This window comes from Cheilinus undulatus, linkage group 1 (assembly GCF_018320785.1).
Source record: "Cheilinus undulatus linkage group 1, ASM1832078v1, whole genome shotgun sequence".
Taxonomy (NCBI): Eukaryota; Metazoa; Chordata; class Actinopteri; order Labriformes; family Labridae; genus Cheilinus; species Cheilinus undulatus.
Window position 1 is genome coordinate 33,174,741 of NC_054865.1, and position 249,413 is coordinate 33,424,153.

At 38.8% G+C, this 249,413-nt stretch overlaps 18 protein-coding genes across 29 annotated transcripts; 6 read left to right on the forward strand and 12 right to left on the reverse strand.

The window, feature by feature from the left end:
• Positions 1-21,464: 21,464 nt before the first annotated feature.
• On the reverse strand, positions 21,465-28,646 carry cmtr2 (cap methyltransferase 2). 2 transcript variants are annotated; one of them, XM_041792909.1, is made up of 4 exons: positions 28,607-28,646; positions 26,052-26,256; positions 24,691-25,947; positions 21,465-24,000 (listed from the first exon to the last, which is right to left on the reverse strand). In XM_041792909.1, exons 3-4 carry the CDS (start codon positions 25,939-25,941, stop codon positions 22,981-22,983), a joined length of 2,271 nt encoding a protein of 756 aa, XP_041648843.1. In that variant the 5' UTR covers positions 25,942-25,947; positions 26,052-26,256; positions 28,607-28,646; the 3' UTR covers positions 21,465-22,980. The 2 variants fall into 2 exon arrangements, with proteins under 2 accessions (XP_041648843.1, XP_041648852.1); XM_041792918.1 differs by lacking the exon at positions 26,052-26,256 and having other exon boundaries at positions 28,607-28,620.
• Positions 28,647-41,541: 12,895 nt separating this feature from the next.
• Positions 41,542-52,034, reverse strand: slc38a8b (solute carrier family 38 member 8b). The gene is made up of 10 exons (XM_041784577.1): positions 51,846-52,034; positions 48,336-48,534; positions 46,696-46,852; positions 46,508-46,612; positions 46,337-46,394; positions 44,390-44,504; positions 44,157-44,304; positions 43,878-44,080; positions 43,599-43,650; positions 41,542-41,941 (listed from the first exon to the last, which is right to left on the reverse strand). The coding sequence occupies exons 1-10, from the start codon at positions 52,032-52,034 to the stop codon at positions 41,839-41,841; spliced, it is 1,329 nt and encodes a 442-aa protein (XP_041640511.1). The 3' UTR covers positions 41,542-41,838.
• Positions 51,913-92,557, forward strand: gfod2 (glucose-fructose oxidoreductase domain containing 2). 2 transcript variants are annotated; one of them, XM_041784588.1, is made up of 4 exons: positions 51,913-52,052; positions 52,325-52,382; positions 86,093-86,472; positions 88,602-92,557. In XM_041784588.1, the coding sequence occupies exons 3-4, from the start codon at positions 86,220-86,222 to the stop codon at positions 89,501-89,503; spliced, it is 1,155 nt and encodes a 384-aa protein (XP_041640522.1). In that variant the 5' UTR covers positions 51,913-52,052; positions 52,325-52,382; positions 86,093-86,219; the 3' UTR covers positions 89,504-92,557. The 2 variants fall into 2 exon arrangements, with proteins under 2 accessions (XP_041640522.1, XP_041640531.1); XM_041784597.1 differs by lacking the exons at positions 51,913-52,052; positions 52,325-52,382 and adding an exon at positions 84,787-84,878.
• Positions 57,719-64,129, reverse strand: nrn1lb (neuritin 1-like b). Its single transcript, XM_041778790.1, has 4 exons — positions 64,040-64,129; positions 63,352-63,457; positions 60,323-60,470; positions 57,719-58,022 (listed from the first exon to the last, which is right to left on the reverse strand). The coding sequence occupies exons 1-4, from the start codon at positions 64,127-64,129 to the stop codon at positions 57,719-57,721; spliced, it is 648 nt and encodes a 215-aa protein (XP_041634724.1).
• On the reverse strand, positions 79,970-82,062 carry thap11 (THAP domain containing 11). Its single transcript, XM_041784610.1, has one exon. The coding sequence runs from the start codon at positions 81,744-81,746 to the stop codon at positions 80,910-80,912; it is 837 nt and encodes a 278-aa protein (XP_041640544.1). The 5' UTR covers positions 81,747-82,062; the 3' UTR covers positions 79,970-80,909.
• Positions 92,558-92,804: 247 nt separating the features above from the next.
• LOC121512277 (zinc finger BED domain-containing protein 4) lies at positions 92,805-98,050 on the forward strand. Its single transcript, XM_041791496.1, has 4 exons — positions 92,805-93,183; positions 94,801-95,217; positions 96,638-97,048; positions 97,555-98,050. The coding sequence occupies exons 1-4, from the start codon at positions 92,940-92,942 to the stop codon at positions 97,857-97,859; spliced, it is 1,377 nt and encodes a 458-aa protein (XP_041647430.1). The 5' UTR covers positions 92,805-92,939; the 3' UTR covers positions 97,860-98,050.
• A 1,087-nt stretch (positions 98,051-99,137) lies between these two features.
• cog4 (component of oligomeric golgi complex 4) lies at positions 99,138-111,567 on the forward strand. The gene is made up of 19 exons (XM_041785655.1): positions 99,138-99,290; positions 102,601-102,683; positions 102,798-102,912; positions 103,050-103,224; positions 103,373-103,566; positions 104,088-104,193; positions 104,285-104,442; positions 104,527-104,585; positions 104,672-104,796; positions 104,911-105,029; positions 106,264-106,430; positions 106,542-106,707; positions 108,036-108,098; positions 108,179-108,292; positions 109,245-109,337; positions 109,416-109,499; positions 109,587-109,688; positions 109,950-110,078; positions 110,867-111,567. Exons 1-19 carry the CDS (start codon positions 99,156-99,158, stop codon positions 110,999-111,001), a joined length of 2,322 nt encoding a protein of 773 aa, XP_041641589.1. The 5' UTR covers positions 99,138-99,155; the 3' UTR covers positions 111,002-111,567.
• A 179-nt stretch (positions 111,568-111,746) lies between these two features.
• gnao1b (guanine nucleotide binding protein (G protein), alpha activating activity polypeptide O, b) lies at positions 111,747-118,662 on the reverse strand. Its single transcript, XM_041785665.1, has 8 exons — positions 118,328-118,662; positions 118,134-118,176; positions 115,506-115,647; positions 114,879-115,039; positions 114,663-114,791; positions 114,432-114,561; positions 113,644-113,797; positions 111,747-113,554 (listed from the first exon to the last, which is right to left on the reverse strand). Exons 1-8 carry the CDS (start codon positions 118,443-118,445, stop codon positions 113,367-113,369), a joined length of 1,065 nt encoding a protein of 354 aa, XP_041641599.1. The 5' UTR covers positions 118,446-118,662; the 3' UTR covers positions 111,747-113,366.
• A 3,657-nt stretch (positions 118,663-122,319) lies between these two features.
• On the reverse strand, positions 122,320-132,746 carry tradd (tnfrsf1a-associated via death domain). 2 transcript variants are annotated; one of them, XM_041787978.1, is made up of 6 exons: positions 132,677-132,746; positions 132,522-132,574; positions 127,334-127,490; positions 126,951-127,231; positions 124,765-124,912; positions 122,320-123,236 (listed from the first exon to the last, which is right to left on the reverse strand). In XM_041787978.1, the coding sequence occupies exons 3-6, from the start codon at positions 127,485-127,487 to the stop codon at positions 122,944-122,946; spliced, it is 876 nt and encodes a 291-aa protein (XP_041643912.1). In that variant the 5' UTR covers positions 127,488-127,490; positions 132,522-132,574; positions 132,677-132,746; the 3' UTR covers positions 122,320-122,943. The 2 variants fall into 2 exon arrangements, with proteins under 2 accessions (XP_041643912.1, XP_041643996.1); XM_041788062.1 differs by lacking the exon at positions 132,522-132,574.
• A 4,028-nt stretch (positions 132,747-136,774) lies between these two features.
• ogfod1 (2-oxoglutarate and iron-dependent oxygenase domain containing 1) lies at positions 136,775-145,796 on the reverse strand. Its single transcript, XM_041785051.1, has 13 exons — positions 145,528-145,796; positions 144,272-144,417; positions 144,134-144,180; positions 141,661-141,761; positions 141,409-141,525; positions 141,240-141,331; positions 141,012-141,140; positions 137,892-138,005; positions 137,738-137,817; positions 137,371-137,642; positions 137,171-137,299; positions 137,030-137,088; positions 136,775-136,940 (listed from the first exon to the last, which is right to left on the reverse strand). Exons 1-13 carry the CDS (start codon positions 145,685-145,687, stop codon positions 136,791-136,793), a joined length of 1,596 nt encoding a protein of 531 aa, XP_041640985.1. The 5' UTR covers positions 145,688-145,796; the 3' UTR covers positions 136,775-136,790.
• Positions 145,797-146,983: 1,187 nt separating this feature from the next.
• nudt21 (nudix hydrolase 21) lies at positions 146,984-152,979 on the reverse strand. Of its 2 annotated transcripts, none has more exons than XM_041787979.1 (7): positions 152,678-152,979; positions 151,311-151,511; positions 151,165-151,228; positions 150,957-151,046; positions 148,483-148,558; positions 148,220-148,341; positions 146,984-147,370 (listed from the first exon to the last, which is right to left on the reverse strand). In XM_041787979.1, exons 1-7 carry the CDS (start codon positions 152,797-152,799, stop codon positions 147,353-147,355), a joined length of 693 nt encoding a protein of 230 aa, XP_041643913.1. In that variant the 5' UTR covers positions 152,800-152,979; the 3' UTR covers positions 146,984-147,352. The 2 variants fall into 2 exon arrangements, with proteins under 2 accessions (XP_041643913.1, XP_041643921.1); XM_041787987.1 differs by having other exon boundaries at positions 148,227-148,341; positions 152,678-152,978.
• Positions 152,980-153,701: 722 nt separating this feature from the next.
• LOC121504203 (flocculation protein FLO11-like) lies at positions 153,702-173,366 on the reverse strand. Its single transcript, XM_041778914.1, has 10 exons — positions 173,289-173,366; positions 167,661-167,844; positions 158,060-158,337; positions 157,075-157,178; positions 156,484-156,943; positions 156,301-156,393; positions 156,190-156,226; positions 155,878-155,949; positions 154,406-155,794; positions 153,702-154,295 (listed from the first exon to the last, which is right to left on the reverse strand). The coding sequence occupies exons 1-10, from the start codon at positions 173,364-173,366 to the stop codon at positions 154,012-154,014; spliced, it is 2,979 nt and encodes a 992-aa protein (XP_041634848.1). The 3' UTR covers positions 153,702-154,011.
• Positions 160,341-169,204, forward strand: LOC121509263 (transcriptional repressor CTCF-like). Its single transcript, XM_041786499.1, has 13 exons — positions 160,341-160,511; positions 162,354-162,611; positions 162,698-162,880; positions 162,967-163,333; positions 163,445-163,615; positions 164,012-164,145; positions 164,245-164,365; positions 164,465-164,614; positions 164,823-164,983; positions 165,080-165,262; positions 165,367-165,508; positions 167,375-167,521; positions 167,699-169,204. Exons 2-13 carry the CDS (start codon positions 162,366-162,368, stop codon positions 167,944-167,946), a joined length of 2,253 nt encoding a protein of 750 aa, XP_041642433.1. The 5' UTR covers positions 160,341-160,511; positions 162,354-162,365; the 3' UTR covers positions 167,947-169,204.
• Positions 171,689-190,979, forward strand: LOC121507499 (rho family-interacting cell polarization regulator 2-like). Of its 3 annotated transcripts, none has more exons than XM_041783905.1 (18): positions 171,689-171,828; positions 174,213-174,290; positions 174,370-174,435; positions 174,560-174,693; positions 174,840-174,918; positions 175,046-175,069; positions 175,149-175,202; positions 178,357-178,506; positions 178,603-178,666; positions 178,755-178,798; positions 178,889-179,014; positions 181,353-181,501; positions 181,591-181,699; positions 185,406-186,008; positions 186,090-186,772; positions 188,592-188,685; positions 188,774-188,870; positions 188,949-190,979. In XM_041783905.1, exons 4-18 carry the CDS (start codon positions 174,602-174,604, stop codon positions 189,017-189,019), a joined length of 2,439 nt encoding a protein of 812 aa, XP_041639839.1. In that variant the 5' UTR covers positions 171,689-171,828; positions 174,213-174,290; positions 174,370-174,435; positions 174,560-174,601; the 3' UTR covers positions 189,020-190,979. The 3 variants fall into 3 exon arrangements, with proteins under 3 accessions (XP_041639839.1, XP_041639845.1, XP_041639830.1); XM_041783911.1 differs by having other exon boundaries at positions 174,243-174,290; XM_041783896.1 differs by lacking the exon at positions 174,213-174,290 and having other exon boundaries at positions 174,348-174,435.
• vrk3 (VRK serine/threonine kinase 3) lies at positions 190,485-198,808 on the reverse strand. Of its 2 annotated transcripts, none has more exons than XM_041783933.1 (16): positions 198,723-198,808; positions 198,089-198,303; positions 197,840-198,004; positions 197,605-197,721; positions 197,345-197,491; positions 197,051-197,197; positions 195,262-195,317; positions 195,108-195,174; positions 194,651-194,735; positions 194,458-194,560; positions 194,276-194,368; positions 194,057-194,189; positions 193,604-193,721; positions 193,404-193,462; positions 193,178-193,315; positions 190,485-190,977 (listed from the first exon to the last, which is right to left on the reverse strand). In XM_041783933.1, exons 2-15 carry the CDS (start codon positions 198,300-198,302, stop codon positions 193,179-193,181), a joined length of 1,641 nt encoding a protein of 546 aa, XP_041639867.1. In that variant the 5' UTR covers position 198,303; positions 198,723-198,808; the 3' UTR covers positions 190,485-190,977; position 193,178. The 2 variants fall into 2 exon arrangements, with proteins under 2 accessions (XP_041639867.1, XP_041639859.1); XM_041783925.1 differs by having other exon boundaries at positions 197,605-197,724.
• Positions 198,809-200,094: 1,286 nt separating this feature from the next.
• Positions 200,095-221,823, reverse strand: rab27a (RAB27A, member RAS oncogene family). 2 transcript variants are annotated; one of them, XM_041795059.1, is made up of 7 exons: positions 221,648-221,823; positions 215,552-215,583; positions 207,819-207,987; positions 204,331-204,416; positions 204,140-204,243; positions 203,698-203,821; positions 200,095-202,042 (listed from the first exon to the last, which is right to left on the reverse strand). In XM_041795059.1, exons 3-7 carry the CDS (start codon positions 207,969-207,971, stop codon positions 201,847-201,849), a joined length of 663 nt encoding a protein of 220 aa, XP_041650993.1. In that variant the 5' UTR covers positions 207,972-207,987; positions 215,552-215,583; positions 221,648-221,823; the 3' UTR covers positions 200,095-201,846. The 2 variants fall into 2 exon arrangements, with proteins under 2 accessions (XP_041650993.1, XP_041650985.1); XM_041795051.1 differs by lacking the exon at positions 215,552-215,583.
• A 7,111-nt stretch (positions 221,824-228,934) lies between these two features.
• On the forward strand, positions 228,935-233,167 carry pigb (phosphatidylinositol glycan anchor biosynthesis, class B). The gene is made up of 12 exons (XM_041786185.1): positions 228,935-229,336; positions 229,480-229,609; positions 230,456-230,573; positions 230,661-230,765; positions 230,992-231,122; positions 231,212-231,352; positions 231,433-231,484; positions 231,560-231,771; positions 232,089-232,153; positions 232,232-232,445; positions 232,589-232,766; positions 232,846-233,167. Exons 1-12 carry the CDS (start codon positions 229,225-229,227, stop codon positions 232,954-232,956), a joined length of 1,569 nt encoding a protein of 522 aa, XP_041642119.1. The 5' UTR covers positions 228,935-229,224; the 3' UTR covers positions 232,957-233,167.
• A 145-nt stretch (positions 233,168-233,312) lies between these two features.
• ccpg1 (cell cycle progression 1) lies at positions 233,313-244,897 on the reverse strand. Of its 4 annotated transcripts, none has more exons than XM_041786167.1 (11): positions 244,795-244,897; positions 243,797-243,887; positions 242,512-242,629; positions 242,251-242,324; positions 241,955-242,147; positions 241,728-241,823; positions 240,319-240,669; positions 239,018-239,133; positions 238,525-238,650; positions 236,180-237,477; positions 233,313-233,784 (listed from the first exon to the last, which is right to left on the reverse strand). In XM_041786167.1, the coding sequence occupies exons 2-11, from the start codon at positions 243,854-243,856 to the stop codon at positions 233,598-233,600; spliced, it is 2,619 nt and encodes an 872-aa protein (XP_041642101.1). In that variant the 5' UTR covers positions 243,857-243,887; positions 244,795-244,897; the 3' UTR covers positions 233,313-233,597. The 4 variants fall into 4 exon arrangements, with proteins under 4 accessions (XP_041642101.1, XP_041642091.1, XP_041642081.1 ...); XM_041786157.1 differs by having other exon boundaries at positions 241,728-241,820; positions 242,251-242,336; XM_041786147.1 differs by having other exon boundaries at positions 242,251-242,336.
• Between the last annotated feature and the right edge of the window lie 4,516 nt (positions 244,898-249,413).

Sequence of the window (249,413 nt, forward strand, 5' to 3'; positions counted from 1 at the left end):
TTAGACTCAGCTGCTAGCGCCTAAGCCTAACCCTTGGTACTGGATCTCAAATATATCACCTCCCCCACTGCCTTACCGTGAACCTAACCACTTGGGTTTTAATGCCTAAGCCTAACCTTAGACGTACGGACTTCCGGTTGAGACTTCGGGAAGAATTGGATGTATGTCAGCCATCTTGCCTGCATCAAGGTACTCTTGGAAAATAGACCTGCAGCGTATCTCCAGCGAAGCGCAGCAGAGTGGCGCTTCAGGCATGCTCCAGTGCCGGACTGCAGCGCAGGCAGTGGAACTGCTCTGATTGAGTAGAGAGGGAGCAATTGCTCCGAAGTACGATTCAATGTGTTTGGGTTGGCCACTCTGGTATGAACAGCATTAGGGGTGCAGGGTATATGCACTAGACGGTATAAATGATATAAATTTGGCATATGGTAGAGATTTGGACTCTACCGACCAATCGCAATAACGCTTGTTAATGACGTCATCGTATCTGCCTCAGTGTGAGTTAGCAGGCAAAAACACGTGTTTTTTTCCCCTCAAAGTCTGACGGCTGTACCGCTTGCATTTTATACAAGTACTGATGGATTCATTTCTCCTGAACACGCCTGCTATGAAATGAAAAGTTATTTTAAAAGCCTTACCTCCTTATAACACCTTCAATACCTAAAAAAACCAAAACAATAATTGCACCCTTTTAGAACATGTGGTATGGAAAAAATATGAATGTGTTTACATTTTTGTCAATTTAATGGTTTAATGTTTCAGTAGAATTGTTATGAATAAATTAACCTTGCTATTTCAGTGCCTAACTAAACTAAATCTGACACCTTACGGTTTCACTGATATTCTTTGTGTTTCTATGTTGAGATATTTGGCGTGTGTTGAGGGAAAACTGTGGGCCAAAGTGTGTCAAATTTACATACATAACTACATATTATACAACCACACAGCTAGGATACAGTCATCTGCATGTGTGCAACAGGACAGCAGCTGTCACTCATGTTTGCGTGCTGCAGACTGTCCCCCCAGCATGAAGTCCTGGTTGATTCTGTTTGTGCCTCATACTGATTCCTGATCAACCAGCAGCACGCGAACCAACAAGACAACCCACCTGGCAAATTATCTTCACCTGACAGGGCAAGGCTGCCACAGAGATTAGACACGTGAATAAAAACAAGAGGTTATAGTGTAAGAGGTCAGTGTTTGAAGGGGGGATGGTAACAGAACTGTAGTGAGTCTCCTGCTAGCTTTCAGTTCAGTTAAATACGCCTGTTGGCCAAATGCTCTTATTTATACTGGCTTTAACTTGTATCATTAACCACAACAGGTACATTTATCAAAGCATAAGCTGTCAGTGTTACTACATAATTTATTCTACAGTTAACATACATAGAAAGCACCTCGTACAGTCATTTAACAGCTTTGTTGTCACACTGGTCAAGGTGAGCTACACATCCACAACTAGCCTTACTTGTTTTGACACATGATAATATGTTATGACTCTTTTTTTTTTTTTTTTTAAGCGATCCTTCAGAGGGAAAGGAAGGAGGCTATTTAGAGATTTTTCTGTACTTTTAAAGTTGGGTCATATGAGGTACTTTGCAACAGTAGTGGCATTAGCCTCCTGCGATTTCAGTAAGCATTGCCACGCCGGTCACTCTAGTAGGGAAGCTAGGCTATACAGCATATCAGATGGCTACACTATCTCTGCATAATTTACCAAGCCTTAGGTAAAAATGGGCCAAAAAACAACATTGGCTCAAATGTACACTCTATTAAAAATTTGTAATCATTTCATTTTTCACCCAGAAAGCCTCTGTGTTTGGCACTATTTTTCAGGGTAAGCTTTGGCCACCAGCTAAGCACTCTTCTGCTTCAGCAAAGGAGTACGAGTCTGCAGGCTTCATCTAACAAACTACACTAAAACTAGTAATGTCAGCACAGTTTTCCACTTCTACAGATGGCACATTATTTTTGCAAAGTAAATATGTTTTGCCGACTGTAGCTTGTCTAGATATCAGCCATTAGAAGAATAAAGCAACAGCCATAACCATAATTGGATGATAAATTTCCTTTCAGCTTTTCTGGTTGGGGAAGGTTTTTCCAGTTTATCTCCAGAAAGTTGAAGTTTCGTGAAACACTGGCGTTCAGTAAGGCAGGGAACTCTAGATGGGGAGTGATGCAGGCTGCAGGAATCTGTGAGCTGCTATTCTTGATCAAAAAGGTCCAGAAGAAGCATTATGAAGTCGTATTTGTGACAGCAGCAGCTTCCTGTGTTCATAGTTTACACACGTACACCACCAGGTAACCTGCTCTCCGGTTTTCACTGTAGTTTCTCTCCTCTTGTGGCTGAGTCTGCATGTGTAGAAGTTGTTCCTCTCTGTACTCAGTGTGTTTGTTCTGGCTTAGTTTCAGAGATGATGGAACACTGCTCTTCTCTAAATAAAGAAGTTGTGTCCTGTTTGATAAGAACTGCCACCATAACTACATCTGAGCTAAGCACCTCACTGACAGCCATTGCTTACTAGCCTGCAGTACAACATAACCATGCCTGTAGCTACTGTATTGTACTCCTCAAATGCAACTAATTGTCTGTCAATTCTCAGACTGGGCACAAACATTTCACATCAACTATTTCTGCCTGATGACGGACATGGAATCTGTCAAATCCATCCTTTATGATAGATTAATATTTGTGCACATGCCAAAGACAAATTTCCACCTGTTTCATCTAAAAAGCAGAAAATAAAGCATTTTTCTATCCCTTTCTATTTGTAAAATGATATCCATGACTGGGTTTTCAAATGGGCACAGCCTTCCAAATATCAGGAGAAATCTTTGCAGGATTGTGTATTTGATATATGAAGCAGTGTGTTCCTGGGTCAGAGAGCAGAAAATTGAGGAGAAGCCAGCGGAAAACTCACAGCAACAATCACAAGATGCCCTGATGAACTGACAGGAGGGAGAATTAAGCTTATGGAAGACACAGGGCAGCACCATCTGAGGTAAAGAAGCTGTAAAGTGGTGCAAAGGAATCCATCAAATGCAGTGTGGTCATTTATTTCCACTACCATTGACAAATATTGACCCAGATGCAGTGAGTGAGAGGAAAGCTGAATTTTACAACTGAGATGAAGAAACCATAAATGCTGCTTACGTCCTGCACTTCCACTCACTACATAAACTGCAGACATCTAGCAATGGGGTTTTTGCACACGGATTATTGCACTTACAACATAACTGCACCGCATCTTCCCACCACTGATGATCAGGATACACAAACAGAAGGCCGTACAGTCAGGCCTTTGTGCAGTGACCCATGTGGGCGTTTGTCTCACCCACCTGTCATCATTAACTCTACAAACCTTTACTCCTCACCGTGCAGCCAATAACACATCAGCCGAGTCGCTCAGATACTAAATTACACTAAAGCCCCGCTCACTGAAGTGATGCAGCAGAGACGACACACATCCAAAACCGCAGAATCACACGCTCTGGGGAGCAATAACAACCAAAATGTGCATACTGTTGGTACGGATGAATATCAGAGTGATTATTGTGGAAGGGTGCGTGTATGTTAGATTAGGCTTTCTGGGTTTGACTGCCATGCAGAGGTGCTTGCTCTGGGTTAAACACGCTTGAGCAGAAGTCGGAGTGGGAGTGTGTGGTTTGTGTAAATTAGAGTGACAGGAAGCCTCATCGCAGTAATCAGTCATTTTTATCAGAGGCACAATGTGGACTGTGGTGTGAACATCACAGATAGAAACTATTGGAAAGGCTGAAAACAGATAAAGCTGAATCCAATTTTTAGTCTATTTCGCAGATTATGCTGTGATTATTTTTCTGCAGAACACTGGAACAGATAAACACCACACAATGAAAAAAAAACAGCATCATCATTTACTGCATGCCATACGACAGGCAAATAATATGTAGAAAATCAGATACAGTAAAAGCAGCTGAGCTAACATCACACTGCAGCATCCTGCTGCGATAACTCAGCCAGACTCATGTGCAGTGAGATCCAAACATCACCATATAGGCTAGCATTTTACAGATTAGGCATGTGAAATCAGCTGCCAGTTTGACATGATAAAATTGTAAGAGTTTGTTGAATGTTGGAAGGAGAATAGTATCTCTCTGCATGCTGCTCCGATGGGAACAATTAAGATGCTGAGCACATATTTCAACCACAAAAACAACCCCGCCACGAGTAATAATGTCACCTGAGACAAGAAGTGATTATTTGTTCACATGATGTAACACTGAGCCCCACTGTGAGGCTAAAAGCAGACACCTCATAGATCCATGTAAACGATAAGAAGAAAGTGTCAAATAATGATTAAGTTAGCCAAGATGCTCTGATGCATTGATTTTATAATTGATCTTGGTCAGTATAATTTGGCTTTTTGACAAAAAAAAAACTCTTCAATGTTAAATTAAAACAGATTTCTACAAAGTAATGTCAATTAAACAAAATAAGTGACTGTAAAAATATTCACCCCCTTTATAGTGATTGATTTAATTCAAAAGCGGTCCAGTCAACTGGTGCTAGTACTCTCACAATTAGTGAAATTGAGGTCACCTGAGTGCAGTGAATGTGTCTCTAGTAATTGTGGTATAAGACACCTGTATCTGGAAGGTCCACTCACAGTCCAGTCACTGGTTAACCAGTGTTCCTGGCCACCATTTTACCATGAAGACAAAAGAACACGCCAAGCAACTCAGAGAAAAGGTTGTTGAAAAGTATAACTCACAGGATGGATACAAAAATAATTCAAAGGCATGGAACATCCCCTAGAGTTCAGTTAAATCTATCATCAGGAAATGGAAGGAATATGGCACATGTGTAGATCTGCCTATGTCAGGCCGTCCTCACAACCTGAGTTTGCAAGGAGACTGGTGAAAGAGTCCACCAAGACACCTTTGACTACTCTGAAAGAGTTAGAAGTTTCGCTAGCTGACATCGGAGAGACTCTGCACACGTTCATCACCAATCAAAGCTTTATGGGTGAGTGGCAAAAAGAATGCCATTGTTGAAGAAAACTCTGATTACATTTCAACTAATGTTCGCTAAAGGCATGTGGGAGTCTCCATTGTCAGGTAGAAGAAATTTCTTTGGTCTGATTAGAGTAAAATGGTGCTTTCTGGCCATCAGACAAGACGCTATGTATGGCAGACACTAAACATAAACACACCATCCCCACCATGAAGCACAATGGTGGCAGCATCATGCTGTGGGGATGCTTCTGAGCAGCTGGCCCAGGAAGGCTTGTAAAGGTAAAAAGAAAAAGGAATGTGGCAAAATATAGGAAAATCTTGGTGGACAGTCTTCATTCTTCAAAAGAACTATGGCTTGGGAGAAGATTTATTTTCCAGTAAGACAATGACCTGTGAAAACAGGTCATTGTGAAAACTACACAGAATACAGTGAAAACTACACAGAAATGGTTTTGAGACAACAAGGTGAATGTTCTGGAGTGGCCGAGTCAAAGCTTAGACCTCAATCTAATAGAGAATTTGTGGCTGGAACTGATTCCTGTGCAACCTAACAGAGCTTGAGCAGTTTTGCACAGAAGAATTACATTTTAGTGTCCATTTTATTGTTTAATTAAAGTTTCTTTATAGAAATATGTTTTCACGTTAACATTAAAGAGGGTTTTAATAATATTGACCTTTATTTATTAATAAAACCAATAAAAGGGTAAAACATCCAAGGGGTTGAATACTTTTTTATAGGCACTGTATATTTAGAAATTAGAATACTATTCCTTTTTGACCGGACTTAGCTTGGCAAGAACGGCATGTTGTGGTTTTGTTGTTGGTCACAGAGTCGTCTGGTGAAATTCTGGTGATAACAGGATATATTTGGTTTCAGCCCTAGATGTTCATACATAATGCTACTCCACATTAGCTGTCTTAATGCTCAGCTTTGCTAGCTGGCTGTAGTTTAGTCTTTAACAATTAACATTATTTTCTCACCTAGAATGAGGCCATAAATTGACAACAGTGATATTTCTAATGTTCATACAGTAAGCCAGCAGCAGAATTAAGATATCTAAAGATGTAAAGTTTTACCAGTGCATATCGGACAAAGCTAGATCTGCCCCAGCTGTGATGCTTTTAATTTACCAGAGTGATGTTGTAAATGTCATAGGCAGCTTTACAGTGCATCTAAAGAATGAGGCTCTTTTGAAGCCAGGTAACACAATGATATGAATGCACTTGTTCATGTAAGTCAAAAGGTCACTCTGAGGCCAGGAAGAAACCTTGATTATAGCCTGTCTTTCAAAAGCAACACATCAGTGATTTCTATTAGCCACATCACTGATTTCCAGTCTGGTTTGTTTTTCAAGGGAATAAAGATCTTCGATATAAATACACAATCTCAAGACAGAGAATGTATACAGTTTATACAGTTCGTGTCTGCTGTGTTGATATGAATTCTCGTCTCCAGAAACTTCTTCATCACAGGTAAAGTTTTCCATCATAGGCTCATGTCCCATCCTGTCCTGCGTCCGCCCTTCATCATCTGTGTTTTTCAGAAGAGAGATATGAATCCGTGCAGACAAACATGGATCACACACACAGAGAGAAAAGATGCCTGAGCTCTGGAGCTCAGAGCAGTGATGAATCATTGTGTGTTGACAGCATTCTATAAAGAAATGCACTGAAGCACAGAAAGCTCCCCCACATGCACATATAAAAGAGCAGCATACATACCTGAACAAACATACCCTCACAGGGCTGGGACATGTTGAAATTAGAGTATGTGCGTCTATGTGTGTATGTGTGCTTATCAAATATCAACAACAAGTGTCCCCGAGGCCTGATTTGTGCCCCCTGCCCCCCTCCCACCATCCAGGCAATCCCTTTTATTGAGTCGATTCATTTCAGCGGGCTGAGCAGCACTATTGATGTGTCTTCAAGCAAAGACTCAGGGAGAAACCAATGAACTGTATTTACAGTGAATAATTTCACAGCTATTTTATGCAACGTAAATGCAACACAAAAACCAGGTTTGATATCTTAACCATTCTCTTTAAAATAAAGTTTTTTTGTCTGTTCATTAATGTACAGAAGTACATTTCCTTTACTGGATTTTTGACTACTTGGTCACTGAAGCAAAATGTTTATCTCTGGTTAAAAACAAAGTAGGACTCATACATGATATCAGTCTTCTCCTTTACCCCCCATTATCTATAGGGTGCCTGTCTTATCTTCTATTTTAACTACATTTACTTTATTGTGTAGTTCTGTTTTTTTGCAATGTAAAATAATGGTTCAGTCTCAGTGTTGATTTTGGCCTTTTTTACATTTAGTCTTAGGCCTTAGATTATTATTTTTTTCATTTTTGTCACATCTAATGCATTTTAACTTCATAGTTTTAGTCTAGTTTGAGTCAATGAAAACTCTGAAGCATTTTTGTTCAGTTTAAGTCCATAAAAAGTCCTTACATTGTAGTCTTTACCTTCAGTCGAGGCATTTCATTTATTTGTAATAATTCAATCAGACAAATTCTTTTATTAATATAAATGCTGAATGCGCATATTAATTCACTATCAATACTTTATTTGATTTGAAACACTCTTCAGTCAGGACCACTTTGTCAAGAAACACACATGATAAAAAGGCTGTCACGAGATGGTGGCTAAAATCAGACCCACCAGCTATTGAAGAGTGGATAGAAATAGTACATGAAATTTATATTATGGAGCGACTGTTATTTCTCCTCAGGATCCAAAAAGAAAAATTTTACCTGATTTGGTCAAAGTGGACTGAATATATCAAACCAATTAGATCAGATTTTAATTAACTCAACAATATGTTTGAAGTGAAGTTGACGCAATAAAGGATTTAGATGCTTGACACAATATGAAATGTAGATATGGACATCAAAAAGTCACCATGTGTATGTAAGTTTCTGTTTGATCATGTCTTATATACGCATGTATGTGGATATGTATGTGGAGTAGGAATATATGCAGATATACGTGTATGTGTATATATGTATAGGTGGTCGTTTTCCTTACCATAGATTTCTGGTGAACCATGGACTGAAGAGCTTCCCATGCTCGACTATATATAGTTAACTATGCTACATTGTTTAAAAAAATGTTTAAAAAAAAATACTTTGGAAGGGCAACATTTGGATAACTGGAGAATGGAATGTCTCAAAAAATGTGGTGTGGATTTAACAGTAGTACAGCTGTAATTATGTGAGACAATATGCAAGAATGTATCTGCCAAAATTAAAAAAAAAACAAACAAAAAAAAGAAACACACATGATTTGTGTTTACATATTTTTCTCTTTATTAGCAGTTATAAATGTTATCTTATTGCTGTTACTTATATATTCGGTGGTGTGGCTGTTCTGGGATCCCCATGCCCTTGCACAAAACTTTGTAGAAAGCATCAAACAGGAACAGCACTCGACCCTGCTCTCCCTGTGCCTGCAATGAAAGCCTAAAGCAGGGAGAGAAGCAGCAAAATCCTAGCAGAGCAGGCATCAGTGACAACAGGATGACTCTGATTAAGTCATATAAAGCACAGAGGAGGAGCTGGGGTGGAGGAGTGTTGCAAAAAGCAACTTGCAGAAGGAGCAGCAAAGCATAGCCAGACTAGAGCAGTTTACATATGGCAGCTTTAATGCAATTAGCTAATAGCATGCTTCGAGTAAATCAGCTGGCTGTCAGCTGATGAGGGCTAGCATGAGATCAGCTGATCTTAAATATATGGCAGTGCTTTACTCCATGACCTGCCTGAATTAACGCTATATGATTTATGAAAATATAGATACATTTTTTATGTACAGCCAAAAAATATAATGGCTTTATAATTTCCAAAAGTGCAGAACTCACATTTTATTCTTTAGTAGAGACTGCAGGAGGAATCCCAAATTACCTGCTAGTGAGCGAATGTCCACGAGTGCTGCTGCTGTGTCTAGTAGGACTTAGTTACACTTCTTCAGCACATTTCTAATTGAGTAGAGACACCTCAGACGCCTGCAGCCTGCATTACTCTCCATCCAGAATTCCCTGACTCACTGAATCCTGGAGTTTTACAGACCTTCTTTAACTTTCTGAGGCCAAATTGGAGAAACCAACCCTGACCAGAAGAGGTAAGATAAGATAAGATATTCCTTCATCAGTCACCCACAAGGAGAAATTCCAAATTTACAGCAGCAAGAGGGGTATAAACCAGTGGTTCCCAACCTTTTTTTTCCTATGAGCCCCCTTACTTGTATTGTAGAGGAGCTGAGGACACCCAGGATGCCCAAAACACAAGGTGATACATGGACATACAAAATTAACATTAAATTCAAAAGTTTTCATTGTTCAAATCTATATAAAATAGTCCCACATAAAGGTTTTCTTATCAGAAGACCTTTTCAAGAACTATTCATAGGTGTTTTATCATGAGTTTAATTAGTACGATTGCATCTAATTTTGACAGCCTCAAAACAGACAAAGCCCCCCCCACCTCTGGCAGACCCAAACAGCTGATCAGATTCGCTGAGGTAGAAGTACATGTAACCGATAGCAGAAGCTCTATAATACTGTGAAACACAGATGCTTCCTGTGTGAAAAATAAAATGCTTCAAAAATGTTTGATATAGTGTACAATCTAGCCAGCAATGTTTTTGGCCCACTTTAACCTCAAACTTGTCAAATTACACAGGGCTGCTATGCCTCTTTGTGGTGCTATAAACTTCCCTTAGTGCACTGTCCTATACAAAGAGGCAACACTCACTGAAATCACTGGAAGCTAATGCAACTCCTATCTTCAAGTACCTCATACAACCCAAAACATAGAAATATGCCTTAAAGTCAAGTTGTAGATCACTCTTGACTTGTCCACTCAGCTGTCTATGAGTATGAGACATGAAGGAGCAGTGTCAGTGGTTCTCAACTGATGGCTCAGGATCCAAACCTGGGCCTTGGAGCTGTTTCCAGTGGCTCACAAATACGTACCAGGAACAAAAATGGTCAAAAAATCTATCAATTCTTTTTCTGTTGTTTTGGGGTTTTTTTGTTTTTGTTTTTTTTGTTTTGTTTTGTTTTGTTTTGTTTTTTAAGGTAAAGTTTTTGGCAGCAGAAAGGAATCAAAAAAGGTTATTGACAGAATTTTTTCAGGATTATTCAGGAGCGTTCATTATCAATTTATCTAAGATATGAAAAAAATCCCTGTGAACCTTTCCAGGAAACTTATGAGTTTCTGAAAGTACTTATTTCCGGGTACTTACACCGGGTTCCACATTATTATGCAAATGATTTTTTTTCTCTGATTTTCCTAAATATTAATGCAAATGACAGAATATTTTTCAAGTCATCAGCCATTAGAGCATAATTCAAATGTTTTTGAACAAACTTCATAAGGACAAAAATTATTTAAAAAAAATAAAACCTCAAAATGCACTGTTCCACATTATTAAACACAACAGCTTTTTAAAACATTTTATAGGTTTTAAAGAACTGAAAATGGTCATTTGTAGAAACTGCAGCATCAGGGGGTCATGTTTACTGAAATCAAAGTTATTTCAATCAAAAACATCTTAACAGGACAAGTTCCATGTTAACATAGGAGCCCTTCTTTGATATCACCTTCACTATTCTTGCATCCATTGAACTTGTGAGTTTTTGGAGAGTTTCTGCTAGAATTGGGACATGGTGGCCATCCACCAACCATCCACCACTCCTCCATCTGGACCATCCAGGGTTGCACGGCACTCATCAGTCAAAAAGACTATTTGAAAATGAGTCTTCATGTATTTCTGGGCCCACTGCAACCATTTCTGCTTGTGAGCATTGGTAAGGGGTGCTGAATAGTAGGTTTATGCATGACTGCAAGCCTCTGGAGGATCCTACACCTTGAGGTTGGTGGGACTCCAGAGGCACCAGCAGCTTCAAATACCTGTTTGCTGCTTTGTAATGGCATTTTAGCATCTGCTCTCTTAATCTGATGTATTTGTCCGTCAGAAACTTTCCTCATTATGTCTTTATCTGCACAAACCCGTCTGTGCTCTGAATCAGCCACAAATTTCTTCACAGTACGATGATCATGCTTGATTTTTCCTGAAACATCGAATGTTTTCATTCCTTGTCCAAGGCATTACACTATTTGACACTTTTCAGCAGCAGAGAGATCCTTTTTCTTTTCCATATTGCTGAAACCTGTGGTCTGCTTAATAATGTGGAACATGTGGAAAAGTGCATTTTGAGGTTTTTATTTTTTAAAAATAGTAGTTATCATTATGAAGTTTGTTCAAAAACCTTTGAATTATACTCTAACTGTTGATGACTTGAAAAATATTCTGTCATTTGCATTGATATTTAGAAAATCAGAGAAAAACGTCGTTTGCATAATAATGTGGAACGCGGTGTATTATAAGTACCCAGAAAGTTCAAGAATTTTCTCTCAATTTTGGGGACTGTTCTTTGGGCAAGTTTTCACAGAAACTATTGGTGATATTCTCTCTGACTTTTCTTGTGAATCAAAAGAAATTTCACAAAGAACTAGGAGCTTTTTTAAAATATTTAACAGTAATTATTAGAATTTTCCCAGAACCTCTCTTTTCCAGGTGTTTTCCAGGAATATTTGAGGAATTTTCACTGGAAACACCAAAAATTTTTTTTGAAGATTCCAGAAATTTTTTTTGAAGTTTATAAAGAATGCATCCCAGAAACTTTTGGGAATCTTCTATGATACTTTTTCAGAAAACCTTGAAGTATTATTTTCAGTCTCTTTGTTTTGTCACGTTCTGTACTGTTTGGACTCCAAATAGCAGCTTGATTCACTGAATGAATCATCTGCTTGGAAAATAAAATATCAGAAACTTGGTTTACGATTGCTCAGAGTTAGTCGTGGGTCCTGAGGAAACATTAGCTGAGAGGCACTGTTTTACATCAATGCGGGGAGATGTTACAGCAACTTAACTGACAGAGATAAGCATGTGATTAATGTGATTTTAAAAATGAACGCACTAATTATGGACCCTAATTGCATTATGATTAATGCTTTAATACTGACAACCCTAAATTACTTCACATACATGAATGAAATATCCTCAAAAGCCCTATGCTTCAGTGCTTTGAACTATATGTGCATCCACACACACGTACACTGCTAAAACTATTACACTGATTTAACTAATAAACTTTATTTAATTATAATGAGGCATTTGTGTGGCACATAAAACTGCCTCATAAAAATGCATTGTGTTGCTGTGTACAGTTTCCACTTTTCCTCTTATGTGTTTCATTCACAGCACTAAGGCAGTAATACTTAGGTCAGCTCTTAATACCATCAGAGGTCCAAACCAACAACACACACTGGGAGTCTTTGCTGAAAACTGCATCAGTGAAATCATTTCTGTTTTCAAACAGTCCTTGAAAGTAAGTAGAGGATTATAGCGGGCTATGAAAATCCTTCGGTTCTGCTGAGATCTCACAGTGAGCTGCAGCAAAAATCAATGGAGTTAAAATAATCCCTCTCTCCATTCACTCAGAACAACAATCTGCTCCAAATTCAAGCTTGGACAATTTGATAGAGTGAAAAACATACCACAATGAGCATCAATTCAGACTGTAGATGTCATTGTTAAACATTCAACATTAGCAGACGATGTGCTGTCGCCTGCAGTAGTTATGTAATATACCTCCATTATCATCAGGATATTAATACTATTTTATTGTGTTGCAGAGGAATGTGTAAGATGATGCATTCTTTTAAAAGTTCACTGTTTGGGGACCTCAGTATTCCATCTCTTACTATTTGCAGATGATGCAGCTCTGTTGGTTTTTTCAGCAGGTGACCTCTTGAGAGCAGTGGAGAGGTTTGCAGCTGGGTTAAGGGTCAGCACCCACCATGGTTCTCTGGGAGAAAATGGTGGATAGTTCCCTCTGGGCGGAGAGTGAATCTTTACCCCAAACAGAGAAGTTCAAGTATCTTGGGGTCTTGTGTAGAAGTGAGGGTGGGGTTGACAGTGAGATTGGCAGGTGGACTGGTGCACCATCAGCAGCATTGCAGGCACTGTAGTGGACTATCCTGATAAAGAGGGAGCTAAACCATCTATGTAGGGGGCTGGGGTCAGCCTTGGAGATAGGATGGGGAGCTCAGACATCCAGGGGGAGCTAGGAGTAGAGCCACTGCTCATTCACATCAAGAAGAGTCAGAATCCCTCAGGAAGAAATGGAAAACGCTACTGGGGAGAGAGATGTCTGGCTTGATTTGCTATGTCTGCTCCCACTGCAACCCCACCTTCTACTGTGCCTATAAAAAGTATTCACCATCTTGGATGTTTGACCCTTTTACAGATTACTAAATGATGACTTTCTGACAATAAAATTATTTTAAAAAATAAAGCCAAAGAAAAAGCAGATTTCTACAACGTTATATCAGTTGAATAAATAAGGTAACATAAGTGACTGCGTAATAATATTCGCCCCCTTCATAGTGACTGACCTAATTAAACAGAGTTAGTCAGTAAGTGTGAGGTAACATCCAAGGGGATTAATACTCTTTAGCACTGTAGAGGAAGAAAATGTTGGATATTATTATCCTTATTATTTTGTTATCCATCTATCTAACTTATTCAGTGTATTTGTGTTGGGGATAATGTACAGAATAAGTAAAATCTAAAGATAAATAAAAGTTCATTTGCAACCACACATTAAGAAAATAAACTGACCAGGGTTTTGTGTGTCATCGGACATCAAAAACATGTCATATAGGGGTTGTGTTATCCCTGCCATCTTTGCTCTTTCCTCTCTGCACACGACCGTCAGAGAGAAAAGCAGGTCTGCTGTACTCAGGAGTTAAACTGATTAGCATTTTAAGAAGACAAGAGCAAAGAGCATTGTGCTTTGACTATAAATCTCACACTATGGAACATGATTTACATACTCAATCCATAAAACCAGCCATTAGAACAGGAACTAAACTGCGATATTTCCAAGAATTGACAAGCATTGACACTCCAATTCTGGCCGGGTGTCAGAGGTTAATTGGTTGTTGTTGTTTATGAGAAAAAAACAGCTGCCATGGTGACAGATTTGTGACCCCGATTCCTTCTTTTCTCCTGTGATGAGCTTTTAATTTTTCCCTACAGACACCAAAACAGTCCACGTAAAACCATCGCTGTAACTCAAATGGAAGTTGCATTAATTAATGCCTCCACATGTTTTACGATGTATTCTCTTTCTGTAAGGTCTCAAGGATTACGCAGCACAGTGTTGGCTTATCATATCAAATATTATCTGCAGCACTAACAGCCTATGAGCAGAAATGTTTTTTATCTTATTTGATATGAATTCAAGTCAACAGTGGTGCAGGATTACATCTGTACAGTTCAGCTGTCTTATCTGCAGCCCTCTTAGCCTTTCCCAGTTCCACATTTCCTTTAATACAGCAGAAATAGCTGAGCTTCTTCCCTATCACTGACTGTTCAGCACACCTCAGGAGGCTTTGCTTTGGGTAGTAAATTTTAAAAGCCCTAAGCTGTGACAGTAACTTCACTAACTGCTCTCCAGGGATATGATTTTTTCACTACATATTTGTTCACATCCCCTGTTTAAAAGCGTTGTTTGAGTGTACTGCACCAGGTGAGACATCACTCATTACTTTTTCCTAGTCAGAGTTTGATTGCTCTTGTCTCTGTTTTGCAGATGATCCATCTTGCGTCAATGAGCGAGACAGAGAAGGTTTGTCATCCCACAACAGCTGCAGTTTAAGAGAGAGAGGGACTCGTTTTCATCACTGCTGTGACAGAGAGCAGATGTTCTCTGTGATTGCTTACTGGTGTGTTAATTTCTTCTCTGTACCTCATCGAACTGAAGCTGAAACATTACTGTCATCCTTTGAGTTCAAGCTGCACAAAGACTCATCCAACACTTTGATCTCCTCATGAATTCAGTCTCCATATTTCATTGTTATAATCTGTTTTGATACTTTCTCTGTATAATGCCCAGAAGATAAGACCACTGAGTATAAACTGGTTTATTCTTTGTGCTGTCTTCATGGGATCAGGCTTGGATACAAAAGTATATTTATCATCTGCACTGAAAAATATATTATCAGGTTTACAGCTAAGCAAAGATATGCACTGATATAAATTTGAGCATGTTTATGTCTCAGTGACAATGATGAATGGTATGGTAAAATGTTTACCACATTCTTAGACCTGCTTACAGAAAAACACAGTGAACTCCCAGATTTGATTTATTAATATCAACAAATACGTGTCAGATCAGTAGCATTGGTACTAGCCCTCTGCCTAACATTCACCTTCCTATGCAGCTGGACAGTGTGATAACAAGTTAATCCTGGATTCAAAAGTTTACTAGAAAGCTGCCTCCTGTTTGTTACTCTTTCTTTTCTGAGGTAATGGCTCTGATATTACTAGCCAGATGAGTTACTTAAATGCCTGTCCACACTGGTGACATTACCACATTGAGGAAGCTTATTGTATTTTAAGAAAGCCATTTTGAAAAAGGACCCACTTTCCTGCAGTTCTCTTGTTTGGAGAAAAAAGTTAAGGATAGAAAAGGGCAAAAGGAGAGAGAGGAGGAAGAGGAGGGCAGAGGGAGAGGGATCACAGTGGAGGTGCTCTACTCTGTTGCTCCATGTCACTGGTTGACCCGGGACACAAATGGCCTCTTAGATACCTTTGTGTTTCATAAAACATGATAAAGTGCACTCTAGCTTGTCCCTCCAGTGACCAAATGATAAAGTGCACCTCCCTATCCTTTCCTCGCTCCTTAGAATACTAAACTCAAAAATGAAAGAAATTTGTGTTTGGTGGATTTTTTTGATTACTTTGTCAGGCGCCTGATTGTCAACACTGGGGGTACCAGAAGCTCAAAACAAGAGTCAATAGGACCAGCAAAATAAGCTGTCTGGTATTAGCAGAGAAGATATGACAAATTTTACACGTGTGCAACCCACATACTCAGCTCTGCTACTCATCCCATGCATGTTCCTCACAAATGTGGCACCATTTAAAAGGGAAACAACCAGGCTTTCTAATGGTATAAGATTTATTGCCAAGAAGCATTGTTACAACAAAGAAATAATCTACCGAACAAAAATTTCCTTCCTTTTGAGCTAGGTATATTCTGCATCACCAGGGACAGGAGCTTCAGTAGAGTAGCCATTTTCCAAACTGACACCTTCACTTGAGTATCTTTGTGAAATTAAAGGCTGAATTGTTCTTACTTCCTCCCCTTTAATTACAGAAGTGTAGTAGGTATAATCACATTTTAAAATCAGCCTTTTAAACTATTTCCAGTGAAGTTTCAGAAATCTCATGGCGTTAATAACACCCTGGACACTGAAATCGTCCCAAAGTCTGACACTAAGGAGGAGCAGACTCACATCCTTATTGTGGAAGGCTCTCTGCTTTACACCTACGAACCTTTGATCGACGTGCTGAACCAACATTACTTTATTTCCATCCTGTATATAGAATGCAAAAAGAGGAGGTGCTCTAGGAACTACAGTGCCAGATCCACCCGGCCCGTTCGATGGCCACGCCTGGCCCATGTATTTGAAACACAAGAACATCATGAATAATAACATATAATTATGTAACATTACGACACATGAAGCAAATACTCGGAACAACTTTCTTGAGTAAACCACTGGGCGGAGTGACACAGTGCGCACCTAAGGCGGTGCAGTAGTTACTTGGTTTCACCTAGAGTATCATCTCTCTTCTTCCAAAACCTGTTACTCTTCTTCTGTGTGTTCTGGCTCAAATAAAAACAAATGTGGGTCTTGGTTGGTTAAAAAAAAAAGTTTTCCTCATTGACCATCACAAAGTCCACCATGATCAGACTTCGGCATCTTCTCAGTTTTTTTTTACGGAAGTACCTGCACTAAACGCGCGCTTTTGAAATCACTCTGCCCAGCAGCCATGTCTGGAGTGTAGTTCAGGCTTTGCATTTGCCTCTAAAACAACTCTGATGTTAATATTCCATGATTATTTATAGCGTGGTGAATGTAAAGATCACAACTTGTCCATAAGAGCATTTTGGAGTTGTTGGATTGTGTATTTGATGAGTTTGATGAGGGAAAGCCGGAAATACCATAAGTCTCCGTAGCGTTAGCTGAGCAGTTCGCATCGCAGCCCCGCCGATCTAAAAACAGCTGCACCAACAACTAAAGGTAACGAACCTACTCCTAAGACTACAGGGATTATGGCAATGGGCAAATTTGCCAAAATGTTGAAGTATCCCTTTAAGTGTCTTACAGTAACTTGAAGAACTGTTTACATCACATGAGGTTAGCTGGCTATGGCTAGTAGAGGCAGCACCATGCTAGCTGTGGCTAGCTCTTATGCTTTGTTAAAGTTAACAGCTCCTCGCTGTGGCTTTAGGTCTGCCGTGCTAACATGAATGTGCTAGCACTCTGTTCTTCTATCACAAAGACCGAGAGGTGAATGTTTTTCTGTAATAGTCTATTTCTTTCTTAAAGATTAGTCTTAGATCCCAAAACTGAGGATTTAAGACTTGACCTGGATTAGTCTTGATTAGCTTTAACCTGGAATAATCCTGGAGCAGCAAAGAGATTAATAATAGGTACAGAGAGGTCCTTCCAAAGCCGTGTTAACACTCTGCAACTTTAATTATAGGGATTAAAACACTGACAGTTCAACAGTCATTTTGTCATGAAAGATGTTTTTGCTTTCTTTGAACTTTTTTTTTTTTTTTTTTTTTGCTCAAACCGACTGTAGCCACAAAGCGAGACTAACAAGCAGGACAGCTTCTCCTTAAATGTGATCACTGAGAGACAGTGACTGACTGAGATGAATCTCTCTGTTGAACACACACTCAGTCTACAGGGAGGGAAAGTCTCCTCCTCACGAGTTTATTCCTGCTGCATTATTTCTGTTACATAACAACGGTTTCACTTCACCTGATCTGTCAGCGTCCTCTCTCTGTAGACAGCAAAGACATGTGGCGGAGCTTCACTCAGCAGTGACGTGAAACACAAAACTCAGAAAACAATATTCATATCAGCCAAAATCACACAGTGTTTCTGTTTTTGTCACAGCAGTATTATAGATTTTGCTGCTCTTAATTTACCGTCTTGTAATGATGGTGTTTCTTCTTTAGAATATATGAACTGTGGTTCTCAGCTGGTGGGTTGTGGAGCTATTTTCAGAGGGTTGCAACTGCTTTCCTGAAAAAAATGTGGAAGTCTATATATTGAAGCCCTAAGTGGATGCACTCTGTCTTACAATGCTAATGATCCATTTTAGTTGTTTTCTCAATATCTCTCCCAAGACAGTCTGGTTGGAGACCTTTCATCTGAGATACCTTATATATCAGGAGAGATATTCTAATACTTTAGAAATAAGATCAGATTAAACATCCATCTAGTGTTAGTTTGAAGATTAAGGTAACTGTAAGGATACCAATAGTTAAAAGCCTGATCTGCGAAACCTGATTACAAAACGTTTAATAAAACCAAGTAAAGAGGTTTATGTAGTTCTGTTAGCTACATAAGATACATAGATAATGGAGCTACATCCATGAGCTAAAACTAAGCTCAGAAAGCATCTACGTACATCAGCCACGAATCTACATCACCTACATAGCTTTGTTAGCTTTGGCTACATTTTCTATGTAGCTAAGTAAGCTTTAGCCATGTAGTTAGCTTAAGATATGCTTGCTAAAGCTCATGTTGCTAAAGCTAACTTCGCTATAGACAATGTAGCCATATAGCTAAAATAGTTATTGTAGCTAATGTGGCTATGTAGCAAACATAGCTAAAGTTAAGTTCACAAAGCAGCTATGTAAGAGATAGATTATCTATGTAGCTACATTAGCTTTAGGTACACTTGCTAAAACTCAAGTAGGTAAAGCTAACTTAGCTGTGTAGGTAACATAGCTAAAGCTAACTCACCTTCATAGAGCTACGTGGATTAGGTAGTTACATAGCAAAAGCTGCAATCACAAAACAGCTATTGTAAGTTACGTAGATATTTCATCTACATAGCTACTTAAGCTTTAGCTACATGTACTAAAGCTCAAGTACTCAAAGCTAAATTAACTACATTTCCTTATGTAGTTACATCAACTATGTAACTAGCATAGCTTCGTTAGCGTTAGCTAATGAAGCTAAAGCTAGCCACAAGGGATTAAACCTCTGACAGTTTTCGTTGTCTAATTTATGAAATGTTACTTTGTTTGCAATGCAGTTATATTATAAATGTAACTGTCAAACATGATGAATAAAGTTGACTTTTTAAAAAAAAAAATCTAGAACTGGAAATACATTGTATGGGTGAATTAAAACACTTCCTTTCTGAGATATAAGGTGTTTCAGATGAATGGTCTGCTGCCAGATCCCTCAAAAAAACAACTCAAATCACATTATCATGGGACACAGTATAATGCAAAGCAAGTGTGTCCTCCCTGGGCTTCTGTACTGATTCAGTCTTAAAACATAATTTATGTTGTCTTTTTGTTCAGTCATACAGTAACATTTTTGATTAAACAGATTTAAGTGATTTAAAATGTTTGATGTGGAGTCCTTAGGCTGGACAAGTTAAAAACCACAAGATGAAATATTGTTAATTATCACCTTTGTGTGGCTTCCAATCAACCTTAATAACATCTACAATCATAAACAGTATTGTAGGTAACCAACTTTTTCCAAAGTTATAAGACTAGCTTTAATACAGCATCAGTTCTGTTGTCTCTAGCTTTCAACTCATAAAGTCAAACTGAGGTTATGACAGAATTCAAAAGTTCACCCTCTGATCACCTCATCCTCACAGATTGTACTACAGTCAGTGTCAGATGCAAATATAGCTGTACTCTGTGTGTGTGTTCATATGTGTAAAGGACAGAGGGGAGACAGAGGAATATTTATTGCTCTGCAGAGATTACATCCCTGGTCTGGATTACAAACCAAATCACTTGATTCAATCTCACACTCTCACCCTCCTTCTCACCAAAATTCACCCTTTAAAATGACTCAATGAACACTACATTTTCTTCTTTTGCTGTGCAAAGAGCAAAAAACAAAACCCTCTTATTTATCTGATTTATCAATCAGACTAATCATAGTTGAATGTGTGATAATGTCACTGGAGTCAGATTACTGAGTAGTGATTTACTGGTTTGTCCTCTGATCCCATTTTCACCTAATCCACAGCCCCATAAGAACAACACTCTACAAATATTTCAATCAGCACAGACTCCATTTTCAAGGATTATTTACTGTGCAATTTTAGAAAATACCAAGAAATGTGCAACCCTCCTAATGGAATCTAGACACTGGTGGTGGTATTGGTGGAGAAGGGTGCACAACGTGATGCACAATGGCTTGCCATCTGAAAACCTGGACACTTTTGGTCAGGATGGGGGTGACTGGGGTGGAGGAGGGTTTCACAGATCCACACTGGAGATGAATTGACTGCAGCAGAAAGGAGAGCTGATTCAAAGATTAGAAGCAGCATAATGATTGGTCCTTTTAGTTTTTTTCTAGATCTGGTTGGTTTGGTTCTTAAAGAATAAACACTCATACACAGCTGATAACCAAAACATCCACAAGCAGTGTTTGGGAAGGGCAGAACTGTTGATTTGATTAACCTTCTGTCCATAAAATTCGTCTGAAAAAGAAAGATATGAAGTTGTGGGCAGACGCAACCCTGGTGAAAAAACTACACATTAGCTTGACAAGCAGCAGCTATGATTGTTCACCATCAGTGGATCCAGTTGGTGAATCAAACTCTTGCCAAAACCAGTCAAGAGAGGAGCAAAAAATCTTTCTGTTAGGTAAAAGCTTTCAGTGTGGTTTTTTGCTCTTCTTTGAAAAATGCTCTTCCAATCGGATTGTTTTATTTTTTTCTGCCACCACATCCAGGCTTATCACTTCAATGGTGGCCATTGTTTACCAGCTTGCATTGCAGCTAAACCCCACCTTAGCTACCACTTAGTTCTTCTCAAATTAAACCGAGTGGCCAGGTCATTCTCAGACTGGGAGCAAACACTTCAGTCTGAAGGTTTGCAAGATGGATCTGCCTGATGACAGATCCCACTTTCAGCAAAATCGGTCCACAGGGGGCAAAACTATGAAAAGTATGGTGCTGTATAAGTATTTTAACAGTCTGAAGGATGTGGCAGCATTTAACAAATATGGGGCCCTTTCTTTACTCATCACATGAAAAGATCAATGTGATTTATTCTGTATTTGGATGAGGTACATGACTTATAAGCTTCCAGTGGCATTGCCATGCTTGCAACCCAGACTTGTGTGCTGTGGTGGTAGCTGAATGATATCACATTGTATTGTATCCATATGGTATTTTACGTATATCATTTATCATAAATTGCAGAATATCTCTGAAACAGTATTAACAAATAGAGATTTGTTTTTTCAGAGAACAGAAAACTTTCGCTTTGTGTTATCACTCAGAACATATTTTTATTTTTAGTAAGAAAATAAACTCCATAATAACATTGTAGTGATATTAAAAACAAACAAAACCATGAAAAACTAAAACATGATCTTTTATTAGTAAAGCCAAATGGATAAGTTTGACTCCCTTTTTATAAAACTCATACTGAATAAAAACACTTCAGTGAACATAGGCTGTACTTTCTATATGGACAGGCTGGACGATACAAAAAGAAATTAATTTTTGAACAGTAACTTGGCGGTAAACTGCACGGTGGCAACAGATAAAAATGATCTCCAACACTGAAAGATGAAATGCATGTTGTAAAATCTAACAGGCACTTTAGGCTAAAACTCCTGGGTCTCTGTGATGTGGGTTTCAACACAAGCCATCTGTGAGTGACAGGAGGTTTGGTGCTCAGGGCTCCACTGTTGTTTATTCAACCTCCTCAAAATCCTCAGTGAATTTAGTCACGCATGACTTCTGTTGATCAAGTACTGAGAGAAATTTGCATTTTCATGCACTGAAAGTTTGTGTCATCAGTCTGTCTTTCTGTTTGATCTTCTCACTGTGGAGTGTCTCTATCCAAGGAATTTTAGATACAAAATAAGCTTTTTAACAGCTTTTAATTAGCTAATAGCAGCTGCTAAAAATGTCTCCTCACTTAAATGTTCAGTTATAAACGGTGTCATTACAGGACCTGACCACTTTGAAAGTGTACGTTGATGAATATAGAAAATGAAAAATAGTATTTGTTGTGTTTGTAGCTGTTAAATTATGAGTATATGAATAGATATATTTTGTTTAAGACATCCAATAAACAGGACGTTTTATGGCTGAAAACTAACTTCCAGCTCTGTCTGGAAGACAAACCACATAATGATGACACTGCTTGTTTAAGCACTTCAGAGGTGAAGTTTATTTATCACAAATTAAACAGCATAAAAACGGATTCTGCTTTTGGCAATAAAATATATTGGCTCGTATTATTGGCAGTTATTTACTTAAAACTTTGCCTGCATGACACCCTCCTTCAGTGGTCAGCTACTTACAGTGCTCTTGGGACATTTTAGCTCCTGTGTCACTTTAAGCTGCTGAAATATTCCTTGGATAAAGTATCTAATTCACTTTCTGGTGCAACCTTAACGTAAAGTATACGAACTTAATGTGGTATGTCAAACACAATAGTTATTATTTAACATCTTGGAGCACGGATGGCCTGGTGGTTGGGTCGCGTCCCATGTGTGCAGACAGCCTGGGTTAAAGTCTGGTCTTTCCAACTCTGTCGTCCTTGTTTCTGTCTCTGTCCACTGTCCTCCTCTCTGAGTAAATGCTTAAAGAGCCAAAAAGTACATATTAATGTCCCTGCATCATTAAACTCAACACATCTGCCTGTTAGTGGGTGTTTCTGTACTGCATACTTGTAAACAAAATAAAATCTCTTATTCCTTTGCTTTTTATCTTTTTCTTGTCTGTGGGTCTCAGAATTGGAGGAGTGTAATGCAAAATGAACTCTTTTAATATCAAAAATACTTCAGTGACATACTGCTGGAAGCTCATTAGACTGTGATTACATGAGCAAATGAAGCTTCTGTTGGATGATTTCAGAGTTCATCGTCCACAAGAACTCTGTCAGTCCTCCTGTGAGCAGCTCCTCCATGGTAACAAACTGCAGCACCTGTGTGCCACACTCGGACTGCAGGTTTTTCCCTGACCTCTCCTCTCCTCTGAACAATTGACCCATGCAGTCATGGACATCAGTGAGAACAGGAAGTATCTGTGCAGCAGATTCAGGGCAGAAGCCAACACATACAAGAACTGTCCCTACGCCTGAGGGTGGAGGATGCCTGAATGTAACTGAGTGAAAACACACATGCAGGCAGAGAACAACAGCTGCTGTGACACGGGTGAAGGCAGAAAGCACAGGCAACAGCAGAGCATCCCCAGAGTTCAGGCTCTGCAGGGAGGACAGGACACAGGCTATGAGCTGCTGCTGGTACAGCGGCTCCCCGTCGTGCAGCAGGATACAGCCTCTCTGAGGGAGTGAAGGCTCAGCAGAAAATGTTAACACTAAATCCTCATGCTGGTTTTCACCCCAGATGGATCGGCTGCCAAACACCAGACACTGTCGCTTTTTCTTATTCTCACAGAGACTTGCAACTTCAGACAGGATGGAGGCTGCAGAGACCCCGCTACAAGACTCACAGGGAGGTATGTGAGTCCAGTCTACTGTTGTGTCCATGAGGGCTTCATTTAGGTGGTTTAACAATCCACCGTCACAGAATGGAGAGTTTCTGACCGCAGGCAGCGCAGCTCCAACAATAACATACCAAGAATCCACCTGACACTCAGTCAGGGGTCCCTCCAGCGTGCAGCTGCTCCCATCAGTCTCAGTGTGGTGTCTCTTTATCACTGTGACATAGCAACCCCTCTTGATGCGCTCCCTCCAGCTCAGGGTTTGTAATTCCCTGCGCTCGTTGAAGGAGCCTGTTTGCTTCTTCTGTCCCAGAGGCCGGCCCGCTGAGGTGCTGCAGCAGGCAGGACTCACTGTGTTACGAGAGATCCACCGACTCCGGGGGAGGAAGCTCACCTACACAGACAGATACCAATGTTGGATTATAAAGAGCACAAATAAGCAAAATCATTGATAGAAAAACATGCATAAAAAGGAAGAAATCCATCCACAATCATGAACTTTGGCAACTATTACTGCCAGTAGGGATAAATTGGTTAAAAGCAACAGTATCAGACTAAAAAACCTCTTAGGACATTTTTCAGGGCCTTTTTAATCAGTCGTTGAGCTGGTAAGAGCCTCAAGAGGAAGTTGTAACATGAACTGATGTACAACATAGCAGAAGACTATTTTGGACATGATTCTGTAAAGGTCTTATTTTGTCTGTTACAGTGAGGTTCATAATCGAACAGATCTAATATCTGTTCTATGTTTTTCTGCCCATACTTCAGGCTGGGACACTATGTCTTAAAAGGACTAAAACTGAACTGAATGCTGAAAGAGGAGTGGCTCACTCTAGAAAGAATTTTTCATCAATTTTTAATTCATTAATTCACTTTTAGGTCAACATGGACAAAAAAGTCCCCTAAGTGCTCAGAAAATGCATGAAAGCTGAACATCAAGACACAAAGGACAACCAAGGAAACTCCACCTGCTGATGAGGACCGTGAGATATGAGGCTTAAGGTAAGTTTGTTTTGTTGGCTGCTGTTTCAGGACTAAGGAATTAACTTGGAGGTTATATAGTATGACAAGTTCCTGTTCTTACCTGAAAACGCTGCAGATATTCCTGAGCTGCGCAATCCCTGATGTAGTCCAGCCTCTGCCTCAGCTCCTCGCTCATTCCTTCAAACAGATGCAGGTTTTCTGTGATCGTCTCCACCTGCAGCGCGTGGAAGTATGAGCTCACTTCTTCGTGCTGCTTCAGAAACCATTCTGGGAGAAGAGATTTTGGGAAAAGTGCCTCTCTGTCAGCCATATTTGGCCCGTAGTTACGTATCAGTTTTGAAAGCAGAGGCCTCACGTCTTCTTTCCTGTTGTAGTTCAGACAAACAACGTAAACCTCAGAGTTTCCTGCTTTGCTGGTTGCCGGTTTAAAGATGTTGACAGAGTGGAAACAGCAGTTCAGCAGGTAGAGTAGGCAGACAGAGGAGTGTTCATACAGGGTGAACATCTTCAGAACAAAAGAGCCACCTGGGCTGAGGAGCAGCAAAGCGGCCGTGACCTCACAGTAATGAAGCGACGCCACCAACGCCTCCTGTTCATCCGGGTTCTCCTGACAGTCAAAACTTCCATCTGCTGTCACCAAGTCCACTCTGCGCATGTTGGCCACAAACACCTGCAGCTCCAGCAGATGTTTCTGCAGCATGATGTTTCCTGTGTTATCTGAACCAAAGAACCACCAGGGCAGCGTGTTGGCAATCAGTCGATCGTCTGCGATGGTGGTGCTCCCTCCATTAGCCTCATGGTAGGGGTTGAGAGTGTTGGCGGCCCAGCTCCAGTCACAGTAGCGTGTGGACTCGCTGGTTTTGATGTAGTGGTTCAGAGCGGTAATGAAGGCTCCAGGAGCCTCACACAGATGGACTGTGTTCAGCTCTCCATTTTGAAGCGCTTCCTCTGGAAGAAGACTGAAGGTTCCCAGGATCTCATAGAACTTGCACCAGGCCTGGGTGCAGACCTCAGCACCAGCAGCAGAACGGACTGCAGAGATCACCTTCCCAGCTCGATTTGTGGAGTTGGTGTGCTGGTGCCAGACCTGGACATTCTTATCGCTGAGCTGGTTCTTTACAGCGTTCAGTGATACCTTAAGGTCCTGCAGCCGGCTGTGCTCCTCTGCAGAGTGTCTGAGAGCAGCATTCGGGTCTGGGAGGCACCACTCCCCATCGGATGGTTTCACATAGGTTCTAACTTTACTAAAAAGACTCTGAATCTCAGTTTGTGTGTCCTGATCCAACGCCACCATGTTGTTGAAGTGGTGCAGCTTGCTGGCTTTCTTTCTGGTCCCATTGCCTGAGCTCATCCTCACCTGTTGAACAAGGACAACAAGAGGAGTTAAAAAAACTGTCTGCCTCATCATTTTGGTTATGCTGCATTCCAGCAGATGGTTCAGTGATGATGTGACCTGCTTACATGGCACAGGTAGCGTTGATCAGAAGAAAAAAAGGCTGCAAGCTCATTTCACAGTGAATTTAACCAAGGCCAAGCTCTGCAGCCCTTCATTTCCCTCGACATGCATGAGTGGTGCTGAATTGCTTGTGTTGACTCATTGTGATACGGTGTCCTCAGGCAGCAGAGCAGACTGTAAAAACTGGTGATTACTTCACAGGGTCACCCACTTAAAAAGAGAGAGAGATTCTATGAATCAATGTTATAACACCACTTCATGGAGTATGCCTCCTTTTAAGGCTGCAGCTTTCTAAGGACTCAGCCCACACAGGACCCAGCCAGTACACTGCTCAGATCAAACCAAAATGAGACAATCTGGCCTAAGGAGGATTCCCTGTCACCAACAATGTTGCCTTGCAACCTAAGCAGCTGCACTGTAACTAGCTGACACACAATGCACTATTGCCAACAAATGTAGATTTTTGAGGGGCAGACTGTTGTTGTTAATCTTGACGAAACAGCTGAAATGTGTTCAAACTAAAGATGTAAAGTGATTTAAAAGATATAGGCTTGATATCTTCTGACTTCTTCATTTTGTGTCTAAGCACTTTACTGATAATAGAAATTATGAGTTAAATTAATAAATACTTACATTTAAATACTGAGTGCATTTTTTCATTTATTATTTGAAATGTTTAAATATAAAAAATCAAGTTATACTTTACATTTCAGTGATTTTGCATTGCAATCTGCAGGGAAAATTAAATATGGATGGAAGGGAGGATGCATTAACCTTGTAAAGCAGATGGATACGCCCGTTTCCTTATTTTTCACTGGTGAATTCATCTTGCAAAGCTCCCGTCTGAACCGTTTGGGTCTGGTTAGAAAGTGACAGGACCAATCTGTGATGAGGGGCAGTACTTTCAGGCGCGGCGGAGTCATGACGTAAGCAAGCAGCAACAAGAGGCCGGTGCAATTATTGCGAAAGAGCTTAGCGTGGACGCTGCTAAAGCGCCAGTTTTATCAGAATTTGACGACATTTCTTCGTTAAAAGAAGAACAAAGAACAGCAGTGAGTTGTTTTCTTTTCAAAAACGAAAAAAGTCGTGTACTGTCATGTCTACAGTCGCCATGGTTTGCGTTATTCCTCTGTGCACGCACACCTCGATAGCAGCTACATCAAGTGTTTTGTTGTTCTGATTGGCCGGTAAAGATATGACAGACAGAACATTCATCCGATCACACTTTTTTCAAATCCTCTGCTCTTTCCCAAATGCTTAGTATTGAAGGTTTTCCAGATGGATGTGTTCCATCTGGCGTGTCAGGTTAAGGATGCATAGGGTAAACAGAAATTATTCAAACCAGAACAGGGATGACCAGATAGCTCAAATTTAGCAGGTAAAGTCATGCCTGGAGATATAGGGAAATTATAAAAGGATATTTTCACCCTTTGATTTTTTTCAGCAAAAATCATGAACACACAGTCAGAAGATTCAATTTCACACTGAGTTGTATTTGTTTACAACAGTCCATCATACACAGGACATTAATCTCTAAATAAAACTGTATAATCAGGCTACCTGTTTAATCTGTCACCATGATAACATGTTCAAAAATATTAAAAAACTTCCTCTAATTGTAGAACAATTTCTTATAAGCGACACATTTAAAGAATTTAGAGTCAGGATCAAATTAACCCCAGAGCTAATCCTCTGCTCATGTGCACATGATTTAGATGACAATGACATATTTCTGGGTCATTTCTTGATTAGTCTGCAGTGACTCACTGATGAATGGCGGCACACTGTACGGTATATAGCTAATGGCAGCACATTCATCAATTATTCCTCATAAATCATGTTGATAAGCTCTGCTTGTGTGTATGAAAATCTGCTACCCTGTGCTGGATTTGTAAAAAGATTATTTTACAAAAATAAGCCCAAAAAGGTGATTACAATCATTTTGAGTGTTAGATAAGGCTAAAAGATATACTGTCACTGATGGCACCACGCTTTACTGCACTAATAATAACAAATCATAATAAACACTAATTTCATTTCATTTGTTTTAACAATGTGTTGACATGCTACATGTCACTGAAAATAAATGTTAAACATCAGCACAGCCTGAATGACAACTTATGTCAATTTAGAAGCTCGACTGCTCCTCTATGACAAGATTTGAATTGCATCATGTGAAATGTAGGGTAATTTATTTCCTGAATTGAGCCACTGCTATGAAGTCTGAAATGAAACGGCCGAATAACAAACGTAACAGCTGTGTCAGAGTAACCGTCCTAATAAAGAAACATAGTTTTAGTCAAAAAGATGGTGACATTTAATGTTGTCTGACGACCAAAACTGTAACAAACTAAAGTGTCTCTTTAGCTTAAGCTAAACTGGACGCTTCCTGCACCGCTGTGCTGCTCTAGTCCGCCTAATATCATTAAAGTACATTTAGAGTCACTCTGTGCTGGTAACGGGCTTTCAGAAAGATTCATCTGTAAACGGGTTCTGTCTGACGGGCGACAAGTCCAGAACAGAAACTCCATCTCTCTGTAATCACTGAGCAAAAACTCACCGAGCTGAAGCTGCTGTCAGGAAACGGAACCAGGGTGTCATGTGACTCAGAGCAACAACGCGCATGTGCATAAATGAGAGGGCGGGGCTTCTTTAAAGAACTGTTTACATTTTCAATCAAATCTTTTTATTATTGAACACAGTCTGTGATTTTTTTTTAACTTTTTTTAGGCCCAGCACAAAACAGATTAAATTCCATTTCAATAGTTATTTTTATTCCATCTATTCATATATCTAAGCAAAGCATTTTTATTTATTTCATTCCCTTGCATATTTTTTTTTACTATTAAAATACATTTACATTTGTAATGAGAACGGAAAGGGTCTTTTTTTTACTAAATAATTCCCTGAATATCAATAAAAATGAAAAGTTGTTAGGGTGTTTGATCAGCTTTCCTACAGACAACAAGATATGCCAAGTACCACATTGTCTGCAACCAGCCACTCTAAGACAATACCTGGGTTAAGAAGGATAGCTGGAGAAGTAAAAAACACATGTGAAATTATTTGATAATGCAATTATAAAAAGAGCTATCCGAACTGTAAAAAAATGTTTCATGATTCAAACAAAACTGAATAGGGAAGTATACCCTTACTGAAGGGTTTTTGTCATTTTAACCTCATTAAATTGCAGTATTTGAAACTAAAAATATGTCAGAGCACTCTTTAGCCCAGATGATGGAATAGGCAAACTTTATCCTCATCGCACTGGTGACAGGATTAAGATGAGCATGCATCCCCCTCTCTTTCCTTTTTCCCCATACTTCCTTTTTCTCTAGCTCTCCCATATACGATGAGTATGCATCTGTTTCTTTTCAGTTCAGTCTGAAGTACATCTCTTTTGCTTTACTAGTTTAAACATCAATCAGGAGAGGCTAGTAGATGAATTAATAATGTATTTTACTCAAGCCTCGATATGATATTGAATCGTTATCAAAGTCTTTGGTAATTGAACCCTTCAGGGTTGCTCCACCTTATGAGTGCAGAGTGTTCAGGGCGAATTTTTGATGAGATCAACTCGGAATTTCAAATTACAAGGACAAAAGAAATGCACCATTAGGTTAGTCAGATGACTAGAAAAGCGCTGTATACACTCAGGTCCGTTTACCATTTAGCTGATGTCAGTTGAGGCTGATGATGTCATCTGAGGCTGATCAGATTAAAAGGCTGATCAAACTGCAATAAAAGATGACAACAAAGATGAAACAACTGTAGACTTGTATCTATGTTTCATTAATAGGATAATAAGGACTGGGTATCCTTCAATATAACTTCAGGTATAAATATGTTTACATGTCAAGGAAGTTAGCCCATTTAGCCTTGCTATGCTAGAAGATCCCTGGAAGAAAAACAAGGTGTGTTAGGGGAGTTGTATATTGTCACTCTGGTTAATGAATGGTACGGAGCAAATGCTATCCTATTGATAGGAAACAGGGTTCATGATTTTGTCATCACGTCAGGGTGTTAGACTACAAGGAAGATGCAAGAAAAATTCTGAGGTCAGTCTTTTAGAATCCTGTTCATGGGGTGTCTTGGGTGCATTGTCAATTAAGTCACACGACAAGCCACACTCAGCAGTTCGTGAGATTTGGGCCTAACAGTTGGCTGTGATGTTGCAGATGCTTAAAACCCAATTTGTATAGTCTGACCTGACCCTAGGCTTTGTAACCTGACACGCCAGATGATGTGTTTCACACATCCATCTGAGAAAGCTTCAATAGGAAACGTTTGAGAAAAGGCAGAGGCTTTGAAAAAAAACTCAGAGTGTGATTGGGTGAACATTCTGTCTGTCACATCTCTACCAGCCAATCAGAGCAACAAAACACATGACGTAGCCGCTGTTGAGCTTCGCATGTGCAGCTACCGAGGAGTAAAGGGAAACATGGCAACTATAGACATGTAAGTACTCCACTTTTGTCGTTTTTGAAAAGAAAACAACTCACTGCTGTTCTTTATTCTTCTTTTAACGAAGAATTGTTGTCAAGTTCCGATAAAACTTATGCTTTAGCAGCATCCACGCTAATCTCTCCCTCCATAACTGCACCAGCTCTTGCTGCTGCTTGTTTGTTTGTTGGATAGATTTGACCAGGTGATCTGAACAGATGATAGCATGACAGTGAATGGGCATTTGTGGAGGAGAGCATGTATGAGCATAGTAAGAGAATGATTAAAAAACAGCAAGCAGAATATAGTCTCACCTAAAGTCTGCCTAGAGCTGCATTACAGGTAATGGTGTATTTTTGACAGATATTATTTTGCGCAAAGAACACTTTGATCAGCATGCACATTTACTTTTTAACAGTACTTATTATATGGCAGAAAATCTAAATTCTTCCATATTTCAACACTTTTTTGTCTCAACATTTAGTTTTTGGATTTATCCAAAGATTTTTTGTGCGTGACCCACTACTGTGCTGCAATTTTGTGTGCATCTTCCTCACCAGATTATCCATGGTGAGCTGATCTGTGTCATGTTATGTAATGTTAGAGCTCTTAGGAGTGTAAGCATCTGAAAACTCTGGGGCTGTTGTGTTTCAAGGCCTGGTTTGGATATGGTTTAAATGTACTGTACAATATTCTTCATATAGATCAAATGCTACTGATGCAAAGGTAATTCAGGCTTAAATAATAAGAAATATGTGACTAAGTAAAAACAGGACACACACAGAGGGAGTCTCATTCATAAATAATGGACCTTTGGGATATTCAGGTGCAATTAGGATTTCCAAAAATGTGGGTGTAAACATTTTATTGTTCGATTTGCTGCCATAACAGTCGCACCTCTTTTAATATTAATGAGCACTGTGGAGTTATCTTTCTATTTATGTCCTAATGTTCCTACAGAGCTATCCAAATGCAGCAAACTGTCACAGATGGAGAAAAGCAGTCAGTTCAAGCAGATGTTTGAAGAGGCTGTGATAGCATGGGTTTAATGTGGAAATGCTGGAGAGTTTTATGAAGATTAGCTGTGCAAAAAACTCATTATGTGAGGATTAAACCACAAGTGTTGTGTTTCAAAGGCAAACAAAAAGATTAAGAGACACTGATTATTTTAGTAAATTAGTTTATCCCAATTGTTTTGTAAATGTCCTTCAGTGAATTTTGTCTTGAACATTAACTGAATTATGTAACACAAAATAAATCAGACCTTTTGGGGACAAGGAAAGCTTTGAGTTTTCAGGATTCAAAATCAAATGCAACACCATAGAATATATATCACAACTGATATTAAAGAGTTTGGAGTTTTAAAGGTCATGTGTGACTGTGAAAAAATTAAATGTTCTCTGCAAATGGGCATAGAGACAGACAGCATCTGTACTCTGTATTATTCTAAAGGGCAGCCAATCACAAATTCCCTCCAGTATTCTGCTCACTCAGGTCCCTGCTAACAAACCAACTGTGTGACTTGGCCAGTGAGTCTGTCCTTTATAGTGTCTGTTCTGTAATACTGATCAGACGGAATTAAGCCATTAAATTTACTAATGTGGTTTAATCTTGATCAAAACAAAAAGAAAAAGTTAAGTTAATGATCAGTTGTTTTTTACTTGTCTGTTATTTAATTTGGCTGCCATTTGATGTACAAGTGAAACACAGCTGGTCAGTCAAATTAGATACTCTTAGCTGAAGTGTGTTTTAGCCATATCTGCAAATATGAAATCAAAAGGAGCTGCCTCAAAGTGAGGGAGGCTGGTTGACTCTAGGTCATGAATGAACCTTTTCTCCTCCATGTTTATTGAAAAAAAAATGTGCTTTTTGGCCATCAGACAAGGCTTTATGTTTGGACACCAAACTCTGCACATCATCACAAACACGCCACTCCCAGTGTGAAGCATGGTGGTGGCAGCATCATGCTGTGGGGATGCTTCTTGGCAGCAGGCCCTGGAAGGCTTGTGAAGGTAGAGGGTAAAGGAAAAATACAGAAAAATCCTGGAGGGCAATCTCATTTAGTCTGCAAGAGAACTATGGAAGACGATTTACTTTCCAGGAAGACAATGACCTGAAGCATATAGAAAAACTGCATAGAAATGGTTCAAAGACAACAAGGTGAATGTTCTGGAGTCAAAGTAGAGAATTTGTGGCTGGATTTGAAAAGGGCTGTTCACACACCTCCCCATGCAACCTGGCAGAGCTTAAGCAGTTTTGCAAAGAAGAATGGAGATAAATTTGCAGTGTCCAGATGCGCAAGCCTGATTGAGACCTATCCACCCAGACTCAGTGCTGTGATTGCAGCCAAAGGTGACCCTACTAAATACTGACTACAAGGAGGTGAATATTTTACATTTTATATTTTGTAGATATCTGTTTTGACTTTGACATTATAAAGGGGTTTTGTAAGAAAAAAAGTGTCAAAAAAGCCCATTTATGTTAACCATGACTGATTTATTAAATCAGTAAACGGGTAAAACAGCCAAGGGGATGAATACTTTTTATAGGGCCTGTTAAAAGTCTCCTAACAGCATGTATTAATTACCTGTTGTTTGAAGTTGGTTCTCATTGCATTAATAATGTTTATTTGTGATGTGACAAGTTAACTACTGGCTCGATCCAGAGAGCAAAAATACTGTTTGATAAAAACTGGAAAATAAAGATTGGAAGTGGAATTCAAAAAGTGAATTCAATGCAAATATAACAAGTAAAGAAGTACATACAATGTAACATTACCATTATTATTGCTGTTAATTTCTGTGTTGTCTATACTTGTGTTTGTTGACACAGAGCCCACTTTAGCAGGATATGATTGCTGCATTCACCCATATGATGCTGTTAAAGGATGGCGAGAGAGAGAGAGTGAGGAAGTGGGCGAGTGAACAGCAATTGCACATGACAAAGAGAATAAATGTATTCTGTAGTCTTGCTGTTGTTTCATATGCTTTGTTATTATATGTAGCCTGTATGTTTATGCAATGACAGGATTAATCAAGAAACGTGTTTCTCAGTCTAACTGTTCACACATAATGGGCTGTAACTGCTGGAGTAGATTTTATTTGACTCCAGGCTGTATGTTTGCTTCCTGATGCTCCATCACAATGCTGATTTGTGTATTTTTTTTCTTTCAGGTTCAGGAAACTATGTTGTAAAAAAATATATATGTTGCATAACATCCTGAAAGTGAACTATTCTAACTTCAACAAAACTTTCCTTAGAGTACAATCAAATATTGCTGATTGTGAGAATTTTCGTGAACGTTTATGCTCACATAATACCCTGCTATACATGGGACCAACTCTGTGCCCTTTAAGTCCCACAAGTAGGACTTAATGTACTCCTGATGTGTTGCTCTCACACAAGGTAACTGTGGCCTCTCCTTCACCTGAGCTCATTGCCACCACAGCGATTATCCTGCAAAGTTCAGCCCTGAGGTCAAAGATCCGCTGTCACCACTTCAATAAAGGCCTGAGCAGTACCGTGATGGATGCGTGTTATTTCCATCATGATGATCTCAGCCTGCTGGTCATAACCTTGATGCATAGAAAACAAGGTCATATTCACACAGTCATGTCATGCAGACGCTGTGCTGTTGGACATGCACAGTCATAACAGTAATAGCCTACAGTTACATCTCTTGATACCATCATAAAACTACTAATTAAACAGGAACATTTTTCCCATTGTTAACACAAAAGGTATACGTGTGGATTTTAATCAGTGCAACAGAAAAAAAAAACATGCAGGCATCCATCTTCACTCAGTACTTCTGCTGGCACTCTTATCACGACCAATTAACATTTAAAAGGGACGTTGCCACAAATTGCCATTTCATTAATTATGTCTGCTAGAAGCTTACATTACAAGCAATCTTTCAATAACCAAGTAGCTACAGGGGACAGCATAATAATGAGGGCTGGAAATTATTTCTCTGAAGCCGAGAAAAGTGAAAAGATAATCTAATGCAGGGAATAACTGATGAGTTTTAGCCGAACACGTGGAAATGGCTCCAGGGAAGGCAGCAGTGATCGGTCGTTGTTTGGTCCAGACTGAAAAACCATCAGTGTTAGATTGGATGGGCTTCAATAATATGTTGTTGTGTTCACGCTCTCAAAAATATGACTCAAAATGACTAAGGTGAACCTCTGACTTCTCCAGCACCACCATGAGAATGGCATTTGTTGCTCTGGGTGAAAGGCTTTGATAACTGCTGGATGGCTGCTATTTTACACTGAAAGCATATTTATGTTTTCTTCAGGTCCAACTGTAATAACTAGTTAACTAGTCTGTACCAGTTCTGGAGAAATGGCTTATTGAACCCATCCTGTTAGGACGAATGTGTTCTGAGTTATTTTCTCTCCTTTCATCCAAACACAGTTTTTCAGCACAGCTTTGCAGGACTCTCAAAACAGTGTCCTGTTATGGTCAAACTGATTCTAAAAGGCAGGTGAGCCCTGGAATTAAAAAGACCTAATATCTTATTAACTTTTCAAGATGCAGCATAAGAAGTACTCCTCATCAAAACTGTAATTTTAGCAGGCAGGTTGCTAAATCTGAAACTGCTGTTTCAAAGTGCGCAATGTTGGCATCATCAGCTGTGTCCCATTTCAGGGGTACATTCTTAGAAGGACCCAGCCCTCCTAACCTGCACAGGTGTAACTGAAATTAGTCGGCAGGATTCCATATTTGCATTACCAGCTGTCCCCACACTTCCCTTTAAGTGCAGCCCTTGCTACCTACAGCAAACTAGCAGCTTCAGTGAAGAAGCTGTATGGTATGAATTTGACTAAGCTGAAACCAATAACATGCATTCACAGTAGGCTATATTACTGGCTTGTTTGAATTGGCACAAAATGAACCTTAAGGTATCTTTGGCAACTAAGGTTGCATCCGATTAATCTTTTGTTGGCTGGGGATAAGAGGAAGCATTTGTAATCACTCTTTGGGGCATGCTCCAAAGGATTCATGCCCTAAAATGGGACATAACTACTGACTGTGAAACAAGATGGATGATATTATAGCATCCAAAAAGCAAAGTCATGACATTAAGAGCTCCCTACTGACTGGCTGCAGAATTGGTCGTTTGCAGTCATGTGATCCTAATGACAGGTGAATGTCAGATAGAGGGCAAGAAGTGAAGAATGCCAGGAAGGAGTGAATGGGGACCTGCATGCAATTATCGTCAGAAAATTTCTACATACATTGAGTATGATCTCTTACGCTTAGTTTATGACAAAAATGCAATTTTTTTTTTTCCTGCAGATTTTCTCCGGGATGGGGGTGATCGATTTCACATATTAGCCCTGCAAACATCCGACTACACATCTAACCAGATGAAGAGAGACAAGAGTGTTGAGTCTTATACTGGGCTAAGAGGCTAGCTTTGCCTTTTATACTGCTTTTCTCCCTCATTTTGTCATTAACATGCTTTAAATGATATACTTGTTAAAGGAGGCTGATCTAGTACTGAGTGACTGAGATGCCTGATCCAGATGTGACCTGGCTGACACCCTTTACCACTGTTACATGATTGGCACCCAGGTGGGACTGAAGTTAAAACAGTTTCTTATTATCCATGTTATGGTGTGAATAAAAGTCCATAACAGTTTAAAACAAACAGAATTCCACAAACTTACAGTGTCTATAAACCTCACACTTAAGCAGTCAAAAACCTTTTGCTCCTCTGTTATCAAACACCTGACCTAGACTGTGACATCCTCATATTTATGGGAGTCAATAAACTGACTAGTACAACTGAGCTCAGCCATATGAGCCAGATCTCTAATGGAGATGGATATCCTGTCATAACGAATAAGGCTGGGTTGACCTCAGCTGTGAAAACACAAGCAAGATCAGGGTTTACCATGCCAAACTGTACTGAACCAAGCCAGACCACTGGATGGAAATGGACAATATATGATCCCATGCCTGTGGATTTGGTGAGGTTCAGTTTGAAGAAGTTTTTTGTTCAAATAATGGGTAAAATGCCACGATTGACAACACAGCCTATGAAGGCGGCACCAGTGATGCTGTAAGCAATGAATTAGTAGAGTAAATAAGAAACAGTAAAAGGAAACTTTGCAAACACTAACACAAGAGTCATTCAATGTTCTTATATATGTTTTACTTTAAACCAACACAAGAGTCTGTTCTGCAGTAGACTAAAGCTGTTAGGGCTAGGGTGTCAAAATCATAACAAAGTCTGTAGCATCATCACTGGTCCCAAACCAGTGCAATTCGTCATCACCAGTGCACAGGCATTTTGGTCTCGCTTTTATACAGCTGGAGGAGGAGATGAGTTGTTACACTTCATATAAAGGCCGCTGTTTATGTTTGTGGAGATTTCAACAGTCGAACTGGTCGCCTGGAAGACTATTATTGATACAGATAGAGATGTTCCACCTAGAGTCAATTTGGATGTAGTTGTAAATAAAAAGGGGGAAATGCTGATTGAATTTCTGACAGACTGTAAATGCTGTGTTTTGAATGGACGAATAGTTGGAAATAATAACTTTACTTCAGTTTCAGCAAAAGGGAAGGCAGTCGTAGACTATATAATTATGGCACATGACTGTTTAAAGACTTGTGTGGAGCTACAGTAAATATCCACAGCCCTAATGAGCTTAATGATAGAGGAGGCAGGAGCTGTTTCAATTTATTGGGTGATCGGTGTAAAGCACCAGATCACTCCTTGTTGATTTTGACTTTTCAAGCAGGGGGAGGCACTAGTGCTGACTTTATGATTACAGATAATGTTGTGTTGAAAGAAAAGCCACAACATAGAAGAAATGTCCAACCTCATCTCTTCTCCTCTGACGAGGGGCAAATTGCAATTATGGAACTTGTAGATAAGCTTTCTCAAATGAAACATCAAGGATAAATTGATAAATGGTATGATGAATTTTGTAAACTTGTTAATGATGCTATGGAGACCGGCAAAAGTTCTTTTACTAATAGGAGATGTGGTGCCAGAAAGAACAGGCCTTATTGGAACAGTCAACTGAAAATGTTGTGGGAGGAGATGAAGATGGCAGAGAAAAGATTTCTTATGTGTGACAGTACGGATATGAGAAAGCAGGAATTGAATTATGAGTTTAAGACCAAACAGCACTTATTTGATAGAAAAAAACTTCAAGCTTGTAAGAGAAAATATCAGAAGGGGCAAGCATTAAAAATAGAGTGTTTGCAAACAAATAATCCTCAGTTGTTCTGGAAAATGATAAATAATTTGGGCCCCAGGAAAATCAAAAAAGTACCAATGGAACTAGTTTGGGAAAATGGAACTTCTGTTTTTGATATTGAATCTGTGCTAAAAAAAAAAAAAAAAAAAAAAAAAATGGGAAGCTGATTTTGGTTCTTTATTTTCTGGAAGTTGTGGCTCAGTTGAGTGGGCTGACACTTATTTTGAAAAGGTGGTGGATTTCAAAAATAACATAGAGGCTTCCATGCAATATAATTTTGACCCCTTTAACCAGTACTTAAATTCTCATATCACTGAGGAAGAAGTGAAAAGGGCAATTGAAGGACTTAAATCAAAGAAAGCTACTGGTTTTGATAACTTGTCAAATGAACTACTAAAATTACCTTCCCCATTTCCAGTTCTTTTTAATCTTTTCTCTGTTTGCTTGGAGTATAGTCTGGTTAGGGTTAGGGTTAATCTGGTTCCCTCCTTTTGGCTTAAATCTATTATTAAACCTATCCCCAAGTCCCAAAATATTGACCCGCAATTTCCGTTGAATTATAGGGGGGTTAGTCTCCTCAGTTGTGTTCATAAACTTTACTCTAGTATTCTTAATGAGAGGTTGTACTGTTATTTAGAAGCATCTGATTTGTTGGCAGAAGAACAGAATGGATTCTGGAAAAAGGGCCTGTATTGATCTTATATATTCCTTATCCACAATGGTCCGTGCTAGAATACAAGATGGGAGGTCTACATTTTGTTGTTTTATAGATTTTTAGAAAGCCTTCAACTGTATTGTTAATGAGCTTCTCAATTTCAAATTATTAAATGTAGGTATTGATGGAAAATTTTATAATTCTCTTAAAGCTATCTACCAAAACCCAGTATCTTGTGTGCAGGTAAATGATTACATAACAGGCTGGTTCCCTACACCTTTTGGTGTAAAACGGTGATGTGCTCTCTCCTATACTGTTAGAAGAGAGCACCTATACAAATGATTTAATCACCGAAATTAAACAAACAGCAACTGGTGTTCAAGTAGGTGAGCTAAAGGTAGCCACTCTGCTGTATGCAGATGATATAGTCCTCCTTGCAGAGACTGAAAATGACCTTCAGAATCTGTTAAATAGTGTTTACTGTTGGTGCAGTAAATGGAGATTAAAGATAAATAGAGATAAAACTCAGATTAGGCATTTCAGGAAGAAGGGGCAATCACAAACTGAGTTTGAATTTTGTTTTGGTTCTACTCCCCTTTTATTTACTGAGAATTACAAGTATCTAGGATTGATTATTGATGAACACCTTGCATTTGTTGAAGTTAAAGTTTTATCAGAATCTGCAGGTAGAGCTCTGGGAGCTGTCCTTAATAAAGTCAAACTTTGTCTCGATCTTGGCTATAAAACGTACAAACAGCTGTATAAATCCTGTGTTTGTCCTATACTGTATTAGACTATGGTGCAGGGGTTTGGGGTTACCGTAGTCCATCCAGATCTGAAGCAATTCAAAATAGAGCTATTCGCTGCTTTCTGGGCGTACATAAAAACGCCCCAAAACTTGCATTCAACAGTAATATGGGTTGGGAACCTTGTGCAGTGAGACATATGGGTGACATGGTGTGGCTATGGAATAGCTTGATCAATATGCCAGATAGCAGGCTTACTAAACAAATATCTAACTAGGACATGTCCAATAGTTACACCTGGGCAAGAAAAGTAGAAAAAAATATTTGATAAGGCTGGTCTCCTATATATATATATATATATATATATATATATATATATATATATATATATGAATAAATTAAGGTGTCATGTCAACCAAATCAAATCAATATTTTTTTGAGAAGTATTAACAAAATTGGGCTGAGGAAGTTTTATGTAAACCTAAATTAAGAACTTATAATCTGGTTAAAAGAGTTTACAGTCCAGAGCTTTATGTTACTCTAAACCTAACTAGGGCTCAGAGATCTGTCTGTGCTCAGCTCAGATGTGGCATCCTTCCTCTTGCTCTGGAAACAGGTCACTTCCATGCTGTACCTGAGGAGGAGCAAACATGTGTGTTGTGTGATTTGGGTAGAGTTGAAAATGAAATGCACCTTTAATTCTGTTGTCCTCTGTATCACAATCTAAGATGCCAGCTTTTCTGTAAAATGCCTGCAGAGTGTCCTGATTTGTTTTCTATCTCTGATGAAGAAAGACTCAAATTTTTGTTTACACACAAAGTGTTTCAACTTGCACAATTTGTGCTGAAAGTTTTTCAACAGCAAAAGAGGACACTTTATATTTGACTAAAGCTGCTGTCTAATAAGTGTAAGGTCTAATTGCTAATGAGCAACATTTTGTTAACACTTGATTTGTTTCTGCCTGATATGTACTGTGATGAGTTGCTCTCGTCTTTGCTTGATTGATCTTATTTGTTTTGTATTTCAGTGTCTTGTAAGCCCGTGAGGGCTGGGCACCTCTTTTGGTGTATGGCACGATGAAATGATAATAAATAAAACTAAAACTAACACCCAGATATCTGAGAGAAAGGCAGGTAGTTTACCCTTTAAATGCTCATATTTATGATCAACACTTGTGCTGTATTTAAGTCAGAAATATCAGAATGCATAAATGAATTAAAGTCACTTTAGAAATACATTTACAATAACTACCTTAGTTTTTACTGTAAGTACATAATTGCATGCTATAGCGTTTCACTCAGGTTATGATGATACTCATCTCCTAGCTCTGTTCCAGGCTTTTTTAGGGAGGTTGTGTCTTTGTTTTCTATTTGGAGGCAGAAGTGTGAAACGGGTTTAAATGAACGGATAAATTAAGTTGGCCTTCACAAATCTCTGGGCCAGTTCAGAGTGAGTGCAGCTGTTGGATTCAAGAAGGAGTTTGGGTGATTTTCGAGGATTTTACTCGGGCATTTAGTGGATTTAGTCATTTGGCCAGCAGGTTGGAAAATAATCCCTCTGGCTAAACACAAGTAGAATATCACAGTTTGAGGTTTTCCCTTGAGGACATTCATGCTGCATGAGATGAAAAAAGCTCATTACATAACGAAGGAGCAGATATAGAGCTGCTGTGTGTTTCTAAGGTCTGTTTTTGAAATAACTTCCTATTAATGCTGTGAACTACTCAGACAGATGTGTGTGTGAATTTAGCACAGCTGATATGGTGCTTTTAAGTAGGCCCCTCCAGGCAGACCCACATATACTGCACCCCATTTTGTGGATTTACAGTAAATCATTACTGTCTCATACACTAATGTGTGAGCATGTGCACACTCACAGGCAGCATGCGCCATAACTCCTTTAAGCTTGAAGTCAATAAACAATAAACAGTGATATTCAGCATAGCTCAGCCATGAATCTGTGCTCAATGAAAGGTGCAAATTTATATCACTCACATGGTTCAGGCCATGTGGAGGTCAGTGGAGAGACAGAGTGGCGCTTGCAGAGGAAGGAGCAGAACCATATACTTTAAAGAAAAATTCTTGATATTATGCAGAGACGCTGGAAGTGCACACATAATTCAAGGTCATGAAACTCCATCTGGTGACATAAAAATGACACTCTCTTGTTTTTCTTGATTTAAACTTGTAAGAATGATTCCTGGGATAGAACAGTGATAACAACTGTTTCCCCTCTTATCTGTATTATGCAGCTCCACACAAGCCAAAGTGAATGAGAGTAAGCTGTAGATTAGGAATGTTTCTGTGGTTCAATACTGCCCCCTGGTGGTATTTATAAATACAAACTAAAGGCTTGAAGAAACAACACTTTTCTCTCATTTAAAACACGCACATTATTGGCATATCACATGAAAATAATAACAAGCATACACATTTAAACATAAATATATTTCTCCTCTATATCTTGAAAAACTATGATTTTTACATGTTCTCTTTCACATTAGAAATGTTTCTCTGCTGACAATTATTTAATCCAAAACTTACTTATTAACAAAAAAAATCTGCAACATTCTTTCATAGTAAGTATGTTTCATTTTAAGGTCATAGATGACCTTAAAAGGGTCTCAATGCAGCTAACAGCCACCTTTACAAACACAAAACTAAACAAAAGATGATCTTAAAAGTCCCAGCAGCCATTGCTGTCAGTGGAGATGATGATGAGAAATTCAGAATTTGTGGAAAAGCTCCATGATAGCAATAGTTGTGCTCTGTCCAAAGATGAAGGCTCCAACCACAACTGTTATGACTCCCCAAACTGTTAAAATCACCCTGCAGAGAAGAAAAACAGAACATAGAGACATCATGTGAGGGAGAAGTTCAGATGACCTCATGCCAGTTCTTGCACAGGGTTCAATTATCCAACAGATTTTGAGCTTGTAGTTTACGTTTTTGTTTAGTGGTCCTACTGTGTGACTGAAACAATGTCCGGGGCTGTGGTTCAAAAAGGAACACTGGCATACCTTGAGATAAGACTACGGGTGCCATAAGAACCTGTACAACCACACATCATTACTGCAACTATACAGCAACTAAAGATACAGTAACAACTGATAAGTAGCTTAACTTGGATGGATATGAATATGGCCTGCCTTGAGTTTTTGGTTTGATCTTGCGAAAACAGCTTAAAGTAAATGCTGGGGTCAACCAATACCCCTTACAACCATAGCATGAGACTGAAATACTTACTTTTTATGTAGCTTATCAATGTGAATGCTTTGCTTTCAGAGAAATTCAGGCAGTGTCAGTGGGGTCACAAAGTACAATTAATAAACTACTGCCATATATGTTGTTTTAATCAGGCATCTGCAGAGTCACTTACATTTTATTTTCTAATATTTTTCTCAGTGAATGTACACCGTGGCCCAGCAAAATCTTCTCAAGCTGTGTTATTGTCACAAAAGAAATTGTTTAATTCTTAAGCGAGCCAGTAGAAGAATATTTAATGGAAATCACCAGTTAGCCTTCCACCAGTTATGACACCAGTTCTTTACACCAGACAAAATAATTGAAAAAGGAGGTGACATGTGTCACACCTTCTTGTTGTGTTTTGTTACTTCTGATTCTTAAAATAATAACATTTAATCAAGTATTTTCTGTTCATTTAAAAGATTCTTTAATTTTTTTTTTCTATAGTTTTTGGTTATTGTAAATATATCTGTGGCCCACCTACAGTACCCCTGGAGCCCACCAGTAGGCCCTGGCCCACACTTTGGGAAGCAAAGCTCTCAGTACACTTTCAATTTTAGTTACAGCTACTGTGAGGAACTTTTATTTCGTGTTTTTTTGGCACACCCCTTGGTATGCCTCTTCTCTGATCTTGTCATGTACACCTGCTTTTAAAATAGATAAAATATAAGTCAACATGAGCATTTTCTGGAGGAGAAAATAAATTATATTTTAGAGGGTTGCTGTTTATCTATGCTTGGCAGCAACCTATTAGCAGCAGTTACTGGCATAAATATTAACTATATAAATAATACGTTTCCTCGCTGATGGTCCTGTTTGCTTTTATAGGTCTTACACAGGCATCAGTATCAGGGTGGTTTTACATTAGTGGCCATGGCCCAGATCCAAGTACACTTGACCTCAAAGTCTAATTCATTTTAAACATACTGTACTCAGGCACTGTGCCTTGTCATTAAGTACAGTTGTAGAGGCATTTTTAAAAGTCTCCTGTATCTTTAAAAATGAAATATGCCCAATGCGAAAACACCCTGAGTTTCAGACTATTTCATAACCAGCCAAAAACTCCTAAGAGAAGCTTCAATCATTGGTAAGTGAACTAATTCAACCCCAAGTGTTTCTGCTATTATTATCAAACTAGATTCCAGAAACAGGATATGTTTTAGGGTTCCAAAAAATGCACACCTCAGAGGTAGAGAGTCACCAAAAAAATCATAATTTACAATAATATGTTTCAACTCACCGGACTCTTGCATTTACAGGCTCAGACTGCATTATGAACACTAAGCAAAGACCTGCAATACACAACAAAAAAACACCATATTAATATGGGGACCTACTGGAGTCACGTGTATGATTATCAATCAAACTTTGTTTATATAGCAAATTTCAAACAGATCAGGCAAATTCAAAGTGATTTTTTATGTAACTGAAAAATAAAAATATTGAATGATGTCCATACATAACTCATTATCTTGTTAAAATACAGACATACATTCACTCACTAAAGTCATTCACATACCAGGAAAAATAAAGATGAAAAAGGCGCTGATTCCTCCAATAACACTAATGACCTCTCCCATGTCAGGCACAAACATGGCAATGAGAAGAGTGACGGTGATCCAGATCACAGTGAGAATGACTCTGCAACGACTCTCAAATGAATGAGTGATGATTCCCCGGCGGCGTCTCTGAATGCGCAGCACCAAATTCAGGATCACAGATCTGTTTAACACAGAGAGAAAAACATGTAACATGTAAACTTACACTCACAAAGACAGTCAACTCCAGCTTCACTTACCTCCCCAGAAGAAGAATAATTGGATAAATGGTTATGATCGATATTCCAAAAAGTAGCCTTGAAATGATCATGACCACATCGTTTCCTGGATATGACATCAAAATATCGGAGGCAACGTCTCTCCCAAACGTCATGAATCCGTACACACCTGGCGACAAGAGAGCAGGTGTGATCAGCAGCCTTCAGGTAAATAAACACAAGCACAGAGGTTTCTATCATAGAGATTAACTCACCTGTGAGAGTGTAGATGAGTAAACAGAAAAACATGGAGAGCACAGAGATCACCACCCAGTGGGAGAGCTTCTGGTTCTCCATGCTGCTGTAGATTGCTATACAGGCTTCATGGCACTGCAAACACACACAGGCACAGTATATTTTTACCTGTATCCCTGTTTGATTTCAATCTGCTACCAGACTAGTCATTCCCACAGAAACAGACTACAATGGAAAAACGTTAAAACCTCCCCCCTCTGATAGGCGCTAGAGCACAAAACAGTTTCTTCCACAGGGTGTCACTCTGATGAACAGCGTCAATATAATCCTGACACTACACCCACTGTGAATGTTATTATGTTTTTTAATATTTTTATCCTCCTCATCAGTGTGGAGAAAGCAAGGCCAAATATCCCGGGCTTTCCCTGAACATGTAGAGTCCAGAGACATGCTCCCCTGTAAAATGTATCCCTATTAGGCATTTATTCACTCTATTTTTAATCCCTTCTAAGACAAATGTAGATATAAATGTCCAAAATCTGTATAGAACTGTCAGAAAGGGAATGTAAAAGGAAATTATTCAGAGCTTATATTACTCTGACATCTAATGGTTCTCAAATCATCTTCATCATTCTGAAAGCCCAGTACGACATGCTGAAGAAAATTCATTTTTGGCTCTTGCTTCCTGAAGAAGGTAGAAACTGTCTGATGTTTCTTCATAAAGTTACATAACAGTCAGCTTAACTAACTCTGCAATGTTTTTATCTAGGACATCATTGAGTTGCATGTATTTAAATTTCCACTCATTATGAAGATTAAAATTGATTTGCAGTTGTTCAGTCAGGGAGAGACTGTCCAGAGACAGCAATGAGTTATAGTTGGACTTGAAAAATGTAGATACATACATCAGACATGGGGACACAAGCCTGCAACTTGGACTCAAGTCGCACTTATAGAGACACATCAGCAGCTTAAAAGACTTGTGATTTGGGAGTTGTGCACGATCTCCAGTCATCTCCTGTCATTTTTCCATCATGATCTCCTGTCCCCCTCTCCCTCTTTCCCCTATCGTCATATGTAAGTATACGTATGCCGCGGCCAGCTGGCCACAGACAATAACAACAAGGGCAACTCCACCTGTTATGATGGTGATAATACAGTACAGGCTTTGAGTTCCTTAGATTTAATGATGCAGTGGTCTTAGCAGACTGGATGTCAGAAGCAGATTATAGAACTGTCATTACAACCATTAGAGACTTGTTACTTGAGATCTGACTTGGACTTGAAAAAATGACTTGTGTGCATCTCTGACATACACAATTGAGGACAAAATTATTAGCCCTCTTTTGTCTTTAATTGTATTTCTTTAAGTATTTCCAAGTTGCTGTAAAACAGAGCAAGGGATTTTACAAGCTTTTCCAAACTTCATCAAGAAATGTAGAGAGTCACACAGTCCAGAACAAGCCTGGCAGAGGTAGGAAGAGAAAGATTTCAAAGACTCTTGAAAGAAAATTAGAGAGAGATATGTCTAAAGACCCCAGAATAACTGACAAGACACTAGTGAATGACTTAGCCAAGTCAGGATCTGTAGTCTCAAAGAAGACCATCACTAGAGCCCTGCACAGGAATCGACTGAGAGGTTACAGACCAAAAGAACTAATAATTACCACCTCTTCTGTATATCATATATATCTGAGATTAAGCATAAGACTTTTTTAAATTTCTTAATTACAACATAACTGTTATTCCAGCCATCTTTGCATATGATTAAAATGGCATATCCCTACTTATAATCATAATACATGTATTTGTAATTCATGAGTAGAAAAAAGAAAATCCATGGAAAAAAGGGAAATTCCTCCTTAAAATAAATCAAAATCGGGTTTTCACAAAGTGTCCTGAAGTGGTGTTAAGTGAGTTCATGAAAATCATCAGAAAAAAAGAAAACACTATTAAGGATTTTATACCTGGAAGCCAAAGCAGATAGTCGGGACAACGCTGAACATTGAAGCCCAAGAAGAGACTCTAAAAACACACAACAAACACACATTAACTGGTGCATATAACACAACAACCATATGAAAGCTGAAACAAGTGATAAATACACACAATCATTAATTTGAAGCCATGTTACTGACCCTTGGCTGTGCTCAGGAGTTAATATAACAGAATGACTCTCCATCAGGTAATATTTGACGATCACTGCCACACACAGGTACGTAGCAGCCAGCGTTCCCAACACACTAACACACAGAGAAAACAGCACAACACAAATGTTAAACACACTTTCTACAACTCACTTTGACCTCTTATAGGTGTTGTGTACCTTGTGTATTTCTGGATGCCTATTTCTTTTGGTATGGACAGCGGAAGGATGATGACGAGGCACATGATGAAGAGGGCAAATCTCTGGTCAGTGTACCAGTGATACGGCATGTCTGCCTCACTAGCACCAGTCACCGTCTCGTATAGGGAGATACACACTGAGGAGAACAAGACCGAAATATCAGCTACAATTTATCTGCTGCGACATGAAGGCATCAGTATGCAGAGTAGAGCGAGAGTCATTTACATTTTACATCCTGCTAAACAACACACTTTATGTGTTTTTAATGCTGCTGGATGAACACGACGCATAATCAAAACAGAGCAGTTATGCATATGTGTTTATGTTTTTGTCCTTGAAGATAGCGCCCCAGATTGCTCAGTCTCCACAGCACTCTGAGCAGAGTTTGTTTTAAACAAATGGATTTTAGGAGGAGGAGGTATTTCAAAATCCAATCAAATATTCTGCTAGAAACTGAGTAAAAACATTAAAAGGATTAGAAGAGCTTCAGATGAATAAATTGAAAAAGTAAAGAAAAAAAAAGAAAAAACTGTCAAAGTTGTGTGTCAGCCACATGTTTACTTGAAACTGAAATTAAAGTGTGGATGATTTGTGGTCTGAAGGAGATTATGTTTTTTTTTTTTTTCCAAAAAAGCTAAATTGATCCCTAACTCTGACAGTATCTGGACAACATGAATACATTTAAACAGTGAAGGGCTTCATGATGATTAATAACCAGTCTAAACTGTCTACAATCAAATAATATGACAACTAAAGCAGGGCATGCTGACTAGTCCTCACATGCTCGGATAGATGCACAAATATTTTCACTTTTTATGACGAGCCATTGTGTCATAAATATTGTTTAGTGCCCTACTGGGCAAAAGTTTAGAGGTAAAGGTGGTACCTAGGAGATGAAGCATCTCTGAAGCTTCAAGCTAGTGATGAACAGTTCAAACATGTCATAATTTTATGATGACTTTTAATGCGATTCTCTTAACGTTGTATGACAAACACCTTCTAATAATATTGTTCCTGAAATAGGGTTTATGTAGTCAAATTTAGACTTCTCTTTTCTATTTGATAGCACAATGATATCATTCAAAACACGACTTTTAAAACCTTTACAAGACCGGCAGATATTCTTTGGACTTTCTATTCCCTGGTAGACTGGACAAATAAAAAACTTTATGGGTCTAAATTACCACTGACAAAAAGCTGTATGTAGACCTGGACAACAGTGAGATGGGAAATTTTGATTTGCGAAGAATTACCTCTTGATTGGAGAGTTTATTCACATTTTAAACTTTTCTTTACATTTGTCTGCTGTGTGATTCATACCTATAATTGTCACAGAAATATAAAGTCAAGAATTCATCAGAGGACACACTGGATAATTGCTATGGTCATCTGATATTCATCACAGCCAAAATAAATATGTGAGATATTTAATATTCTGTTTAGATTTTAAAATTCCTTTACATGAAAGTACATGCCAGAATCAAGCTGCCCTAACTGCAGTAGAGATGCACAAATTTCTATTTAAAAAAACATTAACATAATTTCTCCCTCACATAAAATAGCTGATCAGTTGTAAAAAACATGAGATTGTATGTCATATTATCTGCTTCAGTACGTACATTTCTCCAGCTGGTCCTGAACCACCACCAGGAAGGCCACACATATCATGAAGAGGTTGAAGCAGAAACACACTTCACAGAGTTGGCCCACAGCCTGTCCGCACACCTCCCTCACAACGTCCTGATACGTTTTCTGTCTGCTGACTGACGAGGCATAGCCCAGGATCACCAAACCACTGATGAGGAAAACCAGAGAAACCTGCAGGGACAACATGAGAGTAACATGAGCTTCATTTGGAAGACGGGCACTGACACCATGGGTGGATTATAAGACCTTAGGGCCTGGGGAACCGGTGCATATGGCCCCCTACACTTGAAAAAAGGACACCTTTACACAGAGATCACAGTCCTTGATACACTGGCTGCAGGCCTGACTCCCGATTCTTGGCACTAATGGCCATGTCTTACCCCACTTTCTCTTCCTATATTTCCTGGCAAAAGTCCTAAATAATCAAAAAAAAGGCCAAGCACAGGACCAAGCAATGCTGATTTTTGACAGTAATCTATCACTTTTTCAAATATATGGGTCTTAAAGGGGCTCAGGTCTTGAGGTGCTCAGCTCTTCAAAGTTGAGGTTGAATGATTTATTTACACCGGCTTTGTTATTAAGCAGAGCTGAGAATCATCTGCATAACTATGAACATTTATCAATTGTTTCGTAATAATACGACCATGAGGAACAGAAGCGGGCTAAGCACCAAACCTTGGCAAAATCCCTGACTTACTTTGACAAACATGGGGGACCAGTTAGACTAGTATTGACCTTTATATTAGGAGTTCTCAGACTTTTCAGCCAAGAACTCCCAATATAAAGGTGCCAGGGCCCTGGGACCCACACTGTACCTGAAGGTGCTTGAAGCATAGTTGAACACAGTGATACAAATTCAAGAATACAGTTGCAAGAAAAAAGTATGTGAACCCTTTGGGATTTCTTGGATTTCTGCAGAAATTGGTCATAAAATGTGTTCTGATCTTCATCTAAGTCACAACAATAGACAAACACAGTCTGCTTAAACTAATACCACACAAAAAAAGATGTTTTTATTGAACAAAACATGTAAACATTCACAGTGCAGGGTGGAAAAAGTACGTGAATCTTTGGATTTAACAACTGGTTGACCCTCCTTTGGCAGCAATAACCTCAACCAAACAGTTCCTGTAGTTGCAGATCAGACCTGCACAACCATCAGGAGGAATTTTGAACCATTCCTCTTTACAAAACTGTTTCAGTTCAGCAATATTATTGGGATGTCTGATGTGAATTGCTCTCTTGAGGTCATGCCACAGCATCTCAATCGGGCCGAGGTCAGGACTCTGACTGGGCCACTCCAGAAGGTGTGTTTTCTTCTGTTGAAGCCATTCTGTTGTTGATTTACTTCTATGCTTTGGGTCGTTGTCCTGTTGCATCACTCTCCTCTGTTGAGCTTCAGCTGGCGGACAGATGGTCTTAAGTTTTCCCGCAAAATGTCTTGATAAACTTGGGAATTCATTTTTCCGTCAATGACAGCAATCCGTCCAGGCGCTGAGGCAGCAAAGCAGCCCCAAACCATGATGCCCCCTCCACCATATTTCACAGTTGGGACGAGGTTTTGACTCAATTTTGGTTTCATCTGTCTACAGAATATTTTGCCAGTAGTGCTGTGGAACATTGAGGTGCTCTTTTGCAAACTTCAAACATGCAGCAATGTGTTTTTTGGACAGCAGTGGCTTCCTCCATGATGTCCTCCCATGAACTCCATTCTTGTTTAATGTTTTACTTATTGTAGATTTGTCAACACAAATGTTGGCATGTGCCAGAGATTTCTGTAAGTCTTTAGCTGACACTCTAGGATTCTTCTTCACCTTATTGAGCATTCTGCGCTGTGCTCTCGCAGTCATCTTTACAGGACGACCACAACTAGGGAGAGTAGCAACAGTGCTGAACCTTCTCCATTTGTAGACAGTCTGTCTTACTGTGGACACATGAACATCAAGGCTTTTAGAGATACTTTTGTAACCCTTTCCAGCTTCATGCAAGTCATCAAATCTTGATCGTAGGTCTTCTGAGAGCTCTTTTGTGCCAGGCAGGGTTCACATCAGGCAATGCGTCTTGAGAGCAGCAAAATTTAAAACTGTTGTGTTTTTTGTAGGGCAGGGCAGCTTTAACCAACACATCCAATCTCATCACATTGATTGGACTCCAGGTTGGCTGACTCCTGGCTCCAATTAGCTCTTGGAGAAGTCATTAGCCTAGAGGTTCACATACTTTTTCCACCCTGCACTGTAAATGTTTACATGTTTTGTTCAATAAAAACATGAAAGCACATATTTTTTGTGTGGTATTAGTTTAAGAAAACTGTATTTGTCTATTGTTGTGACTTAGATGAAGATCAGAACACATCTTATGACCAATTTCTGCAGAAATCCAAGAAATCCCAAAGGGTTCACATACTTTTTCTTGCAACTGTAGTCATGAGAAGACTTACATTTCAAGGATTTTTTTAAACATGTTTTTGACGGTAGCATAAATCTCACCAAATGACCTTGTTTTTATTTTACATTTAATTAATTTCCTGCATATATATATATATATATATATATATATATATATATATATATATATATATATATACTTAAATGTTCCAGCCAAATGTGGGTATTTTTGAGCAGTGTTGAGTGGATTTGCTCAACCTCCCAGAAACTGGGGGAGGTAAATAAAGTAATGTAACTGAAAGACTGTGACAGCGCTCACAGATCAGAAGTGCAAAATGTGTAAGGATGAAGGCAGATTGACATGCGGTAAATAAGATAATTTAAGACAGCTGAAAGTGCAATTCTGTATATAAGGTGAGACATTTTTACCACAGCGAGCTATCTTACAGTATTTTTGTTACAGTAAATATATTTATTACTTACAGTATTTGAATACAGTAAATAGATAGCAGGTAGGCGATAACCCTGCCATAAAATGCCAGCTGCCAATACTGGATCATTCTCAGTGTCAAATGAACAGATCTGAGTTACAGAGCATCACAAATGTGATAAGACATCACATTACTTCAAACACAGATTCCCTAAAGAGTAGGCTACTGTGAATCCTGGGGGTCCTGGACTCATTCCTAGAAAGCTTGTGACATGGGACACACAGAGACACATTTTTTTGTAACGGACAGTGCAATGAAGGTTAAGTCCTTACCTAAACAGGAAGCTTCATTAGAGCTCACCTGTGAAAAAAGTGACCCTTTTTCACACCAGGGGGAGACAGCAGGGAGGAGAGTCTATACATACCCAGCTAGCAAGCTAACAGCTAGCCTACAAACCCCTAAACCTCTGAGTAGTAGTAAATATAAACATAAAGACCAATAAAAAGAAAGAATAGAAGTCAGGGTTTATAATTGTTCTTTTACAGCTATTGGTCATGCAGGGCTTTGAAGGAGCAGAATGACCACCTTCTCTAAACAACTTCAGTAGACAGCAGAAGAGTTTAAGTAAGCCTATTTATGCTATAATCCTGTTTAAAGGTGTGTTTACCAGCTCCACACTGATGGCGGTGTTCACTCCCCCAGCCTTCTCAAAGGCCCAGGGGAAGTTGAGCAGTCCGGCTCCCAGAGCGGACTTCAGCATGATGAACACGGCTCCAAACGACCCGAGCCGAGGTGGGTCAGCGTGAGACGCAGAGCGGGCCAGCAGGCTGATGCTCTCCCGGGCCAGTTCCTCCATGATCTTCACCCAGACTCAGTAAGCAGGAAAGAAAAAGCTTTATCTGTGAGTGATCTAAGAAAAATGCCCAAAGCGACTAGTCTTTCAGCTGTAGGCCAGGTTGGTTCATTCTTGGGTTTCTTCAAAGGTAAACCCACTGAGACCATCATATATAGCCCATGCCCACGCGCACACGCGACTCACGAGGTCTAATTGGACATTTAGACTATTAAACATTTCACTGCGAGGTGACACATTTGACACTACCGTGAGTATGTTTGTTAACTCTCTCTCTGTCTCTCTCCCCATAGAGACATAGACTGCTGTCCCCTGAAACGACCACGGTCTTTGAAATTCAACATTCTGGAGGTAAATCAGCCTACTACTTTGCCCTATGTGAGGTAAAAGAATAATTTATCAAGTAGGTGCAACATTGGCCCTATTATTTAAAGTTGGAACCAAATAGGCACATAACTGACTGTACAGTCTGGCTTAATGTGCGGCACCAACATGGTTGACAGGGGAATTTTTCTTTGTTTTTTTACATCAGTTTTTGGATAACTTGTGTCAAATAAATTATATCTTGCCAGCCCCTGGCTTCAGAGGCCCCAATCTGACCACTCACGTGTCAGCTTTGAGAGATGAAAGACCATACATTTCTGATGGCCACTTAGACTGTTCATCTGAGACACCAACTCAAAAAGGAAATGTCTTAGTGTGCTACAAAGTACTTCAAGTTTTAGATTTTTTAATAAGTCTGGCAGTTACATTAATTAGATAACCACATTGCATACATTACAGACTAAGAAACAGTTTGTGAATAGAAGAGAAAAAGGTCAGAGGTCTAATCCAGAATAAACGTTTGCATAATTCATTTTAAGAAGTAGTTACACAACCAGTGGCTCAGTTAGCTTTACTTAAAGCTAATGTAGCTACACCAGCTGTGTAATTAACATTACTACTTCAGCCAATGTAGCTAAATTAGCTTGAGCAATGTCAGCTTTTGCAAACTTAGCTAAAGCTAATGTAGCTACGTTGATAGCTTGGCTTATATAACTGCTTTTGGAGCTTTAGTTTCAGTCATGTTAGCTGTGTAGCTTCATTATCTATAGATAAGTTATCTTTAGTAACATGAGCTTAAGCAAATGTAGCTATAGCTAACTTAGCTATGCAGCTAATGTAAATATGCAGCTAACATAGGTGCTTTGTGAGCTTGGCTTTAGCTTTGTTAGCCACGTAAGCTACATAGCTTACGCAGCTAACAGAGCTTTGTGAGCTACACTTGCTGCGTTGGAATGTTTTCATAGAGTATGAGCTTTTTTTTCCTACTAGCAGACTGTTTACTTGGCTTTATTAAACATTTTGTAACCAGGTTTTGCAGGCCAGGGTTTTTGACTTTTAACTTTTGGTATCCAAAATGTTACCTTAACCCTTACCCTAACCTAAAAGGTTGTTTAATCTGATTTAATTTTAAAGTTTTAGCAGGTATTTCCAGTTTGAGATATACAGCGTATCAGATGAATGGTTGTAAGAGTGGCCGTCCAAGATGAGAAATGAAGGAATGCAGCCAGACTGTTTGGGGAGGGGGGCTACTAAAATTACCTCTTGATGGGGGGGGGGGGGCTGTGGCCTTGGCTTGCCTGTGTTTTAATTATCTGTGGTATTATGTAGTACTAGTGTTTCGTAACAAGCACTGAATAATACAATCTTAACTGAAAATGGCTTCATTAAAAAAACTAAAGCATTATTGTTTTTGTTTCAGTTTTATATATTTTATATGTATTTCATATTTCAAATCTGCATTATCATGTGCAGTACAGCATACAGGGTTATAACATTTGCTAATGTGGTCTAATAAAGTCCTCGTCATATGGATTGGAGAGAACAATCCACTTCACATGGAAGTCATAATCCCGGCCGTGTTTTATTCTACACACCATCTGCTAGAGCATCGGCTAAAATCCCACAATTGTTGTTCAACATGTCACTGACTTTCAGCTGGCAGCAGGAGTCTTTCTTTTGAGAGGGAAAAAATAACATTTGTTGGATCTTTAACAGTTCAACAGCTGGCACAATGTCAGGGCTTTGGGGCGTCTTAAGGAAATTTTAATGCCGATGCTGCAGATTTTCTTAGAAGAAATGGAAGAAAAAGGGAGATTATACTGAGCAGGCATGTGAAGGTGTTCTGGGGACATTTGGGAGGAAAGTTTATTTATCCTCTCATTTGGCATGTTTCTCTGTTTTCAGAAACAACTCAGGAGCTCACTTTCAAAGTAAAATAGGTTCAATTTAGATGACATTTATCATAAAGAAATGATTTCGGATGAGGATTTCAATATAATAGATATATGGATATATATGAGAGTATAAAAGATTTGAAAAAAGGCAGCGAGGAAATCCAGAATAACTCAAAACATATTTAAAATGACCTATTTGATAGGTAAAAAAGGAAAAAGTGTATATATAAATTTTACATTTTGTCATTAATCCATTTGACACTAAATCCAGTGAATAGGAGGTTGACAGTATGAAGGATAAATGCCTTCAAAGTCTCATAAAATTAACTGAAAAACACTGGATGTAAAAAGACTGATAACATTTTTTTTACTGTAAAACTACAAACAACCTAGTTGTGCATACATGTAGTCATAAATTTGCTTTCTGCCTCTGAATATTTGTATTTGTTAATATTTCACGTATCCAAGTGTGTCCTGGTCAACATAATCTTTAAACACTCCGTCTTGAGAGACTTGCAATATTTTGCACACACTGCCTGCAGAATTTAAAATCCATCTAGAGGCAAACATGCTCTCTGCTGGCCAAAAAAAAGTAGAAAGAAACTTGTAACAGGGCCCCAATTTAGGTCACAAACTGCATCTGAAAAGTCAATTGCTTGAAGTGAAAGTCCATTATTCAGATAGACCATTAAAGCTGTGAACTTTGATACAGAGAGAGCACAGTGCTGACGTGTCATCTAATCAGTGTAACATATGAATTTAAAATATCGAATATAAAGCAGGTTCACCGTAGGTGTCAGTGAGGCTGCAGTCACTTTTTTTAAGTCACCCTGCAGTGACAGTAATAAAGCAATGACCTCTGACCTTTAGCTGTCACACTTACTTACATCATGTTTAAGACGTACTTGACGATATTGCTGACATGGCAACATATCGTAAGACCAGCCCCCCACTTTTGATATTTTCCTCTTCCATGAGAGGGCACTGAGGATGTTGTTGAGGGTTTTCAAGGTGCAACCTGCTTTACTGTGATGAATAAAGAGAGATGAGATTAATCTACTCGTGATTCTGCTGTTATGAAACAGCTTAAGAGTATTAAGATCACATACATAAACACACATGCACACACACACTTTCCAAACTAGCTCAACAAAAGCAAACTTTAATGAAAGTAGTGATTGTAGTTTTAGGAAAAAACCTCTGCATTGTAGATGTCAGCATGAATTTATTTAGTCAGGTTAAAAATCAGAGTGGAACAAAGTGATGCGTATCACTCCATAATGCTTTGAATACATATAATAATATAAATTAGAATATAATACAGTAAAAACATCAGATATGTGAGAACCAGTGAATACAATCAGTGTGATTGTACATCAGAGATCACTCAGTATCAAACAGGATCCACACAATGTGAACTAATATTACAACTCTTATTGTTTAAAGTATGAGACTTCAGAAACTCTTGTAGAAACCTTTACTCATACTTATGCACTTTGCATGCAGTTCTTATACATAACACTTAGAAATGATTTATTGCACTTTTTACTGAGATGTAGGCTCTGGTATGTGTCCCTTTTATCTGCCCCTAAGGCAGTGGTTCCCAGACTTTTTCTGTTGGGTCCCCCTTTGGAAGATAAAAATATTTTCAGGCCAGCATGTGAAAATATCTAAATGTGTGACAAACACACTGTCAGTCATGAATTTCACGAACAAATACCTTTTTTTGTGTGTGTGTTGAGTGCAGCTATGAGACTGTAATTCTCAGTACATTTTCAATGCTAGCTTTGATATTATTTTTGTCTTGATTGAGGCAACAGCAGAAAAACTTATCTCACACTGGTCGGATGTTGCAAACAAGAGGTGTGTTAACAGTTCTCTCTTGCATAGCAGGGGTTCTCTAATCCAAAATGCAGACAATGTCTTGGACTTGAACTACAACTGCATGGTTGAATCTGACGTGACACCAATGAACTGCACCTCGACCCACGGCCCACTTTGGGAACCACTGCCCTAAGTCAGTAACATGATGAACTGTGACCTGTTACCACCTATGCACAGGGTCTATCCTAAATTCTTGTGTAAAGTCTACACTAAACCCTGCGTTAAAACTAGCTAGGTTCTTTCGTGTCATTTTTTGGTTGCACAACAGAGATATAAGAGTCATCTTAACAAGTAGGACAATCCAAACTAACCTAAATAATGTGGCAGAAATGTTTTGTTCATTTCATCTGACCACTCAGTGAAAAGCATTTTTAACAGTGTTTGTTACAGTCTTGAACTAGATTGTCTCTGAACGGAGTAACAGCTGACTGTTAATTTCTGTTAACTGACGGTGACAAAATGGTGGCAACATTCATGGAAAACTGAAGTGCAAGTAAATAAAGCCATCATACATATCTGTGGGAGGTCATCAACCATGGAGACCCTCTACTCCTCATCATCCTCTGAGTTATCCCCCTCTCATAATCATCAATCATAATTTATGTAGGACTTTTCACCTACAACGAGGTATGTGTTAGATTTAAGTTATAACTGAAGCTTACTTTTAAACTATCTCATCTGCTGCAACTCTTTAAATGATTGTATGGTGTCAACACCATTTCAGGTAAGAACATACGTTCAAACTAGGCTGGATTAAACTTGGGTATATCTGATGCAACCCATAGTTGAAACTTTACTTTGAGCTGCACTTCAGAAGTAGAAAAACATAACCAGACTGGGTGCATGAGTGGTCACATGGATGAAGGAGTTTTTGATGATTCCACACAAAAATCTCATTTCTGATGTTAAACAGGTCAAAGCAGGTGATGAATGATGTTTTGCACCCTGTAAAAGACTTTAATCTGGATCACACCTGATTGGATCACAAACAAATCTGAACACCTGGCATCAGAATGACTCCCAAAATCTCCTTTGTCCTAAAACACCTGTCCTATTACCAATGTAGTTGTAAAAAATAAATAAATAAATAAATAAAAATAAAAGAGTGAAGAGTTAACATAAGTACATCTTCTATAAAGTGGTCTCAATGAGGAGAAGGGCCCCTTTTGTTCATTGCTAGGATAACTTTGTGTAACCCTTTCATAAAAATATGACATAGAAACAATGTGGTATGCGATATATATGGAACTATAAATCCATTAAATCATGTCTTGAGTGTGACATTCAAACAGAAGCCTGCATGCTTGAGTTAAAATTTTACATCAGAGTGAACACATCTTCATAAAGTTCTTTCTGAGATCAGTGTTTGGAATCACAAGAAATTATCTCTGTATTGTTTTAAATCTAATTCATACATGTTGGAGACACTAAACCATTGCTTTATTTTGCTCCGCTTATATTGAAATCCTTATTGTAGGACACATAAGCTGATCATGACTCATGAAGCATGTTGTACTCTGGTGTGTTTGGAGCATAGTGGCAGCAGGACTCAGCAGCTTTTATCACTCTGATTAAAACCCTTCACTAGCTCCTGAGCAGGAGAAGCAGGGTGCTGCATGCAGGGAACAACAGTGACGTCAGGGTGGGGCTGTGTTGGTGCGTCTGTCCCTTTAGTGTCTCTTGGTTGGTCTGGTCAGAGGTGGGGGGACTCTGGGGTGCAGGCACAGTTGTGGGTGGGAGTGTTGTGAGGCTGGCACACATGTCGTAGAGGTTTCCAGAAAACTGCGCCTTCCTGGATTCTTGTCTAAGAGATTCCCAGATAGCTGCTGCTTCTCCGGGACAGCCGATGAGTGCTGAGTTGGCACAAACGTGGAACGCATTCCAGGACCTTCGGGGGACCAGGACATAGGGGTGTTAGTATAAAGTAAACCATAAGGGTTTATTGGTAATATTATAGTTAGCATGTTAACATTATGTTGAAGAGTAAATATAAAGTTCTACTGCAGAAACTTTCAGTAGGAACTAGGGGCTTTTCTGGAGTACTATTACAAAAACGAGTGTCTAAATTTAGCCTAAATTGCAAAGACTTAAAGCAGACATAGTAGCCTTTATGTTTTTGATTGCACATGCATTAGGCAGAATAGCAGAGCAGCAAAAATAGGCAAAAAAATCTCAAATACTTTCAATGCGTAGAGGAAATACTAACTGTGGTTTTCATTGTTATAGACCAGTTTTCCAGTTTTTATAAAGAGAAGAGTACAAAGGAAGAGATAAAGAGGATTTCGCAATGCAAGCGTATGCTTTAAATAGACAAAAATGGCTTTTGTTTTACCTTTCAAACCTGCGGTGTCGCTCACATCAGCTTACTAGACTAAAATGTCTAATGTCAAGGGTTTTTCTACCTCCATAAAAACAGACAACACTTAATGTCTCTTAAAAATAGCTTTAAGACACTTTGTCTCATTAAATCTCCAAAAAGTCTTGTTTTCACATCTTTAGCATTTTAAAGATGGGGAAGGTCAAACAGAAGCAGACTTGACTGAGGGCACAAAAACAATATAGCCTACTTTCCAGTTGTTAAACTGGAAACAGCTGCTTCTGTATGAATCTTTAAAAAAAGAGGAATCTTGAACTAATAGAAAAGGTGGCGAATATCAAAAGGACTTTCAATTAGTCAGTATTAGTAGTACAACTAGGCCTCAAATTCTGTGGGGTTGTCACAAGTACAGATCCATGCATTATATTCACATGGTAGCTTTAGGCTAGCTTTAGGCTTGTTCTATATTTCAGGTAAGTTAAATCATTTGGGAACAGCTTAAAACCCTTCACTATTAATGAGCACCTTAAAAGTTGTTGAATATTAGAAATGTAGAGGATTTTAGCATTCAACAACTCCCTAGCTAACATAAAATTGGCATTAATTCAGCCAAAAACAAACTTAGAGCTAATATAGGATTATCTAGTGATTGACACCTGTCCCCAGTCACTGTCATTTATATTGGTTAGTAAGTGGCTTACTGCTAATGTTAGCTTTCATATTAGCACAAAAGAAGGTTCTTAATATATTGTTTAAGTTTACTGTAGGCCATATGGACATGGTAGAGTACAAGGAAAATATAGATACTGTGTTTATTGTGAATAAAGTAGCATTGCTATAGAGCACAGCCACTCTGAACTCTGTCAGTGCGACCCAAATCACTGCTGTACTAAATACTAAATATTATGTGTGCATAGTGTGTTCACACTAAGAAGTATACTCAAATGCAGTGTACCACTGGCACACTCAAAGCCACATTTGCAGATATTGTACTGTTAGCAAGCTAGCGTACGTAGCTAACATTAGCAACCCTTAGCTAGCTACCGTGTTCTTAGCAACAGCAGCACATTTCATGAAAGAAAAGAGAATTTAAGGCGAAATAAGTTAATTTTCTTTAAGTGAATAATGTTAACATAAAATACAAGTTACATAAATCTAATAATGAGTGAATAAGACGTCACATTTCATTAAATGCCTAATGTCTGTTCAGAACTTGCTGTTTAAGAAAGGTAGAAGAAGAAAACAGAGGCAGCCAAACCATCACCATTTCCTGTTTGTACAGAATGTCAGTGTGTGGTTAGGGACAATACTAATCTGTTGGGATACAGTATACTAATAGACGTATGAGAGTTGAGACACACTGTGTGCTGAAATAATCCAAACATTAGCATGTGGACAAACTCTTGGGAATTCTGTAAAAAGTATCATTTAACAGATGATCTGTGTGCTTTCATATTTAGTTTGTTCACTTATCAGTATGCACTCAATCAGATCAGTGAGTGTCTAAAGCTGCAGGGAATGTCATTGGTTTCTTTTATTTATTTTTTATTTTTTTACTCACAAAAAATACTAATTGTAGTTCATCCAATAATGGTTGAAACATTTCATCCAAAGCCAAACATGTCAGTTCAGTGGGCTTGTTTCAGGAGAAGTCAGGTTCTTAGATTCATCCTCTGCGGACCATGCATGTGCAAAATTTAATAGAAATCCAACAGTTTGGTGATTCTGGGCCAATGTTGTGAACTAAAATTGTCATACTTCTAGCCATTTGATCATTAACAAATGACGCTTTTATGATTATGAACACTGGAAAAGTTTGCATGAAGTTAAAGTTCTGCATGTTAGTTACACTAGAATAGACTGACACACACCTGCAGATTGCATCGATGTCCTGTGCGCTCTGGTCTTTCTGGGTTTCCACCAAGCTGTCTCCAAGTGAGACTAAACACTGAGCAAAACTCTTGTAGATGGAACCACATGAAACAGGAATAGCAGCTCCAAAACACAAAGGGACCAAGCCTAGAGGAGTGATAAAGACAAAAGTATGTTTCAGGGTTTCATCAAAAGTTGGAAAAGGTGCACATGGCAAACAGATTAAGAGTGAGTTTTTCCATACATAAAGGTAATAACAGCTTGACTTAAAATCACCAGAATCTTTGGGTTGCTGGGTTTCATCTTGCAAAATGAAACTGTGTGTTTGTTTATTTATAGAGGCATGATCCATCTGGTGCTTTGATGGATCAAACAAATACAGAAATATGTTGTATCCCATTCATCTGGAGGGATTATACATCCTCTGCGCCAAATTCGGAGAAGACTACAAAACCGTGTGTTAGCTATTTGAGTCTATTGATCAGCTCATACAGATCACATCTCTCTAAGGTGGATTGCCTCCCCAAAAAGCTTTAATTGCAACAAGAAACTTCTACTGAAATTTGGGATTTTAGCAGCCTCTTTGTGGAAGGAGGAAAGTCACCCGGGGTTTTCAGAGCTCTCCTCTGGTTTCACAACATTTTGGATCCTACCTTCAGAAATTTGCTCCAAATGCAACAAAGAGAACATCAGTGATTTAGAGCACTGATGTTGGTTTAGAAAGTCTTTAGTGTTAGCTTCAAGGCACCATAGATAGATAGATAGATAGATAGATAGATAGATAGATAGATAGATAGATAGATAGATAGATAGATAGATGGGGACAGACTGACTGGTTGATCTATTGATTGATTGATTGATCGATTGGCTGATGCTCTGTTATTCCCAAGCAGTTTAAAAGATGCATGACATGAGACAATTACACCAAATTCAGATCTTCCTAAATGTATTTTAGAACATCTTCCTTTACACCGGGGTGTCAGACTTGCAGCCTATAGGCCACATTCCTGCAGGTCTAATCAGGCCCGCCAGACATCTTTGGGAAGAAGGGGGATATATTTGTAGAAAAGGAAGAGATTAATATAATGATACAATAAATTAGTTAAATGTTTACTAAAATGCCACCTAATGTAGGCTTACAATGAGTGATCAAGTCCTATCTGTTCATCGTCAATGAAATATTCAGATTTATAGCTGTTAAACCGTCTAGCTAAAGTAACTCATTGATATGTTTTGTGTTAACATGCAGGACTTATTGATTGGTACATGCATCTAATAGGGATGTGTGTATCTTATAGGCATGATTGGCTTTCGGTAGATATTAAAATTTCTGTTAATATTTACAACAGATTCTTTGGATTTAAAAATCTGCGTACATCAGCTGTAATTTCTGTACGAACAAAGTTTTAGGCTGGACCAGTTGAGCTACATTAGCTCAAGTCTTTCTCTTATTCATTATCATTCCTTACAATTTAAAGTGTGTTTTAAGGAATGAAACTTGTTCATCCTCAAACTTTAATTCATGTGCATTTAAGACTACAGTTTTAGGTGTTGACTAGATTTAAATCTTGGTATCAGCTAAACTTCATTTGTAAATATCGGCATGCTGGATGTCTGCGAAAATCCAATATCATTCATCCCTAGTATCTAATATTAAATACATTTTCCAGAAGCCTGTTTATCTGTGTTTGATCATACTCATGTTTTGCTAAAAAATAGTCTAGCCCTCAGGGCGTCTCACTTCAGCAAATTTGGCCCCTAAACCAATATGAGTTGTACATCCCTACTTTGCACTCTCTTTATTCTCCACACATTGAAACTATCAAATACTGTACATCAACACGTGCTCAACTGGAGTTAAACGTCACTCAGAATATCCAGTAAGATCAGTCAAAAACATGAAAAACAGCCAGTAAGTTTCATATTTTATATGCTCTTACAAAACCAACGCTACACTGTAAATGTTATACCCTTGTTTTTGTTCTTCTTTTTCTTCTTCTTCTTCTTCTTATTATTATAAATATTGTTAGTATTATGATCATTTATTTCATTTTTCTTGTTAGTAGTAGTAGAAGTATTATTATTATGAGTAGTAGTATCTGTATCATTATTATTAGTCGTATTATCTTATCATAGGTTTTCTTTCTTCTTGATTGACACACATTGCCAAAACTTAAATCTTAGCATGCAGATTTGTCAAATTCCAGTTAAAAAATATCTCTTCACTCTAAATATAAGCCTGATGCATTGAGTGTAGTGATTTATTTTTTTACTCTAATTCAGACTAATACACCTGCTAAGGTCATAGTGTTTGTGTAGTATTTACATGCTAATTTTCTGAATCTACTGCTCTCGTCTTGCATTTTTAAAAAGCAGTTTTCACATTTATTGGAATTTTCTGTCAGGCTTAGAGATACTCCTAGGTGGAGTTTCAGTTTAGCTTTTGTTATCCATTTTTTCTGATATTTAGACTTCATTTATCTTGCTAAACTTCAATTCTTGAAGTGTGCTTCTTGATGTTTATTTCCTGCGTGTAATTTGCCTGTTCTTTAAAAAATATATCTATTAACCTACCAGAATTTTAGTACAGTTTAATTGCAGAACACCAGGTAATGCCCATTCAATATTAGTGTAAAAGTCACTTTTAAAAATACTCAAGTGTTGCATTTCCAAGGCAAAGTAAACAAGCAACACTCAAAATACCCTGAGAAAGATTAGAAAGCAGAAGTCACACTCAGTTCAAACCTGCTGCACGGACACACAGAAAGACGGCCAACAAATAAAGGGGCAGAGATTCTTTGATTTTGGTAAGTGTTAAATGAATCCCCTCTCTTCTCTGTTTCATGCAAGGTTAAAAAAATAACTTCTTTTTCTAGAAACTTGCTGAAATTCCTCTGATAAACCAGATTATGCCTTAGTGAGTTCAAAGCAAAGACATACAGATACATTACAAACTTTTGCCCACTAAAAGCAAACGCTCGTCACTTATCAGATCCAAAGCAGACATCAGCTGAAGAAGCATCCTTACTGAGGCAGAGAGCGACTGGCAGCAGCATCGTCGCCATGCCTGGACCAGACTTTAAGGTTTGTTCCACGAGTCCCGTGGAGCTGAGTCCCCCCCTCTGAACCAGAGACTATGAATGATGGTGATGATGATGATAGTGTTGACAAAGCTCCCTCTGAATGTAAATCCAAAGAGTCAAAAAGTTGCTGCTTTAAAAAGCTGATGTGTCCTGATATCCGTTAGGGATTCATCAGATTGTAAAAGTACAGCAATGCACTGAGGCAAAAGTCTGCTGGATTAACAGTGAAAGGGGCTGATGCATGGCACAGAGTAAGAGGATGTTTGTGTGTGTGGGAGTGTGCACCAGGGAGGGGCACAAGGCGAGAGCGATGGAGAGCTTTGAAGCAGCAGACCAATGACGGCATCACAACACAGCTCTCTGGATTAAAGCGTTCTCATTTCCGGTCTTTAGTATTTAGAACATTGAATTACAAATAATTATATATACAGTAAAAGAGTGGACACCCTCACTGTTTGGTTCATGTAAATTTACCTCCAGTAAAAAAAAAAATACTTTGCTAAAAATGAAGTAATTTATTACAAATGATAGTAACAAGGGAACATAATCAGAAGTGTCAGGAGGATTTGGGTTTTATTTTTTCATGTGGACAGATGGATGCGGTCCCTGAGAGGATAAAAGAATCCAGCTCACCTGGGAGTCCAACATAGAGAGAGAGAGTGTGTGTGCCCTCTGAGAATAGCAGCAGCCCGTGTGAGAATCATCCACAGCTATGTGGGTCATCAGGGTCTATTAAAGAGCACCATGTGCAGCGCTAACTTAAACATGGATCCTGATAAACATCCACCTTATAACTTTCCTTACATTGAACGTCTGTCTTTTCATCCCTCTTCTCTTCTCACCACCTCAAATCCTCTGCTACGACCCCCAGATGGCCCACACACTGTGCATTAGTATAAGTCCTGGTTCACATCTGTATAGTGACACAGGAGAAATGCTAACCCATTGTTAATCTCCAGCTTAAAACAACCATTAACTGCAGAATAATCTGTCTGTGTCTGAAGCCGCTGCCACGAATCAATACATCATGGGAGCTACTTTGGCATGGACATCTGGATTAGCTGTGCAAATACATTTTTTTTTCACCATGCAGCTATGCTCAGGATCAATCAAGCTGGATGTGTAGCATCCTAAAAGTACAATAAGACTGCAATAAAAACAGAAGAAATGCCAGTGAATCGTGGCTGGTAGAGCCATGGAAATAACATTTCTGTAAAGAATATTCACTGATCCAGGGTTCAAATGTGTAAGACTGAACATTCACTCATTTATTCCACATAATAAATGTGTCAAATTGTGAGGGCATGCTCTTAAGTTCAAAGAACACAACAAAAGCAGAGTAAATATTGCACAAACAAGAAATTTAAAGAATGGCAACAAAACAATTAAATTCCATAACATTCAACAGCAGACTCCTTCATTATCTAAATTGTTAACCGACCCATAAGAACACGTGGGTGAAGTTCTTGTGTTTTATGCAAACTGTCCCATGTGAATGCAGCAGAGAAGCTATGTGCAGTTTTTCCAAGTGAAGTGTTTTCTCATGGGAGTTTGAGAAACAGCCACTTATTAGAAGGTATTGAGTGTTCACTATAATAGTGGTTTGATAAAGAAGTCATGAACGGCCACATTTTGCCGCTTAGTTTTATAAATAAATGTTCAAATCAATGCGTGTCATGTCTTATACAGTTAGAGCTCACATAACTCTATGTAACACAAACCAGATGGCTCATAAAAAGGACTTTTAGGAGGAACAAGTCCTGTAGGCCTAACGTATTATTGTCAAAAGAGGTTTAATATAAAGGTAGTGAAATTTGGCTTTGAAAATAGCAAAAGTGGCACAACATGTTGAGAGCGGCAGAGATGGAAGGGGGGAAAGTGGTGAAAAGCGGTTAAAATGTGGCAAAAAATTTTTTTACAGAGGCAAAAATGGGTTAAAAAAGTGCAAATTGATGAAAAGTGACAAATATAAGTGGCAAAATGGGTGGAAAAAATGTGGTTAAAAAATGGCACGAATAAATAATCACATCAGAACCCAATCATAGCTGGACACACTTAAAAGCTCTAAAATGAAGTAACTCATAGCCAGAACACATGCTAGCACCAATACTTCTGCTCCAACACACATTTATTGATTTGATCAAGAACTCATGACTGACTGGGGCCCATTCTCTGGAGCTGTCAGGTCCCATCCAACTCTGACGGCAGGCCTGGTGTAGACAATGAATGGATGGATGTTATTTTTACCTAAATGACTTTTAAAAAAAATATGTGTTTTATTTTGAGATCCAAAGCAGCCCCCCCCCCCCCCAACCCCCAACCCCCAATCAGCGACTAGAATATTAGTAGAGGCCTTGATGGCTGAAAAAATATGCACATTAATTTGAAAAAAAAAAAAAAAAGACGTTCATTAAACATGAGGGGTTTTAATGCAGGTGTCAACATTTTTGGGGCAGTGTCAAAGAACTCATCATATAAATGTGTTGTTTGTAACTCTAGTGCAGTCCTTACAAAAGTAGTACAAAGTTGACACAGCTTTGACCCATGTTTTCCCTTTTTTCATCCTAAATTCACTGCGCTTTTGTTAATCCCAAAAGTTTGGCTTTGGATCTGTTGTCCGTTGTAACCTTATGCAGCTTTTCATGGATCATAGTGCAGCTTTCCTGTTTTAATGCTGTTATGTGCGGTGCTGTCCTTATGCAGACAGATGTGTTTTCTGATAAATCCAGTTGTACAGGAATATATATCAAGGGTTTAAAAGTGCATGTCAGTACAACTTAAATGATACATCTTAATGTAATGTAAATGGTGGATTTCATGTAATGTAAATCCATGTAATTATCATTTAATCACTCTAAAGTAAGTAATCTAACTGTTGCACATCACTCTTCTCTGATCTCCATGTGTTCTTTACAGCTGTATTTTTTCTCCTAATATTACTTACACATTAACCATCCTGACCTACCTGCTCCCTTTTAGATTTCAGTTATCCCAACATAAATGTTTTTAATGCTGGTTCTGATACAAAGTTATGTAAAGTCACTGTCTATGCTCCAAAGTTAAACATCTTTAATGCCAATTCATCTATGATGAAGTTCTCTTTGAATTCTGTGTGACTGGATTCACATGTATGATGTTCTTAGAATTGTTTGTTCATGTAAGCCTGCTACTGTTACGACTGTAGTGTAAGGTGCTATATTTGTCAAGCACACATAATATTTTGTTCTGAAAATGTCTGTAAAATAGTCTCTTCCTCTTTTCCTCTTTTTTCTCTCAATATTGTTATTACATTGTGGTTGTATCTTGATTTTTTTCTACTCAAACTAATACAAATCTAATGAAGGAATGTGGATCAACCAATCCCAAAGCAACCATGAGGCTTTGTTTACTTAAAAGTATGAATAAATGATTAAATACAGGCAGAAATATTTCATAATGACTAGTTGGCTCTTTGGAAAGCTTCCATGTGATGGAAAGATTCATGAACTAATTATGATTGTGAAGGGCACAGAAAACAAGTTTTAACTAGGGCTGCAAGCAGCACTGAATGGGCCCTCACACCTTGGAATGGGGGCTGTTAGCAAACCCAGGCAGTGTGCTGCAGCACAGCAAAAATATAGATCATCCCAGGAATGCATTAAGTGAGAAAAAAGTAGTACAGAGCAGTTTCTGTATGAGTTAATTCTGCCCTCTAACAGTAGGTAGCAGGATGACAAAGGACTATATTCATATGTAGAGGCTATCAGGGCAGGACTATTCATCATGTAAAATTCTAAAAAGATAGGAGATATTACCTATGGAGACAGAGCCTTCAGTGCTGCAGGTCCCAACCTCTGGAACACTCTTCCTGCAGACATTCGTAGTGCTCCATCTCTGGACGTTTTCAAAAAACGTCTCAAGCACCACCTGTTCACCACAGCCTACAGTCTTCACTAAACCACCCCTTACACTCATCCTACCCCTCACATAGTTTGTCCATGTATATGTGTTCCTGTAAAGCATCCTTGGGTTTCTTGAAAGGCGCTATATAAATTCAAGATATTATTATTATTATTATTATGTAAGAGGTGCTTTTAGACCCTTAAAATGGAGGGTGCTACAGCAAACCATAAAGCAACCATTTAAACATGTAAAGTGGCAGACCCTGATCATAAATCTGAAATTTTAAGCATATCAGTTGTCTGAAATAAGACATGTCAGTCTTTGAAACATAAAGAAATTATTATCATTCATCCTACCCACTCACCTCCTGGCCCTAACCCTTTGGAGCCAATGACAGCTCAGTGTACAGTAACCAGCTTAGTTTGTATTAAGTGCATTTTTGTTGCTAGCATGTCAACAAGACCGGGACAATACAACTCTAAAAAAAGAAAAATACCTAAGGAGCAAGGGCTACAGAAACAACAAGTTGTGTTTTAAGATTGTTGATCCAGGAAAATTGAATTAGGATGGCTCAACCCCTGAAGTTGCCACTGTGGCAGTAGCAGCAAGTGCCGCTAGTATCATCAGAAAAGATGCTACTTCACCTCCACATCAGGGTTAATTTTGTTGACTAATTATTTTTGTTATAGTTTTCATTAATAGCCTTTTTTTCCCCTTACAAAAACGAAACACTAACTAATAAAAACAAGTGCACATGGACAAAAACTAAAACGAAACTAACTGACATTTTAGTCAACAAATAAAAACAAGATGAAAAAGTTTGACAGTGACTTTATCCAATCAGACCTAATTTCGTCATGTAGAAAGAAGGAGCAAGTTAGTCATATATCCAATCACAGCTACTTTGGCTGTGTCGAAAGGTGGGACGAGATACGAGGGAGATCCAATCACAACTGCTTTTGCTGCGTGGTGGCGGGGTAAACTGGGGAGAGATCCAATAAGTCGACTAAATTTACTATAAATTTTGTCGACTAAAATGTTGGGAGGTTTTGTTAACTAAAACTAAAACAATTTAGATGACTAAATTATGACTAAAACTAAAAGATATTTTTGGCAAAAGACTGTAACTAAAACTAAATTAAAAAGTGCTGTCAAAATTAACACTGCTCCACATGAACTGCCAAGTCCATCATTATGTGTACAGACTGATAAACCCTCAGCCATGTCTCTAAGTCAAGGAGAGGCAAGCAGCTTCTCCATATCAGAAGTTTGCCAGTCATCAAAATCTCAGTCAAGTCTTGTACTGCGAACTTTTGCAGGAGTGAAAGCTCACTGTAAACTTCTGAAAGGTAGGCTCCTTTTTACTGCATGTGTATGTGTGTGTCTGTGCCTGTGCATGTGTGTGTGTGCTTTACGGTGGAGAGATTTGCTTTGGAACTGCTGCTTGTAAACTGAAATGAGTTTGTGTGGATCACAGTTTGGATTACAGTTGTTTGTGCCCCTGCTCCTGTTGCACATTAATTTGAAACAGATTATTAGTCATTATACACACCCATACGTTTATACTGTGCGCAGCTGCAAGAGGCCAGTTTTTTGACTCAGACTGACTATAATATTGTTGACTATTTAAGCAGACTTACTTTGCAAAAGCCTGTTTGCGTTCTTGCGCATGGTGTTGTGTTGTTTCTTGTATAGCTGCAATGTGACTGACATAATATATTTATCAAACCACATGATGTACAAATGAGCATTTGTGTTGTGAAAAGTAACATTGTTGATGTTTTAGCTCAAGAATGGAGAAGGGGGTATCTGCAGGCTCGCAGGTAGCAGTTTCAGGACAGCAGATTCAGGACTGTAGAAATAGGACCCTGCTTGGGCACATATGTGTTGTTGATGAGCATTTGTTTGAATACAAATTACTAGCTACTGCTACCATTAACAGCAGCTATGGGCGGTAGACTGAATGTAAGTATTTGATGAGCTAAGTTTTATCTGTTTAAAATAAGATATAATTTTCATCCAAGCAAAATGAACAACATGTTGCAGCATGGGATTGTGTAACATTATTGATAAGACGACATTTGATAGTAAGGTAACTAATGTTGTCTTATCAATAATGTTATCAATAATGTTACACAGGTCATTAGAAACTAGCTAACATTTCCATAAATACTATATCTATATTTCCTTGCATTTCTCCCTCAGGTGTCCCTGAAGCCTTCAGCAAGTCCTGTACCCCACGTATCCCCTGATTCTGTTCTAAATGTTCTGTTTGTTCTCTTGTTTTCGTGTTGTATTTAGTTGAAAATGAATAAACATTTGGAAAAAGAGTTTGTGGATTTAATGGGGGATCAAAGACTTGGGGGAAACAATGGCTTATCATGAATAAAACAGTTCTATAAAATAAAAAAACACCACCAAAAGTACTTCAAGTTAACTTTAAATTCCTGCCTATCAAAGTCATGTTAACTTAAGCAACTTACTTGCAATGCTCATTGACTTGACATTGACGGTCCTGAAACTGCTGGCTGCGAGCCGACAGATAAGGACTATTGCAAGAATGAGCCTGTGTAGATGTGACGCTGTCCATGGTGCTGGATTAACAGCTGCCACTCAGAGAGTGAGGAAAAAAGATGCTGTAAACAGCTGATTTCGCGTGCTTCTCTTCAGCTGATTTCTGGCAGTTCATGTAAAGGCGTTATTTGTGCTCAAGGCACTGTACATTTTGATGCATTTCGTGACTTTTTGTCTTTCTCTGACCGTCCAGAACAAAACAGTCTGTGATGCAAGGGTTGAAATATTGTTTCTTGTTACCTACAGCTGCAAACTGAGGGGCGGGAAAATTGCCTCTTGCCTAGAACAGCACATTTGCATGTGCGGGGACTGGTTGGAGTATTTTATATCATCACAAGATGGCAGCATAGCCTTAATTCTGGTTCTATTAAGAGAAGCAGGAGCTTTGAACCTTTCAGCAAGAAAAAATACATTAAAAATGTAGTTTGGGTATTACAGTGTGGGCCTAAGAGGCTTTTTTGTAGGTCCTGAGATGGCGAATATGTTCAAGAATGTGTACATGCCTAGGTAATATGTGCTGCCGAGGCTGATTTTTTGAAATGTTGTAGGGGGTGCCACTGAGGCAAAAAGCCACACCCACCCACAATACAAAGACATGCAACATGCTGCTTTTAAACCACAGAAATAAAAATAGCAGACTTCCTGTTTGTTTTATGGTATGGGTCCAAAGGCTTTTTTGTAGATCTTAAAATGATGTATTAGCTCAAGAATGTTCAAAATCCTAGGTTAAACCTGTTGCAGGGGCTGAATTTCTGAAATATTGCAGGGGGCACCACTGAGCCAAAAAGCTACACCTTCCAACAGTCATCCTATAAATCATCTCATTTCACTACTGAGTATTTCTGTGCCAAGTTTTGTGGCTTTGCAAGTTTTGTAAGCATCAGATAATTCAACTTCCTGTTACATGGTGAATGAAAAATAGTCATGGCCACACCGTTTTAGGTAAGGACTCTTGACCTTCAAATTTGACTAAGGTCAACATTGGGATATGTGTCTGGTGAAATTTCAGCAGGATTTGGCCAATCTTGTAATAAATAGAAATTATTAGTGGGCATCAATCACTTTTATCACATGATGAAGCATTTAAATTTGAGTGGCCGCCATGGCCACACCTTTCGACTGATGAGAAAGTTGTAAGCAACTTTTGACCCAAGACATCTCTTCTTGCTCTCCACCAAAGATCAAGTTGTTTGGATGAAAGCCCTTGGACTAGTTTGTTCAAATAAGACCCTTAAAATATGCCTCGTTTTACAAAAAAAAATCAAAATGGCCAACTTCCTGTTTGATTTACAACATGGGTCCAAGAGGCTTTTTGTGCGTCCTAACATGACACATCTGCCTACAAATGTTCAAAATCCTATGTTAAACCTGCTGGGGGGGCTGCTTTTTTGAAAAGTTAAAGGGGGTGCCATTGAACCAATAGGTCATGCCCACCTACAAAAGTTATATAGATCAACTTGGCTCTCAAAATAGATTTTTTGTGGTTAAGTTTCATTGCTTTACATATACTATAAGCCCCTGAAAATCGCCATGGCCATGCCTTTTGACCTAGACGTTTGACCATCAAGTATGTGTAAGGTCAACTCCTTGGGTACAGCCTGAGCAAATTTTAGCATGATTTCACCAACCATGTAGGTATCACAATTTGAAATCCAGGAGAAGTGACTTTGTGTTGCCAGAGGGTGGCGCTGCACAATTTTTCAAAATGTCAAGCATAGATATGTTCTGGCCTGGACTGTCATTGAATTGTCCCAGATACGTTAATGTATACCAGAGTTATGACCATTCAAAAATTTAGGCTGAGACTTTCTTGTTTGCCACCCTGCCGAGGCCACACCCTCTGGCAAAAAGTCATAGATTTTTGCACAGACATAAACCCACTTCTTTAGGACTTCCTGCCACAAATTTGAAGTGGTGACTTCAAAGGACTTGTAAGAACCGCTTGTGCTGTAAACCTTGACATTTCCTGTCACCACTAGGAGGAGCTATGATCTGTAGAAAATATGACTATATGAGCATGTGCAGGCATGGACCTTCCATAAACACAGGAAGTTTGAGTCAGATTGGACAATGCACAGCTTAATTATAAACAACTTCTTGTTTGTCAAAAATATGCTAATTTGAGGGCTCGCCACAACCACACCTTTTGACTGATGAGAAAGTCCTGAATAATTTATCATCTGCCATGTCTCATCTGGCTGTACACTGAAGTACAAGTCAATAAGACAACGATCCCAAGAGGAGTTCGTCCAGATATGACCCCTGGAACAGGCCAAAAACACCTCATTTTGGGCTCATTGATTCATAATGGCAGATTTCCTGTTGGGGATAGAGATTTGCTCCAGGAGACTATTTTTGTAGAGCTCCCTGAGCTGAATCTACACACCAAAATTCATAACTCTAGGTCAAAGTCCCTTTTGGGGCTGTTCCATAGAAGCATGAAAAGTGGGGCAGATGGGCAGTTCCTGAGGATCATCTGTGAAACCTATATCAACTCCGCATTTTGCACACCCTTCATATGTGTGCCAAATTTCTTCGATTTTTGAGTATGATAAGGGGCCCAAAAAGGCTTGGAAAGCATAAAAACAATTAAAGCTGCAAGCAGCGATAACAGGCCCTCGCAAACCATCACATGTCGGGGTGTGTCGCAACCTCAGATGTGTAGCAACCGTTGGGTGCTAGCAACAAGGTGCGCTGCACCCATGGGGTATGTGGGTGTTGAAACACTCACACTTTCACAGAAACAGAGGGTGATCCCCCTCATTAATTTCCAGAGCTTGCTGTTCCTTTGGCAGCAAAACCAAATGATCAGGAGGTATGAGCCCTGAAAATTTTGAATGCAACTCCCAAAAATGAACAAATCACTGTATTGTCAGCTTCACAGCTCCTCTTTCTGCTCTGCTTGGCTCAGACGCTCTTTCTCTTTGTCTTCTCTGTCTCTTGCATGCTTGCAGCCTCACTCCCTCTCCCTCATGTGCACACTCACTCCACAGGAGAAAGATGACGGAGTGGCTAAAAGCATTAAGTGATTGTCTTCTGAATGTTCCAGTCACTGGTGTTGAAGATAGAGCAGAGGAGCAAATACAGAGATACAGATGTGTACAAGTTTGTTTCATCATTTCCTTCAATGCTTTTCTCCTCTCAGTTTGACATTTTATCTTATATTCATGGATAAAAAGACAGATACAAACTTTGTAATGTGTTTGCTGTTTAGATCCTGTCGTAAATAGTGTTGCAGTGTTTTGTGTCAACGCAAAATGGCAGTATAGCCTTAATTTTGGTTCCATTAAGAGAAGAGGGACTTTGAAACTTTCAACATGCAAAATGAAAAAAAAAAATAGTCTTGCTTTTGTTTTACAATATCAGTCCAAGACTTACCAACTTGCTGTTTGGTATACAGCATAGGTCCAAGAGGTTTTTTTGTAGGTCTTGTAATGATTTGTAAGCTCAAAGATTTTCAAAATGTTAGGTTAAACCTGCTCCGGGGGCTGAACTTCTGAAATTTTGTAGGGGGCGCCACTGAGCCAAAATGTCACAGCCACCCATAACATGAATATAAATCACATCGGGTTGCCACTGAGCATACTTGTGCCAGGTTTCATGGCTCTACAAGTTTAAGCTCTTTAAATAAGTACTTCCTGTTTCATGGCAAAGGATCCTTTGTTTTGGCAACTGAGTTACAAGCAGACTTGTGAGCTTTACCAATTTGATTTCTCCAATGATTTCCTCAGGCATGCAATTCCAATAAGCACACAAAATCTAGTGAAGACATCATGATGTACAGCTGAGATATAACAGAAGGCATTTGTATGGCAGGACAGCATCGCCAAAACCAAAATTTGCCAACCTGCCACGCCCCCACCCTTTGATATCAATATGATATGAAAAACGGTAAAGTTTGACAAAATTTGGTAAATTTTGCCCCTGCGTGTTTCCAAGACCGCAAAAATCCTACTTTTTGGCAAGATAGCTAACTTTGAGGGGTCGCCATGGCTATGCCCTTTGACTAATGAGAAAGTCACGAATAACTTTTCATCTAGGATAACTCTTTTAACAAAATACAAAAAAATCAAGCTGTTTGGATGAACACCCTCGAACCAGGCCCCTGAAAAACGCTGTGTACAAGCAAAAAATTAAAAATGGCCAACTTCCTGTTTGATTCACGAAATGGGTCCAAGAGACTTTTTTTTTGCATCCTGACATACTTGTGTCCACAAATTTTCAAAATCCCAGGTTAAACCTGCTTCAGGGGCTGAATTTCTGAAAGGTTGTAGAGACGCAAAAAAAGTGAAGTAACTTCATGTTGCCAGATGGTGGCGCTGTGGAATTTGTCAAAATATCAAATATGAATGTGTTCTGGGTGGGACTGTTATCGAGCACATGAAATTTATCTCAGATATAAGGATGTATATCAGAGTTATGACTGATCAAAAATTGATGGCAAAAGGGTGACTTTTTTGTATATTGCCTCGTAGAGGCCACGCCCTCTGACAAAAGTCACAGAATTTTGTACAGACAAATCCACTTCTCTAGGTTGTCCTGACACAAATTTCATGTAAATATCTTCAAAGGACTTTAAACTGCAGTTTGTTAACCTGACATGTCAGATGGATGTGTTTCACACATCCATCTGGAAAATCTTCAAAAATAAGCATTTAGGAAAGGGCAGAGGATTTGAAAATTGGATGAACGTTCTGTCACATCTTTATGGGCCAATCAGAGCAACCAAACACGTGACGTTGTCGTCGCTACCGAGTTGCGCGTGCGCAGCTATCGAGGAATAACGCGAACCATGAGACATGTCAGTACACAACTTTTGTTGTTTTTGAAATAAAAACCACTCATTGCTGTTCTTTGTTCTTTTTTTAATAAAGAAATGTTGTCAAGTTCGGATAAAGCTAATGTTTTAGCAGCATCCATGCTAATCTCCTCCGCCATAATTGCACTGGCCTCTTGTTGCTGCTTGCTTACATCATGACTCCGCTGTCCCTGAAAGCACTGCCCCTCATCGCTGATTTGTCCTGTCACTTTCTAACCAGGCCCAAACGGTTCAGACAGAAGCTTTGCAAGACGGATTTGACAGTTAGAAACAAGGGAACGGGCATATCCATCTGCTTTTCAAGGTTAGCAGCTTGTACTTTCAGCCTTGACACTCACTCCCTTTCACCACTGGGTGGCACTATGACTGAAAAAGTTATAACCATATGAACATGCGCAGACATGGACCTGCCATAATTCCAGGAAGTTTGAATCAGATTGGACCATGCATGGCTGATTTAAACTCAATTTCCTGTTTCTCAAAAAATATGCAAATTTGAGGGCTCGCCATGGCCATGCCTTTTGAGTAATGAGAAAGTCCTAAACAACTTTTCATCACCCATGTCTCATTATTTTCTGTGCCGAATTACAAGTTGATCAGATCAAATCCCTCAGAGGAGTTAATCCAGATATGACCCCTGGAACAGGGCAAAAATACCCAAATTTTTGCTAATTCATTCAAAATGGCAGATTCCCTGTTGGAGATAGAAACTTGGTCCCACTGGGTTTTTTGTAGATCTGCTCAAGACACATCTGTCCCAAAATTTCATTAATTTACGACAGTCAAAGGAGGAATACTTAACTTTTAAAACTTTTAGGAGGTGCTATTGAGGCAATTCTGAATTGGCATGTTGCAAACCATGAAAATATCAAATTTTTCACAAGACTGTATGCACCTGCAAAGTTTCATAACTTTTGAATATGTTAAAGGCCTCAAAAGTCCATGCAAACTGCTCGGGCCCTAATGACTGGAGCAGTCTGATGGTTTTCACGTTGCTGTGTTAATCAGAGGAATCTTCTGCAGGAGAGAGAAATCCTGCAGACTCTCTGTGGTGTATATGGGCATCTACTGCTGCTCTGGTGTCACACACAGTGAGTTCAAAGAGATCACACACAAAAAACAACTTCATATGAAAGTGACATTAGGCCCTACATGTTTAGTTAGGAACATACTTTGAATAATTAGGCCTCTTGAGATCCATTCACAAGGTTCATATGTTAATTCTTGCTGTCTTCATGTGTTTATGTGCTTGTTTCCAGGATCTCACAGGACGGGACTGTCTGCCGTCAGCAGCAGCTCTTGTTTTGTCCTGAATGTAAAGACTAGTGTAGTAAATGTCAGCAGCCATACAAAAAGGAAGACAGAGTAGTGTAAGTTTGATCGACAGTGCAGGATTACAGCATTATGCAACACTGCTGGGAGTAAAAAAATAAATCCAGATGAGATTAGGATCTGCATCCCAGCTCTCTCCAATGCTCTCTGTCTATCCATTCATCAGCCATTCGCTCTTTCTCTGATTCATGCAACACTTTATCACAGAGTGGTGGAAATAACTTATTTTAAAAAGGATTGGTGGAGAATCTGCCTCACGGCTTTACATTCACTTAAAGATGTTTGAGATTTCAGCGCTTAAAAGGGAGTAACAATTAAGTAAATGATCATCCAAGCTGTCAGCAAACAAGCCTGAAGATAAAATGAATTGGACCACACTGACAGGAGGTAAATCTCTGCTTAAGCTGTTATCACACCGCCATCTAGAGGAAGAAAATCATGCTGCAATATCTCACTGCAGCCTGCAGCAGAAACCTTTTAATGCTTGATTTTTAGCCTATTAAAAAGAGAACTTGTTAAACAATCACTTCTCCAGAACAGCAATGGTTCATTCACTGAAACATAACGATCATTTTTTAAAATGTCTTATGTAATTTGGAGGTTAAAAGATTGTGAGATGCTTTCTCAAACATGACAAAGTGTTACTGTCTTAAAAAAATCTCAGCTTTTTTAACAAGTTGAGCTATCAGTAAATACATTTTATTTTTCTAACAAAAACATTTTATGACCTTTTCAACGTACAAATGACAAAGTTATTAGCCCCCCTATGAAAATTCGATTTTTAAGTATTTCCCAAATGCTGTTAAACAGAGCAAGGAATTTTAAACACAGCTTTTCCAAATATCCTTGTTTTATTTTGGATGCAGACACTATTTTACTTTGCAAAAAGAAACAAAATTATTAAAGGAGAGATGTGACAGTGTGCTCTCATTGTGTGATAAACTCCATGAAAAAGCCAGGTGCTCTTGAAGAGTGAAGCTTAAAAATTGTCAAAAAAAAAAAAAAATACAAAAAAAAAAAACAAGTCCTATCTTGTCCATGCCCTGATGAAGACCCTGTGTGGTAGAAAATGGTCAGTATTTTCAGTGGCAGGGCATGGACAAGACACAGACACAGGTGAGGTTCATTTAAAAGAATCCTGTGATCTTAGGGCTAAAACTGGTCACATTTTCTGTGATTTTATTGTCTATTATTAGAGATGCCCTGAGCTATTAAAGGCTTTTAAGCTGTATCCTTGACTCAAGCCCTGTTGGCTTCCCCTTTTTCAAGTGTCCCCTTTTGCTGGATAGCAGCCTGCAGTCATTTCTGTCTTTCTTCATGAATCTTTCACTTTTTAGGCGATTCCCAGTTCCAGACACACTGAAGTATCCCCACAACGTAATACTCCCACTGCCATGTTTCACAGTGGGGATGGTGTTCTTTGGGTTGCACACCTCTCCCTTCTTTCTCCAAACATAAGCAACATTTCTGTGGCCTGAGAATTCTAGTTTTGTCTCATCGGACCAAAGCAGAATCCTTCTCCACGTTGTCATCAGCATACTTTAGTCTGGCTTGACAGTGACTCTTCTGCAGAAGTGGAGTTTTTCTTGGTCTGTAACCTCTCAGTAACTGAGACTCAGTTCAGTCCTGTGCAGGGCTCTGATGGTCTTCTTTGAGACAACAGTTCCTGACTTGGCTAAATCATTCACTAGTGTCTTGGCAGTTGTTCTGGGGTCTTAAGACACATCTCTCACTCTCACAGGTTTCTTATCACAGTCTTTGAAATGTTTCTCTTCCTACCTCTTCCAGGCTTGTTCTGGACAGTGTGGATCTCTTTAAATTTCTTGATGATACTTCTCACTGCAGGTCTTGGCTACACTGTGATAACTTTGTATATCCTTCTCCTGCTTTGTGAGCATCAACAATTCTTTTTCTCAAGTCTAAACTGATTTGTTTTGTTTTTAGCCATAATGTTTTCTCAGGGACAGCTCAGACTGTTACTGAAGTTTTTATACGGTTTGTAAATTAGAAGATAACCCTCAGTTTTAACTTGATTTTAAATGTGTTCTAATGGGGAATAAAAATTTTGACCCAGAAAAATAAAAAATAAAAAAACTAGGATGTTTGCAAAGCTGTGTAAAAAATTTCTCATTCTGTTTAGCAGCATTTGGGAAACACTTGAGAAAAAAAAAATCTGATTTTTATAGTGGGGCTAATAATTGTCCTCTTTGAAACCTCATTAAAACTAAGCAGAAAGGATTTTCAGTGTCTTATAGTCTTTGCAAAAGTAAAGAGGGGTTGTAAACATCCTCCTCATTCAGTGACATTTCCTGTGAATGCTCTTTTAACACTAGGGATGCACCAGTTTAACATCAATAATGGTTCACATCAGCCCTGCTTACAAACATTGCCATCAGCCTGATAATGTGTCATGAATAAATACCAGTTATCACTGTTTATCTGTGGTGCCCAATCAATTTTATGCTGGCTTCTAGAATACCTAACTGCTGAATCAGATGACAGATTTTAAAGGGCAAAGGACCAAGTCACGAGAAAAACATCAGAATCAGTGTCGGCCCTAATTTTCACAATCAGTGCATCTCTTAACACTGATATATAGTGGAAGTAAATATAAATTTTGTGCTGCTTCTTGCCACACATATAAAACTGGGTTCTAATTTATTTCAAATGCTGTTTCCCATTATATTTCAAGTATACATTATTTTAGTGACCATTCACAACCTAAAAATACAACAAGATCTAATTATGTTACTACAAAGTATAATAACTAGTGCTGTCCAAAGTTTTCATTAATTCATCACAGGGGTGAAAAATGTGATTAAAAAATGTGTAATGATTAGTTGCACTCTGATGCCATCACACTTGCCAGCTAAAGTAGATTTGTAACACTGATTGGAATCTGTAAAAATTCTCTCCGCTCTTATTTTTCTACACTTTTATGGATAAAATCCATTTTCTACAGATTGACACCATCCTAGATTGACCAGTGAGTGCAGTCTGCCCTTAGTCTCCACTTTTGTTTTAAAAGCTAGGTTTTGATGTCATTCAGAAATATGTTCTTTCTGATTGTTCCACTGTTATTAAATCTACCAGTAATGCAAGCTTTCTCAAATTATCTACGTATGCCGTTAATTGTGATTAATTACAACACCTTGAATTAATAAGATTATTTTTTAATCAACTGTCTGCACCATTAATAACTCTCCCTTTTTTCTAAACCGATCCTCACTTTTATGACCATGAATTAGATTTTTTTGTTTGTTTTGATTTAATGGTTGGAAATGGGGTGGCAATTTTAAAATGTTTGCGGTAATGTTTTTTCTCCATAACAGGATGTGAGTAGGGCTGAGCAATTTTGAAAAGAATAAATCAATTTTTATGAGTCCTATTGCAAATGTGATGTGAACTGTAGAATTGAAGAGAATGATCATTTTATGTCATTCTCATTTTTGATTGACAAAAGCATTTAAAATTGAGGAAAGTAGGAGTTTTTGCAAACTAGTGTAGAGCATAACATCCCTGCTGCAAAAAAGTGTATTTAACTGGTATTTTGACACATTTCAGGTGGAAGAAATATTGCACCTCTTGCAATCTTAAAACTGCAGGACATATTGAGATTTAATTTAAACTACTCAGCCTTACATGTGAGTAATGTGGTCAAAAGTGCTTGCTCACACACACAGTTGAAGTCAACTAAAAATAATTTGCCTGGACTGCCTCAAGTTACTTGAACCTCAAACATGTAGCAAGGAACAAGCTGATTGCAGGCCAGGTGTTAAGCTACAACTTAATGACATGTCAACAAACAGGGTTCCTACAAACTTTTAAATGTAGGACTTTTTGAAGGATCAGCAGGAACCGTGAACAAATATGTCCTGTTGATCTGACTGGCAGCCTACTCTTGTGCATTTAAAGACACATTTCATGAATTAAGAAATTATTTAACATGAATCAGCTCCATTTCAAAATGAGATTTACTTCAAAATAACAGCAGAGCAATGATGTCAGACCAAGCTTGGAAAAAAAAAACAGAAATGTAACATCCTACATAAAAACACAGATGAACAGGACTGAGAGATGCAGCCACCAAACATCTGCAGGAGGAAAAACATCTGACCATAAACAGGCACGTAAAGTTCAGCCATGTATCACACTGAAACAAGCAGCGACTGTTTTACAGCAAAACCAAGAAGTATGGACAAAGTACAGGTTGCAAAGAGCACCTGCACAAGTTTTTTTTTTTTTAGATTTCTTTAACAAAAAAATTTTACTTAAAGCATCATTCATGAAACATCCTTTAAAAAAACGAGTCTTAAGGGACCTAAAAAGGCAACTCAAGTCATAGTAGCACTTTCTTTTATTGACTAACATCAAAATATTTCTAAGAATAGTGTTTTGTTTACAAAAAGTTCTATAGTTACTTCATCTTGGCATTATTTACACCACCTCCCCAGATCTATTTTAGGTTCATTCTGGCTGCAGCTCCTCTTGTTCAAGCTCATAGAGCAGTAGAAACATTTAAAAGAAACCTCCAAGAGAAAAACCTCTCTATGACACTGCTGAGACTCCTCCTTATCAGTCTGATAATAAATGTAGAAGCCTGCTCATAAATCTGTGAACACTATGAGTCTGGTTATATTGATAAAAATGCTTTTACTGACCTTGTCTGACTGTAAAGAATTAATTGTGCACGTTTCTAAAGAACTAGCAATGAGATTATCAATATAAACTACATGAGTTAGCCAGCCAACTTTATACATCAAGCCAATGAAAAGACAGTTCTCCTTGTTGAAAACAAATTGTCATCGCTCGTAGTTTCTTACAAAATAGAGCTGGGTCTCGTTTCTTCCTCGTCAGTCTGAGTCTCTAGGGGTCATGTCAGGTTATGTTTACAAATCACATTTTCTTCCGGACGTTAAAAGCCACAGTGTTCCCGTACAGCAGTCTGTCCCGCTCCCGCACCTCCTCCTGCAGCTTGGCCTCAGCCACCCGGAGCTGACGGATGGTCGCCTTCATCTCCTTCATCTTCACCTCCATCAGTGCGATGATGTCCCGCTGCTCGTTCAGTTTCCGCAGCAGCTCTGCAGACGTGGTGCCGGTGGTCAGTGAATACGAGTGGTCGAGCGGGCTGCTGGTCACACTTACGTACTGCGCGGGCTGCTGCTGCTGCAAGATGGACGCGTTATCCACGGTTGCGACGTCGGCGGTCAGCTCTTCTGCGGAGCTGATCGGTGCTGTGTAACAAGTCCCCTCTGCTTGAACGGGCAACCGCGCCGTGCCCAGGTACTCCCCGTTTTGGCCTATCTGAACCACGGCGATGCTGTCGTCGCTCGCCTCGCCGCCGGTGTTTCCCTCGGCTCCTTCTGCCGCGTTGCTCACGACGCTGGTGATGATAATCCCGGAGGTCGCTGCAGCGGCGCGGGCAGGAGCCGCCGCGGACACTTTCCTACCCCTGCCCCTCCGACTCCTGCGCTCATTCACGCCCCGCAGAGGAAAGAGGGACGGTACTCTAATAGTGTATGTTTTCCTCCCGCCTGCAAAATGCACACTGCAGACTCTGTGTCCTGTGGTGGGCTGGAAGGTGCTAAAGCAGCCACTGACCCCGGCCCGGGAGATGTTCCTCAGCCACATCTCCCTCAGCGTGGTGTCTTTAGGAAATGTGTAAAAACGTAACTCCCGGTCCCGATGAGAGTTGTTGTAGCACCCAGGCACGCAGCAGGTGAACCCGGGCATGTTTACCTCAATGCCGAGGATATACACACCGTCTTCTGGTTCAGTTTATGTTATTTAGATGTTGTTTCTTATTTGTATGCGTTGTTGCAAGCTCAGTGGCCTGCAAGCGGAACTACACGTCCCACAACGCTAGCTACTTCCTGTTTATTTTTCACCCAAAGCGAACCACTCTCGATCACACGAAGTCAGAATCCACCCGAATTTATCCGAACCAAGCTTTTAGAAAACTATTTTTATGCAGAACTTAAGGCTAATGTTAAGTTTTAGGAGGTGAAGGAGCTTGTTTCTCTCGCAGTGTTATCAAACAAACCGTCCAGTATCGAGAACTAAAAGTCCCACAATTCCTTGCGCGCTTTGTGCGCCAAGTCCTTTAGTGCAGCACCGCCTCTTGTGGTCAGTGACTCGTAGCTGACTTTTGAGCTGAGAGAGAACACGGCACTATACCATTTTTGTGTCCATCAAAACTAATCATATTAGGACCAAACAATACTTTTTTTCAGTGATTAAATAAATAAGAATTGGTTAAGTTCAAAAATCGCTATTCTGAACTTTAATTCAATTTCAATTTAATTAATAAACCATTTGTCTATAAGATCAGGCTATTTATTTGGAGAACCTGGGTCCAGGTCAGGCCCCTGAGGTCATTTTAACTGGCCCTTTAAGTAGACTACTTAGGCTTCAAGATGATTAAAATAATAATGTCAGTTTATTACATTTTTATGATTATCTGTCACATTTATTTCCCAGTCCTACCTCACAGTGTTACAGTTATCCTTTACATCTCCTCTCACTGGTGCCTGATAAATGCACTGCCCGCTGCTCCACCTATGGACATGCCTTTGCAAGCACATAAGCCAGTAAACTAGACAAAATGTCTCTTCTACTTAAAAAGGAGATAAAGAGAACAGACAGTTCAACAGTGAATGTATGGAGAAGTTTGTATTTTTATCTTTGTGCAATATCTGTGTGCTTACTCTGCAAGAAGTTCGTTCAAGTGTGCAAGGAAGAGAAGGAATTTCAAAAGAACTCATGCCAATTTTAAGACCAAATAGCCCAGATTTTTGCTACAACAACACTTTAGGGCCCATATTCAGGGCAAAGACAATGCACCCCTTTGCAGGCACGTGCAGGACAAGTGAGAGCTAAATCAGCATTATCACTACTGGCATGGTTTTTAGGTAAAAAGAAAAAGTCATTTACAAGTGTAACAAACCATCAAGACATGTGTGCTTGTATCAACAGAGGAGGTTGTTAGAGAGGAGAAAATCCAAATAGCTTGATGCACTGAAGCCAGAAAAAATATTCTACATATTTTATGTCATAGAGTATCTCCCAGACCCTTCATGGGGACGCTATTCAGGAACTGGCCCTCATTCCAATTTTAAACAGCACTGTCCTATGGGGAAAGTCAAGGCACTTATGGCATCAGCATTAGAGTCAGATAGACAGTACAATGTAGGCGAATGCTATCAAAAATCAAAATAAAAACTATAGAAAATAAGAACAACAAAGTTTTAAAAATTGACTATATATATAGTATATGTACATACATACAAAATATTATAAATTTCACCAAAAGGAGCTCTCAGATAAGAATAATTTGGGCAATTTAATGTTGCCCCCCACCCCCACACGCACACACACACAATCAGTTGTGTAATGATTGTTATCATGGAAAGACAGTTATGCAGGCTGAAACTGGGGCGAGCACAGCACAGCAACTAATTATCAGAATCAATGTTTCCCTGTTTGTAATCGGGCTGGGCAATATAATGAGTTTATAAGATATGTCAATAGCTTTTATTTTCAAATGAGATAGGTCAAGTTACTAATGTTTACAAAGGATATTAACATTATGTTTCTTTCCACATTTGGTTAACCATTCTGACCATTAAACAAATCGGCCTAACTACATACCAGGCATATTGTTCAGTAAAAAGGGTGTTTACATTAAGAATCTTTAACAGTGATACACTTAATGACACCATGATAATCTATTTAGAATTTTTAGTCTAAATGGGGCAACATTTTTTATTTTATTCAAGGAGTCTGTGTCAAATATTGATATATTATGTGTTAAACACTTTTTAAATTTTTTTTTCATCAATATGTAGTTTATGTTTGTGTCACTTTTCATGTGAATTGACATTGATCAGCTTGCTGTTAATAAAAGTTCCTGCTATGTGACTTTGGCACAAAGATCCAGTGCCATGTAAACATTAGACCTACTTTGAGATCTTAATGAAGACTCATGTTAAAATTTATGTAGCAACCACTAAAAAAGTTAATCCAAAGAAATGCATCAGAAATAACTATTAAAGTGATTTTTTAATTTTTAGTTGGAAGGCTTTTTTTCTCTTTAAATTAAAGTCCATTTATTTTCTCAAACCCATAACTGGCAATAAGAACTGTAAACGGTATCTAAATGCTGGCCCATTTGAAGAATGTAAAATAAAACATGAAACATGAAAGGAAATGTTGAGCTACAATTAGAACTACATGCTAGACGCATTTTATTTCATTTCATTTTTGCTATTAGAAATTTAGAAATACAATGATTAACAAATTGATGTTTAACCGATAATTAAATAATGAGAAATGAATAAAGTCAATGGAGATTGTAGACAAACCACAAAAAGTTTTTCGTAATTTCAAGAGACCTTCATCAATGTATATACTAAATAAAACAAGTTACAAATTCCACAATTTTACCAAGAATCTTGTTGGCTGGATTCTGGACTTTAACATTTGGACAGTGGACAGTGTGCGGGAGTTTTCTTTGAACAGTAAACTGAATTTTGAACTCCCATTCCTTGCATTATGCAGCTTTTTCCGTAACCAAGTCTGTGATTGAGAGTAATTATATTTGTTCTGTTTATTAGCTAGTTTGGTTTGAAACCAACCCTTTATCCGAAAAAAAAGGTTTAACGAGGGCAGCCCTTTTTCTGTTGGGTGTCTGAGGCTTGCTAAAACTTGCTTGATTTTCTGTTGGTGACCCATCTCCAGCCTCTTGTAGTATCTCTGGTCGTCTCCACAGTCCCGTCGTTGCTACTGAAGTTACCATTAGCAACTGGCCAGCGCCCGTAGGAGTACGTATAACTGCTGTCGATGCTGTCCTGATAAATACAGCAGGTAACGTAAGCATTTGTTACTTTATACTAGGTACCATTGTCAGACTAAGATTAAAATAGTTTCTTGAATAAAATGTAGTCATAACTCTCTAAAGTACCAATGCTTATCGCGAGCTTTTAGAGTTCACTAAACGGCTGTCTGGCCCGGCTAGCGCAGTGCTAGCTAACGTAAGCTAGCTGAGTGTGAGTGAACCTCAGCTATCTGGAGCATATGTTCCTGTATTAGCCAGATAATTTGGCCACTTTATGTTTCATATGTGGTAGAAATTATAGCCAATGCACAGATTTTTATTGATATATACGAGGACATATTCTTGTGACAGGACCTTGTTATGTGTTGACCCAGCGGCAGTACACAGCTAGGTTATTCCCAGAGTAGTTTATGTGTGATAAGAGACTGTCTTTAGCCTCTCCCAAACTTGTTAGTGTATTTTCAACATGTAGTGTTTGTTTAGCTGCGAAGCTTGAATACTGAGTGGATGCAGTGAGAGAGAAGGCGACACAGGCAAAGCAGGTGCACAGGCACACATCAGTCTGTTGTTGAACAGTCGTGCTACAAAGACAAGGCATCATCTAATCTGATAAATGTTTTGAATAGACGAACCATTACTTTTAACCGTTTTACCTTTATTAGAGCACATTCAAATAGAAGCTGCCACATCACCTTTTATAAAGATCTAAAGCACAGAAGGAAGTTGCTCTTATCATCTTACAACAAATACACGGAGGACTGATATCCACCATGGACCATGACAGAAAAGGGAATGAGGTAACTGAAGAGTAGGGAGACCTCAGATGTACTACGCCACTCACGCTTTCATGTTTAGCAACACTTCATCAAGGCTGAACGTTATTAGGAATATATCCAGCTGTTCTGTCTGCAAGTTTTTGCCACTTGATAAGTGTTTCACCTGGCATAAGGTGCATTCGCACCAGAGGTAGGGATGATGTTTACTTTTGGTGGGTGTGGATCTTTCTGGAATGGCATGTTAACTATGCAGCGGGGCACAATGTAGGTTGCTGTGACAGACTGATGAAAAAGAAAAACTGGTCCATTTCCTCTACTGGACATGTTTGGCCTGTTTTTTGTTATTGTCATTGTATCTGGTGTTCTTCCTGCATTACAGGGAAGTAACTGCTTTAGCTGAATCAGGGATGCATGGTTTTAAAATGTGGTGTTTAAAAGTTTGGTAACCATTCATTATATTTTTTCAGGTACTTCCAGCTCTTCTTGATATCAAGACAAAGAAAAGGCCTTGACAGATCAGTGAATCATCAGCTAATGGGATATTTGTGATGGTGACCATGGTTAACACATAAGGTTGCTGTAAGTGGCACTACCATGTTGCCAGGAGTGGGTGTGTTTGGCACTGGGAGCACAGCCCGGGTGCTGGTCCCATTGTTGAAAGCTGAAGGCTTTGAGGTTCATGCACTCTGGGGTAGAAGTGAGGAGGAAGCATGCTGCTTGGCAAAAGAGCTTGGCATCCCATTTCACACCAGCCGATCTGATGATGTTCTTCTACACCAAGATGTCGACCTTGTGTGCATCTATATTCCTCCCTCGATGACAAGGCAGATTGCTGTCAAAGCATTAGGTAAACAATCATAAACATCTACATGAAACACAACATTTTTTGTATGAAATTCAACTGTCTATGCCAGTGGTTCTCAACTGGTGGGTAGGGACCCCAAAGTGGGTCACAAAGAAAGACACTGTGCCAAATTATCTGAGACTCAATAAAACATAAATGTTTTCTCCTGTTTCATTGTTTAATTACATCGTTTATCCTGCCTTAAGGCCAAGCTCTGCTATTTTTTATAAAATACATCTGATTTACAAAAAAAGATCTCCAAAATTTGGGTTGCAATTCTCCTTGAGGAGTTGATGGTGACTCCCGTGACTTAACCAGTTGAGAACCAATGGTGTATGCCTTTGATGGTCTGTTTTGTCTAAAAATATCAGGAATATTTTGTGTTTACCTTTTGCACATTTCCAATGTAACATGACCAATAACATGACCATAAAGATACACATAAAACACATGGCAGAGTTCCTCTGTAATTTGTGTCTCTAGTTTTATATTTGGGATGTTTGCAGTGACAATAATTAACATGATGTCATGGAATGTAGTTATTGGAGAGAAAACTGAAACTGAGACAACTACATACACAAACGCATGATTCCTCACACTTCACATCTGAACTAAACATCTTCCACAGATGGTCATATCAGAGGAGATCTATAAAGTTAACTAACTGTATCTGATGGAATTCCTGAGTGTTGACCTAAGCTTCCTGTTTTAGTTGCAACTTCCTGAGTGAGTCCCCACCAAAGGATTTACCCACAGCAATACCTCCCATAGATACTGTAGGCTACTGATCTCCATGTATAAGAAGTATGTATTTCTACTGTGCTAGCACATGCTCTTGCAGGACAATAATTACATTTTTTACAATCATACCAGAACCCAAGAACTGCACAGAAATGCCATCTAAGGTAATCACATCCACAGTGTCACAGCACTGAGAACCCCCGCATGCTCCACTAAGATAAGCTGCTCTTCACACCATTTTAAAGATACACAAGTGTCTTATTAATAGAAATAACTTGCTAAAACTGGCCTGTCCTGTTTCCATAATGCTGGTTTTAAGAGTCAGTTGCTGGTCAGGCTGAGAGTTTGTTATGATAAAGGCAGCTGTTTCAAACATATGTGTAGTAGGAAAGACCCTGACTAAGGGTTTAATGGCATCTAATCTGATTGGTTAGATCTGCCTATACTGATTGTTGTGAGTCTTTTCTTTTTTCACTCACTGGGCCATACATTCTTATTCGCAAACGTAGACTTGGAATAACAATTTATTACCTCTGCTAAGGGGGTTATGTGATTGGCAGGGTTTGTTAGTTTGATAGTAAGTTAGTTTGTTAGCAACATAACTCAAAAAGTTGTGGATGGATTTTGATGAAATTTTCAGGAAATGGCATGAGGAAGAACTTATTAAATTTTGGGAGTGATACGGATCATTGCTGGATCCAGGATTTTTTTTAAAGGATTCTTTACTATTGGGAGATAGGGCTGATGGCGGAGGTCTACGCTCTCACATGCTTTTCTAGTTCTATTATAGGACCTGATCAACAGAGGATCAGTATTAATTGTGGACCTCTGATATTTTGTAATAACCATGGAGGATGTCTGTGTTTTTAATCCTGTGAGAATCAACCTTGTCTGTAATTTATATAGTACAAATTTCAGAGCAAATTATCAACCATATTCCAGCACACACAGAGCTCCTCTGATATTAGTAATCCAGTCTGAATCAGCATCTCTGCACCTTTTTTATGGTTGGCATAAAACAGAGGCTGCATTGGACATTATAAACAAGTGTTATGATGTATAAAGACTATTTAGAGTGCTTTTTTCAATTAATTTCACTGTTTGTTTAAAATATATAATATAAATAATAATAGAGGCAGAAAAACCAAGATAGGCTTCATGTATATTTGAAACAATCATCAACACCTTCATTTGCAACAAAAGAATAATTCATTGGTCACTTTCTGATCCGTTTATTTTTTTTGCTGTATAACCTGGCCTCCCTCTCCGACTTAGGAGGTATATGTCAGAGTGTGTGATGTAGAAGTTGGTATCTTTTGAATTTTTAAGAAATGTTAAGTATTTGGTTACCTCAATTATGCTTACCCCTCACTTCCCTTCTCTGTCTGCAGGTATAGGTAAGAATGTCGTATGTGAAAAAGCTGCAACTGCTGTGGACTCATTCAAGATGGTGACAGCAGCTAGATACTACCCCCAGCTGCTAAGCATCATGGGTAATACCCTTCGCTTCCTACCAGCATTTGTTGCCATGCGGCAGTTGCTGGTGGAAGGTTACGTTGGAGAAATACAGGTGTGTGATGTTCGAGTCTATGGCCCAAGCCTCCTGGATCAGTCCTATGGCTGGACGTGTGAGGAGCTGATGGGAGGAGGTGGTCTGCACACTGTCGGCTCTGCCATCATTGACCTTTTAAGTTACCTGACAGGTGCACGAGCCCAGCGTGTCCACGGTTTACTGCGGACATTTGTGCAACAGAACAATCTGATTCGAGGTATTCGCCGTGTCACCAGTGATGATTTCTGCTTCTTTCAAATGTTGATGGGGGGAACTGTGTCTAGCTCTGGTGGCGTGTGTTGCACTGTGACCCTAAACTTCAACATGCCAGGGTCGTTTGTGCACGAGGTTATGGTTGTTGGATCATCCGGGAGACTGGTTGCCAGGGGGACAGAGCTGTACGGTCAGCGTAATGGGAATAAATGTGAGGAGCTGTTGCTCGGCGAAAGTGGCTGGGTAGGACCAGAGGTGAGAGAGATGCCCATGCCTCACCTGCAGGGGTTGAGCGCCATGGTAAAATCACTGAGACAGTCTTTTCAGGCTCATGAGGAGCGCAGGTCATGGGCGCGAGGCCCGGTTGCCATGGCGCCAACATTTGAGGATGGTCTGTATGTGCAGACGGTGGTGGAGGCGGTGAAGCGGTCCAGCTGTACTGGAGAATGGGAGTGTGTTGAGATCATGAGTCAAGAGCCAGATCCGAATCACAACCTGTGTGAAGCTCTGCAGAGAAACAAGAACTGACAATATTTAAACACCGGGTGCGACACTACTACAAAACTAAGCTCTGAATGTTTCCCTTTAACTCTGTTGCTCAGCAGATCACATCACATATGACTTCTGTTGGCTTCTCTGCATCTGAATTAAGAAAACATGAATATCTTTACTCTCACAGTCACGATAAAATAGATAAACACAGCTCCATTATTCTAATTCTAAAAAAACATTATAATGTGCACATTAGCATGTTAGGGTTGCGCCAGCTTTGCAAAAGTTCAAATGTAACCTAGTTGAATGTATATTCTTCGCTATGATGTAGCTTCGATCTCACAAGAAGCTCCTAGTAGGTTAATATTCTTTGTATAATTCATTGTCATGAGTCATGGACTATTGTTTTTGAGTTTACTTGGAGGATTAGGAGGAGCTCAGGGTTTAAATGCGGTTTGGTGTAAGAAGTGTTTTTTCTTCGACAGATTACATATTTAAAATGAATTATGATAGCTAAGAATCCAAGCAAAATCAGACTGTTAAATAATCTCTTTTTGTTGACAATTTCCGCACCTGATCTTTCCATTTTTTATTTTACAGTGCCTGTAGATTAAGAATTTAGACTTAAATTATTACCTAATCATTAGGTTTTTTAAATGTTTTGTATACACATTCAGTTTGAGGTTTAATGGCAGTTAACAGAGGTTACTTTAAGCAGTAAGCCTCCTTAGAGGCAATTAGGCATGATTACCAATATTGAAACAAACACTGCATTAACAATACTTTCACTGATTGGTTAAAATAAAATCAAAACATCAGTTGTGACAATATTTTGGTTAGTCCAGACATTACTCTACAGTCTAAAATGAACTTAGCATCTCTGCGGTTCAACCAAACAGTGCCACAGCTGGACTTACAACCTAGCAATTTTCAACATTGGGTTTAATGGGGACTTCAAGCTATATAAATAGGCTGAACTTGTGCACAGCTGGTGCAACAGGCTACCGTACTGTGCTTAGTAGCAGTCATTGTACTCATTCACTGAACATTGACTACATGGAGTCATCATTGTGACTCTACTTTTGTCACACATATCAGTGGGGATTCCCTGATTGTGGCAGTTTGTTTAATATATCCTGTTTTCTTTAAAGTTAAGGCATCAGACCATTAGGGGTGAATTTGTTGGAGATTATAATCAGTACACCATGAAATATTGACAAGACATCAAGACAAGAAATCAAAAACAAAACTGCTAAGTTGTGTATTCTCTTCTTGTTTTAATTTTTTATTTATCGATTTGCTTAATAGCCATGTCCCATGTAATTTGTCCCAAACATTGATCCCAGATTACAATAACACAAAGTTAATAATCCAGCTGAAAACATATTTGTCAAACATGTTCATGTGTTTTGGTTGTCATGTATTCACAACACTAATTGCACCTTTTTTTCTGAAGGGAAGGTTACCTCAGACATGAATGTGAATATGCCAGCAAAATGATGATTTGACTAACAAAATCCTTTCTCTTTGTTAGTGTGAAGTGGGGTTAGTGGCAGAAGTCAAATGATGCTCCACTGGAGCACAGCCTCTCTAAAAACAGAATGAGAATAATAGAGCTGTTTAGAGTTTACTTTTATTTCAATTTCATTTTTAAAATGTGCAAGATACAAATATTTATAGGTGGAACAAGACCAGGGATTAAGTTAAATAAGCTATGTGGAACATAAAATGACTTAAGTTTATTTGTAGCATTACCCCTCAAAATGCTTGCTTTTAAATATTTTAGGTTCTGCTTAAACAATGTAGGAAAGAGAAGTGCAACAAGTTAATAATTTCCTTTTTTGGAGAAGTAAATTCCAGTTGTCCCACGTTCACTGTGGGGGAAAAAAACTTCACATTTTTCGAGTCGTCATCATCCATGAACTCCATCTTTTCTTTATTTCTTAAAAAAAAAAACTACCATTTTGCATATAAAAACACAGCTTCAAAATACACATTCTGTTTTAATTTTATTTCAGAGAAATACATTAACACAATTATTTTGTGCCTTTTTTCACTGGAACCTTATTGATGGTTATCCTTTTCAACATTGAGAATGACTATGAAGAAAGAAATTGCCAACTTTTACAGTCACCTGTCAAACAATTTAGTGCTCAAAGTTCATATTAAATGTTTCAATTGCAATTTTGTAGACGCAGGCTAATTACTGACATTACTAAACACTGACTTTCCAATGTCTAGATGTCCAAAAGCAAAGTCTGAAGGAAATGGAAAACTAAATTAGAGTGTGTGTTAAAGGTTTGTTTACATGCGTAGAAGTTATTTTATTTGTTTTTTAAGATTTATTTAACATATTTTGTAGCTATTCATAGAGTGGAGCTACTATGCATCCTCTTTTACTGTTCATCCTTTAACCTTACTGATCTTTTCACTGAGTAGAATCACTGGATTTGATGTATGTGAGTAAAAATGTGCAATGCAGACTAAGAGCAGGAAGTGTGAAACAGTTTACAGTTGTAGTCACTAACTGAACCTCACTTCTGCTGAATATGTCATATTTCCCACATAGGATCTGTAGTTAAAATACATGTAACATGCTTACCTCAAGCTTTCCCAACAGTGCTTTACAAAAACAATGCGTTGAGTTTACACTTTGTGTCTTCACATAACTCTAGCCTGCAGGATGCACCATGACCACCACTATTTAAAAACATTCCAACTGAATGTTCATTGTTTTGGGTTTTTCTTTTTGCACTGATGTTTGAAAAAATGGCATATTTAAAATGTTTGATGCTTGTACCAGCCAGCTCATTACACCACTGAGTTTGTATGTCTAAGGAAAGCCGTTTGTATTTATTTATGTCTTGTGTGGAGAAAGTTTGCCAGCACTCAGTGTTTGTGTTTTTATCCTGTGAATTCCTGTTTTACGCTGTAATATTTATCTTATGTAGATTTAGAGTTGTTTTAATTGATAACATGGCTTTTTGAGCACGTGTTGCTTTTTTTTTCAAACTTTAATGTTCATCTGCTTGACAGATAATTCCTTAAATAAATTCAGTTGTATTCACCTCTTCTCTTTGGTGTTTAGTCATTTTGAAGGAATAAAGGTGAGTATCTTTGAAGTATACTCTTCTTAAAGTATCCAAGACAGTACAAAATGTTGGAGTCGAGGCTAGATGTTTCAGACTGTTGGTTTTCAGTATGTTTGATGCATATTAAAATGTGTTTTCCCCTTAAAACACAAAAAAATCTCAACTTTTTTTTCTGAAGATCTAAACCTGATGCCGCTATTCCTCCGGATGTGACGTTTTGGTAGAGCAGTGCATTATGGGGCACCGTAGCCAAACACAACAGCTAGCGTTGATGTAGCTAATTGTTCTGAGACAAGTTAAAGCCAGTTATTTTAACTTTCTTAATTATTTATTTTATGGTGATTTTTTGTTATTCATCCGAAGCAGACGAAGTATGAGGTATGGTCCGTAGAAGAAGCATTGTTTGGGGCTTTTTTTCCACCGTAGACTCAGAGACGGTCCAGTGTCTTCTCTGCAGATGTTCAGTGGCTAAACGCAGCCAGGGGACCACCACGGCTATGCTCAAACACCTGCGTGTCAAACATCCCGCCGAGGCAATTAGGAAGATCAAGGGCCGTGTACCTGAGGGCACTTTTATCCACGGACATCAAGACATGGAGACAGACGGGGAACAGTACTGCTCTGGTAAGGTTACTTCATTATTTCCACTACATGCTAGCCTACCCTGTGCACACAGAGAAGCCGTGTTACTTTGAAAAGAGGAACAGCAGTTCAATAATCCAGCCTTTATTGATAACGTTTGCAGCTGTACGTTTCACGTTGACGGCGTATCATAATACGTCTCCTTAAAGGTCATCTGACCTTAGAAAGGCAAAAGTCTTGAGCGGTATGAAGCGACACCAGTGTAGGTACCACGGGGAACTGTCGTTTATTTATCCTTCAACAGTTTAATGTGAATGAAAGTGCGTGAGAATCGTCTGCATTTCTGAAGGATCTATTGAAGTCTTAATATCTTTGTAACAAGTTTACATTTTCTTTCACGTCAGCAATATCAAGAATCAGAGTGATGAGTGTTTTGAATCGGGAATTTAAAGCTAAGGTTGATTAAATCACTTGAAAAGCAAACTTTAAGTATTTTTTATTGTATTAGAACTTCTTATTAATCAGAACACATTTTTGCGGTATTATATTAAGAATGCAGTTGTGATCCTCTGCAATAAAGAGGATCAGACGTTGAATTTTACTGCTTTTTAAACTACCCAGCGGTAATTATGGTGTCTGTCAAAAAGTCAAATGTCTTAATCATTTTATCACCGAAAAGAAATGACGGATGATGGTGATATCTACAGACAGTACTGCAGGATTTGTGAAAGATCACATTTAGATAATGTGAAGATGTGTTTGTTAAAAGCATATTGTAGACTGTACAAACCATAAGAATTCAAGTATGCAGAGATTACAAAGTAGGCTTGTAATAATTCGTTGAGATTATTGATGAAGAGACCAGGATGGTACAGTGCCAGTGAAATGTTTGTAACTGCAGGAGTTAATACTTGACATGCTGTATGAAGACATTTTTTGCATAAATTAATCTGCGGAGTTAAATCCACTGGAACAGAATTATTTTGGCTCTGACATCAAATACAGCCCTGTTAGCTACATCTTCCATTATTGAAACATTGGTACAGGAGCCTCTTTTAAGTGTGAAGTAATTTTTAGATTTTTTCGTATACCAAGTTTAATCTGAGATTTTTGTGTCCCTTTATGAAAACAAATGTTTCATGCTGTCCTTTTATGGGTCTTGTTTTATATCTGGATATTGAGTCTGTAATAAAGTTTGAATTGACTATCCATTATTTATTAATGGAGGAGTTACAGGGTTGTGAGCAGATCCTTGCTGACATTAGGTAAGAGGTAGTACACACCACATGTGGCCAATCAGTCACTGATACATGGAGAGACAACTCAGTTTTGAACCCCTGACTGAATTTTCATGAATTTTAATACTGAATGTTTTAAGATTATTTTTTGGGTATTTTTGCCTGTATTTAGATAGGATGGTTGAAGAGAGACAAGGAAATATGGGGCAAAGACGTGCACCAAACCGTGCAGGGACCAGAAATCAATCAACCAGTACTTTCAGGACTATAATGTCTGTATATTGGTGTATGCTCTACTCACTAAGCTAAACCGGTGCCCCAAGAGCTGTTATTTTAATATGTCATATTTGGCAGTGGGATTAGCTGCAGGTGTTGATATTTATCAGCCCTAATTCTAACTTTGTTTCCTCTTTTTATTCAGTGGAAGTGGCACTTGAGGATGGAGACTGTGACAACCTCACAATGGGGAATAACTCTACTACTATCATCCTGGAAGCTGAACAGTCAGAACAAATGGCAAACGAAGAGGCAGTTACTGACTTTATTGTGACACGTAAACGAGGTAAACGGAGCGTGATCTGGAGGCACTTCGAGTCCTTGGAAAGCTTGTCCGCTGCCCGTTGTCGCATTTGCATGAAGAAGTTGCAGTGTTGTGAAGGCGGAAGCACTAGCAACCTGCATCGACACATGTCAAAGAGACACCCAGAGGTGTTTGCACAGCTTTTTTCTGACGGGCAGAATCCACGGCTGTCCCAGTCCTCACAGCGTGCAATTGCTGTTGAGGAAACATCGACACCACAAAAGACTGGTGGAGGGACAGAAAAGAGAGGTTTCCCAGGTGATGTCTTAAAATCTCACTAATTTATTTGTTTTTAATTAATTTTGTGTTCTCTGAAGGTCTTGCCAGATAAACTACACACAAGATGTTTTTTTTTCACAGAAACTCAACCCTTTTTTCACCACAAGAAGACTATTAAAATACTAAAACCATTCAAAGGAAAAGTGAAGATAAAATAAAGCCCAAAGTTTTTCAGACAGATTTAACAACCGAAGAGCAATCTTTATACAGATTACCTAAAGTAAAAAGAAGTAAATTAATAGCAAGTGTATTTTTTCAGTGAACTAAAATGTTCTACATTTTAGTCTTAGTTTTTTAGTTAATTTTAGTTAACTATAATAACCTAATTATGCACTCACATCACTGAGTGCTTGACATGACTACTCAGCCGGGCCACAAAACACATCTGTCTGCTCTATGAGGAGTGGGTGAAAACAGGAGAAAAACAGACTAATATCCGCTTAAATTGGGGATATATTTGGACTTGACAGATATCCATACTGCTTCCTGGACTGTGGATACTGATATGTGGCCACAAATCGAGTTGCTGACATATTGACCTGATTTCAAGTACACAAAGCAGAGCCTGAAGGCACGCATAAGACCGGTTCATCAGTGATGGACGTGAAACTGGATTAATGTCCAAGTTTTGTAATTACAAAGCTTTAGATCAGTTGTGTTTTTGTATTCAGTGATTCATTTACTTATTTTTATTTTAGGTAATCTGTGAAAAGATTGTTAGATCTATGTGCAATACTTTGGGTTTTATTTTCAAACAAGATTGATGTGCACCAGCTATATTACTTCATCAGGTTCATTTTATTTCAATGTGAAAAATTTGTATAGTACAACTCTCAACTTTTAAATTATATTGTATAAACTGTTAAAGCATTGGATATGTTGTAACAGATACAAATTCAGTATTTTACCAAAGACAAATCACATTAATTTACTTTATTTAATCTGTGATAAATATCAGAGGCCATCACGTTTTTTTTATCTTTCCCCTATAAAGCCGTGTTCATCAGACGTGGTGGATCTATAGATATATCTATACAACATAATCCATTGTCACTAAGTAACTGTTATCTTGGATATTATTCTAGCATGTGGTTGATTTGCAGAAATGTATATATCATATTTAAGTTTAATTGTCTCGTGTACACTAATGTAGATTATGTCATTTGGCAATTGAAAGTATTTCCTTGCCAAATTTAAAGTTAAAATGTTTTTCTCTGTTTTAACAATTTCATAAAGTTTTTGACTTTTGATGATAGGAAAAAGTTGACAGTATTTAGATTTTCCAAGCTTTTATCCAAGAAGCATTTAACAAGCTAAGAATATAAAACATAACCCCATTTAATAAGTCATCAATTACATGCAGCAGTCCTAACTGTGTATTTTATTCCACATTTCTAAGATATATCGATGGAGGATGAAGACTCTGACAACCATAACACAGCCGTAGAAGCTGATATTAATCCTGCCATTACTGAAATCCTGGACTCTGCACAAGGAGGTCCAGCACAACAAATGACAGATTTGGAGGTGAGCGGTGACCACCCTTCAGATCGTAGACGGAGCAAACGGAGTGTGATCTGGAAGCACTTTGAGCGCCTGGAGAGTTTGGATGCAGCTCAGTGTCGCCTCTGCATGAAGAAAATACAGTGCTTTGAGGGTGGCAGCACCAGCAACCTTCATCGACACATGTCAAAGAGACACCCAGAGGTGTTTTCACGGCTTTGGACTGATGGGCAGAGCCAAAGTGTTAATGGGGACACGGCAGCCCCATCAGGCACTGTTAGAGCCACAAAAAAGAGGCAGAATTCAGGTGATATTTTGAATCTTTCTGCTGTCTTTGTTCGTAACTGTATCTTGATTTCTTTTCCAAAGAAAACTAAAGAAGACATTATTGAATATTACATAGAACAAGCTTTATTAAATAACTAAAATGCAGGAAATAATCAGCAGAATTTTGACTATGAAACCATTCTATACAACCAGGTCAAATTGTCATCAGATTTGAACTAAGATCCAGCTCAACAACACAATGTGCAAAGTTCCAACAAAGAGCTTGAGCAAGATCACAGTATAAATTTAACAGTACCTGTCCCCTTATATTTTGACTGGAAAATAAGCTAAATTGAAGGTTTACTATCATCCAGTCTAAACATCATTAAGATACTTAAGCGCTCAACTAATCTACTCATTGTTTGCCACTGAGTTTTTCCAGGAATTCTTAGAAAGCACTTTGGTGTCTGAGCTAAAACAATCAGCTAATGAAAGCTGAGGGGATTAAAGAAGCTAAACATGTGTACTTCTTCTCTCTTCCTATAGGTGCATTGAAGTTTTCAAGAGCGTCTGAAGGAGAGATGCGTGTGTTCCGGAGAGAGCGGGAGCTGATAGAAGCTCTAAGGAGAGCGCAGAAGGAGGAGGCTCAAGCTCTGCAGCAACAGAGGGAACTGATTGAGAAGCTGCGTGCAGCGAATGCCAGGGAGACAGCTGCAGAGAGGGAGCAAATTGAGTCATTGAGGAAGGCACAGATGGAGGAAGCTGAAGATTTGAGAAGACAGAGAGAGGAGCTGCAGAAGGAGAAAGAAGAGATGCAGAAGAAATGGCAAGAGCTTCAGCAGCAAAGCTAGGAACAATAGTTTGATAGAGACCTTCTGAGTTAGTGACAGTGAAACAACTGGACCGTCAGGTTGCTGACATTGCAGATTTGAGGTTCTCTATAGATTCATTCAGGACTGATTAAAGCCTACAGTGATGTATAAAATGTAAATTCCACTACTCATTTGTTGCATTGAATCAAATAAATGGCAATAAAAATGTATGTGTTGCTTTCTTCACTGCATGTCCTTAACACAATATCAGGCTGGTCGAAAAAATCGTATTCCTTTTATAAATGTTCAGTCTAAATTGAATGCTATCTGGAGAAACTGACTTTAAAACATAAGTGTGTTTAATATGTAACATGATTGGGATGTGGGGGGCATTTTTCTTTCTCTGATAAGTGTTAGACGTCAGCCAAGCTACAACTAAACTTAACCAGATCTCACCCTTACATTTCAAGAACCTCCTGTTTTAATTTGAAATAGTAAGCATCTAGTTATGTGTTTGTTTTATTTAATGAGGGCCCATATACTGACACTGGTTGTGGCACGACTGCATTTAGGACAGAATAGAGGACATTTACTGAGATATTCTACTTGGAATACTAATTTCTAGTACTGGGCATTAAAATAAAGGTACCTTAAGCAGCAAATTGCTCTTGTGTGAGAAGGTTCTGAGACAGATGCTTCACAACCTCAGTAAACTATGAAAAACCCCCAATCTCTATGTTTAATACAAAGAATATAAAGTGGAATGACAAGCATACAGCTATACATGTTTGTTAGCAAAGTACTTGCCTACTTATTTTAACTGGCCACTTGAAGTGAAATAAATGGTATTTGGAGGTCGGCACGGCTAGCCAGTCCTTCTCAATGGGTTGTTCCAATTATGTTGCAAAAAATAAATTATGTTAGAACACTTAAAGGCTTTTGCAAATTCTGATTTCCCCCGTGCCTTTGAGTAAGTATATACTTTGCTCTGCGTGTGTATGTGTTTTGCCTGGAATTCACTCCCGAGTAATAAAAAAGACAATACGCACAGCGCATGCGTTAAATGTTTAAGCGCCCGTTGGAATATCTCTCAGGTATTGCATCCGCACTGTCAAAGCAAACCCTGGCGTGTGTATGGGTTCGTGCTTATTTCAACTGTAGATACTATTGCGATTTTGTTAACACGTTTAATCAATTTTAAGAACAAGAGGCGACCTATTTCCTCTTTGCTTACACATTTCTGTAGAGCGGTGGTTCCTGTCAGGCATAACCCAGGGACCTCTTAACGTCTTGATTACGTGGGCTTTTCTTGAGTCCGGACGTTGGTGGCGGAAGATGGCTGACAGCGGATCCGTGACAGCGAGAAGATGCGACTCTGGCTCACTATCCGCAGTGAGTATGGAGACCATTTCAGGCCTGACGGAGCTAGAGGACCTGGAGAGGGTGTATCAGCAACTCTGCGAAGAAGAGGTTCGTATAAACGGCCGTTTGCGGGAGTTTTTTTTTTGACGTGGCCATGGTTCCCATTCACTGTCGTCACTACGTAAACTTCCGGGACACTGATGGTTCAAAACAATGCATACAGAGACCACCGACTTTACTAAATTATGGCAAACTATTAATTCAGTTAATTGCCTATGTTTGCAGCGTAAGGACTGGAATTGAAGTTTACCAATGTTGTCAATTTGTTTAACAGGAGAGAAATAACCGAGCCTTGAGTCGGACACAAAACATGTCATCACATCTGCTGAGATGCTATTGTTAAAATTTGATTTAATGTTTCTATTTGTCCTCAGTCTGACCCTGCTGTGTTTTAGTGACTAAAGGGTTAAGCTGACAACCATGCCTTTATGTGACATCCGTTTAAAGGAGTACAAAATCGACGAAAGTCTGCGTTTTTTGCCATCACTGGAATTTAAGATTCTCTGCTTTCACTTAAGATGATTTGCATGCTAACATACTCTAGTTCTACAAATATTATATTTTTCTAACACTGCAATATAGTATGTCAGCATGTATGTATGCATTTTAATTATAGTGTCGTTCAAGTGCGCATGTTAGACAATGGAAACTCCACCCCCCTCCACCAAGACAATCTCACTGAAGTTAAATGTGTAAAGCACATACATTCCTGAGCTGTATCAGCAGCCCTGAAATTTCCCTGAATTGTTTGTTCACACTTGTACTTTCACATCAGAAGTTTTCCCTGCTTATGTGTTGGCAGGACTAATTCTGTGTAAAGCAGGACAAGTCCCTGCTTTCAGCCAAACAGCCAACTAGTCACTTAATTACATCAAACTACTTTTATCCTATTATTACTTTTATCCTTAGTGTTGCACATATACTGATAACAGTATCGGGTATCAGTGACAATACTAAGCCTAAGTACTCATACTCTTTAAACAAAGCAGACAATGTACTTGGCATCTTTTTAAAGCATGATGTTAACCTCTGACTGTGACTTTATCACCAAAGTTGGAGCCATGTCTGCAGTTTGGTCATCTTTCAACAGAAATTAGGATGACCTAGGACTAGAGGACTAGAGGAGAATGAAAACTATGTACAGTACTGATAGTAAACTACCAAGGGAAGGGATGAAGAACATCTGATGGAAATAAAAGGAACTGTCAACATTTTAAGAGCAGTTATGGTGTTATTAAGTACTCATATTTGAACTCTGTATCAGTGAGTAACCAATTCTAAGTACTTCATTGTTGACTGAATTAAATAGTTTGACTAATAAATTGTCACTCAGTTTTCCTAGACATTAAAGATTCCTTCCTAAGATGTATCAGTTTAAAATAATTTTAGGTTGAAAACTTTTCTGTTCAACATAGGGCTGGACAATTATGGCAAAAAATAATAATCACGATTGTTTTGGTTGATATTGAAATCACGATTAATAAAAGCAATTATTCATTGATTTCAAAATTTGAGTATTTATTGAACCACAACTTAAAAGATCAAAAATAAATCAGTAACAAGTAAAATGATAACAATAAATTAAATAATAGCAATAAAAAACAATGAATAAAAATAAATATCCAATCTACATGCACTCCTGTAAAACTTGCACAATTTGCAACATGTAAAAAACACTAATAACAGCCAAAAACACAACCCAAAAATACTCTTTGAAGCACACAATTCAATTAATTGCCCAGCCCTAGTTCAACATAGATATGTACAACTTATCTCATTACTGTGTATCCATATAATGAATGATTGTGTGTTAACAGAGATGTCATGCACTGAAATTGTAGTGTGCTTACTAGTTTATTCTATTTTGTACTAGTGCATCTCAGAAAATTAGAATATCATGAAAAAGTTCAATATTTTTTGTCACTCATTTCAGAAAGTGAAACCCATATATTATATAGACTCATTACACATAGAGTGAAGTATTTCAAGCCTTTATTTCTTGAAATTTGGTGAGTATGGTTTACCAATAAGAAAACCCAAAATTCAGTGTCTCAGAAAATTAGAATATTGTGAAAAAGCAGCTAATGAACTCCAAACACCTGCAAAGGATTCCTGAGCCTTTAGATGGCCTCTCAGTCTGGGTCAGTAGGCTACACAATCATTGGGAAGACTGCAGACTTGACAGATGTCCAGAAGACAGTCATTGACACCCTCCACAAGGAGGGTAAGCCACAAAAGGTCATTGCTAAAGAAGCTGGTTGTTCACAGAGTGCTGTATCCAAACATATTCATAGAAAGTTGAGTGGAAGGAAAAAGTGTGGTAGGAAAAGGTGCACCAGCATAAGGGATAACCGCAGCCTTGAGAGGATTGTCAAGAAAAATCCATTAAAGAAATTGGGGGAGCTTCACAAGGAGTGGACTGAGGCTGGACAAAGGCACACACCAATAGACATGGGCTACAAATGTGGCATTCCTCGCGTCAAGCCACTCCTGAACCAGAGAAAACATCAGAAGCGTCTTACCTGGGCTGTGGAGAAAAAGGACTGGACTGTTGCTCAGTGGTCCAAAGTCCTCTTTTCAGATGAAAGTAAATTTTGCATGTCATTTAGAAATCAAGGTCCCAGAGTCTGGAGGAAGAGTGGAGAGGCACAGAATCCATGTTGCTTGAAGTCCAGAGTGAAGTTTCCACAGTCATTTTCCAGCAAGACTTGGCACCTGCTCACACTGCCAAAAGTACCAAAAGCTGGTTCAATGACCATGGTGTTACTGTGCTTGACTGGCCAGCAAACTGGTCTGACCTGAACCCCACAGAGAATCTATGGGGTATTGTCAAGAGGGAGATGAGAGACACCAGACCCAACAATGCAGATGACCTGAAGGCTGCTATCAAAGCAACCTGGGCTTCCATTGCACCTGAGCAGTGCCACAGGCTGATTGCCTCCATGCCACGCTGCATTGATGTAGTAATTCATGCAAAAGGAGGCCCAACCGAATATTGAAGGCATAGAAATGAACATACTTTTCAGAAACCTGACATTTCTTTTTAAAATATCCTTTTTTTAAAAAATTGATTTTATGTAATATTCTAATTTTCTGAGACACTGAATTCTGGGTTTTCTTATCTGTAAGCCATATTTATCAAAATTTCAAGAAATAAAGGCTTGAAATACTTCACTTTATGTGTAATTAGTCTATATAATATATGGGTTTCACTTTCAGAAACAAGTGACAAAAAACATTGAACTTTTTCATGATATTCTAGTTTTTTGAGATGCACTAGTAAACAAGATGCTCTAGACTGGAATGATATCCATAATTTTGTGTTTAATAATTTGTTTTATTTTCTCCTCTATAACAGAAAGAAGTGGAAGCTGAGCTAGACAGACTGGTGGGACAAGAGGGGGCGATCCACACGAAGATGTTGACTCTGCAGAGGATGGGGTACAGTTTGTTCAGATCAGTAATCTCAAAAAGAACCTGATAATTATTATTTTTCTGAGCTGCAGACACTAGGATCTTTGTTTCTTATAGAACAAAATCTATGTTCTGCTTTAGGCCAAACCTTCAGCTGATTGGAGGAGATGCTAGTCAGCTGTCAGGCATGATCACGTTTACCTGCAGCCTGGCTGAAAACGTCAGCCGCAAAGTCAGACAGCTAGACCTGGCCAAGGTAAATAATTACTTTTATATGCAGATGCACTTTTTCTATAGCACATTTTCTTGTGAGAACATACAAAGGATTTCCTGCCAACAGCATTATTTTTTGAATACCAGAACTTTTCTTCCATATCTCTTTCTGTTTTATAGACACGGCTGTACAACGTTATCCAGCGTGCTGATGACATCCTCGATCTGAAGTTCTGCACAGATGGCGTACAGACAGCTTTACGTAACGAAGATTATGAACAAGCTGCTGCTCACATCCATCGATACCTCTCTCTGGACCAGTCAGTTATTGAGCTGAGCAGACAAGGAGAAGAAAGTATGAGTCCTCTAGCTGTCTGTCATAGTGAAAAACACTCTGTTTCTCACTGAATTTTCCTCGCTGTATTGCAGGTTGCACAATAGATACAGCATCGTGTATGCCAATGCCTTCACTGTAACACCTCCCATGATTCATGTCTGCACAGGTAGTGCAGTGGATGCCAGTCTCGTAATGCTGCAAGAGGCGGAGCAGAAGCTGAAGGTCATTGTAGCTGAGAAGCTGGACGAAGCTGTTGATGCAGTCGACTTGGCACAAGTTGAACGCTTCTTCAAGATCTTCCCTCTGTTGGGCCTCCACCAGCAGGGTTTGGCCCGCTTTGGACAATACCTCTGCAGTCAGGTCAGGAGTAGTTTGCATCATCTCTTTTCTAAATAAATCTTAAAACTTTCAATACTGCTGTTATTTAAAAAAAAAAACTTTTCCTGAAAAGTTTATTTTGGCACATATTTACCTTTGAATTTTAAAAATGTGTATTTCGGTAAAGCTCATATTGAGATTCTGGATACAGAGATAGCTTTGAACACATATCTTTCAAAGAGCTTTTCTATGATTCCCTTGGGTGAAATGTTCTTTAGTGAGCATTTCTCTTAAGTTTATGAAATCAAAAACTCTAATTTTGACATTTGATCTGTTTTAGTCAGTTTTAGAGTGTAAGCTAAATCCTTACTTTAGGAAAATGTGCTAATGTGGAAAGATGCTTTTCTTTCTCTTAAATCATTAAAGTGTGGGTTTATCTGATGTTAAATTATTTAAAAATTGATTACATGACACAAAAAATACAGGTCATAGAAGCCATCTTGGTTTTAAGTCAGAAAAAAATGACAGATATTTTGTTTTTTTTCTCTCTATGTTACATAAAGCTTGCATCAAAGGCAGAGGAAAACCTTCACTTGGCTACAGGAGGAGAACTGGGAGAGAAGCGAGCACCGCTGGTATTTGCAGAAACTCTGACGCTGCTGCTGGAAGGTGAACAAACAAATCTGAAACTCTGTGTGGTAGTAGTTTTCTCCTGTTTGCCTGGAGTGCACTCTCCTAATGTGTTGGGATGTGTTCACAGGCATCGCTCGTGTTGTTGAGACTCATCAACCTATCGTAGAGACGTATTACGGTCCAGGCCATCTTTACACACTCATCACTCACCTGCAGCAGGAATGTGACCGGCAGGCCCAGAAAATAGTCGACAAGTTTATCCAGCAGAGAGGATACCACAATATGGTATACATGGCTTATGAGCTCTTCAACATGCTGGCTTTTATAATACAAACCTGAACACAGTGTGAATCTGGATGTGTCCTGTAGTTTCAGATCATCCAGAGCAGCATGATGAAGAGCATCCCAGGAGACAGGATCGAGCCAAGGTATTTGTTTGTGTTTTTTTACAGCAAAATCCTGCCCCCTTTTTCTCTGTAGTTTTTCAGTTAACAACTTTGTCCCTCCTGAACAGGGAGTTGGACCCTGTCCTGGCAGAAGTGACCCTGATGAACGCCCGTGCCGAGCTCTACTTGCGCTTTCTCCGACGCCGCATGATTGCTGACTTTGAAGTTGGGGATGCTCAGAGTGTCACACAGGGTAGATTTAACACATCATGCTTAGTGGGCACATATATTTTCTTAACAAGTAGAAGGTCATTATTTTAATGATAAAAATTAATGAGTTGTTTTTTGTACATTTTTAATTGGCCAGAGCATCATCAGAATGTGGAGAAGCTACTGAAACACTGTTTGCTGAGCAGGACGATGCAAGAGCTGATTGGCTACTACATCCCGATGGAGGAGTACTATATGAGAGAGTCAGTCAGTAAGGTAGATTGCCAAGTTTTAAATAGTTGTGTTTATGGGTCATTGGCATGGCATGCACATTTTTGTGTGTGAATCTATTCAGTTCATGTCATATACGTTTATTCTATGAAACATACTTCGCTTGAATACATTTTCAGCCTGTTTGAATAGTATAATTAATTTCATATTTTGGCATCTCATACCCTAAAAATAGTCGGGGAGTGTGACCATCCAAGTTCATGAACAAACACTGTTAAAAATGGGATTTAAATTGTGAGAAATTCAAATTAGAATACTTTGGCATGATGTTATGGTTGAAATCTTTGAATTGAACAATTATTATAATTATATTATTATTAATATTTATCATTTTAAAGTAAGTAAGATTATCTATAAACTATTCTCCTGAAATTTGCAAGTTTAAATGTACAGGTGGCGTCCTGTAATCATGGGTATTTTATTTTGAAATGAAGCGATAAAAACAGATTGTAGCATAATTTATCATCCATTTACCTCCTGCTAACACTCATCCTCCTCCTTCTCAAGTAAAGATAATAATATTTATTTTAAGTCACAGGTGGGCAGGTACACTTTCACTGTCAGGTGGTACAACCAGTGTAAAACTCCTAAAAAAATACTTTACCATTAAACTCTTGATTTTATTTTTTAAATATATTTATCAACTTTCTAACAGGAACAAAGGTAACATTATGTGTGAGTATTTGCATGTTTAATTTGGAATTAGTTGCAAATATCGCTGTATCTGTCAGCCTTGAACATTAGGTAAAGTCTGCTCATATTTAATAGGAAAAATAATATTTACATGTAATATAAAAATCCTCCCTTTGGCTCATTATATTAGTAAAAGTCAGGGAAAATCCAGAAGAAAGTAAGCAAGAGGAGATTTTATCAAACATCACTATAGATCTCCAACACTGACAGTATTTAAGCAATTCTCTTGGTCAGTTACTTGTGATAGCAGAATATGTACTGTATTAAAACTATAATTTCATCATCAATCACTGACCATTTTTGCCTCTCAAAGATTGTAAATAACATTTTTTAAATTCTGATCTCAAAAGATTATACTGAAAAACAGAAAATTTATCAGCGAGGTTATTATGTTTCCTAAAAGGATACATCTGAAATTAGGAGAAATCAAATTCTATGAAAGCGTTTAAGGGTTGTAATAGTACCTCATCAAAAAATATAAATTTAACATTAAATGAATTGATTCTTCATATTGATTCCTTCATAGGCTGTTACCATGGATACATATGAAAAGGGTCAGCTGACGTCCAGCATGGTTGATGACTGTTTCTACATAGTAAAGAAGTGCATCAGTAGGGCGTTATCCAGTTCCAGCATCGACTGCCTTTGTGCTATGATCAACCATGCCAACTCTGTGCTGGAGTCTGACTTCAGGTGCTCATTTACCCTACTCTCTTTTGATTTATTCTTATTCCTTGTCTCTTTTTCTCAGACTAAAGATCACTTCTTACGCTTGTGTGAACTCTTTGTTGTCTCATCTGACAGGGAGGTGTTATATAACAAACTGCGGCAGGGCTTCCCCGCTACGACACTTCAGGACATCCAGCGTGGTGTGAGCAGTGCGGTCAGTCTGATGCAGAGCAGCTTACAGCAGGGGAAGTTCAACACGCTGGGCATTGAGAGCACAGAGAACGCCAAGGCTGCTTTTCTGGTAATGGGCTAATACACACACACAAACACTAAATAATACACACAAACACAGAAACATGCATGCCTTACTTTCTTGGAGTTCCACAGCAGATGTCAGACAGTGAGGCAAAATACTTAGGCTTTTTTTTTTATCATGCCTTTTTACAAAAGCTGAAGTAACTGAAGTTAGAAATCAGATACAATTAAAAAAAACCTGTAATTTGAGCTTGAATTTTCAGAAAGTCTCTGAATAGAACATTTTTAAAACCTTTTCATCTGTTTGTGAAAGTAAATTTGGGAAAAAAGGACCAGTTTAAGCAGCTTCAAACAGTTAAAGCAGTGCCATACACTTTCTTGTCAACCACTTAAAAGCTAATGTCTAATTTAGAACAAGGGTATCCAAATTACAGCCTGCTGGCCATATGCAGCCCATGGATCATTTTTAATTGGCCCACTGGGAAATTTATAAATAAGATGAAACATGGCCTGCACTGGAACAGGGATCTTGTACCACACTGCATTGTACTTCTTAGTTTTTACACTTGGAAGTGCTGCTGTTTTAATTCTGTAAACAACAAATATTTTGTCAAGAAGAATTTATTGCCATGATTTTTTCATGGCTAAACTGAGACATCAACCTAAATGGTAAACTTTGTCAACCAAATCAAAAAGGATATCAAGATTCAAAATCCTTGATGAACAAAGACAAAAGTATCAAAAGGTCTGATTAAATATGTGTATCACACTTATTTCCTTCCCCTCTTTGTTGAAAAGAGCATTAATCTCATCCTGACCAGGGGTGATCCAGTGGTAGCCAGTGCCAACCATGGACTTGTGAAATCTGATTGGCCACCCTTAAATCCTTAACAGTCAGAGGTGGAAAGTGTCTAATTACCTCTACTCAGATTACTGTAAATGAGAAGTTTTTTGGGATACGTGTACTTTTTGAGTACATTTTGAAATCTGTACTTTAAATTCTACTTAAGTAAGTTTTATGCAGAGTAACTGTACTTTTACTTGAGTACAACAGTCATGTACTTTTTCCACCTCTGTTAACAGTTACTGGTGATTTGTCTTGTCAGCCATTGAATGAAAACTGTGATGTAGGCGGTTTTTCTTTAAGCATTTTCAGCTGCTAAGCGCTGCATATTTGTACTTGCATTTGATTGGTTTTACTAACTTAAATACAGTAAAGGTGAGGTATATCAAAGTGGCCGAGTCATCCTTAAATTTTCTGTGCAGCCCTCAGTGAAATATGTTTGGACACCTCTGATTTAGGAGTGATATATGATAATCAACAGAAAATGAAACCTGCAGAAATCAAGTGACATTGTTTTCTTTTTGTCTCAGGTGACCTTGAATAATGTTGAGGTGTGCAGTGAGAACATCACAACCTTAAAGAGGAATCTGGAGGTAGGTTTCACATCTGCTAGATGTCTTCATTTAGAGTTTACCATGTTAAATATTTACTGTTTTCTTCCCCCTACCCTCAGAGCGACTGTTCCAAGTTGTTCAGTCAGGGCACTGGCTCTGGTGACCAAGCAAAGATAGAAAGCTGTTTGTCAGACCTTGTCAACACATCTGCCAAGTTCAAGGATCTCTTACAGGTAGCAGACACATAAACAGACATTGATCACTTCTAGTCAGATTTTTTTATTTTTCTTATTTATAGTCTTAACTACACGCCATGTATTGATTCTATCAACAGTAGGGGTATTTGAAGGATTAGCTTTGATCACTGGGAACAGAGAAGGGGTAACAGACAACTCTTGTTTGAGAATCTATTTTTTTTTTTTTTTTTTTTAAATACCTTTATTATGACAGCTTCTCAAATACCCAGTGTTACATCTTTTTAAAGAGGAATGAGTACAGACCCTTGTTACAGTTCTTTATTTGTTTACACAAAGTATTAGATTTTATAAGTCAATCAAGTTCAATGTAATTAGACTTTTTAAATAAAAAAAAATCAACGAATGTATCATATACACTTACTGCAAATAGGAATATGGCTAGTGGCGCCACTGCTGGATGGTACACTGGGAAAAAACAGTGGGTTTTGTTTAACAGACAGTCCAATTTAATTGGGAAATTAACCTTTTTTAACAAAAAAAATCTTTAATGTCAAAATAAAAACAGATTTCTACAAAGTAATGTCAATCAAATTAAATATGAAATGTCAAATTAGTGACCACTCAAATATTCAACCATTCAAGTCAGTATTTAGTAGATGTACCCTTGGCTACTAGCATCAACTGGCTAGCACTCTGTTGAATTATGTCAGTCACTTTAAAGGGGTCGAATATTCATGCAGTCTCTTATTTTAGATTACATATTTTTGTTTAATTGACACAACAGATAGAAGTCTAGATAGAAAGAGTTTTTGTAACTTTTTGTCAAAAAAGCCAAATTACATTGACCATGATTGATTTATAAATCAATAAAAGGGTAAAACATCCAAAGCGCTGAATCCTTTTATAGGCACCGTATATCCTGTGATGGAAATGTGATATTTCCCTTCTTGCTGAAAGTTTCATTTACTGATAAGGTTTTAATTCACAGGAGGGCCTGACTGAATTGAACACTACCGCAATAAAGCCTCAGGTGAAGCCCTGGATCAGCAGCTTCCTGTCTATCTCACACAACATAGAGGAGGTAATGTTCCCAGAATAAAAACAAAGATAAATCAGAGGTCATTGAACGTGTCACTGTATGTGTTTGTGCCTCTCACAGGAGGAATTTAACGATTATGAAGCTAATGACCCCTGGGTGCAGCAGCTCATTGTAAACCTGGAGCAGCTTATGGCAGAGTTCAAGGTACACCATCTGATTTCAGCTTTAATACATCAATACAAGTGTTTTCTTCCCATCTGTGTTTTAATCTTCTGACTCTGACCTCACCAGACGGCTCTATCTCCGGTCATCTACGACACTCTGACCAGCCTGATGACCAGCCTAATATCTATTGAAATGGAGAAGACCGTCCTGAAATGCTCCTTCAGCAGGGTGAGCAGCAGAGCTCAGCCACAAGGTGGCAGCTGGTTCCCTCCGCGCCGCGTCACATCACATCATTGACACACGTGGTGAAAATCCTCTAGCAATGATTTATTAATGAGTCCAGAAAGGCCTGCAGGAGAGGATGCTTCCACTCTGCACGACAGCTTCTCTGCACAGAGAGATTACAGGAAACCTCGAAATGAATGCACACAGTTTTTGGATCCACATCAAATCCTCCTTTTCTGATATTTTGCTCATGTCTTGTTACAGCTCGGAGGGCTGCAGTTTGATAAAGAGCTTCGGTCTCTGGTGGCGTACCTCACCACTGTGACCACCTGGACCATCAGGGACAAGTTTGCTCGTCTCACACAAATGGCCACTATTCTTAATCTGGAGAGGGTAATTCAGATCACACACAAACACAGCATGATCAGCAGTAAATAAACCATTCAATGGCAATTTATACCAGTGCCTCAATTTTAATTTGGTAAAGACTGAGTACAAATTTGAGCTACCTTTGCTTTTCTTCAAGTAGTCCCTTTTTGCAGTCATCATTACATATATTATTGTATATATTGCAATTTTTATTCAGGAGCTCAAATTACAGTTTGAAATGCATTTATTGTCATAAAATAATAGTTCACAAGTATTAAACATTTCTACTATTTTTCCTCTATACCAAATGCAACAATAAATGGAGACTTTAGTGTCTTGAGAAGCTGAAATCACTTCCCAGTTTGTAAGTCAGGTCTGAGACCTTTGTTGCAAAACATTTAGAAAAAAAAAGATGGCATTAAAATGAGGATGGATAACAATTAGGTTATATTTTATAAAGGATGGCACTCACAAATGGCTTTATCAACATTTTAAATCCTTTCACTTTTAAGTATGTTTTTCAAAAGTATGTGTTCATTTGGGATGTTGTTTGCCTATCAGTTAGGTCATGCCCCATATACAGAAGCTCTAGTCCTCCAAAAGGGTTGCCTGGGTTCAAGCTTGACCTTTAGCTCCTTTACTGAATATCATTCCTCACTCTCTGTTCCCAGTGCCCTCCTTTATCCACTGCCCTTTCAAAATAAAGCCATAAAAGCTAAAAAAAAAAAAATAAATGAATAAAAAAACTGCATTTAGAGTCTAAATGCACTTTTGTTTTAACACAGTCTTATGCTTTTTTCTCTGTTTTTCAGGTGACTGAGATCTTGGACTACTGGGGTCCAAACTCAGGCCCCCTGACATGGCGGCTGACCCCGGCAGAGGTTCGCCAGGTTCTGGCCCTGCGTATCGACTTCAGAAGTGAAGATATCAAGAGGCTTAGACTGTAACTCATGTAGCAGAGCACTAGTTTATCAGTGCTTGCAGTACGTTACTCACCTTCTGATGCTCTGCACAGGTCAGGCTTATCCAAATTTGTGTGGATGGACATGGGAAGGAGCTTTGGATTATTTTAAGCGTGGAACAATGATGATCTTAGTGGTTTCAGTTTGGTTTCAGACTTCTGCTCTTCACTGTTCTGATGTCAGTCTGTATCAGAGAGTTGGCCTGTTTTTTAAAGGCATGGTTTGTATGTACATATGTTAAACGGTTTATTTGAATAATGTGTTAAAAATAATGATATTCCCTTTAAAATGTAATTAAAGTGTAACTGCGCCACATGGGAAGCTCCAACCTTTTAACCTGTGCCTGGCTGTGGGAAATGAGGACACACTGGGACTGAGAGAGGAGCTCTAGGGCTGTCAGTGAAACAGAACAGTAATGAACATCATACCCATTAAAGTGACAGAAGCAGGTCAGACAGCTGATCCAGCCTAGTCGTTCAATATATGAATAGCTCCTCGTCTGTGCTGATGGAACACTTTTAACCTAATAAATTGAGAGCCGCTGTGAAAAATGCCTCTGATCCGCGCCATCCGCCACATTTCACGAAGTGCTGCCCTACTGCCATGCAAAACTTGCTCCCAATCTTTTTATACATATAACAATAAATACACAGCTGTGCTCACCTGGCAGTGAAGCATTAAAAGCAGTCCATTCTCATAACGTTCAGCCTAATTTCCTGGGCTAACCTTAATTCTCTGCACAGATTAAAGGACGGTTAGCATGTATTTAAACTTTTGCTGCGATTGTTATCAAACCCTCACAGTAATCAGACTCAAAGCACTGACGCAGGGATAGTTAGGAAAAGTGTGGCTTTAATGTAAACACAACATTCGATTGGCTCAGCACAAACATTCCACATGAGAGCAACCAATAAAACTACCAAATAGGATGGGGTGCAGCACAAAAACATTCACAGTAAAAAAAAATCTGGTATAATCATAATATATATACAGTACGGTGCTTTTAAGGTGAAGATGGAGAGTAGGATATGAGGACTGATATGTGATAGATAAGAGTATACAGGGATGGGAGGATGATTTCTGGGTGCACAGGTGAAAATGGAGAGCTGTACTTTTTCTCTGTGAAAAGAGAAATGTGACAGACGAGTGAGGAGGAAGAAGGGAAGGGGGTGGATAAAAAGTTCCCTGTTTTCTGATCAGGGGAGTTCTGCAAAACCCCCCTCGACTCCTCATACAGAGGCTGCCTCAAATGATATTGTTCTCCTATAGTGCAGTCTTCTACTTCTACACAGTTTCACATCGAAGGGTAAAGCACCACACAGAGAACAAGATGTCATTGGAGGGCTGCTTCCTACCCTCTGAACCGTAGTCAGGTATCTGTGTACCTCAGTGTTTCATCACAGGAAATAAATATGTGGCACGGGAATTCAGGAGGTAGGAGGAGGCATGTAGGGCATGAGGCTTAAATAAATAAATCATTCGATGATAATAAAATGTTATATCTGTGACTTAAATAATGATGAGAATGAATTATAATTTCTGATCCTAATCCCCCTGCCTGTCATCAGATAGATGGCACTGATATGACAGGGTTTTAGCTATTTAATTTCATTGGCTGACAGGCGTTTCCTCATGCTACAGAAGGCCAATAGAAACAGACGGCCTCTCCGAACAGAAGAATCATCTCTTTCATTATGTTTCAAAGTGAAAAAGAGAGGAACAGACCTGCAGGCGACTCAGTCATGAGTGGATCTGAAGGAGAGGGGAGCTTTGTCCCTTGTGAAAGTTAAAATAGCCTCCTTTCCCAATCATGACCCTCAGCAACCTCCCCAACAACATTATCATCTCCACCTTCACACACACACACACACAGCAGCTCTTCAAACGCAGCACAACAGGCTATATTCAGTACAGATAGAAACGCCTCAAGACGTGCACATAAAAATGCCGCATAGAGAATGGGACTGTGTGCCACACCGTGGTTTAAAAATGACATTGCACACTCCTCAAGTTATATTTCTGGGCCGGGTTCGCAAAAAAACAAGGCTCCGGGTGAATATAACCCTGGTGCTGCCGCTCCTGACCTTACCAGTCGTTGACACAGTCATCAACGGAACATGAAACATTCAACTCAAAAACACAGGTTGAAAAGACAAAAGTGGGGTTGTATATTGAAAATAAAAAGAGGAAGGGAACAAATCATGGCAATAATCCAGTGTGGTGTCTGACGGCAGCTCTTTGGGTCCATTTGGACGTGTAGAATTACATATTTATGTGTTTTAAGTATCATCAAAATTATCATTATTAACACCTCATACTCTCCATGACAACCTCTGTGCTTGGCCAGGCCTCAGTATAAGCCACACCCTCTAAGGTTGTTTGCAATAATGATGTCAGTGACAGCATCAAACACTACCTGGATGTTTCCTGTGTCTGTGGCACAGGTCAGGTGACAGTAGATCTCCTTATTGGGAGAGCGGTTCTTACTCTCAAACTGAACCTGAATATATGCAGTGGCATCGTCATAAGTGTTAGCACCTGGGAGAGGAAACAGAGAAACAAACAGCATGAGGGACGAGTGTTGGTCTCAGTAAAGCAGCTCAGCGCTGAAATGAAATGACTCTCACCTGTATATTCTGGAAAACAGATCGTAAGTGGGGACTTCTTGATCTTCTCAGCAAACAGATCCTTCTTGTTAAGGAAGAGGATGATGGAGGTGTCGATGAAGAATTTGTTGTTGCAGATGGAGTCAAAGAGCATGAGAGATTCGTGCATGCGGTTCTGCAGGAGGAATAAAAAAATGGAGTAGTGTAACAATCATAACATATTAACTGTCTATACATAACAATGGTATTTGCGACTGAAATGACGTGTTTAAAGCAGTCATATTTTTTCTCGTTTACCCATCAAAAAGCATCTGTGTAAGATACTAAACACCTATGGATACAGTTAAAATCAGTGAGGAAGAAAAGTAACAAAAAATGATAAAAGAAGTTCAACCGTTATGCCATTTAGTAATTTTTTTCTTTATTCCTAACAGCAGTCTAAAGATACTGGATGTTTGCAAAAGCTGAAAAGCTTTGTGAGACAAGGCGGTAAAATTACAAAAAAAACTGTGGAAATGGTTCAACGTAAAAGTCTGGCCCATGTATTGTTTATCTTCAGCTACTGACTGTTAAATGTGTTTATAAACAGAATGGATGCAGACTAGAATAATGAGCATAAAGAAGTAAATGAGAGGGAAATTGCCAATTATGAGAGAATCTGTGCAAACAGAGTGTAACTGTAGATGTTGTAGTATCTGATCTGCATTTTATCCACCATGGTTCCCCTTTATCAGCCTATAAGAGCAGTCAAAGCCTCCATGGACTGTGCGGCAGAGAGATTCAGATTGAATTAAGTGAGTCATACTTACAGTTGTTTCATCTTCATGGAGCACCTGGTCATATCCGCTCAGGGCGACACAGAAGATAATGGCTGTCACGTCTTCAAAGCAGTGGATCCACTTCTTCCTCTCTGATCTTTGACCTCCAACGTCAAAAAGCCTGGAAAAAAGAGCAGAAAGTCAGTCCAGTCTCAGACAAAACACCTTAAATAAAGGCCAAGCTGTCATGACTATCTTGGAACCACTGCATGTGTAAACAACCTGAAATGAAGGTTTTTGAAGGTGAAGTGGGTTTCGACGATACCGGTGGTTTTCACTCTGGTTCGCAGGATATCCTGCTCTGTGGGCTGGTAATCTGCCGCCCCAATCCGGTCTAGACTGTCCAGGTAGCTGAGGGACAAAAATCAACAAGGCATTGGATTAGATAAGTGGATGACACGGTGAAAGAGAGTTTTAGAGTCGTTTTGGGACACTCACTATTGAGCAGAGTCATTCAGTTGGTATTCTCGGGCACGATTGAAGCACTCCTGAGTTCCAGCATCGGCCCAAACGCGCTTCATGGCTGTGAGAAGCTCTGCAGAGTACGGCTCTGTGTCTTCCATACGACTTACCACATCACAAACCAGCTTAGCATCCGCCTGCACAGATTCATTACACAAATATATTATTATATTTATAATTTAGCACTTGTTGGAATGCTTTATGAAACGTTATGAAATGTTACTGGTACGAATAAACAGTGGTTTTCTTTAAATTAATAACTCAAGATAATTTAGATATTTTCAAGGCTGACTTTTAAGGTTTCTAGTTATAGTAGTCTTTATTATGTTCAAGTCTTTATATTCATCAAATATTTACAGAAAACACTCATTCTACAATATTTGAGTCATAAAACACCTTAACTCACACAAAGCTATCAAAAATTTTATATAAGACACAAGAAAATATGACTATAAAAAAATATGAAAATGCTTTTTAAAATTGCAAATAGACTAAAACTACTATGTTGGCCCAAGCAGATACTGTGAATTAATTGGATGTTTCTTCCTGAACACATGTAAGGATCTCTAGATAATGGAGCAGGAGGAGAATCTAGACACTAACTTTTCTATCCTTGTCTCCGAACTCGATGCCCAGTGAGTCCATGGCTCGGAGGATGGCAGCCAAGCTCTGGATGGTGTTGCTGTAGACGACAGGCTTATACTGCTTCACATCATCCCCAGAAAAGCCATCTTCATGGATAATCCTGCATGCGCACACAGATGTTAGCATCAAGCATGGACTAAAGAGGAAAAGTCACACTTATCCATATGCTTCTGCAGACCCAGACAACTGTCCGTTCACAATAAGAGCTCTACATATTCCATCAGAGCTTTTCTAAAATATTTCAATGATTCCTTCCTTCCTGGTAACAACCTCAGCAATATGAGTTAATCAGTTCTTTCTCCCTCTATCTCTATGTCTTAAAATGCATCTTCAAGTGTGTCGGTGCCAAATGGGATGGGAATTGATCACATTCTCAGCCTGTGATCTGTAATTGGACAGTAATGTGATATTTAAGCCATTTATAATGTATGATGTGCAATAGAGTGGAATCAGTCAGAGCACTAATCAATCAGACTAAACAGGACTCTACTGTTTCATCCAGTATGGCACAGTTTAAACTCCTGATAATCTGGTCAACATTCAATTATCCATCAGCACACCATCACCCTGACCTCGATCACGCTGGGTCCAATAAAATGATCACTCATAACTTCTCTATAAATGACCCGCAGTCCACTTTTAAACTCAGTAGCTTCTCCTGACCTGTTTTGAGATGATTTACTGACGTTTGAGGAGGCAGATAAAGAGGAGGAAATGTTTTTTACTTCTATTTCTCACATTAGTGCACGTTCTAAGAAGTCGCAAAGTCTGGTCTGGCCTGAAAGTGCCACATGATCCCAAAACATGAAAATCAACATCAAATTTTAACATTAATCTGCAGATAAAGACGTAAAAAAGCAGTAAAAGACATATTACGAACGCTGCCTGCAGCAACCCAAAATAAGGAACCAATTTCAAATTTCTGGGTCAAAACCCAAAGGTATTCATTATGCTAGCATGTTAGCTCTTCAATACAACATTGAAAATGAACCAGTAATTGTTAGAATGAAGAGTATTCGTTTCATGGTATTTGATAATATGTGTCCTATAAATCCACCAGTTGAATAATCAGCTAATCGCTGTAGCTCTGATAATATAATAACCAATGTTTAGGCCTGAGATGCATCAAGGCCTAAGTCAGTATCCTATGCATATATAAAGCAAATAGGCCCCACAAGGTAATAATAAATATTAAAATAACATAACATCAAAGAAATCGACAAAAAGTTAAAACAATGAAACCAGAACCCGGTGGTTTTGTCATCAGTACATGGGAAATGATTCTTAATTAATAAGCCTTGCAGAGTGATTTTTAATTTTACTAAGAGTTTAAGCTAATTTCACAGTATGTGAGTGATGAAACTTAGGCTGACCAATCACAGAGTCTGAAAACTGTAAAGTATAAAAATAGACACCAGTGACATCCTGCAGCTGTAACTGACGATCCTGGTTAGCAGAACATCACCCATCACTGAGGTTATGTTGTTTAATCTAAATATTCTAACTTCTGTCATGTGTACCCATTTATGCATGAGACTAAACTACTTGTGTTCAAAATAATAATTCAGAATCATTCACCGCCTGAAGTAGTGGATCTACCACGACCAGGCCTGCATCAAACAACTGTTAACCTGTATGGCGATGGTGATGACACATTTATCTTCAAGTATCTGTCTTTATGGCCCACAGTGTGTAGTAAATCTCATCATCTGTTGCCTGCTTTGGCTAAAACAAACCCTGAAAAGTGTTTGTAAACATACTCAGGCTGTGTGTGTTGCGTTCAGGGCACAGCAGTGAGTTATGGACAACCAGGGAGCACAGGGAGGGTAATGAGGTGAAGGAAAGAGGAGGAAGCAGGGAGGGAGGGTGCAGTCAGTGCATTGCAGGCCGGGGGATGCGCTGAGCAGGACGGAGGAACACTGCTAGACCCATAAAAACACTGGAGAAAGGTTTCATGAGACGACACATACAATGGGACCGAGTCTTTGGCCGGTCTGAAACATCTAGAAACTTAACTAAGAGGTTTATAGAAAACAACAACAGTGATTTAAAACATCAAAGAGTGATTTAGCTTAGACAGGGGAAGGTTTAGATGTGGTTTTAGAAGCCATATTTCTGCGTAAATCCGCTTTATAGGCAAAGTACTCCCGGCGATATCGGGCACTTAAAGCCATTAAGATTAAAAGCAGAGGTATTCACTAATGGAGCTGTAGTGACCTCAATGTAATTCACACACACACACACATGCACGCACAAGCGCGCGCACCCACGCGCACAGAGGAACAACACCCACCTATCCCCCAGTCGCACAGTCCCTGTGGTAAAGACAAACCCTGGTTAACTACATTTCAGCACCCCAGCAGTGAACAGCACCCTGGGACGCACCGGTGCGGCCTCCGCAACCTCACTGTCGGTCTGCAGGAGGTGCTCGAGTCACCGGCACTCCTCCGGGGCTACGGCCTCTCGGAACATGGCGGCTCAACCTGCCTTAGCACAGATAGGGGAGGCGCAATCTCGGGCCTTTTACTCTGACTGCACCGGAGAGGGTTAAAACAAGCAGAAACAGATTCGAGATTTAGCACTTACTTCATCTGTTTGACGATGGTACTTTTGCCGGACTCTCCGCCGCCTGTAAAAAAAAACGGAAGGCAGAGTGAGAGCCGGCAGTGAAATCAGTACCACGGAGAGCACCTCCGCCCCATGCAGCCCCACCACAACCAGACCGAGCCGTGCCGAGCTGAGGCGCTGCAGCCCCGCGGCGTGAGAGGCTCTTCTCTTACCGAGCAGCAGCAGCTTGACGTCCTTTGCGGCGACCAGCCCGTCCTCTTTCAGGTTTTTTTCGATGGCCTTGCTCCGGTCCAGAGCAGCGCGCTCCTCGGCGCTCAGTGTACATCCCATGTTTCCAGGCGAATGAGCAATCCCGTCGTCTCTCCGGTCCGCCCTGTCCCTCGCCGACTCTCAATCAGTGCGTTGTCTCTCGCTCGAGCTCTCTTCCTGCGCGGTCTGCTACAGCATTAGGCCCGGGTTGAGGGCTAAACAGAGCCGGGATCCCGAAACGGTCGTTTCTCCGTGACTCCGTATGCGCCTCTCTCGCTCCGTCTCCTCTCAGAGGGGATTGGGGGGTGGGGTCGTTGTGCTCGAGCCTGCGGGGTTGGGGTTGTTGTTAGGTGGGGAGGGGGGGCCTGGAGCTCTCTCTCTCTCTCTCTCTCTCTCTACAGGGCGGCGCTGATGATGATGACAGCGAGCGCGAGCGATTTCATCGTATCTTTTCACGAAGACAGGAGGGGCGCGCGAGGAAGAGCAGGAAAGCAGTGCTGGCTGCGCGAGACTCACCTAAAGCTCGCTTACGTCACAGCAGCCGAGCTTTAATCACGTCCTATGAAAGATTATTCAAATGAAAGAGCGTTTAAATGGCAAATGTTGCCCTCTTGTCTCCTGGTATTAGTGGATTTTGTGCTGTTATTTGAGAAATTAAAACGACACTACACTGATATTTTTTTTATTCCACCAGGAATGACGATTAACAACAAACAGGTTGGAAACAGACATGGTGACGGACGAGGGGCAGAAGAGAAATGTTTTTCTGAAAGTAGCTTACATAAAAAATAGTCGGATAAACAGTTGTCTGGTGGGTTAACCTGTCATTGCTTTTTGACTTCATAAGCTCATTATAATTTATATAATAACTTTATACAAAGAAATGAGTGACTTCACATGTTGAACGAGCGTAAGGGGATAGAAAACAGGGGAGGGGGCAAAATGACCCATACTGTTTCTGATAAAAGTGAATAAAAATATTTAATATCATGTGGAAAAATAGAAATCTGCACTTGAAATTCTGATCAAGGCGTTGCAAAAAATAACCAAAAAACGTAGGCCACAAACAAAACAACACACAACAGGACAGAGTGGTGCAGTCAGTGATATTAAACAGGTGTAAAAATCAAACTTAATGTAGAAAATATGAGGTAAGATGATATAGAACTGTTTTACAAGCATTGTAATGATTTCACAAATGAATCTGATTAGATGTTTAATCTGTATGTATTCTCTTTTAGGCCAGTCAAATTACTATCTTTTAAAATATAATTATAGGGAAAACTGTTTATTAAGTAAACACATGACACTTTTTCCCTACAAAAAGGATAAGTGCCCAGTGTTGAAATCCCTAACCTCAGTTAAGCCCTTACTATTGGCCTCCACAAGTCAACAGTGCATACCAATGGGCAGCAAGAAGCCAGCTCTTCACTAAGAGGGAACCCTCCTTTGCTAGTGTTTCCTTCAGTTAGTCTCAAGACACCTCTAGAGGGCTGAAGAGAGATCTCCAGCATCCCAGAACCACCCCCCATGTTAGCTCTCACAGGTATTCTTTATCTTTCTTATCCTAATACATGGCCATCACAGCTCAAACAGCATTACCACCTTCAACAGACCCAGGCTCCATACATGCAAGCTTCAGGTAATGACAATGCTGACATCAGTCACCTTAGCAACTCAAAGCTGCAAGCACAAAAGGACAATCACAGGCCATGTTGTTAGGCCTGGAGTCCCACTAAAATGTTCCTCAGCCCTCCCACCCCAACAAAAATTATAGTCAAAATAAAAATTGCAATACATTTTCAGGGGGCTTCCAAAATGTTGATCCTTTTCTCCATATCAATACAGCGTAGAGGCATGGTTCCTCTGAATCTGAACGCTCTAAGCTTTCCACCCCACCATCTCCTGTGTATGGTGTCCATTTTAGGACATCCTTAGACCTCAGGTGTCAGATCTCAGATATAAAGCATCAGGTCTCAAGAAAAAAGCTATTAGGTCTCAGGAAAACATGGGTCAAGTCTTAGAAAAAAGACGTCAGGCATCAGGACAACAGGAGTCAGATTCATTATATATAAATATAAATCTGATAAAATTTAAAATATTACTATATGTATCAATGGATATGTTTACCATGAACTCGCCTCAACATACAGTCTTATAAATAGGCAACCAGCACATATATTCACTTGGACTATTTTTTTTGTTTGTTTTTTTGTTTTTGTAAACACATTTACAGTGAGACATCAGTTAGCTCATAACAAATTGTCATGAAATTTACATTACTTCACATCTTGCTGAGTTATGCATCTTTTTTATATACCAACACAAAAGAAAGTGCATCTTCTAGCAATAGTGCTGAACTTAAGCCAGAATGGAGAAAGAAACGAAAACATGGACAGGAACAAAAACATAAACCCCAGGAATCCAAGCAGACAATACAATGCATCCTTGATCTTAAACAGATTAAACAGCATCAGTCCTTGGTATCCAACCAATGACTAGGGAAAGGGACCCACCACTTGGACTGCTTTAGAAAAAAAAAACAAAAAAAAAAAGGAAGACCCCTGATGGTACAGGGAAGAATAGGCAGAGGGCCTTCCAAAAATGCAAAGAAAGAAAATAGAGTGAGGCATTTAATATTTGCAACCTTTGGGGCTAAGCCCCCCTCCTTCATCCTAGAGACATCCCTGTTATAAGCATCAACATTACACACCAAACTGCAAAAAACACAAGAAAACAAGAAAGACAAAAGTGTGATGAGAGAGAGTGTGGGGGAAGCAGAGACAGGGTAAGGTGCCCTTACTAGGACTAGCACTTACACCCACCTGATTGGTCTGAGACTATCTCCACCTACCCAAACATCTTCATGAGGAAAGAGAAAAAAGAAAGTAGAACAGAGAAACTGAGGTGTTTTGAGACTTTATTTTGGTCCTCAGCTGGCTTCATTCTTCCTCAATCAAGTCCACCAAGTGGTCTGAACTGTTTCATCTGACATCTCCCAACCATCTTTCGCAATTTCTGTCACTGCACTCCCAGCTATCTAAGTAATGAAACTGCAGACCTTGCTGTAATACCCCTACATCCCACCTCTACCAGATGAACCCTAGCTGCCATTCCTGCATCTAAGCGTTTATCCTTTCATACGCTTCCTCCACAGAATCCTCTCAGGGAACGGTCAGTTCTATATGATAACTGGTAAATAAATGTAATGAGTTCAAAGGACAGAGTCTCCCTCTGACGTGTGGTGGAATAAAAGAAGATGCATCAAATAGAAATCATGATGTACAGTAAAAATGTGATTGTCTTGTGCAAATGTAATCAAGTACTACCAATTTAAGGAATTCAAATTCATGTCAAATAACCAACAGTTCTTGATTTTTAAACACTTCTCTGAGTCAAAACAATCACATTAGAAGTAACTATGTTAAAATAACATTCAAATAAGTTTAATGAGCCCTACATTTGCAATATATGTTCAGTGGAAGTGTATGATTATGTCCCAAATCCCTCGTATTTCCCAGAAACTAAACTGAGACGTAACTTCAGTTATTTCTGTGGGCATTCTGGTCCTGCTTACATCAAATGTAAAGAGATATTTGTGTTAGCATAACGTATGGAGCCGTGTGTCTACGTTGGGGGTTGTAGTCATAGTACGTAGCAGTAATAAGTGTGTGATAAAAGCTTCTAATCCACACATCACATCTGGATGGATGGTCAAGTGCAGTGAAAAGGGGGGGTGGGGCTCCACAGTGGACCCTGAATAAAAAGCAGCAGAGCAGCTCAACCTGAAGAGACTTGATTTGTCCATCACTGAATTTCCTCCTCAGGAGATAAAACCTGAGCAGAAACACACAAACACAAACACACACAACAATCTCAACCTCTCTGCCCTGAAGCCCCCACAAAGCCTGATGGCACATTCACAGTCAACGACAACATCAGTTATCAGCACAGTTTAATCATATGAGCGAGTGCACGTGTACGTGAGTGACAGGGAGTGCTGGGAGGGAGAGAGGGAGGATTAGTGCTAAATTATACCTGAGGGAATTTTGAAAAATTATGTTTTCAGTTTTAATTACACTAATGCATCAAACACAAACATGAAGACTTTTTTCAAACCATTTAATTTGTATAAACCCATTTTGTAGAAAAAAAAAATCAATAACCTTCAGTTGTGTGCTCATTAGCAACCATACTCAACAGGCTCCATGTGTAAATGGACTTATAAAGCAGAAATAAAAAGGAGGTACATGATGAAAACTGGTTAAACAGTGCATTCAACTCAAGACAGCATTTTCATGACAGTGACGGATCATTTCATCTAAATTTAAACAATAAAACTAATAATTGAAAAGCCAATGAAGAATATAAATCAGTTCTCTGTCTGGACCATGCCCTCTCTCACACAAACACATAAAGTCACACAAACACATTCAGGAATGATTTGAGGATGATAGAGGTCAATCAGCAACAAACATACTGTACATTAAAGCAGACGGGACAGTGAACTGTAGCGAGTGGAGAGGTGGGGCCTCTTCCTCTCAGTTTTCACACAGATCAAAAGCAAACAGAGTCACTCTCAGGCCTGGATGTCCAAAATGTTCTCAGCCAGGTTGGTGAGTTTGCAGTCCTCCAGTGCTTTCACCAGCCGGCTAAGCTTGGCTGCTCTGCCCTCCGCCTCGATGAAGCGGTTGAGCAGTTGATAGGCTTGCTCATACAAGCCTTCTCTCTCGTACTCATAGGCCAAGTTGTCAATGGCCGGAGCCTTCAGAGCCCTGCAGCTCTTCCCCAGAGCCCTCCCTACATATTTCCACTGACGGCCCACTCCGTTAGAGAAGCTCTGAACATCTGACGCTGTCAGCATACGGTCCTCTGACGATCCAAAGGATAAAGAAACAAGTGAAAGGACATTAATGCATAATGTACTCAATGTGATTATGTAAACACTTGTTTGTAAACATGAGTAAACAATAAATATTCCCTATAATAACTCATAGATCAGCTGTGCACTTCAACCTCATAAATAACCATTTTTTCTTGTATACAGTATGTTCAGCGAATAGGTTTTTTGATTTGTCACTTTTAGAGGGTGATACAAGCTTAGACTCAATGTTTACATTATATAGAACATGTTGGCAACAGCTGCTATTTTCACGTCCAACAGACAGGGAGACACTGCAACGTTTCTTTAGAATTATGTTTGTGTCCATCTGACAAGCCTAAGTAATATTTGCTCTCTTTCAGTCCTGGTTTGGTGAACAGCACTCGTGTGAAACATCTGATTCTTGAGCTGCTGATTGCCTCACTCTGTTCGAATGCATATGCTGTTTGGTGCTTGGTAAGTAGTGCACAAAGGGCTTATCATAAGTTCTTAACTGGGAAAACGCTGATGAGTACAATAAATATGATGTCACAAGCCATAAAACTGAAACGATGAGTTGAAAGATGCTAAAATCATCCTTCGGGCTGATTTGAACTGCACAGTTTGTTGGCAAGACTACGAGCAACCTTTTTCACATTACAATTAACTCATTATTGTACCATTGACTATTATCTGAGAGTAGGAGAGTAACTAAATACCACCGAGCTAATAAATGTTGTGAATCAAAAGCAAATATCACTGGTAAACTATTCATCCAGTTTTGCTTGTCACAAACATAAAAACAAGCAACTGGAAAAAGTCAGTCTGACTTTAGGTATTTAATGTTAAATAATGGACACCTTTATGATTTTTTCAAACATCCTCTGCTGTCATTACTACAGTATCACACAATGCGAATTTGCAAAGACAAAGACTCTACAAAGACAAGTAGAAAATCAATCAGGCTACCCTTTCATGAATTGATTTCAGTGGTTTTTCTCACTTGACAATACATTGAGTTAAACCAGTGCAGCTGAAACTGTTGAAAGCACTGCCCCCCCGCACCAGGGACACTCACGGGAGACAGATCTAAATTTACAGAAAGGGAAATCAAATCTTTAACTATGTAGAATAGAACATGATACTTAACTCCTGCAAACATCAGTTTTACTATTTTCATTTTTGGGCAACAAATTCAAATCAGTGCAATCCAAATACATCATCTGCTGGCACTAATCTCTTTCCATAACCTCCACATCAATTCATAAATGGTTGGATTAGAGGGAACGTTGGCAAACAGTACTGATTCATAATGTTTCAAAAATCCTGCACCATTTACAACGTGATGGTGATTTTGGGTGCTTGTGGCATCAAAAAGTTGCTTTTGACAAAAAACCAACAACTTCAGATGCAGAGAAACACCCTGGTATAAGGAGATTTTTTAAATTCTGTTTTACATGCTATTTTAATCTCTAGTCTGACTACAAGGCTGTGAAGGACACAATATAAAAGACTCAAATATAGAAAAGACTTACTCACCAAACACTCTATTCTGAAACTTAAAGCAGTTGCTGGGGACAACACACTCGTCCTGTGTGATGGGGTTGGTCTGAGGTGCTGGACCTAGGGCCTGATTCTGCAGCTGCTGCTCCAGGTGATCAATCTCCTCATCACGCAGACGCTCCGGCTGACACAAAATGACAAAGAGCGCTGTTCAATCCATGGATGAGAACATTCAGGTGGACTCCTCTATGAATAGAAACTATTACACTACAAAAGACTAATTTTGCCTCAATCAGTGACTGTTTACTAATATGTTGTACAGTTAGTACACAAGGAATATAAATACTCATAAATTTATCACCACAAGGACAAAAACCTTTCATTGTGCATGAAATTGAAAATGTTCCTTCAGATACACGCCAGCTTTAGAGAGAACAGAAAGTGTTTTGTGCACTGCGCTTTGTTATCATTCTGCTGTTTCTAAGTTCTTCCTGGACCTGTTAAAAAAATCACCTATATCCCATTTCTCGTTTTGCAGCTTTGAGCTAAGGAATACAGCCTCTCTTCCCACTCTCATGTGCACTGTTGAATAAAACGGTTTAGTTGTGCAACTTACTTGTAAGACTGGAAAACAGACTCACATGGATGCTAGGATGAGTAGTGGTGATTCACTTCTTTCTTTTATTTTGTTTTTGTTTTGTGAGCTTACGTGTCAGTAATATGAATGCTTTTGTCACAAGCTGTATTCTTTCCAATATTGCTTCAAGTCTTTCCTGTGAAGACAGTTAAGTCAGTTTGTAAAGCAAATAAAAGCAAGTATTCATGCATTTCTAAACTTGTGACTTAAGACCTTTATTTAGCTGCAGCTTAAGAAAGTACAGACAATCTAAGATCAAAACCTCTGAAGAGCTGTTTATATCTCAGCTATGACGAGTGGATGCATTTAAAAAACAGAAGGATCCAAGCCAGTTCCTCTTCTTCAATTTACACTCCCTTTCTAATTCACCACATCAAACTGTCATGCCACACATACCACCTTTAAACAAAAGCTAACTGCACAAACTAATTACAAAAGTGGTACCAAGCAGCCTGGTAAACAATTCAGACACAAAAACACAACCACTTTCATTTCTAACAAGTCAAACCTACTGACATTTAGGTTATTTTTGTGTGATTTAGATAGAACAAGTGGGCAATAAGGCAAGGCAAGTTTATTTGTACAGCACGTTTCAGCAACAGGGCAATTCAAAGTGCTTCACACAGGTTATTAAAATACATTGAAAGATAAGAGCTTTACCCCTTAGAATTCTGGGTAAAATTGGTCAAAAACGGGACTCAGGGAGCGCGGATGGTCGAGTGGTTTGGGGCGCTGCCCATGTGCGCGGGTGGCCCAGGTTCGGGTCCGGCCTGTGGCCCTTTACCGCATGTCTCTCCCCGCTCTCTTCCCTGTTTCCGAGTCTATCCACTGTCCTTACTCTTTAAAAAACGGGACTCAAAAAAGCATGGAGGTTGGCAGACATTTTTCTATACTGCATTGATAATAACTGCCTGGAAAAAAAGACAGAACTTAAAACAGCAAATTTGAAATCATGCAAAATCAGGCCATGGATCTTTATGAATGTAATCATGTTTATGGACTGAATATTTGACTGGATTTAGATTGTGGGGACTCTATCTGAATTGCGGTAGTGTTTCTGATAGAATATAGGAGAGCGGTGACCCTGACAAATCCATTAACTGTGGCTCTGACAGTTTTATCCTGGAATGGTTTAGATGGCCAGAATCCTGAGAATCAGGGCCTTCTGTTGGCATGATATACTTATGAACAATCATTTTTTGAATAGGTGAATAGCTAAAAAATCTGCCAGCTTGCAAGTGGGCCCTGGGATTTTCTTTTTTAATAGGTTGAATTAAATATTGTGAAATCATCTTACTTCATAGCGAGCTGTTTACATAGCTTCATTCAGAGAAATGAAACCAAGTGTGATGACATCAGCTTTAAAAGTTTTTTCAGACTTAGAGAAGTAGCATTCCTCAAAATGACTTTTTTTCCCCAAAAGAAAATTCCAACTGCAGCTTTGATTAAAAAAGATGAAAAACAGATTCCCTCACCAGTGAGCAGCTAGGTCAAAACAAAACTGACCAAAACACCATGAAGAAAACAGCCAGCATTAACAAAATGTGTTCATAATCTGGCAAAGAACCAATAACTTAAAAGCTACCTGTGACAGGTGGATGTGCTTTAGGCAAAGCTCCAGCTTGTCCAGATACAGATCCAGAATGTGTTCGCTGGCCTTCAGCTGGGTTTCCACGGGGAGCTCTTGTGAAAGAGCGAGAAGCCTGGAGGCATGCTGGGAGAGGGACTGTCGCACCGCTCCAGAGCTGTAGCTCTCGAGGAACTGCTGACATGCTGACTCATCCACAAACTTCACCTCAACCCCCAGGAGGGGGTCAGCGTCATGGACCTTCAGTATCTCATAACCACCTAGCCCTCCCACAGAGTCTGACAACAGAAAATTACAGATGAATACGCAAGACATCAAATGCACAATAATGTGTCTCATTATTATAGAGATGCTTCAAAAACTCTTTAAACAGCACTCACCGATAAGTGTCAGTTTGATGACTTTAAAGACAATGAACTTTCCTTGATCCCGGTCTTTGAAGAGAGAGAGTAGGTTCACACCAGGATTGAGTGACTGAAGAAACAAAACCGTACATCCTGTCCATGATCCACCATCCACAGTTCTGTCTGCCATCCTCTGAACACAGAGTGAGACATACAGCACAAAGTTTAAGCCAAGAGAGGACAACATCAAAGGAGAGGATGAGAAGCTGTACAAACCCTGGAGGACGAATTGTAACGGCACCTTTAAAAAACAGGATAAAGATGCTTTCTTCCACAGTGTGTCTGCAGCTCTCCAGTGCAGTATCTGTGTTTATAGCATTACAAAGAATCTTAAGAGAATAATACTTTAACTTCTTTCAGGTTTAAACAAGAAGCCACAAGTATTTCACAAATAAAGTGATCAAACAACCTACTGGAGCATTTGGAGTTATTAATGTAAGAGACTTACCATTTATTAGATATATAAAAATCTATATGATTTAAACTTCCTCCAAGGTAGCAGCTTCCTCCTCCCCATTCAAAAGTCAGCTTATATTTTCACTAAACATAGGAGAATATGCTGAGTTGACTTTTCAGCTGTTTTTTTAAATCTTTTTTTTTTGTGTATAAAGCGGTCAGTGAACCATTCAATGGACTGAGACAGTCTTTTATTATTGTCCATGTATTTGTGTAACCCTGGCGTGACTGATGCGTAATCTTAGTCCACATTTCCTCCATGGAGCAGACTAAATCAATAGATTTGACTTTAATCTAAATGGCTGCTTTTTAGTGCCTTTTATATTTTGAGGATTTTTTCAAAAGGCTATTATTACATAATACTACAACCGCTTCACATGAGGATATCAGAAGACCTGAATAAACCTAAAACCTAAAAAAGGTTTTGACTGCTGAAGGATTAAGAAGCAGCATTTCACAATATTCATGATTATATTAAATAAGCTGCTGCAGAAACATCATTCATTGTCGGAAAAACAAAAATATGCAGCTAATGTTACACAACCATTTTGTTTTACATTTTTAAGATTTAGCATTATTGTATTTTGAAAGGACCAGGGTGGACTGGTTTTGATTGGTAAAGGTAAAAAGTAACTTTATTTAATACCGTAGGTAGGTTTGGTGAACGTGGGAGTGAATCAGCACCCTTCCACATGCAATCAACTAGTGGTGGGAATCACTAGTGGGCCCGCAATACGATATTATTACGATACTTGGGTCACGATTCGATATTATTGTGATTTTAAAAATTTTGCAATACAGTGAGTATTGCAATACCATGATTGCGATATATTGGGATCTATACCATTTTTCAACCGTTTCGCTAAAGTAGCATTAGTCTTGCCCTCATGTTTGTCGTATATATTTTCATTTTCACGTTGCACTTCTTGCTAACCTCATGTGTCATGTCCGTCTCATTCGTGTCCTGCTTGCATTCCTAATGTCCTTCCCCTGGTGCTGCAATGTTTGTTGTACTAACTTTCTTGTGCTCTATGACCTCTGCCGACCTCACTGGACAAGCATTTTTCCACATATTTTTCCATGATCATATACTTCAGTTCATATTAGAATTAATTTGAAAAAAAAATTGATACTTGGTGGATGATACGAGATGATCACCAGACAAAATGTTTCGATACTATGGTGTATCGATTTTTTTCTCCCACCCCTTCAATCAACATATCAGGACAGGACAGGATGATAAAGTGACCATAGTGCTCAAAGGTGAAGTGGGCAAGTAAAGCAATATAAAAGCAAGATATAGTAAAAGTTTGACTTTGATTAGTAAAAATGTGGTACAATATACCTCCAATAGCTAAAAAACATGGTGGGTAAAACAAGATAGAAATGTGCCATCAGCAAAAAGTTAAACAAGAGAAATAAAATAGGGTAAAAGTATAAAGCTCAATCAATAGTCAACAAATAGTAACTGTGGGTGTACAACACATAATATGTTAAATGTTTTTATTTTCAAGTAGTATTAATAATTATTCACTTTATTTCCCTGGAGTGTTTGCAAATATGTGCTTTTTATCGTTATAACCAACAAATCCCTTCTCTGCTGCTGAAACCTTTCTTTGTACTTTTATTACATCCAGACTCAACTTCTGTAATATTATCCTTTAAGGGACATCCTCCTAAGTCCTCAGTAAACTTCAACATATTCAGAACTGCTACACACCTCCTGACATCACCCCTGCCCTTCAAAATGACTCCCCATCAGCTATTGCAACCAGTGCTCCTCACCTAAATCACCAGGGCCCTCACTGACCTCCTACACCTTCACACTCCCTTCTGTAGTCTCTGTTCCTCAAACACAAACCTCCTTCTCTGCCACTGATATCCAAGCACTGAACCTGGGCGGACAGAGCCTTTCCCGTAGCTACCCCCTCCCTCTGGAACTCACTTCCAAAACATATTCAAGACTGCAATGACCTTTAAATGCCTGCTCAAGACTCACCTTTTAAACAAGCTTTTAATGTGATATTTTATGCTGTTTTGAATGTTTTAATAATGATAATAATAATAATGAAAAAGCCTGCAGTTGTTGTGGGCAGAATTTAGCATTCTCTGTCAGTAAAACACACATTTATTTAATGTTCTAATAAAAATTAAGTAAATCTGGCGATGAGAAAGCAGATGACAAAATATTAGGTATGCAATTCTTCAACAGATTCTGAACTAAAGATTTAATAAATGTGCAATAAATTATATTAAGGTAAAACAAATACTAAAACTTGTCTAAATAAAACTGTCTAGATTCATTTATAGCTCCTCTTGGAGTAAAAACCACTTCTAGCCCCTGATATTTGTAGCAGCACTTCACTTTGCCCTTTTATACCCCAGCATCCTTTTGAAATGCTCATTACATAAAAACATGTTTAATCTCGGCTCTCCCCTCCCCCTGTCCAGCCCCTGACTCCCGTTCTCTGAATGAAGCACTCTTGGTGTCGTCTCCATGCACAGGAGCGCTCTGCGTGGAAAGAGCATCCCTGAGCTGGATTATGTGTATGTGCTCATGTTTCACTAATACACAGTATGCTTGGTTGTTGGGTCTACAGGAATCTCCTCAACTTAGCCAGTATGTAATTATATGCTATCCTATCTATCAGTACTATGGAAGTATACTGTGAGATTTGTTCACCAGCTGTATGAGGATTATGTGATCATCAGGAGCTTAAAATATATCATTTAGCTTTTGCTGCCAAAAGGCGCCCTCGAGTATTCCCTGGACAGCTTGTCTGACATTAAGGTGAAAATAATAAATTCACATACGGATGTGATTCCCGAAAGGAAGGATTTTACTTTTCTGTCTTGTTATGAAATAATGCTTTGTTTTGTCTGATCCATAGTCTCTTGTATAATCACAGCAGGCCCAAAGATGACGGCTTGAGATCAAATAAAACCACTACAGTATTTAGACTAACCAGTTGTAACATTACAGAATGTAATGTCTTTCAGTTTTAATTTATGTATGGATTATCTTTTACATGATTTTATCTAGGGATTCACAATATTATAAGCATGATATCAGAATCTGCAGATATTGGCTTAAAAAGAGAATTATAGATATCAGTAGAAATTCAAATTTCTGCCTATATTTGGCCATAAAAATCTTCCTATATCAGCTGTAAAAATTGGCCATATGAAGGAATAAATTTAGGCTGGTCCAACAGACCTACTTCAGCTGAAGTCTTTTTTTTTAATTCATCATCATTCCTTACACTTTAAAGTGTGTTTTGAGGACTGAAGTTCAAGGTCTTAACTAAATTTAAATATCTGTATCAATCTCGGTACTGGCTAAAATGAATTTGTAAATATCAGCATGTGATATCGTCAAAAATCCAATTGTGCATCCCGAATTCACCCTTAAATCTGTAATAACCATCATTTAAACATGCCTATTATATCCCTGAGACCAATATTCAGATATTCAGACAAATTCCCATATCGATTAAAAACAATTTCTGTACTGTCATTGTCCAGCTTTAACAAGCCAAACTCTAAACTCATGGTAGTGTCTTAAGTTTTCCTGTATTATAAATGCTTGCAAATTACAACATTAAAATCAATACAATGTTTGGTGCTACTCTTTGTATAATAAGAACAGTGTTATTTTGGGACCATGCTGCAACAATACAGTATATGGAGAAAAACGTATCTTCAAAACCCCTTTTCACACCTGCAACACTAAATTTTCAGGAAAATTTCAGGGCAAAAAAGACAGAAAAATCCTGACCTTTTTGTTCATATTTGTCCCTCCCTACTTAAAGTTTCCCTGCAGTTTGCCTGCCATGCAAGGGAGGAAAAAATAGTAGGGAGATATCTGGAAAAAATGCCAGGTTGAGAAATTCACACATGCTCACATTGTAAATCAGGAGATTTTCAGGAGTGTTGTGCAAGTGTAAATGGGGCCAAATTGATCCATCCTAATATGATGTGAGTAGACACCTGTTAAGAAGGGGGTTGAAAATTATTTGAACTTCCTGTAAAACAATATTCATAAAAAAAAACACTGTTTTCTCTGAAATTTAAAAAATAGGCATTTCATTGACTATCTGTAGAAGCTTTACCCTATTTCAAAGAAGAAAAATGCACAAAAAAAAAGGAAAAATTACATTTTCAAGCTTGCACTACAATTATAAACATTGCACTTTAATGAGTCGTGCTGCCAGCAGCATAACTCTTTATTTTCATTACTTATCTTTTTAAATTTCTTTTATTATTCTCCCGGGTTTGTTTAATTGCAGTATTAGTAATTTCGCTTTCAAAATAATGCTTCAGTTACTCACAGAAGAAGAAAGCACTCACTTAGTCTGCACAATGATTTCACATTTTTTAAATTATAAGTGACTTGTGCTGTAACTGGACATGTAAATGTAACAAAGCACAGCCGAAAAATGTGGTTGCTATGCGACCCGGACGTGCAGCTACAGGTGATTTTAATCCGTAAAAACGTTGAAGTTAGCGAGTTAATGTGCAACAAGTGTAAGCTATAAAAAAGTTTTTTTTTTCTACAGCAGCATTTTTGGTTTACTACACTAAAACACAACCCTGTGAAATTCTGTCATATATCAAAAGCACTTTAAAAGACAGAGAGGTATTTTGACCGACAAGGAACACGAGCGGGACTGTTAGTGTGTGGTTTGTGTTGATAAACCTTACGTACAGTTGACGTTAAATTTCGTCCAACGCGGTACTAAACAGGCCGCAGTGGTGGCCCTGTAAAGCGAAAAGGCATAACAGCAATCGGACATGCTAATATATTTCTCTTACTGCCTTTAAATTCAAAAGAATACTTTGTTAAAGTCGGTACAAACTTACCGTAAAACTTTGTTATATTGTTCGGTGACGCTTCCTCCTCGAGGATCACACCCACTGACACGGTATAAACTTCCCGGCTACCCATTGGCTGCGCACAAACCGGTGAGCGCTATGATTGGTGGAAATCAGATGTCGCCTGGAGCGAAAATCATGACAGGAAGGAAGTTTTTTTTTTCGATGCTATAGAAATCATATGTAGGGCAAACTGCTGCAGAGCTTCACGGTGGGAGCAGTTTCTTTTTTTATTGACTCTGAACGAAATCTATATCTATATCTATCTATAAGGGCTAAATTGTTGAAAGATAAAATAATCATAGTAGTTCGTGGGAATAATCAGAGGAGTCTTTTCAATGAAAACAAACCGTCAATTTGTATAATTACATTATCAATTACATTACATTACATTACATTATTATGAACTCTTTCATGTGATATAAATAGCAGCGTATTAATTTAAACTGTGGTATTTCTGTTCACATCAAAAGCCACCAAAAAGTAGCCTTGAGTAGTAGTGTTAAGCAAATAGCACTGACTGCTAGAAAAATCAAACAGATTAAAAACACCTGGGCCTACTTAATTGTAAAGCTTAGATTATGGTCGTAAAATCACGGATGACAGAGGCCCTGGTTAGATACTTGACACACATGTTGTGATTTCTAGTTAAATATTTGAGATCAACTGACATTTTTGCAGCCTTCTTAAATATATTCTAATATCAATATGAACTGTTCCATACAGTCATCATCAGAAGCTTTATACACAGTGCCTATGAAACTTTTTAACCCTTGGAGGTTTTAATCTTTTATTGATTTTATATATCAGTCATGGTCAATGAAATTAGGCCTTTTTGCCCAGCCATGTTACAAAAAAACCTCTTTAATGTCAAATTTAAAAAAACATGTAATGTAAAAGAAATGACTGCATAAATATTCACCCCTTTTTAAGTGTCTTACTTAATTCAACAGAGGCCCAGCCAGTTGGAGCCAGAGGTCTCACAGTAAGTGAAATGGTGGTCCCTTGAGTGCATTAAATGTATGACTTAAGTATAAAGACCCTGTGTCTATCAGGTTCAGTCACTGGTTAGTCAGTATTCCTGGCAACCATTACATCATGAAGACAAAAGAACACTCCAATCAACTCAGAGCAAAGTTTTTGAAAAGTATGTCAGGGGATTGACACTAAAAAGAATTTCAAGGTATTTATCATCTGAACTGAGTTCAGTTAAATCCAACATCAAGAAATGGAAGGAACATGGCACACATGCAAATCTGCTTGGATCAGGCTGTCCTCACAAACTGAGTGATCGTGCAAGAAGGAGACTAGTGAGAGAGGCCACCATGACACCTATGATTACTCTGAAGGAGTTACAAGCTTCAGCAGCGTAGATGGGAGAGACTCTGCATACAACGCCTGTTGCCCAGGTTCTTCACCAGTCAAAGCTTTATGTGAGAGTGCAAAGAGAAAGCCACTGTTGAAAAAAAAAATCAGAGATGGAAAAAGTACCCTACGACTGTACTCAAGTAAAAGTGCAGGTACTTTGGTTAAAATCTGCTTAACTAGAAGTAAAAGTACAGCTCTAGAGATGTACAGTGCTGTGAAAAAGTATTTGCCCCATTTGATTCCAGATGTTTTTGCATATTTATCACACCTAAATGTTTCAGCTCATCAAACCATTTTTATATTTCACAAAGACAACCCAAGTAAATGGAAAATGCATTGTCTTAATGATTATTTAATTTTCTAAGGGGGAGAAAAAAATCCAAACCCATCTGGCCCTATGTGAAAAAGTAATTGCCCCCTTCTTAAATCATGAGTTAACTGTGATTAACCACAGTTTTTGGAAAGCTGAGTTCAGTTTCGCTGACTACACCCTGGCCTGACTACCACCAGATTTGTTGAATCAAGAAATCACTTAAATAGAAGCTGTCAGACAAAGTGAAGGAGGCTACACGATCTCAAAAAGAAATGCATCATGCCACAATCCAAAGAAATTCAAGAACAAATGAAAAAAAAAAGATTAAAATCTATTAGTCTGGAAAAGGTTACAAAGCCATTTCCAAGGTTTTGGGACTCCAGTAAACTACAGTCAGAGCCATTATCCACAAATGGAGAAAACTGGGAACAGTGGTGAACCTTCCCAGGAGTGGTCGGCCAACCAAAATTACTCCAAAAGTGCAATGATTACTCATCCAGGAGGTCACAAAAGAACCCAGAACCACATCCAAAGACCTGCAGGCCTCACTGGCCTCAGTTAAGGTCAGAGTTCATGAATCAATCATAAGAAAGACACTGGGCAAAAATGGCATCTTGGGAGAGTTACAAGGCCAAAACCACTGCTGACAAAAAATCGTATCTCATCTCATATGCCATGCCAAAAAAACATCTTGATGATCCCCAAGACTTTTTGAGAAATATTCTGTGGACTGATGAGACAAAAGTTGAACTTTTTGGATGGTGTGCGGCCCGTTACATCTGGTGTAAAAACAACACAGCATTTGATAAAAAGAACATCATGCCAACAGTCAAATATGATGGTGGCAGTGTGATGGTCTGGGGCTGCTTTGCTGCTTCAGGACCTGGTCCACTTGCTGTGATTGATAAAACAATGAATTCTGCTGTCTATCAGAAAATCCTGAAGGCGGACGTCCAGCCATCAGTTTGTGCCTTCAAGCTCAAGCACTATTGGGTTATGCAGCAGGACAATGATCCAAAACGTACCAGCATGTCAACCTCTGAATGACTCAAAAAAAAAAAAAAAAAAAAAAAAAAAAAAACTAAGGTTTTGGAGTGGCCAAGAGTGGTGCAAACTTCAATCAGTTTGAGATGCTGTGGTGTGACCTTAATAGGCAGTTCATGCTGGAAAAACCCTCCAATATGGCTGAGTTAAAACAATGCTGTAAAGAAGAGTGGGTCAAAATTCCTCCACAGCGTTGCAAAAACTCATCACCAGTTATCACAAGCACTTGATTTCAGCTATTGCAGCCAAGGGTTGCACAACCAGTTATTAGGGTCAGGGGGGCAGTTACTTTATCACACAGTGCCAGATAGGTAAAGGATTTTTTCTTCCCCTTAAAAAATTAAATAATGATTCAGACAATGCATTTTCTATTTACTTGGGTTGTCATTGCGAGATAGAAAAATTGGTTTGATGATCCGAAACATTTAAGTGTGATAAAAATGCAAAAAACTCAGGAATCAGAAATACTTTTTCACAGCACTGCACTCAGGTCAAAGTAAAAAGTAAGTCAGGTAAAATTTACAGAGAAGGTACTTGTGATCCCAAAGGGGCTTTCAAGGTGAAACAAGATCTTTCCTTACAAGAGAATAACAAGAGAATATCGGTCTCCAACAAAGTTGTTTATTATAAGGTGTGACTTAACCTAAAGTGAAACGCAACAGGATGAAATGTGGGATCATTCTCGCACAATTTGCTACTGACCATCATGTGTTGTGGAAAGCAAACTTGAAAACATTTTCTTGTTGTTGGCAGGAAGCTTAGTCCTCCTTGTTTTGGCTGTTAATGATTTTTTTTACTCAGTACTTAAGGATTTTTGAAATGTAACTTAGTACAATACTTCTCTCAAAATATACATAAGTAAAAGTAGTGATTTCAAAAACTACTCAAAATGTACAAGTACACAACAAAGCTACTCAATTATAGTTACTTGAGTAAATATGAGTTACTTTCCACCCCTGCATAGGATAACTATTGTCCAGTCAGTAAGAGGACAAGTCTGGGACAGAGAATTTCATTTCACCTCTTAATGGTGCTTTCAACACTAGCACTGGTTTTAGCGGTTGAAAAAAACATGGCAGCATCAAAATAAAATGCACCAAAAACAGGTCATTATAACGTCACTGCTAAAGCTTAAAGGAATTTAAGAAAAGGAGAACAAGGAAATAGACAGCCTGAACAACAACTAAACTTTCTTTGTTATGATTTAATAAAGTAGTTGCTCCTTGTCTTTCTTCATTGTTGCTTGTACAAGCCCCTTGCACAATGATTTTTAAAATGTGCTATGAAGATTTTTTTTACTGATACTATTATTGTGTTTTCTGTGTTTCCACTGTGTGCAACAAAGATGAAAGGAACAGAAAATAGATAAATATCTATTTATTCATAGTACACAAAGGAGAAGTCATAAAATCCTTTGCAGGTAGATGCAGTGGAGCTTTTGTGGTTGACATGTTTGACAAATTTGAGAGTTTCTTTGTCCCTGTAGATGAGGGCGAGGGAGTTGTCTTCTGGATACACTGTGAGAAGCTGTGAGGAGAAAACCAAAGCAATGATGAAAAAACCCACTGACTTAGGCATATGTACACTTCAAACTTTTCATTGTGATCAACACTCACCTCTTCATCCTCTTCATTAGCAACGTAACAGGTGTAGCCCCCAAACTCTGACTGCCAATCTGTGCAGGAAAATGTTTCTTTAAAGTCACAATATTGACTGACACTCTTTTAATGTGTATGTGTGAGAGAGTTAAGACTCACCAGCACATTCAAAAGGCAAAATAAGGTCCAGAGCGTACTCTGCTTGTGCTGCCTCTCCATCGTGCAACAGAGTGTAGCTGCCATGAGACCATCGACGAAGCTCACCGCAACATACAGGTGTGCTCAGCTCTGTACAAAATTTAAAAAAGTTAAAAACAGAAACAAAAATATTCACACCCGTGGCTGATATGAACATGAACCTTTCTCTCTGCTTGTGTTTGCTGGTGTGTCAGTCGAAGATCCTGTTGCTTCTTCATCCTTTTTGCCTTTTTTCTCCTTCATCTCTTGATTTCCATCACCTTCATCTTCATCATCATCATCATCATCATCATCATCATCAGCAGGACACAGGTAGTGAAGCCGTAGGCCGGTGAAGTTGGAGAGAAGCAAGAAGAAAGACTCTGAATGAAGAAGCTCCCAGCATGCACTCACAATTGGTGGCAGAGTATCCAGAGAAGCCATCTCATAGCATCTGAAGGCACACAAATACACATTATCATACTCTTAAAATATAAGACAAAAAACGTGAAATTTAAACGGCTAGAATGATCTGTGAGACATGCTCACCTCTTATTGGGCGGGCCTCTCTTTGTCCACTCTATCTGTGTGAGTCTCAGAGCTTCCTTCACCTCCCTGAACTTCTCCTCCTGTGTGACCAACACATCATATGACAACAGAAACAAGACTTGTCCAAGGCAGGAAAACTCAAATGAAAAGTTACCTTGAGAAAATCTTTGAGCTGGATTTCTGAGCTGTCCTCAAACTCTGTCTGAACCTGCTCTTGGTAGGATATGTCCAGGTAAACCGGATTGATCCATTCCAGCAGTAATGTTTCCTGTAAAGCCATATGTTAAAAGAATAGTTTGGCGTTTTAGGAACTACACTTTGATTTTATAAATGAAAGTCGGAAGAGAATATTTAAGTAAAGCAACAGAGTCAAATGCTCCACAGGTTTTTAACATTGTATGAACGCTGTTTTAACTGAATACAATGTAATGCAGCTTCACTGCATGCAAACATTAAACTATGAATATACAGGTGCATCTCAAAAATTTGATTATAGTGAAAAAGTCAATTTCCCCCCCTGCAATTTAATTCAAGAAATTACTTGAATTCAAGTAGTAACTTTTCCCCTCATGATGTCATGTGTAGAGTTAGCTCAGCCTCCAGGTTCGGTTGGTCTTCCACGCTTTGAAGAAAGTTCTGCCCTGCCCTCCTCTCCTGATCCTCCTCTCAGCTGCCAGCTGAGAGAAGGATCAGGAGAGCCACATCCATTTCCTGAGAAGGATGTATTTAGGGGCGGAGTCAGACAGCTCATTAAGACACAGAAACCGCTTGTTCTGAGCGGGGATGAAACTTGTGTTTTTTTTTAGACATGCAAAAATCCAATACTGGAGTGTTGTCAGCAAAAAACTTTACAGACATGTTTTGGGGACCTCTGAGACCAATATAAACTTGTCTTAAAGGGGTAAAATATGTGACCTTTAAATGATGAGCATGGAAGATACTCCTCTCATAATGTCAGTAGGTTACTCACTATCATTCAGCATTCTCCCTTTACAGTTCTGAAGCCCTGGTCATGTTTCTTGACACCAAAAAGGCTTTTTATCACCTTGAATGGCCTTATCGTTTCTTCACGATAAATTTGGCTTGGGAGATTACTTTATTAAATGGATTTGGATACCCTCTCAACTGTAATTACCAATGGGCTCAGGTCTAGCAGCTTTAATATTGACCAAGGTACTCATCAGGGCTGCCCCCTTCAGCCCATTATTGTTTGCCTTAGCTATGGAACCTTTGGCTGCAACCATAAGACAAGATGCCAGCATAAAAGGAATTTCTTTAAATAGAAAGGAGCATAAAATCTCTCTGTGTGCTGGCAATGTCCTGATCTTTTTTGCGTCACAATCAATTCCCAATATAATAAAGCTAATTAATAACTGTGGTTCTTTTTCTGTACATCTGTACATTTTTGTGTAGATCTGTACAACCTAAACTTAAGTCCACTCCTACAAACTGATAAACGAGATTTAGACAGGTGGTGTAGTTTACTCCTCTTCCTTCTAGGTCAGATCCACTTGATTAAAATTAATATCCTTTTGCGTCTTCTATTTTTTTTCCAAATATTTTCTATTATATTACCAAAGAAAATCATTGCACAGGTCAATAGTTCTATAATATAATTCATTTGGGATAAAAAAAAAGACCAAGGTTGAGATACAGTTTTCTTTATTTAACCACTAAACAGGGTGGTTTAGCTGCACCCTCAATTACCTTTTACCAATTGGCCGTAAAATTTAAATTCCTTATGGAGTGGTTCATGGAGGACTCTAATTCCACCTGGCTTAGTTGTGAATCTGCTCTTTTGGATAGGATTCCCCTGCGAAATTTACTTGATATCTCCACAGGAAAATTGTCTCTTCTATTTAATCTAAAAGACAACATTATTCCTAAGAATATGATGAATAATTGGCGATGAATTAGGAACTTGAAGGTATACAGTTTATTATAATAAGTTTTCATTATTTACTCCTCTTCATGAAAACCCTGGTTTTCCCCCAGGCCTTCAGGCTGGTTTCACTGATTGGAGTCACCATGGTATTACAGTTGTTGTTGACTTAGTCAGATCAATCTTCACATTCCCACAAGTAAAAAACAAATTTGGAGTTCCAAATTCTGATTTCGTCAAATTTCTACAGGTTTTTAATTTTATTCAAACTAAGCTAAAGGAGTTTACTGGTGGCTTTGCAATTTCACCAATAGAATCCTTATCAATAGATAATGCAAATTTTACACTTGTCACTAAACGACTACAGAAGACACTGTGTGGCCTTAAGGTGGGAAACTCTGACAGGGTTAAGGACAATGGGGAATCTGATTTGGGAACTGTAATAGATCCAGAGGCCTGGAACGCCCTGTTTAACAGGCCCCAAGGTATCAGAGCATCTAATCCTGCATGGGAGAGATTTTACACAGACCTGAAGCAAGAGACAAAATGAACCCAAACATGTCAGACCTACGTCCTAAATGTCAAGCTTCTGTTGGTTCATTGTTTCATTGTTTGTGGAGTTGCCCTCACATTTAACAATACTGGATTACAATTGTTCACCAGCTTGAACTTTTTTTAAGTGCCCTCTTCATTTGGGTGCTAGGACTTGTCTACTCGGACTAATGATATCATTTTTTATGAAAGGAATCTTCTGCATATTCTTTTACATTCTGCTCAAAAATGCATTCTAGCGATGTGGATCATGGACAGAGCTTCCATACTTAATCAGTGGGTGAATGCGGTTACAAGCATCATTCCACAGAAAGCTTTCTCCACAGCCCTAAAGATAAACCTTTATCAGACTTGGGATCCTTTCTTTGATTATCTTGGATCCATTAAATCTCAAAGGATGAGATCAGGATTGATTGACAGGGCCTGGAGAAAGTGACAGGGATTCACAGCTTAATAGGTTATTTTGATATAGTACACTTTTTTCCACATCTCAAGGGTCAGCTATCTAACATAGATTTCCTAAACTTCCATGTTTTATTTTATCTATTTATTTATTTTTGTTGTAGGTTTTATTGCTGTGTTTGTTTTTTTAATCTGTCTGCTGTATCCTTTTTCAGCGATTTATAGAAGTAGTGCTGTGTAATGCAGTTATGTATACATCCATGCTTTGCAACATAAAAGTTCAATAAAAATATGTTTTTAGAGAGAGAGCATGAACTCAACTTTTAAAGCCAATTTTCCTCATCTAGCTCTCAACAAGGAAGCAACGGAGTGTGTTTCCAACAATGACCACGTCTTACATTTTTACAAATGTCTTTGTTCTTCTATGACCAGACTCACATCTCTAGGTAAGTGTGGATTTCGTAGAACTGCAGGCTCTATGTGGCGAGGGGGACGCTCCAAAGACGGTCCGTGGAACCAGCCGCTCAAGGACAGACGACACTTGTCCTGTGATAAAACTTCTGACACCTGAAAAAAAAAAACAGACGTACCTTTTATTTTATCATCCCACCATTTCAGCTGCTTTTGGGTTAAAAACTGCTAAAATGGAGAAGGGGAGTTTCTCACCTGATGAAAGGAGACTGGAGAAACTTCAAACAGGACGAGTGTGTTCAAAGAGGGCACAAGAGACTTAAAGATACTCTGTGGTTGGAAGTTACCTGTCAAAAACGATGAAGGTTATACAGAGACACATGATGCATAAAACAAACACACACACACTCAAAGGGAAACTCACTGTCTGTTGTGTAAAGATCGAGCGTTCCTCCATCACTGCTCTGCCACGGAGGCACGACATACAGGATGAAGGCAACTCGTCTCCCCTCCAGTTCATCATCATGACATAAAAGCACATCTGGGAACAAGAAAGAAAGTTATGTTTACAAAACCGAAAAGAAAACTTTAAAGAGGTAAGTCATCAAGGATCTGATATGAAAACCCCCTAAAACATACCAGTATTTCCTGCAGGATTTGAAATACTAAAGCTCACCTGTGTGTTCATATTTGGCACAGGAAATATCCACTGTGGGCTCCAGTTCAACCCCCAACACCTCCTCGAGCCAGGAGCGGAAAGGCCCAAAAAGTGCTGCCCTGAAAATACAGAAAAATGTGAGCTTCATTTTATTGTCTTGTATTGACAGTGACAATAATGCTGAAACCCTTAACCTTGTGTAAACCTCGGCGAGCACACAGATTGTTTGACTGTACAAACCTGCCATGACATTTTGTTGTGACATAAATAATAGATGACCACAAGAGGAGACTGTTATTGTGTATCTAATTATGGGTTTTTATTCTCAAAGGGCTCTATTTCTTCAGCAGAGGAAGCACTATAAAATCACCAATAATTGATTTGAAGAAATTACATTTCTTTTCTCTAAACACAGCTTTTCCAAATTTTAACAGAATAGATGTATCATTTTCTCATAAAATAAAGGTTAGAATGTTATAAAATGTGGGAATGTATGAGTGCACCCATCTTTTATTAGTCCTGTTGTTCACTCTGTTAGCTAAATATGTGTTGGACTTTGTTCAAATACTGAGCCTCTGGTCAAGTGTGAAGCTCTAACTGCTCCATTATTCTACATTAGCAGCTTTGTTTCTTGGCATTTGTTTGAAAGCACCAGCATTTATACTGCTGTAATAACTCCATGTATATTTTACTGTACAGTCCTGCCCTGCCAAATGTAGGAGCTTTCAGCATCAAGAGCACTAAATTATTACATTAGCCTCTTTATCAGGAGGCTTATGTAATCTCTGGTGCCCCCTGGTGGATGAGATACACTAACTCCAACCATTATCACTCCTGCACTCCTTTCCTTCCTGCAACCCATGTGATGTCCACCTTAAACTAATTTTAAACAATCAGATGATAAATAAAGTGATACATATAAATCTTACATATCTGAAAAATATCTTATTTAATGAAGGAGAAACACGCTGTCTGAACTTGCACTGCTAAAAACTCTTAAACTGGAAAATTACCTTAAGAGAGTTGTTCAATTTAAGTAATGCACTTATTCCTAAATCAATAAAATGTCTGTATTTAGTACTTTTGAGTTCATCTAAAGCAGGGGTGTCAAACTCAAAGCCCAGGGACCAAATCCGCCCCAACTAACTTAGTTTGTTAAAGTTAGCATTCCCCCCTTGGTTTTCAAAGAGGATTTCTCATCTCATTTAACAACTGTTAATGTTTTAGATTTATGCTGTAGAATAATGATCATGCAAAGATAAGTATACTTAAATAATGATTATCAAGAACTAAATTGTTGGCAACTGTGGATAAGTAGTAGAGATGACCAACTCTCATTCAAAAAGTTGGCAGCTCAATTTCCAGATCCTGCAGGCAACATGATGGGGCGTACTCAGATTAAAGACTGAAACTGGCAGCTGCCAATGTGAAGTTATATAAGAATTAAATTATTTACAGAAGGGTACTTCATAGCATCCTCTGCCATCAGTGCACATGAATGGATGATTGTAACATTTGATTTTCATCATACAGTGAAGTTGAATGATTTAAGACAGTATTGGGGGATTTACTTAACTGCATGTTCTAACCCTTAATTATCTGGCACTTTCCTTCTTTACACAGCCCAGTTTAGTGAGGCTAGTTGGCATTAATCAGTGTTTCCCAAACATTTTGACTGGTGACTCACTTTTTACAAGCCATTGCCACCCAATGATTTCATTTTTTTGTAAGTTATTGCATATCAAGACTACCCTCTGTGCTGTACTCGGCTGGTTGGTTGAGCTGATGGCTGATGCTAGCTTGAGTAACTTTAATTATGGCCACTCTCTGATCTTGACAACCACTTTATCTCTCTTCGTATGCTCAGGCCCTGGGCCTTCAGTAGCTGTCTGGTCAGGAACAATGCAGGGTTTTTTTCTTTCTTTCTTTCTTTTTTATTAGAAAAGCATCAGTAAGAGGGTGGAGAGGGTGAGTGTTATAGGGTGGATCCCACAACATGGTTATAATGTGCAGTGCAGAAATAAATATTGTAGCAAAGGAATTCCTAAAATTAATCTGGGGACCTGAAAAAATACCTCCCTCAACTCAACCGTGGGTCCTGAGTGGCTTAATTGACTTCACTAAATGTAGTATTTTATTTCTTTGAGTGTTTGAGACCTTGTAAGTATTCAGTAATTTCTGCTTTTGAAATACACCATTCTCACTGTCAGTACAAAAATAGGGCTTACAGAATGAGACACTGACTACTGTTACCAATAAATGAAAGTTAAAATGAAGTGGTTCCTTTAATAAGGAAGAAAATATGGCACAATTTTCAAGGACAGAATGAGCTCTGTCTTATAAAAGCATGTCTACTTCTCAAAGCTCACACAATGAGAACTGCTGAAATAGTCACATGAACCACACATCTCTCTCTGCATTTGTCAATCGCTATCTTAAAAAAAAACATTTTGCACCAAAATATACAAAGTTTCTTTCGGTAAAACTTTACCTTAGTCCTGCAATATGTGGCTCTGTTCTCTTCTTTAAGTCATCTGACTAAAGGGAAAGAGCAACAGCATAAGTTTAGGCAATAACACAACACAAAACCATCAAACAATATCAGTAAGAAGATCGGTCTGATAGGCACCTGTTTGAATTTGTACAGATCATTTGATTTCTCATGGAAGTTCAGCCCCAGAAGTTCTCTCTGCAGGTTTTCTAAGAAGATCTCACTTCTGAGAAAGTTTCTGATGATGCAGTGAGGAAAAGGGTGGCAGTCCAGCTCCAGATCCCCTGTGTCAGAAACAACAGATGATCTCTCCATGTAACAAAAGGTGAAATTTTGAAGCGTGTAATAATTACTAATGTGTTCAATTAGAAAACATTAGGGATTATACACGAAAGAATAACACAAAAACACATAACATTGCAAAATAAAAACTACACTGTCCCTTTTACTCCTCAAATGGTGCCAGTTCATAACAGAATTGTATTGTGAAATGTATTTCAAGACCCTTTAAAAATGGAGCATGTCCAGATGGCAGTAAACTTAAAAAGTATCAGTGGCAAAGAAATGGAAAACGTTTTTAACAGGCAGAAAACTCAAACAGAACCAGACTCGTGTTAAATAGCCATCTACTAAGGCGTGTTTAGTTTGGAGGGAGATTTCTGTAGGCTCTCAGCAGTCCAGGTCTTGGTTGTCCAAAAAGTAGTCCAAAAGGGGGCAGCTGGGCTTGGCTAGGTTAATCACATCGACTACCTTAACCTTTTTGGGTCAAACTTTGGCTAAGGGGAAGGAAAGCAAACAGAAAGATCAAGAAGACAAAGAAACCCACTAAAATGTGTCACTCTTTTTCAAGGTAACTATTAAGCATGAGGTCTTCCTACATTAAAACAGATTAAATAAAGATTAAATTAAATCAACTGATAGTCTGCTATTAGACAGTCATTCTGTGCCAATAAGGGCAGTATAGAAATTTACTTCCATCAAATAAACTTTGAGTTTTTGATTGCAATGATTAAAAACACATGTATGCTTCCTCCAGCAAATAATCAGTATAATCAATAATAATCAATGGTGCTTTAGTATTCATGAAAGGATGGAAAACAAAACATCACCACGTCAAAAAATCCTAACCTGAACTGATGATCTGTTACTTAATGATGGCTGTGATGGTTCTTTAAAACCATGGCCCAGTTATCTTATGTGTTTGGTTACTGTTTAGTTTATTGAAAATGGCATAGTTACAGATTAAAAGATTTTAAATAGGCCATAAAGTTGAAATGTAGTAGTTAGTTGGTTTTAGTTGATTACATGTCACTTATCTGAATAAGGGCTGTGTTTCTGATTGTCTGTCATTGAAATGACCCGTTCATCAGCTTCTATTATTTAAGTTCACTAACCCTGTTTGTATTGACTCCTCTGCCTCCATGCCTCCTTCACGGACCTCTTCACCTGCTCCTCTTCAATACCTGAACACAGTTCAGCTTTTTCCAGACTTGTTTTCTTCTTCTTCTTCTTTTCTGTTATTCCGCTCTCGTCTGAGAGCCGTTTAGAAGCCATCGCTGAAGCCCTTTGTTTACAAATAACAGGTGAAAACGAGGAACACGTAGAAATTTGACAACATCCACGTTGGTAACGCGCTGCTGCTGTCAAACAACCCGTTTGTCGCGAGCGGATGACGTCAGGGTGGAAGCACCACTTGTGCCCTGAGTCAAGACTGTCAGGCAGTATTGATAGAAGGTAGTAAACTTTTGCCTTTTAATGTGCAGAAATTGTCAGGAAATGTATATTCTTGTCTTTTTTTAACCAGGGTGTAACTTAAAAATAAATAAATAAAATAGGCACCCAAAATAATGTTTTGAAAGTCAGTTTGCTAAATTATTAAAACAAAACACCATAGAGCCTCACATTTTTCAGTTTCATTTTGGTGACATCTCTCCCTTCTTCCTTAATTTGATACATCTGCAACTTAAGAATGTAACTGGATATTTAGGGGAAAATAGCTTTGGATCTATGGCCAACAATTTAATTATCTTTCACCAAGGAAAAGGGTAAAATTTGCCTTGAGTACAATTGAAATGTTCTGTCTTAAGAATTACATAAAGTCTTTTCTTGGATCTTAGCATACCAGTAACCTTTGTTTTAAGTGTTTGGTTATTTCGGTGTTGTGGCATTACAAGCTTTGCTTTTCCAAAACAATGAAAACTAAGTCAAAAACCATATACCTCTTACATATTCTGACAAGAACATGGATATATAGTGTATGTTTTGCCACAAGCCTATTATGTAGCTCTATATGAGGTGCACTTAGGGTGATTTTTCATTTGCTGTTGCAGACAGTGTAAGATAGCCCATGGTTTGTCTGAGTTTCTGTGAACACAATAAGAGCTGAGAGAATGAATACAAATATATCATTAAGGCTATGCTCACAAAATGACATGTCCATTTCCCTAAACTACCCTGATTATCTGACTTTACAAAACGCAGCTCTATTTCTTAGTCAGTAAAATGAGCAGTTGTTTCATTAAAAAATACTTCCAGAGGTCATGCCTGGGTTCAAATCCAACCTGTGGTTCCTTTCACACAGGTCAGTCCAAACTCATCCCTGTATCAGGCTCTATCCTGTCTTTTCTCTAACAAAAAGACATACAAAGCACAAAAGAAGAGCCATTTAAAATAATTTTGTAAAAACATTTCTGTTGTTAGATTTAAATAGCTACAAATACCACTGCTCATATCTCAGTTTACATTGTATTACTGACATCAAGAAAAAGGTGAGTTAGTCTTAATTTCTTTTATATTTACTTCAGAAGGTAATAAGTCTCATCTGCTTTTCTGCACTTTGTAAAAACATACTCAAAAGGACTGCTTTATTAAAAAGAAAACAAAACAGAGCATTATTACAGGTTAAAACAACAAGAAGTCAATGATGTCATCTGTTAAATCCAACAACGGCCTCCACTGAAAGGACATAAAATCCCTTTCTGATTACAGACCCAAAAACTACAAAAACTAGCAGGTTTTTTTCAAAGATAAAAAAAAATAACAGACATATGACAATTTTCTTTCAACATTATAAACACCCCCTGTGAAACATGACAATGTTCTTTTGTGAAAGCTGAGCCAAAGATAGGACATATTTTTCAGCACATTGTCCCTCGTCTTCACTCAAACAGAGCTGCACTCACGGAGACAGCTGGACGCTCTTCTTTACAATCAAGTTAGTTATAGATGAAGTTGAACCTGTAAAAGAAAATGATGTTTGAGAAAGCTATTTTTAGAGATAATGGTTTTCATGGTAATGTTGTATCTTTTTCTTTTTATCTTTATTTCTTAAGTATTCTCTTCTTTTTAAGGTCAACTATGCAGTTTGACACAATATTCTCTTGTTATATTAATCCAAAGATTATTTGCACTAAACCCTCAACCTTTAAGTAAAATTAAGTGAAAACATAGTAAAAAATCTGGCTGCCTTATTCTGTCTCTTGTGCAATTTGAATAGCCATGCTTATAAATAACTTTTTTCTATCTGCTGATATCAATAATGACCTTTTTAAGCTTTTATCTGACAATATCTCTACACTCATAATATTCTGCATCTTGAATTAGTTAATTTTGTATGAAGTTTGTATGAAATGTGTTAAAAAATTAATGTTTTACTTGACTTTACATGGGCTTGTAAATTTGCAGTCAGGTCATTTTATTTACAATTAACTCCAAATCTGCTGCATGTCATCTTTGCCAGCAAATACTGTTTACTGCTTATGTGTCTTCCCTGGTTAGCATATTTGAACAAGTGTGATGCAGCTTCAGTTTTTGAAATTTAAGTATGATCAGGGTTAGAGCTCTATTGGATGAAAAAATGCATATTCTAAATCCTTTGTCATAATCTAAGCAATTTAAGCAATTTACACAATGACCAAAACAAATACATTTACGTTATGTAAGCAAATGGCTACATGAAACACATTATACATAAAGGTTTGCCCAAACGTAAGCAGTTCTTATACTGGTTTCTTTGCAAATCAAGTAAGCTATTTAAATTATTCTGCATTATTTTGCATTAAAATGTTCAGAAGGGAAAAGACATACATAATACCTGCTCAGTAGCTGAGGTAGGCTGGAAATGATTGGTCCATATCCAGGAGCATTATCATAGAGTTCAAACAAAGGTGCTGCCACCAGTTTGTAGTTTTTAGGGACAGCAAACAGAGCTGTGGAAAAAGGAGATTTCAAATGAGCAGCAAACATACCACCTCTCCTTCTTTATAATAAATACCTCTGCCAGTTTGCTTGTTACTAAAGTTAAATATTACAACACAACTGTCTGACAAGAAGGATTATTGTTGGCTTACCTTTTTCCTGCAACTGAACCAGGAAAAGTTTTTTATGCTCCTTAGGTTTAGTGATGTGAGCTGGAATATAGGGATACTGTAGAAAAACAAAATAAACTTTGTATCACTTCACAATATCACATACATATGCAAACTACATATGTAAGGCACAGGAAGTTCAGACATTTCTATGTTTGATTATGCAATATTTTGCAGTAGAAAATTGTTTCCATTGATGTAGTGTGTACAGTGAACTTTACAAATGAATTGACAAGCAGCAAGTCATTTCATCACCTGAGAAATCAACTTTTTAACATCAAGGTTTTTACATTCTCTTTGAGAGACTGATTTTCCTCAGATTTAAAATATTCTTACACAAGCAATGACTGTGAGAAAAAAAGTTTGCACATAACCAAGCTGAACATAAATTGCATCACTAAATGATTGCAAATAAGATAAGCAATATAAACTGGACACCACAGCCAAAATGCCATGGCAAGACATAGCTTTTTCAGTACAGTTGGAGCCTGTTCTCACAGTCATGGGGTTTCAGGACCCTGCTGCCTCCTACAATCAATCATTTTATCCCATATAGTGTAATAGTGAACAACAATCAAGGCAACATCTGGGAAGATCACAGCCTCCCCACATAAACTCTAGCACAGTGATCATCAACTGGAGGCCTGGGGCAGGATAATTAAATTCAGAAAATTTGATAAGGAAAGAATATGGCATGCTATTGTTTAACATTTTTTTACTTAAAGTTTAAATAAAACCTGCAACTTAGCGACTTTTCAAACAAGAAGCAAGTAGGTATTGTATTTCTGTAATTTGGCATGGTAAAAAAAAACAAACAAAACTTATCATTACTGTCTTGATTAAAGCAGCTTTTTTAATGGCTCTTCTATAGTGCAATTTCCTGTCTGAGAATCTACACAAAAGATCTGTTTCCTGGATGTGTATTTGACCAATCACAACACAGCTTATCAGCATCAAACTCAGATGTCGACATCAAGAGGGCTCCAGATATATGTAGCTAAAATATCTCAACTGCCCCCTTGTGGCTGGCTTCAGCATAAGTGATACATACAGTGCTGTGAAAAAGTATTTGCGCCAAGTTAACCCAAGTTAATACAAAATGCAGTTTCTAAATGATGATTTTATTTATTAAGGGAATAAAACAAACCTATGGGGCCCTATGAGAAAAAGTAATTGCCCTCCCTTGTTAAATCATGAGTTTACTGTGATATGCAAAAAGAATCAGGAATCAGAAAGGGGCAAAAACTTTATCACAACACTGTATATAAGAGGTGATAAGTACATTGCCTTAATACATAACCTTTTGAACCCTGAGCCTATTTTTCTATTTTTATGTTTCTGATCGAAAATTGCATACCCATAATAAAATGGGTACATCTCTGCAACCACAGGGTTGAATAATTTTGGTGTCATAGTAAAGGGAACACTTACGAGATTTGTTGAGATGTGTTAATATGAGTATATGTGATACTGGTGAACAGTAAATGAAGATGGCACACAGCGAAAAATTTAAAAAATTTAGGTTCGCCTAAACAAAAAAAATAAAAAATTATTTTCAGTACGAATATCCCTTTGAAAATGATGCAGCTGCAGCTCTAAACCTTTATCAGACCATGGTACAACATATGAGTACGGAGTTTGATATGTCGTAATTCATGTAGTTGTTATTTGAGTTGTGTTTGGGGCATGTAAAAAAGGTTTATATAGTCTTGTAGCCCAGGTTCTGCTGTTTAATTTGATGTGCAACATCACTATATTCTTTTGTGATTAGAGCGTTATTTCACACTGTGGTTACCAATGCCTCTCAAAGTCCCCCAATTGGGGGACCTCCGGGTTCACAAGGTTAAAAGCCTAAAACTCCATTCATTTTTAAAAGCGATTATATTATTACAAGAACATGTTTATTGGACTAAAATACTGGTTTTAGTTTAGTTTTTTCAATGTCTTGCCCCCACGGTGTCTGTCAAGAAAAAGCTGGCCCTTGTGTGAATGAAGTTGATGACCCCTGCTCTAGCATGTTTGAATTTTCATTCAGCCTTCCACAGTATGACCATGTAAGTGCATGAGTCATTATCATGACAGAGGAACAAATCCAGTATAGTAAATACAATATGCTTGTTTACTTTTTTCAGAGTGCCATGTAACTCAGCCCCCCTTCCTTTCAACACCATCACCACTGCAGAGATAATTGATTGAGTACCACTGTTTGGTATGTCATGTCCACCAGTCAAGTCACAGTACAAATTTATGACTAATCGATCAATCTGACATGTTGCCATTGTAAAAGACATGAAGATGGGGAAGTCTGACCTCATCATAAGAAAGAATTATGGTAGAAAAGACTTGTGTACATGAACCATGCAACATGACCAGGGGTCGACAAACAGCTGCTGATGCCATACAAATCTTTTAATGCAACAACTGAAATGCTACAGTCGATCAGTTGACCTACAAACCTGTGGAGGCTCAAAGTTGGGGCGCCACCAGTTGCCAATACAGTCATCGATCACCCAGTCCTGCTTTACACCATCCTGCCGCCCAAGGATCTAACATTTAAACATAAATTAAACAATTAATTTAAAGCTTTATTTCATAAATGAATTAAATAAATCAACCATGAGCACAGTAACACAAGCAATAAATGTGCTGTGATGGTAATGGTACCTCAGTCATCAGGCGTTTGAGACCCTCCACCTCATCTTCTCCTGGACTCAACTCTCCCCCAGGCCTGCAGGAGGGCAGCAAAACAAACGTTCAGCCAACCATATTTCTGTTCATCACATACAGGCTGATGAAAGTTGACTACTCACAGTTTGAAGAAAGTTGTGCCCAGCTGTAGGAGTAACACATGAGGCAGCCTGTGTTCATGAACAATAAGAACACCCTCCACGGTCCTCCTCATTCCCATTTTATCAAACTCTTCCCGCATCCGCTGGAAGCGAGCAGCCACTGAGCTATCCTTCTCATACAGAGGCTCTTTAGTGCCGAACGTATAGTTGGTTAGAGGATATCTGAAAGAGATTAACACACATGAAAAATCAGTGAGAATTTCCAGGGTCCAAAGTCACAAAAAATTAAAGTATGAATCACATGCGCATGCAATAAAAATAAAAGCTTTAACAAAAATAATCATCAGGTACTTTTTGTTGAACAATTTAGTCAAAAACACACAGGAACTCAAACTTCAACTGTTTTGGAAACTTGAATGGGGATTTCAAACTTTTTGTGATATTGTAAAGACAAAACTGATGTGGCATATTTATCAACAACAACTTTTAAAGATATTTAGCAATGGAAAATGTTCCTATACAAAATATTATGATATTCAACATGAACATATTCAACAATAACTGAGCAAAACCAGAGAAACGGTTGCAGATCAATCATAAAAAATACTTTAAATGATAAACACATGCGAAAATAAATCCACTGTTGGTCTACCACTAATGTATCCGCTCTTTAATCTCTAATAACCAATAACATGATACAGAAGATCATTTCTTTAAGGCCTTGAACTTAGGGATGCCACATAATCAGTCAGGTATCCTGCCAATGCCAGGCACTAATATCCATCAGTGTTCATTTTAGAAGCTATTTTGAATTTAGTCGTGGTCTTGCTCTTTATTTCAAAATTCCTTTTAGTTTTCGTCACACTTGGGTAAATTTCATCCCTGAGAGTTTTATCCAGTTTGAGTCAATAAAGAGTCCCTACATTTTAGTCTTTACTTTTAATTAAAACAATATTTTATTTGGACTAATGTCATTCGCTATATTGCAGAACTAATATTAAGGTAAAACAGTCATATTAATGCACTTTCAACGCTTTAGTATAAAATTAACTGAAGACAATACTGGCATACTTTGACTGCTCTTTACAATATCTTGTTTTTTTCTTTTTGATACGGATTATACCATGGGTAGTGTTAAACTAAACAAACTATTTTACATGCCAAAAAAAACACATTTTGTGTCTTAAACATTGAAAGAGTTGCTATAAATCTGATGTGATCGTATGAAGTAAGGTGGTGAAGCAGCATCAGACAGGAAAAGCTAACCGAGCAATAAGAGGTTTAATATTATTAGTCTACGGTTACCGATAGGTTCATTTATAGACTGATATCGGTCTCGTGTGCATTATTTTTACATAATTTGTAAAGCGCAGATCCCTTAAACTCACAGGTTGATGGTCCTCTCCAGTGTGAGAGGTTTAGCAGGCCCGGTGATGTATTTGTTCCCAAACTGAACGGCACCGCCGCGCGGCCAACCAGTGGCCGAGCGACTGGGAGGCCCGACAGACATCTTTCACGTGAGCACGACGAAACTAAATCCACCTGTAGAAATAACTCAACTGGTATTTGTTTGGTAACAAGCTGAAATATCTAATTAGCAAAGAAATTCAGTGTATCACTACAGACCGTCCACAACAATTATTATCGTGGTTTGGATCTTATTCGGTCCTCCTCTTCCGGGTGAATATGCATTTTACGTGACACTCTCGACAGCGACCCCTGCTGGTGTGGAAGATGAATAGTTACTTTTTTCCCCGCAGGTGCATCGTGATGATGAGTGTAATTTGCCTAAAACATTTTTTATCCGAGCAGGTGGAGTGTTTTCTCTCAGTACTGAGGAATGCCTCCATAGAGCTTGAAAATGTACCTTTGGAAACATGGCTTTTAGAGGGACTAGCTTACATTTATTTCGTAAATTGCTCATTATTCCTCACAACTTTATTTTATTTTATACAAAATTTATCAATAATATTTAATAAATTCCTACCAAAAAACAGTACCAAGCATTTATGAAAATGCTTCATCTGAATAAAGGGTACTTTTTCAATGTACAAGTTCTTAATGTGGTATATTTTAACCATAAGCTTTCGTCAAGCTCTGTCAGATTTTGAATGACCTTCCAGCATTTCATGGTTTCTAAAGATTGACTTTTCTCAAACAGCATTATGCTATTTAAGAGTGGTGATTAGGACCATTATTCAGAGACAATGAAATAACACCACCTGAGCTATCCACATAGTACACGTGGAAGACTGCCAGCTCCACAAAAAGCAAGAAACAGTGTCATGAGTTCAGATTTTCTTGCCATTATTTGGTAAGGTACAGCAAGTATAAAATATTCATACATTAAAAACAGGCAGACTGATTAAGTCAATTCAATAATCCATTTAATATTCATAACTATGTCTCTTATCCATCTATTGTAAACATTGTGTATTTTACCACAGTAGTTGTCTTATGGTACATAATCATACGTGCAATGCAAAAATTAAACAGAAGTTAAAAAAGGACAAAGACACTGCTGGATTTGTTGATTACATAACACCAAAGGGATCTCAGTTCTTTGGTCCAGTGGCCCACCCTTTTGTGGTGTGCTGCTGTATGTGGTGGTCCCTGTAGGAAGTGCCATGGATCATCTCCCCTCATTTTACCCTTTACTGTGGTCTCTCCTGCCCCTGTCACAGTAGTTGGTCCCGTTTTTAGCAACATCATGATTTTTTGATTACTTCTCAACCACTGACTTGGTTTCTTCTTGTTTTTGAACATCTATCCGTGACTCATTGACATCTTTCCCTAATGCAGGCTCAGCCATTCCCACTTCTGTTTTTACTGTGTCCTCTTGAGTTTTCACACCTTGTTCTTGCACTTCTTCACTCATCATTTCATTGTTGACCATAGGTTTTTTCTCATTTTCATCCTCGCTCTCCTTGGCACCATCAATGACTTTCTGGCTGTCATCCATCTTGGTTTCCTCACTCTTTTGTACCATCTCATGTCCCTCATCTGCTGTTGAAAATCACAAACAGATTCCATTAAACTTACATCTTCATTCATGTTAAAACAATAAAAGAATATATGCAGCTAGTGTAAATAAATACACATGATTAACATAATACCTTTATCCTTCTCTGCCAGCTCTACACTGGTTCCATCTTCAGAAGATGTGTGTGAGTCTTTATCTGGGCCTGGACTATCTTTAGAAGGAACTGGAGCGGTCAGATGGTGAGAAGCAGCATTTGAGTTATCAGTGGTGGAGAGGTCAGAGATAGTTGGTGTGAGGGTAGTGCTCACACTGTTAGAGTAAGGTGGATCTGAGTCAGTCGTAGGTGGTGAACTAATTGCAGCTGTGGCTGCTGAACTGAAGGTGGAAGTGGAATCTGAGTGGTTTATACTGATGGTGGTGGTGGTGGTGGTGTCTGTGGGGTTTGTTTCAGTGGATGACGTGGAGGGAATAGACAGATCAGGAGGGCTAGAGGTGGCTGGCTGAGTAATGGTAGAAGTAGAGTTTAAGTCCATGTAGTCAGTGGATATTGGGCTTGTAATGGTGGCAGTTGTGGTGGTGGGTGGAAGGTCAGAAGAGATCAGGAGGGGGGAAGAAGAAATGGAGGCATCAGGTGAAACTGGAGAGGTGATGGTATCATTTGACTCAGGAGGTGGAGATTTTTCAGCAACTGGTGAAGCTACCAATGCACAGCTAGCAGAGGTGCCTGAAGTGAGATCAACACTAGCTGCAGTAATTAAATTGGTGCAAGTAGACAAAACTGGTGGTGTATCTGATGTGCAGGTGGAGGGTGATGGAGCCGTGGTGGTGGCAGATACAGCTGCATCCACACTAGCAGCAGGTGTAGAATCAACTGAGACAATGCCCGCTTCAGTTTGCAGATCTCTTGATCCTGTGGAAACCTGATTCTCATTGCTGGGAGCAGAAACAGTTTCAGAGGTGGAGATGGAAGGCGTAGTGGTTGAACTGGAAGTTGTGGAGAGGCTCAGAGTAGTAATGGGCTCAGAGGAAATGGAAGTAACTGAGACAGAAGTGGAGGGCTCTATTGGTGTAGCAGTGCTAGTGGAAGTGGGTATTTCAGGAGCATTAGCATAAGCTTCAGGTATGGAGGGTTTGCTTTCAGGCTCTGTTACATCAGTGGTTGTGGTAGCTGCTGTAAGAGTGTGAACAGAGCTGGTGCATATATCTGTGTCCGAGGGCGGTACAGTACTTGAAGGGGAAACTGTCAAATCGGCCGAGTCAGGAACCGAGTTTGAGATTGTCGGTACAGTAGGTATGGTAGTAGTAGCAGTGATGTCAGGGGTAGCAGGGGGAGATTTGGCTGAACTCTGTTTGATGGGTGTGTTGGACTCTGCTTCCTGTATTTGCGCAAGCTCGTTTTCTGGTGTGTTGCGGCCGGATGTAGTGGGTGGTGGACCTGGCTTGATGACCGGCTTTGGAAGCAAAGCAGGTTTCCCAGCAGACTCATGTGCTGACACACTTGGGCGCATTTGATGCCTTGTATCTTAAAAAAAAAAAAAAATCAAGTCAGAATATTCAGCATTATAGTACAAATATAGATAAAGCCAATCTGTGTTTGTGTTTTACCTGATGATGCAGACATGGTTCGAGGTTTTGTGAAAGTAGGTGGTGGCTCAGGCTTACTGTCAATGATAGTTCCTGAGGCACAAAGATCATTTATGTTAAAGAGGAATGAATTTACTTCTAAATCTTTACAATGGATGGAGCATTATCGGCATACAGACATAGTAAACCTTAATAGATAACTGATCCATTTCAAAAAGCCTCTCCTATAAAACAAATACTTCAACTTTAAAGATTAGCAGAGCTTCATTAACACTACGATGGTGTGAGGAGAAGTTTAATTATGTTAAGTATCAAACAGATAATAGAACATACCTTCAGATTCTGCTTTTTTCATCTCTCCCTCCTGATTCTAAAAAAATAAAAAAGGATTTTAAACACTATCAAGGACTCTTAACTACAAAGTACAAACAGATATTTACATACCTGTATTTCTCCCGGCTGAGCTTTAGAGACTCCGATACGCTGAAGCATGAGATGGAGTTTCTGTTCAAAGCTATGTTGGCCTTCTAATTGTTTCTGAAAGCAGCAAAAGCAGAGTGAGGAGGTCTTTCAAACCTTACTTACAGATCTGAAAGTAAGTGTGATTTAAATTCTGCTAGTATTCACCTTTCCAGTGTTCTTGCCATAAGGAGTCCCTGCACCTGCTGATCCAGACAGCAGAATGAGAGACTGGGACTTCCCCTCTCTGAGAGCTCGGCGGGGAGGCACTGCTTCACCCCTCAGCGGCGGAGCACCAGACACAGGTGTCTCCTGAACAGCTGACTCTCCAGCACTGGGATTCTCTTTCGCTTTCTCCTTTTCGTTCTCCTTGTCGTGCTCTTTGACACGGTCCTTGTCTTTGTCTTTCTCAGCTCTGGCGACCTCCCTGAGTGGGCGGATGAGGTCCGCGATGGAGGTCTTTTTGGGACGCCCTTCATGGCTTGTTTCTGACTTCAGACCTCGTCTCTTTTTGAGAGTAAAAAAATCGCCAAGCTTCCTCCTGAGTGTTTTGGTCTGGGGTGGACAAGGGACAGAACTGGCAGGAGCCACTTCGTGCACTGTGATAGTTTCTTCATCTTGCTTTTTCCTAAAGGAGGATCATATATCAGATCAATACTGTGTGCATCAAGTTCCTTGTACTAGTTTATTAAAGCAATAAGTATCCTGATAGTCATCATGGACCTATAAAGAGGCTTAAGAGGCAGCTGGTGTACTCACAGTGTATCAGTAGGAAGTACTCTTTTAGTAAAGAACTCCTCGACACCTTCATCCACCCTCCCCATGTGCTCAAGGACTTCATTTTCACTCTCTAATATCGTCTCCTAAATAACACATAAACAGAAATCACAGAGATTTTAGACTCAAGATTAAAGAGCTGATGTTGAAAGCAACTTGTACCATGTCTAACTTTACATTACATAACCCTCACCTCTGAAAAACCCACACACTCTGGCACTAGTGTTTCTCCTGCCTCTATAGGTGTATTTTGGTTTGAATCTCTCCTCCAGCCATGCTACAAACCAACCTCTCGGGAGTCAGTTGCTCGGTAACGTACAATGGGGGGGCGTCGCTGGATTTTTGCATGCTGAATGAAAGCAGGGTAACTCATTTTGCCGATGTAGGTAATGTGATATTGAAATTGCAGCAATTCAGTGCTGCATCATCCCGATCACATTAACATCTGTGCCTACAAGTAGCAATAAAAGACAGGAGATTGACTGCAGAGCACAAATTCAGCAGAAGTCAACGTTACACGATATCCTGTCACTTGGAGTCACTTGAATTTTGTCTCCTTAGCCATTGGCACCAAGGGAGTGACTGTGTCTACAGCCTAATAGCACTGTGACAACACAATCAGCTCAGTGCAAAAAAAAAAAAAAGAAAAAAAGATGATCACACACACACTCAATTTAATACAACCGCAGAAGAAGAAAATGCCACCAGCTTTTTTCAGCGAGGCAGATCTCACATTCACACTCAGATTTCTAATGAAGCTTCTTCAAAGAGCCAGTGACCGGCAGAAAGGGACAGCCTCATTCAAACAGGAACCAGGCATCTTTCACAGCACCCCTCCTCTGTCCTTCCCTTCCCCCTGCCTCTCCCCTCTGTACCCTATTTCATCTCCTCCCATTTTCTCTCCTCACTCACACCACCTTTCCCCTCACACTCCATTTTTAAAAAACCCTGTCCTCGTTCACAGTACCTGCGGTCTGCTGGGTCGGTAGTTCAGCTTTTGTCGGTGAGGTCTCGGTCTGCTCTGGGTGTAGTGCCTGAGCGCTGGTCCGCCCAATGGCAGCTCCATTGGGGAGACACGGCACGCTGTTGCCGTGGAGCTCTGTTGCCGTGGCTCTGTTGCTGAGGCACGGTTGCTAAGAGCAGGAGCAGCAGCAGTATGTAATGCCTCCTCAGAGGTGGGCGGGGCTGGGCCGGCTGACTGACAGATGTGACAAGAGAGCCTCGCCTTTCTCTGCCCCCTCCCCTCTGAGAGGAAAACCATGAGAAAAAAGATGGAGATAAAATAAGAACAGACAGGGAGAGGGAGGAATAAAGTGACCATGCTGATGATAGTTTGATCTATGCTTCAGACCTCATTACAAAAACACAGATCTGAATATGCTGCAATGGAAACAGCTGAAATGGACAAAATGTTCTATTGGTTATATAACAAATTAATAATTTATTTTGTATGCGGAAAATATGCTCTGAAATGCACTAAGTGACAGGTTGACCTGCAATTTTTTAATCACTAAAAAAAGTAAAAAATACAGTTTAATGGATTTAATGCATGTTGTTTTAATAATATCTGAGACGACAGTTGTAGATGGGGACTGTTAGAGATCTTGACAATGAGCTGAAACATTTCGAAGCAACATAGAAAAACAGACCAATTTCTATGTCATTTATTGAGGGAAAAACTTAATTGAATGCATGAGTAAGTTTCATGGGAGGTAATTTCCCTGAATTAAATATTTTTGATACTCAAACCAAGCAAACAAGTTTCCTATGTAAAACACAGAAGTTTGAAAATGCAGTTTGACTGGAAGTTGCATTTACTGATTAAATCCAGACAGTTCTATTAGAGCAAGTTTCCTTTTCTCTGTGGTTTTTTATATTTCCGGTGAAAAATGTCAGACGAGTTTACTCTAGTATGCCAGTGATCATCAACTGGCGGCCAGGGGCCATATTAAGCTCCCCATCGAGCCCAAAAAGATGAATGAAGTCAAAAAATGTCAGGAGAAAAAAAGGATTTGGTAGATTTTAGGGCATCTCTTTTCTTTAAATCCATACAGCTATCAAACAAACCCCAGAACAATCGAGATTGCACCAGTTCTATCAGGAATAACCTAATATTCTACAGAAATCCACCTGTCATCTAAACACATACCTATTAGTCCAGCCCTAATTAAATCTGCACTTTACTGTGTCAACTTGTTACTTCATGCTCTTGGAAAGTGTGATTTTCCTGCCTGAGAATCAAAATAAAAGACCTCTTTGCTCCATTTGGTTTTCACTAATCAGGATGCAGCATATTAGTGTGAAATGTGGCGATGGACAAAATGGCATTCCTAGAAATTTGTAGCTAAAATATTTTGATTACCCATAGGTGATAGGGACCAATCTTGATTTTAATACTTAAAAACTACTTACATTTTGGAAGAAAAATACAAATACGTATACAATAATATATTATTTGGACCAAAATATTCATTTTATTTTAGTTAATTTAAAGTCTGCCCCCAAAGTGCCTGTTAAGACAAAATCTGGCCCTTGTACACATGTAAATGATGACCCCTAATCTATGTAGTTAACTGCACTCTACACAGACAACTTTTTGTATATTTCAATGTCATGTTTTCTGAGTGAGGTCTTAACATTGTTAAAATCGAACTTTATTAGACCTAATGTATAACTCTGAAAAGCAGATGAGCTATTTCTGGAGTTCCTCTTAACTTTGTTTACAGTGCTCTTCTCTTAGATAACAACAAGACATCTTTTTTTTACAATTAAATGAATAAATATTGAATAAGATGCCTATATTTACAGAAGATATATCATTTGTTTTTGCTTGCGGCCTTAAATATGTGTATATCCCCAGTTTTAAACGTTTAAAGAAGCCTTCCAACAAGAAACAATGCAGAGAGAGTGAGTTGAATAGGGGATGGGGGTAAATCACGTTTTACTCTGCTGTGAGATAAACCACCAACACTCTCACTGCCCTCTTGTGATTGACTCGATGAATTACTTTGACATTGAGTGTTACATGAAACATTACATTTATAGAGGATTTAGATTATTTTTAGCGTTACAAGCGAAACTTGCAATAATGTCTGTACTTTATCTCAACAGATATTTAATGATCTCTTATTTGTGTCAACCATCGTCATCGTGTTTAAGGATGCCACGCCTACGCCTGAATTCAAATCTGGCGCCTTGCAGACATCCAGACCACTCCTCCTGCCCCCTTAGGCTGTGTGTTTGCGCAGCCGCGTAAGCTATTAAAGACCGCCATTTTGTGTTAGGCCTATTCTTCCAAAGCGGGAGAAAATTATTAGCGGAACCCTCAGCACGCACGGACGGTCACAGCGGGATTGAAGACGACAGCCACAGACTTTGAGCTTCACAGTTAATATTACGGGAGAAACAAACTGCGAAGAGTAAGTGAAGCCGTTACTTTGCGCCCAAACACGGAAACGTTTTTGTAGGAGCCGTCGTCGGCCTCTAGGTGTCACGGTAGGGCTTACCGGCCAGGCTGCTGGCGGGGGGTGTTTGTCTCCCTCTATCGTTATCTAAAATTCACTAAATCTGTCTATAAACTGTAACTCTCTTTCCCAGTTGAACATTGGTGGATATTTAGTAAATATCTGCAGAGGGATGACAACAGTAACAAGTGTTTGTGTTTTAAGTTTGTTCAGGCCTGTCGTCCATCTTATCGTGTCCTTTGTTTCCTGTTTTCAGACGTACTCGCGCCTCTCGAGTTCACTAACCCACTAACACGAGTTGACGTCTCTGTAGTTTGTATCGTTTCCATAAAAATATTTTTACGTTGAGGTCAGGATATTTTATTGAAGGGTTGCTGAGCACATGTTCAGTTAATAGGTAAACGATTTGTTCAACGTATTAGTGGTTGATATGATGAATGGTTTAACAAGTGAGGTCAGTGCAGGAAGTCGTAATTTGCCGCGTTTTAAAATTTAGCTCAGAGTTCAACAGAATTGCAAATAAGAGTTGAGTTGTGTTTCGTTTACTTTTCAACAGTCGTGCTCCAAATTAGCCTGTCCCACCAAGAAGTGTGGTGTCATTTACTTATAACAGAGGGAGTAGGAGAAAACGAAGAACCCCCGTTATATTGATATCATTTTTAGTGCCACAAAAGTTTTCACGCAATTTTCAGCAGACAATCAGAAGCTCTGATATGAAGCAAGTAGTCTAGAGTCGGTTTTGTTTGATTTGTGGCGTCACTGGTCTGTATGTAATTTACACGTGTTGTTTACACCAGATGTTATACAGAGACTAACTGGGGGCGTTTTCATGCACACAGTGCTTTGTTATTTAAACAGACACGTACAAAGTATATATAGTCTTTGCACGTTGATAGAAAGAACACAAATGATGAGTAATACATAGGGTTAGGGAATATACTAACTAATGACATGCAAATTGTTTACGTTTTCAGGTAAGCATTAATACTACTGAGCATGACTGATACTACAACAATCCCTGTAATGGTGCGGTGACAGAGGCCTTATACTTTGTGAGCTAAACTCGCAGCTTTTACTATAAATGCCTTGGTTACTCAAGTGAATACACGTGACATGGACAGTTCTTACAACATAACTCTCTGTCAAACCAACCAGTCAAATCTAGGGGTTGTCCTAAATGTTGCCTCTGAAACCTTGGGTTGCTCATTAGGTTGATTAAATGTGTTGATTTATTGATATAACCGCTGCTCTCTACAAAAAAAACCTGATTAACAGGCTAGAAGAAGCAAAACAAGTTTAGATCTGCTTGTAACCACCCGTACTTTGGCTTTTGTATTTAAGTTGGATTCTTACATTATTGTTTAATATTATGATTGATCCCTTATGTGATGTCTTAAGGCACTATTTGATTATATACCTATAGAGAAAATCAAATAAAAGCAGAACAAATACTGATGTTTTGTTTTGCAGGCCCTTTGTTCTTTGTTAAAGTTTTTCATGCACCTTTTTAAAAAAATGATTTTCATTATCTATCAAAAAGATCTACTTTGCTAAATAAACTGATTAGTGCCATATATCTCAGGAGGTGGTACTTCTTGGTTGTTTGACCATGTCAACCAACTAGTTTGTGAGAAGACAGCTGTCATGACACCAGCTGGTCATACAGATAAAATTTAATTCATCCAGTAATTATTTCATCTAAACTCTAATGTTGTATTTTGAGCCATTCAATGGCCACATTAAACTAAAATGAAATTTTATTTGCCTAACTTGCTTCAATAATTTGCCCATTCAAAGGTGCCTGCTGCCATGGAGGGCGAGGCTGTTTCCATGGATACTGCTCAGGCTGCTGATGGAAAGGTCCTGCCTGAGGATGGAGAAACCTTGATACAAGGAGTGACCCTTGCCCCACAGGGTGAAGTGACTGGTAATGTGGAGATGATGGTGATGGATGCTCTTGATCCTACTCTGCTCCAAATGAAGACAGAGGTGTTGGAGGCCGGTAACACAGTGACAGTTACGGGTGGAGACGAGGGTCAGATCATCACACTGCAGGTATGCGCTGATGCTGCCCTTGGATTTGTCACTGGCTTTTTGCTAAATGTCCTGGCAAAGTTCAAAGGGTTCTTTATCATTTGCAGGTGGTGAATATGGAGGAGCAGGCAGGGGCTGCATTAGGTCTTGGCCAGCTTCAGCTGGTGCAGGTGCCAGTGACAACAGGAACTGTTGAGGGCCTGCAGGCGACCTATGTTGATGCATCAACAGCTAACAAGGATGCAGAGCCGGTTATCTGTCACACTCTTCCCTTACCTGAGGGCTTTCAGGTATAAAACCACTCTGGTCTGCTGTACAAAAACCTGGCCCAGACTGAATATATGACAGTCTCTCTAAATTGTATTGTTGTCCTTAGGTGGTGAAAGTAGGTGCCAATGGAGAAGTCGAGACTGTAGAGCAGGAGGAGCTTCAGGCAGCTCACAGTGAGCTTCAAGGAGCAAGGGCTGAGGAGGAAGGGGAAGAAGAAGCAGTAGAAACCCCTGTGCCTCAGCAAGAAGACCAAGAATGGGCCAAGGACCCAGAATACCAGCCCATCACTATGGTCCGCAAAGGAAAGAAGGGAAAGAAAAGCCGCCTACGCTATGGGGAGGGTGACCGTGACATGGACGTTTCTGTGTACGACTTTGAAGAAGAACAGCAGGAGGGACTGCTGTCAGAGGTGAATGCAGAGAAAGTTGTCGGCAACATGAAGCCACCAAAGCCCACCAAGATCAAGAAAAAGGGTGAGACTGCAGCACAATGTTGTTTGAGTCTTCTTCCTCTTACAGTCTTGGAACCATTATGGTGTATTTGTGCACTGCTTTAACTCATCAAATCTTATTTTTTGTGTTCAGGAGTAAAAAAGACTTTTCAGTGTGAGCTTTGTAGCTACACTTGTCCAAGGCGCTCCAACTTGGACAGACACATGAAGAGCCACACAGACGAGAGGCCACATAAATGTCATCTGTGTGGACGGGCCTTCAGAACAGTTACACTTCTGAGAAATCACCTGAATACACACACAGGTAATGCAAGAAAAAAAAAAACAATATAGGTATCAAATTATTAAAATACAAAGCTGGGTTGTGCAGTACTATGTCTGTGAGAGGAGTAATTGGTACCAGAGTTGTCATGCGTTTTGGTTGCCAGTCTCCACATCTGGTACAACTGTCCAATTGGACTCAGTGATTTCTGTGCGACTTGTTCCATCTAAATTAACTTAAATATGACAAGCTGATGTATTACTGGTTACTACTTTTTGCATTAACAACAAATGATAAGAAGTTTGACTAACACTGATACCTGCTTTGATGGTCCATTTGCTTTACATTTATTTGATACAAATTAAGCATTAAATATCTTTTTTATATCTTGATTAAAAAAAAGAAGTCTTAATTTTCCTCATTCTTCTATTTCTCTAGGCACTCGGCCACATAAATGTACAGATTGTGACATGGCATTTGTGACCAGCGGTGAGTTGGTGCGTCATCGTCGTTACAAACACACACACGAGAAGCCCTTCAAATGCTCTATGTGTGACTATTCTAGTGTGGAGGCAAGTATTGATTTACAATTACAACCTATCTAATAAACAACATGTCTCTTTAAATTTTATCAGAAGGTCTTGTTTAAATCTCCCGGTCTCTTTTTATAGGTGAGTAAGTTGAAAAGGCACATCCGTTCCCACACAGGAGAGCGACCCTTTCAGTGCAGTCTGTGCAGCTATGCTAGCAGAGACACTTACAAGCTAAAGAGACACATGAGAACACATTCAGGTAATACATCTAAACCATTCATCAGCCCAGAATGCAGCTGATTGCTGGTTCAAGTAAGTACATGCCGATCACCTAGTACCCTCTTATTCTTTGTTGCAGGGGAGAAGCCGTATGAGTGCTACATCTGCCATGCCCGGTTCACACAGAGTGGCACCATGAAGATGCACATTCTGCAGAAACACACAGAGAATGTGGCCAAGTTTCATTGCCCTCACTGTGATACTGTCATTGCACGTAAAAGTGACCTTGGTACGTTTTGCACTTTTCCTTTTGCTCAGCAGTGTGCCTGGAGGGCAGCTATTTACCTTAATTTGTGAATCTTCATTTCTGGTATTAGTGTAGAGAATAATCTTTTACACATGTAATCCACCAAGCTTTGGAACAGTTGATTCTCCTCTCTCCTAAAAGACCCAGATGACATGCCATAAACATAAATTATAATTTTTTTCTTTTTAAGGTGTTCACTTGCGGAAGCAGCACTCATTTATTGAGACGGGAAAGAAATGCCGTTACTGTGATGCTGTTTTTCATGAGAGATATGCTCTCATCCAACACCAGAAGACTCACAAGAATGAAAAGCGTTTTAAGTGTGAAATGTGTGACTACTGCTGCAGACAGGTGTGTCCAGTAAAATCTGAAGCACTTTTGTTGTGTACTTTTTGTTATTTTTAATTTCATTCCAAATTACTGTTTTTCTGATATGTTTCCTCATAGGAACGCCATATGATAATGCACAAGCGTACACACACAGGAGAAAAGCCATTTGCCTGCAGCCAGTGTGATAAAACTTTCCGCCAGAAACAGCTTCTGGACATGCACTTCAAGCGCTACCATGATCCAAACTTTGTCCCCACTGCCTTCGTCTGCAACAAGTGTACCAGAACATTCACCCGCAGGGTATGATCAAGCTCTAGAGTTCTTGCAAACAGTCCCTATCTGCTGTTTTGTTGTTCTTGGTGTTTGTTGCAGAGTTGTGATGTTTGTGTATGCATGTAATATAGAACACAATGCTGCGTCATGCTGAGAACTGTACGGGCGAAATGATTGAAGATGAGAATGGAGCTCCAACACCCAAAAAGGGCGGTCGCCGTGGCAGGAAGAGGAAGATGCAGTCAAGAGGAGAAGATGGTGATGATGACGCAGGTAAACTATACATGCATTTATACAACTTTTGTTGAGTCAATATGAATGTAGTTAGACTCTTGCAATTGACAGTATGTAACGCTTACTGTAACATTACAGCATGTTACAAAGCCAACTCGAAACGCTGAATTTCATTTAAGTTCCTACAACTACAATTTAGTGGAGAACATTTAAAGAGGAACTTTTTTGAGCTAAGCCTAGTTCATACAGAGTTCTTGATGGTTTAGGGCCCAAATCTTGACATTTGAGTACAGAGTACTTAAAGCGTACATTTTGTTAGAAATATTGAAAGCAACTGCCCTCTAAAACTGTGGTCCCCAAATGGGGGCTATGACACAGGCTTAGTTTGCCTTGGGAATCTGTACAACCATACGTTGGTTGCTACATTAAAGATACTGTAACACATGTCAAAGGGGTTATTTTGCATGGATATAATCACAGCATGCAGTGAAATTTTGCTTTGAGCTTGGGTTTGTCTTGGTAGAAAGAAAATGAAAACCCCTGCTCTACAGGACAGGTTTGGTCCTGGCTTCTGCAACTGAATTCTGCTATTGGCAGATCTTGTTGTAGGTGACGTGCCACAGCTCAACAGGTACTGCCAACCTATTTCATGACCATTAGCAGTCTGAAAGGTGACTGACAGTAACAGTCAAAAGCAGAAATTTGTGGGTAACAGCTGGCACAAACATGTAGAGATGTTACTGTGATTAGGGCAGGGTATCGCTATTGATTGCCCGCATCTGATGTGATTCTGATTCACGAGGCCCTGATTCGATTAAATAACTATTCATGTAGGGATATTTTAGTTGCAAACCTATTTTTTCTCAAGAGATTACTGAGATTCTCAAAGAATAAAAGTTTGAAATAATACAAAGTATGTACCAACCAGATGAATTATTGAAAATATGAGGGTGTGCATTAAAAAAATGGCTCCAAAATAGTGGTATTGCCATTATATTTTACATCCATGTGGTACATCTTGCATATGCATATCCAGCTTTAATTTGTAACATTTACCAGATATCCAAAATAAGATGAATGGGTGTAAGATTCAAACCTCTAGTCTCAGAGTAAAGGCTTTTAGAAGCAAGGAGCTGTGAAGAAATGCCAGGCCTATATATTTAGATTGATCTCTGGATTATATGAATGTATTCTTAATCAATCTGAATTTAATAATTTATTTTTATTTCTTAACCCTGTCCTAGCTGGGATACTTTAGGATTATGGGGAGTAAGGTTCTTTTTCTCAAAATCACAAATAAATCTTGCTCCTCATTAAACAAAACATATAATGTATGAGCTTCTCTTCTGCAGAACCATTACCATTGCTTTTCCCAATCGTCTGTAATTTAAAAAAAAAAGGGTTAATTCAGTCACTGCAGTTGAATGCTGAAAATTGCAGGTAAAATCACCTTGACCAATCAGAGAAGCTGCTGTGATACTCTAGAGTTGTAGGTACTGTAGTTTTTTTCCTGAAAGAATGTATAAACAACTGTCTTTTTTTATAAAGATGTTAACGGCATACAAACTTTTCGCCGAGTTTTACACTCAGCTAACAACCGGTATGTCTCTGTCAGATGGTTATGACATTGCTAGTAATCAGCAGAAGCAGCATAGACTGTATGATGTTGTGGCTGATGGGGATGGTAGGAAGGAGTGGGTGGGCTTGTCCCATCACCCCTCCATCCAGCCCCCTCCATTATGTTTGTAAGGCATTTCTTTGACATTCTGTAATTTTTTTGTATGTATCTGATCACTTATACATTGTTTTGTCTGTTAGATTAACTTGTATATACTAAGTGTTAAATGAAGTTGTCATTTCTGCTTGTTACCAACATTATTGCTTTATGTTCTTATTCATGTGCAGAGAATGAAGTGGATGAGGAGGAAGAGGAAGAGGACATTTCAAGTGAGATTGAGGTTGATCAGGCCCCTGCCGTGGTCCCCATCCCTGCACCTGTTGAGCCACCAGCCAAGAGAAAACGTGGACGTCCCCCAAAGAGCAAACCAGATAGTAGGTGTCGCACTAGGATACTTCAGGACATATTCCAACTTGCTAATACTTATTGGGGGATTTCACCCCCGTGTGGCAGTGGTCTGAAGTGTACCCTTTTAATTAAAATTGAACAAATAGTGTGCAGGGTTAGGCTTACTGTTACAGTACCACAATTTGACCTGAATCTCTTCACAGCGGCTGCTATCATTCGTGTGGAGGACGAGGCCACAGGGGAAGTTGATGACATTATTGTCAAGAAGGAGGCTGGAGCTGAACCAGATGACCAGGAGGCTGAGGAGGTGGTAGTTGGTGGAGGTAAGACCACCATTCAAATGGAGGAACTGTCCCAGGAAGAGGGAACAGAACAAGGAGAGCAGCTGTCTGAGGCCCCACCTAATGGAGACCTGACTCCTGAGATGATCCTCAGCATGATGGACCGGTGATGGATGAGTCCGTTGAAGCCTGTGAACATACACAGACCATCAATGACGTTTTAACCCTAGGCATTTGAGATGACGAACACCTATAATCTGGCATAGTAACAAACATCACTGTTATTTAAGATTTGTTTTTTAATCATGTATTGATAAAATAGTTTGAAAAGATTTTTAATGAGAATTTTCCTACCAAAAAAATTGCATTTTAGTACATTTGAGTTGACTGTAATGGACTGCAGTATCTTTGGCCCTTTATTTTTGACATTTCCTCTGTAATAAGGGTTAAAAAAAACACACACACAAAAAAAACAGCTCTGCCTCATTATCTACATGACATAATCTCTTGTAACTACATTTTGGCCAAGTAGCCCACTAAATGTTTTATCAGAGTAGACTATGTCTTTATTAGATATTCACTGTGCATGCTTTCACATAAAAAATCCCAGTAATGTTTTTCCATCTCATCCTAGCAAGATTTTTTTATCTGATGCCTCTGTGCTTTTGGGTTATATTTGTAGATACTGTAGTAAACTGGCTGTACTTTTTGCCATGTGTAACATCCTCACTGAAGAGCTCTCTTAGCCTCTCAGTTGGAAAGATTTGTTTTTTAAGCAGCAGAATATTAAGGAAGAAAATACTTTTTATCAAATTCTGGTTACTGAGAAATCGCATGTGAAAGCTATCAGAACTACAGAGGTGGCTCCCTGAAAGATTAAACTGCCATGAGTCACAGCCACTCTCAGAGAAACCTTTTCAACATCTTCATATTTTGGGCCCTTTTTTGGTGGTTAGTAAATCCTTTTTAAGCCTTTTATTAGTTTTAAAAGCTTCATAGACTTGTTGCTCATTTTATACTTTTTGTGCCCTTGCTTCAGTAATGTGTAGATGATGCTCATGAACCTAAGTGCAAGGAAAGAACTGTTTTTGCTCCTTTGTGTAGCCATTCCACCTTGGGTTGTTTTCCTTTTTGTACCATTGTCAATGCAATGCTGTGTAGAATGAATGACGTTTTAAAACTGGCTAAAACAACAGATGTATGATCGTACAACTAATAAAAAATAGACATTGAGACTGATATTTTAGGTTTCTAAAGTCTCATGAATATTTTTCTGGTTTGGATAAAGTAGAATTTCATGGTAGATGTACAAAAAGAAATGGTTGTTGAGTCATTGTTTATTTCAAATTGCTAAGAAGCAGTTTTAACACAGATGTCCATGTATTTTGCTTGCATATATATTTTATTAAAAGGACAACTTCATATTAACAGTGCAACTTATTTGTATGTTTAAAAAATATGTGCTTTGTGGGCTTATGAAAGGTTGTAGCTGGCATTAAGTTTGTTTTATTTAAAGCCTAAACATAGAAAATTTTGACCAGAAATCACAGATATTTGACACAACATAAAACATATTGACTTTGTATGTCAAACTTGTATGTATCATGAGAGAGCTGAAGAAAACTAATTTGTAATGGTAGCTCAATTATATGCTGAAGCTTATTTTTTGTGAGTTTTACAAACAGTCCAGTGATTTTAGGAATTCCAATTGAATTTAAGGGGGTAACAGAAACCATGAAATACTGGCCTCCATCTGGTATGCTAAAAAGGGCAGGCCATTATTGCGTGTAGCTTTTAAGATTCAGTGCGAAAGACCAAAAATTTGGGATTACTCCCAAAATTTGATTTTAATTTTTAAAATATCCCATATCTAATGGTTTTGTTTTCCTCTCACAAAATGGGTATTTTTTTAAATTGTGGTGGGTCAAATGCTGATGTTTTGTTAAACTGGTCATTCGGCCGCTTTTAAAGGCGTCTAAACGTTAACTAAAGCTAGTTACATTTTAAGCTAGGCACAACGCTAAAGAGCAGTTAATTGACCGTTAAAATAGGTTCCTCTTTTCAATAAAGTCAACCAATTAATATTTGATCATGTTAAAACTTTCCTATAATCTACTTACCTTGATCCTAAATTAGACCGATACCGGGAATTCACAAGATACTATTTTGACATATGCATCCCTCTCTGTCTTTCAAACTGAAACATCGCCTGTTGAAAATTTAAGGTGACACTGCAACATGTTGTCCATCACTTCTGCCCCCTCTCCGGCTTTGTCTTTGAGTGGACTAACACTCCCGACGCTGTAGCACCTGACAGTGTTTGGCCAACTTAAACCTATGACTTTCATCGTACTACCCGTGGGTTTCTGCTCCTATTGTGGGTGGTAGTATTTCCGTTTTTCCATCCTCTCCGTGCTCGCCTCATGTCTGTGTTTTTCCGCTGTATTTACCGTGGCGTCGTCGGCGAAGCACAGGGAGCCAGCAACGGAGAAAACAGTGACAGACTGAGGGACATCCTTGTTGCCACAGCAACTAACCGCAACTTAATTTCCGGCTTGTAGAGTGACTTTTCAAAATAAACCAATACGATAGTTAATTGGTCCTTTTTTACACAGAATCTGCAACCAGCAGACTTCAGTTGTTCAACTAAGTTTTCTTATAGAGTTCTAGTTATCAAAAAACTAGTTAGTATGCCCCAGTAGACTATTCATTTGAAACTTAATGAATCATTGCTGGTGCAATCCCTACCTCAAACTTTCTTGTGTTTTCTCCCCCCATGATATTTGAGGTGGGGGACTTTGCAGGTTTTGTAACAGAGACACCATTCAACTACTTTTGGATTTCCATCTGAAAAAGAATCACTAGATCAAATCAAAGACTTAAAAATAGCTGATGTCATATACCACAGTTTTTACACTTCATTTGCCAAATCCACACCATGTTCAATTCTCGGCAAAATAGCCTCTTTAATACATATTTAAGTGTCTTTATTTGTTGTATTGTTGAAGTAAGAATGGTGGTTGTACAGCCATGACATACCTCGACTTGCTTCAAGGCACACCAGTGAGCTTTGCCACACTATCTCAGAATCACTGTATTACACCTCAGATAGATGGATAGATATTTTATTAATTCCAAGAGGATTCTGGCATTATATTAAAACGTTTTTTTTATATGGTATCATTACTGTCTATTATAGGCATTGCATGCCATTATAATTATATAGCAGATTTAACTTTCTGTAACGAAACCTCACAGGAAGAACAACTATATATATATTGAAAAACTATGTATGAGGTGTGACAAAAAAACATTAGTTGTGATACTGTTTCTTTGTATTGTTTTACATCTACAGTTATTACTGTTATGTTTAGATTTTGTCTGTTTTTAGGAAAATCAATCCCCTAATGTACCCTTTTTCAATATCCATATCCCCTTTAAAATACAGTCCCCCTTTAGCTAGACGTGAATCAGTTAGATCACTGTATTTATATTAAAATAATTGAAGAAAAATTTATGAAATATCAAGAAAAATCTGTCTTGCTCATAAAGACACTATTATAATTCACCGTTTTTCTTTATAGCCATTTTCATGTATTTGTTTATATGTGCATTTTAAAAGGGAGAGAAAGAAAAGGAAAGTAAAACAGATAAAGAGAGAAAAGAAACAATTTAAGAAATGGTTATGTGCCACGGGAGTCAGTGCCTGAGTCCCTTTTGCCCACATCTGTTTGCTCCCTGAAATTTATATTTTTAAGAATAACAAATAAACATTGTTTCGACCATTGCAACTTCAACTATCAGTTTCTCTGATGTCTGCCAGTTAATGCCTCCAAATGTGGAAATTGAGCCATAGTTCGAGCTTTTATTGTGAAAATCTTCCTCGGACATCGTCACGTAGATGCTGCTAGCTTGACTGTGGACAAAAACTGCGAAATCCAGGAGAGGGACAGCGCCCAGAATAACTGTAAACCTTTGCTAACTGCGTGCAGCATCGCGTCGGAAATGAGACTCCAGACATATCCCCTGGGTTGGCGGATATTAAAACAGAGGTAGGGGGCTGCTCCTTATATCGCCAAGGTCACCACATGAAGACCGTGAAAATTTTCATGGGCATAAGTCCGTCCCAAGTGAAGTTGCTTTCCCGTGATGTTGACGGCATTGTATCCGCCAGCTGGCTGTAGTTGGCTTATTCTTACATCAGCTGTCTTTTACGTGTTTGTTTTTAGCTATTGGGCCGATTTTTTAGGGCGGAGGGCGGTTCTGTGGTCCTGTTATGGTCGGGAAAGGACTTTTTGTGGCCTGTGATGAGCTCCGGGGGCTGCCTGGGGTGGGATATGGACGGTATACAAAATCTGGCACGACACCGTCTCTTAAGTTTGCCTTTAGAACTCCTTCAATCTTGGTTTAACCTGAAGTATCCTCAAACGCCCGGCTGTGCTGTAGGAGCCTGTTTATCCTACTCATTGGCCTGCTGCTTCTGGGTTAGGCTAATCCACTAATCTGGAATAGAGGTACTTGCATTTTGTCATAGCACCATTACCTCTCATCCTTCTACTCCTCCTCTTCCTCCTCCGGCGCTGGACCCACAAAGTGTGGATGAACAATGGTCTTAATGGTTGCCACATAGCTGTCTTATCTATACGTCTGCTTTTTAAATTTAGAGTATAAATACAATTAAAACGCGTATAACGTACAAAATTGATTAGCCGATTAGTGGATGATCTGTGGATCGACCGGAAACTAATCGCTTCCAGTAACGATTATGATTCATCCTTAAACTTCACTTACTCGACTTTCGCTTCCCTGTCTGCATGTATCCATTTTGTCTTACTGTTTCTCAGATTTAGGTAATTTTAAGACATCACTTTAACTGTCACACTGTTCTTTCTACATAGTTAGAGAACTGAATAAATTAATCGATTATTTAAGCCGCATTAAAGTAATCCCTTACTGTTGTTCAAAAATAGCTCATTTATTTTGTCAAAATCAACAAAGATTTTTTTCCTCGTTAAAGTGGTTAATTTAACATGGTTATTTACAACTTTATTCATTAAATAAAACTATTCTTTGTCAGGAAAATAAAAGCTGCCAGTGAAACAATTTGTTAGTTGTCGCCTTGGCCAGCTTTCAAAGTAAATACTCGATTAATTTGTTGCAATGAATCAGTGATTCTGAGACTGTTGTAGAAATAAGCCAGTGCTTGAACAATGTTACAAGTGCTTCTAATGCACTGAGTGCATGAAAGGCTTTTTTTTTTACGCAAAACTCCAGTCTTGTGAGGTGATTGGAAACAGTGTCCTCTTTGTTCGCTCTGCTCCAGTGGAGAGAATTAATCCAGCTAATGACCTCTAATGTAAGGAAAAGGCTAAAAACACATCTGACAGAGAGGAAACTAGGAAACTAATTATCCATATTATTCTGGAGTCTGCTGAGCGTTTGTGTGGGCTGCACATATAGCTATTTACAGCACTGTTAGGGCCTGGCTTTCTCTATTTATTAGCTAGTTTACATCATCATGATTGTGCACTCTCATAGCTGTGACCACCTCAGGGTGCAGGTCTGAGTCCCTCTTGTATTCCTTGGCCATGCCGGGCAAAAGTGGTCTTCCCATGGGGTGTTTTATCTGTAAATACTCACTGGTATGACACCTTTTTTGTTCTAACTCTGACCAACTCCAGTTAATCCACCCAGTTCGTAGCTAAGATTAGCGGTTTAACTGGACCCCCGACCTGGTTTCCCCCTGAAGCCGAAGTCCACACTGTGTGGTAAGAGCATAATGGAAAAGCAGGGTAAATATTATGATTTCAGATGGATTTTTACTTACAAGTTTCTGCTGATATTATAAGAAATATAATCTGTGATGTTTATACCAGCAACAAGTGATCCAGTCAGACAGATTTCTCTCCTGGTTTGGATTTTAGTGAAAGACAATGGAGAGCAGATGTCACCAGTTGCTCTGCTTCATGCTGGCTCATTCACAGATCCCATGTTTAATATGGGTTTGGCTCCTGCTTGACAGATTTAGAGTGGTTTAAGTCTATAATCTCTTTTGTGGCTAGATTAGCTGGGGCACGACCCTCTCTTCCTACAGTTTCTCTGTACTATGGCGTAATCTCCACGTTTAACTTGCAGTAGAAGGAGTCAGTATTTACACACTTGCACAGAATGGTTTTATATTCTTGGGCCAAACTTGGATGTAGAATTTCCTGTGTAGAGTCAGCCATGAGACTTCCTGTACTCTGGTGTTGGATGTGGAGGGGGTGGAGAAGTGGGGAAGGAAGGGGAAGAGAAGCAAAGACAGACTATACGCAGCACTGTTGTTGGCCTCTGTGGCTGCTGCATGCTTGTCGTTGTCCATATCAGACTTGAAACAAAACACGGTGGCCAGACCAAGGAAGTGAAAGAGCGGTTTCTATCCTCTGTTTCCACACAGATTCTCCCTCTGTGACCTGTGTTATTATAGGTATCTTTGATGATCACAGAGCAGAAGAAAAAAGTCACTCACAGTGAGGTAAGAGGAGAGCATGGACATTTTTGCTTCTAATGTCTCCTTGTTGTATAATTACAGGACATGTCCTTTGGTTTGTTAGGGCCACAACGCAACACTCAATGCTCCAATCATGCTGGAGGAGTGAGACCTCTCCTCTGCTTAGCAGGTGAGCAGAGCTCTGTGAGTTTCCCACAGGCAAACTAGTTTTCTTTATGCCTATTTTGAATCACAGAGGCCTTATCAGAAATGATCCCATGCTCTGTATCTCTCTCTGCCTCTCCCTCCCTCAGCCCTGTTTGATCCAAGAGAAACGTGCCTTGTAAGGAAGCAGGATGTTCACGGGCTCTGCAAAACTGCCACCCACTAAAACCCCCCAGCCCGAGCGGCTGGATGAAGTGTACGCTGCCTTACGCAGAGGCTTACAGTGAGTAAACACATCTCAGGCACTGTTTGTATTCCTTATGGTGAATGGCTGCCAGGTGAAATACCATCTATGACGCAGGAAAAGACTGCTTTTTAGTCTTAAAATGATGTTGGCTCAGTAAGGTAACACATGTTTGTTGCTGTCAGGTCATACCTGCAGGTCCACCAGCTGGAGCTGGAGAGTCTGGGTCAGCAGATCAGAGAAAACAAGAGGAATGGCCGTTTGGTGAGAGCCCATTCTGACAGAAACCAGTCACACCAGTATCGTCTGTCAGTCAGATGTTTCCGGTCCTCAGTGAGGATGTTTCCCTGACTTTGATATGCTAAATGTTTTCTTGTTTTTGTCTTTGCAGGGGTCGTTGTATGAGCAGGATAAGGTGAGTTTCACTCACACCTGTTGCTGGTTGGGTATTATTAGTTTTCCCGTCATGTTAAACAGTTTGTTTTATTTTGCAGCAAGTGAAAGCCATAGAGAGGTTTATGCGACGCTTGGAATTCCACCTCAGCAAGGTGTGTATGAGTTAAAGCATCTATAGAAAATTCTTATTTATTTAAACATGGACTCGCGAAAAGAATCATATTCCAATAAAAACTCAGAGGACTATATGTGACATGAAAGACACTGAGAAAACTAGTGACTGACTCTTGAGCAATATTTTTCAAAGTGAGGGTTTTTACTCACTAGAGGATCGTCAGGAGGCACAGGGTGGTGACAGAAATGTGGAGGGAAGAAAGGAGAAATTAGTACGAAATAAAAATTAGTTAACAATATTTATGATTATACCATTTAGATATGCCTTTTTTAGAATTTACAATCACTGCATATCCAAGTCTGTATAAATTCTTTAAAAATACTAATAAAGATTTATTTATTATATATATTTATGAAAAAATGAGAGATTATGCTAATAATAAATCCCTGTTGATTATTGTGAGACACAGACTGTGAAAGACAGCAAAAATGCACTTATATGACTATAAGACAATAATAACACTAGAAAAGCACTCAGAGAGCGCAGACCTCCGCCATTAGCCCTATCTCCCAATAATACAGAATCCTTTAAAAAATTCCTGAAACCAGACAGTGATCCGGATCACTCCCAAAATCTAATCAGTTCTTCTTTATGCCATTTCTGACATTTCCTGAAAATTTCATCAAAATCCTTCCACAACTTTTTGAGTTATGTTGCTAACAAACTAACAAACAAATGAACAAACCCTCCTGATCACATAACCTCCTTGAGGGAGGTAATAAAAATAAGGAAACATATTATGATATTGTATGTGTAGTTTGGATTTTAGCTTCATAATGTACAAGGAAATTGAGAAATCTTGCCAGAGGGTGATGCTGTATGGATAGGGTGACCATATGTCTGAATTTGATGGGAACGGTCCTATTTCAAAGCTCCATGTTCTGACAGAATTGTCCCAGTTTTTCGAATCAGCCATTCAGATTTTAACCAATTGACATACCAAACAATGCACCATGGATGGTTCTAACACTGGACTGTCTGTATATAAGTCAACCATTTGCTGTTGCCAAGGTTTGTTGCTGTTTAAAGTGATAGAAAAAAAATCTCTATTTAATGATTCATCTGTACATGTGTCGATCAGTCTCAGCTTGCATCTGTATTTATTCTTGCCCAGCTTATCATACTGACAGGACCTGCTGCATAACATCAGTTAGGCTAGCTGGCCTGCCTAAAAGGAAATTAACATTACAATAAGAGCACCAGGAGAGTAAGATCCCTTAGAAAACTACCAGGTAATGAATATGCTGCATATAAAACACACTGCAAGTGTCGATTTTCAGTTCCCTGTTGTGGAAATGCAGACATACAAAGCCATATCAAAACCAGCTAAATTTGGCCACAGTACTGTTATGTTCTATTCAGCGAGATAAACGTCTATTAAAACCAGCTTAATAGCACAAATATGTTTGATTACATTAAGGCAATCCTTATGCCACTGTGCATAATTCAATATTTATAAACAATATGGTCTAAACATAGTTACATATTAAGAAGTGACTGATCTGGCACTGGCAAACTTATTATAGAATTATAGAAATTACTGTTGAGTCTAGTTCAATTTTCCAAACAAAGTTTTGGTTGATCTTGGTAGATATGATTTTCCATCTGCTGAGTTTTTCTTTTTTTTTTTCTTTTTTTTTTTAAATTGAACTGTCCTTATTTGGAGGTTTGCAAAATTGGTCACCCTATACCTACAGCATATGAGGGTCTTTGGTATAGCATTGTTTTGGGGCCCCTGCTCTGCTGAACTGATTTTTTCTCTCTGGCCAACGCTCTTACCAAATCTGCTTTTGGATGCCAGAGGCGACTGTTCATGTTGTTCAGTTTAAAGAAAAACAACCTAATTCTAAACTTTTGGCTTAGCTCCAAAATGCAGGCTGGCACAGTTGGAAGCTAGCTGGAACGATTATTTCTATATTTAGTTACTGAAGGGGCAGATATTTGCTCAAGGAGGTGGTGGAGAACAAAAAGGAGCTAAAAGAAAAGGAAATCTGTGACATAATTGGAGGGACAAGAATTCAATTTCCAGTAAATGCTTATGTTTGTTTATTTGTTAATTTGTATCCCAATTAGCTTAAGCTAATACTCAGGCTGTAAGCTATTCATCCTGGGGTCCACAGTTTACATTGTGACAAAACAATTGATACAACTACATGAATCACAACAAATGAACATGAGACAATACATCACACAACAGCACACAACAGACATTTCAACAGTTGTTTTTTGTTGCCTGTTGGATATGTAGATAGCTTTAAGGCTTGTACAGTATGAGGAAAAACATAATGTATGATGATGACATTGTTCAGTATCACTATGATGATATGAAGTGGGATAAATAATCAAGTATCAGAATCAGCTTCATAGGCCAAGTATGCTTACCCAGCAAAGAACCTGACTCTGGTCACCTAAACACTAAATTGACACAATCAACATGATAAAAAGAAATGCAATAATATGTGAGTTACATGAGATTAATTAAAATCATTTACATTGATTAGTGAAATGTGCATATAAGATGAGACATTTTACCTCAGTCAGTCAGTTTTTAAACAATTAAGGGGGTATTGAAGATTATATTAGTTATAACTCACCGTTTTTTGTGCTGTTCTTCATGATTTACATAATATCTTCGTTGTAACCTGTTTGTCCTGATCCCAAAATAAATCCACCACAAAATTAGCACTAATTAATCTGAGGATAGCTGAAAGCTAGATTGAGCATAGCCAGTATACTTAGGCCTCCATCCAAAAAGCAAAAGGCACACACTGAGCGAAAAATAAGAGATGGTTTACATGAAATATGTTTTCTACTTTAATGCTATAAAATCAGACTGTTGGCATGTTTTCACTGTGAACACTGTCATTGCTACAACACTGACGTTACAGTTTGATATGCAGGTAAAAAATTAGACATTTGCTAACAATTTGCTGAAGTGACGTTTGGTACAAATGCTGCATTTATGGTTAGTTCCACTGCTCTGAGGTGGCAAAGTTACTTAAAGCTGCTTTAATTCTTCTGTCTTAATTCAACAAAAACCCTCAGTTAGAGAAATATATGGATATGGTTTAATTGATTTTTCTCTCTGGGTGATAATTCACAATGTCATCTCTGTATGATGTCCTTTCCAGGTTGAGGAGCTGTATGATGCTTATTGTATACAGCGCCGACTACGTGACGGAGCAAGTAAGATGGTGGCAGCCTTTAATTCAGCCACTGGCAGTAAGGAGGCCAGAGAGAGCCTGAGTGAAGCTAACAAGGGCTATAGGGAATGTACAGAGGTGAGTGACTGTCCTGAGCCACGTGTGTTTTTATGATACACAATAAAATGATCACTCTTACATTATCTAAAGCCTTCCAACTTTCTATTCCTGCAGCACATGTGCTCACTTGAGAATGAAATAGAAAGCCAGATGGGAGAATTTCACGTCAAGATGAAGGGTGAGTCACTTTCAGTCCCATGACTTGTTATTGACTTCTTGCTGTGTTAATCCAGCTCTCATTCATTACTTACTTTTCAACCTTTCAGGCCTCGCAGGCTTTGCCCGGCTGTGTGCTGGTGACCAGTATGAGGTGAGAGACATGAATACTAGCTTGTAGACACAGATATTGACAGAGTAGCTCTGTTCACTGCCTCACATTGGCTATTTTTGGCCCCATTAGGTCTTAATGCGTTACGGGAGACAACGCTGGAGGCTAAGAGGCCGCGTTGAAGTCAGCAACAAGCAGATATGGGACAGTGAGGAGTACATCTTCCTTCCTCTCATCACAGAACTGCTGTCAATCAAGGTAATGAAGCTGTTAAGTTGGCTTTATAACTTTTATTACATCTTTATTAATACAAACAACACAAATAAATAGGGCAGAAGAAACTGTGAAACTTTCTCATTCTTTCTTTGCCACATGGATTAAAACTCACTTGCTCTGAGTCACAATGTTAATCTCTAAAAACGGGTCATAAGGCTAAATAAATTTCCAAACACTGGGCTGATTTAGAGCTAATGTTGCACAAACAGTAGAAAATGGGTTATTTTTTGCAGACTGTATGCAGCTGTGATTTTGTAAAGATGTGTGCAGTATATCTTGTGTTACTTTAGCAAAAAAGGGACAAGAGCTTTCATGGAGGGCTCACATTAAATAAACAATAGTGCCCTTGTCTATAAAAGTCTCTTAATCTGACCAAGATGGAGCCATTTTTTAAAGAAAAATCAGAATATAAGTCCATAGACAAAATACGAATGTTGTCAAGTGTGACACCTAAATGATGTTGACAGTTTTGTTTACTGCTAATTAGATAATAAGCATATAATAAGAAAGACCTTAAAGTTGTGTTGATGAAACAAGTTAAACAACCAAACATTTAAAATTCAGCCCTGTGTGTTAGCTTTTATAGAGCAGACTATTTCTGCTCTGCTGTAGCTCTCAACAGTCTCTGCCTTTGTAAATACCTCTTTTAGAAACAGCTCACACAGCAGTTTCACAACAACACTTATCACAACACTACATGTGTCACATTTAGTTTATTATTCATAACAGGGAACTTTCTGCTTGGAAAAGATTTTTAAAAACTCTGCTGCTGATAACCTGATTCAAACTGGATTAAAAAAATACTTGTTTCATGATTTTCATTACCTTTACTTTTTTTTTGTTTTTTTGATGAAAATGAGATACCATGGGGGTTGCCTCTGTGGAAATGAGGGATTTACCAATGTATCAGTTAACATCAGTCCATTTGCAAATAATGTAGCATTTAGGAATGCAAGAATTTGGAGTTGTGCTAATATCAGGTATGCTGATATTTCCAAACTTATTTTAGCCAATACCTGGACCTTTACTAATACATGCTTGCCTTTTTTTATTGTTAGGAACACCAAGTGTCCCCTGTGCAAAGAGAGGCTAGGCCAAGCAGAGCTGAGAGAGGAGCAGGGAAATAGTCTGGTTGTTGTTTTACGTTTGTGGCTTCATTCAAAATGTTCAGGACTCGCTGTGAGCCTTCTTTAGTGTGTGGCACCATAGGCAATTACCTATACCTGTATATTTTATTTTATGTTTTAGTTTTTTCTTTGGCCTCTTTATTCAGGGAGGAGGACAGTGGAAAGAGTCGAAAACAGAGATGAGAGAGTGGGGAAGAGACGTAGGAATTAATTTCTTAAATGCACAAAATATATTAGGGATGCACGATATTGGATTTTTCCCGATATCTGATATGCCAATACTTGCAGATTCATTTTAGCCGATACCGATATCGATACCGATATTTAAATATGCTCTTTGGACAAGAAATTTCAGTCCTTTGGACACACTTTAAGGTTTGAGGATGACCAAGAAAACAAACTTTAGTCCTTAAAAATACTTCAAAGTTTAAAGAATGAGGATAAATAAAGAAATAGACCTATACTGACATAGGTCTGTTAGTTTAGCCTAAAATTCCGGTATATGTGGACAAAATTTACAGTCGATAAATGCTGAAATACACAGACAAAATATCAGCAGAAATTTTACTATCTGCCGATACCGATATTTGCCTTTTTAAGCTAATATCTGCCGATACTGATATCAGACCAATAATATCATGCATCCCTAGAATATATCACCTGTTGGGTAAACTCTGACTTGTTTTCATTGTAAAACATGAAAGAAAATATTGACAGTTCTGGAGTTTAGTACTGTCTCTGAGAAAGATGCAGTTTATAGGATCTGTCTCAGGAAAATGTAAGAGAGAAAGAGAGAGAGAGAGCAGCTGCTAGCAGCATTTTAAATACATTCATCTCATAGTTCATTTGAAAAACAGACACAGAATTATTAAAAAATAAATTGGTATTGACAATCAGCTAAATTGTTAAACACCATTATTATAATCAGCCCCTATATTCAAAATCAAAACATCAGTATGAATGTGTTTTATTACCTTTTTGGACTTTAATGGACAGCTATGACATAAATGCATAACTCTAATAATGGTGTGGCTTCACAGACAACATCCATATGTTGATTTAAATCTTTGACAGTCTAATTCTTGAACTAACTGCATGTTTTCTCACATCTATGCTGGATAAAGTATGTTTTTAATTTGGATTATATTCTTTGGATATTATGTCTCTGAAATTTTCTTGCTTTGGTTGTCAAGGTGACGGAGCTGAAGAGCCTGGCCAATCATGTGGTGGTGGGTAGTGTTTCCTGTGAAATGCTCGACCTCTTCTGCCCACTTCCTCAGACGCTCGCCGTGGATATAAACGACCTTGGGACAGTGAAGCTAAACTTGGAAGTCACCTGGAGGTACATAAACATGCAGCCTGGTTTACTTGTTCAGCATGCTTATTTAGGTGTGCTGTTGCTCTGTTCTCACTCTCTCCTTTTGTTTTTAGTCCGTTTGATAAGGATGACCAGACGTCGTCCAGCAGTACAGTTTCCAAACGGCTGCTGTCCAATCAGAGCCCTCCTGACACGCCTTCCATGCGGGAGCAGGTGTTTTATGTGAGTCATGCTAAAAGAGAAATCCTGTCATAACTGGCCTGTCCATGTTTGTTTTGTGTTTTAAGGTTTTGTTAAGTCTTTATTTTCACTGCACATACACATTCTCTGTTTTACTCATGGGTATCATTACTGTCATTTTACCGGCTTGTTCTATTTCAGCTGCTCCCCAACTGTTTGGTGTGTAGCGGTAGCACTGATGTATGTGAGGATATTCACAGAGCAGTGTGCGTGAGGCCATGTGGTTGTGGGAGTGGTGTGCAGAGCACCCAGAGAATGAATGATAGTGGTAGCGGGACGTGTGACAGCAGCATGTATGAACGGAGCTGTGGTCCTTGTAGCTGTTTAATAGTGGTTGAGTAGAACTCCAATATGTCCCTCCTCTTCCTCACCTCACGTGAAGAGCATGCCTCGTGTCTGGCCCAGACACAGCCGCCCGCTGATGGAGGCTTTCCTCAACGTCATGACGGAAAGGATGGCATCCTCACGTTTTGAAATCAGCCATACGACACCCCGATTCACCTCTTTACAGTCGGTGTGTTGGGACGTAGTTGTAGCTGTAGTTTAGCAAGAAATCAGAGTACAATTTAAAAAAGATTGAGTAATCAAAATAAATCAACTTAAGAAAGTAAGTCTAAAATTTTTTTCTAAACTGAAAGGATTGTTCAAAAGAATTTTTCATTTCCTGGGTCCTAACTGGAAATAGACTGATGATGTAGTATGACCTGTAAAATGAGAAATTATCATAGTTTTATTTGCAACACTTTTGCTATATAACTCTGAACATGCAAAAGGCACTCAGTGATCACTTCATTAGGTTCACCTGTTCAACTGCTTATTAGGACAGATGTCTGCTCAGCCAATCACGTGACAAATACATTTAGACATGCAGACGTGGTCAAGGAGAACTGCTGAAATTCAAACCGAGCATCAGAATGAGGAGGAAAGGTGACTTATGATACTTGGAACGTGTCATGGTTTTTGTGGTGTGGCAGGCTCTCATGTTGTTTACGCCAAATTCTGACCCAAACATTTTAATGTCGCTACAGAATTCAAGACACATCAGGCCAGGTAGTGTTTTCCAATCACTTTTGACTTTTTTTGGTACGTCTGTGCAAATTGCAGCCTCCGTTGCCTTTTAGCTGGCGCCTAGTGTGGTCTCCTGCTGCTTCAAGGCCCATCTTGTTGTGCATTCAGCGTTTGCTTCAAGTGGGTATTGGAGCAGTTTTTGCCTTTTTATCATTTTGAACCAAAACAGTCACTCTCATCTGGCCTCTGCCATCAACAAGACACGTTTGCCCAGAGAACGTCTGCTAACTTTTCAGTCCATGCTCTATAAACCAAAGAGATGGTTGTGGGTAAAAATCTCAGTAGATCACCAGTTTCTGAAGTTATTCAGACTAGCTCGTCTGGCACCAACAACTGTGGCACATGCAAAGTCACTTAGATAACCTTTCTCACCCATGTTGATGCTTAGGTTGAACTTTAGCACATTGTGTATACTTTGTCTACATGCTTAAATGCTGTTAATACTGTTCAGACATCTGTGTTAATGAGCTGTTCCAAGAAATATAGATGAGGACAAACTTTTAGTGCCCTTTGAAAATTTCAGTTTTTTCCCTGGTATTTTCCAAGTGCTACCAAACATCTGATTTTATTTTTTTTAATTCTATTTTGGATGCTGACATTATTTTACCCTGCATACAGAAACAAAATGATTTCACTAAAACCAAAAAGTATCAGGGTCAAAATTATTAGCCTCCTTTAGAAGTAACCTTTTTTGTTGAGCCATAGCACAAACCACTGTTATGAAATGATGTAATGTAAAGAGAGCCACACAGTACAGAACAAGCCTGGCAGAGGTAAGAAGAGAAAGATTTCAAAGAATCTGGAAAGAAAACTAGTGAGAGATGTGTCTAAAGACCCCAGAACAACTGCCAAGATAGGACAAATGACTAAGCCAGGTCAGGGATGGTAGTCTCAAAGAAGACCGTCACTAGAGCCCTGCACAGGAATGGACTGAGAGGTTGAAGACCAAGAAAACATTCCCTTCTGCAGAAGAGACACCTTCAAGCCAGACTGAAGTATCCTAAGGACAACCTGGAGAAAGATTATACATACTGGAAGTGTGTCCTTTGGTCAGATGAGACCAAACTAGAGATCTTTGGCCATAGAGGCTTATGTCTGGAGAAAGAAGGGAGAGGCATGTAACCTGGAAGAGCACCTTCAAACATGGTGTTAATAGTGTTATGCTGTGGGATTGCTTCATAGGAACTCGGAATCTCATAAAGGTAGAAGGAATTATGAAGAAGTAGGATATGTGATGGTTCAGAAAGAAAACCTCAAGCAGTCAGCAGCAAAACTGGGTCTAGGTCGTCACTTTGTCTTCCAACATCATAATGACCTGAAATATATGTGGCTCCTGGTGAAGAACTACCTCTAGAAGACCAAAATGAACGTTATTTACTGGCCTGCACGAAGCCCTGACTTGAATCCCATTGAAAATCTTTGGAACTGAAGACCAAGGTCCATGCCAGAAAACCATCAAATCTGGAGCAGCCTGAGAGACGCACTAAAGGAGAATGGGTTGGGATTGCTCAGGAGACGAGTCTGAGACTTGTTGAAAACTACAAAAAATAACTCCTGACTGCTATCCAGCAACAAAGAGACACACCTGACTATTATACTTATAGACTTATAGGTTTGACCTTGGTGGTTTTTGTTTTTTGTTAAATCATTTTGTTTCTGTGTGCAAAGTAAAAAAAATAAAAGCATCCACAATAAAACTAGGAAATACTTGTGAAAAACTGAAATTTTCATAGTTGGTTAATAATTTCATCCTTATCTGTACCTAATGAAGTGATTGTGAGTGCCTATTTATATTATCTGCTGTAGTCAGTGGATTTTGTGATCTGTTTACAGGCATTTTTTAACTCTTTGAGTGTTTATTTTGAATCACAAAAATGACAAAATCATTTTATTTGTGTATTATTAGAAATAACAACTACTTACAAATCAAATAAAATCTTAATGACGCTTTAACATTCATCAAACACCTTAGCTCCAATTTTTAAAGGTCTTATGATTTTAGATGATTTAAACAATAATTTCAGTAATTTTCAATTAATTAAATCAAGTTGCACATCATTACATAAGGCAGATTTTTCCAGTGGTTCTCAAACTTTTTCTATCATGCCCCAATATTTGGAAAGAAACAAAGAATTTCTTATCAACCATATACAGTGTTAAATCATCATCACGCTTAGCCTCAATAGATGCTGTGGAGTTTTATAATGAAAAGGTCACAGTAGACAAGAAAGTGTGATGGACTCAGATTTTCTTGGCTGTTGATTCAGTCTGTGAAGCTTCTGTTTCTCTCATTAGATGTCCATCTGGGGAACTTTTATTTTGTTGTCTTGCTGAGCTGGAAATTTGCAGCCTCAGTAGTATAAACACACACATTAATTTATCGGTCCCTCGTGAATCTGATAATTTTGACTTTAGTTCCACTTCATATTATTTCATCCTTTGTTGCCTTCCTTTACTGCCTCTACAACCTGGTTTGAGAACCACTAGATAAAATAATACATCCGTTTTATTAATCAAATTCACATATAAAGCTGCATGTAAATAGGGTTTGTAATTGTATCTTTTTAGAGGTGAACAGTCATAATTAATAATCGCTCTCTGTGCTTTCTCTCCTATTTAGTCTCTGCTGAAGCGACAGGGAGAAATGGAGAACGGGACAGTCTGGTCCAACTCCTCTGAATCCTCCGATGACTCCTCCAGTCCAGCCCTGGCTCACCATGCTCAGAGACTCACTGCCTCTAACATCCTGCCCACCTCTCTCACCTCTCAGCTGTCGCTAACACCGCACAAGTCCAGCGCATCCACGCCATCGCTCTCCTCCAACCAAGAGGAGGACGAGACGGAGAGCGGGGAGGTTTTCTCTCAGACTGACACCGTGCCAAACGGTCACCTGCAGACTCGCACCGAGCAGAGAGACTCTACCGTGACTGACAGGGCGTCTGTCCAATCAGCTGACGCCTCTGAGACTTCAGCGGATGTTTCCTCTGTAGCTCTTGTTTCACAGGTGGAGACAAAAAATGCTTCTGAACGAAGCGTCCCTCAGGTGTGTGTCTCAGTGGTGGAGATAAAGGCGGATGAATGTGAGGGCTCACCTCGACAGACTGGGGTAGGGGACAACAGCACTACAGCTGCAGGAGAGGGACAGCAGGAGGAAACGTCAGAGAAACACAGTGAATCATGCCCGTCCAACATGGAGTCAGAACAACCAGAAGATCCTTCAACGGTGAGCTCTGTTAGTCTTTTATTCTAATTTATGAAAAATTGAACACAGTTCTGTTTTAAAACGTGTGTCTTTGCTCTTTAGGTTCCTTTTCCTACTTCGGTAAGTTTCTCCCAGGAGCTGGAGACGGCCCTAGAAAGTTTCGACTTTCTCAACTGCTCTGATCTCGATGAAGATGAAGAGGAAGAAGAGCAACAAAAGGAAGACAGAGAAGAAAAGGAAGATGAAGTGCAAGATAAAGAGGAACAACAGAGAATGGAGGACAAGACAGCAGAGGAAGAAGAAAAAGATGGGGAGGATGGTAAGGAGAAAGAAGACCAACCTAAAATGGAAAAAGAGATAGTAGGGAAAAAAGAGGAAAAGGAGGAGAGTGATGGGGAAGATGAAAAGGAACAACACAAATCAGAGGAAGAGACAGTAGAAGAAGAAAAGGACGAGAAGAAAGATGGACTGGGGGAAGAAGATGAGAACATAAAAAGCGAGAAAGTGGAGGATGAAGAAGATGGGCAAGATGAAAAGGACCAACACAAAAACGAGATAGACAAAAAAGATGAGGAGGAGGAGCTGCAAGATCAAGAGAACCAAAAAGAAATCAAAGAAGAGGGTGATGAGCAACATTCAGAGACCCCAAACAAAACTGAAGAGGAGACGTTGAAGGAAGAAGAAAAGATGGAAGATAAAAAGCAAGATGAAAACAACCAGAATGAAGCAGCAGTTGAGAAGACAGAGGAAGAAGAAGAAGAGGAAGAGTTTTACTCTGGAGGAAGGTCAGTATCAAGGTTTCCAGGTCTTTTTTTGTGATAAACATTGGTCATCAGCAAATATGAATAGATACCAGTAGCCAATGTTAATCTGATGTGTCATGGAAATTTCTGGCTTGTTTCTAGTTCACCCTGACTTCTCTACAAACGATATATCTTTAAGATTCGTTTACCACAAACTTATCAGTTAAACTCTGATAGTGGGAGTGATACACCAAAAGAAGGGGTGAGAAAAACATTGGTATCAGTGATGGTGGCTGGCTTAATTGTTAATTTATATATTGGTATTTGCGTAGATTTTCATGATCATTGCATTTCTAGTTTTTGTGTATGAGCTCTAATGGTGCGTGTTCACTATGTAATGCTGGCTTGACTCGTTTCTACTCCCATTAAGGATCATACCTGGTGCTTGTTTTTTTATATCGCCTCTGGTGAGGCTTCAAGCCAGCTGAGGGGACACTAAAATGTGATATTAAGACACCACTGCTTGCTGTGTGGTTAGAGTATTTTCACCTGGAGCACCATGATTGGGATGTCTGATGCAGGAATCAAATCCCCCTTCTCATTGGTTTCATACTGCTATATGACCTCCCAAACTCTCCTGTACTTCTCAGTAGGATTTATTTTGTCATGTTGCAGCTTTATGCGACAGTAAAAAATATTATTTTTAATCTCCACTCAGTACCCCATCATGACAGAGTTATAACAGAATTTTAGAATTTTTTGCAAATTTATTAAATATAAAAAAACTGAATTATCACATTGACAAAAGTATTCAGATACTTTGCAAAAAACAAAGCTCAGGTTCCTCCCATTTCTCTCAGTCTTTGCCGAGATGTTTCTGCTCCTTGATTGGACTCCACCTGTGGTTAATTAAATTGATTGGACATGATTTGAAAAGGGGGCTGCACAGAGGCACAGGGGTTAGCGCTGTTACCTCACAGCAAGAAGGTTCCTGGTTCACTTCCTGGTCAGGGCCTTTCTGTGTGGAGTTTGCATGTTCTCTCTGTACATGTGTGGGTTCTCTCCGGGTACTCTGACTTCTGGTTACCTCTCCCACTAAGGTCCTTCTCCACGCTCGCTCGCTTTTGCTGTATGACCAGCTCTTGTAAGAGTCCTGGTTGTGCAAAACTTCTCCCCATTTGAGAATTATGTGGGCCACTGTGCTCTTGGGAACCTTCAGTGCAGCAGACTTTTTTGTAGCTTCTCTCAGACCTGTACCTTGCAACAATCCTGTCTCTGAGCTCTGTCAGCAGTTTCTTTACCCTTGTGACTTGTTTTTTGCTCTGATCTTCATTGTCAGCTGTGATGCCTTGTATGGAGAGATGTGTGCCTTTCCATATCATGTCCAATTTATTTAATTTTCCACAGGTGGACTCAAATAAAGGTGTAGAAACATTTAAGCAAAGACTAAGAAAAATGAGAGGCACCTGAGCAAAATTTCAAGTGTTTTCGTAAAGGGTCTGAATACTCATGTCAATGTGATACTTTAGTTGTTTTTTAAAATAAATTTGAAAAAAAAAATCTAAAATTCTGTTTCCACTATGTCATAATGGGGTACTGAGTGTAAATTAATGAGAATAACAAAAACTTTATTCGACTGAGCATCAGGCAGCAACATAACAAAATCGACAAAAGTGAAGCAGATCTGAATACTTTCCAAAAGCAGTGTCTGTGCAAAATTAAAGTGTCTTCTTCATGATACAGTACACCCCATTTAAATATTTCACTCAGTGTAGACTTGTATCTAGTTTCAGTGAGGAGTTTGGATGTTTACCGAAGGCGTTATTAAGCACCGTGCACATCCTTTTTGTCTTTTCTGCAGCTGCGATGAGGAGGAAGGAGGAGAACTGGAAATCCTGATGGAGGCCCCAGAAGGATTTAGAAACTCAGATGAAGATCGTTTCTCTGATTCACAGGTAATCAACTGATCAGCTGAATCGCAGTCTTTGAGTCTTTTTTATTTCTTAAATCAACTAAAAAAAGAACAAAAACATTTTTAAAAAGGAGTCAAGCGTGGAGGATGTGCAGGACTGGTTACGTCGACTTAATAGATCCGAGGACTTTCAGGAGGACATGGAGGAAAAGGGAGGTGAAGATAATGGTGAGAGCTGAAGACTAAGTCTGCAGATGTTCATGTGACCACAGACGTTTTTAATTTGCCATGTTTTTAATCTTTCAGAGGAGGAGACATCACATGATCAGGAGGAACGTCCCACTACTCCGGGACATTTGGCCACTACTGTGTTTTAATGTCATGGTGGATCCATAGCTAAAGCGTTTCTCTCACTCTGATCCCCATCTCCTCTCACTCTGTGAGGCTGGAGGCCTTGAGGATGTTCCACTTACTGCTCAGACAAACAGGCTCTCCTGTTAGGGCGGAGTTTGTGCACATATTTGCCTTGTTCTGACCGAGAACGATGAACCTCGAGGTTTCTGCACCTCAGCCATGACTCAAAGTCCCCAACCCACAAAATATAATAAGCCCTCTTTGGTTCACTCCATCACGTTGCCTGGGTTTAAGTGGGACTCCACTTTGTTTACACTTTCATGAACTGTTTCTGTTGTGTGTGCATTCAATGTCCAAACCATTTCAGGAACAGCTAAAAGCGGCCTTGTTTTTGGTTTTATAACCGTGCATTTATGATCTAATCCCATGATTTGTAACAGTTTTATAAGTTTGAGTGGATGGTGGAGTAGGATCAACAAAGAAACAATCGCTGAGCTGCCCTGTAATGTAAAAAAAAAAAAAAAAAAAAAAAAAAACTATCAGTATTTGTGGATGTAAAGAACCATGGAGGTTATAATTTAACAGTGTTAAATATGCGTTCAGCCCAGAGCTCTTCCCCTCATGTGAGGAAAGAGTCATTGAGCATGTGACGTTTGAGGATTTTTTTATTGACGTGCAGCGGACAAGGAGCCATTTTTAAAAACAGGATCTTTTTAGAGAGACGTTCAATCAGAATAACCGAACATGCACAAGGAGTGAATAAGTTACATTCAACTTTAAAATTAACATCAGAAAAATATCAGGATGAATGAAAACAGGTGACAGACAGTTCTCATTCTCATGTTTTTACAGTCAGTGTAAACCTGTATTAAAACCTGCATGTGTAACTGCCTCACACTGCCCGCATATCTGTATAAAAGCTCAAATCATCATTTCAAGCGTGTAAGCTCAGCTCCCGTGTGAGGAAGCCACCAGATCTGTAACTGTAAAAAGAAAAAAGATGCCTCACAGGGGCGCTATAGTCTCAGTATCATGCTTTACGTTTTTTTAAAAAGCCTCCTCATTCAGAAAGTGCCTCAGAGATGTAAGGTTTCAAAATGCCACGACCAGAGAGAAAAGGCAGAAGAAAACAGTGTTTATTTTCTGAATTACTTTAAGAGTGTGCACAATAAGAGATATTTACTGTTTCATATAAAAAATTGTATATGTCTTGAAATGTTCAAATGTTTATGTTCAGAAATGTTTAAAGTTTATAAAGGTTTCTTTAAAACAAAGATGATTGCTGATGTGTTGAATGAAGGTGGTTTTAAACAAACATCACAATAAAACACAAAACTTCCAGATAGATTTAATCATTTATAAACACTCCTAAAGTGAGCCTGGCTGTCAGATCACAACTAAATGTCAAAGGACTCCAAGGCACTGTTTTAAAGGAAGTACAAATAAAGTTTGCTGGTATGATTAAAAAAAAAAAGCTGATGAGTCATGTGAGTCCACATCTGTCTTTACTTGTCTTATAGATTTGTTTTAGCACGATTTCCAAAAAGAGGAAAATAACAAACACTTCATTCACACCGTCAATCCTGGTCTTTCTTCACATCATGAGTGCACACACTCATTAAAAACAACATTTAATAAAAACATTTTCTAATCAGCTGAAACAAAAAAAACCAGTCACTAAAATAAACTAAAACCAGAATTCAGCAGAACTCTAAGAAACCTGTAAACTAAAAAAAGGAAAAATCACCCAAACATGTTAAACTTGAAATACTTTAAACTTACAGTGCAATTTGTGAAGAAATAAAACATGCGACGAATGTTTCAATAATTAAAACTCATCGACATCACTCATCACCTGGTGTTTGCAAGTTTAAGTTTACACTCATTCAGCTTTCGGTGCAACAAGACATGCAAGGTTAAAATGATGATACAAAGACTAAAAACACAAACTCCACCTTCCAGGGATCGTCATCTTGTGTTTCTGTTAAAGTAAAGCAGACATAATTAGACATTTTATCCACACAAAACTCACAACTTAACAATGATAGATGTCTTGGTCTATTATACTTGTTAGTTTTCTGTGTGGACGACACAAACATGTTCCCCTTACTTTTCAACTGATCTGTTCATGAACAGAGGTTCAACTTTCAAAGTCTGGGTAGGGGGCTTTAGTGTAAAAATTAAGCTGCAGCATTTTTGAGTATAGAAATCTTATTCAAAGAGGAAACAAATCAACAGATTCTTGATGACAGCTTTAATCTAAACTTTGAATTATCAACTCAGAGGACTGTAGACAATATTACAGCCATTCCACCACATCTTATCATTAACAGCTCTGAGGAGGGGAGGTCGTGGATTCCCTTTAGAACAAACTGTCTAAATTGTACAAAAAACATGGGCGACTTTTCCATGTATGAACGCTGTCAAAATTTTCCATACTATAATATAAATTATGTGTTTCAAATTCTCTAAAATCTTCAGTATTTTGATGATTCCCTGGTCTCAAAGAGTGCAGAAACTTCCTGATCTTCAGTCATATTTTTAGCCAAAATTGTTTTTGCAGCAAAGACAGAATAGAGTTCGTCTGCAGTTTTTGAGAACTGAAATCAACAAGTTATCGAATATTCGATGTATAGGACTTCCATTTATGGTACTATGATATCAAACAGGTTCAGAATGATCCTTAAATGGAATACAATAAAAAATGATAATTTCTCACTTAGGCTAAATATAAATAGTTATCTCAGTGTGTTCCCAAAGTGGAGGCCGGTACACCTGAAGGGGTTGCAAAACATTAGAAGGGGTGTGTGTGGAATGCTTTCCAAAAAAATAAAATATAAAAATAAATAAATAACTTAAATGAACCAAAGTGGTACATTTTATCCATTTTGTAAAAGGAAATCCTTAAAATTACCTCAATTCAAAATTAAACCATAGCTATTAAGTCAGATTTGAGGTTACATAAACATAATATGTACAGAAAATCCTTAATATGTAAACGTCTTCACAATGCTTTGTGCATAATCATATGCTTTAACCACCTCCAGGGACAGCAGGGGCCCCCAGTCTCTGGCGCTGTAATTTTAGGGGTCAAGGGCTGAAAAGTTTAAAGAACCTCTGGATAATAATAAGTTAATAAGAATATCACTGTTAGTGGTTGTTACCATAAGCAATCTTTTTCCAAACAAAATCTTTTTCCTGTTTTTTTTTTTTTTTTACAATCAGCAACATTAACTATATCAATAAACACTAAAACGCCTTACTACTTTACCTTATTAGAAAGCACATTGATACATCTTTAAACACTGTATATTGCTTACTCCTAATAATTACATTTAAAAAAGTATTAACCCCTAAAAGCCTGATAACTCAAATAACAACCAGCAAATTCTCATTCTCATCAACAAAGAAAACTTGCCATAAAATGCATCACATTTGAAACATTAGGCTTTTTTGGCAGTCGATAATCCCATGGAGGACATTTTTGTCATTTATCAGATTGTTTTCAAAAGGTTTTAAATAGGGGTGCACCGACTGCAATTTTCTGGCCAATCATCGATCTATAAAAAGCCTGACCTGCCGATTCTGATTTTTTTTTTAATAACTGACAGCATACACCTTCAATGTTCCCATCTTATTTTATTGAAAAACATTGAACAATACCCGTGAAACAATACAGACTTGTTGTTTTAACTGCACGAGGTAGTTCTCTCAAATATAAACGAAAAGTTTAGAGCATTGCTGTCCAAACTACTAAATTATATCAGTTCCTTTAGTCTTTCAGTTTTCACATTTTAGTAGGTAGAGGTACATATGAAACTGATCTTATCCACCGATCTTATCTAAGTATCGGCCGATCACCGATCCCCCAAAATTAAGGAAATTGGTGCCGATTCCAATTTTGGCCGATCGATCAGTGCACCCCTAGTTTTAAAGGAAATTATTGATCATGTTAATTAGATTGAGATCAAATATGATACAACAGGGTTTAAAGGGCTACTTCAACTCAGTAAAACCATGTGGTTAAAGGTGTTGCAGAATCCCTTATTTTACATGAAAACAAGGAAAATCTTCTAAATAAATTTTTCAACCTAAGTGTTTGAACTTATTAATATAAAGCAGATTATTCTGAATATCAGACATAATCCTGAAGCATACGGTCATACTTCAGAGAGGCTCACCTTAAAAACTGAACGGCTGCTCCAGTGACCCGCCCATAGCAGACAAGGTGTCACTCAGTGTGGCCTTTAGCGCTGAATAATCCGGCTGCTCAGAGTACTGCAGAGCCATCACTGCTGTCAGGTAGCTTTGAAATGCACCTACACCACAGAACACACACAGGCACACAGATATATCAGCACAGAACAAAAGAAAGGAGACTTTTTATGCATAAATATTTCAACTTACTGGAAACTCTTTTCTTCCCAAAGCAGTGACTCAGCAGTGCAGGAACATCTTCCACGTACCTATGGCAAGGACATTTTAAACTTTTTTTATTTTACTTGCATTTCAACAACAACCTTTCCACAAAATGTAGAAAAGGAGGCATACAGCAAAATTCAGTATTTTTTAATGTGCTAACGGTGTGTTAAGTTGGCATGTCTCACCTTTGTTTTAGCGTGGCGACCTGGTCTGGGTTTGTAAGTTCAGTCCAGGGCAGCGATCCTGTGTGCCAACGCAGCATGCAGTAACCCAGAGACTGAAGGTCACTGCGGCGAGACGGAGCTGAAGCAGAGAAGACACAACAAAGTGACCACAACATGTGTTTGCTGTCCCAGCTTTACCCTGATACATATAAACACAAAAACAACCTTCAGATGAACAATCTGTTTTTTTATTGTGTCTTCAGATTAGGGGAATGATAAAGGAAGCTTTTCACACATCTTCATAAGGTAGAATCTGAGTGTGGTAATGTAGTACAGTGTTTGCCTGGTGGCTCTGGGGACAGATGGATTGTGGGATTGTGTAGGTGTCCTCTCATGGTTGTTCTTTCAGCAGCTTGTAGAAAAAAATTTAATCTGATTCACTGACGTTAGTGGAAGAATAAAACGGTGACTCACCTGCTCCCTTATGTGCGTCCAGGCTAATAAACTCTATGGTGCCCTCGTGTGGCGTTCTGCTGGCTTCACGATAGTCTACATGCCGCCCACCTGGACAGTACCTGAACGCATGGCAGTAACCCACCAGGTATACCTGAACAGATACACATGAAAAGAGCGTTGAATGTTAAATAACTTACTATATGGAATGATTACTTTTTAAAAATAATCTTGTCTTACCTGAGATTTCTGTTCTAGTTTGATGAAAACGTTTTCTGAACATAAATCCGCATGAACGTACTCGTTTGAGTGGATGTACTGCAGCACGTCTAACTGGAGGAGGGAGAAATGTTATTGTTGTTAAGAGTGAGGAGGGAATAATTGTTTTTAGATTTACAGGCTGTCTCATGAATAAAACTCACTATTCTACAGGTGAGCTGAAGAACAGTTTTCTCTGACAGACACTCCTCTTCCTCCTCCATAACAGACTGAAGACACTGGCCCATGTTGGGAAAAATCAGAAACCTATATTTGGGGGGAAAAGTACACAAAAAGAGGATAAATAAATGTAAATATCTTGTGTTAGAATTAATATATGAATTACATTTTTCACACCTGTAAGAATCACTATGTAGACCAAAGCCAACACAGGAAGGGATCCCCAGAAAATCCATCCTATTTTGTTTGATCCACTTTTCCACTAAAGGGACACAAACAGGTTTTAATAGGAGGATTAATGTGTGAGGTGAACATAAAACATTACACTGCTGACAAACCAGCACTGAACTTCAAGAAAGCACAAGTTTATTTTGGCCTGATGCTGCTCCATTTCTTTTTTTCCCCCCCATTTCTTTAAACCTTCTACTGCTTGATTGTCTCCATGGTTACATTTCTGATACATTTCTGTTTCTTGCAACCGTTTCAGCTATTTTAACAACAGTAAAACTTTAAATTTGCACAGCTCCTCAAGGACAATAATGAGGAGTGAGGTAAATGCTTCACTCTTTAATCAGAGACACTGTCCTACTGTAAGCTGATTAATAACGGAAAATGAAACACACTGAAGCCTCACCTGATGGAGGTTTAGCAGCTCTCTGCAGGAAGTTCTGCTCATTGAAGATTCTTCCATCTTTGGCTCCCTTACAGGGAAAAGTGCAAAACATTTACATATGTATGAATTTCTACCTAATCATCACTCCTTTGGACAGTCTTGAGGACTTTCTTACCAGTTTGAGGATGTGGTTTGAGTCCTTGGAGTTGGATCTCGAAACTGTTTGCAAAACTGGAAAAAAAGAAAACAGCATTATTTAATTTCAGCTGTACAATTTAGTGCTGTTTTTATAAGAAAATATTACATCATCAAGAAAAATGATGTTTTATTCATTCAATTAAGCCAGGCAGGGCCGCTCATAAGGGGGGATAAATAGGGGAGCTTTCTGGGACCTAGCCAAACAAGGGGCACATGGGCGTCGGCAAAATCATGGTCCATTGTAAAGTTAATCCGTAATAACTAGCTTTAATCTTAAAACTGAAAAATTACCACTCTTATCAAATCAACAAATATAGGATTTTATTTATTTCTGCTGTAGTTTTTTCTTTCTAAACCCCTTTTCTTTAAACAGAATTACCTTTTTTGGTATTGTTAACAATATGGATGGACACAGTGAATAAGACGATAAGGACAGTAATGTCAGACTGTACAGCTAAGCCATGATGTGCACAAACATCAGGATGCTAGAAAAATAATAATAAAATAATTGTGAAAAGGGCAAAAGTGAAGAAATGTATTAAAAGGGGCAAAATGGGCCAGAAGTGGCAAGAAAGGGCAAATAGTTTCAAAACTGACTACTGCTTGATTGTCTTCTGGTAAATTTCTGTTTGTTGCTATCTGTTCTATCTATTTAAAAAAACAGTAAAACTTGACATTTGCATCTCCCACAGCGCCTTAAAAAATGGTCAAAAAAAGTGTTAAAAATAGCACCAAAAGTGGGTCAAAACCAGCAAAAGGAAGTGGCAACAAAAGGTATAAAATTCAAAAATTCAGAAAAGAAGTGGCCAAAATTTGCAAAAAGTGACAAAAAATGAAAAAAAGCATAAAAAAATGTACCAAAAAGGCCAAAAGAAGAAAGGGGAAATTGGCAAAAAGAAGCAAAAAAAAAAAAAAAAAAAATCGCACAAGTGTCAAAAATGGTTTAAAGTGGTAAAAAAGTGTCAGCTAGGGGGCAGAAAGTAGCAAAATGGGTTTTATGAGACAAAAAGAGTCAAATGGCAGCAGAAATTAGTTCAAAAGTGGCAAAAAATGCTGAAAAAATGGCTAAAAGTGTCAAAATGGTATAAAGAAGTAGCCAAAATGGGGAAAAAGGACCAAAAATTGGGAAAAAAATGGAAAAAAGAGGTGGGGAAAATGGGCAAAAATGGCAAATAAATGTCAGCCAATAGGAAGAAAGCAGCAAAAATTGGTCTTAAGAGGCAAAAAAAGTAGCAAATTGCAGCAGAAATTGATTATAAGTGGAAAAGCAGGAAAAAATGTGGGAAAAGTTATGATAATTCTTGCTGTACAGCACTAGCACACTCACAGGAGGGTAAATCAGCCCTTTACATATTCTGTACATGGAGTAGAATATGTATTTATTTGAGGATAACTTCTTTAGATGAGTCATCTCATTTTATAGGGGGTCCTTCCATAAATATATGGATGAAAATGAACATTGCAAGAGAAACACAGCAGGACATTAACACTGACCAAAACACAAATAGCTTTCCCAGCCCAACCCAACCAGACCCACACCTACCAGCCCACCTAGAAATGCAAATACACATACTGTAGTTATTAATCAATACATGTAGAGATACACAGACTCTTTATTTTTAGTCCTGTCTATAAAGTTGACCTTGATTTAACAGTGAGTGTGAAGACTGAGTGATTAGCACCATTCCCTGTACGTTCACTTGAATACTGTCAGAACAACAGACTGTATACGCTTCAGTCTGACAGTATTCCCCCAATACACTCACCTTCATAGAAGATCTCTGTCATGCTCTGAGTGAGCAGTTTTCCCAGCTTCCACTTCTTTCCTGTTGTATCTGTCACCTCTTCACCTTCCTGCAGTGGCTCCACATTAGCTGCATGCTTTGCTTTCTTGGCTTTATTTTTACCTGTCACTAAGCATGTAAAAAACATATTACGAGCTTGTTACTCTGACAAAATTCTGGTTTTAAATTCACTGAGGGATTTAACATTTACACTTCCAAAGACTGAACTGAATGTAACCTATTAAAGATATGCAGCAGGGCATAATTTTTCTTTACCTTTTGAAGGAGACTTGGTGGTTGGTGAAGAAAATGGGGAAGAAGCAGCCCTTGGAGAGCCATCTACTGTTAATTCTACTGCTTTACTCCCAACTTTATCTCCCACCTGCTTCACAGCAGGGCTGGAGGGTTTCACCTTTCCTCTGACTTCATGGGGATCCAGTCAGAAGTAAAATGGACAAGGAAAGATTGTGGCATAACGGTGAGAGAAACTCAATTTTTCCAGAGGATTTATGTTAGTAAGTGTATTTTTCACTCACCAGTTCGAGGGGATTTTCCTGTAGGAGAGGAAGACGGGTGTAAAGATGTCTCTACCTCAGTGTTTGGTTTAACTGAGTGCAACTTTGTAGGAGTTCTAACCAATCCAGCATTGTTATCTGCTGATACAAGTAAAAACATTTATCTGACATAGGAAGGCGTAAGCTCACCAACAATTTCATTAAGAAACAAACTAAAACTAAGTGTTGTTAAATTTGACATCCTTTCATCCATTACCTTCAGTTTTGTCAGCTATGACAGGTTTAGTAGAAGACACCACAGGTGAAGTGACATTACGAAAGGTGAAAGAAACCTCCTTGTCCAGACGTAGGGAGTTGCGGGTCTTTCGGAGTGCAGGACGAGCTGTAACTGGAGTTGATGAAGTGAGGGGGGTTGCGAGGGCTGCAAGAATAAAAACACAATCACAAAATCTATGGAAAACACCACATTAGTCTTTTTACAGTATTGCCATAAATTCACTTTTACTTTCTGTGGGTGCAAAACTAGTGCTTGAAGCCAGGCTTGTTTTAGTCACTGATTCTTCTGTCCATTTAGATGGAGAGAGATTTAAAGACAGAGCTGAGATCACTGGTCCAGGCTCTTCTTCAGAGGAAGATGGAAGTTTCTCTCCACATGAAGGGCAAAACCTGAAACCAGGCTGCAACTTTGTCCCACACTGAGGGCAGAAATGAAAAGGCATCCTGGAAGAGACCAACAAAAATACTATTTTAACATCTATCTATCTATCTATCTATCTATCTATCTATCTATCTATCTATCTATCTATCTATCAGGGTAATTGTTGTGTGCAAAGGTTAGATTCTCGTGTAAATCAGTTTAATAAATCAGCAGCCATTACACCATTTATGGATTAGAAAGATAGGTCTAGAGCATTTCTTACTGGAATTATACCAACATATGCCACCTCCTGTTTAAAACAATCTGTGTAATATGATCTAGCTCGTTCAAACTTCCTCAAAATAAACATAAATCTCCTTCTGGCTGGGCGTATAGTACTGTTACTGGTTTGGCCATCTGGTTTTCAGGAAAACTACTGCCCAGGCAAAAAATAGCATTTAACAATGAATTTGCCAGAAAGAGTCAAAAGTGTGTAAACTACCTTCAAACACTCCTCCTGACGATTCGACTGTTAAACTTCCGGGTTTGGACATTAGTTTCTTCTTCACACAATAAAAAGATCTTGTGTTGTAGCTGTCCAGCGGAGGAGTGCCCCCTTGTGGCGGATGGGGGTAATTATATCCAAACTGATGACAGAAGGACCTTTGCCATAAACAGGCTCCAGAGCGTTATCGTTATATTAATGTATGTGTGTTGGATCAGTAGCATTAGTGCTAGGACTTATCCTGGCTACAGTTGCCTGATTTTGGAGCTGAAAAGTGTGTGAAGCTATCATTTGGCTCTGAAATTAAGTTATTTATTCATGCTTCTTTTTTACTACAAATTTTCACCCATTTTTGTCACTCTTTGCCATCAAACCAAATTTTGCTGCTTTTTTGCCCATTTTCACCCCATTATAGCCACTTGTGGCCCAGTTTGGCACTTTTCACTCATTGTTAGCATTTGTGGTCTGTTAACGAATTTTTTTTTTTTTTTTTTTTTGCCCATTTTAACCCATTTTCCCCCCTTTCCACTTTCTAACCATTTAGGGGGCAATTTTTGCCACTTTTTCTTGAAACTTCCAGTCCCTTTTTGCTCTGAAATTTTAGGTATTTTCATGGGTATCTGGAAAATTTATTTGAAGATTTTGATTACTGATGTCCTTTTAGATCATCAGTAATTTTACAGCCATTTTCATTGAATTTAAAAAAAAAAAAAAAAAGGAAATTTAGGTACGTTTTATTTCAAATTTGTGGGAATTTTTTTGAAAATTTTTAGGAAGTTCCATGGAAAACTTGTACTTGGATGTTGAGGTTTTCTGATAAAGTTTCACTGAAACATTTGGGAGATATTTGAAAAAAAAAAAAACAGGATACTGTTTATGGGTTACTTTTAAATATGTAAGAATTTTCATAGGAATTTTAGGTAATTTATTTGAAAATTAAGGGAATTTGTGTGGACATATGGAAGGAAAATTTCAAAGATATAAACCAACACAGTTCTGTATTTTCTGCAGAAACAGGAACCTTAGGAGATTTGCAAATACCATTTTGTAAAACACTAAAACAAAAACAAAACAAAAAACAAAACAAGAAAGGAAATAAAGACCAGGTGGAGCTTTTAAAATGATCAGATCCTACTAACCCTAAGCGTTAGAAACTAAAAGTGCTTTCTAAACAAAAGCTCAGGTCTCCAGAGGTTGAAGTGGAATTTGGACTACTGTTAAATATCTACAATTCAGAGGCTGCTTGTTCATCTGAAGGCACAAATAACAGAGTAAAACCAATAACAAGCATCAATGGATTTATAAGATGCACACAAACTGCCTAAATAAAAATGCTTAACATCTATAACAAACTGCTACAAAGAATACATAAATAAAAATGTTTATTTTGGACATAATTTACATATTTTGCATATGAAACTTTATGGCACAAAACGAAATATTTCAGTGTACTGTGCTGATATAATCAAACATAATTTTAGTCATAACTCTTCCATTGGTGGATTGAGTGAACGGAAAAATAAACTTGTTTTTTATGTAAAACATCACATTCACCATTTACACAGGAAAGAATGACAGTATAATACATATTATGTGGATTTTTGTGTGAAACCATTAACACACTTTGACACAAATACAATACCATTCCAGTGTTTTACTAACAGTGTAAAGACCCTCATTTTTGTAAAACATTAAATGATTGGTGTAACAACAAGATGGACGCTAGGAAGTCTTAGGCTTTTAATGTCTTGCTTTAACAGTTTGTTGATGAAAAATGTATAAAATAAATAATCAGAATATATATCATTTTCCTACCTTATTTTGCCTAATCAACTAAATTAACACCATTCTTTACCACTCCTTCAAAATTTAATAGCTTTAGACACCTTAACGCAACATTTCTACCAGTTAATACTCGCATGAATTTGTATGAGTTGACTGAAAGGGAGCAGTTATTTATTTAGCTGGTGGCCGAATCATCTCTAAGTATTTTGTTTTTTTTAATTATTTCTCTAAAGCCCTCAGTTTAATACAAGGGAGTTACGTGTGACTACATGTCTCCTAAACTGACACTGAACTGTAAAAGGTAAACTGAAGAGTAGATACAAAACTGTTCCAGTCAGATTTTGCATTTTCATTTTCTCTACAGATTATGCAGAAAATTTAAACTCCAGCACTCTTAATGGTTTCTCACTTAGCGGACAGTATTCTTTTCCTGCCGAATTAAGGATAAATATCTTTTAAAAATATGATAATTGAAATAAATATTTCATTGGGAACCAGTGGCTGTTATTGGTGAAACCTGTCGCTGTTCTTAGTGATGTGCAGAAAAATTAGGCACATCAAATATCCTCATTCTTATCACAGATGAAAACAAGCACATGCACTAAAAGAGCATAAATGAGTTGTTATGGCTTGTCAGACAAGCCACAAATGGTCAATGTGAGAAACACATTGTCACATTGTCACACAGTCACACTTATGAAATTACAGCATTTACGACATTTAGTAGTACATTATAAGCACCCTGCAGGTTACTAATAAAGGTACGTCCCAGCTTACTACAATCCCAACAACAAGTATGACTGGAGGCATCAGACTAGCTCTATCTGTCTGCAGAGGAAGGATCAGAGAGCTTCTTTCTTCATTTCAGTGTAAATCTAAGCTTACTTTACAGCAAGTACAAGAAACCTTATTGATAGCACATCTGTTAGGGAAGCTCCCTCAGCTGCTTTGAGCCAAAAGTTTATTCCTGAATATTTGATCAGCATATTGAGTTGAGGACTTTGCTTGATTTATATCCTTGGTATTATATGAAATAATAAATATCCCACACTCCAGCGACATTTTCCTCAGAAGGTTGTCCTATGAACTGAATTGAAATGAAATGACTTTACCAAAAGGCATTTAACTGTTTAAATAAAACCACATCTCAGCGACAGTAGATCATTAATGCACTGGTGTGTGGGTAAAATGAAACAAAATCAATCAACTTCCACCTCACTTAACATAAAATACATACATATATATATTTATACTCCCACTGTTAAACTTGGATGACTTCCTATTTTTAGCCACTATTATGAGCACAGATATGTGACCAGCCGACTCATCAATCCTTCTAACATGCACATTTGCCCCTCTCAGGGGCCTCTGAGAGGTCTGGGTTGGTGGGTCCATTAACTCGGACGGTCCCATCGGGGATCCAGGACTTGTCAACGCATCGCTCCATCCTCTTCATGATGAGATCCAGCAAAACATCCACAGACTGGTTCACATTTTGTCCGTTTGCAGCACTCGTCTCAAAGTACGGGATTCTGCATGGAGATAAAATATTCATATTAACAGAAGGAGGAGCAGAACAGCTATAACATAACACACACTTGACAGGACAAGGTAATCTTTGAGAATTGGACTGGATTTTAGTACGTTGTAAAATCTTAAACAATATATAGACCAAAAAAAAAATCACATTTAGCTGTGTCTTTTGTTCTCAGCACCAAATCTATTCAACTCTTCCACTAATGTAAAACCTATAAAATACTTCAGAAACGTAGGGATTCAATGTTTTGAGTGCTTAGACATGTGTATGTTTAGAGAGTATATTCAGCTGTGAAAGAATGAAAAAGTGTAATGACAGCAGGATGCTGTACGAGTGATGGGCAGAATATTCAAAGCAATAGTGATGCTCCTTTACAAGTTTCCTCAATGTTTGGACACCCAAGACATTAGAGCTGTCATGATACCAGAAATCTGAATTTCAATACAACACTAGTTCAGGTAAAACAATGAAACCTCTTTCAGTACCATGGCATGAAAAAATTAACATCTGGACACCCAAAACTGCTGAAACTAAAGGAAAGGCAAAGTAAAAAACATTTTCCTAAATAAAAAACCTCCTCTGAATCATCATTAATAAACCATTAGAAGTGTATACAGTGAGTCCTCTCTCTGTAGTTTCTCATTTTTCTTATTCAGGTGATTTTATAGGAGTCAGTGTTTGCGGTGAGGTGTGAAGCTGTCAGAAGTCCACCGGTCAGGTTGTAGAGAAAAGCTTTTATGGAGACTTAATAAAACCTACGATGATATTTAAGTTAGCAGTGTCATTTCTGTGATGTATTATGGGGAAGAGAGACACAAAGGGCCAAATGCAGCGTCACTTCTGCAGCGGTTAAACAAAACCCTGCTCCTTCCTGCTCATTTGTAAGTAGTTGTTGAAGTTTTTTTTAAGTTTTTAGAGTGTAACTGCTGTAAATCAAACATAAAATGACTTATTTCTCTGTATCATTGTTTGCATCTCTAGCAAATAATAATAATAAAAATACATTTTATTTATAATGCACATTTAGAAACAAACCTCAAAGTGCAACAAATAGGTGCATAAATCCCAACAACTAGCACTGCTCTCACTCTTTACTTACATTTGCGTATTTCTACATCTTACTGCATCAACATCAAAGCATTTAAATCAATATCAAATTGATATTGAATTGAATCGCAACCCAAAGAATCAAAATTGAATTGAATCGTGAGATTCTTAGCAATACCCAGCCCTAAGCCTGTGTATGTGGTCACCCTCTCTACCCACTGAGCAAAACCCATGCCCGATTTTTTTATTTTTAAACAAAATCTACCAAAAAAGTAACGACAGACTAATCTTTGAAATTTAAGTGATAAATAGATTGCGTCCACTGTCTAAAGCCAAGTGTTGCAGCCGATACTAAGGAGTGTCTTCCTCTGAAGCCAATTAAAACCTTCTCGCTCGGTCACATCTGTGTTTTTAGTGAAGGTGTGTCCAGCTAGGGTTAGAGCAGGATATTTTACACATGTGAACAAATATTTGCTTTTTGAGGAGGATGAATTTAGTGTGACATTCTGCTGCACTGACTTTGGCTCGCAAAGCGGCCCCTGCCTTCTTGACAAACAACCAAGGGAGAGGTTCATGTACAGACGGATCAAAGCTGAGACGTACCCGTACTTCTCTGCCAGCTCACGGGCCTCCTCTTCACTGACTGCTCTCTGATCTGTCAGGTCACATTTGTTTCCACACAGGACGACGTCCGGGCTTTCACAGTATGCATGGATCTGTAACTGACCTGGAAGAGGAATTCAGACACTTAATATGTCTCATGTCCTGTTTACTGTACAACACCTTTACTTTTAAAGATGATAGCACAATGTTGTTAAAGTATTACAACAATGTGAAAAAAGAGAGCACAGTTTTAGCATAAGCTCAGGTCTGCAAAGACAACTTATCAATCACTGTAGCTGCTTATTTTATATCTGCTAAAGCAACACAAACATTTTTTTGGCATTTAAAGAAACATAATAAATCAATTGTCCTTTTCACTCCTCTTAATGTAACTAATCCAGGGCTGTTTTTGTTCAGATGTGTCGGTTAGCAGAGAACATACTCATCCAGTTTCTGACGTTGAGGAAACTTTGTTCATTGGTGAGGTCAAACAGCAGAAGAAAACCCATCGCATCTCTAAAGAACGCAGTCGTCAAACTCCGAAACCTGGCAAGAGAAATGGAATTTAAAAGAGGGCTATTCACATTGGAAAAAATTTAAAGAAAAGACCTGGTTTGAGATTATTTTATTTACCTCTCTTGTCCTGCAGTGTCCCAGAGCTGCATGTGAATCTTCTGTCCTTTACCTGAAGATCCATCTGGACCTGTTGATTTGTAGACCTGAGAGACAGCAAAGTCAAGTAAGCTCAAACTAAACAAGGTCCTCTTTTTAATTTATTCCATCTAATCTATTCAGCTATAAAAACCAAGATAAAAACATTCAATGTGAGTCTGGGCAAAAAGGTGTCATTCAGTAGAGTTTCACATCTGCCCCCTTTGCGAAATCCATGCAGCTACTCTCCTTATTTAAATATATCATCTGAATAGCTTTGATTCATTTTAGCAGTCTATGAGGAGGATAAAAGTCGAGACCACAAACTATTTTGTAAACTCTTTTAACTAACAAGTGCCACTGGTGCTGATTCATGTTCTTACAGGTGGTTGTGTGAAACCTCTTAAAGCAGGCCTATTCAATTAGCGGCCCGGGGGCCACATGCGGCCCAGATTCAACCCCCAAGGGGCCCAGTCTGTGGTCATGCCAGAGATGCAGATTTTTCATAACTTCCCACAGTATTTCAGACCGTGAATGCAACACTCCGTGTAGCCTAGCAACAGTCTACCTGCAATGAACTGCGTTGTTTTTAAGCCTGGCTAGCAATGCTGACAGTAGTAGCCCCAAGATATCGAGTATGAAACATGTCCTTTTCAACTGTGGCTACAACTGTGAAAAGTTAGTTTTTATGCCCTTTAAGATACGCCTGGGTATGATGTGACCAAAATTATTGTTTACAGAATTTCATTTTATGTTTTCATTCCATTTATTTTTATTTTTATTCAAGTAAAAAAACATTTCTACTACCTCTGGTTATGTTCAAAAACAGCTCTGTTGTCATGTTTTATGCACTTTTTCATGTGCTTTTGTCATGTTGCCAAGTTTAAAAGGGAGACTATGACTAAAAAGTGCATATCTTTAATCAAATTGATCTGTATTTGTTCAAAATTTGACATTACCAGCTGCTTACTGGGCGCCAAACATGTCCGGCCCGGCTACATTTCTTGATTTTAAAATCTGGCTGGGTGGAATTTGTACCTGAATAGCTCTGTCTTAGAGACTTGGTGGGCAGAAACTGTGAGTGACACCAAAAATATATACAATACCTATTAAAAGTGTTCCCCCCTTGGATGTTTGACCTTTCTACTGATTTTCTAAATCAATAGTTGTCAATATAATTAGGCTTTTTTTAACAGAAAAATTACATAAAAACCTCTTTAATGTCAAAGTGAAAACAAATTTCTACAAAGTAATGCCAATTTAACAAAAATATGTCATATAAAAACAAGTGACTGCATAAATATTCACCCCCTTCAAGTCAGTATTTAGTAGATGCTTCTTTGGCTGCAATCACAGCGCTGAGTATGCTGCTTTCGCTGTATGCTTTGGGTCACTGTCTTCAATCTTCTCCTGAGCCATAGTTCCCTTGCAGACTGAATAAGATTGTCCTCTAGGATCTTCCTGTATTTTTTGACACATTAATTTCACCCTCTATCTTTACAAGCCTTCCCAATCCAACTGCCATGAAGCATCCCCACAGCATGATGCTGCCACCGCCATGCTTCAAAGTGGGGATGGTGTGTTTGTGGTGATGTGCAGTTTTTGGTGCCTGCCAATTACAGCGCCTTGTCTGAAGGCCAAAACGCACCTTTTTAGTCTCATCAGACCAAAAACCCTTCCTCCACTTGACCATGGAGTCTCCCGGACTTTTGGCAAGAGTCAAAATTTAATACGGGTTTTCTTCAGCAGTAGCTTTCTCTTTTTTATTTTACACTACAAAGTTTTACTTGACTTTACTTTGTAGAAATCTGTTTTCACATTGACATTTAAGAGGTTTGAGTCAAAAAATCAAATTATTTGGCCATAATTGATTTATAAAATCAATAAAGAGTAAAACATCTAAGGTGAATGCTTTCATGGGCACTGTACTTCTTAAAGAGGACATATTATGCAAAAAATCACTTTTTCAGGCTGCTCTAACAAAATATGTGCCCCTGGCCTGTCCACAATCCCCTCAAGTACCAGAAAAATCCATTCCCTCCCCCCTTTCTTTCTGCACCTTTCTGAAAATGTGTGCTGAAACAAGCCGTTCTCAGATTTCCCCTCATGATGCCATTAGGGAGTAAGCAATGCCCCCAGGTTTGGTTGGCCCTCCCTGCCTAGAAGAAAGTTCTGCCTCCTCTACTGATCCTCCTCTCAGCTGCCAGCTGAGATGCTGGATAGCTCAGTGGGTTACCCTGCTGACTTTGGTCTGACAGATTGATGGTTCAAATCCCAGTCAGGTCCTAAACTTTGGATAAAAGCATCTGTAACACTGTAACATCAGGAGTGCCACATCCATTTCCTGAGAGGGGTGTGGTCAGGAGCAGAGTGAGACAGGTCATTAACATTTAAAACCACAGAAACGGCTCGTTCTGTGCATGGCTGAAACAGAGGGCTAAGACATGCAAAAATCCTATACTGGAGTGTTTTTTCTGCAACAAACTTCACAGGCATGTTTTGGGGACCTCTGAGACCAATATTAACTCGTCTTAAAGGGTAAAACATGTCCCCTTTAAGAAAAATAGTGTCAAAGAAAACATTCTCTCATCAAAATGAACAACACTGCAAATTGTGCCGGAGAATAAGCATTTAAAAAAGATTAAATATTTGATGTAACTTCACAGAATGGACAAAGGGCACCATGCACAGATAGGTATGAGGTCAGACCGTGTTGTCACAGCAGAGCATGAGCTTAACCGCATCATAAAACTTTGGTCATTTCATAAACCATGGAAAATGCAGACTGAGTGGTGTTTAATTTTTATTTTCAATGGATTAAAACAAGGAAGCATGGTTCTGGGTTGTTTAAGGACATTCAATAATAGCTTCTTGTGCTCTCACCATGATGAGGCTTTAGATACAGCATGTGCCCTTTAAGTGGAGGTTTTATAAAATCACAGCTCCCTTTTTCCTTTTAAGGTTTTCCTTTTTTCCTTTTTTATCAGACAAGATAGAAACACTACAATAAAAGGTAAATAATGGGCTGTCAGATGTAAATTGTCCTGGGTTATCCCATAAATCTTTGATCAAACTGTTCCTGAGGCTCCTCTCTGGGAGTCTGAGGTGAGTAGTAACATAAAATAAAACTATAGAGTAAATATGAACACTGCTCAGGTGTTTGCTGATGTTATGAAGTGTTTATTCTCGAGGAGGGTGCAGCCTGCTGTTCAGCAACATTAATCATTGCTCGGACTTCTGTTGCAACATTCATCAGTACTCTTTTGTTAAAAGACTTAATGGCGTGGGAATGTGCTTAAGCCCCTGATTAGGCCACCATAAATCCTTGTAGCTCACACATGGACTCAAGGAAATGTTACCTTAGAGTAAAAATCCATGTGTTGTTCTACTGACGTACTGACTGAAGGGAAATCCCAGCATAACCACTCTGGTTTTCTATAGGGAAACTGAAGCTTTGTGAGTGAACTTACCACTCTTTTTTCTCTGAAGTCTATCCCGACTGTAGTGATGAACTTGGAGTTAAACTTGCCATCCGTGTATTGGTAGAGGAAGCTTGTTTTTCCCACACCAGAGTCACCGAGGGCTAAGAATTTGATGAGGTAATCATAGTCGCCATCAGACATAGTGAGAGCTTAGTTTCTGAAACACACAAACAAAATATCTCAGTAAAACAACAACAGCACTATTTGGTAGAGAAATACATCTCTAAATGAAGTTCAATTGGTTTATCTATACCCCAACGAACATAGCACAACACTCATCCAGCAACTCAGACATGAAGAATCCAAAACATGTAGAAAACTGTTGTTTTTTTAAAGGATAACCTGGGATTACTACATTTTTTAAGAGTTGCTATGTCAATTCCAGCAAATGTTCAATTTTCAAAAAGCCTGGATGTTGTGAATTAAATCCAGATGATGGTTTTCCTCTCAAACATTTTCCTTGCCTATTAAAACATCAATGAACATCAACCTAGCAGTAGTTCACATATGCTTGACACAGACTCTGCAGTTTAAAATCAATCAACTTTCTAAAAAAAATTAAAATTCACTTTATACTCCAGTTTTGTGTACTTCAGCATGTCATATTAAGCTGTTTTAGGAAATACCAGAGCATTTATAAGAAGTAAAACTAAATATTTGGGGCAGGTTTCATGTCTTCGGTAGAAACTTATCAGGGGTCAACATCAACAGTGGCACATTTCTCATTTTAAAAAATTGAAAACCAGTTCCTGGTCTTTGCTCTCTGTGGCAATTATTATTGACCCTGTAGAGAATGGTGACAGAAAAACAGCCCAATAAGGCCTCTTAATCTAAGACGTGCTTGTTGTTTTAGAGGTTCACTTTAAATGACAGCACGAGACTGTGGTTTTATTTCTGAGGAGTGTTTGAAAAGCATGACAACAGGTCAGGTCAGGTATGGGAGCATGGGAGCATATTATGCCGGTTCGGCACTTCCACATCAGCCTACAGCTCTGGCCTCGAGAGGGCCTGCACCAGTCCCATACCCCATCTTTCCATGTATCCTCCCAGCTGCCCCCTCCACCATGCACACAATCTCCCCAGCATCTGGACTTGTCCACTGGATCCACCTGGTATGTGGTGAGTGGAATAAGGCCCAGGAAAGTGCACCAGTTTCCCTGAAAAAGCACAGCTGCTATACCTATATCAATATAGCTGACTATTCACATCCCCGCTCCCCTGAGCACATCAGCATTAGACGCACTGTCTTGCCAGTGACACCCAAAGGAGTCCAGTTTACGCTTCTTGCCATCAGTCAACATCCAGGCCTCACAAGAATATAGAAGACCAGAAGGACCAAGGACTTAAAGACTCTGACTTTCATCCACATGCTCAGACACCCATTATGCCATCCTGTCTTGCTCAGCAAACCCACTGCCCCATGTGCAAGTCCCAAGTCTGCAGTTGATCTCAGCCTTGCATAGAAGATCGATGGATTACACTTCTAGGGTAGGTAAACTGCTCTACAACTTCCACGCTCTCACCATTCACAGACACAGATTTGATGGCAAGTTCAGAGCCCCCACAAGACAACAGCTGCACCAATATTACTGTAATTTCATGAATGAAGTGGACAGGTTAACCAAGTATGATTAAAATTAGAAGTCTCCATGGTACAAGATAAAAACAGTAACTATAAAGAATTATATTTGGGGCTATACTGTACATTTTCTTGGGTTGCATTTTCTTGGGTGGCTTATTTTGAAACTGCTGAATATCTTAATTACTGTAATTATACGGCGAGTTAAAATACTAACGCTATCTGTTCAGTTCTAGCAAGGAAAAGCGGATGCCTGGGGACCTTGGTGAACTCTGCTAGTGAGCTGGAGCCAGAAACAGGAAAGGAAGGCTTGGTAGAATTGTAATAGAAGGTCTAACATATTGTTTATGATCTTTTTATGGGAATTTGTTCAAAATAAGAAAAGTAGCTTAACACCAGCTTGACCCTCTAGAACTGTCTGGGTATGAAGGAAAATCTATTTGTGCAGTTCAGTTGATTATTTAGAGAGCCATGGCTTCCAGCTCCAGGGCTGGGCTGTGTCCAAACTGGTCACTTTGTGTGACAGACATGCAGAGGTTTGGTAAGTTGTGAGCACAATGTTATTTAAATGTAATTTTAACTGAAGTATCAACAGTTTAAAAATGTCATTTGACCTAGCTTTAAGACTGTGCAGACTCTCACAGGTGTATCCTATCATTCTGTCAGTGGTGTTAAAACAGGGCAGAGCTAAGATTAAAACGATGCACTGTCATAAAGCCAACGAGGCATGAGTATGATAGCAGGTTGATCAGCCCCACCCTAACAGGTACAACAGAAGGACTGAGATGGGTAAGCCAATCAAGAACAGCTTGTACAGTATGCACTTTCACACTCAGAGGTCTGATCAGGACAAACTGGTGAAAAACAATAGTGTCAGTGGCTGTGTAGGGCTTTAAGACTTTTTCTCCAAATTCCCAGATTGAATTAGGCCAAACAGATTACCTTCTGATGAATAAACAATGGGATTTGGTGCTCAGTTTCTCCACAGAGTGAAGGTGATGCCGTTTTCAGGGGCTGATTGAGTCTGCTCATAGGTGAAGTTCATTCAAACCACACTTCACTGTGTGGTATTTAATTCTGTCTGTTGTATTTCCAGTCAAACTGGTTGATTCATACAGTACACAAAGGTGTTTTAATTACTCACTATCAATGTTGCATGGAGTCAATCCTCACTCTGATGCACGTCAAATGAGAACATCCTTTAAACAGAGTGAGCTGGTTTCATGATGCAGTTACAGGACGAATACCTCCAACTACACGTCTGTTTCAACCGTACACAGGGTCCTTTAGATTCATAAAGGGATAAATGGTATGCAGAGCATCGACAAGGAGATGAAACTGCATTTACACAGTGAGAAACTTGCCAAAAGTACCAAAATCACTGATCCACACTGTCCTACTTCTATGGCACCCTTCTGTTCTACCTGTACAACCCTACAGGGAGGAGATGGACACACTGCTGGCTTGAACCACTACCTACCAAATAAGGGTATCGTTGGCTTTGGAAACACAAGCAAGATCAGGATTTACTAAACCAAAATGTACCAAACTGTACAGAACTACACACGCAACATTATTAAGCAACCCAATAAGCAATCTACAGTCTGAATGGACCAAGTTTTCTTGGTCTGTGAGTCACAGCAAAAAGGTGTAAATTACAGCTTTTGTGTTTACTGATCTGACTGAATAAAGCAACTGTCTTTTATTCATATAAGAGTGGCCACACAGCAGAGTTAGTCCCAACTGTGAAAGTTAGTTTACAGAGGGTGTTATTAGTCAGTATAGTTAGAGTTATTTGATGGAGACAGGAGAGAGGTGGCCGCCTCCCTGTGGAGGTCTTCAGGTCACGTCCAACTGGGAGACCTTACAAGACCCAGAACTTGCTGGAGGGATTATATATCCCATCTGGCCTGGGAATGCCTTAGAATCCCACAGGAGGAGATGGAAAATGTCGCTGGGAAGAGGGATGTCTGGTTTATCTTGCTCAGCCTGCTGTCACCCTGACTCCACCCAGGATGAGAGTAGGAGAATGGATGGATGGAGGAGAGGCGATGCTTTGCTGTGCTGAATGTGTTGAAAATATTCAGTCTACTGTTTATGCAAACAAATCCACAATAATAAATGCCTTTGTCTTTCAAATTAATGTTAATTGGAGGTAATCAGACAGGCATTTTAAGAACAAAGATTAAGCATATAAAAAGCAAGAGTAGACAGTTTAGACCGCAAGGAGGATGCTTTTTGTAAAGACTGAGCAGAGAGTGATTTTGGGAGGCAAGGGAAGACAGCTGTACCTCTCCCACCAGCCTCCCAGTGAACACAGCTGCTCAGGGACCAGTAGAATCCAGATTCCCACAAAGGAAAACAGTATAGCAGGGCTATAATTACAGTTTGTTTATGGTGAGCTCAGGAGCCGAAACCATGAAATAACCTAAAGCAGCAGTTCTTTAATGGTGGGTCTTGACCATGGAACGCTTTCCAGTGGGTAGCAAATGAGAGCCTGAAAAAAAATGTTGCAAAAGGTCTTTAATGTATGGAAGCCTAAGTGAATCAGAGAAGTTTTCCTTACTTTACAGTCATTTCCTCAAGATTTTATTTGCCTCCTTTTCTTTGGATGACAAAGCTGGTTTTCACTAACCTTGCAAAGCAGATGGATACGCCCGTTTCCTTGTTTCTCACTGGTGAATCCATCTTACAAAGCTCCTATCTGAACCTTTTGGGCCTGGTTAAAAAGTGACAGGACCAATCAGCTACGAGGGGCAGTACTTTCAGGCTTTCTATTTGAATGATTTGAAACTCAGCTCTACAGGCGGAACTAAATGTCTATCAATGTCTGTGACTAGTCCCTCATTGTATTTTTAAAAGAAACCTTAAAAAGTCCAAATAAAATCACTCTCTGTTATAGTACAGGGCATCGAAAAAGGCAGACACATTGCTTAAATTTAAATGATATTATCTCACAAATATTGAAGGACCAGTGTGTAAGAGTAAGGGCATCTGCTCTCTTGACTCATTCCTTTCACTTTTCCCCCAAAAATGGGCATCTTGGTCCATTAAAAGTACAAAAACCAACTCAGGTGCCTCTCTGTTATTCAGCCTACTGCTGAGTTTAACCTCCAGAGGAAGAACTAAACAACAGCTTTCACACTTCTTCAGTATTACGCAAGACCTCAGAAGAAAACTGGTACAGTTCATGGTGCTATGGGCTTATGTGTGTAACGTAAGAAGTGCTTTGTAGTGCTGACACAGTGACAGGAAATGACAGAAGGCATATTTTAAAGTCCTTCCCCAACAGTAGTCAAGGTCCTGTCCAATGACTTTCAATGTTGAAATACAGCCACCGTGCTTTCTCTCAACAGACCAGCAGCTTTTGGCTTGTTTTGGTAAACGTTGACCTAATTTAATGAAGACATGTATCTTCAGGTACTATTTTTACTACAATCAAGTCACTAAGAATGAAAAGCAAGCACGTAGTCTACTGAAAGAACATTTTTACCTCACATGGTCCACTAAATTCAGTCAAAACAATTAAAAGAAGGAGCAGATACATCATATGACCAGTGAGTAGAAAAGTCTACAGACAAGTTTTACATTCCTTCCTGTTACCCGCACTGAACCTTTCATCTGGACTGATAAGCAGCTCAAGGCCTCGTGCGAAATCAGGGTGCATGAAAAATACAATGTGATGGAAATGGCTGCAAAATGCTCTGATTTGTCCATAAACGGTAAGAAAACACCACTGAGAAACTGAAAATATCAATTACACTCCTGCTCATGAGTCTGTTTGACCCAGGTAGGATAAAAGTTCAACATCAGGTTTTGTTTATGATGTTAGAAGATGTAGCAGGATGATCAGTTGCCATTAACTATTAAACATATCACTCAACTCCCTCCTAAAACTTCTGTTTGCTCTGTGATAAAAAATATACTCCTGAATGCTTCAAGTGAAATTTTATTGCCCTCCTCAAACCAAGCCAAACAACCTTAAAGGGTCAATCCTACACTTGGGAGTACCATACATGTTACCCTATAGATCAGCTGTTTAGGTCTGAAAGAGTCATGATAAGCTAATCATAACTCTATGAGGGTTTATGTTGACCTACAGGGAAATAAAACTGCTGGACATGTAAGGAATAATGCTGTACCCAACCAAACGTAAAGATAGCACTTACTGACTACGTTTTCAGCCTAATTAAAGCCTGACCCGACAGTCGTAGGGATTCAAGACCTGTCAGAAAATTGTGGTTTCGTCTCGTGTCATAGTGAATTACAATCAACACAAAGGAGACACCTCACAACCACCAGAAAGTCTAAGATGTTTATTTTTGTTTTCTCTGATTTGGTCTGTGATGTCAGTGACCTAAAGAGCACAGAGCGCTCAACATGTAAACAAATGGAAAAGCGAAAGACGAACAGTTGGTGCTGTGAGATATGACAATGAAACGGGAAGTTTGTCAAGCTCTGACAGCATCCTTGCCTTGATGATGCATCATAGAGGGACGACCAGGACAGTCTGATAAAGAGATAAACGTCTGACTGAAATAGCTACCACTGAGCTGTTAGCATAGTATCAAGCTAGCCTATCGTTCAGTGTAACATTTGGATGGACAAACAAATAAACTATGGTAAATACAGTAAGTTTGTTAGCAGTCCCTATTTGGGTGTAATCTAGCCCCACCCCTTTTCCTTACTACGTCACCTCATTGGACGACTGACTATGTACCTCTGTGTAGTCGTTCATATCTGTTGTTAAGTCAGGGCACAAATTTATGACTGGAAATGCCTAAACTGACAAAACAGTCATGTAAATTACTTCAAACATCGCAAAATGTATACTTTGTATACTTCAGTTCATTAAAGTATCATTTTATCTCAGCCGTAAACATTTAGTTATTCATTCAGAACTTTCTTATATTTTTTTGTCTCTTCTTTAAAAGGAACATATTATGCAAAAAATCACTTTTTCAGGCTGCTCCAACAAAAATATGTGCTCCTGGCCTGTCCACAATCCCTTCAAACACCAGAAAAATCCATTCCCTTCTGCCCTCTCTTTCTCCACCTTTCTGAGACTGTGTGCTGAAACAAGCCGTTCTCAGATTTCCCCTCATGATGTCATGTGGGGAACAAGCACCTGCCCCCCAGGTTCACTTGGCCCTCCCCGCCTGGAAGAAAGTTCTACCCTCATCTGCTGATCTTCCTCTAAGCTGCCAGCTGAGATGCTGGATAGCTCAGTGGGTTACCCTGCTGACTTTGATCTGAGAGATTGATGGTTCAAATCCCAGTCAGGGAAGCATGCGGTCAGGTGTGGAATCAGACAGCTCATTAACATTTAAAGCCACAGACACAGAAATAGCTCGTTCTGAGCAGGGCTGAAACAGAAGGGTTTTGTAGACATGCAAAAATCCAATACTGGAGTGTTTCTTTCAGCAACAAACTTCGCAGGCATGTTTTGGGGACCTCTGAGACAAATATAAACACATCTTAAAAGGGTAAAATATGTCCCCTTTAAACTGCTGACCCTGACTACTGACCTGGTTCAGTGTGAAGCATTTGTAGAAGTACTTTAAAAAATAAACACAATGGAAAAAGAGTCTTACTGTAAAGCAAAACACTGAAAACAAGAATGTACTATTCATTTTTTACACTGGTGGGGGCAAATTTTAAAGCATTCAGTTAGTTTGTTAATAAGAATAGTAAATAACTGGCACCTCTTAAGTGAAGCTCCCCTTCATCCTGAGTTTTTTTCTGACTTTTATTTTCTAAAGAACAGATAAATTATTCAAAACTTTTTTTGTTTTCCAAAAAGCAATTCCAATTGGATTTCTTTCTAATATGATGGGAATTCTGAATTTTATGAACTCAGCCAGGGTTTGACCCCTGCCTTGAAACTGCATGGTAAATACTCAATAGATCTTTTTTCTTACTCCTACATACTGTATGTGTTTTTGCGGATTTTCCAGTTTGCCTTAAAGGTGCAGTGTGTAATATTAAGCCTAGTAGCATTTAGCTGAACAAACTTGGTAAAATAAAGCAAAACATTTCTAAGACGGTCTATCTAAATAAGTGTTTAGTCATCTAAATTCAAAAAGAGCTATTTTGAAAAAAAAAAACCAACAACAACTCAGAATAAACCTTTAATTCATACATAGGGAGGGTCCCCTCCATGGATGCCGCCATCTTGAATTTTTACATGTTTCCATGGTAACATAGAGGAAAAAAGGAAAAAAAGGATAAATAAAGTTATTGTATTGTATTGTATTGTATTCACATTAGAGATGCACATTAAATTAAACTGGTTGCCACAGTTTCCAGCAGAGAAATGCAATCTAGAACCCACTTCAATCTAGTCCAGTACCAGGCACCCAAAATGGGGGTTGTGAGCTTGTGAGATACCAAGGATCAGGAGTCTCAAGAAAAACAAAGAAATGTTTAAAGGATGTGAAATACTGTATTTTAATCATTATTTTAAAAGCATGGGTATTTTGTAGTCATGTGATTCTGCTGATGCGTTGAGGGTCATGAGGAGGGGGAAAGCCATAAGGAATGAATGACAATGGAGGAAAGTTAGTAATTTGCAGCTCTATGTGGACCTGTACACAGCAATAATCAGAAAATTTCTACATACATTGAGTACGATCCCTAAAAATTTACAAAAAATTGTTTTTTCTGCAGTTTGACTGAGTTACCTAGCATTGAGGCGATCAGTATCACTCAGTGCTGCAAACCTTGCAGAGTCTAGCCTCATCTATCAAAATAAAGGGAGACAAGAGTCTAGAGGAGTCTTGTACTGAGCTAAGAAGCTAGCTGAGCCCCTTCAACATATAAAAAAATCCTTGTTTTGTCCCAAACACACTTTTAATTGAAACGGTGATATGCTCTCAAGTGAATAAATCTTGTGGGGACAGTGGCTGAGTGATGATGTGCCGTTCACATCATCACTTTTTCCTCGCCAATTTTCTTTCCTCCTCCAGCCTTTGTTGTTGAGTAATCTAGGTTTAAAAAGCCAAACTGGTACCCAATGAAGAGCTGTTTAGGAGCTTTACTGAGCTGAGCCAAATGATCTGGATTTCTTAAAAGAAATGGATTTCCCATCTCAGCGAGAGAGAGGCTGGATGGACATCAGCTGAGGAACTGTGGGTAAGAGTTTAATGAGCTAAACCATGACAAAACTGTACTGAACCAAAGTGGACCACTTTGTGGAAACGGACCATACACAAGTGTCATGTGACACAGCTCATCCAGGCTTTAGATGGAGGCTTTTTTAATCCCTGCCAGCTGCAGTTTCACAACGAGATTTTTTAAAACTTTTTATTTTTGCCTGAATATTTCACTACTTTCAGGACACAGAAGTAGCTTAAGAATAAAGAATGTTTTTATTCTCATCCACTGAAAATTTGGCATGGTTGTAAATAACACAAAACATGGCATTTTGGTAGCATTTCTCTATGCAGAAACCACTACTTGCCCCCCATCTGGAGTTTTCAACTGCTGTGTGATGTCATCTGCAAAGAACCTATAGCATAAAATGAATTCTGATTAAAATTTTAAAGCTGCTGCATTCATTTGTGTTGTTCTTCTCATTGCTGGGAAAGGCCTAGTGTGTGTTTCTGTGTGCTTTAACCATGCCCAGGGATGGTGGGGGGTCCCCAGCCTCTAGCACTGTTATTTATGGAGTCGTGGGCTGAGAAGTATGGGAATCTTTGATCTAACTCATGGCCTACTCTGACTAAAAACATGAACCAGAACACAAAATCTTGGTGTAGGCCTCACAGCAGACATTTTCACATCACATATCAGGGAAAGCTCAGGCGTCATCAATAAAATTAGTAATTATTGCAACACATTTAGACGAGGGTCGTAGTCTTGTTCATGTTGTCCCACTGGAGTGACAACAAGAATGTTCCAAATTCCGATACCATTGATAGAAGACATCATATTTGCTTTTCTGTAAAAGACAAGTCAACTTGTTGGCTGGTTTGAACTCATTTGGACTGAGATAATACTTTTTTTCTGCCAAATAGTCAGGAGTATCTGTATAATGACTCAGAATACTATTTCTGTGTCAGCAAAAAGAGGTCGCAGAAGTGGCACAGCAAAACCACACCACTGGAAATCCTGTCAGCACAATTCTGCAGACTATTATCAGTCTAATCAGAAAACACCTTATCTAGCTCCCCTTGAGCAACAAGCAATGCTTTCACGTCTTAACAAGTGAGAGATGGTGAATAGATTAAAAAAAGAAACAGAAAATGATTTTATGCATTAGATGTTTAGAGCAAACTGTGTTCAAAACTAGAAATTGTCCTCATACCAAACTTCCCAGCCTCATCATGACTATCAAAGGTTGAAGCCCTGCTGGCTCAATTTTATTAGAAACCTAAATCCTTAGTAATTGTAGATGATAATCCGAATAAGGTTAAGAAAAGGCAACACTTAGCAGTCCTGCTTTATCCACAAACTTTTAGAGAAAAACGTTTTGTCCTTCCTGAACAGTAAAACGTTTCTCACATGCAGCAGTTAAATAGCTGCTTAAAGCTAAGTTTGACACACTTATTAAAGGAGATTAATAGTGGACTTTCTGCTGTGTCATTACAAACGGATCTAACAGCAGTTCTTGTTGATGCTTTTTGTTCCTGTATCACAGCTGCAGAATCACTTCTTCTAGGTTTTGGTTGGGAAAGGCTTCTCAAGGTTGGATTGAAATAAAATTCCAGACAAATTTAAGAGAGGAAAAAAATTGTATGCAGCAGATCCTATTGCTGCTCCTGAATAGTGCATCCTGGGACGCAGAAACACTGATACCAAAAAAAAGCCTTTTTAATTGCTATTTTAAATAATTGCTGCTTTATCGGACCGTATTTAACATTGGCAGTGATATGACATCTGCATAAAATGTAGTCAAATTCTGACTACTGCTTTTATCTTTGTACCAATCATGATATCAAAACATAAACACACCATCTGCACTATTGGGTTCAGCCTGAGGCTTCTTTCCTGCTTGTCAAAAGCAGAAAAAGCCCAAAAATCTGTGGATCAAAGTGGATCAAATCTGGTCCAATAAAAGCGTATTATTACAGCCAATGAACATTATTTGTGTGATCAGTGTGCCCACTGTTACTGGGAAAGTTTCACAGTTATCAACTGGAAAACACTTTCTGGTAACTGGACTCTATGCTGATTTGTCTGAGAAAACTTTACTAACTACTTTTTTAAAAGCTATTTTATTTCACATATACTTTCATAGTTGCATGATGGATTTTAAAGAAGAGATATTGTATTCACACTACCTACAGTGTTTATGACTAGAACTACAGCCAGATTGGTACATGCCTCAGGGAGATTTGTCATTGCTGGACTATGAAAATACATTGGTGGGTCAGGAAGGAGGGCTGGGTGGTTTCTCACTTTGACCGTGATTCTTCAAAATGTTTTTTTTAGTGATCCTTGAGTCACATTTGAGCCGTTTGATGAGGATTCACCTTGGCAACTAAGGGATAAACATAAGTCTTTACGACCTTGACCTCTGACCTCAAAACCTGATAAATAAATTCATCCTTGAGTCAGAGTGGACATTTGTGCAAAGTTTGAAGAAAATCAAAATCTCTTTGCACTTTCTCACCCACTTTCTCACACATGCATGCTGATGGACAGTCATCCTGAAAACACCATGCTCCAGCCCTGGCTATCATGGAAGAACAAACACAAGCCTCCTACATAAATTACTATTGGGTCAACACTACATTACTATTAGGAATACCTTTTATTTGACATTTTCCAGTTGTAATTCCTATAACTCATTCCTGTTCCTTTCTGTCTTTGGTGTTGCTTTGGTCTCATCCTGTATGCTTTTTTTTTTTAAACTTTTTTAAAAAGTGCTATACAAATAAAGTAATTATTATTATTGTTATTATAAAGGGGTAAATCAACACTGTTTTTTACGGCTGATATCAATACTGATTATTAGTAGAGCATGAAACAGATAACCTATACTTGAAATCGATATGCATTTATTATGACAAATAAAATGTATTTAATGTGAAAAAGGTAAAACTGCATTTTTAAAAATTAAAGAAAATAAACAATTTATTACAAGCTTTGTCAACATGAGAGGCACAGAGGAACATAGTAGCAGCAGAAAACAGAAAGTGATGCCATACATTGCCTGTGTCAGTGACACCCAGGCCTCCATGTTTATTAGAGACGCCCCTGTTAGGTTTAGACAGGCCTTTGGTTAATTTATCTTTCTTTAATGTAATGTGAACTGTTTATGTTGTGTGTTTCTAATGATATTACTCAAATCTTCATGCTGTACTACTGTTGTTATGACTACTGCAGTCGTGGTGATTTCATAATCATTACTCTTATTTTCTGTATTTTTTTTGTGTGAAGCACTTTGTCACCGCTGTCTGTGAAAAGTGCTATAAAATTAACTTTACTTACTTTATTGGCTGATAGGTGTGTGAAATTAATATGAGTGTTTTATATTTATGTGAATTTTATGATGTGGCTAATAAAATTAGTGAAAAGATTACAAACATTGTGAATAAAATCAAAGACTAAAATCTCAGGACTTTTTATTGACCTTAACTGGACTAAAATGTGTTTGAGCCTCCATCAACTAAAACTAGACTAAAACTATTAAGGCTAAAACTGACTAAAACATGACTATTACTAAAAGTCATTTTAATCTAAAGACTAAGACTACATTTAAAACAGCTGCCAAAATTAACACTGCATCAAAGAAGTCTTAAAACCTCGCCCTGACTTCATACTGTAAATAAAATACAGAATATCTGGCTGATATATTGTTAAAGAAAATACTTAATGTTGGTGCTGAACTCAAGGGAACAATCTGAACTCTTATCTGTTCTGAAAGTGACACTTCACTGACTAAGTTTTAGCTTAGACTCAAGACTATAGCACACTTTATACAGCTGCTGCAAGAGTTGAAGATGGTGTTGCATGAACATCCTGATATTGTAGCATATTTCATTTTGTGTCAAACATTTAGTCTATTATTTTCTTATATATGCAAGTAATTTGATCTGTTCCTGCATGACTTTGCTTTAACAACTTTAACACATGTTCAGTATTCATTTGTATAGTATTTTGTTTATTATGATATATTTTGTTAAAGTGATTTGTTTGATTAGATGAATTTGTTGCATTTTATCTAGATATTGCAGTCTTACCAGAACCTGAGTACCTAATGTTGATCCTGATCCCTCTAATGTACCACATGTTACTGAATGACAATAAAGCCCCCTTGAATCCTTGAGTCCTTAGAGACAAACTGAGTGTGCTTTCCCTCCTCTCCAAACTCTCAGCTGTTTCTTCAAATGTGTTGGCATTTCCTTTAAAAGTAGGATTAGCCGTGTTTGTCAGACAAGCACTACCACCCATGCAGACCAGCAAACAAAAAGTGGCTTTAATCATTTGTCAGGGATCAGTGGAGGACCCACCCTGGGCGGCCGTCCAACACAAGAGGCCAGCAGCTCCTGAAAGTCCGGATACGCTCAGACCATAAACCTTAAAGGGTGCAGGGCATTTGGGGCACTGTGATGATGAGCTACTCCGTATAATATTCAATGATTAGATAAGGGCATCATGCATCCTTAAAACGACTGGCTGCCAATGATGTCAGCTATCTGCTCATTAAAATACCATGTGAGGAGTTAATACAGTGAGAGGCATGTAAAACTAAGACGCGTACAAATACACGAGGAAATCTATTAACCAAAACGAATAGAAAATTAATGGGCCTCGGGGGTCCACACTTTGACGTCATTGGTGTTCAAATGGCCTTTTTAAGAATAACCCCACTTTTACTAGATGTGAATCCTGCCAAGTTAACTTCACTGGATGCCAACTTCCCAGCAGCTTCCCCTGTCGGACATGTTGCAGCCAGCATATGGGTCCAAACATGCCTAATACCTGTCGTTGAACTTACTTTAAAGTGCTGTTAGTCTTTCATAAATTATGTAGCAAGTTTGGAGAAAGCTAACAACTCTCAAAAGAGTGTAAGGCAGGTGTAAAAATGTTTCCCTGAGGTCTTTGTTGGTTTAAGAGCGACTTTCTATGACAGTATGAAGGTTGTCAACCTGATAACCACACAAATAACCGAGGAAATCAACTTTAAATTTAAAGGAAAGTTTTCAGCCTCTCGCTATGTCCTGACAGATGCTACAGACTCATTTGTTCGGCTGACATTTCCTGGAAACACATTTCACAAACTACTCACCAGCCCCGGGGCGTAGCTGCTGCGCACTGTGTGGTTAAAATGAGCTGGAGGTGAGCGATAAAGTCTGGTCCCCAAAGTGAATTAATAAATGGCTGATTTTCTTCGTCGCCTCTGGGCCATTAGTTGACATGAGAACAGCTTCTGTGGTACTGGGCGCCTCCTTCACCTCCGTGTGGGTGTCGTGTTGTGTGGAAACAGCTCCTCCCCACGGAGCATACGGCAACGTGAAGCAATGAGGAGAAATGCTGGCGTTTGACTGGGGGATTACGACCCTTAACCAGCTCCTGTCACATTTACTTACAATACCTTTAACCTGCTAATGTGAGTAAACTAGAATACTTAGCTGTATGTTTAGTGACTTCAATATATCTCAGATAAACTCTCTCTCCCATCTAGAGTCACCTGACACCAGTTAAAGCCAACCAAAGCTGTCCATCTACTTATCTACACTCTAGGTGATAGGAGTCTGTCCATAGTACATTTTTGTACATCATATTTTTACTATTTTAACGGCATGGCTAACTGGAAACTTTAATTTAGTTTCCTGTTAAAAACTCGAGCAGCATTTCTCACAAGTATCAAATCACAGGCCTGCCTACACAATTTGCTGGGCCCCTGAAAGACTCAGTGAATGGGACCGCCCCTGCTGATTTACTGATATCTATCAAAATACATGTTGGATTAGGAGCAATGGTGATCCTTGATGGTCATACTTTCAAACACTAAGTTCATTTTGGAGCTGAAAAGCGTGTCAAGCTTAAAATGGGTTCCAAAGCTATAAAGTGTTTATATTTATCAATTTTCACCACTTTTCTAGCCAATTTCACCGCTTTAAGGCTACTTTTCACCCATTTTGTCTTTGTCTTTTTAACCAACATTTTTGACAATTCAAACCAAATTTTTCCATTTATACTCCCCTTTGCCTCTTTTAACCCATTTCCAACACTTTTTGACCATTTTTTTGAACTCTCCTATCCATATCTGGCACCTTTAACCAATTTTTTTTCCACTGGCTCCACACTTTTCCATTTTTGCCCGTTTTAGCTTCTTTTAACCAATTTTTACAATGTTTGGACCCAGTTTCACCCATTTTAGACACGTTTTCCACACCATTTTACCATGTTTAAATCCTTAACATTACTTTTCCTGCTATTTTTTGCCTGTTTTAACCCCTTTTGCCACTTGAATTCAATTTTTGTACATTTTCACTCATTTTTGGCACTCTTTAACCCTTTTTCACCACTTGAATGCCCATTTTTGCCTTTATGTGTAATTATTCTATCTTGTTTCCCTTAAAGTAGTCTCAGTTTCCTCTACTTTGTTTTCTGGCATCCCGGCATGTCTGTATATGATGGCTTAGTTACCAAGTCTGACATTACATTCAAAATAGATTTCTTTGGTGTGCCTATCCACACTGTTAACGTTGCCAAAAAGGTCATTCTGTTTGAAGAAAGATGTCAATATTTGAAAAGGTTATATTGTACTACAGCATAAATAAATAAAAAGTCACTGTTGCTTTGATAAGAGTGGTTCTTATTCAGGCAAAAAAAATAAAATATGTATATCCCAGCTTAACTTTACATGGACTATAATTTTGCTGGCTGGGCCCTAGAAAGCTCTCTCCTTATGGACGGCCTTGCCCCTTCTCCAAATCAAACATCTGTGCTGTACATTGGTCAAAATATAAAAATATATAAAGAACAATCCATCCCAGTTATTTACCCTAAGAAGGTAAATTCCGTCAAGATGAATGGCTGTAAATGGGAATGACAGGGACTGTAACAATATCAAAGCTCAAAATACAAAAATGTGCAGTTTAACAGTTATTAGGAGCCTAAATCAGTGGTCTGTACATTTAACATAAAAATGATAACTTTTCTGAACAAGTATTGAAAAAGCAACAATAAAAGATGAACATTTTATAAGTGTACATGAGTGCCAGACCAGACTCACTCTGTCAAATCAGACAAACGACCCCATCTTGTGACCAGACATGTCAAGTGACATGACATACTGTACCTTATGTGTGTATTTTAACTGTGTTAAATGAGTGGAGCTTAACTCTTCAAGCGCCGTGTGTACGGTAGTGAATGTGTGAAGAATCTGTTAGCAGGCAGCAGACTAAAGTTCCTGCTGTCAGAGTGATCGCTGACTCAGAGTCGGTAGGAACACAACACCAGTCCTGCATTTAATGCATTACTCCCATCAAGTTTACATCCAAAGCCAGAGAGCTCTTCTTTTACACTCCTTAGTCATTAAATGCTGAAAAACATATCATAAATAATTAATAATATGCAACACAATAGCATTTAGTCTCATAGCTAGAACTGTTTTCTAACCTACTACCATTCAGTTTAGGGGCGATGTCAGTCTGGAGAGTACGACGTGACGTTTGACTGCTCTCATCTCAGCTGGAAATTCCAGGGCAGGGGCAGGCATTATTGTAATGACTCATTACGGCATGTGAATGAACACAGATTCAGATTTTCAGACAGAGGTGGACTGAGTGGGCTCATTTCAGATCACGTGGGTCGGTAGATACTCCGGATAAAATACAAAAAGGGTTTTTCATGACACATTGTATCACTCTTTGAGTCTCCCATACTACTTTTGGACACAAGCAGAGTATACCAGTACATTGACTTAAGCTGCTTGAGTTAGTATAATCATTAATACTTCATTAAATTTCAGAGACAAACACACACAGGCTTGATAGTCAGTCTGTTGTATGCCTCCCATACTACTTTTGGAAGGGCAGACTCATGCCAAACAAGTCTGCATCTGCATCACAGTATCCTAGTATGGTAAAATGAAAGTGTTTGCTCTTCAAGATGTATAGCCTGGTTATTACAGGCTTTTTAGGGGAAACAAAGAATTTTAATTTGTCTTTGTTTAGAATTTACAAATAACAACTGCAGGGAGGCTGATCAAGAAGTAATGTGATCTATTTTCCTCGTTTTGTCGGTACACATGCACTAGCCTTGGACCAGCTGAAGAGTGTTGAAGGCTTGTAAAGGCACCCAAATAATAGGGAATTATAAAAATCTAACCTACATTCAAGAAGAGCATAGATTAGTTATTCAGCATCTTTTTGAGACAGATTATGATTAACTTTGCTGGTGCAACAAAGAAGAGTATTACAGTATTTACAGTTCAGTGTTTAAATGATAGTTGTGCATCGACTTGTCTGTATTGGTGTATAGTAAAAATAGTTTTAGGGGCTTTTTGTCAGAGTTGGCCATGTTCTTGTTTGATTCTTTAAGTGCTGATTACGTTATTTATCCTGTCATTTATGGGTATAAAGTTAACATGGACTCATTAGACTCTAAATAGCAGCAGCTGTGAAATAATCAGACATAAACGTTACATTTTTACAGCACTTCACTGCAAACAAAGGGATGCCCTTTTTGTCCTAAGCTTGACAAACTAAATCAGCTACAGAAAATGTTCCCTTTGCATAACATAGTTCTTTGTATTTTCTTAAATGTCCCCTTGAAGAACTGAAATGATAAATTATGAAAATAACTGTACAGAGTTTCCCACAGATATAAACCTCAGTTATGAGAAAATGGGTCTCCTTTTCAGAGAAATGCCAATTCAATAGAAAAAGTTAAGTAATGCTAATCCTGAAATAACCTCCTGAGCAAAAATATATCCATTCGTGCTCAAGCAAAATATACACAATGAACAATGACGGTCACATTTTCTAGTGGCTTTCATGTTAACAGATTGATTGTTCAGAAGGTCAGATCATTAAATATTTTATTGTTAACATTAACAATAGAAGCGAGCCCAGGGAAGAGGGAGTTACTGAGATCTGAAAAAGTTCCTGTTCAGCCTCCTGCTCTGACAGTTCTCTGATTTGTGAAGCATTGCCGATCCTTGAAGTGATGAGTTATTTCAGTCTGTTTCTTTGTGTTTCTTTGGCACATCCTGGTTTTGCTCTTCTTGGGTCTTCAGCACCGGCTCAAAAAAAGGTCTGTAGATATATATGCCACCAGCAACTCCAAGCATCGTAGCAAAAGCCATCTGTGTGAAGGGTATTCTTCTACGGAACATGTCTTCTGTTAGTGTCGAATTCCCACTGTTGAGACACAAGAACATCCTGAAAAAAATGACTATTGTTGCCCAAGACTTTCTTTTTTATCACTCTAAAAAAACCTGTTGAATGTTACACGTTCTTGCAAAATTTCAAGCATAACTTCCTGCTTGGATGTAATTAGTTACTGGTCACAGTGCTGGCTAACTGCTGTGCTGGACTGTTTTAAAGCATGATCAGACTCAACACAAATTATTATTGCAACGGCTTCTACAAACATTTCCAATAGGCTAAAAACGTCTGAGCTGCCATAGATTTCTTCTCATATTGCTACATTTCAGGTGAAGAAGTCAGAGTACCCTCATCCCTTAAACTCTTTGGAGGACCAAGTCCATGCAAGAGACTAACTGCAGTTTAACTGCTGCCAAAATAATTCCCCAGCCTTTCATAGCACTCCAACAAAAACTGTGTGAGGTACATTTACACACACTTCCACCTTCAGAGAAGTTTTGGACAATTGGTACAGAGTCAAAAAGGCTCATATCACCAAAATCCAGGGAGGTGCTAAAAATCAGAGGTGGGCATCAACCGTAATCAATGTGAAAGGCACAGACATCCTTGAAACTGTTATGTTTGAACTTAATTAGTTTTAAATGGTTAGCCTAACTTTCCACTAGTCTTTATGGCTATATCAGGCCACTGCATAAAAAAAAATCAAGTTAAAGTCAAGTATTTAATCAAATAATACGAACTTTCACACTTAAAGGTGCAGTGTGTAAAACTGAATATCAACATCTAGAAGTGGGTTTTAGATGTCATTTCTCTGCTGGAAACTGAGGCAACCAGTTGAATTTAATGTGTATCTGTAATGTAAATACAATACAATATAATACAATAACTTTATTTATCCTTTTTCCCTCTATGTTACCATGGAAACATGTAAAAATCCAAGATGGCAGCATCCATGGAGGGGACCCTCCCTATGTATGAATTAAAGGTTTATTCTGAGTTGTTGTTGGTTTTTTTTTTTTTCTTCAAAATAGCTATTTTTGAATTTAGATGACTAAACACTTATTTAGATAGACCGTCTTAAAATGTTTTGCTTTATTTTACCAAGTTTGTGCAGCTAAATGCTACTAGGCTAAATATTACACACTGCACCTTTAAAGAAGCTTGAATTAAACCTTCTGAGTCTTAATTTGAAAATCCAAAACCGGACATGAACATATCACCTTCAAGGACTTGACAGTTTTTAGCCACTTGGCTAAATGTCACACAAACATGAGAGTTTTCGCAGCTTTAGATGTGATACGCTGTCACATTAAATACTCACCGAGGACGCGGTTCTGTTCAGGGTTTCTGTGATCAATAACCACGGGCGGACAGACGAACACTGAGATGAAAACTCAAGATACACACAAATAGACCTGAAAGACACGACAGGGCAGCATTCTTCTTCTGTTATCAAACCCGGAAGAGCGGAAACAAGTTAAAGTACGCCTCCTAGCGGCCCATGCAGAAACATGCGTTCTCTTCTCTGGGGTAGTTTGGAGGGACCTGAGACAAACTTGAATCCTACAGAATGGCAGCTCTTATCAAAAGCTAACACAGACAAAAAAAATAATCTAAATAGTTTTTAAACTTAAATAGAAGTTGTTTTTTTTCTGGGAGAGCATAAAATATCTAACATGAAAAAGAAAAATGAGGTGTTGTGGCGTAGTGGTTTGTCTGCCCCACAGAGGTCGTTGTTCTGTGGTTCCTTTCTTCATGTAATCCCACTCACAAAAAAACATGGAAAATTTAAAAAAACAATGATCCAAAATTACAAAACAGGGAAATAAATCAATAATGTAAGTCACATGTAGACTGATTGTAAATGTAGGCCAAAATCCGTTTTTTATTTAATTTACGATAAAGTTGTGCTTTCCTCTGTAGTATGAACACCGTTTGTTAAAGGCCTCAGATTTTATTGGCTCAGCATCTTGCATGAGATAATCTTGATATGATTTATTCTGAGAGAGTAGAAATCATCTTTCCGTCCTTGTTTTAAAAAGTGATTAAATGGTATGAGACCTTGCCTATATTGTAGTCATATATATTGTATATATTGTTTGTCTGACACTTATCCAAAGTTTTTTAACAGTTGAGGTTCTTTCATTGATTGTATAAGGAAGAAATGACAAAATGGTTAGTGGTTGTGTTGGAAAGTCTTTTACTTTAGTGTACTTTACTTCTAAGATCTGCGTTGTTTGATGCTTGTTGGGCTTCACTCTATGGTCTCTGCCTTGTGCTTTTTTATTTGTGCACAGCATGGGATTGACAGACTCCATGACTGTCACTTGATTCATGAACATTACTATTGGCTAGACTCATGTGGACACATTCCTTTTTTCCTTTTGAGATGGCAATTTGTCTATGTATTTTTAATATGTTATTGTTAAAACAAAAGTGTTCAACATGAAATATAAAAAACTTGATATGATAAGCAAAATGTCTCTGAAGCTTTCAGTTAAAAGCTGTGAGAACAAGATAAAAAAAATGCTCTGAGGTGTAACACAGCAGTTTGTTTACAGCAGGGGTGTCCAAACTATGCTCTGGGGGCAAAATGCAGCCCGCTGTCCATTTTGAAAGAAAAATTAAAACATTTTAAACAGAAGAGTTTATTGTTTTTTACATGGCTAGACTGAAACAACACTCTTAATGGTAAACATACTGGCAAAAAATAATACTGATATCTTGATTTATAAAGCCCCAATGGATTAGGGCAGCAAACAGCAGCACCAGTAGCATTTCAGCGGGGATGGAGTTGGAGGTAGTCAGGGCCAAACAGGGCCCCCTGAAATCTGATTGGCCACTCAAAACCCTGAAAATCAATCGCTAAGCATATTTTAACCTACATTAGATGGTTTTACTAACTCTAATATCCTCAGGGCAATGTCTAAGTGACTCCATCTTAATATATTACTCATATATTTCTTTAAGTGGCTCTCAGTGGGAAAAGTATGGACACCCCTGGTTTAAAGGAAACGACAATTTTTCACATTAATTTGCCAATTCCAACAAAAACTACATTTTGACCTACCAAGCCAATCTACAGCCTTGCCCATAGACATCTATAGTAATGGCCATTACTATAGATATCTATGGCCTTGCCTGCTGCAGCAATGAGTGACTCTGGTTTAAATAAAGGCTTTTACTTTGAAGGTGAGAAACGAAAAAAATAACCGGAAGTTGGCATGCATGCGGAAGCGCAGTTAAACCTTTGAGCACTGTTCACCCAGAGCAAATTGGAGTGAACTGAAGTTGCTTTTACACAAATGCGTTTCGTATCTTATTGCAGCGTAAAAACTTCAGTTAATTAACAACAGGGGCAGATTTTACACGGAACATCAGAATCTACAGCCTGACTGGTTTAAATATTGAAAGTTTTTTCCTCGTGTTGCAGAGTTCACAGAGCTGCTGAATATGACTTCCAACACCTGACTTACATCCTGACAGGTGTCATGTTGACAGCAGGTTGTGCTGACAAAATGCACTGATGGAGAGCCTCCGATCACGACTAAAGTTTGGGAATAAAGTCGAAGATGTGAAGCTGAGAAAACGAAAATCACAGCTGTACTCAAAGGAAAATGAATCTGATATTAACGACGGTGAGGAACCTCTATGTTACATTATTTTTTAAGGCAAATGTAGATTGGAGTTATAGGAAAAACATTATATTATTACTATCAATAATTTAAGATATAAATGAGGAATGGGGCAGCTATTAACATACTTCTGTTGATCTCCACAGATGTGCTAAGAGTCCGAGTTATTGTGTTTTGTTTGCTGTTCAGACTGATAAACTGCTTCCTGGTTCAGACCAGCTTCGTCCCCGATGAGTACTGGCAGTCTCTGGAGGTTTCCCATCGTATGGTCTTCAAATATCCTTTGGCTTTATTAACTGTGACTGTGTGAAATAGCAGTTCACAATTTTCAGATCTTTCATTAAAGCAATAAGGGGGTCAAAATAGGTAGAGAAGGCAAATATATTCAAGGTAGCATTGTATTACTCTGTGTTGAAAGTTCTGACACTTTAATTTTGTGTAAAAGTATGACCGAGGTACATAAGGGCCAGATGATTGGGACTGGCATGTGGACCTGGCCCACAAGCCACCATTTGGGGCTCACTGATGTACCCAATCCCCTCAGTACCAAAATGATCAATTAAATTTGCAAAACATTCCCCTCCATTGTTCAGAGGTTATCATACTAAGTTATCCTGACTTATGGACCCCATTATTTGCTCTGTCCTTATTTGAGTAGTTTCAATCAAAGCATGAAAGTCCCATTTTCTGTAACACAGGAGACATGGCTAAAATGATCACATAGCAGGCTGTGGTCACATAATGCACAATAAGCCACTTGGTTTCATTAAAAAAACAACACAAATACTAAATAGGATGTAAAAGAAACACTGAATGCATACAATGAAATGGGGGAGCATTTAAAAGGGATGGCACAACATTTTTAAGGGAATCACTGATCTTTAAAAAAGTTATTCTGTGGTCATTCTTTGTGAGAATATACAAAGACTGGAAATTTCAGTTACAATTGAGAGTTTCTTTTTAAGCATTTCTTTTTTACTTTAATTTGTTTGTAGTACCTTTAAAATAGTTTTGCACAGTTCAACAAAACAACAAGTGTCCTGTCACATCTGTGAAGCAAGAACCAATAGCCTGATGCTGTTTTGATCCTTTATTATTTCTGAAGTACCTTAACAGTGTGACTTATGGGTACCTGACCTGGGAATGGAAAGAAGGAATAAGAGGATATGCCTATCCACTACTGTTTTCATTCATATACAAGATATTACACTTCTTAAGCTATGACTCTGTGTTACTACTGGTAAATTTGCTTGCTTTCTATTCAACATGTCATATCATGTCCTTTAATTACTTTGATTTACTAATGCTGACCTGGTTGCTTCTGCAGATATGGCTGCCACGAATAATTCAAACTCTCCTGGCTGCGTTTGCAGATGTAAAATTCTTCTTCCTCATCCGAACGTTGCAGAGTCCAGACATTGCAAAATGGACGGTAAATATATGTTGATTTACAGCAGGGCCTTCTGCAAACAGGACTATTTCTGCTCTGTTTTTGTAAAAATGGCACTAAAATGTGAGGAAAGATTTTGAATTAATTTGAAGAACGGAGTTCTGAATGTTAGTCTACAACACGTGAATCATTTGTTTGTTTTTGCAACTGTTATATTATGCATTTTATACATATATTAATGACTTTTGTATGTGTTTTTGGGCTTTAGTTCTTCTGTCATCTGTGTTCGTGGTTCTCGTGGTTTTGCTGCACCAGGACTCTGACCAACAGCATGGAGACCACCCTCACCTGCCTGGCTCTGTTTTATTTCCCTCTTCCTGGGTCCAAAACATGCAGCAGGTTCAAGCATTTGACATCTATGTGTCTTCACTCTTGTCTGAGTAATCTTATATTACTGTAACAGATATTTTGTTGTTTTTCTTTTCCAGTAAGAAATACTTGACCCTGGTTTCCCTGGCTGTCATTGTTCGACCAACAGCTCTGATTGTCTGGTTTCCTCTGCTGATGTACCATTTCTGTCAGGATGAGAACAAACTGAAGCTCATCACCCATAACTACATTCCTATAGGGTCTGTGCTTTTAATATCCTATCAGTTTAACCAGTATTTCATCGTCATGTCTTTTATTATAATCCTCCTCTTGACTTCAGAGCTGTGGCTGTCGGGATTTCAACAGTAATCGACTGCATATTCTATGGAAAGGTAAAAGGATGATTTTAAATATCACTAACCTTTGCTGATGACTTCAGATCAAACAGCCCTGTCTCTATTTTTCAGCTGACTCTGGTGCAGTTCAACTTTCTGAAGTTTAATATCTTCCATGGTGTGGCTGATTTTTACGGCTCTCACCCCTGGCACTGGTACCTCACTCAGGGTTTCCCTGTTGTTATCGGTCCTCATCTTCCTCTGTTTCTACATGGGTGCTCCCTTGCCTTCAAAAAATACAAGATCCTCCTGGCTGCAGTTGTCTGGACCATCATTGTTTACAGGTGAAACTTATTTGTGGGCCAGTATTTCAATTTTCAAACACATTTAGGGGTAATAAGTAAGCTCAGAAGAAAACCTGTTACTCAGGAGACTTACTCCTAAAAAGCAAGTTGAATGCTGGTCTTTTACAGCTGCCTTTTCAATAAGTGTGGAAAGATGCTGACATGTTTACTTTTTCCTCTTCATCTTTGCAGCATTCCTGTATTAAGACTTTTTATCATACTAAACTTTAATCAGCTTGATAAGTATGCTTCTTGCTGTGTCATGGTGTTTTAAGGCTCTTCAGACAAACCAACCTTGCTTTCACTCTGTCCTTTAGTTTTCTTCCTCACAAAGAGTTCAGATTCATCTATCCAGTGCTGCCGTTCTGCATGGTCTTCTGTGGTGGGTCCTCAATATCACATGAAGCATTTATTCATGGTAAAGAACATTCTTATGTTTTAATACTTTCTTTTTATACAGGGATCTCTTTGGCTAGTCTCAAAGCGTGGAGATGCGCTGCTGCATTCCTCATACTGGCGACTAACCTGGCGGCCTCTCTTTACACCGGCCTCGTTCATCAGAGAGGAACTCTGGATGTTATGAGTCATGTACAAACACTTTGTGACACCAGCAGCTCTTCCACCTCTCCAGACATCCTCTTCCTCATGCCCTGCCACTCAACACCTTTTTACAGGTACAGTTCACACCTAAAGGACTCCATTGTTTGAGCTAAATGGTATGGTTTCATTTCAGAAAGAAGGCCAAAGAGTGAGAGGTGAAACACTTGTACATTAAAATGTTTTAAGAATGATGAGACCACTCTCTTTCTCTCTGCAGCCATGTCCACTGCCCAATGAAGATGAGGTTTCTTGAATGTCCTCCAGATCTGGGAGAGGGAAGTTATGTCGATGAAGCAGACATTTTCTATGAAGACCCGCTTCTCTGGCTCAGAACGTCATTCCCATACAAATCTTCTCTGCCGACACACCTGGTTCTGTTTGATGTTCTGGAGACGGTGAGACCCTCACAGGTTAAAGTTCTCTGTATATAAAACTCAAATATTCAGTCTAACCTGAATGTTTTTGTTGTTGTAGGAAATTTCAGCATTTTTAAGAGAGAACTACATGAGGACAGCAGAGATTTTTCACACTCATTTCCCTGAGGGAAGAATTGGAGGAAGCGTCTTTATTTATGAAAGGCACTGAAAACCACTGGAACAACTTTTCAGAAAAACAACATAGATCTGCTACTGAAATAAATATTTTTCACACAAATGTTATTTTAGAGTATCACTTCAAATTATGTTTTAGTTAACTTACCCAATTTCATACCTTTTTTCCAGTTAATCAAACAGGTCCAGTTAAAAACCAACTCGAGGTGGAATTTAAGAAAATGAACTTTTAACTCTGAAAGCACACAAGCAAATTGTTTTTGTTGCTGCAGATTAAATCAAACAACATTTTACACAGAAACACCAAAAAGTGCGGCAAATCTTTGTTTCATTTCAGTTAAAAGATGCACAAAAGGACAAAAGATCCCAGTCAACAATAAGAGCCAAATATTTTTCTGTATTTTCAAGTGCATTAGTTGTTTATGTGCACGGAGCAACTCTGCAGGCACATCATTTATAAATCATTTGTAGAATGAAGTCAAACTTCTTATTTCTCAAATGTGTTGATGATTTAAATGCCACCTTATAAAAACTATAACTTCACTTAACACAGAACAGGTCTGGACGTTCAGTAGCATTAAAACATTAACAATGTGCAAACTTACAAAAAAAAGCATCTAAGCACAACCTGAAACAGAATTTATAACATTAACATCAACCCAGCTGTACTGTGTGTTAGTATTTGGGATCAAATGGCATTGGACCCAGTTCTATTTTAACATCAGCCATGTGTCTGTCTGCGTTTCTTTCCGATCGGCTCCACTTTCGTTCGCTGTGAGGTCGAGATCTGGCTCTCTGCTGCTTTCTCTGGTGATGCTTCATCCTTGACTCCTTTGAGTCCTCGGGTCTCTCAAATGGCCCACTGTGAGATTTGAACAGAAGCATAAATGGGCTGAGTATCTGCATGACAATGATTTAAACTGCAATAAAAGCTGCAGCACAGGTATGAAAAAAAAACATCCATTAAATGGAACTGCATGATAGATATTTGTATCTCTCATATGTATATTGAACACAAAACCCCACAAAATATCAGCAATTTGAGGAAGTTTTAAATACAAATTTGAATTAACCCACCTGGATGTCGCCATGTTTCAGTCTGCACTGCACTCTGGGTAGTGTGATGTCATGAGTCCTCAGCAGTCCTCTGCCTGTACTATTTCTATACATTAATTGCCAATTCAATCTTCATATTATGAACATGATCGCACTGCTAGTGTAGAGAAAATCATGATGTTACTCCTGGTGTAAATCAAAGTGAATACAGGCATAAAGGCAAAAAAGATGGTGAGTGGAGCTGATTTAATCAGTGCCTGCTGAGAGAGAGAGAGAGAGCAAGCAGTCTGTCTTCTCATCATCATATCCCAATGTCTCAGTGATCTCCAAACACTTTCCTTCTTTACATGAAAATAAATACGAAGCCCCATTCACCTTTAATAGCCTCTGAGACAGGAGATAATGACATTATAATGCTCACCCAGGTAGGCTCTCTCTCTCTCTCTCTCTCAGCAGGCCCTGATTCCATCAGCTCCACTCGCCTTCATTTGCCTCTGTAACTACATTCACTTTGATTAACACAGAGTAAAGTCTTCACGATTTTCTCATCACTAACAGTGCAATCATGTTCACAATATAAAAATTTGATGGAAGACTAATGCATAGAAAAAGTATGGCAGAGGGCCGCTGAAGCCTCATGGCGTCACACTACCCACCAGACCAACACATGGCAGCATCCAGGTGAGTTAGTCATTTTAAAATTTCTCAAAATGCAAATATCTAGTGATTTTTTGTTCAATATACGTATGAGAGACACAAATACAATACAAAGTACAAACACAGCTGGATAGGCCAGTGGTTTACACAACTGACTTTGAAACAGGAGAGCATGAGCAGAGCAGGCTCTCAGTCTGGGTCCAACTGGTATCCAGTCTGGACCCTTGGGCAAGGTCCATTACGCCATGAACAGTCGTCTGTGTCACATATGTAAGTCACTTTGGATAAAAGTGTCTGTTAAATGACATTGTAGCAAATGTCTATCCATTAAGATAAACTTGCCTTTCATGTAGGGTCCCTTTTAACAATGGATATTCCTCTGTGTGCTCTACATGACGTTTAACCACTGTTCACAGGACTTTTTCACAGTTTGATGTCATTTAGCCTAAATGACTAACTACAGATCAGAACTAAACTATCCAGGTCTGATATGTAGTTCACAAAACTTTTCAGTCTAAGAGAGGTTAAAAACTGGAAAATACTGTTTGCAATGTCATGGTAATTGTTTATCATATCCAAATGCTTTTTAACCTGGCGTATTCAACAGCATATCTGCTGTTTATCCAGCACTCAAAAACTCTAAAATATATCAAAATGCAGATCCAAATCAGTCTGTTTAGTAAATCAATTTGTGATTAATAAGCAGAGCTAATTTTAAAAAAAATAATACTTTTAACTATAACCTTAAAATCTTACTTCGACTAACATATGTAAACAATCACTTCATGTAGTAAATCAACATGACTGCAGCTCAGGAGGTCTCAGCCATTGGCATTTATGGGGCAGTAGATGTTCTATGACGACTCCCAGCAAAGCAAGTTTTCTTGTAAATAAATACTAACTAGTGCATGTTTTTTGGGTCGTCTGTCATTCTTTGAGAGAAAAATCAGAATTAAGTCCTTATTTAGAGAGCCAGGGTGCTACTTGCTGTTATTTGTCTGGATTAGGGTTGTGAAGCCCACTTTGACCCAATTTTTTAAGCCAGGGCAAACAAAAAAATCTGATTTCTGAGTTGAAACACAAAACTGAAAGTAAATAAACCAGAAAATGTTTGCTGGTTTTGACTAAAATCTTTATTTTGTTAGAATCACAAACCTCTCCTTGAGGCTCAGTAGTTGGATAAAAAGCTGGAAAAAACTTTGGTTATACCTCACATGACGCCAGGTTGGGTCAGCTTTTATTCTGAACTAACTGCATTTTACCTATTCAGTCAGAGGTGGCACAATATTGATAGAGCAATTAATCTCAACTCCTGTGAAACAATTATTGTATAGTTGGCACCAAATATTGATATTCACTTTAAAAAATGTGCTATTCCTTATAAATCGGACCCACCATGTCACCACCTTAAGAGCTCCCATGGTTGTTTTTATGACATGAATGAGGGTATGTATTCAGTCGTTAAAGTTGAACCATGATGCAGCTACGGCATGACTTTGTCATTAAGGCGAACTCTTACTTGTAAGAAAACATAACATACTTACTTTGGACCATAGCTTTTTGTGTAAGCCTCTCCAAAGAAGTGCCGGTAAATATAATCATCCAGATCTTCAAACACGTCATCATCGAGGCCGTGATACTCGTGCATGTCATTCAGATAGTCTTCCACGCCACTTACAAAGTCTGTAAACAGCATGCGGTCATGGATAAACAGCCCATTGTGGAAGAAGTTGTTGATAAATGTTTCTAGTTCTTTCCAGTGGTAGAAGTGGTCGACCTCTTGCTGCAGGTAGCTCTGCATCAGCTGGTAAAATTCATCTGCTCTGATCGGCTCCATGGCTTTGTTGAAGATGCTCATGGACTCCTGGTAGGCACAGTCGAAAACACCGGAGCATCCTTTGTACCTGGACTTCTGGGAGTTTTGACCTTGGTCTTGGGAAACTTTGTCTCCTGATTTCCGTGTGTTGTGGTTGCTTTGGAAGGAGTCGTCAAATTTGTGTGAGTGTCTATGATGAGGCTTGAATCCGTGCTGCCACGACTCCTTTGAGTTCTTCTCCCCCTGTCTCTTGTCGTAGAACCCTCTGGCTTTGTTGATGAAGGTTGAAGCGGAGTCCTTGAAGTGTCTGAAAGTTAATTTGACAGAATCAGAGAACTTTCTCAGGTTCTCCTTTACTGCTTCCTTCGCCTTCTTTATCTGCTCTTTATGGTGATGGACAAACTCTTTCGTGGAGTTCTTCACTGCATCAAATGTGTCTTTCACTTTGCCTGCCGTGCCCTGTTTTGGTTTCTTCAATTTGTACTCTGTGTCTCCTTTAGCTCTGTCTTCTTTGGTTTCCACATACAGCCTCTCCCACAGGTCAGAGCGCTGCTGCTCAAAGCTCAACCTCTTCTCCAACTCCATCAGACGGGACTGAAGCTCCTCTGCCTCTGAGCCACCGTCCTTTTCAGCTCCAGAGATACGACTTCTCAGCAGGTTTAACTCTCTCCTCAGCTCATCCGTGATCTTTCTCTCCTTGTCGAGCCTCTTCCTCAGTGTCTGTGCTTCAAACATCATGTCCTCCCTCTGGCTTTGGATCAGCCGTTTCTCCTCCTCCAGCTGGTCTTTCAGCCTCTGGTTTTCTGTCAGCAGTGAGTCTGCAGCAGCTCCCACTGCCTCCCGCTCTCTGATCTTAGAGTGCAGGTTTCTCAGCTCCTCCTGTAAGGCAGACAGCGACTTCTCCTCATGCTCCAGGGAGCTTTTCAGCAGCTGGTTCTCAGCGGTTAGCCTCTGCTGCTGAGACACAATGTTAGTTCTCTCATCTGTCTTCTGTTTCAGCAACATTTCCAGGTCATCTATCTGAGCCTGAACGAGACAAGACAAAACATAAGAAATATAACTATGCCTTGTAATGTATTTTTTAATGCAATCACTGAGATCACACAAAGGACTCCAAATTTAAATATTGCAATAAGATGAAAGACAAGGATTTAAATTGATTTCCTGTTTTGTTTTGAATTCTATATTATCCTTTAAATAGTTATTTTTATAAATTACAATTAAAACAATTACCTGAAGTTATTTTGTACATAACTCTAAACAGTTGCTAAGCTGTGATCATTAAATTTAGGCAGGAGGTTTTCTCTGAGTCAATTGTTAATTCAGTATTCGTAATATTAAGGTTAAACAATAAATAATGCTGCGAAAAGCTGGTTATGTTAAATCTTCAAGTTCATAAAGACTACCATGAGGGTGCAATGAGGAACTTATTCACTGATTAAATTGATCTCAAGGTATTATGTTTTGGTTTCTTGTGGTCTCAGGTTTTGTAACCAGATTCTCGTGTTGGTTTGGTACTCTTGGGTTCTTGTGACAGCTCAGGATGTCTTAGTTTGATGTCTTACTTCTTGGGATGTTATAGTATTAAAGATGTCCGAGTAACAATGTTGTTTGGGTTTAATATGTAGGGGTATAAAGTTATTCTTTTTAAATAACGTGCAGGTTTTTGCCCTCAACAGTTTGCTCAGTGCACAGGTGTAATTTCAAGTTTTTCTTTAGTGAACTACAGGCCTAGTGACCACATCACCCTTGCCCTTTGGGATCCCCTCAGGCTCCCACATCCAATTCAAAATCCCTCATTCATGAAGCCCTCAACTACCAGGCTCTCTCCTACCTCACTGACCTCCTTTCTGTAGCCTCTGTTCTTCAAATGCAAGCCTCTATTTACCACTCACAACCAAGGCTAAGGCTAAACCATGTGTTTAAATAGTACTAAAATAAAGTGTACCAAGTTTCAACGTCTTCATATTTCAGTTAAAAACACTGAACAAGCCCCTGTATCGTCCCTGTCCCCACAGGAGGACAATAGAAATGTTCTCAAGATGTCATGTCCTCACAGCTGCTTTAGATTACCTGAGTCTGTAACTGTTTTAAGCGGAGCTCCTGGTTCTCTTTCTTTATCTTTTCAATCACATCAGTGAGAAGGGAAATTACTTTTTGTCCGTCCAGGTCATCAAGGCCAAAGTCTACCTTCTGAACCTGAGTGAGACATGAAATGTAAGTGTTACATGCTTTCAGGTATATAAGTCATGTGTGTTGACATGACAACAAATTGCCATGTATCTATTACTTCTCTCAAAACTATAATGATAATATGTTGAACCAACACATCTTGGCTAGAGTGACAGCCTTTCAAAAATAACTAATAAAAAACAAATTTTTATCATTTATTTATGGTATCTTTTTATTTAAAGCTTTTCCTTTTCTGTTCAACAAAGTAAAAACAAAAAAAATATTTTATGTTAAGGGGTTTAAAAATTTAAAGTTAAGTTAAAATCAGTAAAGGATAACTGCCATGAATGGCCAGATTCGTATGGTTCTAGTAATAACCAGTGTTGTAACTGACCTGATCTGTTAAAGGTAGTCCCCTCATGTGTAGCTGAAGCAGATCTCTTACACCATCCAGTTCATTCACTTTGTGCTTCTCCACTGTTTTTTGTCTTTCTTGAATCTGGACTGTCCCTGTAAGATCAATCATTTATTAAAGATTTAATTGCACACAACATACACATGTCACGACAGTCCGTGGTAGTCTTGTATGTCTAAACATAAACAGGAACAAAAGTGGGACTGGTTTCAAGCATGCAAACTTAAAGTCGGTGTAGTTTACACTAAAGATAAGAGTCACTGAGACAGCGTGTACACCTGCAATTATTACCAGAGTACAGTGGCGTGTCAAAAAATCTGCTCTAGACTAGACTGAGACATAGATTTCCTGCCTAATAATGGAAAAGGGAACCAAGGGAAGGCTTGGTGGATAATAAGACACTTCTACAAAATAATTCTCAAATATCCACGGTAGTAAGCCATTACAAGTCAGAGGAAGACTTAAGAATTAGAATAACTTGATATTCCTCAGAAAAGGAAGTTGATGTACTGTCAGTCTTTTTACTTGTCAGATGATATTATGGGCCATTACCAGTCAATAACACATACATCAAATTTTTTTTTAGATATGCCTCTCTATAAAAACTTCAATTTTAACCTTACACTAACAGAGAACATTAATCTATTATCTATACAACTCATCTCATTTGGGGTCACAGCTGGCTGGAGCCGATCCCAGCTGTTTGGGTGAAAGACAGGGCACACCCTGGATAAGCTGTGAGCCAAATACAGGGCTGACAATTAGAGACCAACAACCATTCATGCTTACACTCACACCTATGGTCAATTTAGGGTCACTAATCCACCTAACAGGCATGTTGTTAGACTGTAGGAGGAGGCCAGAGTACCTGGAGAGAACATGCTCTACACAGAGAGGCCCTGTCTAATGGGGATTTGAACCAGGAACCTTCATGCTGTGAGGCAACAGCACTAACCACTCTAAATATTGGCTGCCAATATTGACCATATGTATGAAAAAGCTTGTAAAGTCGTAGGCAGGACTACAATACCTACATCAGCTGAGTGCTTTCTATTTATCTATTTGTTTATTTATCAAAAATCAAATATCATGCCTCCCTAGATAGCAGTAATATAAGGCTTTGCATAGTCACAACAGGGTAAACTCAATGCAGAATCAACAGAAAAAAGTTTCATTCAAGCTTGTAAATTCACTCTATTTATTTATTATGAATTCAGCTAATTTACTGGATGTGATATTCTTTACATTCAAAACCTCCAGTTCTGTAATAAACTCCTTACCATAGAAATGGCCAAAACCCATGCTGATGGCGATGAGGAGGGCAATCAGGATGCACTTGTTGAGGACGCTGCTGCCTTGTCCCTGCTTTCTGGCATCCAGAACAGCAGCAGGGTCAGCTTCAGTCTGCTCATCCTTCTTCCTCTCGTCTCTGACCTCCTCTTTGTCCTCCCTCTCCTCCTCGCTGTGGCTGGACTCCAGCACTCTTTCCTGCTCCTCTTCTTCAGACTCTGAAACAATGTTCGTAGTATTCTTCCTCAACCTTCTTCTCCGGATTACAGTAGTTGGGCTTATTCCTGCTTCATCCTCACTGCTGCTTGAGTTTGTCACTTCAGGCTGCTGGATGGGGAAAACTACAGCAAAACCAACAGGAATGTAAAGTGATTATTATAGAAGATAAAACACGTAAGAATGGGTATACATAAAACTAACAGGCTGAAAAAGCATGCAAAAGTGAGGTTAATCATGCAGGTATTCACCCGTCAATAAATATTTTACTCTTATATGTCCTTTATTCAAAACTTTGTGTTTTTGACATTATTTTTAATTACATGAAGGAGCTTTTTATAGAAATATTCTCCCAAAATATCCAGTGTCATCTCGTTCTCTTTATGGCCTAAGGTTGGAGGGCTCAAGATCAATATCAACCTAATGCCCGACAAAGAAAAGTCCAGCACATAAGCAAGAAGAGATCAGGCTATAATGTAAGACAAATAGGAAAAGCTTAATTTCATGATCCTCCCCAAAAAATAATACAGCTGCAGCAACCAAATGCCTGCTGGTATAAACTCTTGTAATCTTACCTGGTTTAAATCTCTCACTACCTCTTCATTAGGAAACAAGTAGATGTGAATATAACTACATCTATGTAAATATAATACCACTAAGTGGGCTTTTCAGTTTCAGAAGTACAGCAACTTTACATTCAGTCATGCATACTCCAGTCTCTTTTAAAGAATAACATCATACAAAACAAATTAATATCTGTTTTGTAGCTGAACAGTCATGCTACTCTCCTCTCTCACAGACTGCTAGCCAAGCTCCAGGACCAAAGATTTATTTAGTTATTAGTCACAGATCTCTTCTTTATTAGAAAGGAAAAAGCAAGAGGGAGAGTAGCTAGCAGAGGCCAGAGTGCAGTACACAAACATGCCTTTGCTCAATGTCTGTAATCAGGTTGGTTTGTTTCTTATTTACAGGGCTAGAAGCTTTTTATATTCTAGGGTCAGACCTATCAACACATGTAAGCAAACCACTCTGAATATTTTCAAATATGGTCAAACATGCTTTTAAAAAGACACAGCTGACTCACATCAACATGTGTTCATGCTAGTGCCTAAAAAGTTAGATTAGTGGATTTCTAAGCAAACTTATAATCATATTAACTTCACTCCACATTCACTTAGTCCACCTTGTAAAGAGCGGCCTCCACTGAGCTGACTTCTCAGACTGTAGCCGAAGCTCAAAAGACTCTGAGTGAGTTTCCAGTGACTCAACTTTAAACCTGCTTTGTTAAAGTAGAAAAAAAGCCAGAGGAGGAAAACTTTTGCTTGGCTGAAATGTAAACAAAAGTCAGCCCGATTGAAAAAACATCTGTGGATAGTTTTTTTGTGACTGTGTGTGTGACTGCAGGCCTACCAGTCTCTGCAGCAGCAGTAAAAGCATACTGGCTGCTGCAGGAGGTGCCCATGTAAAACTCCTCATTGACTCCTGCCTCCTCTTCCACCTCAGCGTGCTCATCCTCCTTCAAATCTCCCAGAGTCACGATGTCGGAATGATCGCTGGAGGACAGCACAGTCACATGCTCTTTCTCTGTGGTGTCATCTCCAGCCTGGAGAAGACAGAATATGTTACAGATGGATGGCAGAGGAAGAAGCAGTAGAGAGGCTCTGAATAATTTTAAATAAAACTCTAGACTTTGAAAGTTGTCTCACCTCAGAGGCATACAGTGTCTCATCTGTGGTTTGTTCTTGCAGAGTTTCATCAAGAAAATCAGCAGCTTCCGCTTCTGCACACACATCTCAACATGTAAAAGTTTCAATAATCGTAAAGTAAGTCATATGAATCCCTGATTCAACCACAACTTAAAATGATTTATGATCCAAAGACAGTTTTTAAATGTCTTACTTATACTGTAAGTAACTTAAATAGAACATAAAAGGCAGCAGAAGGGCAAAAATTTGGATGATCTTTACCAGCTGACACAGATGCTTGTCCCTCCTGCAGCTTTTCTTTCTCCACCTGAGGATGCTCTAACAGGTCAGCAACATACTCTCCAGCAGCTTCTGGGCTCAGCGTCTCAATGTCTGAACCCTGTCAATACACAGGCAAACATTAAACTAAGTAGGATAAATCTAACTTTAATAACTCAGATTTATGACAACTAGGATGCTGTGCGAATATGGAGGTTCCCATTAATAATCAAAGACATTTAGTATTAGTCCAATCCAATCCAATACAACACATTTATTGTCTCCATAGAAAAATTAGTCTTGGACTCCAGTGCTCCACATATTTTTCTGCCCTCACACATTAATCAATGAATAAAAGCAAAAAAGTTTAATTTACCACAGATGGACTCCAAATAGGGTGTAGAAACATCTCAGCAAAGATCAAGAGAAATTTAAGGCATTCTAGCGAAACTTAAGGTGTTTTACAAAGTGTCTGAATACTTATGTTAATACGATATTTCAGTTTTTTCTTTTTAATAAATTTGAAAAGAAAAATTTAAAAAATCTCCTATCTCTGTCATGATGGGGTACGGGGTGTAGATTAATGAGAACATTTTTTTTTCAACTATAGCATCAGGATGTAACATAATAAAATTGACAAAAGTGAAGATGGTCTGAATACTTTCCAGATGCATTGTACATACAGCTTTAAGTTTAACTAAGGATCTTTATTAAATGGAAAAAACAGCCCCTGCAATAATTATCAAGCAATACTAGAGGTGACTTGTGAAACATCTGTTGTGCAATTTAAGAGGCCTGTTTGTCTTACTCCCTTATCATGGTGCATTTCCTGTGTATAATTAAGGCAAATATATTTCCTAACCAAACCAGCAGGATTTTTGTAAGGTTGAGTTAAAGTTGCTGCAGTCATTGCCAACTTTCATTTGACAAAATGGCAAAGCAGATTGTCAGTGTGTTGTTTTAATGGTAGCTGACACATCAGAAACAGGTTTATCCAGTAACACCGGTGTGTAATTTCACAAAGGCCAGCAAATATACAGCTGAATCTTAAAAAACATTAGATTGTAAGGAATGTTGAGATTTTTATGGTGGCAGATTACAAGCACTGTCTCTTTTATCTGTGGCGATCATGTTTTTATTTTTCATCACAAAAGATTTAAAGAAAAAAAAAGAGCTTTTTTACATTACAATTACCACTAACCATGACTCCCACCCATGTCTTTGCTGTCAGCCTAAAGTTAAGTAATAAAAGAAAAACTTTGATTAGAAAAAAGGGAAGACTTTATACCTCATTACTTATAATGGTCCAGCCACAGGACGACTCTGTATCACTTGAAGTCTCGGACATTACTGTCCGTTTGTTGGCCCAATCCAGGTATCTACAGGAGATAAAGAGGTTTAACACTGAAGTCAGTATGTTATGGTGGAAAAGATAAGTTGGGTCAGTGTGTCAGGGTTAACATCATTTTACACAAGCTTATGTTCCACCACTTTACATTTCTATTCCAAAAACATCAAAAGAGAAAACATTAAAATATTAGCACATCTGCTGCTACTTGCCTGTAGTTATTTGAAAACATGAATTAGTCACAGTATGATTCAGACCTGCTTTACCTGACCTCACACTGCAACACTTGCATCTAATTTGAATGTGGTACACACCGACAGACTGATCCTTTGTCTACTCCAAAGCAACGTGTGCTATTTCACTTCATGTGCAAACCCTGTAAGTGAGCTTTACAATGAGAATATAGGGGGGCAATGCCACATGTATATGAAAATAAAATGGGTAAAGCAACAATATGTGACATCTCCTTGGTAAACGGTCTTAAAATAGGTCTTTAAGAACTGAAACATTATTCACTTTTGTTTCATTCATGAATTACCCTGTTTGGTCATTAACTTGAGGCTTTAGTTTTAACATTCATTATCAAACAAACAAGCAAACACACAAACAAGCATCCAGTAAAAACAGCGACCTGTAGTGGTGAGTGATTACGGTAAGTGATGATGCCAGCTCCTGCGGCCTGACAATGAAAATATCTCCTGTTTGACTCAACATCAATGCAGTCGTTAGTAGTAGGTAGCTATCACTATCTTGGCGTGTCAACATTAAAATAAGGCGTTTATCGGTTAGTCAGCATCTAACAACTTTCTCATCAGACTAGTTGCAAACATTAGCATCGTCAAATACATTATCACATGCCGTATCCACCACGTTCGTCATCTTTAGCGGCCCCTTTACATCATTATCTTATGAAAGTCTATGAAACACAAAGACCTCACCAGTATTTTTTCGTCCAACAACGCAGCAGCTGCTTACAAAGCTTCAGAGTTGTTGCAGGACGTTTTAGCCCTCAGGTTATCCGTTAACAACACTGTAAAGCCTATTGCAGATGGGAATTGTAGTTCTAACCGGCGAAGCTAGAACGTCAACTGAGGCCTTCATCCATCTTTAAAAAACTACATATGCCACTGGTCAGCGAGGAGGGAAAACATACTCTGCGTGGGTGGAGCAACCCGTTTGGAAACAAACCTTACGGCTATGGAAAAACATAAACAATGAAGCATGACACTGAAAAAGCGACAGGAAACTAAACTTAAGCGAGAAGACAGAGAAAAATGACATTATTTTTGAGGGGTACCTCTCCGTTATTGACAAAAATATATATATTCCGCGTCTACTCTAGTCTGAGCTGTGCCTTTAGTTTTGATAAAACCATACACGGCCCTTTTCGACTCTACGACACAAGTTCAGCAGGGGCTGTAGACGATTCCGTGGTCTGTCCAGGGACCATGGTCTCTGGCACGGACCAGTGGTCACTGCCATTAGGGGCGCTAGAGACCCTGGTCGCGACCCATGACAATCCAAATTTCAAGAAAGGGAACTTTTGTAGCTTACTTTCAGACACATTGGTGATTCTGCGGCTTTGTACCAAGACATAAGAGTGAGCGCTTGTTCTCACCAGACATTATGTTGACAGATGAGTGTTATGCCACCTGACTGGTAGGATGAGTCAAGTCATTCCAAAACAATGGAAATGATTCTGTGACGCTGCTCTGCAACCCTTTGAGATTCTAAAATACCATTTGCATTCTTGGCTCTTTTCCAAAAACGACTGAATTCAAAGTTGCCATTAGAACCATTTTTAAGGTACTGTTCCTGACAATCATGTGTTTATATACTTATTCTCTGTTTTGTGATCAATTTTTTATTATTTTCAGGAAAGTTCATAGTAAGGATGTACATTAGTAGCCTGTATACAGAAAAGAGATTATTTGCGTACAGGTGCAGCAATATTGAACAGAGGATGAATTAATAATAGGCCAAAAGAAAGCATGTAAAATAAAGAAGCCCATTCCTCTGTTCTCAATCATCACAACACAAGTATACTTAGAAGAAAAGTAAAATAAAACACACCCCATCCAACCCATACTCACACACCCCACCCCAAGGATGGACCAAAAAAGTAATAAAGCTGTTCAAAGTAAGCCTTAAGAGCTCTTATGGTATCAAACCAATATGTTGCATTATCAGGTTTAGCATGGTGCATTTCTGCTGCACAGCATTTCATGTTTGCAAAATCAATACATTTTAAAACTATTTCTGCACAGATAGTAAATGGGGTGGTTTCCATCTACATGCTATAAGTCTTTAGGCAGTGGTGAAGCCAGCTAAATTGTTCAATTAAAAGCTTTAAACTAGAGCCGTCATTAAGTATTTCTTGATCTATACAATTGGTGTCAAAGTTTAACTGTTGGGTTGGATTGACTAGTGTCACTTGGTTAAACATTCTTCTGCTGCTGTTTTGATGTGAACTGCCTCCCACTCTCATAGATCTTTTGCTTGAGGATGCTCCAAAGGTCATCATGTATTTCTGGGCCCACTGCAAGCATTTCTGCTTGTGAGCACTGGTTAGGGGCGACCGAATAGTAGGTTTATGCATGACTCCAAGCCTCTGGAGGATACTAGACCTTGAGGTTCGTGGGACTCCAGAGGCACCAGCAGCTTCAAATACCTGTTTGCTGCTTTGTAATGGCATTTTAGCATCTGCTCTCTTAATCTGATGTATTTGTCTTGCAGAAACCTTCCTCATTATGCTGTTATCTGCACAAACCCATTTGTGCTCTGAATCAGCCACAAATTTCATTACAGTACAATGATCCCACTTCAGTTTTCATGAAATATCTAATGTTTTCACTCCTTGTCCAAGGCACTGCACTATTTGACACTTTTCGGCAGCAGAGAGATCCTTTTTCTTTCCCATATTGCTTGAAACCTGTGGCCTGCTTAATAATGTGGAATGTCCTTCCTCAGTATTTTTCCTTTAACTGAGCTCACCTGGCAAACTAATTATCACAGGTGTCTGAGATTGATTTCAGTGATCCAAAGAGCCCTGGGACACAACACTATCCATGAGTTTAATTGAAAAACATAGAAATTGAATGTTTATGACACCAAAATCCAATTTGCATAATAATTTGGAACATGGTGCACATTTACAGAGATGAATATTATAAAAGAAAATTTTACTTAAAACTGTTTATTTAACAAAATAAATGGCATTGGCGGGGCACAGATGTCCCGGTGGTCAGGTGGCCCCCCTTGTACATGGGTGGTCCAGTTTCAAGTCTGGCCTGTGGATTTTCCGCACGTCCCCCTTCCCAATCACTCATCCCTGTTTCTAACTCTATCCACTGTCCTTCTCTCCAAAATAAAGGCATAAAAGCCAAAAATATATCTTAGAAAATAAGAAATTAAATGGTAGTAACTCATTAATTGTCCTTTGTGACCCCACAAATACTTTCTAAGTAATATTAATGTATCTAACAGCAATAACCTTGTAAAGCAGATGGATACGCCCGTTTCCTTGTTTTTCACTGGCGACTCTATCTTGCAAAGCTCCCATCTGAACCGTTTGGGCTCGGTTAGAAAGTGACAGGACCAATCAGTGACGAGGGGCAGTACTTTCAGGCAAAGCAGAGTTGTGACGTAAACAAGCAGCAGCAAGAGCTGGTGCAGTTATGGAGGAAGACATTAGCTGCTGCTAAAGCGCCAGTTTGATCAGAACTTGACGACATTTCTTCGTTAAAAGAAGAACAAAGAACAGCAGTGAGTTGTTTTCTTTTCAAAAACGACAAAAGTCGAGTACTTACATGTCTGTAGTCGCCATGTTTCGCTTTATTCGTCAGTAGCTGCGCAGCTTGATAACTGCTACGTCACATGTTTTGTTGCTCTGATTGGCCCATAGAGGTGTGACAGACAGAACGTTCACCCAGTCATACTCCGAGTTTTTGTCAAAGCCTCTGCCTTTTCTCAAACGTTTCCTTTTGAAGCTTCCCAGATGGATGTGTGAAACAAACCCATCTGGCTTGTCAGGTTATAACAACAAAGCAACAAATAAAAGGTAAGTAGTCTCATGTTATGGTTGTATAAAGTGTCTTTGGTGGAACACAGAAGAATTTCAGGTCGCAAATTGGGCCATAGCATAGTGAAGTTTGACTGCTCTACAGCATAATAGACCTTAGGGAACTAATCTCCTTGATTTCAATTAATTTAATATCAACCTAAGCCTTTTTACATAAGTATTGTTAGGTCATTAACTGTGGGGGTTATATGATCATTTACACATAATACCAGTAGAGGGCAGTGGTGTCATTTTTTTCCTGCCCAAATTTAGTTTTTAGTGGGTTGGCTGGTTAAACTAAATTCACACTTACACAGTACTCCTGAGGAGATTTATCAGAATTCACCTGGGTGAGCTGGGATTATTTAGCCTGAGCTTCCAAGTATTTATCCTTCCACTGACCTCCCTGCCCTGACAGGCAATCTGCAAGAAAACTTACTGCTGTGAGGGACAAGCAAGCAAAGGTGGATAAAGTGCATATCCATTACATTCAAAAAAGTGATATTACTCTGGTTAAAATTGAAAAGTCAAAGTGCTGGTCTATAAATCTACTCAAGTTAAAGTAAAAAGTATTTAATATAAAGTCTAAGCACTGAGTAGCTACTGAGGAGTTGTACAGTAAAACAGGATCTTTCCTTAGTGGCTAGAACAACAGGAGAATAGATCTCTAACCAGGTTGTTCAGGTAAAGTCACACCTCTATTATAATGCTAAATACACAGCAAAATTGACTGTGTTAATTAAAATCCCATTTCAAAAGTGTCCACAGTACATAGAGTTAAACCACACTTTTCAAAGTGTTAAATATTTGACAGTATGACAGAGCTGCAGTAACTCTTGAAAATCTGTGTTAAGGTGGGTCTCTGTAAAAAAACAAAACCAAAGCAGAGAGTCAACCTCACGTCAAGGAAATGCATACTGATGAATAATATGCATTATATGTCCATGAGGAACATCTCATGTCATAGAGTTAGGGGATCAGAGTAACTCAGTGGATAACTTCACCTATGGTGCAAATGTGTCTTACATATAAGACAACAACAATCCAGTAGAAATATGAGCAAAGAAATCCCAGCAGGGATCACTGTACAACAGGCAACATATAAACACAACTATTGGCCACAAGTACAACTCTAAAATACATCTAAACATCCTGCCCAAGTAACCTTGCAAAGCGGTTGGATTTGCCGGTTTCCTTGTTTCTCACTGGCAAATCCATCTTGCAAAAGCTCCCATCTGAACCATCTGGGCCCGGTTAGAAAGTGACAGGACCAATCAGTGACTAGGGGCAGTACTTTCAGGCACGGCAGAGTCATGACGTAAACAAGCAGCAGCAAGAGCTGGTGCAATTATGGCAGAAGACATTAGCGCGGATGCTGCTAAAGCACCATGTATTTTGTTGCTCTGATTAACCCGTTAAGATGTGACAGACAGAACGTTCATCCAATCACCCGAGTTTTTTCTTCCAAAGGCTCTGCTCTTTCCCAAACACTGTCTA

Coding starts and splice junctions, on each gene's coding strand:
- vrk3 (XM_041783925.1), bottom strand. CDS start 198,302: ATGCCTTTTCATTTCTGCCCTCAGTGTGGGACAAAGTTGCAGCCTGGT. Junction 195,175..195,261: donor CAAACCACATCCTCAAACTG/GTAAGAAAGTCC, acceptor TTTCCCTGTAAG/GGAGCCAAAGATGGAAGAAT. Junction 194,561..194,650: donor CTACATAGTGATTCTTACAG/GTGTGAAAAATG, acceptor CCCCAAATATAG/GTTTCTGATTTTTCCCAACA.
- LOC121509263 (XM_041786499.1), top strand. CDS start 162,366: ATGGAGGGCGAGGCTGTTTCCATGGATACTGCTCAGGCTGCTGATGGA. Junction 164,366..164,464: donor ACACATGAGAACACATTCAG/GTAATACATCTA, acceptor TCTTTGTTGCAG/GGGAGAAGCCGTATGAGTGC. Junction 164,615..164,822: donor TGCACGTAAAAGTGACCTTG/GTACGTTTTGCA, acceptor TTTCTTTTTAAG/GTGTTCACTTGCGGAAGCAG.
- ogfod1 (XM_041785051.1), bottom strand. CDS start 145,687: ATGGCTTCTAAACGGCTCTCAGACGAGAGCGGAATAACAGAAAAGAAG. Junction 138,006..141,011: donor ATCCACACTTACCTAGAGAT/GTGAGTCTGGTC, acceptor ATGGCTTTACAG/GAAACATTACTGCTGGAATG. Junction 136,941..137,029: donor CTAATGAAGAGGATGAAGAG/GTGAGTGTTGAT, acceptor TTCTCCTCACAG/CTTCTCACAGTGTATCCAGA.
- cog4 (XM_041785655.1), top strand. CDS start 99,156: ATGGCTGACAGCGGATCCGTGACAGCGAGAAGATGCGACTCTGGCTCA. Junction 104,586..104,671: donor GGAGACAGGATCGAGCCAAG/GTATTTGTTTGT, acceptor CCTCCTGAACAG/GGAGTTGGACCCTGTCCTGG. Junction 109,338..109,415: donor TCTCACACAACATAGAGGAG/GTAATGTTCCCA, acceptor TGCCTCTCACAG/GAGGAATTTAACGATTATGA.
- LOC121507499 (XM_041783905.1), top strand. CDS start 174,602: ATGTTCACGGGCTCTGCAAAACTGCCACCCACTAAAACCCCCCAGCCC. Junction 174,919..175,045: donor ACAAGAGGAATGGCCGTTTG/GTGAGAGCCCAT, acceptor TTGTCTTTGCAG/GGGTCGTTGTATGAGCAGGA. Junction 186,773..188,591: donor GAGTTTTACTCTGGAGGAAG/GTCAGTATCAAG, acceptor TCTTTTCTGCAG/CTGCGATGAGGAGGAAGGAG.
- LOC121512277 (XM_041791496.1), top strand. CDS start 92,940: ATGGTCCGTAGAAGAAGCATTGTTTGGGGCTTTTTTTCCACCGTAGAC. Junction 93,184..94,800: donor CGGGGAACAGTACTGCTCTG/GTAAGGTTACTT, acceptor CTTTTTATTCAG/TGGAAGTGGCACTTGAGGAT. Junction 95,218..96,637: donor AGAAAAGAGAGGTTTCCCAG/GTGATGTCTTAA, acceptor CACATTTCTAAG/ATATATCGATGGAGGATGAA.
- nudt21 (XM_041787979.1), bottom strand. CDS start 152,799: ATGTCTGTCGGGCCTCCCAGTCGCTCGGCCACTGGTTGGCCGCGCGGC. Junction 148,559..150,956: donor CCAACTTTGAGCCTCCACAG/GTTTGTAGGTCA, acceptor GTTTTTCTACAG/TATCCCTATATTCCAGCTCA. Junction 148,342..148,482: donor GGTTCAGTTGCAGGAAAAAG/GTAAGCCAACAA, acceptor CTTTTTCCACAG/CTCTGTTTGCTGTCCCTAAA.
- nrn1lb (XM_041778790.1), bottom strand. CDS start 64,129: ATGACCCACATAGCTGTGGATGATTCTCACACGGGCTGCTGCTATTCT. Junction 63,458..64,039: donor TCTCTATGTTGGACTCCCAG/GTGAGCTGGATT, acceptor CATCATTCATAG/TCTCTGGTTCAGAGGGGGGG. Junction 60,471..63,351: donor GCCAGTCGCTCTCTGCCTCA/GTAAGGATGCTT, acceptor TCACTCCTCTAG/GCTTGGTCCCTTTGTGTTTT.
- thap11 (XM_041784610.1), bottom strand. CDS start 81,746: ATGCCCGGGTTCACCTGCTGCGTGCCTGGGTGCTACAACAACTCTCAT.
- slc38a8b (XM_041784577.1), bottom strand. CDS start 52,034: ATGGAGGAACTGGCCCGGGAGAGCATCAGCCTGCTGGCCCGCTCTGCG. Junction 46,853..48,335: donor TCAGGACCAGCTGGAGAAAT/GTACGTACTGAA, acceptor TGTTCTCCTCAG/TGTGTATCTCCCTATACGAG. Junction 44,305..44,389: donor ACTCATCTACACTCTCACAG/GTGAGTTAATCT, acceptor TCTTGTCGCCAG/GTGTGTACGGATTCATGACG.
- gfod2 (XM_041784588.1), top strand. CDS start 86,220: ATGTTGCCAGGAGTGGGTGTGTTTGGCACTGGGAGCACAGCCCGGGTG. Junction 86,473..88,601: donor GATTGCTGTCAAAGCATTAG/GTAAACAATCAT, acceptor CTCTGTCTGCAG/GTATAGGTAAGAATGTCGTA.
- tradd (XM_041788062.1), bottom strand. CDS start 127,487: ATGGCAGACAGAACTGTGGATGGTGGATCATGGACAGGATGTACGGTT. Junction 127,232..127,333: donor CATCAAACTGACACTTATCG/GTGAGTGCTGTT, acceptor TTCTGTTGTCAG/ACTCTGTGGGAGGGCTAGGT. Junction 123,237..124,764: donor GTTTCAGAATAGAGTGTTTG/GTGAGTAAGTCT, acceptor TTGGATCGTCAG/AGGACCGTATGCTGACAGCG.
- ccpg1 (XM_041786147.1), bottom strand. CDS start 243,856: ATGTCCGAGACTTCAAGTGATACAGAGTCGTCCTGTGGCTGGACCATT. Junction 240,670..241,727: donor TGGAGGCCGCTCTTTACAAG/GTGGACTAAGTG, acceptor GTTTTGCTGTAG/TTTTCCCCATCCAGCAGCCT. Junction 238,651..239,017: donor GACTACCTTTAACAGATCAG/GTCAGTTACAAC, acceptor TGTCTCACTCAG/GTTCAGAAGGTAGACTTTGG.
- gnao1b (XM_041785665.1), bottom strand. CDS start 118,445: ATGGGATGTACACTGAGCGCCGAGGAGCGCGCTGCTCTGGACCGGAGC. Junction 115,040..115,505: donor TCGGAGACAAGGATAGAAAA/GTTAGTGTCTAG, acceptor GAATCTGTGCAG/GCGGATGCTAAGCTGGTTTG. Junction 113,555..113,643: donor CTGTTTTCCAGAATATACAG/GTGAGAGTCATT, acceptor TTCCTCTCCCAG/GTGCTAACACTTATGACGAT.
- pigb (XM_041786185.1), top strand. CDS start 229,225: ATGGAGAGCCTCCGATCACGACTAAAGTTTGGGAATAAAGTCGAAGAT. Junction 229,610..230,455: donor TCCCATCGTATGGTCTTCAA/ATATCCTTTGGC, acceptor TAACAGTGTGAC/TTATGGGTACCTGACCTGGG. Junction 231,485..231,559: donor ACTGCATATTCTATGGAAAG/GTAAAAGGATGA, acceptor TCTATTTTTCAG/CTGACTCTGGTGCAGTTCAA.
- LOC121504203 (XM_041778914.1), bottom strand. CDS start 173,366: ATGGCCAAGGAATACAAGAGGGACTCAGACCTGCACCCTGAGGTGGTC. Junction 167,845..173,288: donor GAGTGCACAATCATGATGAT/GTAAACTAGCTA, acceptor TTCCTGGGACAG/TTCCTCCATTTGAATGGTGG. Junction 156,944..157,074: donor GTACTTCCTACTGATACACT/GTGAGTACACCA, acceptor ATCCTCCTTTAG/GAAAAAGCAAGATGAAGAAA.
- rab27a (XM_041795051.1), bottom strand. CDS start 207,971: ATGTCTGATGGCGACTATGATTACCTCATCAAATTCTTAGCCCTCGGT. Junction 203,822..204,139: donor CAACGTCAGAAACTGGATGA/GTATGTTCTCTG, acceptor TTCCTCTTCCAG/GTCAGTTACAGATCCATGCA. Junction 202,043..203,697: donor GAGCTGGCAGAGAAGTACGG/GTACGTCTCAGC, acceptor ATCTCCATGCAG/AATCCCGTACTTTGAGACGA.
- cmtr2 (XM_041792909.1), bottom strand. CDS start 25,941: ATGAGCTCAGGCAATGGGACCAGAAAGAAAGCCAGCAAGCTGCACCAC. Junction 24,001..24,690: donor AATATCTGCAGCGTTTTCAG/GTAAGAACAGGA, acceptor CTGTCTGTGTAG/GTGAGCTTCCTCCCCCGGAG.